The following is a 225,110-nucleotide window of genomic DNA, read 5'->3' as shown; positions in this document are numbered from 1 at the left end:
AAATAAAAGTCTTTCACTTGGTCACTTAAAACTCTGCTTTATGCACCTCACAGTATTTTCCCTTGGGGCTCCTGCTTTCTCAAGACTAAAATTGAAATAATATTGACATTGGAGCGGCTGGAAAGAAGTAGCGTAGCTAAGAGTTATAATCATCTAACATAATTATCTTCAATAAAAACAACAGATAATACTCCACTGTGTGAGGGCATGTTTGTCGTCGTGTCTTATGGGATCCTCCCTGGAAAGATGGGCAGTGCCACCTCTCCACCGGTTGAACTCGTTGAAGGCTTCACCTTCTGGGTGTGGGTCTGGTATAAGACTCACGTTTGAGGTCTCCCACAGTGTGGGTCTATTCCCTCTATGGCATCTGTTAGCTTTGCCCTATGAAAACATAGAGTGTTCACCTTGTCCAAGTGGGTAAAAGTACAAATAACTGCACAGCAACATTTTAATAACATTTAGCTGAACTTCATTAATTAACAAAATCGTTATGACAGTACTGGAGTCCAAAGAGTGATTTTCTTGTCTGGTCTGGCAGACCCAAGTCCATTTACCTAATTGAAAAAACAAACCAGCGGTCTGTGGCTCTTATGTTTACTGCTGTGTGATTGAGGGCATAAAACGCAAGCAGCAGTACAAATGCAAATATAAGGCAGAGTGACAGAGCTGAATGAGGAGGCAAAGGACAAGGAAAGGAGAAATGGAATTATGCGAGAAGAATCGGCTTCTGCTGGAGGGCTGAAAGAATAATTACATTTCCATTTTTTTTTTCTTTTGATCATTTAGCAGTAGGTTTTTTTCTTTCAGCTTAGCTTGAGGACATACTATACATTCAGTTTTCAATAAAAAAAATAATGCAAAGACATACACTGTCTGAGAGAAGATTTTGTCAAAAATCTAAAAGTTCTATCTTAAATGATAAGAAAAATAAATAAATCTAAATTAGACTGTTTTGCTAGAGTCACATGCTGATCTGCTCTGTGATGGACTGCACTACGATGTACTGCTAACGGTGGATAAAGCTTTCAATCTCATGATTAGGGGACAAGTGCTCTATCACCAGAGAAAAAACTGCCAAGATGAAAATCTAGTTAAACTAAGGTTATCTCTTCACAACGGTGATAAAATTGTGTAAAATGGCACGTAAAAAAATATTTAAATGTGTTAGCTTGACACAGAATCCTCTTATGGAGTGTCACGATTAAAAATTGTGTTCCTAAATCACAACCTAACAAAACTAAAACTGCCAGCCATAAATCTAATGTCTGTGCCAATATACTGTATAGAAAACAGGGAATGTTTGTGCCCATGATCAAATTCTCCACTTATTACGTATTACTACTGTGAGATTAAGTTACATAACAACAGTTTGACATTTGTGGTTAAATGCTGAGATTTAGTTGAGAAGACTGATGTCAGCATCGTTAAGATGAGTTAAGTAAATGATTTAATTATCCCAATATAGACACTGGAAAAAGATGGTGATAGCTAGTCTTGCTCTGTTTAAATGTAAAATACCTACAACTACCATCATCTCTGGAGCTCACTAAATTAAGTGTGTATACATTAGTACATAACATTCATTTAACATCCAAAAATGACACATTGTATATTTTGCAAGGGGTTATGTGATGCACTTCTAGCCCAACCTACTCATTTGTATTCTCCCTATTTCAAGTATTTAGGCTGAGTCAAGCTTAGCTAAATGTTCCTAAAGCTTTGAATCTAAAGTGCCATAGAGAGACGAGCAATATGTCAGTGTGTACATTTATTATCGTAGCTCTGTGACAGACTGGCGACCTTTCAAGGTTAAAGTCGCAAGCCTGAATAGGATCAAGTTGGGAAATCGATGGATGAAAATGTGTGTCAATAAATTTTGACGGTTGGGAATGTTAAAGCACATTTTGTGGAATTTTAGAAGTAGAACTCATAGGATGATTTTGAATAGATGTTTGAATTGATATTGTCAAGGGATGAAGGAGGATGACAGCGACCACTGAAGAGGCTGACAAAGAGAAGGAGGAAGGCAACAACATACACAATTATAAGACTGAAAAGAGAAGAGAGGCAATTACAGGAAAGGCATAAAAGAATGAAGTGATAGAATGAGGAGGCAGCACAAGGAGGAAGAACGAGGAGGAGATGATGCAGCAATAAGTACGGCAGTAGATAAATGCTGCAGGGGAGATAATCTGAGCGTGTCTCTGTTCCAGTAACAGGCCCACAGCATTGCTTGATGACTCACCTACTGTAACGTTACATCACCCTCAGTGTGGGATCATCAGGTTAATCCCACCCTGTCACCTGTCTACGATCAGACACTTGGTGAAAACAACAACTACACACAGTAAAAACATAATTGTGTTAGCATGTTTTGTTGTACCTCGGGCAGCGGGAACTCCATCAGCCTCAATAAACATCACCTGGAGCATCAATTTTTTTAACTGTATAGTGCTGTTATCAGTTATTGTGAACACATATCGGATGGTGAAAGCAAAAGAAAAGCACCAACAACAAACACACATATGTCTTCTTGCTTAGATTCCGCTCTGCAGACAATTCCTTTTAAAGGAATTCTGAGATGTTAATCATCAATGTGAGATGAAAAATGTGATGTGTGAAATAAAGATGAGACAAAAAACTGGTTTGAAGCGCTCCATCATGTTGGTTACAGTTGGGTCTGAACAAGTCCTGAGGTATAACAGGATTTAAAAAACTGTCTAATAGGACAGACAACATTTTTTCAGCAATTAGATTAATTATTAATTTGTCTAATCTGAGCTTCAGCTGATTAGTAAAAGAGCACAGACAGAGCACACAGAGTACTAAAGCTGCAGCCCCAAAACGACGCTTCAGTGTTGGCTTTGACGAGAAGCTCACTTAAGTCATATTAAAAGCAGAGTAGGAGGCAAACACCTGAAGGTGACAAAGGAAAAGAGATATATGAAAAACCCTGGTTCGATTAAATGAATCACATGTGTGTTAGAACCGTCCAGAGATTTGTTGTTTGCATCGTTTTTTCATGACAAATCGATGTTTGGAAAGTCTGTCTTCTTGGAGATTTTCTCTTTCATTGATGCTATGAAACAGGAGTGGGAGCCCTGAAACCACACTGGTTACGTGTGTTTCAGTAAACTTCAAACATTATTTACCTCACCTACACTTACCCAGAACCAGAGGATACTTTTTCACAACTCTCAGTCTTTTGCAGAAACGTTGTGGAGATGAGAGCAGCAACAGCCACAGAGCTTCCTTTTAAAAACACAGAAGTCCTGCCTCGTCCTGTTCCTGGGGCGACTGGCCTGAAAAACACCAACCCACAAACCCAGAGCATAACCCACCCGGAACTAAAGCAAACACCAGATTCCCACCAGGGACATAAAAACTAATGTGCCGGCATCCTCTAGAGAACTCAAACTAGCATGCACGTATGGAAAAAATTTCACATCTTTTCACACCGAGTGCATTTCTTAAACAGTGCTATAAAGCCTGAAGGCATTGCCTTCAGAGACAGGTGATAAAGTCCATCAATGAACTGTGTAGTTATGGTTGCAATGTGTTTATTTAGTCACACTCTGGGAGAGCACAAAGCTTTGAATGCTGCTCAACCAGCTGTGGTACAAACTATTTCAGCTGGTTATGAGCGAGACTCGAGGCAGAACGTGTAACTTCCCATGTAGAATGTCGAATCTGTATTACTTTAACCACTGTTAGTAATGTAATGTTTTACCAACTACAGTTCAAATTAAATGCAGGATGGGCTCAGATAAGGAAACGTCATTGAATTTCATTCATCAAAGCTGTTTTTTCAAAAAAATTTCTCCAGACGACAGTCACATCAAGACCTATGACTTTAATTTACGGCAAAAGTCGTGGGTTACAGCTACATTCTTAGAGGGTTGATCAAATTTACAATTTTCAGATTTCATTTATTTATCTAACTGACTAATTTTGGGTGTTTAAAGATAGATTTAAAAAAAAAATTGTGATATCTTTCTATCACTACTACTACTATTTGGTATCTGACCTACTTTATATCTACTTTCTGGGAATTTTCATGTTCAGAGATCGTTGATTTTGTGACTAAGAATGCCTCCAGAATGAATAAAATGTGTTTTTCAGATCGCACACACAAAAACCCAAATAAATAGAATTATAAAATACTTTTTACTAAGACAAACATAATGAGATGTATTAATAATTCAAAAGCTGATTACAGGGTTTCAAACACTAATATGTAACTGAAATATGAGAGTGCACACAAAGAAACTTGAAACTAAACCTGTTAAAAGTCTTCGATCACATAGCACTTCTAAATCAGATGAAACTGGACTGATCAAACTATTTTGATCTCACATCCACATAAAGCACTAGCTAGTTAGTCACTGGCCACAATTACTTGTGTCCACAGACCAACTTCTACAAATAATATGGTTGTAGAAAGAATTATGCTTTCCCTCAGAGCTTGTTTAACCAAACTGATCTAAAACATCTGTTTTCCAAAGAAAATGCAACTGTTCAAATCCCCCTTACTTTCTAAGATATAGGCAAACTTAACAGTAAATGACGTTGCGGACGTTTTGGTGTGCATTTGTGTGTGACTGAGTGGGCGTGACACAGCTGTGACACAGAAAGTCCATCAGCATTAGAAACAGAAAAAAGAGAATTACCCAGGTTCAGACAGTGAACAGTGACACTAACTTAATACTGCTTTAACCTCTGATGTTTGAATAGCCAGCTTTGTTTCACTAAGGTGTTATTTTCATCTTCGCAGCTATTTTTTCAGTAGAGAGAGGTATCTAAAGGACATACTGTACTTTGTTTCTGTTTAATTTCACACAATTTACAGTACTGCTACTATATACTCAAATCTGTTGTAACAACAACAACAAGGGGCAAGGTCTCACTCACAGAGATGTGAATTCTGGGAATTGGTTTCAAGCATTAGGGTGCATTTCCAGTCAGTCAGGTGACCAGCTCAGCTCAGGGATCTCCCGATGGTCACATGACATGTGCTAACTCATTTACTTACTCTCTTCCCTCCACTGCTCCTCTTCTCCACTCTTTCTCTTTCTGTTCTGGCAGCATCCTTCTTTCCAGCCCTCTAATTTAACATTACAGCCACCCTCTTCTCCCCATCCGCAAATTTCCCCATAGCTTGTCATTTCAAATGGGCTAAAATCCCCCATTCCCCACCTCCTCTGTCCTCCAGTCATATCCCTCCTCCCTTTGGGGACTTGATCCACTGTTTGTCCATGCTGCTCTCTAAATTATTCAGTGGAGAGCTGCTGCTCATTGCAAAGAGACACTGACACAGAAGTGAAACAGTTTGGAGGCAGACTGGGAGAGAGTTGGTGTGGGGGTGATAGAGTGATGGCAGCAGATGTCTGCCTGGGAGCTTCCCAGGAAACCCCACACTTTTCTTTTTCATCCTCCTCTTTGTCCACGCTGGCAGACCTAATCGCATAACCCAGGTTTATAACTAGCTGCCATGGCAGGTCAACTGGAAATAGACAGCATTCTTGACAACAAGCTTGACCTGATACAGAGACCAGTAGGGTGCTTAGGGATCAAGTGTCCCAAGCAGTCATCATGACAAAGCAAATCTGCCTTCTGCTTTGAACTGGACTGAATGTCAGCCTTAAGTGCCAGTAAAAGGAAAACACCACTCAATTCTTCTATGTTGTTTGAATTCGGTCAGGGCTTCCCAATCAAGATTCTGACCAGAAGAAAAAAGTCAGTAATCTGAGTGTATTAGAGACTTCAGTCTTTAATGAAATGACAAAATCCTCACAGTTTGACTAATTGATTCCTTATCATAAGCCTTTTTCATGTTGCTCTATTTTGTTCTAAAGTACTTTTTATATTGGTTAATACTTTCATGCAGCAAAGGGCCAAAGTCAGGACTCGATCTTGGGCCATCCGTGTCAAGGAGCTTCAGCCTCTGTACTTGTGTCCTTATGAAATATTTGACAAGAAGGGGCGCCCACTCAACCAGTTGGGCAACCTCATGCCCCTTCTTATCAACACTTAGGCTGATTTTACTCTTGTAAATTGTATGAAACTATTACCATTAGCTGTTAGCATGGCTTAGCATAAAGACGGGTAGATGGGTAAACAGCTAAGCTGTCTCTATCCAAAGTAAGCAAACCTAAACAACCATTTTTGGCCAAGAACTATTTTAGCATGTCAGCAAGTCACCAAGTGTCTCCTGAACAGACTCTCCCTTTCAACTGGTCACATTTAGATGCATGGATAAGACCCTTTGGTGTCACATTGTAAAGCGATAGGTACAGTCAGGTTTAATTTTTCAACATACAAGGCTCACAGTGTGAAAAAGGGGAATAGGGAAGAGGTTGCCTTGAATGGTAGTTGAATGATTAATTTTTTTTTAGCTTAACATAAAGACTGAAAACAAGGGCAAACAGCCAATCTGGTAATGTAGATGTCTAAACAACTATACTATGTTGTTTCTATGAAATTGGCATATATAACCCCACTGCAAAACAACAAGGTATAGGTTTTTTACATCTACAGTCAGCTTTATGTTAAACTAAGCTAATTAGTGGCTGGTTTCCGCAGCATATTTACCATACTTAAAATAACTCGTGGTATTAATTCTCTCATGATGCTCTTGGCAATACAGCATATTTTATACTATTCCTAAATCTAAGCGTGTGGCTATATTCTGAAGAACAGTTGTGACACGTCTTATCTTTTTGTTTCTGATGAGGACACTTTAGTTTGTTTCGGTTGAAGGAAATGACAAACTGAATGTAGTGGCACAAGATATTCTAGTTGGTTTAGTCTTTGCGTACATATGTAGGCTTGAGGTTTAGCAGAGTCACAGATCCTTGTACCACAGAATATTAAGAATGAATATAGCTGCAGTAGGAAACGTTTAATAAAAGAGTTGTGGACAGAATTTCACAAAGTATATGCAGAGGGACTGAGACCAACTAGACCCTTGGCAGAACAGAGATGCAAAGTACCCAGAAGTAGCATTCTTGCGTTCATTCATAATAATAGTGGTTATTTGGAAGTTTAGGCACCTACCAATAAACATTATTATCTTGAGGTTTTGATTTTCTAAGAACAGAAAATCTGCTCTTAGAAAACTGTGGCTGGTGTTTTTCTTCAGTATGCTTTATGTCTTTAATTGATCAGCGTGTGTAAAGACTCATAGTAAGGTCATTTTTTGATAGTTTAAATGTTTTACTATAATTTGTGGCTCAATGAGTGCACCCACATATACAAATGCAGGGATGCCCACATGAAACTAATATAACATATAGTGATATACATATCATATGTGTGACTATGTGGTATTCTGTTTGAGGGAAAGCCCTAACAGTGAGCGCCATGCAAATGTTGAGGGGAAAGGGTATAAGAAAGCCCCTCCTTAATGTTGTGGTGCTTCACTGAACAGGGGGAACTAAAGCACAGTGGTGGTGTTGTGGGAGGTGACACAATGTCAGGAACTAGATGCTGAGGAACTCCTGACATTTCTTTTCAATCTGCACTTTCAGACTTTCAGTCTGATATCTGTGCATCACCCTGTGTCATTGTAAAATGTGACAGAGTTAGGAGAATGAAAACGGAATTGGTTTCAGGAAGAACAGAGTGGATTACTGACTAGATTTGTGTATCAAACTGAAGGTGTTTCAGAAAGAGAAATCAAAATATAAAGTAGGAACAAAAGAAAATGAAACACAAGGAGCTAGAAAAACAAAGTGAGGGATAGAAAATGATCAAACATATATGGGTTTTATTGAGTTTTTTTATTCAAATATAAATGACTGCAGGTAACAAACTCACAGTTTCGCAGAGAGATATAAAAGGATGAGGCAGATAGCATGTATGGCATGAGCCCAGACTGGGACTATTCCTGTGCTGTCTGTAAGCCTCTGTGTGAATGTATGCATGTCTGTGTGTGTGTGTGTGTGTGTGTGTATGCAGAGTCAACCAGTCTGTCGTGGGGCAGTGGGGGATTCCTGTTTAGACCTCTGGTGAATTTCTGGGGGCTCACTGCAGGGAAAGGGCGGGGCTGATGAGGGGGTGGGGGTGAATAGCACTTACCCTCGATGATGCACCCAATTTTTGTTGTTCATTGCTCATAGTTAGTCATGTTACCAAATCAAGATGAATTCAAACAAAATAAATAAATAAATAAATGAAATAAAACTAAATAAGAAAACACACATCTGTATTTCAAAAAAGTTTTATATGCTGCAGCTGAAGGTCAGTTCGATCAAATATATTTTGGAAATGGGACCAATGGTGTAGTTCAACTCCATTTCCCCCAAAAATGCGACGTATCAATGTATCAACGTTAAAACAGAAAGCAGTGATGTGCAAATCATTTAAACCCTACATATAACTGAAAATTGAATCAAGACAACTTATCAAATGTTGAAACTAAGCAATTCTGTTGAAAAATATATGTTCTTTTTCACACCTGGTGGAAAATGATGTAGAGAATAGTTTGCAATTTGGGAATAACGATTCCAGATGTTGAACTGTTAAGAAATTGGCAGATTTAATTGTCTATGGTTCATTATGCAAAAAAAAAAAAAAAAGGAAAAATCTGGAGTATTCTCTGTATGGTCTGAACATGAGTGCTTCTCTCTTTAACTTTTACTATGCACATAGGACTTTCCTGGATTAGTGGTGAGTTTTTATGATACCGCTGTGCATTTGATAAACAACAAAAAACAACAAAATATTTAAGGTCTACAGGGTACTCCGACCTTTCTTTTGCTGTGGGAATTGTGTAGGCAACTTGCATCAAGAATGAGACTGGGGAATGAGTTGAGCTACTCTGAAAATGTTGCTCAGACTCCTATCACACCTATTGCTACTTCTGTGAACCACATTCTTCACTTTGCATTTTGTTCCTGCATGCAAACAGGTTTTTATTAGCTCACTATCTGTTCTGCAGAGGCTTTGATCCATGCTATCGCATTCAAAACTGTTAATCAAAATCTGTTGACTGATGTCTCAGTGCGGCAGTCTTTGAATCACATGTTATTCGTCTGTAGACCTCACAAGCTCGAAGGACTGTGCTGAGGTCAGGGGTGAGGCATCTACTTCTGCTCTTCACAACCTGACACTCTGGAAACATGACAGCTGAGACCAGTATGTGTGACTGTGCATGTTGGTGTGTGTGTGTGTGTGTGTGTGTGTTCACATGTGTAATTTAATACACTGAACAAATAAACTGCTGTATGCTGTATGGAGAAAATGTTTATTTAAATGGAGGTTAAATGGTATGTGAACATGTGTGTGAATTGTGTGTTCTACAGTTCATGAGGGCTTTTGTATGTTTCATAAGTGTGATATTGTGAACAAAAAGAGCAGTTGTCACAAGGAAGATTGTTTTTCTCTATGGAGATGGCAATATCTTTACATCCTCTTTCATGCAATGCATTTCTGTCAATCTGTCAGTTAGATACACACATATACAGAGGCAGAGAAGTCATATCTCACAGACACACACACACATAAAGAAGCCCTGCTGTCAATCAGTGTTCAGTGAGATCAGGAAACAGACAGGCTATTCTGTCCCTTGGCACAGGTCCCTAAACTGTGGCCTGGCTGCTGTAGAGAGAGCTCTGTGTGTCACACGCAACAGATACAGGCTTCCCTCTGTCATACACAAATAACCTCCCTCTCAGTCTTTCTTTCTGTGTAAGTAGTTCCCTATCTTTTTCTTTGTGTCACAAGCAAAGTGTTCAGCTGCATTCCTGTATCTGAATGTATGCAACTTCTATTCATACACAGAACACAGAAAAAAGCTGGAAAACATGTTCATTGTTAGGACACATGATGGATCTTCTTTGTGACAGGCAGCTAGCCAAGAAATTCCATTTATTAAACCTTTTTACCCTCATCAGATTCAGACAACACTTGCCCTCTATAAGCCTTCTGCACAATATGTGTGAGCTTCAGCAATGAATCCAGAATTACACACAAGTTGGGACTCCTGTATGATCTCTAACTTGACCAAATCCATCTATCCATGCATTTTCTATACATGCTTAATCAAATTCAGTTACTGGATGCTGTTCTAGTAGTCAATTCAATTCAATTCAATTCAATTCAATTCAATTCAATTCAATTCAATTCAATTCAATTCAATCTAATTGATTATATTTTTCCTAAATCCTGGAAAGGGAATTTATATTACTACAATGTAAACAATGGTTAAAGATATGTTATTGTTACAGATAGAAAAAATAAAACAGAATAAAGATCAGTGAACAAACATTTAGTAAGTTGAAGTGCAGCGCAGCGAGCTCTGTGGTTCAAATCTTCAGAGATCACCATGAATGAATTTTGGGGTTGCTTTTGTAGTTTGGCAGCAACTTAGTTGATGATGTCATGCCCAGCGTCAGCAGGTAACACAGCTGAGCTCTTTTTGTAGACATCATGAACAGAAACTAACACCCCACAATTCAACAACTGCGACATGTCCAGGATCACACCATCTGTTATTAGCAAGCACTCCTAACCCTCCTTCTTTACTTTTACCTCTCTGTCTGCAGACTACGTATGCCTTTGTAGTCTAAAAGCCAGGTAGAGAGGTATAAAATTAGCTCTTGCAGCCATGTCTTGGTAAAACAAGACAAGCCATATTGATATTTTCGGCAGAGCATAAAGCTCATTAATTTTATCTGCCTGTGATCTGACAATTCCCATCGCATTCTCCTAATTTTTCTCTGCATCCTAGACATCTTCTCTTATTTCAGATATTACTCGGGTCTTGAAAAGCTGAATCAGCGACATCCAAGTGGAACAACTTTCCTGGTGACAAGGTTATGCATAAAAATGATGTAAAAAAAAAAGTGCCCAACAGTAATCATTCCAACAGCACAGCCTCCAAACCAACTCTTTTTTTTAAAAGATAAGCTACTTTTACAGAAGGAAAGCACTTTAGAAAATCTCAAGAAGATACAAAATAATCACAATAGGTCCTGAGCTGCTGGAGCTGGTTGCCATTTAGAACATTCCAGCATTATAGAATGAAACACATCTGCAGACACTCTGGTTGTAATGGGGATTTTTTTCTCAAGGTTGCATTTCAAACCATCCAGGGGGTTCTTTTGCCACATACAGGCTCGATATGCTGTTAGCCCATTCCTGTGTTTCGTTCAATTTTCTAAAGACTAAGAGGATGGAGAATTGTAGTTTAAGTGAGCAACATGTTTAGACTATTGGTTCTGGTATGGTGTTTTTGTGTTTGACCCAACAATTACTTGGTCCTAGACCAATCACCACACAGGTATATCACAAATTTCTCTCCCAGTAATGCAAAAATACCATCTCCAAGGAAGGCTTAAGATAAAAGGAAAAAAAGATTAAAAAAAAAAAACTTAGCTCATTAAGTTAGAATAGCTCAGTAGCATTATTTGCATATGATCAGTTGTTCGTTGTTCTTTCTATCAAGTATTGTCGAGGTTAGCTCTTCTTCTGCAAGTTGTCCTCTTTATCTCAGATGCTGTTCTTTTTTTAGCAAGGGATTGATCCAGGTGCATGAACAGTCAGTCCACATGCTGCACATGGTTGCATATCTTTGGGCTGCACAAGCGTAACCACAGTCTATTCAGGCTATTCTCCCTCTGTCCCACTAACTCTTTTCTTTGTCATGCTCCAGTTCTTTGATTCACACTGTCCATGAAATTTACATCAGCTGATTTCATACTTGCTTTATTTCTGGAACAGTGGCACTCCAGCATTAAGCAGAATGGCTCCTTGAGACACTTCCCATCCAAAAGCACTTTAAGAAAAACATTTAAAACACAAACAGAGATCAGACAGCTGCAAAGTAGTATTAGAAAATGTGCACAGGGTGAGGAATCACTGTGTGACCAACTTCTTAATTCTGCGTGCATAGCAGTGGAAAAGTCAAAATGCACTGACCAGATAAGTAAGGGCAGTGATTACAAAATAACTGGGAAATCAAAGCACATGGAAGTAGCACAAATATCCAAAACAGATAGTTAAGTTTACCTTTTACTCACATTTAAGACAAAAGCTGTGAAAAGCAAAATGTAATAATATGCTATCTAACAATGAAATAATATTGTTCATCACACATATTGTGGTGAAAGGCACAGCACTCTGAGAGTATCGTATTTCTCCATTGTGTACCAGAGTAGCTTTTTTCTTAACTAACAGTCACATTTTCATGCCTGACTGTCTCATGAAGGGAAACTCCAGTGGAGAGACTGGCACTGACCTTCTAATCGAATCTTCCCACTCACACTGAAGGAATAATGAGGGTTTTCCTTCCAGAGGCTTCACTGCAGTCACTCCCCAAACGACCACGGGAAATGGAATCTTCTGAAAGGATCAAAACAAGTTGAGAGTTGTAAATGGTTTGAGTTTCCGACAAAGACAATGTGCCAGATTCCACCGCCTTGAGGGACACAGCAAAATCACAATGAATGCTCTGTCTGTCTAAAATGCGTGCACAGGAGCACACCCAGTTGTTCACACGCTCGCATACATATATTCTTTTACAGAACCAAACACAATTTATTAATAGCTAGGAGATCCTGGGAAAGAGTTAAGTATGCTAGCAGTTTTCCAGCAGTGGAATCTTTTTCATACCTGTTTGTCAGGGCTTAGTGTGCTGCATGCCTCTGCATATCCTGCACTATTAGTCTAAGTGGATCTGTATGTGTGTATGTGTACTCCTCTGGGCCTAGAGGCAGTCTTAGATTTAACTGTAATCTGCTTTTGTTTGGGGCAAGTTCCAGGGGGATAGTGCAGAAATTCTGTTTTTGTATAAATGAAGGTGTGTTAGCGTGTGTGGGTGTGTGTTTGTGTGGCCAAGGTCAGGCAGCTCATTAGCAAAACATTCCCTGATCTAACGGCCTCCTTCCAATGTGACAGCTCTGTAATCTACTGTTACTCACGGGACTCATCATGGTAGGTCTGTTTGTGTATGGATGTACTGTAGATGAGTGGGTTTGAGTGTGCAGATGCATTGATAGACATGGTATGTTGCAGATTAACCACAACACTTCCTCCAACAGTCTCTTCCTGGTCATAAATATGTGCAGAATGTGACACTGATCTAAATAGATAAATCTGTAACACAACCGCTGAGCACAAATTTTATTGAACTGTATGTATTGTAAAGTACACTGTATTCAAAGATGTTACCTATTTAAGTCACCAGTAATGCAAGCAGGGAATGTAAACAAAGAAAGCATGATGATGTCCAGCTGCAAAACCTACAGCTGTCATCAAGTCAGGGTGAAAAATGGTTTTACTTTATGCAATGACGTACACAAGTTTTCATCTTTGGATTAATCCATAATGACTTAGCTTCTGCTTTACTTTAGACTCTCACGTTAATGCTTATGCCACTGCTAACAATGGCATCTGAAGACGTGCATCGATACCATAAGCACAACACAACAAAAGCTGCAAACTGTGCAACCTACTCATAAGAAGATAAACCATGGGGTAGACCTCTCCATGACAGGAGAGATCTCTTGTTCAGGAATTCCTTGGAATTCATCTCTTGGAATTTCTGGGTTATCATATATGGGAAGATGCCACTCAGTCATATGTTTTTTTGGCAGCTCGGATCCAAAACAGCTGGTGAGTCACATTATTTTAATCTTTACCAGATCAGATACGATTAGTAACTATAACATTTAATGTTCATCAAGTCTTCTTTGAAACAGCAAAAACAATCTCAATCGAGTGTTTACATTTGATTTACATTCGACAAGTTTTTACTGTTTTTCACTGTTTCACCTTTTCTCATTCACACCTTCAAAATACACATAAAAAATGGAAACCTGGCAACTGTGGACCTTTGTCCGATATTAAAGGTAAAAAAACATCACAACAGCTATGTATACATAATTGTACCCTTCATAACATTAGGGTAAAGACAAACTCTAGCTTTGTGACAAGTCAGTTTGAGTTCCATTCATGGTCTTTGTTCTCCCTGTGCCTTCAATGGAGTTTTCTTCAGTTCGTCTTACTTACACAAAACATTCTTTCAATGTCTTTCAAAAGTGCAAAAAAAGTATGTGTTCTTCAATGTACATTGCTTGTATTCTACTACGGTACAGCTGGAGCGACAGCATAGGTGCCTTTTTAGGGACGTTCCACATCTGAAGTGGTTAAACCCTTTGTAAAGCACCACTCATAGTAACTGTGCTGCAACCACTTTGCTCACCACAAATAAACATGTATCCATCTTCAAAGTTACAATTGCAGGACTTAAAACTTTGTATCCACATTCTCAGAGTTTTCATTCTCACTCAATCTTGCTGTCTCACAAACAAATTTAGAGTAAAAGGGAGGGGAGGAACAGAAAGAGAAGTCAGTCTTAAAGGGAAGGCTTTCATCTTTCCCACAAGCAAGCTGAGAGGCATCTTATCTCTGAAGCTTGGCCTGGCTATCTAGAGTAAACCACAGTGTCTGCAGAAAGAGCTAAAATTGATGGCGCTGTCCAGTTTCTTTCTGTTAAACATTAGTCTCAGGAATCCCCCTTGGCTTCGTGCGAGTGTGTGTGTGTGTGTGTGTGTGTGTGTGGGGGGGGGGGGGGGGGGGGTGTTGAGAATGTGCGTCGTGTATGTGTGCAAGTATGCTTGAGTGCTTAGAACGACAGGAGATTTCCAAGAAGATAGCACCTGTTCTGAAGAATAGGAAAATTAACATTCCTGTAGAACTTCTGCTGGATGGGGTTTTAAGGCAATAGTAATATAAGAAAAGTCAAATAAATACACAAGAAGAAAGATAGATAGATAGATAGATAGATAGATAGATAGATAGATAGATAGATAGATAGATAGATAGATAGATAGATAGATAGATAGATAGATAGATAGATAGATAGATAGATAGATAGATAGATAGATAGATAGATAGATAGATAGATAGATAGATAGATAGATAGATAGATAGATAGATAGATAGATAGATAGATAGATAGATAGATAACATATGATAACTGAGTTATGATACAACTTTTAAGAAAGTGCATGGGTTCAACCTTTCCATTTTCCCAGGACTGTCTTAAAACATTGTTTTTTCATCTTGACAGTTACCAGTGTGTGTGTGAAACAAACCGCCCATTTCAGCTGGAGATTGAACTGCTCTGAGTCTGTTTTATTTTGCTGTATCCCAGCAACAGAGCTGTTTCTGCTTACTTCTTTCTCCACCCTCTGGCCCAGAAATCCTCCAGGCTTCTCGTCCACGTGTGCCTGTGTGTGAGTGTGTATGTCACACATCTGCTTCGCATTGTGGAGGATCTTGATGATTGACTGCTCTCTAAGCCCTTGATTCTCTAACAGCAAACTAGCAAGACAGGGAGGCAGAGTTTGGAGGTGGTTGTGGTGACGTGGGCGTGAGAGGTGAAGACGGTGAAAGAGAAAGAATCATGGAGAGGAAAGTAAGATAGCAATGACAGTGTAACAATAAAGTCAGAGCAGCAGAGGCACAAGCAGAAAGAATGTGACTGCTTCATAAGTGGAGCAAAAAGGAGAGCTGAGGGGTGAGGTTTGAATATAACAGAGCTACAAAAGTTTTCCAGTGCTTCATAAGAGCAGCAGAGGTTCCATGCTTTGCCTCCTGCGGGGCTGGGTGGGCTGTCAGGTGGGGCTGACTCACACTGCCCTGCTTGACTGGACCAATGTTTGGTACGCTAGTTGAGGCTCAGAAAGGATGGGTAGGGCCATGTTGGGATGGAGATGTTCTTTAACTGCCAACAGAGGAGAGCATCAGAAGGGAATAGCACTGAGGCGAGGAGTGCGGTCACAGGGTTTCTTTGGCTGCTCCAAAAGCTGCTGTGTCCATACAACTCAACTCCTAATATTTTACTCCTCTCCGTCTATCCTTTTATTCTCCACTCCTCTCCTCAATATTTCCTCATTTCTATTTCTTAATCTCGATAGCGCCATGGCACCTATGCAAGCTTATCATTACCTCCACACTTTTTGGTAATTTGTTGCATGAATAGAAGGAAGAGTAGGAGCAGAGAAGTGGAAAAGAAGTGATAAAAAGTGTTGGCTAACATGAAAAATGGCTGCAGTCAGTTCCCCATCATAATGAAACATTTGGCATGGGCTCTGAACAATTAAACCTTTAGGGCTGTGCACAGGTGTGTGAGAGTGTGTGTGTTTCTCTGTTAGACAGAGTCTGGCATTAACCCAGAATATCAACTATAGGGTGCTTGAACTTTCAAGAGCAAAAGGAACTGCCAAGAGAGCATCGTGTGCTCATAAATAAATTATTACACAACAACTGTGGCGTGTGTTTGCTTGTGTGTTTTGTGCACTTGCATGCTCCTATTTAAATGTGTCTGCACATATGTTTTTAAGATAGAGTATATATGCCTTAGACATCATATTTTGCAGATAAAATACACAAAAATGTACAATAATACTTTTGCATCGACCTGATGAATAATAACCACAAAAATTAGACTTTTCCCTTTTATACCAATAAAAGAATAGAATATAATAGAATAGAATAGAATTCAAGGTGGTTTCACCAGTTCACATGTTGACATATTTCTGTCAATGCAGCAGCTGCATCTGTTGCTGCAGTGATCCACACCAACCCATAATCATCCCAGGGAATTACATACATGTTTCCTCAGGACCATTTGGAATCCCTGAGTAATGCACAAGGTATCCCTAGGTTGTGGTGCCCTGCAGCACAGCCATCTTTTATTGCAGTCTCAAAAGTAATTTTCAGTTTTTCATTTTGGTTTATGGGCTTGCGTTTTTCAAATATGCAGCGCATGCTGGATATTCAGTTAGTTTGTCTTTTTTGCAAAGAGATGAGCTCTCCACGCCATATTTTTCAAACACCATCTCACTAATACATACACATATGTTTGTGTGTATGTTTTTCAGCTGTTATGTTGATCCTACTTAAGACTTTGAAAGTGTATAGCTGAGGACCATCAGATGTGCAATACAGAGTTTGAGGTTGTCTAAACAGATCTGGTTTGCTTGTTTTAGATAAAATGGTTTACTTCTACATTTTCACAACTACCGATTGCCTGCACGTGAAGCTGTTTTAGAACATCAGTAAGGTGCTGCTGCTCTACCTAGCAACACAAAAAATTATAAACCTGTGGGAAATTCAGCAGTGACATAAAGGTCCTCTTATAGAAAAGAATGGCTGTCACATCGTACGAGTCAGTTCTCAGCAGTACGGTCAAATTCAGCACCTATTTCAAGCCCAGTTTCAATCTGATTGTTTAACAACTGCTTCACATACCATTAGCTCCACTCTTCTGGCTCGCTTCATCACATTTTAGTGGCAACACACACACATGTGCCGTTTAGTCACTGTATCCTTGTGCTGTTTCTTTTCTCAACAGTAGCATTACGTGATAGTCTTACCCTTTCACAGCAACTGATTGGCAGCGCATGAGGTGTTTAGAGAACATTGGTAAATAGTGGTGTCTGCCTGAAAGCCGCATGTGAGAAGTTTCAGGGACATTTGTGAATGTTAGCTAGAGATAATAACTGAGTTGTACTCTCCCGTAACAAGCATGGCACCAGTTATACTAAAGAGACAAGTATCTAGAAAACCTTTTAGCAATCTCCTGAAACCTCAAACACCATATCATATAACTACAAAGTTAATCTGGTCTGCAAAAACATTAAGGGAAAACCGGTCTGCAATCCCCTGACTAATCTTATCCAGTACCCAAACTGTCTGAACACATGCAGCTCTCCAACTGTTACTGTCTGTTTATAGCTCTGACTATAACTTATTTGAATGTCAGAAATGATCTGAAGATATTTTTAAAATAGTATCAACTGATGTGGTTCTTTTGAAGTCTCATAGGCACACACACAGACACACACAGACGCATGCTCACACTCACACATGGATCCTGTTAATTTCCAGGTGGGGTGTGCGTTCAGAAGGTCTAGTTCAAGACAAAAATCTGGTCTGTGTCCCTTCTTGACCTAAACACACTAACACACATTTGTGCACACACTCACACAAAGCACGGGTAGTCTGATGGCCTATGGGCAGTAATATCAGAGACAGTTGGTGTTTTTGCAGCACTTAGCGGTCCAGTATTCCCTTACCACAACAACATCCAATCACCTGCCAGCTCCTGACCTTTGACCCCAGCTACAGAGCTGGGGATAGAGTGCATACCAGAGTGGAATAGGGTGGTCCACAAGTTTCTGAGTTGAAAGGCCCTGGCTTTCCTCCAGGCAGGGGGACCTCAACAAAGCCTGTAACCTCTAAGCAAACATGAGTTATTAGAAAAAGAGACAGAGTGGGGCTGTTAGCTGTTCATCGATACACTACATTAGGCGGGTACATGGATGACTATCTTTTCATTACATATGTGGATAGATGAACCTCCCTGAGGGATTTCCCCCTCCTTTCACTTCACCATCTCTGCATTTCACCTCGCTCCTCATCGTGCTGTCTCACCCCTCCTCCTCCCTCAATCTGAAACACACACTATCCATCTTCTCTCCATTCTTACCTCCCTCCTGCACTCTTGTCTTTCTTTCCACTTTCAACCCGACTTCAGGCAGATTTAGCATAAATTTTACCATGTAGCAATTGTTGGCCTATAGTCCCTTTTTGTGAAAACTAGAGGAAGGTTCTATCTAATTTGGACAAATCAGATTTTAAGCAATTAAACAGCTAGCTCACCTTGTAAGTCACCTATGTAAGTCACTACATTTTCAGGAACTCCCTGGTGATTTCTATTAAATAAATATGACCCAGCTTGTTTGCTCACTCAATTTGTCTTCCTCTTATCTGACTATAAGTCCCTCACCTCTCTTCCTTCTCCTACAAGACACAGGCACTTCTAATCTCCCTAAATATTATCCTTCAATCTCTCTCCACCCTAGCTATTTAAAATAACAAGCTTATTGCAAGATAGCCAATTTATGAGATGGAAGTTAGCTATCTTTTCATTTAATTTAATTCAATTAATTTAAATGGTAAGACCAAGGGCACACACAATTGTACAGGCATACAAATAGCTTTTTTATTTTAAATGAGTGGTAAGGAAGTACATCAAAATTCATCAGCTGCTAAACATTACTGGGTTATAGCGATGTGTTGTTGGGGAAATGCATTGTGTATGTGTGTATATCTAACAGGAATCAAACTCAGAGATCAGTGATAAACAATGATTGTACACTGTGCCGTACTTATGACTCAGTACTTTATGGGCAGTATAGCTCCTTCTCTGAACCACTAAATGGAGCGAATAAGTGTGTCTTAATGTGTAAGTCTGCATGTGTGAGTTCATGTTTTATCAATGCATGTAGAGTTTCATATACTAACACTGATTCTTCATCAGCTGGAAGCTAACATCTCATACTGGCAACATTTTTTCCAGAAAGCTTTCAGGTCAAACCTCTGGCTATCTTCTCTCATTTAGAGGAAGCTGTAAAAACGTTGCCAGCACCACTGCCAATATGTGAGGAGGAAAGTCATCACTTACTGTTTCCAGTCACAGTATAAAAACACTCAATCAGAGCTTAACTATAAATTTTGGAGAAACAAGTCAAGTACCAGTCCTGGCACTTTAGAAGGAAAAAAAAAACACACTTTCCTTGACTTATGAATGTGTTTTTGTTTTACTGTATTCATTTAGCTATCCTTTACTGTTGTCGATACTGAAAGTCAGTGTGGAGCAAAACTGAATAAGTGAAAGGTTCTCATCTGTTCAGAAATGCAATGTGTCTGTCTGTTTGAGAGGAGTGTTAGAGGTATCAGCAGCTGTCTGTCTGATGGCTCCACTCTCTGGCTCCAAATCCCCAGCCCGGCATGTCAGAGGGCTAATAGAGGCTAACTTGATATAAGTGAAGGATTAAGCACCTGGACATTGCACAGAGCTGCCTGTCTGCCTCGACATGAAATGAATGTCATCACCTGGATGAGTGATGTGGTGCGCTGAGGGAGGCGGAAATGAGCTTAGAGCAACAAGAGGAAAAGATAGAACAGGGAGTAAAAGAGGAAAGATTCAGTGGTTGGGTTTGTGTCCAAGCCAAGGAAAAGGTCAAAGGAGGAGGTCAGTGTTGTGCGTCTATGACAAAAAAAAACCTGTTGAAACAATCAATGTTGATCATTGTTGGCCACCAATCTGCCAACTATAAAAAAGGTTAAAAGAACTGGTTGAACGTTGTGCACAAGACACAAGTGAAACAGGAGGAAAGGAGAAAAGCGGAGATGAGGAAAGGAAGGGGGGATCCCTATAATTGTCAGCATGGTGTGATGTCGTCAAGCTGAGGGTCACACTTTCATGTCAGAGTCTGGGCCTGCGGTCAAGTTCAGCAACATAAGGCTCAGCACTGTCACTCACTGCAGTGTTATTATTGTTGCTGTGGCTCCTTCATCTTCTTCTCAATATGTCTGTCATCTTGTTCTCTTTCCTAATATATTTATTGTATTTAATGGCATCACAATAAAAACACAAACAGTGTTTTGTGAACAGTGTTTTACTAAATGACAGATACATCAATTTAATCTTGTTGAGTGAAAGGTTGAGGTTTGCTTTGAAATAAGCAGCTCGTTAAAGTTATTGTGATAAAAGAATATAAAAGAATTAAAACATTTTGCTGACTGTCAGTTAATGGCTGGAGACAAACAACTCATGATGGCATCATGAAAATTACAAAATTACAACGCTTTTGCCTGCAGGTGTGATGTTGATCACAAATACCAAACTATCGATGTTAGCATACTGATATTTACTAAGTTGCTCCAATAATACGTTCCATAATTTGATTATGAAATGAAGTAGGATTGGAACATAAGAGTTGCAACTGTCATCCATGAAATCTATGTTGCTAAGGCAGAAATCAGGCTCATGCTTGTATTCATGCAACTTCATTCCTATGAAACATTTGAGGAATGATACACATTATTCCAGTATGAACCAAATGTTAAACCATCCAGAATTTGTCTGAGGAAAGAAAAGCATTTCTTCTTTGGATTTTGACAGTTAGGATGATAAGTTGTTGGCAGATTATTTGCATAACATAAAGGTCAAGATTTCTTCATGCAAATGAGGTCCATGCTAAAGCTCAAAACAAAGAATCTAAATTATCCACACTCAGTGAAAAAGATGAAGACAGGTTCTGCAGATTCTGGTGAGATCATTCCCATTCAAAACAACTTACCATTCACCATAATTGATAAAACTCCTTCTGAGAATAATAATACTGCATCTGATGGCAGTTCAACAACCTCAGTAGTGGAGCACCAAATTATGCTTAAGTTAAGACTGCTTAAGTTTCTCATTGTAATTCCACTGTAAGATGTACTTTACATGTTACAAAAATATGTGCTGTTTAGAGTTAAAGTGTATGGAAGGGGGCTCTGTATGCACATGCATCAATAAGAGTTTGTATGCGCTTGCTGAGGTGCTCGTTTGCATGTCTTATGGTGGTATGTACTCTTATTTCTCTGCTTGTTCTATCAAACTACCATGTCAGAACAGGCGAGGTGATCTGAAGGAGGAATTATTTATGGCCTTGTTATTTGCATCTCACTGCTGAGTTGCTCAATATTAATAGTTGATGCTTCCCTTCCTAGCTGTGTGTATCAGCAGCAAAGTTACAACATCTAAATGCAAGATGGGCATCAAGAAAAGTAATTCCAATGATCAGTTTCTGTAGAGAAGTGAAGCAACAGACAAGTTAGATGGGGAAGAGTCAGCAGCGAGTGAACAGAATGATTCCTGTTGTGAGTGTGAAAGCGTATCTGAAAACTTCCTCTCTGTGTTGGTTTTGGAGCGGTCCCTTCGTCATTGTGTAATCACTGTCAGCGGTGAAGATGTTGTACTCAAACCAATACAGAAACCATGAAGTGTGTGCATAACTCATTTGCATTGTGCATGTGTGTGCATGTGAGTTTGGCTTCCAAACAGAGGAAAACATGGACAGTTGTTGTCTCAGCAACGAGCGTGTGAATGTGCAGTTGCGTGGAATTCTTTGTGTCAAACTCTTCTGCATTCTTCTTGCTCTATGTAGGGTGTCAGCATTTTTTTGTGTGTGTGTGTCTGCTCTCGTGCCAGCAGAGAGAAGGAAATGCCTCTGTAAATATCATTGTATAAAGAATAAGAGAGCGATGAGTATAGAACATCTGGACAGACCCAACAGTTGGTAGTGGACATCATGAGTAAGGGCCAAAGGAGAAGCACTGAGTGCTGGACAGGATCTCACAAAAACCAACTGTTATGATCATCTGCCAATGAGACAAACCACATATACTTCACTTCACATTGCTGTACATTTTTTCCTCTACCGCTCTTTCTAATCTCATCTTTGTCTTTGTCTCGTTCCGAGTGAAAAACAGCAGAAGAGTTTGGGAGTCCAGCATCAAGTGCAAGGGTGGGCCATGAAGAGTAGGGAAAACAAAGCCAATGAGGAGCAGATGTTCAAGAAAGCACACGCGCACAGAGACACACTGATGTAAACACACACACATGCGCGTTTTGAGTATATAGTTCCTGTCCTAGAACTCAGACCACAACCTCACCCTTTTTAAAGACACGGAAACTCATACTGAAGTAAAAAAGAGAAGTTAGGAAACACATTGGACAAAAGCATCCTTTCACCAAAGGAGGACACTGAAGTTTTGCAGAAACTAAACCATTTTTCCAGTAGTGGTGTTTGCTTCTCTGGCCTTCCTGAAATCCCACAACACATGTGTGTGAGATTCAGTCTGATCCATAATCACAAGAGGAAACAGCTGCATGGACCTGTGTGGGTTGAATGACGCTGGATTTGTAGATAACCTCTAACTTCTCAGACAAGAGGAGAACCTCAGGAAGTAGCTGTCAGGACCAGTACAAAGAGCAAATTGTGCTTGTGTAGTAGAGATGAAATTAAACACAACTTTCAAGTGAGTGTTTGCATTTGCACCTTACCTTAATTTTGTACCTCATGGCACAGTGCACATGAAAAAAGTTACATTGAAATGTTTGTGCATGACAAAAAAAATGTTTTTTTAACATGTGTTAATGTAACACCTGTATAGTTTTTACAACACTATGACAAAAAAAGTAATCAATCAGTCAGTCAGCAGCCCATCACACTGTTTGGTCTGTATGTTCCTAAACTCGGCAGCAACTCTTTATAAAAAACCCACCTCAGGCTAAGGGAGGAGAAACTGGCACTGTGCCACTGTTTCAGAGCCTCTGCACAGAAAGGAAACAGTCTGAGTAGTTTCATTGTAAGTCCTTCCTGCAGCTCTTGAGAGTCAGAACCTACTGCACTGGGGCCTGCTCCTGTGTAACCTGCAATACAAGAGCCAAGGTAACACATCCACATGTTGGCAGAATGGTGACCAAAACTGTCATGCATATGTGAAATGCCACTGTGAGGGTTTATTGTCCAAACTGGTTAGCCCCCTGGGGAGCAGCACATTCCTCACATGTTTTATGTTCTTCATGTGCAACATCTAAATATGAATGCCAAGATATAATCTGTGAACTTAATCTAACGTGGTTATAAATCATGCATCTGCTGATACAGAATAAGAGACACACTAACAGAAACAATGACCCTGTGAGATGGCTTTACGTGACAAGAAGCTCTTTTGATCAGTGAATTTCACATTCTGGCTGATAGAGAGGATGGTGCTGCCTCTGAGGCTTCACTTGTTTCACTTCTCTACTCTGCAAAACCACATACACACACACACAGATACGTCTCCTCATACAACCACCACTCCGACGCACAAATACACACAAATGCGCACACACTTGGCTGAGGGCGGACGTACGTCAAAAGCAAACAGTGGAATCCTACTCCTCTATCACATCACACACCCACTGCTGCCCGGCATGGCACACAGATGTAGAAAGACAGCGGGGTGTTTGTGATGAGATGAATGAAAGTGTGTGAGCGTCTCACTGCTCCTACATCAACTGATTGTGACGTCCATTCTCTCCTCCTCCATTTGTCTCCATCTCTTCATCCTACACACACAAGACAGACAAAACACAATTGGAAGACCATGAGCAAGACTACAGTTGAAATGTAAGTCAAATATATAAAAGGAACTGGAAAAGCAATAATAAAAAGGGAGTTATTCAGTTTCAAAATAATCACTCCCAGCCCCAGAGGAATAAGACACAGCTGTGTTATCATTGGTGTCTGAACTGGCCTGTCAAAGACTCACACTCTGACACACATACATTCACAATGGGTAATTACTGCCAGTTAGCCCACTCATTTGTTGCTATTACGAGAAAATAACTTCCTCTGCTGCCCATTTCAATGTACGTCAGTCTGGAAATACCATTTAGATATTTGGGCTTGACAGCAAACAAATGGATAAGTATCTAGATTAAATCTAACTTGTGATATAGCAGTGTGCTTTATTGCCCTGTTCTGTACAATTTAATGTATATACGAGAAGCATCAAGCTACTTGGTAAATGGTAAATGGACTTGTACTTGTATAGCGCTTTTCTAGTCTAGCTGACCACTCAAAGCGCTTCACTACATGCCGCATTCACCCCACTCACACACATTCATACAGCACGTCTTAGGACATAACTACGTGCTTTTCTAATCATTCATACACACATTCATACCCCCAATGATACACTGGGGGAGCAACGTGGGGTTCAGTGTCTTGCCCAAGGACGCTTCGACATGTATCCTGGGGAAGCCAGAGTCGAACCACCGACCTTCCGATTGGTGGGCGACTGCTCTTCGCTACAGCTACTTACTGCATCTTGTTTGCTAACACAAAAACTGGAGGGAAACAGTTCCTCTTACCCTGTCACTAAAGTAGCCTCTTTCATAAACTGTCAAACTTTTGGTCAAATGAGCTCCGATGGCATATGGAATCTCTCTATGTAGAAACCCATGTAGAAAGCTGACCATTTCTAATGGGTACTGAACAGCCAATACATCTACCATGTAGCGTTCAAAACTAAAATAACCTGTAGAACTGTGACAACACAGTAACCTTTGCATGCTGAAACAGTGACAAGAACCACTGAGGCACTTAATGCCCAAGATTTACATGTTTGTTGACCTGGATTTAAAAAAAAAAGAATATAGAGAAAGGGAGGCCCCTGGATATCTATTATTAAGACATCCTGCTAAACTACATGACAACACCTAGAGAGAGAGAAGAAACGGGAGAAACTGTACTGAAGCACAGAAAGAGGCCATGGGAGGAGAATAGATGAGATAGAGAATTAGCCTGGCTACATGTTAACCTCTGGTAACCTGTGATGTGGGGGCTGCAGGAAAGTTCCCAGCAAGGCTGCTAGCACACAAAGATCTGTTCGGCTTTAGTGGAAAACAATTTTCATTATTTTGCATCTCAATCTGAAATATCAATTTATAAGATTGTCTTTCAGAACTGGTATGAAGCCTTTTCTTGTTGGTGTTCATATTATTATTCCTATTAGTAATATAGTATAGTTTTGATAATCAAAAAATAATTCATCTTGACTTTAGAAGAGGTTCTTGTCAATGGAGTGCTTCTTAGAGACAAACACATTATCTTATCATAGTAACAGATCATAGCAGATGTTTAAACTTCAGCACAGCTATTCTCTGTAAAATATAAGAAAATATATTCAAAATATATTCAAATGAAAACCCTCCTCTGGTTTTACAGCTGAACACCAGCAAACATGACACAAAGGCAGTAATTGGTGCTGGGTTATGGACAAACACATTACTAGCTTGAGACCATAAAGAGCGTGTCCATATTTTTGTGAACACCATCCTATTCACAACCATTTTTATGTGAAACCCACTGGTATCATTTTTCAACTTTATGGGTTTATGTGGCGTTTAGGTGGATTTTAGGCTAAACTATTTATTTCTTTTATTTCTTCAATTTTCAGTTTTTCAATTTTTTGAAAAGCAAATTCTATCGAGTACTTCTCAGTTGTAAGAGGTGAAAAAGTCTGCATTTGTAGAGAGGACTTCTGATAAGCACGGTTTAGATTTTTTCAAATATTGTGACAATTCGGTTAGTTTAGTAGTTTGGAATAAATATATGTTTCTTAAAAGAAAACGTAAGCTGTGTGCACTATTGCAGTATTTTCTTTTTCTTTTTGGAAAAGCTGTTTAAGACACACCAGTGCTTTTGACAGAAAGGCAGTTTTTGACACAACCTAAAAAAGACAAGTCAGGGTGACTGAGTTTCTGCAGCTGCTTATAATCACTATGGCATAGGCAAGTGATCAAATTGTTGCTCAAGGATACTTTGACTTAAGACATACATTTTAAAAGTTGGACTTCCTGGGGGGCGATTGTTTATCACTATTTCACCATTTAGAAGCAAAAAAGTATGTGTTTTGAGAATACTGCAAAACTCACTGGGAACTAAGGAAATGTACATCAACTTCTCATATGGGTTATACATATAGGTTATTCATCAGGCTAGTGTACCTAATTCAAACATAGCATATCTGGACCTTCTTGGAGACCACCTGACCTTCGACGCCATAGTAATGGTCTGCCTGACAGAGCCAAAACACACAGCCTGAGCATTCCCATGGGCCAGTCTGTGTTTTCTCAAATATGCACACACACACACACACACAATACCAGAGTAAAACAAACACACATACAAACACACACACTTATGTGCATGACAGTCCTAGAATGCGATAAGAGCCATGGCCCCTGACATGCTGAGATAGAGGGGGGCCTTTAAGTGCAGGCAGGAATCCAACTGCTTGCTCAGTCACTTGTGTGTGTTTGAATGTGAAACATGGGCAGTATGTACAATATGTACACGTGCAATACATTCGGTTTCGGCTGAGACTTCTTTTACATTTTATCTCTGAGAAAACCAGTCTGACCGCAAACACAACTACACACAAACATGCACAAAGATGCACAAAGAAACACCCATATGCAAGAGTGCTAAAGTGGAAGGGTGATTTAGGAAAGATTTCTCAGCTCTGCACTGAGCAAATACAGTGATAAATGTTTGATAGAGTGGAAGTGCATTCCACAGAGATAGCCGCTGATCGCAGCCATGTCAGACTTAAAGTATGTAGGTGCACATGGATACTCACACATATTGTACAACATGCTGCCCAGTCAAAGCCCTCCACTCTTGCATCCATTACATTATGTACATTGTTTTCTCAGAGACACAAAAACTATTGATGTTGACAGATTTAAGTATATATTAAAGTCAGCAAAATGCTTTTAGAAGCTCAAACAAAAAACAGTAAATTAAGATATTGTATACCAGCATTGATTTTGAATAATCTGCAGCCTGGGCAGTTACAGGATGCTTACAAGCTCAGTTTACAACAACAGTCACGGCTCTTCAGACCACGCTTCTCGTGAAGTAAATGGAGCTGAAACAGGAACGAAAAAATGTGTGTGCATTCAGGCAAACTGTATCCACTACACACTTGTCACGTTATAGATGAAACTGAAGATGAATTGGAAGAGAGAAAAACAACATGAGCTGGATGTCTCCCAGAGCTTCAATTCCCCTCGCTTTCTTTGCCACGCTGCAGGGCTGTTGCTTGAAACAGTTACATAGCTCCTGCAGCCATATGACAGTTCTCAAACTGATCTGACCTTGTGCCTATGCCCACTATGTGTGTGCAAGCATGCACGTATGCTGTAGGATACCACCCGTGTATCCCTTGCCAGAAGTTTCAAATTTTATGCTGTAAAGATTGATTGCTTGTCAGCAGCCATGAGTTAACTCAGCTGAGTAATGTAATGATCAACTGAAGATGGACTGATCACTGATTCAAACAAAGAACAGACAGGAAGGAAAACTCTAAATGAAGTTGAAGCAGCATATTAGATAGGGGAAGTTCTTGTCTGTCATCTCAGATTTCTGGCACTGAAACTGCACTCTCAGATGCTTGCTCACATTTACAACAGTGAATCTAACAGCAGCATGAAGTATTGTGAACAGTTATACCTTGATGATGTTTATTTTGTCTGATTGTTTATTGGGTTATTTGTATTGATAAGTTATAATGTGAGAACCCTGAATTTGAAATTCTGTACTCAAATACCTGTAAAAGGGCAAAATAAAACGCAATAACTTAAACTGCTCATTTAATTGAATTCAGTTTAAAACTGATAGTTTACTTCAATACTTACTTTAATTTACTTTGCATATCCACTTTGTTAAAGCCCAATTCCAAAATAGTTGTGATACTTTGTTAAACGTAACTTTAAAACAGAATCCTCCAGACTAAAGAGGAGATGGAACATCTGGCTTGTCACCAGCACTCAGTTCAAAAGCCTGAAACTCTGATGGTGAGGATGAGGGGTCATTAGTGCCTACAGACCTGGCAACTTGCACATGTGGAAGGATACAATGAATCCTGAGGTATATAAGGGCTTCAGAGTAACATATGCTCCCATTCAGACTAAACTTTTTTCAGGGAAGACCTTGCATATTTCAGCAAGCCAATCAACCAAATCTATTACAGCAAGATGACTTTGTAGTAGAAGAGTTCAGGTACTGCAGTTTGGCTGAAAACACAATTATTTCCTATTTCTTACTTTCAACATTTGATATGTTTTGATAATCCCTGTATTCTTTTATTCATTCATATCTAACACAGAGTCCCACCTTTTTTGGAACTGGGTGGTATATTTTATCTGATCTCTAGTATTCTCAGACCCATCCATAAATTTAAAAATTTGCTCATGCCTCACCTCTTTGTAGCCAACAGTGAGTGGCATGTGGATATTGATGCCTCTGGTTGCCTGGGTAACCCTTCTGATTATTTCCCATCCAAAATGTCCCATAAGTAGTCACCACGAATGTTTCGCCTAGAAGTTGAGAGTAGTTTAACTCTGTTATTACTGTTGTTCCATGGCCTCTGGTCATTACATTGCAACTAGTCAGCTTCACTAGTAGTAAAGCTTCATGCTTTAAAACCGACTGCAAAAAGTTGGAAAGACAATGGCGTTCCTCTAATTTAGAATAGTCTCAATTATTATGGAAATATAGCCTAATAAAATATAAGAAATTCTTTCATAAAGCTAGAACTGCTTACTGGTCATCATTGATAGAAGAGAACAAGAACAATCCCAGGTTTACTTTCAGCACTGTAACCAGGCTGACGAAGAGTTCAAGCTCTGTTGAGTCAGGTATTCCTTTAACTCTCAGTATTGATGATTTCATTAGATTCTCCCATGATACACCTTTCCTCCCTCTGTTCTCTTTTTTTTTATCTATGCGCATATAACAATATTGTGTTCATTAACTTGTATTTCTCTTTCTCAGCAGGTAACCCTGGTCTGGTGTTATGGTGTTTGTTGTCGCCTATTTCCTGTCCTCTAAAACTCCAGCTGGTCTAGGCAGATGGCCGCAGATGGCCGCCTTTCTTGAGAGGTTTCTTCCTGTTAAAAAGGATTTTTTTCTTTCCACTGTCGCCTCGTGCACGCCCAGGACAAGGGATTGGATCGAAGAGAAGTTACGGCTTATTGACTAGGCTACTTTTTTAAAATTGGCTTTGTATGTATGAATTGGACTCATTTGGAATTTAAGCAATTGAATTTGATTGGCCAATGACTGTATTATTATTATTGAATTCTAACTGAGTTGAATTGGAATGTGTATGTGAAGTGCCCTGAGATGACATTTGTTGTAATTTGGCAGTATATAAATAAAATCGAATTGAATTGAAAAAAAATTAGATAGTCTCTTAAACATACAGAATATATGTACTGCTATACAGTATCACATAATAACTAAGCAGTCACTATTTCAGATCTGCAGGGGTGCCCAGTTATTATGTGTGTCCCTGCTGTTAGACTGAACCACTTGTTCCAACTACTGTTTTCAAGTTAATTTTACCAGGAGACAAAGAGCCTATTTATTTAGAGGGAGGCAGAGTAGTGAACAGTGAAGGATAACAGAGCGAAAGAGAGAGGGCAAGCTGAATGTTGGATGGAGACAGAGGAGAGAAAGCCGAGTGACAGGAGAACTTTCCAAAACAGCAGATTCTGGAATGTTGGTGGAAGGTGCCACATAGCTCCAAATATTTGTTGCTTGGTCGGCACGGCAACAGAACAACCAACATGTTTATTCGCAAATGGCTACCATAATTCCAGAGAGTCGAGATAGGGCGAGGAAACACCCTGGCTAAAAGAATAGGGACTGATATGGGACAACAATGTGTTATCTAAAAAAAAAAAAAGTGCATAGAACAATCAAAAAGGGTAGCTTGTGAGTTTCACTGTTGACTTTATATTGTAAAATGTAAGGAACACATGCAAAAAGACGCGCACACACACACCCACACACCCACACACACAGGTGGACACAGCAAAAACCAGAGTGATACTGGGCAGCAGATCAAACTACTGTCTGTAAGCTATGTGGTGCTGCCGCACTGCTGCTTGCCTCACCCAACAGAGTCTACCAACACAAACGCACAAAGAAATTTGATTGAAGAACTTGAGAGGGATTCATGTTTTTGTGTCTCCATAAACAGGTTGTATTGGTTTCGTTTTCCGAGTCTTTTTCTCAGCAAAAAAAAACCCCAACACACTAGCAAACTCTCCAGTGTGTCTCTGCAGAGCTCTCTGGTGTCACCAAACAATCTGGTAACGACAGCATGATAATGCAGAATAATGGGTGAGTCCAGTCCATCGGGTCCAGCACCTTCACTTATCAACGCATGCCATGGCAAAGCAAAACAGAAATTATTTCAAAGTTTCCATAACAGACAAAATGCTTACAACTGATGAAACCAAGAGTGACTATAACCTTTACTGAGTTTCTGTTTTTCTTTTCTTTTGCTGTGGTTACAGGCAATACAGACTCCCATAAACACTAAGCCTTCAAGTCTCTGTAACTTTGAAGGAAGAAATACAGACTTGCAATTTGCCAGTTTAATACACTCAGGGTTTGCTTTTACAGCTTCACTTTAATGTAATCTGGCGTGACAAGCAGAGTATTGAGGTGAATAAAAGTAAACCTGAGGTAGATGCTGGCAGTATTTGAAAGGTAACTTTTGAAATGTAGTAGGTTACAGACAACTAACTACCCTGTTAAAGAGAGACAGAAGTACTGTAACTATTCTAATTACTTCATTAGGGTAATGTAATATATTGCATTTCATTAATTCAGCTGAGCAAAAAAATACCTGCAATGTTTCACTAGGTTTGACAAATACCATTTCAATGTTGATAGAATCTTTTTGCATCTTCTTGTAAAAAGAGTATAGTGTAAGTATACATCAATACAGCCGAATACTTAATAAAACTGCTCTGACTCACATATTTCTCTGGGGTTTTTTTGTCAGATGGCTAAATGTCTAAAAAATGTCTAAAATCAGCCCATTAAAACTAAAGGTCACTTAAAGCATTCCCAAACTTTTGTTCTACTCTAATAAAAGCACAATTCTATGACCACAGTCATCAAACCCACAATGGCCGCGTTTCCCAGATTCGCTAAGAAGCTTTCAGAGTCGAAGTAACTTAAAGAAAAACGTCTGTGCAATGAATCCAGCTACACTTACATATACAATGATCCCCTACAAAGAATGTTACAAGTAGTAGGATGTCTTCAATCCTTACTCACACAGTCCACAGCCCCACAGTTCCAACATACACTATATTGCCAAAAGCATCTACTTACTCATCCAAATAATCAAATTCAGGTGTTCCAATCACTTCCGTGGCCACAGGTGTTTCAATTCAAACACCTGGGCATGCAGACTTCTTCTGCAAACATTTGTAAAAAGAATGGGTCACTCTCAGGAGCTCAGTGAATTCCAGTACGGTACCATGATAGGATGCCACTTGTGCAACAAGTCCAGTCGTGAAATTTTCTTGCTTCTTCATGTTCCAGAGTCAACTGTCAGTGGTATAATAACAAAGTGGAAGCGATTGGGAGCAACAGCAAATCAGCCACGAAGCAATAGGCCAGTCGCTAAAGACCTCCAAATTTCATGTGGCCTTCAGATTAGCTCAAGAACAATGCGTAGAGAGCTTCATGGAATGGGTTGCAGTGGCCGGGCAGCTGCATCCAAGCCACACATCGCCAAGCACGCCGCCACTGGACTCTAGAGCAGTGGAGATGCGTTCTCTGGAGTGAAAGCCCTGACCTCAACCCGACAGAACACCTTTGGGTAGAATTAGAGTGGAAAATGTGAGCCAGGCCTTCTCGTCCAACATCAGTGTCTGACCTTACAAATGCGCTTCTGGAAGAATGATCAAAAAATCCCATAAACACACTCCTAAACCTTCTGGAAAGGTTGCCCAGAAGAGTTGTAGTTGCAAAGGGTGGGCCGACATCATATTAAACCCTATAGATTAAGTGGGATGTCACTTAAGTTCATATGCTAGAAAAGGCAAATGAGCAAATACTTTTGGCAATATAGTGTACTTCATTCAATAACCCCATTCTTCTCTCCTGCATGTATACTGGGACAAGGACAGTGGTCCAGTGGTTAACTTAGGCTGTAACTGTAGCTCAATTCAACTGTACATGTAGTCAACTTATTTCCTAAATCATTTCAGTTCTGGTTTACAAAGTAATTTGATCTCAGAATCCACAGGAAATGTGTTTATTAAAAGACTGATTGACTCCAGGATTTTATTCATCAGTATTCAATCATTCAAATGAAGACTGATTTGATTTATAAATATATTTTTGGCTCCATAAACCAACTTGATGTTTTCACATGGAAATGTGTCTTTTTGTTGACCTGTGTTTTAGAGCATTATGCCAAAGAAGTCCAGCATTGTGAGAAGTTGGAAAGCAAAAGAGTGAATGTGATACTTTAAGCGTTTTATCAAGAGAAGCATATTCAGCAACTAAATGATATATTTTACACATTTACATTGATTTTGAAAAATAATCATGCAACTAATGACTTCCCAGCACTCGGTTTAAGTACCGTAAAACATGGTATAAAATCCACAGTTCAACAGCATGTCAATTGTCAAAGTCTGAACCCCTCCCCTACAATCATAACACTGCTCAATATTGATCGGTGATCAGGTTTCATAGCACTCTCAGAGGACAGTTGTGGAGATGATCTCTGTGTGCTTGAGTGTTCATGTGTTGGCCTGCACACAGGCATGGGCATGAGTGAAAGATATGGAGAAGAAGGAGATGATGAAAATAAAGGGGAAAGTGGAGGCTGTTTTTGCTGTTGCCCGTCTCCTGTTTCATAGGACTGGATTCTGCCAGATCGAGTTCAAAAATACCGATCATGTTTCCAGTAAAGCCCAAGTATGATTTAAGCATAATATTCACCACGCCCTAAGTCATGTTGTGTTTATCACAGAATTTCTGACAGGCCCGTATTTATGCTGTCCTTTTCCGTAAATGCGAGAGAACAAACCTCTATTTTTCCTTCTTTCAGCCTCCCTCTCACCCACAGACTGAAACTGCTGCTCAATTTAAAACAATCGCTCGGTCCTGTCACTCTCTTCCTCCCCTCACCTCCCCCCACCCTCCTCTTTCTTTTTACTTTTTTATTGCCTCTGAAAAGCAGGGCTAGAATAACCAGCAAGTCTAAACATATGCTGACAACCACCCAGTCACACTTTTGCACACACAAACAACACAAACACATAAATGCAGCCCGAGACGTATTAAAACAAAAACACACACCTTGTGTGGTTGGTAAGGTTCCCCAGCTTGCAGAAGTAAATGGAGTGGAACAGGTTAGCATTACTGCCTTATAGTGTCCCACCTGTACAAACACAGTGCTTGATCATGGCTGAACACACACACATATACACACACACAGGCACACACAAATACTCCTCCATCTGGACTGAGGCACTGGTGGGTTTTAATAGCTATCGATCATTTTCCCTGGTGACACACTCACACACTCACCTCCCTGTTACAGGCAGAGCAAAGCCAGCTGAGGACTCATACAGGTCCCCAACACACACATGCACACACACAGACACAGACACACACACACACACGTACACAATACATATGTGCACACTGGCCATTTACTTTGCCAGTCTGTGTATGTGAGTTCTGCTGAGGCTCACCCTGCCTTTCTTTTCAGATGAGGTTATTTAATTTACATAATGAGGTCCAGACTCACTCTCGCAGATTGAATTACTCTGACAAACAAATAAAAACGAATGCAGACAAGCAGCCCAACAAACATACAAATCCCATTCAACATGAGCCCTTAGCTGGAATTGTTCTCTGACTTTAACCATAACAAAAGAGTATCTATGGTCTTAAATAGAAAAGAACCTGCAGGGTGTGCCCACCCTCACCCACTGATGTCATTGGACATTTGCAAGTGAGTTATGGTGAGCTGAGAGGGTCAAAACGAGGAAGAGCCAATCGATATTCCATATGATTCTGACCAATAAATCTAAGATTAGTCTGGGTAGTTAGTGACAATTAATTGTCAAAGCTAATAAACTCCTTTCTGGCTGTGGGAGCCAGAGAGGCTGCTGGGAATCGTTGTTGATTTTATGGGCAAATTAATTAAAATGGCTCCTGAAACAACCCTGTCAAAGTCGGGTATCAAACACTCATTCTACACGTGATGAAGAGCGGAACAAAGAGACATCACTCAGGGTGATTCACTGTGTGCATCTGAGTGTGTGTAATAATCAAAGACAATGATTCTTTCCTTTACGACTTGGTATAAACCCAGATGGGAACGAGGGACATTTGTCATTTAGCTATGTCTTTCCCTTTTCATTATAAAAATTGCTGCAACACTATATTAAGTGGGTTTGTGTGAAGTCAGGCATGTGTGTATGTGAGGGAGTGTGTGAGTTTGTGTGTGTGTACTACACTAAATTCAGGACAGATGATATAACTGCAGCAGGAGATCGTGAAAAATGTTGTGAAGGCTAAGGACGAAGAAGATAACAAAAGAAGGAGGAAGGTCTAGAATGACAAGCTGCTTTAACAGAAAAAATACTAAAAAAATTCTAAATTTCCCACAAAATCCTCCTTTCCACTGCAGGACCTCAGGACAGGCACAAATCACCTCCAACTTTTACACAAACAGCCACGTAACTGGCCTACCGTCCTTTAGTAGGATCCATCAAACTCATGATGACATTATAAATTTGCTCCAGCTTCCTTTGTATTGTATCATAACCACACTACTTACCTGTCACTCAAAGTGGCAACACTTGTAATTGTTCACAAATTAAACCTTTACTGAAGTATAAATGGGAGAATTATTTTGAATGTAACCACCATGTCATCTCTTTAACGTAGTACTGTCACTATCCATGGATAGCTGCACTAAAATAGTAGGCATCTGCTCTTGTAGTTGCCTCAATAAGTGACTAGACTTTGTAAATCTAATTCACTCTACCTGCATTCTGTAACTACACAATGGCAAATACATACACACGTTGCCAATAAAAGCAGACCCCGGCATGTGCGTACACACACACACACACACACACACACTCACAGCACAATTGCATGCATGCTTACAGTTCAGTCCAACACACACAACTGGGCGCTTTTTTTCCTTCACATAACAGCTGAAACAACAATTGTTCTCAGAGGGTAAGACCATTGTGAGTGTGCACTGTCTGAAAATGTTCTACGGTTCATCTCCGTGTCTCTCACTCATTCCATAATCCTGACCTGACTTTTGGTTCAACATGAAAAAAGGGGGAAAAAAACTATTTCTTTTACTACAGTGTTTCAGTGGTTTTTCACTTGTGCGTTTCCTCTCCGCTGTGCAGTTTAGCTCACCAATACAAACGCCTGCACAGAGGGCATGCTGAGATTTTACTGAAAAGAATCACTGAAACAATACAATAAGGCCACAGCCGGTTTCCGTCACTGGGGAAATCCTGCTGCCTGGTTAGCCACTGATAGGAGCAAGATGAGAAGGAGAGCAAAGAAAGGAGGAGGAGGAGAGAGATAAGAAGAAGGCAAAGTGTGTAGGAGATATCACAGAGGGACATTTGGGATGCAGTCCAAGGGGAATAATAGTGCAGAGGTACCATCAGAGCGGAGGGAGTGAAAGAGGTGAAAGACAGAGCAGAGAGGAAGAAGGCGAATGGAGACAGTGGTGAATGGGGATAAAAAGTTCAGTAAGCAGCAGGGGTTTGTTGGCGAGAGGAAAAGCAACAGACAAGACAACTTAGAAAACCCGATTATACTACCTCAGGTCAGGATGCAGCTGAGCAAGAACACAATGCTCAAAGGCAAAAAAAAAAATGTTTGTGTGACAGTGCTGATTCTTTATCTTGAAAATAAACTACAGATGTAGCAACAAAAAAGTGTTTTTTTTTGTGTAGAATGAAAAAAAAAGGTTTACCCTACTAATAAGAAACATCCACAAAAAAAAACTCCCTTGGGCCAATGAATCAGCTAAATACAGTCAAATATTAGTAGTAAATCATATATATGTGATGATGTGCACAAAAGGCTGAGTAAAAATGAAACAATAAGTACTTTATGGGTCGATCCCGGAGCTGCAGCAGGCAGCAGTGGGACAGCTTCCTTTCACAGTTGATACTAACTTATACAGTAGGGTTACTCTATGATAATTGAAATACATAATTCTAATATTTCTAAAATTAATTTGGCAAACATTGCTGTGGTATATGATATTTAAACATTTTAATGTTCTGTGTAAAAACATCATTTGAAAGTTTATATAACAGAATTTATCAAGGCCTTACAAGTGATTTAATTTAATTTGTCTGTTTTGGACAGTGCATGAAGTGCTACAGAAGCTGGGCAGTACACCACTTTTATGTGTCTTTATTTAGAGGAAACTAAGTAATAAAAAGATGAATGAGGCAAGGACAATGAACATTTTAGAATGTGCCGGTGAAACATTGAGGGTAAGAACAGTTTAAACAAAAAACTTTCTGGCTTTTTTTTTGTTCCTAATGTCTTCTTGATCATAAAGCCAAGCAATTTTCTCTCATGTGTTTATATCTTGACAGAAACCACAAAAGTTCATTAACGTCAAAGTTGGATCTGGTCATATGAGTTTATTGACGACCACCGTTTGACACTTACAGCAGTACATAAAGACAGCATTAGCAGCCATAAAAAAAACTCAGACTGTAGTAGTGTTTTATGATTCAGTTCATCCTCCTAAGGTGCCTCTCTGAGCCAGCCAGCGCCAGGAGACTGATTTACTTGTCACACAAGGGGGACATATTTAGACTGGATGTGTTGGAGAGAGTGGGCAGTAAAGCTGGCGGGGCAATGGATGACCCAGACAGTGGGAGTGTGGAGGACTAGAGGGGAACACGTCAGACGCACCGGTTAACCTCCTGCCACTAAACCACCAATGATTTCTGACCAGAGGCCAGGGGACAATGGACTTCACTACACTAATTACACTCCCTGACATGGATAATAGGAAAAGTGCTTGCTCTTTATGGGGACAAGCACATGCTTAATTCTAACTAAGAAATTGTAGTAACAAAAATAAAAGGTGTTAAGATGTATAGTTTTTATGGTGAAAAAAATCTACTAAATTTAGGCTATGGCTAAAAATTCAAGTGGATTATTTTAAACCTCAGAGGCAGTGAATGTACATGACTCATTAAGCCAGGCCTGTTAATGCACTTTTGGTAACTAACAGAATCTAAATACATTACTCTCTAAATATAACTCCGTTTTGAATGATCTGTATAAGTGTCACATTTTAACTCCCTCGACACATACACAGTACAATCAAAACTAAGTGCTAAAAATGTGTTTGTGCACGTAATTGCTTCGAAATATAAGACAAATTATATGGGACCACCAACTGGGGACCACCATGACATGCCCAGACCAAGAAATAAAATGGCATGAAGACTTTCCTTCATGAGCATACACGTACATGGAAAAATATATAATTAGCTTTAATGTGAAGGTTTTATATTAACTTTACCTCCAAGTTTGCATCTAAGCTTCTATGTCGACTGTTTAAACCAAATTAGGACCATGGCCTATGGATAGAATGGAACATAAAAGAGAAGAACGATGTTTGAAATATCTTTATTCTATATTTAACAACACTTAAGAGTGCTTTCACTGCTTCAATGAAAGACTTTCATTTGGACAATTAGTTACCACAAATGAAGAAGTCCACCACACAACTGTACTGAAAGAAAGTGAAAATGTGTCGCATCTGTTTTACAACAGAATAAAAGAAGAGGCAAGCTGCGGGTTCTCCTGTCCCGCACGGGAAGCTGCCTGTCCCGCCACTGACAGTAAAAGCGGGTAACCAGATATTCAAAAACAATACGTCATCCCACAATGCACCGCGCTCACGCTCTCCTTCCAGCATTACCTCATCCCACAATCCACCGCGAGATTAAGAATCTTCTGGGTGGTCGTCTAGGCAACGCGCCTTATCGGCGGATTCAACTCCGCCCCGAGACACGCCCTCCAGCCAATAGGTGAGCCGCTTCATGACATCATGCTTATTTTTAGAGAGGCAGCGGCAGCAGATAAGGTTTGCCTCCACGCTGTTCAGTTTACAGTATACACACATTCAGGCAAAGGGAGAACCTCACGCGCTGCGAGAGCCTGACAAGAAAAGTTAGAGCTGCTCGGCGTCCTTCATTTACGGTCTCGATACTAGTCAGGATACTCTGTCAAAAGCTTTGTGAACTGTTACGAGCAACACTGAACTATCGACCGTCGCCGGGTGAAAGAAGTAAGTTCTGATTCCTGTGTCAAGAAAGTGCGCACTCAAAGTTTGGAAGTTTATACGCACAGTGAGGACTTTTGGAAACCAATAACGAGGAAGAAGAGAAGGGGGGACGAAAAGTTGTTTATTGAAGACTTTCTAGCTACGTTTATTTCTGGTTCTTCTATGTATACCAAGATGGAAACTACTTTCTATGACGACTCACTCAACACTTTCTCCCAGCACGACAACACCGGCTACGGATACAACAACTCCAAAGCGCTGAAACACAACATGACACTGAACCTCTCCGACCCGACGGGCTCTTTGAAGCCTCACCTCCGGGCCAAAGCCAGCGAGATCCTTACCTCCCCAGATGTGGGTTTGCTGAAGCTGGCATCCCCGGAGCTGGAGCGCCTCATCATTCAGTCCAGTAACGGACTGATCACCACCACCCCGACCCCGACTCAGTTCCTGTGCCCCAAGAATGTCACCGACGAGCAGGAGGGCTTCGCAGAGGGGTTTGTCCGAGCCCTGGCCGAGCTCCACCACCAGCACATGCCGGCCACAAGTAATGTGAGCGTCGCCTCAGCTCCCCAGACCAGCGTCAACGCTACCCTGCCGCCTGTGTCAACTGTTACCGGTGCCACCGTTTACAGCAACAACGCCACCATGCGCTCTGATTCACCGGTGTATGAGGACTTGAGCAGTTTCAACCCAGCTATCAGCACCGTCTCGGCACCAAATTACACAACCTCTGCTCCGGTCATGTCCTTCCCTGCTGCCCCGCCTCAGCTTCCCATCTATGGCCAGCCATCCTCCGCGCAGCTCCCCCGACTCACCGCGCTCAAAGAGGAGCCCCAAACAGTTCCTGAGATGCCTGGGGAGACCCCCCCTCTCTCCCCAATCGACATGGAGAGCCAGGAGCGCATTAAAGCGGAGAGGAAGCGAATGAGGAACCGCATCGCTGCCTCCAAATGCCGGAAGAGGAAGCTGGAGCGGATCTCAAGGTTGGAGGATAAAGTCAAGACCCTCAAGTCTCAAAACTCCGAGCTCTCATCCACCGCCAACATGTTGCGCGAACAGGTGGCCCAGCTGAAGCAGAAAGTGATGAACCACGTCAACAGCGGGTGCCAGCTCATGTTAACGCAGCAGCTCCAGACCTTCTGAGGTGGTGTCAGTGGCGGCGGAGAGAGAATAGACTGTAGTTGAATGAAACGGACGCTTTCCTGTGATAGTGTCTCCCGAAGCCATGGCGGGATTTGGGATGATGTGGCGCGACACTGGCAGGACTGGGGGCCGCACTGAATTCCTGAAGTGCCACGCGCTCCCCGGTGGAGCGTCCCAGAGATGGACTCAGGACAGTGACAGTAGCCATGATCCAGAGGGGACATGGCAACAAGCAGGCAACCTTTCTGCTTAAGTTTGTTTTTACAGAACTGGACAGGACTGAATATTTCTTGATTTATACCCAGCTCTGCATGGACCATATCATTACCATCAAAGGAGAAGTTCAGTATTAGAGGAATTAGGAGCCTGCAATAGAGACCTTTCTTGCTGTAACCATAATGGCCTCAAATTTGGGCTCATTGTCAACTCCAAACAGCTGAAAAGTTGTAACAAACGCTGCCTGACTTCTGAGTTACAGTACAAAGTACATTTTTCTTAATTGTAAGAAATTAAGTTAGAAAAGCTTCAAGATTTACTTGTTTCTTTCTAAAGCTCTTTAATGGGGTTTCACTCATTGTTATATGTACATAAGATCAACTTGGAGTACTTATGTTTACCATTTGTAACAAGAATACTGTATCATTTTTTTATGTTTGTTTTCTGAGCACTTCAGAAACTAATCAATATTTAAGAAAATAAACCAACAACAAAATGGAGTGGCAGTGTCTCTGTGTTCTTGTAAGAGTGTGTGTCTGTGGAGGGTGGGGTGGGTGGGGGGGGGGGAGTGGGTGTGCCAAGTGAGGAACTCAAACAATAAAACATGTTGCAACATGTTGCAAGAACTGCTAGTTCTTAGTACCTCAAGGTAAATTCCATTAGTGCTGATATTGATCCAAGCTAAGTGACTGTGTTACAGCTGCCAGAACAGGCTCACTTAGTGATGGAGGCCAATTGGGATTGAGATCTCAGCTTCACACACAAGCAGAAGTGTGTAACTCCAACAAATCTCTTGTTGCTTTCGGCACTGTTAATGCTAGAAAAACTGTAACACTAGAAACAGGTTGAGATGAGCAATAAGCCTCAGCTGAAGAAATCCAATGCATCACTGATTCGATACATAGTGAGAGGCCAATCACAGGCCTTCTGCTGTTGCACCATTCCGTTATCCAACATCACTTCCCGTTCCTGTTGTAAACAAAGAAAACCCAGACATGTCAAAACAAATTTCAGCATATTCTCAGATCAGAACAGAATGTACAAATGACTATAGGACACTTAATCAAAATGTAAAAGTACCCCTGTGTTTCATGGAACTGCATGTTGTGTATATTTTGTGCCTTATAAAGAAACCTGTGAGCAACTTATTTGCTGAACCTCACAGTGGCAATGGTCTCTAAATCCAAGCAGATATAACTTGACTTAAACAATAGAATACAAAATTCAAATAAATAAATGCCTTGATTTCGCTTTCTCAAAACAGCAGAAAGATCTACTACTATAAGGTAGTGTACTTCTTTATCATTCTAATAAAATTAATACGTACAATGAGTCAAATACTGTAAATCTGCTGATAAAATCTATCTTTGATTAACTCAATAATGTGAAAACAGTCTACTTGTTTGGACTGAGATTTGGAGATTAAGTTCAGTAAGAGGAAGTTAACTTCGCCTCATTACTGCTCGGGACAGCAGGTGTCTGTAGCGGGACAGGTGAGGAAGGGGACACGAGTTTATACAGGTCAAAGTATTGAAATATTATATTACAAACCACCACTGCGTACTAATTATGAAGGACCACTAGAGGGCGACATAGACCAGGTCAGAATGAACCCCTTTCAAGTTCGTCATTGTTCTTCTGCAACTTGTAATGCTTCATAAGTTGTTACGTTTTAATTCAAAATGGTCTGTTTTGCAAACATAAAAAAAAAAAACAGAATTGATGATGAACAATGCTAATAAATACTGTTCATAGCCTTTGATAGAATGATTTTCTTTTCTTTTTCTCCTCTAAAAATCTTTTTCACTCTGCACTTGTTTGATTTTTTCCATTACTCTGAAAGCCTGTACATTATGTTTTAAATTCATGTTGGATGTTATATGTTATACATATTATTTATATATTATTTACCATGGTTATTTCTTATTATCCGGTTACTAATTAAATCACATAGAGATTTGGGAAAGTGATGGTCTGGACGCAAGTTTACCCTGATTAGTCACTTACTGATTTTTAAAATAAATTTAGAAAAAACATAAATCTGCTCTAATTTCTCAAATTTACAGCAACATGACATCATTCCGGAAAGTTGCGCCCGTCTCTGCCATATAAGGAGCGGGAACACTCGGAAGATCTACGTCATGCCGCAGGAGGCGTGTATTACGGGAAGTGGATCTACTTTATAATCCGCTGACTGCATAAGAGGGTGAACCCTGAGAAGTTATCCGGAGAGGTGATTGGATTTACTTTCCAAGGACAAATCAATGAAAATGTTAAAAAGGCAATAAAACGTGTTTAAAAAAATGGAATCAAAACCTGTTATAGGCCAGATTTATAGAGTAGTTATGATTTAATTCCCAACCCTTTGTAAAAAACAAGGTTTACTGACTTTTTAATGTTACATCCTTGTAAACGTGTTTATATAACAATTACACATAACAATCTAATCACACCTGATATAATAATTACGCCTTCTAAGCAGTAACAGCAGCCTTTACGTGTAGCCAAAGTCAACTAAGATTATGTTACACTTCATGAGACAAAACTGGTCCTTGTTTAAGTTATCAGCTTATCAGCCTGTTTATCTATAAACATATTGAAGGCCTAAGAGTACAAAACTCAAAAATTTCAAGAATTATAAATCAAATCAGCCACATGCTATAGTTATTACACTGTTCACATAAAAGTTCCACAAACATACCTCACTATTTCACCCCAAACTTGACTTTTTGACATGAAATATAACTGGTAAGCATTTAAGATATTACATAAAACATATACCTTAAAGAAGGCAAAACATGATATGAAGACTTTATTGGTTATTATACTTCAACTTTCCGCTCAAAAAACGTCATGTATACATGAATGTAGAACAACAAAATTTCTAAAAGAACTCTTTTTTTACTCCACTAAAAGTATTTTGAGTATTCAAGTTACTTCAAGTGAATTAGTTTTACATATACAAACTGTGGCATTTAACAATACAATATGATAAGGTGTTTTAATGATTTTCTATTGACTTGTTTTATGACATTGTTTTATAGCATAACACAGTTATACACACTCTGCTTTACTTCCCTTTTGCTTACCATTGAATGCTTTTAGGGTGCAGTGCTGCTACAGGGATGGTGCGGTCTGACTGGTGACCACTGACTGCAAGATGATTCTGTCTCGCTCACACATGCAAACACACCAGTTTGTCTCAAAGTGAGTTAGAAAAGCTGACACAAGAAATAAATAATGTCTTTAGATCGATTAAGTGAGAATAAAAAACTGCGTATTAGTAACACAGTGTATGTTGTGCTGTTTGCTGATCACATCATCTTACAAGGGGCAGGTTGAGCCAGCTGGATCTGTTGGAGAATGATCTTTGTATTTAGTTACTTGACAAAGCTACAGATAGAGCCAACACCCCAAGTCATCACATCTTACTTTGCGTGACAGCTAAAAAATTTCAAAATATTAAATGCACTAAAGACTTTTCATGCTAAAGCAACATCTAACTATGTAAACTCACATCATGTATCAAATGTGATCCAAGCTGATAGAAGGGATATGATTCATTGGGTCTAACAAACTGAAGATTTGATGGATCTACTTGTCACAGAAAAGATCATTACATCAACAAAGTAATCTATTTTTGTCCATCTGGATGCACAAAGATCCTGGACAACATGGAGGCCACCTTTGGCTTATGCTGGCAGAGCCAGAACTTTAAAGGTACATAAAGATCTATGTGGGAATAGATGATTGAATATTTGCTCATGAGAGACCCGTACAGATCAGATCAGATTTAAACTCAAGACTCGTGCTTTACATGCCATTAAAAAAAACAAAAAAAACAACAAAGAGATCTTGAAACACCAAACACCAAAAAGAAATGAAACACCAAAAGTTACAAAATGAACCAGCACAAACTAAACCAGAAAATCTCAATGACAAGATTGGTACAAATGGGGAAAAAGCATTACAGGAGGAGCTGATAGAGGACACTGATAAACTATTTTAGCTTCTCACACAGCACTTCTAAATGTATCCTGTAGGGGTCACAACAACATCTTCAGGGCGTTTTTGGAGGTCAAGGTCTCCATCCTCTCTAATAATTTACAAGACAGGACTCCATCCTATGAAAAAGTGTTGAGTAAGAGTATCTCTGTTGATAAAAGAGACAATGACAAAAAAATAAATAGATTACTGTGTAATATGTGAAGCCCCTCCATTAACAGGCGATTCTCCAACTCCTCGGTGAGTCTTTGTGTCTGAATATATCACCTCCTCTTTCTCCTGCTGTTAGACGAATAACAAAAATACAGTCCTCTCTTATTTGTGGCTGCGCTGGGTCACACTGAAGTCCTCAGGTGACACTATACTAATATCTACGTTTGGAGTTATCAAATTAGATAGCAAAATACATGTAACTGTACTGTGTTACAGTTGTATAGGAAAATCTGCATTTATATTACAGATTCTAATCAAATTAAAAGAGATTGCAAAAGGGTTACATTTGAATATATTATTTTTGGTTAAAAGTTGGATGTGAAATATCCAATCTGAACAGGTGTCATTGCAGATCAGACAAATACTGTGGGGCAAGGTCATGAAGACATTTTAAAACAAAAAGAACTGGAGTAATGTGCTCTGGTTTTTTTGTACCAGTGAGGAGCTGAGCAGCAGCATTCTGAACCAGCTGTAGACGAGCAAGTGATGCTTGACTTAGCCCAGAATAAAGTGCATTGCAGTAGCCTATGAATTTGATGACCGAGTTGTGATAAAAATATAGCAATCATTTTGCCATGCAGCAATGTCCTCTTTTGGCACATTTCCAGACTACGTGGTTAAGCAAAGCATTTGGAATGCAATGAATTGCTTCTCTTTTCTTGATTTGCACCATATCTTGTCTATAATTTCTAATTTGTTAGAAATAGGTTTGTCTGTACTTGCCTTGTGCAAATTGTGTTGGGTGAATATGATCAAGTTCTTATAAAGACGTACATACGATTTGCCCCTTTGCATGATCCCCATCCCGTAGTATGACTTTTTTTACGTTAAAATTACAAGTACTGACAAAACCACTAGAGACTCAATGGGGGCTTTTTTTGTTTTGTTTTTGTTGGAAACATATTTAGTTACTGGCATCCCCCACGCATCCACAACTCTGATATGACTAAGAACTGGAAAAGACTACAAACATTTTGGACAGAAACGATTAATTATGTGATCTGCAGAAATGTCCTCAGACAACTATACGTTACGTTGATTTAGCAGACTTTTTTTCCAGAGTGAATCCATGCCAATTCAGCATCTTGACTAAGGATTCAGTGCTGCACAAAATCTGGTTTGAATCTCTGCTTGGGCCTTTCTGTGTTGAGTTTACATGTTTTCTCTGTGCCAGTGTGTTCTCTCCTGCACCCCAGCTTAAGTTGAGTGTTGATTCTAAATTGTCTGCATGAGTGAGGTTGTTTATCTAATTTGTTTCTGTGTTGACCCTGTGATGGACTGGCAATCTGTTCAGGGTGTACACCATGCACCTCTTGCCCAATGGCAACGTGGATAGGCTCCACGACCCTGATTTAGATTAAGCAGGTATAGATAATGGATAGATGAATCGATATTGGCCAGAAATTTTCTTAGACAGTTCAAAGTAACTGGACAAGTGCTGGTCAAAAAAAGTGGTCGGTCTTAAAAAAGTATCCACAGCAGATGAATAGTATCTGAAAGTGATGTCCCTAGAAAATATTTAAAAAGTCCAGCAGATCAAAGCTTCATCAGAAATGGTTACCATAGAATTGTGGCTGTCAAGAGGCCATTCTTAAGGAAGGGAAACGCTGAAGTGACACAAGAACTGAACTGAAATCAGTGGCAACAGGTCTTATGGAGTGATGAATTCTCACCGGAGCCTGAGCCAAAGGCCGTAACGACCATTGTCCTCGTTATTTACATTTTTTTTTGCTTAAATTGTGGTGATTTTATATTTGAAGAGCCAAGAGTAGCGCAACTGTTTATTAAAACCTTGGCTCGAGAGTTTGGGCATACGTGCTGCGCGTCATCAACAACATGCACAGTCTATGGTACCGACCGCACACAAGTCTGACGTTGATGTTGTTACCGTTAGTGAGTCAGTCAGTGACACCAGTCACTGGAAGAGGAGCACATCAAGCTTAAAATGTAGGTGGAGAGCAGTTTAAATGGTAGATGACTGTGAGAAAAAAAATGCATTTTCATGTGGAGATATTTTTATTGCAGCCCAGCAAACTACTCAGATGGCAAGGAAACATCGAATCAAAGTTTAATTTTGGTTAACTCAGTCGTAAACTAGTTAACTGACTGAGATAACTGACTGAGTTAACTCAAACAATTTCCACCGCTTGAGTCGCAGACACTGCACAGAGCAGATCCTGCGGGACAGGAAGTCACAGAAACAAAATAAAACATCCGATTAATTTTCAAAATAATAATAGTAATAAATCATTTTCTGTGGCAACTTGCCTTTACTTTATGAGTCACCATAATGGTCTGTCAAAAGTCTCAGTATGCTCCATTTTTACCTAAAATTTCAAAATCTCTGCACCGCCCTCAAGGTTTTTTAAGATTCCTGACACATCTGAAAACATGATGTTGAAATGGCGTATTGTTTTCATTTCTGTCAGTTTAGTATTTGACTGTGTTTATATTCTTCACTAAAGGGAAAACAGGATAAGGAGGAAAAGGTTGAGCCAAACCAAGCTCATCTTTGGGCCTAGCAGCTAGAAGAGGAGCAGTGAAGAGAGAGATAGAGGGAGAGTAGGTACTATAAAAGGAGGAGAGTATGCCAGAACTGTGCACGTTTTAAAAGTCAAATGTATAATGCATGATAATTGAAGTATCGTGTAAGATTATAATAGAAATGTGTTCAAAAGTTGGCTTTCCTTAACAAGAGTGAACAGATTAGGCACTATCATCAACATAATAGTATAATAGCGCTTGTGTATCTATTTCATGAAGGAAATATGAAGCATTTGTGTATATTATCCTTCTGTCCCAGGACAGTTAATTTCCTTTTAATTCCTTATCCATGACTTGATTAAATTAATTTTCCAGTTTTACAATGTAACTAATTTGCAAATCATTTAGGATGAGGGTGATGTTCTCTGATAACAAAAAAAACAAATAAGCCTAAAAGTCATTATGATGTTGTTTTTGCTCCTTAAGACTCTGAAAATGGCCAATTTCAATAATGGAATTTTTTTTTTAAATTCTGGGGGCGCATGCCCCCGAACCCGCCTACAAGTTCTGACTCATGACCTCAGTATTTTTTGGGCCCTGCGTACAGCCCTGCCTGAGCCTAAATATCATTGAAGCAGTTTGGGATGATCAGTCAAAGAATAGAACAAAAGGCAGCCAACATCCAAAGAAGATCTTTGGAATGTCCCTCAAGAAGCCTGGAGAACCATTCCTAAAGACTAACATAAAGAAATGACAAAATAACTTGAATTATAATCGCACAAACTGTGTTTTTGCCTCATTTACTGTATTTACATTTATCTATGCAGATATTCCAATCAACTGCTGCACCTATTTCCTGTTGTCCTGTAAAGATATAATGAAAGGAGAGCTGGTTTATGACTTTTTCACAGAAGTGTGCTTTGACTGGGAAAGTCAGTGGCATTGAACGAGTAACCTTATGATTGAAGCTGACTTAAACCTATAACTTTAACTCCACTATCACGTGTTTAAGGCAATTGCATTTCCCCCCACTCTGACTCAAGTCAAATAATTAACACTTCTTGCAAGCTTGAGAGGAATCACAAAAATGGCCTCAAAACAGAGGTTTGAGGTGTTTAACAGTGTCTGGTCGGCTTATTCGTGTTTCGGAAAATCAGGTCCAGGTTTGGTATTTGACGCCAAACAAATGGACTTGACATCTTTTAAATAATCGTTTTCCATTTAATAAACATCTTTTTTTGACAGTCACGCTGTAAATAACATACTGACAGAAACACTTTCCCATCCGATACAGTTTAACAGGTCGCTAATCTCGCGGTATGTCATATGACGGTCATTGTGCGTCACGTGGCTTTGTTTTGTTTTCTATTCTGCAGGCTGGTTCTGTTAAGTCGAAATGGCAAGAAACGAAGAGAAACAACAGGGGAGACTAAACAGACTGTGGCTGCAGAAAGAGCGAGAGGGTAAGCATCTAGTGATTGAAGTAGAAAATAGCTGTTTGAATCATTTTCTACTGAAAAAAACACTCCAATGGGAACTGCTAGCTAGCTGTTAGCTACTCCTGTCTTGTTGCTTTCAGCGCGTGAGTAAATATTTCCATGATGTCCACATTATTCATCTTGTGAGAGGTGGCATTCAAAATTTAAAACCTCCACGCTGTGGTGATCTTCTCCCCCTCTGAATGACACAAACATTTTCTTTTTTTCTTCTCAGAGGGGCGCCTCAAAGATGTTCATGAGCGTCGACCCAAGTTGGTAATGCAAAAGTTAAAAACTGTCATCATAATGGTAACGCGTCCCCTTTATCGCTTGATTGTCATTTCAGTCAACCCTTTTCTTTCACAGTCTACTCTTAATTCAGCCTCCTCTGTGAAAAAGTGGATCCCTAGCATCAAGAATGAAATAGAGTACTACTTGCAGGTAATAGACTGCTATATTTTTTTTAACTGAACCATATCATCTCAGTCAGGTAATATATTTCAAAATTAAATATAGATGTATAGGCTTAACAGCGAGTTTACAAGAGTAAAACAGCTCCTCAGAGAAACCCTGGAAAAAATAACCAAATATGATGTTGTATTTCACAATTCAAGCCCTTATAAACTGTCTAATCTTACCTAAATCTTCCATCATCAGAACCATATTAATAAAAAGACCAGTTTCACTGCAGATTGAAAGCAGACCTTCTCAAAGAGACCCTCAAAAAGCGTTGCCTCAATCTGATGTTATTTTTCTAAATACAAGCCACATGAAATGTCCAATACTTCCTGTATCTTCTCCATTTTCATATTCATATTCAATAGAAAGTCCCTATTTCCACAGAAAATATTTTACTTTAGATTGAAAGCAGAGCTCCTCAGAGAGACCCTCGATCCAGTGTTTTTTTTTTTTTTTTTTCAAAATGAAAGCCCCCAAATATGTCTAATGTTACCTACATTTTCCATGTTACGATCCACATTAAAAATGAAACTTCCCGATTCTACAAACCAGTTTCACTTGAGCTAACAAACAGAGAGACCTTTGAAAATATCAGCTCAATCTGGTGTTATATTTCAAAATGAAAGCCCCATGAATTGACCTATTTCTGTATTCACTACATACGGCTCTGTTATTTGATTGATATGGTATTTATTTGCTGCATTGTGGGGTGGTGGTTGCTGCCTCACCACAGGAGTTGAGGTTACTAGTTCAAAACCTGGCTTGCTGTGTGGAGTTGGATTTTGATTCCATTGCTTCAAACAGACTTCAAAATAGCAGCAAGAGCTAATTGACCCAGTTTAGTTCTTAAACTTTAGGCAGCAGATGCATCAGAATTTGTGTAATTTCACAGCTAAAATTCCTTGAACTGTGTATATGTGAGGAAGGAAAAGGATTCATGGTTCGAATACCAGCTGGGGCCTTTCTGTGTGGAGCTTGCATGTTCTCTCCGTGTATGCATGGCTTCTCTCCAGGTACTCCGGCTTCCTCCCACTGTCAAAAACATGGAATATGATAGAATAAAACAATACTTTATTCATCCCCCAGTGGGGGGAATTCAAAACATGCATGTTAGGTTAACTTGTGACTCAAACTGTCTCTCGGAGTGAATGTGAGCAGCATGGTTGTTTGTCTCTATGTGGCCCTGTGATGGACTGGCGACCCGTCCAGGGTGTACCTCAGGGTCACCTCTCGCCCAGTGGCATCTGGGATAGGCTCCTAGCTGCCGTAGAGTATAGTCAAGTCAAATTTATTTGTATTGCACATTTCATGTACAAAACAATTCAAAGTGCTTTACATAAAACGTATAGAAATATGTCTTCTCATGGGGATTTCATTTTGAAATGTAACACCAGATTGGGCTGATATTTTTTAGGGTCTCTCTCAAGAGGTCTGTTAATCTTAATTAATTAATCTTAATAGGATTAATCTTAATCTTAATCCTAACCCAAACTGGTTTGTAAAACCAGGGATTTCCTTTTTTTTATGTGGATCCGAACATGCAAAACGTAGGCAATATTAGACATATTTGGGGGCTTTTGATTTGAAAGAAATAAAACCCACCATAATAGGGGGAACCTTTTGGGGGGTTTCTCTGAGGAGGTCTGCTTTCAATCTAAAGTGAAATTTGTCCATGGAAACGAGGAGATTTCCATTATATGATTGTGAAGATGGAGAAAAGGTACGTAATGTTGGACAAAGTGCTTTCATTTTTAAGTACAACACCGGATCGGGGTAAGACTTTTTCCGGGTCTCTTTTAGGAGGTCTGCTCTTCATCTAAAGTGAAATAGCTCTGTGTAAACAGAGTTTCCTGTGGCTTTAATTTTTTATTTTATTAATATGGCTCTGAAGATGGAAGATTAAGTTAAGATTAGACTGTTTATTAGGGTTTTAGTTTTAAAATACAACATCAGATTCGGTTATTTTTTCAAGGTAAACTCTCTGGTAGGACAGCCTTACATTTACATTTTAATTTTTAAATACATCACCTGATTGAGATGATATGGTTTGGTTGACTCTGAGGATGTGTACTGGAAACAACGCATATTATTCCGATATTGGGAATTTTAACTCGTTTCTTGAAAGGTAAAAAAGGATTTAATTTTGAAATGTGGAGCCGTAATTCCCTTGGATTGTGGGAATGATACAAGCTGTTGTAGAATTTGTTATTACTGTTCTTATAACTAACAGTTTTCAATGTGAAAATTACTAGCCGAATGTGAAATACCATCCAGGGAAATCATTGTTTTACTCTAAAAGCTGCTCTAAAACGTGATTACCGTAGTCCCCAAAGTAAAGCGAGGACTGGCTTGAGCACAGTAAAACAGATCCTACTGTTTGTTAGTGTTTGCTGATGACCCTGTTTTCTTCCTGTCTTTATCCCCTTTCCAGCAATCCCAGCTTTCTCATTACCCTGAGAGGAAGATAGCTGAGTTCCAGTCGCACATTGAGGCTTTGGAAAAAGAATACAAAAGGTTCATGGCCAAATTACGAGTTCTGGACCCCTCGTGTAAATACAAGCCATGGACTCCGAGAGCTTACTGCAAACGGAGAGCAGACACACAAGAGTCTCCCAGCAATGGTTAGTGGTTAGGTTACGGCTTATCCCCTGCATACAGTGTAAGCATGGATCTATTATACAACAATCAAAGATACAATCCAATTCAAGCCAATTACTATCCAATTCATTTTAATACAATCAAAATCCAGTGAGATGCAATTCATATAAAGCCATTAAAAAAAAAAAGGTTGCCTTGCTAGGCAAACCAACAGGAACCCTGAACGTGCAAGAGGCAATGGCTTAATTAAAAAAACTCCCTTTAAACAGGAAGAAACCTCTGGCAGAAGCAGACTCAGGAAGGGTGGCCATCTGCCTCGAACAGCTGGGGGTTGGGAGGACAGGAAACAAGCTCCATAACTCCAGGCCAGGGATACCTGCTGAGAAAGAGAAACACAAGCTACTGACAACAATCATGTCATGTGTAAAAGAGAGAAGAGTGAGGAAAGATGCATCATGGGAGGTCCCCCAGCAGTCCAGACCTATAGCAGCTTAGCTATGGGATGTTTCAGGGTCACCTAAGCCATCCCTAACTATAAGCTTTACCAAAAAGGAAAATTTGAAGCCTAAAGATTTAACTATGATTTTAGAATTTAAGGCTTGAAGTTTCTACTTCATAATGGTTTATGTCTAATAAATAGTTTCCAAAGATGCTTCTTAAACAGCCCCCAGTTCTTGCCAAAAGGGTACTAGTGTATAAAAGAACTTGCATTTAAACGTTTTTTGGTGCAAATAAACGCAGAATCTCTCTTCCATGAGCTACTGTAGGACAGCGAGTGTCCAGACTGAGGGAGATTTCTGCCATTTTATATTTTAAGAAGACATCTGGCCTGTATCCAACTTGAAGTGCATTGTGTTTTCTACAGAAACTCTTTTCCACTGTTGAAATCATTTCTAGGAATGCAGAGTAGTTTTTGGTTTATACATATGTATGTATGTAACCTTTTCATTGCTTTACTGACATGTGTGAACTCTTCTTTTTGGTTAGCAGTAACTAATTGTTCATACTATCCATGCATGTGCTCTCCCTCTTGTTCCCAGTTAAAATCCCTCGGCCCTGTGAGCCACATGATGGTCTTAATCAGTGGAGCGAACGTGAGAGTGGCATGTGCAGCATTTCAAAATCCTCAGCCACAGAGGGACCCCGCACCTTTTTGGAGACAGGATTTCAAACCCTTGTTCCCTCTGGCCTGGCCTCAGAAACCTCAGAGCTGGTCCACTCACCCCAGGACCAGCCCCTGTCTTTTGACCATAAACGTCTGGCAGTGGCCGCTGCCGCATTCAGAGGACCATCAGTTCAGCTGAGCTCGTCTCAAACACAGAATCTGGCCCGGATGCTGCAGTCCAGTCTCCCCAATCTGAATAATTCTCTGTCAAGACAAAGGTATTCATTGCAAAGCAGAGTCAGAGAGAACACTGAGCAGGTAGCAAAGACTCCTGTAACTGGACACAAGTGTAGCATCCAAGAGAACAAGTCAGGCTGTGAAGCAGCAGAGAGAATACCCAAAAAACCATTCAACACTGAGACAACAGAGGAGAGGACTACTCATGTCCTGGGATTAGACTGTTACTCCTCTTCTGATGAGGACTGTCATTCTTAGTATTATTACGTTATGTGAAAGAAATACTACACATGTCCAATGCTTTTGCTTTGAAATAAATTGTTTTAATGAAATCTCTCTTGTTATGTGTTCATTCATGTGAATAACCTTGTTTTTGACTATTTAGATTTTATGAAAATTGCATAACCACATTTTTTCGTCTACAAAAACATACTATAAACCTGTTTTACAATCATTACAAGTTTTTAACATGTTCCTTTAGATATGAGACTAGATAATGTATGTTTTGAAGAAATTACCAACTGTTTATACCATGCTCACATGAAATAAGCACATTATTTCCCTAATTACCAGATGTCACTGTGATATATTTTACAAGGAACATCTACGTTTTCATTTTGAATTAAAGCGAAACTTACAAAAATCTACCATCAATGGAAACCAGTATATTTCCAAATAAAAACCACGATTAAAGCCATTCATTTCGGTCAGAGATTCTTTGTCATTTTCTGGCACAATGTCGTTTTGCACAATCAGTCATCATGACCACAACGAGCTGCATTGTGCAACAGAAGAGAGAAAAATGGTGAGAAGTTAACAGTGACTGAGAGAAGTAGTTGCTGATTCAGTAGTTAATTTTACTCCCTAAGCCTGGTTGTATGAACTAGAACAGCAGCAGTGAGGACAGCCTGGTTAGACCCCAAAACCCCACCCTCCCACTTAACTCACTCTGCATCGCTGCTGTTGCTGTTGCTGCGAGGACCGCTTTCAGCATGATGCTTCTGGGAAACAGACACATCAGCTTGTAAACTGCAGGCAGTCCGTGAAGTTTATGGTTAAGACTGACGTAATTACCCTTTCAGTTGGAGCGCTGTATTCACACTGCAAGGTGGGTTTCCCTTTGTGTCTGCATGAACCTGGAGAATTGAAACAAAAGTTTTGCAGTGGTTGATGGAACCCAGGCCTGACAGATTCCTGTGAAACCACCAAAATCCACACACACACAAAGCACTTTACACAATATACTAAGCTCGCATGACTTGATATGACTTAAAGCAGTTTGTTTCAATGCAAAGTTTAAATGTGCATTTGTGGGACCGCAGTCTGCAGCATCCTCCAATATAAGAATGGTTGTTTTCTATAGAGCTGGAGAAATGCCCTTCATCAAAACTAGCGAAACCCAGGTAAATAGGAGCTTAACGGCTCTGTATCCAAAGAAACACACCGAAAAGTGTTAGAAAGACTACAATGGTATTAACTGTTAACTGAGTGGGTGGCATAGCGCTGTGTGCATTTAGCTTTCCTGTAAGCACATCTGTGAGGTATTGGTTGGGGTTCATTCTCACCTCTGAGAAAAAATGCTCCGTGTTTTGCTACTAACCTTTCACAAGCAGCCAGCATGCAAGACAGCGCCCCGACATTTGTTCTTTTCATGTGGCAGCTCAATCCCACCAAGAACTCACTGTGCACTACTGAAACTGCCGTATCACTGTTTACTAACATGCCGGACCACATCAAGACAAACACAAGAAGATTGTAGTAAAATATTCACAGAAATAGGAATGATTAAAATGATGATATTTTTTTATAAGGTTTAATCAAATTCAGCGTGAGGTTCCTCTGTGATTCGGCTGTGAAGTGCTATTCTGACACCAGAGAAAAGCCTGTACAAGCACAAGCACTGCCAAACAGAATAAGTTACCTGAGCATACAAGACTTGATTGCAAACTTTGTAAAAAGCCAGCCAGCAGGTGATGCATGTTCATGGTTACTCAGCCTTTCCTTTCTTGGAATTTGTGATGGGTATATCTTTCTGATGACTTGAAGGTGGTAAGAGTGGTATGGGTCAGCTTAAACCTCAAACTTCCCCTCCCTTCGCATTCAGCTGCATCTGCCTTATGCACACTGCACACCACAAAGATGAACTAGTATGCACAACAAACATAAAAGTGCATTATAAGTATAAAGTGTAAAGATGTGAAATGCCACAAAGTCACCTGGAACAGATTGATGGTTTGATATGTTCTTGGTTTGCTGAAGTATAGGTAAGCAACGTGCACTCTTTGGGGCAGGCGTGGGAGGGAATTGTGGGTGGTGAATGCCTTGATAGCTGAAGGCTGAGTTCTGAGTTAAGCACACACCTCCTTCAAGCACAGCAGATTGATGCACACATAGGTTGTCTCACAGTTGGACTTGCACAATGAGCTGTGACCAGAGCTACCCGTTCCCACAGGTGTTTCTTGTGGATGGAAGTCCACATCACTCGGAGCAGCCTCCAAATCTCATACCCTGCTGGTCTTTCCCGCCTGCCCAGGAGAGGCTGAGGAGCCGTGAGAAGAGTCGAGGCTGCATGGGAATCAGCCCCAGTCTTGCCATGATTGTGCTGATGCTGTTCCTGCTTGTGTTTGCAGCCCTTGGGTTTGAAGCCTACCAGATCTTGGACATGCAAAAAAAAATGAAAGATATGGGAAAGGTAAGAACTCTTGTGGAAAATACAAAAGAAGCAAGAAATTAGGGAGCATCTGTTAAGTTGATAAGCTACTCATCACAGCAGAGGTGTGTGAAAATAATTCAGTTTGAAGCAGAAAAATGAAGGCTTGCTAGCATGACAGCTCTTTGTTGGATGTTAGTGAAGTTATGACTCTAAAACTAATAACTGTGTTAAGTTTGTTAGTCATCTCCCTTTGTGTGCACCCTTCTCATTTATTAATCGGAGCAAAGCAGCAAAAATTAAAAAGGTGTGACCTCTGTCACCTTTGCATAGAGAGGTGGGTGACAGAGAGGAGTGAGGCTGGAAAATGGAAATGTGGCTGGAAAGTTTGGGCAGACCTGCAAAGTTGAATAATTAATTGCAACAGTTTATTTTGCTCTGAGGAGTAGCTTTGCCTGAGTTCTGCTCTGACATTTAAAAGCGCAAACCAATGTCTACATCGTTCGATGTGGTCACCAGTCCATTCAGACAGGATATCCTCTATCTGTCTTCTGCTTCAAGCAATTTTAAGCACTGAGGTGCAAGCATGTTTGATGTGGTATTGAATTTTTCTCTTTCATTTCTCAAAAGGTTGAACCTAAGGCTGAGCCAGAGTTTAGTGCACCTCTAAAGCAAATCGGTTGGTGTCAATCATTAAATACCTCTCACCATACATGAAGCATTTCCAAAAAAGCAGAAATGTTCACATTAAAGGAAAAAAGGAGAAGATGTGACTAATCTGAGGGTTGTTTCAGGTCTCTATGAACCCAGGCCAAGTGGAGAAGACAGAAGCATCAGACCTGCAGCACATGTGATAGGTACAATTTTTAATAATTTCAGGGTATATGCTGTCATTTGTGTCATGTTCACTTTTACCAACATCATGTCTCTGTTTGGCAGGACGCATTGAAAAAGAAGCATTTCCAAAGACTTTACGATGGGAACCGAAGACAGGTCAGGCATTCACTTCCGGTGGAGTGGCTTACATCCCTGAAGATGGTGCTCTGCAGGTCAATGAGACCGGACTCTATCACATCTACTCACGAGTGGAATTGATCTTTAAGGAGTGCTCCCCCACTTCCTCGTTTCAGCACTCCGTGTTTGTGAGGAGAGCGGGAGACTCCACCCCCCGTAACCTGATGGAGACCCACAGGGTGGGGTTCTGCCCTCAGCAGGCCTCCCACTCCTGGACCACAGAGAGTTACCTCGGCTCTGCTCAGCAGCTGAAGAAAGACGACAAAGTTTTTGTAAATCTATCGCACCCCCGTTTGCTTAGCCACTCGCATTATGCCAACTTCTTTGGCCTCTACAAGATCTGAAGAGTTTGGGGTGTTTGGCTTTGTGCCTTAGTGAAGAAATTTTACTCCAGTGACAGAATGTAAGCTGTTGTAAGATGTCTCATATGGAATGAAACTTACTCATCACGTTACTGAAATGATGTATTGAATGTGATTTCTTTATGTAAACCAAATTGCTTCTTATGTCAGGGTGTGTGATGTAAAAACCCAGGGAAAAACAATGCGCATTTTTAGATTGGCAGCTTAAAAATTGAGAACTGGAGGAATCAGATGAAGCATTTTACACATTTGCAGAAACAAATATTGTGCCTTTTATCGACGATGTGAGGGTCAGTTAACACTAAGGTGCTGATTTAGTTTGTAGCAATTTCAAATATTTATTTTGGTGTGGAACTGACACCAGTTGTCTAAATGTGTACCTATGAAACAGAAAGTGTGTTATATTATGTTTGTTTTAAAGCAAATAAAGAGATAATTTAAGCGGATGTCTATGGTTTTCTACAACAACAAAAAAATCAGGCTGGGGGGATTGGGTTGTTACAAAATAGGGTATTACTCCATGATATCTAAATGTGCTTCTTGCTTGGGTAGTCTGTCTCACGAGGAACACCCACAAGAGTTTTGATCATCACCACAGGAAAGTATTCACAAAGAGACACCTACTGAAATTCCCTCCTGATGGTGTGCTTCATTTCCATATATTCCACTAAGTTTCAGATGCGTGTTTGTGCTTGAAGGTTGCCACTTAAATCTTAAGAGGCCAGAAATCTTTTCGGTGAATTAACATTTCATAATTGATTTAGAGACCTAAGAATGCAAGCACGCGAGCAATCTTTTTTCTTTCGCACCTTTTCAGTTCAACACCCTCATTGCAGTGTGCATTCTCAGTACACCGCAAAGCTTTGTCAGTAGAGTGAGATGTGCAGGCTGGGCACATACGCAGTGGGGGGGATAAAACAGTGGCAGTTTTGACGTGTGTTTCCTTCCTGTGTGAACATCACAAGGGTCCTGCATGTCTGCAGATAATTTTTTGTGAAAGAGTTGTGCTTCTTTTAATCCATGTGGTAAGCATCGTAACTTGTCTGTACATTCGCTTTCGTGTCCACTCAAAGCTCAGTAAGCAGTTTGGTAAGCCAGCCAATCGATGCTTTCAGACATTGAAAAAAAAACTCTTATCAAAAAAATTTTGGGTTCAATCACAAGTTTCCCCTTCTTGTCCCCTTCTTTTTTTTTAAAAAAAGTTTTTACATGCACGATAGTGCCGGTGAAATAAATCATGAACAAGATGTAGAGCTGAGTGATTCATTTCTTCTACAGTGGGCCTTCAGTACTGAAACAAAAGCAGCCTTCAACATAACAATGTAATGCATATTTATTAGTACATCTGATTTCTTGAGTCCTTCCTCCAAAATGTAGATCTAACAAGTTGTTAAGACAGCTTTTTTGAAAACCACAGATGTGAGGGTGTTCAGGCGTTTACTCAGCAACATATTTAAGATAACCTAGTCTGGGGTATGACAGCCAGGCTTCAGTCAACACACGTGTGGTTGCATCTTGTTCCAATATTAACTTTGTACTCATCATAAAACTGGCTGCTGAAAGTGATACTTGCCCCATATTACTCTTTATAAAACTCTTTATAAACTCTGCAACTTGTGTTGAATCTAAGGGCTGCTGTGAAAAATAAGTCTGTGTCTCAGTCTCGACATGTGACCTTGTCAAGTTGTTGCACAGTCCTCTTCTGTCCTAATTTCGACACATCATGTGTATTTCCGTTTATCATTTTCCTCTTTCTGCCTTCTTTCAGTTTCTCCATATTTAAAAAGCATTAAATATGCTGAATATCACACAGTAAATCCAAAGCCTATTAGATTTGTTATAATCATGTCTGCAGACCAAAAAATTACAGGCAAAATGCCTGTAAAGTTCTCAGCTAAATTTGATCAAATATTGCACTGCAGGAGGATGTCAGCTTCTTCAGTAAAAACCCAGGAGGAGCTTAATCTTAAAGGAAGTCTAAACAATGGTCTAAGTAAGCACTCCATGGTAACTCATGACCTCAAAAAACATCAATTGAGGCTTTTTACACCACCAAATAGGAAGCAAAGTGTTTTGAAAGTCAGAACATATAAACCACTTGCAAAATGTTCAAAAGCCAGCCACAGTCCATGCAGCATTTTTAAAAAGCAAAAAGTCAATGATGAAACCCCCACAAAAAAGGAACATTACTGTCAATTTGCAGTTCAATAAAGATCAGATGAACAAACCAGAAGTCTGTTGGGAAACTGTTTCATAGATGGATGCGACCAAACTATGACGTTCTGATTTAGATAAGAATCGTAATGTTTGGGGAAAGGAAAAGGCTGTATGCCAACATGTTATCATTAAACATATTATTGGGCCTTTTACAATATAACTTATAGGCGGCAACACACAATAGATCCCAAAGACAAGCTTAGAAATTTGAGGCTCATTACTGTTGAAAAAAAAAAGCAAAGTAAAATAGGAGATGATGCACAAGTGAGCATGCTGAGCTGCAGCAGCAAATGCTGATGTGATGGAGAGGCAAGTTTCTGCAAGCTTCAGCAGGCAGGTTTTAAATCTACAACTTCAGAGATGCAGACAGTGAAGACAGTTAACACAATGAAGTCTGTCTTCCACTGTTTTACTGCCAATGTAAAGCAATAGAGATGCAGAGGGGAGCAAAAGGCCTGTTTTTCTGCAAGTTGGCTTGAATTGCTTGTTGCCGTTGATATAACTATGAATTTTGAATTGCACCTGTGAATCCAAAGAAAAGAGTCTGGACACTTTCTCATTGACTGGAAAAAGCTGTTTCTATTTCTCCGCCTGTGAATATTCCTCTACAACACCAATTATCCGGTCGAACATATCTGCACTGATTAGAAAAACAAAACACCGGCTGTTACCACATTTTCCAAATGAATAACAACCACTTCTAAATAAGGCGAAAAGTAGAATGCCTTAAGATGAAAAGATTTCATTGAATATTTTCAGTTTCAACACCGCCACATGCACAGTGAAAGCGAAATCCTTGATGACATTTGCGAGAAATAAACCCTGGCTGTCCTACACAAAGCCCTCGCTGTACATCGTGTCTGCGGATGAGTGAACAGTAAACAAAAGCTCCTCAACCTGGATCAGAATTCTGTTCTTCTCTTTCGCACCATCTGTCAGATATTTGATGAACTGCATTTCATCTGACAACCACTCAAAAGCAAGGAAGAAAATCGGGCAACAGTCCTCGTTTTTTTCCCCCAAATGAAATAAACACCTGTTTCAAAGAGCAATTAAGAAATGTTCAAATATGAATGATTAATCTCTCAGGTCATTTGCACCATTACTGTAAAATATACAGCAACTTCTAGTCATGACAATCATCATATAATGTACGATACAGTCCTTAATCTGAATGCACTGGTACCTTTCACTTAATTAACTTGAACGTGAAAGAAAGAATACCAAAAAATAAATCATTAAAAAAGAAAACTTCATTGGCTGGACTTGTCATAGTCCAGGATTGGCACTTTAATATTTCTAGAGCTGGTGAAATTTTCTTATATTTCAAATCTTGTGCAAACACTCATCAGTAATGGGCCCCTTTATGACTAAGGAAGATAAAAGAGAACCTTCAGGCAAACTGCACATCTGTTGGGCTAAGAGGCAAAACAGTAGCAACATATGACTCCAAAGCACCCACAAGGTTACACATGAGACGATGCAGAGCTGATGCACACAAGGTCTGCAGAGAGCAGTCGAGGCAAGGAACTCTCATGACAAAAGATTATGAGAAAAGTCAGCAAAGTAACATCTGGAGAATATAGGGTAATTTTTTAAACACACACTGTGCGCAGATGGCGTTAACATCAGGTCACAATCAGCTAAAGGATTTTTTGGAGTCACAGTCTGCAAAAAAGAAGTAGCAGCAGCTAATGAAATGAAATCTTTCAGCTGTTTAATGTTCTGCTTTAGGGTGGTGTCGCGGTCCTAATGCAGGAAACACAACAGACATTAAGCATGGCTTGAATGTCACAAACAATTATCAAAGTAGCATAATCATCTATATGAATTAATTGGATTATGATTACAATGAATTGAATTCCAATTGGCTTGAATTGGACTATATTACTTAAGTGCCTTGAGATGACAATTGTTGTAATCTGGCGCTATATAAATAAAATTGAATTGAATTGAATTGAATATCTTAGATGTAGATGTCCTTTTGTCAAAACTGAAAAGATACTTCTAGGATTAATTTGGACCATGACCCAAATCAGGCCCCATCACCATCTGTTTAAGTACTTAAAGAAAACACATGCTGAAGATTGCAGACCTGAGGAATTCTGTGGGTTTATTTTAAACACGTTGTGTAGAGTCGACAGCCTCCAAGCATATCTGGCCTTGAAGAGATTTCCAAGAAACAGTGAGAGAAATTCATTAGATCACTGATTCCCTACTTTTACCTGTTTTGTGTTTATAAAAACTCAGATATCAGTTCAGTCATAAATGAATGTACATGGCATACTTGAATTAAATGAAAGACTAAACCTTGCCTCACAAAGCTGACTATTTCTGATAGAAGTGGGGTTTTATTGTTTAAATCCTGTTATGTGAGCGGTGTACAGTGATGCTTGATTAGTGCTGATTAATCATACTGCACCACTGTACTTAAATGCAAACTTGCAAGACAGCACTCACTACTTTGGCGCCCTCTACTGGTCGTGTAAAAAAAGACACAGTGGATGTTATTTTGTAACTTCAGCATAAGGTGGACAGAGATATACTTCATCTGGCATCTTAGACGCAAAGCCAACCACCACTTTAACTTAAAAGAAAAAAACTGTTTTATAATAATTCAGATAATATTGCCAAAATCAACATGTAATATATTTATAGTTACATTTTCTGCGTAGACTTTGGCATTTACATTTTTAAGTCAAAGTTTGGTCGCCAGAGGGCACCAAAGATTTATAATTCAACACTGTGATTATTCAGTTTTACTTCTGAGGGGCAGGAGCCAATTAGTGGAAAATTACTCCATAATAGTTGCAGACAAAGATACATAAAATATTTGTGCATTTGCATATTTGGTTTTGCTGATTGTAAATTACTGCAATTTACACACGTACATGTGAGGGCTGAAGATTAACATGCCCTAAATCATGCTGATGGTTTGTACTCAAGCTGATAAATTGAAGTTAGATTCACAATCTGAATTCCATTCAGAGCAAGTATTCAGTCAAAGAGTTGCTAATGTTAATATGTGAGCATGCTCAACCTTAAGATCGGTTTGCTGTCCTGTGCAAACTGTTGACCTGCTGTAGGTAGATTGATCTTTGTCAAAAAAAAAAAAAGAACATTACATTTTAGAGGCTAAACCTGTGGGGTTACATGACTGAGGGTATGAGTTTGTAGGTGAAGTACACACTTACAGTTAGCCAAAGAGAGAATACCTTTACCAGTTTACGAAAAGCAGGCTGTGATGTTAAGATGTTTAAACTTATATAAATGTAACCCTGTTGTTTCTGGTGTGAAATATTTCCATTTTTAAAATTTTCTTTGTCTCTATTTCTTTTTCTGTTTTCGGAATTCTTGAACAAGTTTTGCAATAAACCTAATGATGGATTTAATCTACTCCATAACTGCTGAAAGTGAACAAGGAGCATTTAATAACGGCACAGACACTTTGCCTATGAATACATTATCGTTTGTGCTTGAGATTGCAATTTCAGGATTTTTCATTGTAATATTTCATGTTTCTTTATTGTTGAAAAGAAGTGTAAAAAACATACCACTTCTGAAACATGATAGTTATGTTCAGAAAATTGCAAACAGCTAAAAATTCGTGATGACAACATGTCACTGTGAATGCTCTACATTTCTGTTGGGTGCTTGTATGAGAATAGAAAGACTCTTTGTCTATGTTATATCTAAAGCAGCAGAAACAGGTGTGGAACTGTTAAGCCCATGTTACAGTGTTAGAAAAACTACTACGAGCTTATCTCAGCATTTAGTTTTCAAGTTAACTTAACTAACATATTTGCACAGACAACAAAACAGAAATATTCAGTTAAGAGGTTTTCAAAGCATCTTCTCAAGTGGAATCCAGATAGTCACAGGGGAGGCTCAGAGAAATAAGATAAGACAATATTAGTCATCAAAGAATAATATGAATATTTGTGATGTGGTTGAAAAGCTCATACATCAATTCTTGGATATCTTCATTGTTTTACCTTATATCCACCAGCAACCGGTTATCTTGGCCCACTTGCTAAGTGTGTGGGATGAGTACGGTCATTTTTATCAAAACTTTATTTGAGGAAAGGCTTACTGTCTCAGACAAAAGGACTGTGCTGGTTATACTTAAATGCCAAAATGGACTTTAGATGTGTCTTAACAAAAAAAAAAAAGCTATTTTTCTTTATTTAAAAAGAATGAATTGAAGTTATTTTTTATGATATAATAATAATGAATAATAATTGTGGTTTTTATGGGGTTCATATGCTGGATTCATTCTTGTGTGGGACCTGTGACTTCATGGGTCACTTTGATTTTCAGGTTTAGTGAAATGGATGCTTGTTAGATGCTAGTGCTTTTTTTTCCCATGTTTTAATTTTATGCTATTTTTGTAATCATTTGTATAGAGCTTTTCTCAACAATGTTTCAGAGTGCTTTACAAGAAGCCTTCTTTGACAGTCTGTACTAATCCACAGTCACAGGGTGAAACCAGATCAGTTGAGGTATCCTCAGTGTAGGTGTACAGTGAATATGTGAAACCGAAGAGTCTGTCTTATATTGAGCTCTCATTTTGCATGTTAAAGGGGTGAAATTAATATTTGGAGCACTTTTAGGTGTGCAGCCCAGGTGAATACATTCACCCATGATATCAAGAAGAAATATCAAGTAGAATCATCAGCTCTTTTATGATGTCGACAAAATTGAGAAAATAATATTAATGGCAGTGATGTTGTATTAGATGGAAAAATGCCTTTAACTTTGCTATTAGTTGTCCCGTATCCTTAGTGAGCAAGTTTGGCAACGCCCTGAAGTTAGATTGTTGGTTATGTATTTATTGTGCCGTGTACACATGCTTTTGCAAGATGCTAAATACACAGGCTGCAATATTTTTTGATCATGAATAAGAAAAAAAAAAGTTCTTACATTACATTGGAAACAATCTACCATTCACCTAGAACTGGACAAATCTGAGAGACTGTGTTTCATTTGATCAGACAACCAATCAGATTTCTACTTGCATCACGTAGGCTGGTTCAGTCACAACCATCTGATGAAATGACTCTACACTCCTGTGAGGCCGTTATGGTCCACCCTGTCTCCAAATCAGGTACTGCCAAATTTCCTTTAGGTGCAAGTAATGGCATTTCAATCATCAACCTGAGCAGTCTCTGTCACATCTCCATCAAGCCTCCTTCAGACTTATTTCTCAATACTACTACTTTCCAAATCCCATTAACAAATATAAATGTTGTACTCAACACGCTTCTCCTTCTCGGATTACAGACTTAATTACTGTCCTGTTAAGGCTCAGTCTACCAAGCCTGTTCTTTCTGGTATCTTTTCCCATTTAATTTGTATCCATTCCTGGCCCTGGGCACCCACTTCTCTGCATGTTTTAGATGTTTCCCAGCTCCAACATGCCTGACTCAAATGAACGAATCACCTCATCAGCTTGTCATCAAGTTCTGCTAAGGCTTCTATGTGACTGTAGCAGCTCAGCTGCTCTCCAAAGGGTAACCCTGGCAACAGCAGTATACACAGACAGTGATGGAGTTTGGCACAGACTTTATTTGCAGCTCAAATGGCACAGTTTCTAATTGTCACCGCCAACCCTACAACAGTGACAGAGAGAAAAGCCCATTCAAGTCAGCCATCTTAACTTGGTTATCCATATGTGAGGAAGTGCTAACCTTCTCACTGTATGCTGGGTCAGATTGTAAATGTGAAACAATGTGATTTGTCACCTGGTCTCTCCAGTCCTGTGTGCATCTGGGCATGGGCTCAAAGAGGGAGCTCGCCTCTATAGGTCTCCCTTTATGGAGACCAGAAAGAGGTGGGGATTGCTGTGATTGGTGGACAAAATGGGTGGAAATATTTTCAGTTAATTAAGTTGGATTATTTATGTTGTACATTTTGTGGATTAGTTTTGAATGTACTATATTTTCTTTCTTTATTTTGCAGGAGTTAATTTGTATTTGTTGGCACAAACAAATTAAGATCTGTACGATTTCATTGTTAATGATGTCTGTCCTCTTATCCCCAGATCTGCTCTGATAGGCTCATTTGAACTGGAGAAGAGGCCTATCAGAGTATATATGTATGTTGGGATTTGTTCAGTCGGTTGGAAGGGGGTATGTTTTTATGTGCTATGGGAAGAGCAACACCCCATTTTCCCTTTGTTAAAAGGCTACATTTGTTTAGTTAATAAAAGTCAACTTGTTCTCTGTACACCTCCTGACCAGCGTGATGCTTTTGGGCCCCTGCATCTCTCACTTTACTGCACCATATGTTTTTAAATAAGGATCCTGTTTTCTCCTGTAGTAGCATCTGTACGACATTCTGTATAGTTAGAGTACCACTGATGCATAAAGGAGTCATTGAACCTCTATCATTCACTTTAAAGTAATGGGATTCCTTCAAACTCACTCTAATTTATTATCAAGATCAGACTCATAAAGTGAGCTTAACTGGTTATATGAAACCGAGACCACAACGTTCTCCCAAATAAAAGCTACTGAGCGGCATCCAATTTTTGCAGGGACAGTACCTTTTTTTCTTACACTGTACCAGCAACAACTCTAAGGGGGTCCACCAGTCTAAAACTATTTTAGTCAGCAGAAGGGTTCCTGGAATGTACAGTATGTATTAATTCTCTATGAATTGCTCACAAATGCATATAACATGTGTATGAAGCTTAATGCAGGATTGAAAAGTTCACAGATACAGGCAAAGAACTGCAAGGGGGATTCCCGATACCATCTCAAAGTCGGTCTAGGGAGGGCGATGTTTAACACAGCTAGCGGTAGGCAAAGAACTTTGACAAAAGCCCACTCATGATGCAAGATAAAGCCTCTAGCCCAGTATGGACGTGGGATGAATAAGCCCCACCATCATAGCTGAGTCTGGGGGACTCCCCTGTCCACATATTGGGAAATCTATCTCTCTCTTTGTCTCTGATTCAGTCTGTGTCTCTCTGTCTGTGTTTCATCTTCCCCTCTCCCTTTCTCTCTTTCTTTCTTTCTCTCTTTCTTTCTTATTTCTTTATCTCTCAATTTCGGTCTCTGCCTAAGGTAACATCCTCTCTACAGTTCTCACCCCTGCCAAATGCACACTTTTTGATTTTCAACAGAAAGGTGTGAGATGTTTTTCTAGGTCTTTCTCTCGCTCTCTTTTGGTGTCCCTCTGACACTGTCCTTTCTGATGTGTAAATGGGTTCATAATGACTCAGCCAGTAGCTGAAACCTGTTCCACACTGCTCTCCACTCCCCACAGCCATCACACATGCTGTTTTGGGAGAACAATACAAAAAAGTGTGGGTGTGTTGTCCAAGAAATGTGCCCATCTTCTCCTTGTGTGAATGAAATGGAAAGTGTGTGTTTACCAGAAATGTAGGTTGCAGATCATTAGATTAAATAAACATTCATTTCTGCAAATAACTAAGCAGTTTTTACTCTTGGTAAGGCCCAATAGAAAGCGAGTACATTGTAAAGATTATTGGAGACTTTATCTCTCAATTTAACTAAAAGAGTTGCATGCTGATTTTCAGAATTAAAAGATCATAAGCACAAGCTACCAAAGTAGTCAGTAACACACACTTGATTAAGTGAGCGTTTTGCAAAAAGTGCAAATGCTATTTATATCTTATGCTAATTATATCTTCATTTGTAAGTCGCTTTGGATAAAAGCGTCTGCTAAATACATAAACATAAACATAAATGCAAAAAAGGTCATCTCGTGTACAGAAGTTTGGTGATTTTTAAACACATCTAACAATAATGGAACATTATCATTCTTTTTCAATTAAAAATAAGGTAGCTGACTTCATTTTAGCTGCATTCATGTCATGATCTTTGAATTGCGCATGTCTGCTCTCAGCTTTTGGAACACTTAAACAAATACAGCCTTCATTGGTGACCTGCATTTTCTCGGTATAACAAGCCAAGGAAAGTCTGCTGTGAAAAAGGCTTAGGCTAAATGGCATGATTGGCAGAAAAGTCAGAATGCAGTGGCTCCCCTCACTATCTAAGAAGCTGCAGCTCTCTGAACTTTGGCTAAATTGAAAGAAATGAATAGTAAGTGATGTCAAACATCAATCTGATAGGTGCAAATAAGAAGATTATTGGGATGCTCATGCTTAAGCATATTAAATGCCTAAGTGACATTTGCTTGAACAGTGGGCAGAGCATGTTGGAACATGTTGCTGATCTGTAATATTATGTTGCATTGCTCATTTTGGGTAAATTTTATTTAGTTTCAATCATTTGTTACACCTGTGTCACCATGGGTCCTTATGTGATATATTGTATATAGCTAGAAAACTGATTTTAGGATTTTACCTTTTAGGGAATTATCAATAAGAATGTTAGATGTGTACATTTGAAGTCAAAGGTCATTGAAAAAGCATTTGCAAGAAAGAGGTGTGTAGTGTCTGACACTTAACAGAGGTTCAGAAAGCCATCAGGTTTGTGTGTTCGGTGTGTCCAGACGGGAGATGAAGAATGGTAAACATGAACTGGAGAAAACACCCCTTAACACCCCATGCTTAACTCCCTCAGTTAGATATACATATCTCTTTTATCCTGACTATTGAACCCACTCAGGGTCACCAAATAGGGGAAGGTTTTATCCTATATAACGGGAGAAGCACCCCCAGTGAGAGAGAGATGACACAGACTTTTGGGCTTCAAGGATCTCTCCAGATTTGATGCATCTATCTGTAATTCTGATATGGACCTGGTGACCAAATACCAAAATACTTCTGTGTTCGACCAAGTCTGTGTCAGCAGAGTTCTTTCTGTACCACCTACACATCGGCTGTTTGAAGGCGATCATTCCTTCTACACCACAGGTGCAAAAGCCTCTATGTGTGGAATGAGTGCTATATTGTGAAGACATAAACAGTGAATAGGCAAGGAAGAGACTGATGCTCAAAACCCATCATAAAGATGTCAGACATCGGTTTGTATCTGCTTATAGGAACAAAATCTTGTTTTTTGGAGAAATTGGTTTGATAGGCAAAAAATATAAATATATTGAAAGAACATCAGCAAACATCATTCAAGAACTTTGAGATCAAATGCAAATTGGTCTTGTAAATGCAAAATGACCAAAAGGTTACTTCCAAATATGTTAAAAACCAACATGTTTGGATTATATACACAGATTTTAACGTCTTTAAAGACCACTTTAAAGTCTGTATGAAAGTATGTTATCTGCATAAATGATGCCACCAACTGATATTATTCAGAAATGATTATGAGGACAGTTTATTTAATCCATACAATCTGTCTGACAAGATGCTCCTCTACTTTTCTAAATGTCACATGCTGCTGCTGCATCTTTGATTGTAAGAAAATATAGTTTCTTTTTTTAATGAAATGTGTGTTCAGTAAAACACTCTTCTCCTTTCAAACTTTGAACTCCAGATTAACTGTTTTATAGACTGGTGGGAGGTGATCGGAAGAACCACAGGAAGTGCACAAACATGAGGGACTTCCCCTTTGATATCTTATCTTAGCCTCTCTTCCATTAAATAATTGAAACTGTGAATGCCCCATTCTGCAAGAATGTAAATAGTTAAATTACAACCAAGATCAACTGCACAAGAATAACGTTTTTGTAAGCACCTGTAAAATGAACAGATCATAGCACAGTAAATGAATAGAAACATGCAACAAAGTGAGTGTACAAGATTTTTTTGTGGTCATGACTGAATGCAGGTTGAATGTTAGGATCTGGCAGTTTCCTATCTGTTTTCCCCTGTCAGTTTCTGATTTCTCCTTGGCGTAATTGCATTCTGCTGTTCCCAGGATTGTGGCCACTAAAGTCTGTTTTACTCACCTGAATGATTTTCAGCTAGCATCACTTCCTCTAAATCCTGCACTTGGAAACCAAGCAATTTACCAGAAATCCGTCTCTAAGGAGAACCAATCACCGCCCCAGTTACCACACCAGGGAAATCCAGGAGACCTTATTTGTGAGTCAACTGATTTTACCTCCTGTGAAATTTCAAGAATAAGTACTCCCCTGGTGAATTGGGCTCTGACAGGCTTCTAACAGGCTTCTGTCTTTTTGGTCGTCTCATGGAGATTATTATATTTTTCTAAATGCTTCAAATAGTCATCCTTGAAATAAAATTTATACTGAAGTATTATGTAAAAAGGGCATTTACATTAACATCTGGGCAACATAGTCATAAAGCGGTTAGTACTGTCAACTTACAACAAGAAGGTTCCTGGTGCAGTCTCCAGCTAAGGCCTTTTTGTGTGGAAAGATCTATCCACACAGCTGCCTTTTGAGTACATCATCAGCCCAAAGACATCCTACAGTGAATTCTAGCTTACACTCCCCAGCAGGACCTATGATACAGATTGGATCAGGGACCCCGTCTGTACCAAGACGATCACTGATGACAGTTAATGTTCAGTACATTTCTTTCAAATGTTTTTTTGGCAAATGTATGCTTTTATCTCTTTATTGGGTACAGTGTGTTCTTCTCCATTATGCCATTTGTTTTCATTTTCAATGGTGGTAATTTATGGATTGAGTTACTGTGGAATCTAATAGGAACCTTCCCATGGTACTAATCAATTATAACCAATTTTTTTTTCAGTGATATCATGGTGTTTGGATTTCGATGTATTTTGAAATATTCTGTCTTCAGCATCTCTGTTAGTTATGCCTGCTGTCCTTGTTATGGCTCCATACTAGAGGTCCAAGGGGACCAGATGCAACTTTAGCAGTAGTAGGCATTTTTAAGGTAGGATTGACACATATGCAATACATAAACAATCAACAACAGTTGAGCCTGACATTTGGAATTGTAGCAGTAATCATTAATGACAGCAGACACAAAATTAGTTAGGTGATTTGATTGGGTGGCACATTTGCTGAGCTACACAAAACTTTGCACTGCAAGCAATGTTATGTGTGACTCCTGCTTAACATTGCTAGGGTCAGGATCAGGTGATCAGAAAATAAACTGAGGGACCACAGTGAAAACAGTTCTAGTACTTAGCTACCTTTAACCACAATATTGAAAACAACAAATGGGGTTGACAGGACTTTACACCAAAGCCATGCTATGTGTGTCTGTCAGAAAGCCAAAGGGTGGAACAAAAGGGATTGTTTCCACCTATTCAGTTATGTGTTACATGCTTTGAAACTCAGTATTGCTTTAAATTTTTGCTTGCTATTATTAGCGATATAAGTTCATAACAATGCTGTACTCTATACTTTGCACAAACACCGTAGCACCGCAGGCAAAGATTGGATTGTACCATGTGTACGACTTTATTTGTATTGACCAGAAACCAGAAATGCAAAATATGAATAGATGTCCACATGTCCAATTTGTAGAAGAATTCAGGCTTCAAAATTGTGTGAATATGAGAATTTCTTTTGACAACAGATTTGTGCCAGGTAATGTCATATGATATGAAGGAAACTGCAACCAATGAGTAGAAAACTTTGTAGTCCTTCACAATGTATATTTTTCTAATGCTAATCATGTATTTTTTAACATGTAACCCTGGCCAGCTACATTTATTCTAAACCTATCCATGTACTTTTGACTCTATTGTAATTTTAACCATTAACAGGTTGGAGCATAATAATAAAGTTGGTATTCATGGAAGTAGGAAAGCAAACAGAATGAGGGAAAGGTTGTGAAGAACATCATTTTAATCAATGTTCTCTTGCTTGAAGATTGGGAATGAAGCTTGATCTGACCTATTTGCAGTAGAGAGCCATGGAAGCAAAACGTAGATATTATACCATTTTTGAGCCTTCATAATGAAAGTGCTTTGTATTTGCCTTGGGCCAATATAAATATTTCTCAGTCTGTCGTGAGATGATATTGGCTATGTTCAGATTGTCTGTGTGTTCACTCACTGACACTACTTGAATGCAACTGTGCTTCATGCAGTGGTCTTTCATAATCATTCTCCTGGTTCAGCTACGTATTGCAAAAGCAAATTCTAGACAGACAGGAACAGGCCAGATCTGAGGTGATGGATGGCACAAGTCTGCTGTTTTTGGTGAGAACATGTGATTTTACGTTGAGAACATATCTTCACAAAGCTGATATAAAACTATAACACAGATATCTGTGTGTACCTGTAACGAGTTGGTTGTTAAGACTAAACAGTAAACATGTCTAAATGATAAACTATTCCACATATTTCTAGCCTTATACTTACCTGTATATAAAGGTTTGAACACATCTACTCATTTAAAAGCATGGGTTGGTGTGTTTGAACGTTTGACTTGACTGAGTACTGAATACTCCTCGGTTTTTTTTCTATTTTTTTCTTTTTGCATGAATTTTCCCAGAGCTGCATTGATCATGTGTCAAACTGTTTTTAGTTCTTACAACACACCAAGTAAAGCTGGGAAAATATTCCACTTCATGGGGTATATGAAGGGGGACAGTATGCAGAAAAAAAAAATAAAAATAAGGAAAAAATGTTGAGGGGGACACTGTTGTTTTAATAGATTCTGTTGTTCAGGGTGCCTCTGCCCCCTGTGCATTGCCCAAGTTATGAGTTCAGTTGTGTGTACTGACATGCCTCCATAAGACCTTTTCACAAATGACTTGCAAGCCAGGACTGATGCACATCAGTATCATGTGGGGAAGTACAAGAGCAAAACAGAATGTGGAGCAGTTTATTGACTGCTGATACGTCTCTGAGCCAGCAAAGAAGCAGTAACAGAGGCAAAACGTGTTGATTAAAGGAAAAACAGCAATCACAGAACACACTGTTCTAATACCGGTTGTATCTTAATTGATTCCACACTTGATTTCCATTGCTATGCTGATGATACTCAGCTGTACTTATCTATGAAACCAGATTAAAACAGTAGGTTGGTCAGACTACAAGCATTTCTTAAAGACATAAAGATCTGGATGACTCAGAACTGTCTGCTTCTAAATTCAGACAAAACTGAAGTCATTATCCTGAGCGCGTCAGGGAGAAATTGTCTAGTTGTATAGTTACTCTAGATGGTATTTCCTTGGTTTCTAGTTCTACAGTGAGGAACCTTGGAGTTATTTTTTACCAGAATTTATCATTTGATGCACATATAAAATAGGATTCTAGTACTGCCTTCTTTCACCTTCGTAATATTGCCAAAATCAGGAACATCCTGTCTCAGGGTGATGCAGAGAAACTAGTTCATGCATTTGTTACTTCAAGATTGGACTACTGTAATTCTTTATTATTGGGCTGTCCCACATATTCTCTGAAAAGCCTCCAGCTGATCCAAAATGCTGCAGCCAGAGTTCTGATGAGAAATAACAGGAGAGATCGTGTTTCTCCAGTTTTAGCTTCTCTTCTTTGGCTCCCATTTAAATTCAGAATAGAATTTAAGATTCTTCTCCTCACATGTAAAGTTCTTAATGACCGAGCTCCATCATATCTTAAAGATTTAATTGTAAGATATTTTCCTAACAGAGCACTTCGCTCCCAAACTGCAGGTTTACTTGTTGTTCCCAGAGTTTCTAAAAGTAGAATGGGAGGTAGAGCCTTCAGTTATCAGGCCCCTCTCTTGTGGAATAAGCTGCCAGTAAATGTCTGGAAAGCAGACACCCTTTCCACTTTTAAGATTAGGCTTAAAACTTTCCTTTTTGATAAAGCTTATAGTTAGGGATGGCTCAGGTAATCCTGAAACATCCCATAGTTAAGCTGCTATAGGCTTAGACTGCTGGGGGACCTCATCTGTCACACCTTTCCTCACTTTGCTCTCTTTTTCCCCCTGTTTAATTTCTCAGTTGATTTTATGTACATGTGACATTATTGAGGTTATTAACTTGTGTTTCCCTGTTCCAACAGGTATCCTTTGAATGGTGTTATGGTGTCCCCCCCCCTCTTTTCCTTCTTTTCTGTCTTCTCAAATCCGAGTTGGTCGAGGCGGATGGCCACCCTTCCTGAGTCTGGTTCTGCCAGAGGTTTCTTCCTGTTAAAAGGGAGTCGTTCCTTTCCACAGTCGCCACAGGCACGCTCAGGACGGGAGATTGGACTGAAGACAAGTTTCGATGCAATCTGTTGGTTTCCTTAGCTAGGATATTGTTTTTGAATTGGCACTATATGAATGAATTGGATTATTTTGAAATTAATTAAATTAATTGGATTTCATTGGATTATGATTACAATGAATTGAATTCCAATTGTCTTGGACTAGTATGACATCAGACTATATTATTTAAGTGCCTTGAGAGGACATTTGTTGTAATTTGGCGTTATATAAATAAACTGAATTCATGTGTGTAAGCACACATTGTTGCAGGACTGACCCTCCTATGAGTGACATATGAATTGCCAAAGAGACAGCTTCTTGCATCAATTAGACATAACTGATATGTCAAAAGGACTACACAAACTTTTTTTCTTTTTTTTTTTTTTTTAAAGGTTAGTCATGTTTCCAGTTATATGTTGGGGGCGATACAACTAAATGTTGTTTTTTTTCCCCCCAGAATGAAGGGAAACATTGAATTATTACGCTTCCCTCTGGATGTGTCATGGCTCATGTGAGCCAATACAAGGTGGACTCCAGCTTAGTGATTAAAAAGGGTTTATGTTTAAAGAGGAATGTGCAACGACTGTGATGAGGAGGAACTGAGCCACCTGAGGGTGAGCAGCAGGTGTGAACGTAAGCCGGTACGATCCGGTACTGCGTACCCCTAGGTACCAGATGTGCTCGGGTAGCCAGATCTGCCACTCGTAAAAAACTTTTTTTTTTCAATACAAAATGTATTTGGAAACCGAGCTAATCATGTCAGCATTTCTATAAAAGTCACAAACAAACAGCTTTTTTTAAAAGTACTGGGTTTACGTTTACCCCACTATTTATATTTTATGAATGTATTTTTTGCCAATATGAGGTTATTTAATAGAAACTCAAACTTTATTACAAACTACATTGCGCTCCATTTCATAAGAATCAGATGTGCTCGGGGTCAAGTCCCTTTCAAAAGATAATGCTGGATTTCTTTGTAAAAGCCGTCTATGTTTCCTACGAAGAACCGCGAAAACGACTGCAATAGGTTTTTTTTTTTACTACTTCAGTAAGTTGTCCGGACCAATCACATTCCCTTACGTCATCGTGCCAACGTCCAGCCAATCATAAACTGTGACGTCACCAACAGGCGCAGGGCGGCGAGCTGATCTGGTAACCCGAGCACATCTGGTACCCACAGCTGTAGGGCAGCGGTACGCAGTACTTCCGAAACACCGCGGTTGCTATGGTGATCGGTACGTTTGCTTTAATTTAATAGTACTGGCAAGAATTTAGAAATACTTTTACCCCTGGTGAGCAGACAGGTAAGTTGTGAAGGTGAGTTCTCCCAGATGTATCCACAAGAAATGACACGAGGGATACAGACCAGACTGAACCGCTGATACGAAGCAGCATCGGGATTCCACAGAGGAAGACGCTGGTAAATCAGTCACTCAAAACAGTGTGCAAGAGAGCCCTGACTAGCACATGGAGGACGTTGAAAATCTGTCAATTCACAGGCTGCTCCTGCTGGTCCTTAAGAAGGACTCCTGATGAGGTTGAATGAGGCACAGGTGTGCATGCAGGAGCCTGCCAGACTCCGCCCAGAAAATCTTCTGCAGTCTGCTCAGGCCCAACCTAAGGCTCAGATATCAAAACAACACCACAGCCAGGCATAATCATGTCGGAAGGTAAATCCCTCTCCCCCAAAATTTGCGCTGATGGTTTCTCTGCTTCCCATCTTCATGTCCCCTGTCTTCTGTGCTTTCTGTATATTTGTGCCCTGCTACAGACCAAAATGTACACAAAACATATTCAGATGTAAAAAAAAAAACTATATATATATACATACATATGTATGTACACATACAAATATTTATACATAAATTTGAAATATTTGTAAAACATTTAGATGATGCTATCTTTAGATAGGAATTCTTCAGAGAGGAATCATTTCAGACATGTAATTATTAGTTGTTTTGAATTGTTATATGAACATGTCATGATTTACTCAGCCGCCGAGTGTCTTTTTGTGTGGAAGACATAATGGTGTGTGAATGGGCAATTTGTTTACCTGCCTATAACACCAGGCAGTTACATAGGAAGTCAGCTGACCTGTGTGGTGTTTCTGGTGAGACTCGGGGGATGTTTATGTGTCACAGCGGAAAAAGAGGCCATGACATTGGTAGACATACTATGTTCCAGCTTCACCTCCCCCGCCCGGTGTGATCAAAAGTAGAGAAAAGGGATGATGGTGGAGAGATTTCATGTAGGCGTACTTAACTGGTACAACACTCACAGACACAGTAGGGGGACGTGTAAAGCTTATCAAATGGGCAATGTTGGACTGTGGTATAGATGGAAAAATAAATGCTTTTCTGACGTACAGCAGCACACCACAGACTTTCCTAATTACATAGAAGGGGAAATATTATCTCCATACTCCTACTTGTACATATTTTCTTGTTGTGGATTATGTTTTTATAGAACTTCATTTCAAGATGAAGGGGTTGGTAATGTCCAAACCAATAACTTAAATGTCTTTTGGGGTATAATGTATAAAGACAACAGGGTTTTTTAGGGTTAATATAAATTTGTGTAAATAGATTTAATATAAATAGGGTTTATTTATATAAATATTTAATCTTCTCAAGGCCTTTCAAGGAAATGATCTTAGGATCCTAAGTGCCATCCAGAAGGATTCAGTCATATATCACACGAGTGGATGAACCATACCACCAATGGGCATTTCCCATTTAGAGTTCTCTAGAAGCTTTACCCAAGGCAAAATTTACTCTAACTGAAATTTCACTAGTCTACCAGATTCTAATCACATGTCTGTCTGTTAGTTTTTACCTCTATTCCTCACTCAATTTATTTTAAGATTTGATTCTCAGAAAAAGGAAGCATCAATATTTTTCAGACAAAACTGTTAGAGTTTGTTGATTTTGGACTTTGGTTTTGATTTCATGTCTTAGATTTACTATGTTTTGTTTCTGTTAGTTTTTCTTGTCTGTCATTGGCAGTTATTTGGATTTATTCTGTGTATTTGTTTAATATTGTTTTGTCTTTTTGTTCATAGGTTACTCCTCGATTGCTCCCTCTTCATTTTTTTTGGTTGGCATTTTGTTTAAGCTTAGTATGTTTGTGTTCTTGAGGTGTTGGTTTGTTGTCAGGATCTGTGAATTTATTTTTAACCCAAATAAACCATCCAGTCAAGTTTTCCACCTGCCTCCAGTCTGCTGACCTCCATTTGGTTTCTCTCCCTTCCACCACCACAATTTGTAACAAGACCATCTCCTCCCAGTTACTAAATAAGAACAAATAAGTTGTGCATCATAAAGCAACTCATATCCTGTGTGCTGGCACTCTTGAACCAAACGCTGGTAAAGTTTAAAAAGTGAAAAAGCCATCAGGGCTTGTTAAAATTGTACAACTGTCCTCATGAACTCCCCAACGCTACCACCTCCCATCCCCCAACCATCTCATGAGGATTCTTATTTGGACTCAGTTTTTCTTTTCAGGACTACTTTTTCCTTTAAATATGTCCACATTTCTTCTAATCCATGGAAGAGACCCTGAGCCGTATCATGGCTGTCTTACTGTGATAAAGTGAACCTAGAACCTGGGACAGTGAGGAGTCTCTTTAACCTTATTACATTGTTAAGGCAATGCAATTTGATATCTTACAATAAAAGCATCCCTTTCAGGTTCTTTAACATGAAAAAGTCTAATCAAATGCATCCATAAAACATAGTCTGAAAGAAACTTGCTGTAAATAGATTACATAAAGATGCTGGCTTACTTAGTTTCTGTTGTGGAAACTATAGGTTAATGTTTCAGTCATCTTATCCTTTTTCTGATGACATACTATCAGCTACTAAATATGTACTATATATACTATATATTTTTAATTTTGCCACCTATGTCAGCTCAGGGATGTGGGAGTTGATGCGGTGGGGCTGTTTGATTTTCTTCAAAATGATCTTTTAATACAACTGATGTTAAATGTGAAATAAACCACAGAGTGTCATGTAGATGGAACACCTCCAATAATGTGCTTATTACTCACTTTACTCCTAAATTAACTCATAAACGCCGATTTAAAAGTGAGCTTTAAATGATTTTTTGGAGTATTTTGAACAGTACAAAATGGTTTTTAAATGCCAAAGCTTTTTTTGACAATGGAAAAGTCCAAAGAGCCTAACAGTTGTAGAAGCTAAGATCGTCATCATTTCATATATAAGTGCAAATTACCAAGAGGAATAGTCCATGTCTGTAGGAACACCCACAATGTAATTTATTTATTTATTATTATTATTGTTATTTGGGGCTTTTTATGCCTTTAATAGATAGGACAGTTGAAGAGAGACAGGAAACAGGGGGCAGAGAGAATAACACGCATCAAAGGCCGATGCAGGACTCAAGCCGGGGTCAACTGCAGCGAAAGCTGTAGCCTCTATACATGGGGCGCCTGCACAACCCACTACGCCACCGACCACCCCCACAATGTCATTTTTATGAGAATTTGACTCTGTCTTTGAGTGACTGTGCTATTCTTTTTTTTAGGAACCTTAGTGTTGTTTTTGATGGGACCCTTTCTTTTGACCATCATATCATAAAGGTCACCAGAGTCACCTTTTTTCATCTAAGACACATCGCTAAGATCCGACCTGCCTTATCATTAAAGCATGTTGAGATTATAATCCATGCTTTTGTAACATTGAGACTGGATTATTGCAATGCCCTTTTATCTGGGCATTAAATGTGAACATCCACTGACTTCCTGTTCAAATGAGAGCAAGGTGTTGATCCTTACATACAAAATAATAAATGGCATTGCACCATCATATCTATCTGACCTGGTAAGGTCGTATATACCTGGACGTCCATTGAGCTCCCAAGGTTCTGGTCTTTTGTCTGTCCCCAAAGTCCACAAAAAGACAGTTGGCGAGAGGGCCTTTTCTTTTCATGCACCCGTACTGTGGAACAGTCAACCTCTTCACATCAGGCAGGCATGTTCTGCTAAGCTAAAGACCCATCTGAGCTGTGTTGTTTAGTTTTACTATGTTACTGTTTAACCTGTTTTATCTAGTTTTAATTGATTTCATTGTTTTTAATTGTTTTTTATGAATTTGTTTTAATGTTTGCTGTTTACTTTTTCTTTTTGTTGTACAGCACTTTGATGGAAAGCACTTTATAAATAAAATTAATCAATAAAATAAAATAATCAAGAACTAACCAGACACCACCAACGCACAGGTCACAGGAAGCTGCAGGAGTAGCAGTGACTCTGTTTATAGTCTGGTAAGTTTTATATGACCTTATGTTTTAAATGCTTATAAATTAGTTCTGTACCAGAAAACCAGCTAATTTGATTGAAAGTCTGCCTTGAGGAGTGGTCCAAAACCAGAATTCTACCTGAAGAATATGACCAGAACAGGTCAAACTTGGTATTCAAGTATCTGGTGTGTTGTATAAATGTTTACTGTATGAATAATATTATCATTCTACAGCAGAGAAAGAACAAATCAATTATAAAGTATGATTATGAAAGCTTTAAACCCAAGCTATATCTTATATATAGATATAAACTGCAGTGACAGAGGCTGAAAAATGTAGAAAAGAAGAACAATGTTAATGTAGATTAAAGAAAATGGGGGCTACACGGTGGCATGGTGGTTAACATTGTTACCTCACAGCAAGAGGTTTCCTGGTTGAAATCCGTCCTGTGTGGAGTGTGCATGTTCTCTCCGGGCACGACGGCATGCATGTCATGTCACTGGATGAGAGTGTGAGTTTGTGTCTGTGTGGCCCTGAGATGGACTGGTGACCTGTCCAAAGTATATCCAGCCTCTCACCAAATGATAGCTGGAAGCAGCTGTGGCCCTGAGTTACATTAAGTGGGTATAGAAAATGGATGGAGTGCGTTTGTATGTAGTATGTGTGATGAAGAGCACCTTTTAACTTTTATAGATACACAGGTTCTCTCATCCTGGTTTCATCACTATATGGTTTGGCGTCTGTTCCCAGCTGCAAAAATCTGCACATCGCAGTGAGAACTGAGACAGCAGGCCCAGCCTTTCAGGACACTAATAACATACAGTACATAGTCTGTCACTCGCCACTTAAATGTATTCAGTGTCTCCTTTAAGAGAGACGTGAGAGATTCTCCAAACCACCTCAAACCCTTCATAGAATCCCTTCAGTGCCCATCTGAGACTAAGAGCTGTTACTCAACATATATGGCTGTTTTACTGATGGTACTTACGCTGCTTCTAGAACAACATTTACCTTTACTCTCAAATCTCGAGATAAAAAATTATTTATGCTTGTTATTTTTCTTTACGTGAATATGTACAATAATCCTAAATCCTATTTTGTATTTCCACATATTATTATGGAATTTAATCAATATTAAATTATACATAATTATATTATGGAATTTAATCTGTATCATAGTTTATTGACAGTGTTTTTTGCACTCTGAGCAGAAATGGAATCTGACCTTTGACAAAAAGAAAGAAGCAGCTGGAATTATTTAATTTCAGGTATACAGGACACCTAAAGGCCTGTTAAAGGTTTCTGCGTGAATGGACTGATGCCGTAAAGGAGGGTGCATGTCAGTCTGCTATGCAGATAGGTTATTATTGTGCTGTTGATGGGGTCGTTGTCTCTCACACCGAATGCAGAAAAAGCATACTGTGATCTTAGAGGTTGACTGTGATTTTGAGCTTTTTTTAAGCTATAATATCTTTGCTTTAAAAGTTTATTTAAAATCAACTCAAATATCAAGAAGCAAAAATAGTCAAAATGATGTCTTGCTTGAGTGCATCTATTGGGAGTTGAGCTGCAGTATTTTAGGCAAGTTGCAGGCAACAAACAGGGACTGGTTGTTACCCAAATAAAGACTGTTATGGCATATGCATATGGCATGGATCATATTCTCAAAGTCAGTAAAGGAAAGGAAAGGCTTGACCTTTGCAAGGGCTCTCAACCAAAAGAAACTGGCTCTGACAACAGCATTTATGTGTTTATAGAATTTAAACATCGCCCCACGTTTTTTGTTTTTTTGCAATTATACAAATGGCTGAGATCTCCACTGAAGGAGGAGCGAAGGTCAGAGGGTCAGAAAAGTTGCACTCACTGTCATTCAGATTGAGAGAAATTTGTGCCATCCACAAATTAATGTCATATAGACAGTCCAACAAGGCTTTTAGAGGATGTGCAGCTTCTTTTTGAGGGGCAAGTAAATGTGTGAGTCATTTGCATATGGGAGCATATAAATGCGGGAAACAAGTATTGGACCTAGAATGGACCCTTGGGGGATGCGACATGTGAGAGAAGCTCTGTCTGTTAAATAAACCAATGAAGAGCAGATTGTCGAAAGAGCAGGATACCATGGTGCACTGTGTCTAACGCAGCACTGAACTCTAAAAGAACTATAATAGCAGAAGTCTATTATTGATGACAGATCCTTAAAAACTTTTGAGAGAGCAGGTTCTGTGCTGTGCTGTGCTTTGAAATCAGACTGAAATATTTTAGTGACACTGTTTCTGTTCAAGAATTTCTAGAACTGGCGTAAAACAATCTTGTCCAGCACCTGCAAAAGAAAAGGCAATTTAGAAATCCACCCAAAATAAGGCTCAAAACATTTAGTTTTTTGTTTTTTTTAATGGTCAGCTGCACTATGGCATATCTAATTTTAGCTGGAACAATTCCACTTAGAAGACGTGGTAATAACACATTTGGTCCAACAGTATCAAAAACCTCTTTCGGAGAATAGTAGGAATGTTCATGGGACACATAGTGGGCATAACAATGTCTGACAGCTCCAGTGCTGTAGTTTAGCCAAGGAAGGTATTTAGATTCTGACATGATGCTTATGGCAGGATATAGCTCCTATTAAAATATTAACTTTTGTTACTCTTTTGTCATCTGGTCTTTGAATTTCATGCTTCTTGGGAGCCTTCTACACATTTTTTGAGCATTGCAAACAATTCAAAATGATCCTTTATTATAACAATATAAGTTGTATAACATTACGCAAAATGCAAGACATGTTGTTAAGGATTTATTGTCAGTTTATTTGTTATTCTGAGAATCAGTATAATGTTTTCTTTTTAACTGTTATTTTGAATTGTTACTTTTTTATGATTTGTCTATTCACTGCTCTAATTTATTGTTCTGAAATTTTCTTTTTAAAAGAACAGTTACACCAAACCAAGATGTTTCTCCAGTTTTGAGTGAAAAGGTAAAGGCTTCATTATCATACACAATTATGCAAAATTTAGGTATCTGATTAATCATCTGAATCAGTTGCTGATGCAACTTCTTATTACTACTGTATTTGTAATTCGTTTTGTTCACATCCTTAAGCCTTTTTCCATTCCTAGACCTAGATGGTGATATGGATGATGAAATTAGTTTTTTAGCTGGTGAAACAGATGTGCTATGTGGGTGGTGTTACTTCAGACATTAAATGATGATGATGATGACGCATTTACAGCGACTTGAGAGCTTCGACTTCCTATTAGAACATAAGAGATCATGCAATAGCAATCTGAGGGAAGTTTACCACGTGTGGGTGTACCACAAAGGAGTTCCTTACTGAAACAGGTAGTTGTTTAGTAGGTGTGGACAACCAAATAGTAGAATAGAATAGAATAGAATAGAATAGAAAAATACTTAAAAAAATAAAAAAGTAATTGTTGAAAATCACGCATCAGTTATAAATTATCACTTTAAGTGAGCTTTGGCCCAGAGAAGATGACTGCATTTCTGGATCATATTCTGAGAAACCATCTCTCCAAGGTGCTCTTTTTATGCCCAGTCATGTCATATAAGTTAAATGTTCCTCCAGCTGTTTAAGTACCACTTACTTTTTTTTTTGAGAAGTGTTGCTGCAATCAAGTTCAAGATGAGCATGCATATTCAGTAAAATGGCTCACTTTCAACATTTACCATGTTTTCTATGTTCGTCTGTGAATAAGATATTAATGAAAGAGATTTGCCAATCGTTGCATTTTGTTTTTTATTTACATTTTATACCACACCCAGACTTTTTTTTGGAATTGGGGTTACACACATATAAACACCTCAATACAACTCTATATTCGATTATGTGGAAACATGAGAAGATATAAGTCAAATAACATGACGGCACATGTTTTACACCAAATACCTCAACTTAACATACACTTGCATCTTTGTTTTCAGTAAAGTCATTCCCTTTTCTGATGTCATGATTCCTACAAACACTTGTTAGTGATGCATACTCTGACTTAAAACAAAAGGACACAATAAAAATTGGCACCAAAAGTCAATAAAAGAAAATTGATACATAACATCAGTTATTCAATTACATGGCTACCTACCATGTGGTTTGAACTATTAAGTGGTAAACGGGTTGTGCATTATCAGATGTTAAGACAGTTGTGAAAAAAAAATTTGTGCAAATGAAAAATATCAAAGTACTCAATCAGAGAGATAAAGATGACTGGACAAGATAAGTTTTCTTGTGAAAGTGAGATGAACACAACTTTTGGTATATGCTGAAATTTTGGGATGACAAAGCAAACTATATGAGTTGCCATTTAATAGCGTGGTGAGCTTTTCCAATGAGCAGCTCCTCCTACGAGACACCTGCAAACTACAGTTTTGACGTAATCTTCCCATATCTTAATCTGCTTCATGGGAGTGTCTCATCCTGTCTTGTGAGCACTCTGTCTGAGCACTATGATATGATCACTCTGTCCAGAGCAAACACAATACTACCATCACTGTGCACGTGTAGAAATTCTACAACATCTGTGCCAACAGGTTTTGACAACACAGTAGAATGCAGATTGCCCTTTGATATTATTCTGCTATCAGCTCATAGACATGGAAGCAGCCGTCTGTGTACTTAGACATATTCTGTGTACCAAACATAACACTTATTATCATGTTCTTGACCACTTGGACCTTTTTAAAAAAGAAGATCTCTGTGCTGTTTATTTTTTTTGTTTGGAGGGTTCTCTTGTCTTCTTGCTTAATATTAGAGACTATGAGAGAAATGTCTTCACCAGTGGCACGTGAGAACGTCAGCCATCCGTAGATTAAATATTCCTTCGTTTTTTCCACCTTGAAGATGTCATGTCTTTTCGAATCTTTACTCTCTAGAGAAGAAGAAAAAAATATGTCCCATGAGCACACTGACAAAGTTGTGTCTTATTAAGAATTTCTTTTGAAGCATTGAAAAAAAAATGATGTACTAACCTTTAAACTTACAAATCAGTCTGATGTTTGCTGGGTCACTCATTTGTGTAGCCTCCTGTAAATAGACAAATTCATAATAAATACATACTCCTAGGTACACAGAGAGGAGAAATTACCGTTTAAGCTCTTTCAACTATTGCTTTGAGGGGTTTCTCACCTGGTTGCATGATGATGTGAAGAAGAAAACATGAACAATGATGCCCACCGCAGCTATAGTAATAAATCCAATCAATGTTGCCAAAGCAAGCATCAACTTAAAGCCATCCTGTGAGCTTCTGCGTGGAAGATTGACTTCTAAACTATCTGTCATCATCCTGACCTCCACCAGTGTCTCTTCCTGCTCTTCTTTGCTCATAATGCACACTGTAATACTTGAGAGGGAGTTGTTGCTTCTTCATATAGCTCCAGTCCTCCCACACAAGAGGAACCAGCGGGAATCCCAGACTCAGCTGAATCACTTCCCTAAGTAATAAAAAGAAAGAAAACAGAAAGAAGGAAGGGAATCCCTCTACACTCCCTCTACAACAAACCCAGCTGTTTCATTGGCTCTTTGTCACTTTTTTTATTTGAGCCTTATTTTAGCCAAAACTCATGAGGACATCTATATAACTAAGGGAAGGTTTCGCTTTCTTTTAAATTTGAAACACTCTCAATCATTCCTGTTGACTGCCTGATTGTTCCACCCACATTATATTTAGTTCTGCAACTCTCATTGCCAAGATGATGTAAGAAAAAGAAAACAGGTTTCAATGAAGTTTAGACAAAGAAGTAACCTTGTTGAAGGGATCATCATCCCTGGGTAATAGCTCTCTAATAAGTAAAAGTTCTGTGATAAAGAATAGGCAAAGGAAAAAAAGGATTGGGAACTTTAAACACTTTAGGAAATGTTTATTTGATGTGACTACTCCTGAAAGACTGAGAACATTTAATGGGTGTGATATTTGAGGTCTTTATTATAGGCTCAGAGCACTGTATCTATCTTCTCTATTCTCCAGGTGAAGATTACATGAGCGATGGCATGATGATTATTCACTTATTCACTATCTATATTTGTTGAACCTTTTTGCCCATTAAAGCACTGGCCCACTTTCATGGTAATGTTACAAGATGATGTCACACTGTATTGATCTATGCTATTTATTCATTTCTGATACTGTTTTTTTCCAGTTCAGGGTCTTGTTCATTGGCTTCAGCCTATCCCAGCTGTCATCTGGCGAGAGACAGGGTACTGCCTGGACAGGTCGCCAATTCTTCACAGAGCCATCACACTAACAAGCATGACAAACAATATACGCTACGGTGAAGTTAGTATAATCACTTAACCTAACATGCATCATTTTGTATAGTGAGAGGAAGCCAGAATACTCTTAGAACATGCAAACTCAATGCATAAAGGCCTGAGACAAGATTTGAAGCAGACACCTTGTTGCTGTGAGACAACCACCATACCGTCCTCTGTACGACAATTATCATATATGCGTGCATAGAGTAAAAAGGATGACACTTCCCATTATACAAATCAATTCATACAGTTCTGTGTCAGTTTCACACATTTTCGTGGTACTGTTTGCATGCACAAACCAGGTCATTATCATCCTTGACCCCAGATGCAAACAAGTTTTATGTAATGGACATATTGTTGATTCAAGCAGTAGTAAGACAGGAGGCCACTGCTCTGTCATCTCTGGTGTCTGTTACGATAAACAGCCTTTTATTCTTCCCCTGCTCAGACATTGTGAAGAAGGCTGTGTAATCTCTCTTATCAGAACACTTGGCTTTGACACTTTTGCTGTTTGTGCAACATATTTCAGTCAAAAGCAGAGATGAAAAAGCACAAAGCCTGAGTGAGGCATAGATGTTCAAAGAAGCATAAAGGTGGCACCTCAAACGAGTTTCTCTCAGTCTCTATATTTGCCCCACATGGCAGGAAATTCCTCCTTGAGAGAAACTGAGATGTTGCATCACTGTTATCAGTTATGCCCACTCAGTAAGCCAAGCAGCTCTTTCGTCAGCACTTCTGTTCTTTATCTGATTGGCTTTGGTACAAACTGCCAGAGAAGCTTGGATTATACTTATCAAACTTGACCAATGACACAGAAAAAAACACACGCCCACTCTAACACACAAAACCATTTACACAGTCTTGGATTTTGCACTTCCTCATCTTATGTTTGTCTGTGTGTGTGCCCTCAGTTTCATTGCCTGCAGCGTGAGTACAGTGTTTGGAGGCGGTTTTTCAGAGATTAAATCTCTCTACAAAAGTATCTCATCCTGAAGAGAGAGTAGGTTACAACTTTGTACTAATGATCAGGAAAACACATGGCGTTTATATGTTTTAATATCTTAAACAAGAATGCAGGTTTTTAGCAGAAGATTGCATTGTAACAACATGAGCAGTATTGTTTGCAACGTTACTTGTCTGTGATTAGGGTGTTGTGGCTGATTGCAGTGTTTATCTTCCAGAACTTTTACAAAATTTCTTAATGTCGTGTTATCAACAAGGAAACAAATCCACACTTTGAGGTTGGACCTTTGAAATTAATCTCAACTATTTTCATAAAACACTTTTCAAACATAAGTGTTACTCAATTGATTTGGAAAATCAAACTTTAAACTAAAGAAGGATGTAGAATAAAAGACATTATGAGAAAAAATTAAGAGAGTAGAAAAATGCAAGATTTAAGTGATTATTTTAAAATTTGCAAATAGCAGTAATATTAGAAAGTAAAAGTAAAAACAAAAGGGTTGAAAACAAAGGAATATTAAAACACATTGCACAAATATAGATCAACTAATTAAATACGAGCTCTTTCAAGAAGTATGTTTTTTAAGATTTGGTTTTACAAGCAGGACAGCATTTTAGAAACAAAAAGCTCGTGGGGTAATAGGAAATTATAAGATCTTACAAATAAGGTGGAACTTTTCTGTTGAAGGCTTTATACATAATCAGAATGATTTTAAATCATTCCCTCATTTTACAGGGAGCCAGTGTAGAAAGGCTAACACGAGAGATGTGATCTCTGTTGACGGTAGCAGTCAGTACTCTTGCAGCAGCACTTTGGGTTTACTGAAGGATTTTCAGGAAGCCGTTTGGACATCCAGTAAAAAGAATGGCATTACAGTTGTTCAGTCTAGATGGAAAGAATGCGTGGACCACTTTCATTAGCGTCATGCTGGAACGGGATGCTCCGTATTTTGGTTATATTACGTACTCCCAAGGTTCCTCACAGAAGAACTGGAAGCTAACGCAATGCCATTCAGAGTAGCTGAGAAAATCTCTGAAGTTTTTATGGGCGAAAACAATTATCTCTGTTTCATCTAAATTTAAAAGTAGAAAGTTAGAGGTTAACCAAACCTTTATGTCAACACAAGCCATTAACTTCAGTAGCTGATAAGTTTCCTCTAACTTTATTGATAGATAGGACTTGTCAGGGTCCATGCTTTGTCGTTCCCTGTTTGTGTGTGGTTCCATTTCCAAGTGGGCCTTGTGACTGGTGGTGCCTTGATTATCGTTACCTGTGGCTTATCCTATTTTTCCTGCTTAAAAGCTTCTGTCTTCTCTCCTCTCGTCACCAGTTCAGTTGTTATCCTAAGTGGTACAATACTGGCCAAGTTTTCATGTCAATCAAGTTTTTGTAAAGGTTTTTTGTGGACCATGTCGCAATCAATAACCGGACGTGTCAGTTCTTCACCAAGCAGCTGCCTAGAGGAAAGCCACTGTGCACCCCCACTGACACGGCCACCACCATTGCCACTACAAGTCAGTTTCACCACAGGAAAGTTATTTCAAGTTTCTAACCAACAAGTTACCAGTCAGTACAAACCTTATGGAATTCGCATTCTCTTTTGGAATCCCTGAACGCTTTGTTAGACCAGCAAGTCCTCTCCCATAGACCCAAGAAAAATTATATACTATACTATTCTCACCATCTGTTTAGCACTGAGCTCTAAGAGGGTCAGTACAGAGACAACACAATTGTCAGAGGCAATAGGGAGGTCATTTTTGTAACTTTAACTAATGCAAGATCATCATTGCTGAGTGTTGAGGGAATATGTTGTTCAGCAATGCTATGACTCTTTAACCTGGCCACAGTGCTAAAAAGAAACTTGGGGTTGTTCTTGCTTCCCACTATTACTAGTGTGTAACATGCCATTTTGGCCCAAGGTAAGACCTTTTTTTAGGGTGAATGTGAGAAAGACTCCAATTATATCAGGAGGAAGTAAATGAAGTGAATAAATTTGTTTCTTTTTCATCTTTTGGGAGACCGAAGATGCAAGAGTTATTTACTCAAAAAGCACACATAGACTTTTTGTAGTGATCTTATCATACCTGGCTACACACTGGACAGACCACCAATTCATCACCGATCTAACACAGAGACAAACAAGACAAACAGATATGCATGCTCAGATTCACACATATAATGAATTTTGCACCACCAGTTAACCTGATATAGGTGTTTTTTGGACTGTGAGCAGAATCCAAAGTACCCAGCAAGAACACACACAGGTACAGGGACAACATATGAGCTTCAATTCAAACTTATTTCAGTCATAGTTTTATCAAGGTGACCAAGTTATTTGTGCATAGCTGCTATCTATGATGATAAGAGTATCATGCTGAAGAAGAGGTGCAAAGTTCAACTTTGCACCAGAGAATGCAAAACTATGCTGCAAAATAAAGTGTGGCATAAACTTTTAGTTTATGTGCTTTGTACTTCCTGTGGTTATGAAACTCAGGAGCAGAGCAGTATCAGCATAAAATAGGTTTGTAACCTGTACGTCAGTTCAAAGACAGTTTATGTTCAGGGATAAAAATAGATATTACTATATTACGCAACAGTTGTGCATGAGGCAAGATTGTTTTCGTTGGAAACTGCATTTAAGGAACGTGTTGCTATCTGGCATGTCAAAGGAGTTTCTTAGAATATTGCTACTATGCCCTGTATACTTCTCTTGTTTGACCAGTTTGAGGTTATGTATTGTACCTGTTCTAACCTGCATAATGGTTTGTTTTTCATGTGAAACTCGTTGTGCTGTTCAGACCTGCTTAATAACTGAACAACAAATGATGAAACTAAGAGTGAAATAAAGAGAGAGGCATGGGACATCCTACATTGTGAAACAGTTTTAGGTTTTCCCAACAGTTTTTCCATTCTGTGATAAAAATAGAAGTGTGATGAATGAGATACACTGAGTGTGGCTTCACCCTAAATGTGTTTTCTTGTAATGTGGAAATGTGGTATGAACAAGTATGAACATTCAAGGCAAAGTATCAAAAGAGTGCATGAAAAGTCTGCACTTACATTATTACAAAGACAGTTCAGCACTGCAAACAGCATAGTTTTCTGTTTGCTTGGGACATGGAGCCGCAGCCTCAGTCTTTCAGAACAACATTCTGTATGCAGCAAATAAATGCACATTTAAAATCCTCTCAGAGGTGTTTGAAATTAATCAGACTTGCCAGCGGCAGCTGGAATTGCCTGCTATAAAATTTAAATTATCATTTGGAATTGGAAAGATGCTTCACTCTTAGAATCTAGAAGTGCAATGTTGGGATGAAAGTTATGTATTTGTATAAGTTATATATGTTGAACTACTGAATAATTTCATTACCTTGCGTCCCATTTGAAGCTTTCTACTCTAGCATTTGATTGTATAATTATTTAGTTAATTTATGTGTAAGATATTCTAAAATAAAAGATTACTCTTTTGCTGCATTTTCAATCCATTTTTGTATATCTTGCACACGTGTGTTCGCAAGGGTTGCAATCCACATTTGTCTGCTGACCTTTGAGCTTACTGTGATTGTAGTTTCATGATGTTGGCTCATGATGGCTAAGGTTTACGCCTTGTTGAATGATAAAGAATCATAGTACACTACAACAAAGGAGGGGACAATATAAAAAAGCACCTCATAATACAACAGGGCTGAAGTTTTTCAGTATGTCTGAAATTTTCAACAGAATGATGTTTAATTTACATACATATACACTGAACTAAAATATAAACGCAACACTTTTGTTTTTGCTCCCATTTTTCATGAGCTGAACTCAAAGATGTAAAACATTTTCTACATTCACAATAGACCTATTTCTCTCAAATATTGGTCCACTATCACAAATCTGTGATAGTGGAAGGGGGGGTCCGGGGTCAGTAAACCAGTCAGTATCTGGTGTGACCACCATTTGCCTCACGCAGTACAACACGCCTCCTTCGCATAAAGTTGAGCAGGTTGTTGATTGTGGCCTGTGGAATGCTGGTCCATTTCTCTTCAGTTGCTGTGCGACATTGCTGGATATTGGCAGGAACTGGGACACGAAGTCGTATAGGCCGATCCAGAGCATTCCGAACATGCTCAATGAGTGACATTATGCTGCAGCATGAGGCGATGGTCGGTGGATGAATAGCACAACAATGGGCCTCAGGATCTCGTCACGACATCTCTGTGCATTCAAAATGCAATCAATAAAATGCACCTGTGTTCGTTGACATACGCCAGCCCACACCGTAACCCCACCGCCACCATGGGCCCCTCGATCCCCAACGTTGACATCAGCAAACCGCTCTCCCACACAACGCCACATACGCTGTCTGCCATCTGCCCTGAACAGTGAAAACCGGGATTCATCCGTGAAAAGATCACCTCTCCAACGATCCAGATGCCATCAACTGTGAGCATTTACCCACTCAAATCGGTTACGACGACGAACTGCTGTCATGTCGAGACCCCGATGAGGACGACGAGAGTGCAGATGTGTGTCCCTGAGACGGTTTTTGACAGTTTGTGCAGATGTTCTGCAAACCGGATGTTGCAGCAGCTGCCCGGTGGCTGGTCTCAGGCGATCTTGGAGGTGAACATGCTGGATATGGAGGTCCTGGGCTGGTGTGGTTACACGTAGTCTGCGGTTGTGGGGCCGATTAGATTCAATTCAATTCAGTTTTATTTATATAGCGCCAGATTACAACAATTGTCATCTCAAGGCACTTAAGTAATATAGTCCAATTCAAGCCAATTGGAATTCAATTCATTGTAATCATAATCCAATTATTATTGGATTAGATGTACTGTCAAATTCTCTGAAACGCCTTTGGAGATGGCTTATGGTTTATGGCTTATGGTTTCTGGATTATGGTTTATGGCTTATGGTTTATGGCAAGGCAAGTTAATTTGTATAGCACAATTCAACTACAAGTTGATTTAAAGTGCTTTACTGAGACATTAAAACAGAAGAAATAAAAAGTATGATTTAAAATTTAAACAAAAGAAATAAATAAGAACAATGGATAAAATCAGAATAAAATTATATATATGAAAGATAGAATCAGGAGTTAAAATATTATTCCGTTTTGAAACTCAAGCTTATTTGGAGCTTTATTCAAATGTAGCTGAAAATAGATGTGTCTTCAACCTGGACACATATCCTGGATATGTGTCCAGATAGTCCAGCTATCCTGGACTTAAAGTGTTTCAGCTGATCTGAGGCTTTCTGGGAGTTTGTTCCAGACATGTGGAGCATAGAAGCTCAATGCAGCTTCTCCAAGTCTGGTTTTGACTCTGGGAACTGATTAAAAAAAAAAAACAGATCCAGATGACCTGAGGGGTCTGGAAGGTTCATACTGGGTCAGGAGGTCACTGATGTATTTTGGTCCTAGACCATTCAGAGCTTTATAGACCAGCATCAGAACTTTAAAGTCTATCCTCTGATGGACAGGCAGCCAGTGTAAAGACCTCAGAGCTGGACTGATGTGGTCCACTTTTTTGGTCTTAGTGAGGACTCCAGAAGCTGAGTTCTGGATGAGCTGCAGTTGTCTAACTGACTTTTTAGGTAGACCTGTAAAAATGCTATTACAATAATCAAGCCTACTAAAGATGAATGCATGGACTAGTTTTTACAGGTCCTGCTGAGACATCAGATCTTTTAACCTTGATATACTCTTAAGGTGATAGTAGGCTGACTTTGTTATTGCCTTAATGTGTTTTTCCAAATTTAGGTCAGAGTCCATCACTACAGCCAGATTTCTGGCCTGGTTGGTAGTTTTTAGGTGTATAGATTGAAGCTCTGTGGTGACCTGTCGTTTCTCTTTGGCTCCAAAGACTATTACCTCAGTTTGGTTTTTGTTTAGCTGGAGAAAGTTGTGGCATATCCAGTCATTAATCTCCTCAGTGCATTTATCAAGGGCCTGTACAGGACCTCGATTTCCTGGTGGCATTGTAATATATATCTGCGTGTCATCTGCATAGCTATGGTAGTTTATTTTGATGTTTTTTATAATCTGTGCCAGTGGGAGGATGTAGATGTTAAACAGAAGAGGTCCCAGGATGGAACCTCGGGGAACTCCACATGTGATTCTTGTCTGCTCAGATGTAAAGTTACCTATTGACACAAAGTACTTCCTGTTTTCTAAGTATGTTTTGAACCAGTTTAGTACAGTTCTCCAGTCGTTTGAGTAATATACTGTGGTCAACTGTATCAAAAGCAGCACTGAGATCCAGTAAAACTAAGACTGACATTTTTCCACCGTCTGTATTCAGACATATGTCATTAAACACTTTGGTCAGAGCAGTCTCAGTGCTGTGGTGCTGTCTAAAACCTGACTGGATAGTATCATAGCAGTTATTTTGTGTTAAAAAGTAATTAAGCTGTTTAAAGACCGCTTTTTCAATGCTCTTACTTAAAAATGGGAGATTTGAGAGGGGCCTTTAGTTGTTCATTTGCGTCTTGTCAAGACTGTCCTTTTTCAGCAGAGGTTTAATTACAACTGTTTTTAGTGGCTCTGGAAACACACCTGACATTAAGGACAAGTTCACGATCAGTAACAGTTCTGACTCCAAAATCTTTGAGACCTCTTTGAAAAAAACCTGTTGGCAGGATGTCTAAACAGCAAGAGGAGTTCAGCAAGATGTCCTCCAGGTCTTTACTGTTAATGAGTTGAAACAGTGTCATGGTGTTTAAACCAGTTTTCGGTGGATACGGTATATATGCTGAAGCTGCTGCTGATGTACCAGCTGCTTGTCTAATATTTTGGACTTTGTCTGTGAAGAATTTTGCAAAGTCATTGCAGGCCATAGTGGAATGGAGTTCAGTTGCCACTGACATAGAAGGGTTTGTTAGCCTGTCAACTGTAGCAAATAAGGCCCGAGCATTATTTTTGAGACTGTTTTTGGTGATGATATCAGAGAAATAGGATTTCCTTACATTCCTCAGTTGTAAATTATAAGAGTGAAGTTTCTCTTTATAGATGTCATATTGAATTAGTCTAATAAGATTAGTCTTTCTCCATCTGTGCTCAGCTTTCCGACACTCTCTTTTCCCATTTTTCACCAAGTGGAATTTTCGTCATGGAGACTACTTCCTTCCAGAGATAACCATCACCTTAATGGGAGCAATAATATCCATAACATTTAACATTTTAGCATTGAAGCTACTGACGAGTTCGCTGACTGAACCCCCGGACAGGGCAGGTGTTAAAGAGAAGACCTGGTTAAAGATCTCACTGCTGTTTTCAGATATACACCGTTTTGAGATCACTGCTGTTGAGACATTTGTGTGCACTGAGATCGTAGAAAGAAAACACAGGAATGGTCAGACAGGCCCACATCAGACACAGTAATCTTTGAAATGCTCAGACCCTTAGAGATCAGTAAGTCTAGAGTGTTCCCCCCATTGTGCATGGGCTCTGTTATATGCTGAGTCAGCCCAAAGTTGTCCAGAGTGTTATTCAGGTCTTTTGTCCCTTTGTCCTGAGGGATGTCCATATGGATGTAAGAATCACCAACAATCATTACACAGTCAAAATAAACACAGATCATAGACAGCAGTTCATTGAGGTCATCAAAAAATTCTGCACAGTATTTGGGGGGCCTGTAAACATTCAGAAACAGGACTCTGGGCGAGGCCTTCAGCTGTATAACCATATATTCAAAAGACGGAAAACTTCCAGGAGATAACTGCTTACAGTGAAATGATTCATTGAATAAGACTGTGATCCCTCCTCCTCTCCTGCTCACTCTGGCCTCGCTGATAAAACTGTAACCAGGAAGGGTCGACTCAATGAGAACAGCAGCACTGTTATTTTGTTCTAACCAAGTTTCAGTTAAAAACATAAAATCCAGGGTGTGCTCAGTTCACAGATTTGTGAAGAATATTTGAGAGATATAGGTTGAGTTTGTTTGTATAAAATGTTTTAGATATTTGAGTTGTAATGGTAAATTCTATGAGAAACCCCCACAAAAGGCTTTCCAATCTGCATTAACCATTTGTCTCACCGAGACACAATAATTGTGTTTAACCATTTGCCTCTTAATTAACACCCAGAGACAATAATTGTTTTTAAGTATTTGTCTCTTAATCACATTAAGACCACATCCTGCATCCTGTTCCCCCCGGGATGTGAGGCAAGTGTCACGGTCCAAAACTAGACGCCCAAAGAACAAAGCCCCCTCCTCAGGTATAAATGTTTTAGCTTCCCTTTGTCCTGGGGCTTTTCTTCACCGTAACTACTGAGTGGTGTTTGATTGACCTCTCCTGCAGAAGAAAATAAAAACTTGGCTGGCCAGCAGGCAAAAGAGAGGTCTCTATTTCATTTCAGCTCATGAAAAATGGGAACAAAAACAAAAGTGTTGCTTTTATATTTTTGTTCAGTGTATGTATGTGTGTGTGTGTGTGTGTGTGTGTGTGTGTGTGTGTGTGTGTGTGTGTGTGTGTGTGTGTGTGTGTGTGTGTGTACATATACGTGGCAACAACTCAAGGTGGCATCTTGAGAGTAAAGGATACATTTGAGAGCTAAAAGCTGCCTTAGATAGCTACTTTAAGCTGCAGCACAGCTTATTTACTCCTTGCTCTGTGACAGTCAGCTAATTTCACAGTTTTGTGCAACATGGCAGGATATTTATCAGATTTTGACAAAGTGGACGACAACTTTAAGTACGATGGACTCCTTACCGGAGTGAATGAGCTGTGCTGCAGCGGCGGGCGTCGATTACGTCATCCCAGTAGACGAGTGTGTAGAAAGCCCTCTATAAACCCCCCGATAGCTGCCACTAACAACAACATTGCAGCTATGAACTAACAGTGCAAGAGTATATATTCATACATTCATTGGTCTTAAAGTATTGGTGAAATAAAGACAGATAATGCCTTATTGACAGGTTGCATCATCTATGCCCCCCCGTTCATTCCGTTATATGGATCTCGAGGAATCTAAATATCTTCCCGAAGGATGCCGACTTTCACCAAACTGTTCTCGATGAGTAGATGAACGTATTTCATGCCAGAAATAAGGTCTAGCTTTAAAAATACCAGTATTCCCCTTTAAGCTTGCTCCAAGAGTCTGTTCCCACACACCTCCTCCCCCATCCTCCAATATTAAAAAGTGCAACAAAAATTCTCACATCTCTAGCCTAGTGCTGTGAGCACAAAAACTTAATCCATTTAACTCTCCCAAGTATCTCCTTGTTGTAGAACATTGCTCATTGTGGCCTTACAGTTGTGGTGACTTAATCTGAGAACAAAGCTGAATATTTAAGGGGTTAAGTGAGTGTGTAACTGTAACTTAAAGGCTACAAATAGCAGCTTTTCAACATCAAGTCACATGTGATGACTACTTCCTCTGTTTACTTTCGTTTTTTGGTTAAACATTGAAAGATGTATTGTGCAATGATGATGAAACTGCTAACACAGATATTTTTTGTCACACACACAGTGGGTGCATTAAACAATCAAAACAAAGACGAGGCGTTTATTGCAAAATGGAAACTTGCTTTTTTTTTTTTTATTGAACTCTGATTCCACTCATTGATCTTGGCCAAAGATTACAGGAGGTAGCAGTACTGTATAATCCCTGGGAAAAGTATACATTATCATATTGTATACAGTAGCTCTTTTATGAGAAAATTAGTGAAAACAAAACTTCTGCTTCAGCTCACTTTCATTATATTTGGAAAATCTGAATGTGATGCTTACATTCTTCATGTGATACTTAATCATAAAATCTAAATAATCAAAAGCAAACAGTGCAAGCATCATTAACACTGATCATGACACTGTTTAGAACATATTACTTATACATATATATATATATATGGTATACATATACATACATTATAAAACAGTATACTGTGAAGTTCCTCACTGTGAACCTCAAGGCTTTATCCTACAATCAGTTGACAATCAGTCAACACTTGGTCTGTGCTTCAGAACATAATTTAAGAAAGAGAATCACACACAAACGTCTAACATAATACAGCATTACAGAGGAATATACACACGGAGTACAGATACAATCAAAAGAGTAAAAGCACCTATTTTGCCCTCACCCTGAGCTGTCTCCAGCGTCACTGCAACATCAAACCTGTCTTACTGCACAAACACCTGCACAAGATTACTGGGCTCATGTCGAGCCACATGCAATTAATAACAAGAACAAGTCAGGTCTTTAGTCTAATACCTGTTATGGTTGTGGTTGTTGGTGGTCTGGCAGGACAAAGAGAGTTCACAACCTCAAATTGGAGCTTCACAGGAGCATAAATGCACCAATAAAAAATACATTCATTTGGTACTACTTAATGATTGTAATGAAATAAAGTACATAGGGTTTTAATATATATATATGTGTTAAAACTTAGGAGCATTTGAGAAAATCCCACAACAAACAGTGGCTAGAAATCAGGCCAGAGGCTTGATTCTTTGAAAATAGCACCCAGCTGAGTATTCACTCAGCCTTGACTATAACTATTTCAGATCGTAAATCCAAAAGAGTACATCATCATTCACTTCATTTTTAAGCAATAACATCAATCAATCTTTGGCTCCAACTTTCTCAATATTTTCACTCACCTTCAACAAGAACAAACTAAAGACATTTGGATTGCTGGTCGTGCAAGATAAGAACATTTGGAATAAACACCACAGCACCAGAAAATGTTGATGAACTTTTTCTGTTTTCAGTGATTTATATATGAGATAAGAGGCAGATAAATCAATCAAATCAAACACCCTTCATCAAAATGGTTCAAGAACAGGGGTAAAAAAGGCACTTTTTAAAAAAAAGAAATAAAATAGCTTGTCGTTTTTTGTATTAGTCGTGTGACTACACACACATTGAGATTTCTTGCTGACTATAAAAGGATGAGGCACTGCAACATCAGCTGAAGTAAAAAGAGAAAAAAAAAGTGTCAACAGAGGTCCTGCCGTCAGCTTGAGTCAGACTTAGTGTGTTGTCACTGTGCCAAATGAACATAGATGAGTACTGAGCTCCCTTCCTCGTTCCAGCCAGCTCCTGTCTCCATCTTCTGTGAGCGTTTATTGGTCCCCATCAATAGTCACACTTTTTTCCCAACAGATAGCTCAGACCCATGGTAATGTTCCTGATCAGGAGCCCATCTTTGGAGGACAAGTGCAGACTGGCCTTCTCGTTCGCTCTGAGATAGGCTGTACTGTGCAGCCCCCTGCAGACCAGATGTGTAGCAGTCAGGTTGATGGAGCTGACAGGAGCTTTACTCCCCTTCACCTGCAGCTGCAGTGTCCCAGGGTCAGTGTCCGCTGACTGCCGGTTCTCGTAACATACCTCCATATGCCAAATGTAGGGCCCGGTGCATTTGATGTAGATCACGTCTTTTTCCTCATTCATTTCAAAATTATAACTGCTCCTTATGCCATTGAACTTAACTGTTACATTACGTAGGAGCCCTAAAGGATGGAAAAAAAGACAAAGAAAAAAAATGTAAACCAAAGAGGAAAAAGAGAAAAAGAGTTGAAGCATGCATGTTTATCTTGATATGAGTCTTGAAAGCCTTTTATTTCCCCATATGAAAGTTGAGCAAACAGAGATGCGATCAGAAAGTAAAGGTCATGTTTTCTCACCTGTAACTGCATCAAACTGTATGTGTGTATCTTCAGGCTGTTAAAAAGACACAAAGTGACATGAGAAACAGGGCAGTTGGTTGTTGATCTTTTAGCTCTCCTGATGTTAGCTGGCCTTGACTGACATTATGACTCCAACATTAGACATGTTGCTCGGTGTCGGTGTTTTTGATGTTCAACTCATGGAAGCACAACTTGTTTGTTTGATACAGTGGTTAAGTGATGCAGTGTGAAAATATACACGCTCACAGAAACCAGGGAAAATCTCACAGTGGGTGATTAATACCAGTAGTGAGAGTAGCATATCAGAAATAAACAGCACAGACTACAAGTAGAACAAATGCCGTATAACAAATGTAAAATCATTATTACATTACAGCCAGTGTGCAGATACATTTCTGGAGATGATCAGTCATCCAGGTCACAGGATGAGCTTATCTATTTGGCGACTTACTCTTTAACAGCGCCACGAAAGTATTTGACTATACTCAAGAAAAAACGGATTTAAATGAGTCAACACTGAAAATTAGAAGCAGCTTATCTGAAGGTTGAAAAATATTCAAACAACTGTAAGTTAACTGATCTCAGAGCAGTGCACTACTCCCTCTCCAATTTATTGATGTCCTCCATACCAACCTCCCCCTGTCTGACCCAGCTGCAATCTCCAACTGTACCCCCGCAACTCTTTGTATTGCTTTGTATTGCTTTTACCAGTTCATGTGCTTCTCCAAGTCTCTACCTCAGTAAAAACAAGCTCGAAAGACAGGTGCAAGCAGAAAAAACATGCCCTGCCACCGCACTAACAGCTCGACTGAAAATTATTCTAATCAAAGAAAGGTGTTCTCTCAATTTCTCTCAATCCTTCGCTTTGAAGTCACTTTGATATCAAAGCTTTGCAGTTGGTTTTCTGTGGGCTGTCTGCGAACGCAACGACATTGTTCATCACATCCTCACACAAAGAATGAATGAAACAGTAGAATCGGAAGAGGGGACAGAGGGGGGAATTTTCACAGCATCTAAGAAAATAAATAGCTTGGAAAAATGGGAGGAGGGAACGCGTTTAAAATGGTTGTTTGCGCAAAAGTAAATGAAAACCGGTGAGTGCGACAGCTAAGTTTAACTGCGTTTTGATTAAAGCGTGTGTTAGAAGATGAATTTATCTCGATGACAAGGTCAACCTTGTGTGCATGAAGTAAACCTTCATGGTGCTGCTGATTTGAACTTGCTCTCAGTATTTTACCGACTATAAGTATGACATGCTACAACACTCGACCCATTCATTCATGAACATTTAAAATGTGCTCGAGATGACAGAGCGACCGTGTGCGCATCCCTGTCTTTCACCTCCTCCTCTCTGCATCTCCCGTCACCTTCGCTCGCAGCTTACTTACCAATGTCTGAAAGTCCTGGTAAACGTAATAGGTGGCCAGCAGGCAGGCAACCACCAGCAAGTTCTGCACGGCGACCACCACCGCCAGCTTCCCCGCGGCGCGCCTGCTCCGGTGGACCACGCGACCGCCCTCTGCATCCATCCTCCTCTGGTCCATCAGCGCTCTGAGCTCCCAGCAGGAGCTCCGCGAGACTTTATCAACGTGTGGGCAAGGTTAAAGGAGGGGAGTGACTGGAAAGAAAACGCTCATGATCGACGCTTTATTTTGTCTGTTTGTGTGGGTGGGGGGGTTGCAACAAGCTCGTGCGATATAGTCGAGACCGCGCGCACGCACTCAACGTGAGAGAGTCAAGTGAAACCAGGAGCTGACTTTATGACAATGCGATGCTGGCACTCAAAGCGAGGCAAGTTTCTGTCAGTTTGATGCACTCAAACACACAGAGGCGGAGATCATTCGCACCCACGCGCACGCACGGAGACAGAAAGACGCCCTGCTGTCAATCAGTGCACGGTAAGAATCTGGAAACAGATTTTTCTGTCCCTGCAGGTCAGGTGTGGAAAACCACATACTCATCATTACCAGAACACATGTCCCATCTTCTTTGTGACACGCAGCTAGCCGAGAAAGTCCCATTCATTGAACCCATTTCACCCTCATCAGAACCAGGCAACTGTGTCTGTGCAGGCCCACTGAACAACATGCGTAAACTCACAATTTAAGACTCCTTCACGATCCCTGAGTACTGCATGTGGACACCCAAAAAGTGTTTCTGTATATTAAAGGACCAAATACTTCTAATGGAACTTCTAATGGAAATACCTCATTTTTCTGTGAATGTATTTATTACCATTATGACACCATTATTAGGAACACCTAAGTAGATTAACTGCCAGCGGAAGGTTGGTACATTAATCAAAAAACATGTAACTCTGAATTAAAATACAGGCTCAATATACCCCGGGAGAAGTATTGTTTTATGTGTGCAACATTGTGGTGATGGGAGATTCTGGTTCTGTCTTTATGGTTTCAACTCACCTCTGTGCCTTTTTTGAGCGTGAATTCATAAGATCCGCATCAAAGCGGGACCGGTAATTACAAAGGAACTGGGAAAACAAAGCACATGACAATATCGTGAAAATCTCAAAATTATATAGGTAATACTTTACTGAAGCTCACTCACTTTTAAGGTTAAAAGAATGGTCAAAAAATTCCAGAAGCTTACAATCGAATCTGAATCTGAAAATCGAATCTCTTGCTTGACTTCAATGTGCCATATTCCAGCTTCTTGAGTCACAAAACCATGTGACAATGAATTCTCTGTCTTTGTGCACAGAGACTTACCGAGGCCCACCCACACAGCGTTTATGAATTGCTGGGAATATCTTACATATGTCAGAATGACACAGTACACTCAAATCACGATGATTTTCATCAAGGTGTTGGGAAAGACGTTAACCCACTGAGCAGCACGTTCAATTAAAGTCAAAGGTTGTCCAACTGAGGGGAAAGAAACAAAAACAAACAAAAAAATCAAGCTGGTTACACCACCTGAGAATAATAATAATAATAATAATAATAAAATCTTTTTATTAAGGTTCTTTGTGCTCTTGTCGCATTTATTTAAAAGTCTGTGGACAGGAACGGGACAGACATGCTGCACGAGGCTCTGGGCTGAAACTCGAGGCCTCGGGCCAGCTGCACATGGGAACTACAGCCTCTGCACATGGGGCACCAGCTCAACCATTTGAACTATACAGCACCCCCACCTGAGAATTGTTAAGGTATGTCCAAGTACATAACCCTGTCAACTGTAACAGCAAACTATAACTTTTCTTTTCTTTTTTTTTCTTTTTTTTTTACAAAGTTTACTCATGTAGACTCATTTTAAGGAGAGATTTGAAGTTGTGGGAGACATGAAGTTTAGCACAGATTAAAAAAACAAACAAAAAACAAAAAAAAAGGGGTACACCCTGGACAGGTCGCCAGTCCATCACAGGGCCACACAGAGACGAACGAGACACACAACCATGCACACACACACTCACTCACTCCAAAGGACAATTTTAGAGTCACCAATTAACCTAACGGGCATGTTTTCGGGACGGTGGGAGGAAGCCGGAGAGAACCCACGCATACACGGAGAGAACATGCAGATTCCTCACAGAAAGATCCCAGGTGGGGATGGAACCTGGAATCCTCCCGCTGTGAGGCAACTGTGTCCACCACCGAATTACTTCATTAAATCACTGAGCCAGAACATATATATTTCTGCACTGCCTGGCCTCATAGAAAGGTTCAGTTACTTCACCGTGTTTTTAAGTATGCCTTTTTGTAGTTTTGCATGTCATCATTACAATATCATTACAACATTAAGCCAATGCAAAACACTTGTATTTTCGAAAAGCATCAAATAACATGCCAAAAGCTTCAAATTATCATAAATGACACACACAAAAATGTTCAAATTGGCAGGTCACCTGACCACAATGCCATGAAATAAAAAAGTCATTAAGTGAAACGTTGCCTGCACAATCCCATTATAATTAATATAAAGTTTGATCAATTATGTCCCAAATCTTGGACGACATCGGTTGTGTGCTACCTCAAAGAATCTTTCAGGATATCGTACTGGACCAGTCCTGTACATTAACATCAAACAAGACGTGGCGCTTGCTTCTGCCACAAGCAATACTCAAGCAAAGATGGTTTTTGGGACTCTCCCTTTTCTCAGGCGTTAATACCTAAGCAGAGCTGCTCAGCTTTTTCCATTTTCTTTGGTTAAACACCTAAGAAAAGGGAATTTTTACTATTCATATAACCCAAACCCCACACCATAATGAGTAAAAATTCTTCCACAAGACACTGCTCCTGCATTATGGTGCCACATTTTTACTTTTCTATATCTACTACAAATCCTGGTTAAATATGGTCTCAATGCAACGTCTTGAAGTAGCTGGTGAACCGAGTCATACAAATTTCCATCCATTTCAAAGCTCTTTTTCCACTGGAAAGACTTTTTTTTTTTTTTTTTTAAATAACTTTCAGTGAAAACGTTTCATATTTGTAGAATCATGAGACATCACTGACCCATCATCACAGAACGATGAGGCGCAACAACGAAAATACAGAAGCAGCCTTTTTTCCTTTGGATGTATTTGGGTTCATTTGATCCAGGAAGTTATTAGACCCAGCTCAGAAAAACTTGGTTTCATAAACCACTTGCATCAAATTCATGTCCCCCCACTTTGATGTAAACCACAGTCTTTGACATGCTGGGGGGTCAAAGACAGTGTGCTTGTGGTACTTGCAGCAAATTAAAACGTCCTCTGACACTTACTTTAATATGCTTCTGTGGTATTTGTCAGTTTAAGCTCTTGTTTTACTCAGTAGTGACTAAAGAGGGTATTGAGGGAAAAACAAACAAAAAAAGATATTAATCTAGAGGGGCAACCATGTCAGTAACACAGGGTAATGAGTTAATTGTATTTGTTATTGATTTTCTTAAAAAAAATTAAACTAGTTTACTGCTAGTAGACCATATGGATGGTTAGATGACCTCTACTTTTGATCTCTAAAGAAAAAGGGGCACCTAAAATGGAGGAGGAGGGGAGGGGGAGGGGGGGTTGAGTAGACCTTTGAAAGATGTGCAAAAGCACCCAAAGTGTTTACTCTGACATGACCTGACATGCCCCAGCATGTCAGAGACTGTGGTTTACATCAAAGTTTCAGTGTTTTGGTACATGTCCTGAGTAAAACACCTGCTTAGTATAAACGAAACAGGTGTCCTACATCATCTGGCTCGTTGCTGACACTAACACGTAAGACGCTGGATGTGACAGCAAGGCAAGCACACAGCTGACAGTTAACATCTGCTTGTGGGAAAGGGGGGACCGGCCAAATGGTTTCACAATGAAGCTTGCCAGTCTGTAGGTGCAACAAAACCCAGCTCACAGCAGTTTAGGAGAACACATTTTATCATCATGATAAATGATGCGACCACTGTTAAACAAAATACAGTAAATGTCAAGCGATAAGGATTAAGCTGCTGTGGTGAGAGATGATCTGTAACAGAAGCACACATTCAAATGGGGAACTCCATAGATGCTCTGCAGCAACATGAGATTCCCAGGGATGAGGGATTTTTTTTTTGTATGTCTTTGGACAAGATGGGTATTTCAGACTATAAGATGAGGAAAGACCGAGTGTGTGGAAGAACGATCTGGCCAGGTTATTCGTCAACCGCTCACACACATCCTGACGAATGCTCGACCGAGATGAAAAGTTTTCTCGCTCAGAAAAAGACTAAATTTGTGCTGCACCTGCTCACATCTTCACAACTTTGGAGGATGATTAGACCTCAAGTCAGCAGGAAGAGGTGGACCACGCTCATTCAGCTATGGTTCACACAGGTGTGTCAGGAGTGAAATATCTCCCCACCGCCATCAAAGTCCGACCCCCCCCAATTAAGAAGGATCTTTTTGTGTGTGTGTGTGTGTGTGTGGTTGTTTTGATGTTCAAATGCGTCTGACACCTGATCAACACAACTCATGTCTGCTAAAGTCATCTTAACACAAACAACTTTGATTACCGTTATGGCAACAAAACAGACAGTGAGACACAATGATTCTTTTTTTTTTTTCCCCGTTTGTTTGGCTAACATATTACAACAATTTAGCCTCGATTTAGTTTCAAATCTGATTCAAATGTGGAAAAATGAAAATAAGTTTACAGAAAGTGAAAACTAAAACTAAATGGCAGCTATAAGCAAAGTGTGTCAGACACAACCTGTGACACATCTCAGGTCAAATGACTAAAAGAAAACCATCAAAACAATAAAACTAAAAGTAAAATTAAAGTCTAACATGACCACGGCTGGAGGTCAGCATTAACAGCCCCGACAGGAGCTCCGTGCTTTAAGTGCTAAAAACACAGAAGAAAAGATGACGGATCAACCAAAATTGAATAGACCATAATTTAATGTTGTAGATAATCACACCCACCAACTCTCTGTCCCCGCACAACTTCAAGTCTGTCATTATCAGTAGCTTTCTTATTTACGGCACAATATGGCACTCACTCACATTTGCGCACACATTCTTAAATTCATTTAATATTATAGTCCACAAATTTATATTCTGTCATCTCGTAATTCTACATCACTACTTAGTTAAATATGTACAAGGCTGGGCAAAGCTGAGTCCTTCCGATCTCACTTCAGGGACAGTTCAGTTTTGAAATAAAATTTAATTTCCTTATTAATTCAACAGGTAGCAATTTTTCAGTTACTTGTATTGTAAGATCCAAAGAGAAACACGGCAGCAGTGTTTTCACAGCGACTCACTTTAAATTTCCCCCTTTTCTTTAATACAAGAGTTCATCTCATCGACCTCCTTTCTTTCCTCCTCAACTGACTCTTACAGAAAAGCATGAAGCGAAGGGAGGATTTGGCACACGGAGGGAGTACCATCGAAACCAGTAGTGATAGACGATCAGTTCTAACAGTAGATACTTGTCCTTGAGTGCAAACAGTCCTGAGAGAAAGTTTATAAAGGTGATGCATATCCAACTCATTGAGTCCTGCGATTCCTGTTCAAGAACTACTCCAAACTTGCCAGAGTAACAATGAGGGGACAAAGGATGAGGAGACACATTTATTTTGGTCCACCCTTTCGATTCCTTTACTCAAACAGCATCTCTTTCTCTTGTACCAGGACTGATCTGTTTGGATGTCCCTTTATCCAGGCCATGGGAGGCTGTTTTGTCACTTTCGCGCCACCTTTGTTTTTAAGGATGTGGGAGATTCATTCGGTCCTCTATTAGCGTGTTGTCAGGGCCCTGTGCCTCCATGCACTGCTTTACAGTTGCTATGACTCCAGACAGACGTCTATCAAGAGCTGCAAGGTGTGGTTCAGCCAGGACAGGGTGAATAGGATCAAAAGCCAACGCTTGGCGCATAGCTGAACTTAGAGCTCCACCTTTCAGGAAGTTTAATCTGTTCCACGTGGACACACGGATCCTGTCAGACAAAGGGAAAAGAAATATTACAAAAAAAAAAAATACATTTAAGAAAAGGTAAAAAAAGAAAAGAAGAAAAAAGAAATCCGAGCATGAACTGAGATGTGATCCATTCTTGACTTACATGCAGCACTGATAGAGAGGTGCCAAGATGCTTCGCTCATCCAGAGCGGCGTTGCCAAAGCTGCACATAACAGAGAAAAGCAAAGAAAAGCAAATAAAACAGACATTTAAAAGGCAGAGTAATGGATTTAAAGTTCCTCATCACCGCAACACACACAAAAAAAAGCAATAATCACATTTTGTCGGCCATGGAACCAGAGTCTACAAAACTCCACAGAAAAAAACCCCAAAACCAAACTAAAGTAGGCAGTTCCTTTGACCGCCCACAACCGAGAACAGATTCTGTTCAGTGGCTCCCCAATCAGCCGCTTAAAGCGGGAATTAGTGTGAACAGTAGGACTGCAGGGGTTGGACAGTGAAACTGAAACACCTGGTGTTAGACCAAAATCATTTATTAGTATGGTGTAGGGCTTCCTTTTGCGGTCAATACAGCGTCAATTCGTCTTGGGAATGACATATACAAGTTCTTTTAAGGCATTCTTCTTGCAGGAGAATGTCCTGCAAGGTCACTACGTGATGCTGGTGGAGGAAAACGTTTCCTGACGCGCTCCTCCAAAACACCCCAAAGAGGCTCAATGATATTTCCATCTGGTGACTGTGCAGGCCAAGTGAGATGTTCAACTTCACTTTCATGTTCATCAAACCAATCTTTCACCAGTCTTGCTGTGTGTATTGGTGCAATGTCATCCTGATACACGGCACCACCTTCAGGATACAATGTTTGACCCATTGGATGCACATGGTCACCCAGAATGGTTCAGTAGTCCTTGGCAGTGACGCGCCCATCTAGCACAAGTATTGGGCCAAGGGAATGCCATGATATGGCAGCCCAAACCATCACTGATCCACCACCATGCTTGACTCTGGCATGTAACAGTCATGGTGGTACGTTTCTTTGGGGCTTCTCCACACCGTAACTCTCCCGGATGTGGGGAAAACAGTCAAGGTGAACTCACTCATCAGAACAATACGTGTTTCACATTGTCCACAGCCCAAGGTTTGTGCACCTTGCATCATTGAAGCCGACATTTGGCATTGGCACAAGTGAGCAAAGGTTTGGCGATAGCAGCCCGGCTGTGTATATTGACCCTGTGGAGCTCCTGACGGACAGTTCTGGTGGAAACAGGAGAGTTGAGGTGCACATTTAATTCCACCGTGATTTGGGCAGCTGTACTTTTATGTTTTTTGGATACAATCCAGGTTAGAACATCCCTTTCAGACAGCTTCTTGGTGGTATGCTAACATTACCCTGGATACCGTGGCTCTTGATACATCACAAAGACTTGCTGTCCTGGTCACAGATGCGCCAGCAAGATGTGCACCAACAATTTGTCCTCTTCTGAACTCTGATATGTCATCCATAATGTTGTGTGCTTTGCAATATATTTGAGCAAAAGTGTGCTCTTACTCTGCTAATTGAACCTTCTCACTCTGCTCTTACTGGTGCTATGTGCAATTAATAAAGATTGGTCACCAGGCTGGTCCAATTCAGCCATGAAACCTCCCACACTAAAATGACAGGTGTTTCAGTTTCATTGTCCAACCTCTTTATGACCTGTCCGGTGGAATAAATATTCCCCTCACTGCCCCATAGTTTAGATTCTTACATAGCAAGAATGGATGCTGATTGGCAGAATCTGCTGATTCAATGTGGCTACAGCACAATCAGCATGTGCTGTTTTGTGCTTATTTCATTCATTTGCCTTTGTGGTTTGGCCGATGGGGAACCCTGATCAACAGAAGATCTGGGTCACAGAATGGATTGTTTTCTCTCTCTTTTGAGAAAACACTCCTCATGTCAGTGTAGGATACAGCACTTTATAATGCGCTGAAAGGCATAGCTGCCATTTCCTCTCAAAGTCGTGGCTGTTTTCCCGGTAGCACTGGTTTTGGTTCCCTATACTACTTTAAACTGAAGCTTTAAGTCAGAAATGTATGCGTACATTTTCACAATTCAAATTAAATTGAAATTTAAGAGCTGCATAATAAGAAGGTCAACTCGCCAACTAAAAGGATGCAGTGGTCGCCTGAACTAGCAGGAAGGAGATTTTCCATTCTGTTTTCTCTCTGACATAAACTGTGGATGAATGGCAAAAGCAAACAAGTCTGTCTGGATTGTGTTCTTTATTTAACACTTTCACTTCAGCTGCCTTTAGCAGCATTAAAGAGGTGTGTGTGAAAGCAATAGTTGCTTTACCGGCTCGGTCATCTCACCAACAATAATCGCTACGTCGAACTATGAACATGCATATTAGTTCAAATTCTCATAATGACATAAAGCAATGCAAAAAAAAACAAAACAGGCCACACTGCTTCAGAGGTCCAAACAATGGGCAGCTTTGAGTTAGCTGCAAAAAGAACCAGGGCTGACTCAACTTCCCATGTCTGGAATCAAAAAATTTAATTATTCACTACTTTGGGCTACAATAAAATGAAAGTCATTCGAAGGAATTCCATTTTAGCACAAAAAGACGGATGTTGTCGGTTGGTTTCTCATTCAGTGAATAAAAGTCAGAGTTGATGTTTGGCGGGGGCTATGTGTGCGGTGTGGTTGTCAGTGTGATGTTGTCTGTGAAAAAACAGTATGATCGGATGTGTGTTCTTAAACTTAGATGAGAGTGTGAGTTTATGTATGTGTTCATTTTTATTATGTAAAGCACTTTGTGCTGCTTTTGTCTCAAAAGTGCTATATGAATAAGGTTTGATGTGATGATAATAAAATGTGTCTGTTGAGAGCTGCCAAGAGTCTCCCGTTTCTCTGCTAAAATAACAATCAGAGATGGAGTCCAGAATCAAGACAAAAATGTTCATGATGTCCTTGGTAAACAAATTCAGTTATTTCGATAGACAAACTCAACATTTCCAGAAATCTTTGCAATCACAGTTAAATTCATCAAGTCAAGTGTGGAAACCTTCCCACGGTTCAGTCTTGATCATAAAGAAACTAACTTAAACGAATGACGAACAACTTGTGTTTACTGTGAGTCAGTCGCAAGAGACTTAACGGCAATAAAGGGAGTTGCTGAAAAAAGATGTGCAAACCGCCAGCTGTGACAAGAGGCTGAGTGAAAATAAAAAAGTCTGCTCAAGCCAAAGCATCACTGCTGCCAATTTTTTTTCTTCTCTTCTTCCTGTAAATACAACACGTAAAACTAGCTCCATTCATCCGGAGGAGCGTTCGTTTTCAAATGCCTTCCCGTTATTGCTCACCTCTTCGCGTTGTCGAGCAGAATAAGCATGCTGGCGCCGCCATCATCCTGGAAGCTTTCGTAGTGGTGTCGATCAGCATTCCCAATGAGATAGTCGAAAACAGCCGTGTCAATCACGTCCAGCAGCCTGGGCCCTGCATCATATGGGGGCATTTTCTTCACCGCCTCACAGTAACTTTCATCATACTCCCACCTGGATCATAAACACGACAGTCCTTTGCAAATGAGCCGTGTTTTTATCTCATTTCAATGAATAAATCTGTCATGTAGGCAAGAACACGTTGGTGAAACGCTGCCTCTGAAATGAAAACACGGGAGATCAAACCATGCAGGTGGTGTCAGTTTCTCTAGTAAATGGTCACCACCTGAGCGACAACATGCATGTGCTCGATTTGGGAAACGCACGGAACCTCTGCAACCGAGATCCGATTCTTTTATGGTCGTATAACTGATCTGCATACGTATTCAAACTCAACCCAATCACAAGAAGCTGAATCAGATTTGAAAGGAAACGGACTAAATTTGCTCGGCAGGTGTTCTATAAAGTCAGCATTTCCTTAACATGTCATGACCGGTAAGAGCTAATCGTTGTGAAAAAGGCAACTCATTTCTGATGGTGAAGGCACTTCATTGTGCTGATGGTTGCGCTCCGTCGACACGAAAGCAGCTGCGGGTAGAAAAATTCACGTTTAATTTATCCCTCCCAGCTTAATTTTGATGATGCAATGTAACTGCAGCAAAAATGATGACACCACACATGAGAGCAGAACAAGGGAGAAGCCTGGACTAACACAGGAGGAACAATGGCTCTACAGTCTGTCTATTTATAAAGCTCAACACGCAGGCTTTTGCAAAGTCATGCATCTCCAGAAATGAATACAAGAAAAAATAAATACAAGCACAAAATGAATGTGTGCACTGGGTCACGGCTGTGCTAGTTCTTCTTATACTGGGTTACACATTTGGGTTTAAGTGCCTTTGCAATCTGATATCATGCAATCAGTACTTTAAGCATCAAAGACAGAAAAAAAAGCCCCAACAGTGTAAGAAAGTAAACAAATGCTTCTGTCACCAATAAACAAAAAGGGATACAAGAGATCCACCTACATCTTGCTGTCAAAGTATGATCACTTCTGGCTCCAAAAAAGCCCCATCCTAAATCAAAATATTGCTGCCCTTTCTGATCTCACTTAGGTGTCACATAATCATCAGATTTCATCATCCTGGCTCCTCAGGAGGCGTTTCTCAGAATAAAAAGGTGTAGGTTGGGTGTACCTCCATTAAAGAAACACTCTAGATTTACGGACAAATTAGCATATTCCCAGATAAACATCAAAAACTATAATTCACTCAAGTAAGAAAAATTCCCCAGACTTTGAAAACCGATGAGACAAAAGGAGAGATCTTCTTCAGATTTGCACTCAGTACCCACCTGGCCAGTTTCCCTTCTCTATACGTGCGTCCCCATGGGTGTCTGTGCTTCTGCAGTGGCCAGACATCTGGCAGCCAAAGAGTTAAAGATCCCTCCATTATTTCTCCCTCAGCACACGCTGGCTCAGTCTCCCGACAGTAGTAGCACTTTCCATAGAAGCATGTATTATTACCTGGAGAGAGACAACAACCATGATGCAATATCATCACTGAAACAAAGACATGGTGGTGGTGGTGGGGGGGTGTTAGTGTGAGAAGTTCTTAGTTCTGAGAACTAAGAAACTAAAGAAAAGGTGCATTCCCACTGTGTGCCGACACACACACAAACATCTGGTTTATACAGACTCACCATTCTCATAATGCATTCTCTAATCCTTTATCCTAACTTTCGAGGCTGAATGTCTAACCCCAACTCTTTCCCTAAAACCGAACCATGACCACATTCAAACCTGTGCCCTGAAACCACATGTTAACCCTCAAAAACCCTCGCTCTGTACCTGTGGGGGCCAAAATCTCTGCCCCCACGTTCACAGGAAGTTAGTGTGCGGTCAGATTTCTGTCCCCGTCATGCTGGCTGGCTTTCAACTTTTGTGGTATAGTACAAAGATTCTGTGGTCATATATATATATATATATATATATATATATATATTGTACGGCCATTTTTGTTTTCCTTTCTCTAACAAGCAATTCAAACAGATAATTAATGGTTAAGTGTGGTCAGAAGAACAAACAGGTAATGCTGTCGTTTGCCAACTCATCTGCGAATATATTGACAAACAGCTACCGTGGAACGAGAAGAGAAAAATCTGTAAAAGAACAAATAAACTGAGGGAAAATAAAGTAGAATAAATTCAGTTTTGTTTTTCTTTTATCGATTCCCAAATAGCAAAAGCAGTTTGAAGATTGTAAATCTTTATGCGGCATGTATAAAACAATGTTTCATATAAAGAATTTCTTTAAAAAGAAGCACGTTTTCATTCTTTTTTTATTTCATATATGTATGTTTAATTCAAGGTTATTCTTCTGATCGACTTTCTAATTATTTGGCAGAATATTCTATGGATGGAGCGAGAGAAGACGCACACAGTAAAGCCTTGTTTGAACTGCAGGAAGCTTTTACCTCATCCGTTACAGATATTCATTAAAGAGAATCATAAGAAAATAAGGGAAAATAGCAGTATTTAATGGAATTTAATGGAAATGAGTGAAGGTTGACATTTGAAACTTTAGACTTTTTAAAAGTGAATACCCAGAATTCCTCCCTACCTCTCTATAATCTGTAGTGATCTCCACCCAAATGTGGTGCTGAAACTCCTACAAACTCTACAAAAACCAGATGGATGCTGTTACTAAACCTCTGTCCTGTTAGTGGCTTTAATGCCTTTATTTGTCCACGTTTCGTTCTAATATTTGCAGTTTTACCATCGAAGCAGAAAGCAAAGGGAGTGTGTGCGAGTCCGTTTATTGCCCTGCATTCGAAAGGCTGAGAAAAAAAAAAAAGTCAGTGAATAGGTAAAGATAAAAACTATTTCGATACTTGTTACACGACAGCGATAACACTGCACAGCCCCCAGGAATCAACCACCTTTCAGTCCAAACAGAAGCCACATCTGGGTGCATCTGTCAACGTGCACCAAAAACATTATTTATTTTGCACAGATTAAAACAGCGAGAAGGTTCCTGGTTCGAACAGTTAATGGGTGACTCTAAACTGTCCCTAGGAGTGAGTGTGAGCGTGCACGGTCGTGTGTCTCGTTTGTCTCTGCCATGGACTGGCGACCCGTCCAGGGCGTGTCCCGCCTCTCGCCCAATGACAGCTGGGATAGGCTGCGGTTAAGATTATCCAGTTTTTTCTCTGTAAAAAGGAGATCTGCTAAGAGATCAAAATAAGAAACAATCAGAATTTTGTGCGCGACTACATTTTTCTGGTGTCTTGCACGAGGGTTAAACAGTGCTTTGAAGTTTCCTTTAATAGGGGCAGGCGCTTTTCTTAAATGTCACATCTTTGTCGGGGAACTGTTTATTGTGCTGGTTTTTACTTTGACCAAGTGCAGACAACCACAACCGTTTAAGGCAGTTAGAGAGATGAGTCATGTAAAGTTGACTCGCAGTACGCAGCACTTTTAAACGTAATGGCACCTTTTGAGCATACGCCATGCAGCGCTCTGAGACCCCTTCGCAGTTGACTTGATATCAAAATGACTTTGATGGAAGCTAATTTTTTTTTTAAATCTTCATGAAAGGGATATTTTTCAGAATAAAAACAGAATAGAAAACCAACCACAGACAACTGAGGGTAAATCAGTTGACGAATGGAAAAACATGAGGGTCCAGGTCATTAGTCAATGGTTTAATACACCAGCACGTTAAATGAAGAAAAAAAACAATAGTCTTGTATGTTTTGAGCTTAAAATACAATGACACCGGAAAATATCAAAGGCTTACTCCTGTGGTTGGAATCCCATTCGAGTCGAAGGTGAAAACACCAGAGCTCTGCCAAATGATGACTTCATTTCCAAGTAGTGACATCTTGTCATTACAACCATGCATCTGTTAAATTTGCATGTCCATTAAACTGCAAGCCCCCAGTCATTTCCTCCACGTTGAAAGAACACCCAAAGAACTCAGAGGCTGCCTATGATGAACAAACTGACCTTTATGTGGTAAATTACTGGAGTTCCCCTTTGATATAGGTAATATTTTTTTCCATGAACAATGTGTGCAAAACATGTCAAAGGTGCCTTGTGCTGTGTCCACAAGCTGCTATTGTTTTTTTTAAGTTGCCCCCCTCCCCCTCTCCATCTATAACTGGTGGAATCATACAATGATTCCTTTCACTACTCGCGACTCTAAGACATCAACCGTGCCACACCTTCAGTAAACCGGACATGGCGGGGTACATCCTGGTTGTTAGAGCTCACAGAGACAGGAAGAAAGATACAGGAACTGTGAGCTAAAGAGTGAAAGCCGCTGACCCGAGAGTGAAATCACGTGTATAAAAAGAAAGGGAAAATCATCAATTCAGTCACACCACACTCGCACTGAGTGAAATGATAACCCTCACCTCTAACTAGAAGTTCATTTGCAGAGTTGGAGGGGACCAAAACAGGGCAGGTACTCACCCTGCATGAGAAAAGTGCTCAGCAGCTGGTCAGTGGCCACGGGTTTGATCTCTGTTCGCAGGTTGACGTGTCGGCCCACCACTAGAGGTGCTCTCCTGTACCCGAGGATCCTGCAGAGAGGACAGAGGGCCAGGGCACGATATCAGGGGATTAGCACACAAGAGCTGCCTCGCTGTAAGATCAGAGAGGGTGCAAGAGCAAATGACAGCCTTCAAACAGTGATTCTTACACACCTGTCCAGGTGAAAAGCAGCCACCTCTGCATTGTGTCTGTCATAGCCTGCATATGGTTCTCCTTCAACCACATAGTCTCTGTTGTATCTGAGGAGCCGAAGGGAGAAATAAGACATCATGATCACTCTGAAGCGGAAAGTTCAAGAGTTTAATCCCATCTTTAAAAAAAAAATCTGACCTCTTGGGTTTGAAGACAACTTTCTGTCCTCCATCCAAAACCAGCAAAGCTTTGAGCTGTGTGCCCTTATAGCCCACATCAGCGCGTTCTATCCGAGCAGTGCTCAGGGCGGTGAGCACCGCAGCCAGCTCAGGGGTCTCCTCGGGGTACACCTCTCTGGGACCCACCCACTGGCTTGCTATCTCCCACGGAGACTGGAGAGTGTGGGTGAGGCGAGCTCCCCGAGGCAGAGGGAGACCGGCTTCCATCTGTTGGAGTAGAGTGACAACACTGTATGAACGTGAAAAATACACAGAACATAAACATGTGATAAAGGCTCTCTAACACTGTTGAGCATCCCGTCTTCGAAGGTCGGCACATTTTTCATACAGCACGGAGTGATCGCTGCGCACTGACCTTGCGAAACGCTCTGAGGTCCCGCCGGCTGGCAGCAGATCCTTCACCTCCATCCAGCAGGAAGATCTTGGCCAGGCCCAGCAGGAGGAGCACGGCACACAGCACCACCACGCGCTGTTTGAGCTTCATCTCCACACTGACCGGCCCCGATCCCCTCCTCACCCGATGTGTATGTCCCCCAAAGCTAATCCCACTCACCCCTGATGCATGGCCCCTGGAGCGCACTGTCTCCCGCTGGACAAACTCCTGTAAACTACGGCGGACTGGCTGCTTCTTCCCTGGAGCTACAGCGGGGCCAACACGCCGTCACCTGCAGGGTGAGAGGAGGGAACTAAATGAGAGAAAGGGGGGAACCAGGTCAGGGAGAGGAGAAAGGGTACACAACAGTTGTGCTGTCAATAATGTTTGTGCAGAAAAGTGATTGATCTACTGCCCCTTTGGTCCCCCCCCCCACCCAAGGGCAGAGGACGACCCAATTCTGCAGCTCGGCTTAAAGCTCCGCAGCATGCAACTGTGCTTCCAAAAAAGTTTGGATGCGATGTTAAGCATAAATCAAAACAGAAAATCAAAATACAGCATGAAATCACAACATGTCAAGTATTTAATATACTTTGATGTTGTGTTGAATGCCCCGCGACATCTCTCCAGCCGCCAGCCGCCAGCAGGCAGCTGGAGAAAATGTGCCCAGCTAAATAAATAAAGAGGTCACTTGGCAACGGGTCGGTAACATGATTGAATATAAAAAGAACATTCCAGAAAAGCTCTCAAATGCACACACGGAGAGGGGAGAGGGCACAAGAACGCGCCTGAAAAATCAATGTCACTCAACAGAGGTTTATCCCTGCATCAACAAACGGAAGCTAAAACCCTGCACAAGCAAACAAGATGTAGAAAAACACGGCCACCGTTCTCCTGAAGCAAGCTCATTTAATGTGAAAGCAGTCCTGGGCTTTGGCTTAAAAGAATATTCAATTCTTTTTTTTTTTGGAAATCATAGACGTGGAGCCATTCGGAATAATAAGGAAAGGGAGCATCTGCCTCCTTATGGGGGCACAATTCAAAACCCTGCATCTGTGATGGTATGAAAGTGAGTTAGTGCACATGGCATGGTAATCTGTGTAAGGCTGTCAATGCTGATCAGCAAGATATGATGGCATCGAGATGAAGCCTTGTAGACGAATCCTGTGCCAGTACTGGGGGGCTCTACTCTTTTCCCCAAGATGAGACCCATTTTTACACCTGGTCTCATTTTTATGGGAGCAACTAATACAGTCTGATCTGTGTAAGGTGGATATACACTAAAGATACCTTTCCCACCAAAGCTGTGTTGTGTGCCAACTGCAAAGTTTTACGGGTTGCTAACAGTGGGTGGATCTTCAGGTCGACCCAGTGAACAGATGGTGGACATTGTCCTGCTGTGATGCAGAGATGGACACAACACAGTCACCGTCTAACGCTGCAAAGGAAAAATAGCCTAAATCTGTTAACAGAAAAATAATACAAGGCTCAATTCGTAGCTAAATAAATACAAACACGGGCTGAAACACGGGATGTTAGTTCTGAGCCACAGCGGCTACGTTGATGGGATCGACGCGTTTACCTGACAGTCGCTTCGCTGTCGTTCATGTAAATCGTCGTCAACAACCCCACGGTAATGTCGTCGGATTATCGCACAGTGGCAACAAGGGAGCGATGAGTGAGCTAAACCACCCGAAATGTCGGTTATTCAGCTCAACCACCTCGGGTTAAGCCACGCAGGCAACCGCTTTACCGATACAATCGGTCTTTCATGATGTTGCTGTTCAGCACCAAAGAGAAAACGGCTGCCGAGCACTCACCGCCAGAAACCCATTGAAAACATCCGAGTACCACTTTCAACGAGGATTACTCCCACACTATTCGCCCCCGTCAGCACACTAACATCTTCCAAAACACGATAACATCTTCCTCAACAGGGCTAGCTGCTTAGCAAACTGCTGGACACCTTGCTGTATTAGCTAAAACAGCCTGTTAGCTGCATGTCGGACGTCGTATGTTGTGCTTCCTTGGCTGACTTACCTTATGGCCATGTGCAGTTCGTAATATATGAGGTAGCTTGCTGTTGTCCGTAAAGAAAGTTAAGCAAAACGATTTCACTGGGTGCTACAAGTCTGTCATTTTCTCTGTCCCTTCGGCGGTTCCCTTTCCTCCACCCTTTTCTTCCATTCCTTCTCTGCTCTGCCGCGTCCACTTCCGAAACACTTCCTCCTGCTGCACTAGCCGCAGCTGTCCACCAGGTGGCAATATTTCACCATGAGCCTGGCCCCGTCGTTGCACAGTTTTTAGTTGGAAACTCGAATACAGCGCTCTTTTCCACCACAACGGTGACCCACAGTTTTTTACTTATGACTCACGAGTCCTTATAACAGGTCGTGTCTGTTTGTAGTAAACAACTTTGTTGTTTCTTTCAGCATTGTGACAGGTGCAACATTAAGCAGTGTCCCATCACATCCTGCCCCCTGACTGGGTTGTTCAGTGAGAACAATTAGTTTTACTAGAAAAAAATAATTGGAAGTTACGTTAATAAAGGGAAAGGGAAATAAATTTCTTCACATAAACAATATTTACCAAAGACAAAAGTAGGAGGGGGAGGGGTGCAGCTAATTTAAGGAAATGTTTGATAATGTGTACCATGCTAAATAAGCTTTCTTATCCTGGCACAAAGTCATTAAAATGTTATTGATGTGGTCGTTGAAGAAGCCCTGGACTAAAGCACTCATTTTTCATCCCTATCTTATGCAGAGGGTGTGCAGTGTTGTCCTTTAAGTTTAGCCACTTGTGAAGCATTCTGCCACTTCTTTTCATAATCAGCTCCAGAGCACTCCTATGCACAGGGCTCCTTTCTTAATCCGCTTGTTCTGCCTCTTCTGGTCAGTTCCTGACGCTGCTGCAAAAGAAGATTACACTCTTATCTCTGACTTATTGATGCAACATCTCTGCTAACACTGAAGCTTCCTCAATAAATACAGTCTGGAGACAGCTCAGTGTTGCATATCCAGTTAAGCCTGTTATTCAGTAAAACACCCAGGCATCTGTGGACGTCTTCCAATTCCACTGCCTCCTCCAAGGTGGAGATATTAGGCCTATTCTCATTTCCCCTAAAATCCACATTCGGCTACTTTTGTCTTGTTCAAATTCAATGAGGTCATGCCATCATTAAAAAAAAATCCTTACATTTCTTTCAATAGTCATTTCCAACCATGATAGTTCCGCAGCATTTGAGACTATGTAGCGATTAAAACAGAAACGAAAGCCACTTCATAGAATTTGGTATTAAACCACTTCAAAAGACTTACATAGTTTTATTGGGATATTTAATACAAACATGAGAAAAGTGAGAGAAAAAAAAGTGACAAAACACTGGTGTTATTCTTTTACCGTCTTTTGGTGACAAAAATCAAATCCCCTTCACTATCTGACCTCTCATTGTTTCTCATTTTTTTCATGTCATTCTTTCTTAATGATTGAAAGCTTACATTTATAGTGTAATGGGTGCGTTTATAACATGGCATAGTAATCCATCCTGAAGAAAATGTGCTGACAACTAAATATAAGCTGCATTTTCCCCCCTTGATATTTCAACTCAAACATGTTTGGTCATAAAAAAAAAAAAAAAAAGAAAGAACATTTAATACTTTTAAGAAGAGGTTACACCAACAAAAACATTGTGCCCTACAACACTCAGTCATCATTAACTGCTCGGAAGCAATATTATAGCTTGAAATGGTCTGGGTCTGACTGTCAATTACCACAACTCACAGTACCTCATTCCATAATCACACACAACCCTCAACAGAATGACACGCAGAGAGCTGAGGTGTGGAGTAAAAAAGGGCAGAGTGTTTATTGGTTCTTAGTCTTCACACTGGGCAGCACATCGCTCAGAGGTGAGGTCACAGCGCTCGCCACAGTCATAAAACAGACAGAGACAGACACACACACAGAGCCAGGTAAAGGTCATTTCTATGCTCCCCCCCCCCTTCAACTTCTTTGACTTGAATGAAGGGTGCTGCTGTTGTTGCTGTCCCTGGTAAACAGTGAATGATGCCTGACTGGTGCCCAGGCGACCCACAGCCGCACTGGTTCAAAGAATAAAGTAACACTTGAAAATCTTCACATGAACTGTTAAATGTTCTGCATGACCATTAAAAAGACTGAATTCAGAAGGTGAGTCACCCTAAACAGTTAATACAGGGAAGTTAAGTAAAGTGTGCATATGCAGACTGCAAGGTCCGTTTAAAGGAAACGACACGATAGGAAAGCAGAGAATCTTAAAGCATGGAATCAAGTTTCTTCATAAAAACCGAAAAAAAGATTACTTTAAAGAGTGGCGGACACTTGTATTTTTCCACTCTCAGCCAAAAATAGATCCAAGGGCAATAAAGTTAGTAGTGATTTGGCTCAAAAATCCAAGAAAAAACTGAAACGCCCCCAAATCCAACACGTTTCTATTATTTTGACCATATACTGTACAGACACCAATCAAATATGAATGTAAACTCAGGTGACAGCGAGGAAAACGTCACAAAAAGCGCTTGGCATGATCTGGAACAAAACGATTGTTAAACTCAAATCTGAACCTTCAAAGATGCCACCAAAGCAACGCTTACGTACAAAACTCAAAAACAATGGAATTCCCATCAGTTACACAGGTTGCCATTTCATTTCTCTTTTTCCGTCATCGCTGTCACGTAACAGCAGATAAAGCAAACACAAAGAAAGGAAGTGGGAAAGGTGATGTTTACATGTCAAGATTTGGAACCATCCCAGCTACTCGTGTCCACAGTCCTTCTGAAAATCTTTCACCTTGATCCTTGCTTAAGTGGACAAACATAGACAATACTTTTCAACTCGGAGCTGGTTAAACATGTCGGAACTTTGAAAAGAGCGAGCAACCAGCATTTGTGTTTAAACAAGGTTTAACATTCTGTCACCACCCATCCTGAAAGGTTTCAATCACGTTGAACCCGTTTTGTTCACAACCCCTTTTTGTCCCTTTGGCTAACCAGCAGTATTCATAAACCAGTCAGTCTCCACAGTACTTCAGTCTGGGATTCTGTCGCTTCAAGCAGTCTCTTTTCCTCAGTGGATGCAGACAGATGAGTTCAGTTTCCACTTCCTATCTGCTCACAAGTCCTCCTTTCTTCATACTTCCAGTACAACACAACCCAGTGTGGAGTTGTAGTGCGAGCTGGCAGTCACTCACACAGATGATTGGGTAGCTGGTCCCCCCCCTCCCCTCCCCTCCCCTCCCCTCCCCTCCCCTCCCCTCCCTCCCCTCCCTCCCTCCCTCCACTGCTCAGCAGTGATGGCAGCCTCCAGGGATTGCCTAATCTGGCTTGAATTACATTGCCTTAAAAAAATAGAAGTATGCACAGGCATCCAAATGCACACATATTTGCAGCGACTGTCACATTACGCAGGCCTGTCTTTGGCTTCCTCATTCATTCTTCCACAGGTTCATCCACTTTCTCGTCTGTTTTAGTCCAACACAGAGACATGAGCATCTCTTGAAATTGACTGTCCGACCTAAACAATAGTAGCCAAGATGAATTGTTAGACTATACAGTATATTGTGCTGAGGACAGTTTGAATGTGTCTCTATGAACTAGACATCAGCCCCGGGAAGAGGACAGACTGTGAAACACAGAGAGAAATCAGTGCTGCAAGTGTGGCTCACTCGCTCCTCTCATCGTTCGTTCTCAACAGCCTGGAAAAAGCTGCGTTTACTGCACCCCAGTGAGAGGCGGGACATGTAATTCTACACAATGCACTTCCTACTTAGACAGCACATGTGGAGCAGTGAAGGGATTAGGCAAAAGATTGTGTAAACATACAATGTAAACATCTGGTTTGAAAAAAAAAAAGTTGATTCCAATTTGATGTTTGAATATTACGGGTCAAAAAAACAAAAACCAAACCCCAATCTATAACGGTTTTCAACAGCCTCCGGCTCGTGTTTTCAAAAAAACCAACAGCAACACTATTTGTGTGGCACGCTGGCACGTCTTCGATACACACTGGAAGTTGTAAAGCTCATTTTTCCATGCTGACATTCCACTGCAGCGTCCTAACATTTAGTCAACCTGAGGAGAAAGCGCCATGCTAACTTGGCACTGATTACTACCAAGTTGCTTCTGCCATTTCCAAATCAGATGGAACTTCGTTAGGGCCAGAAACCGAGCTGGGACCCAGTTAACAGAATGTGGGGCCGATAGATTTTCTCTTTTTAAAGAAAAAAAGAAACAAAATTTACATGTTCAAAAAATATTCCAAATAAATGTTCCAAAGAGGAGAAGAAAAAACAACAAAAACGTTACATTCAAATGTAACAGACAAACCTACATGACTGTGCAATCATCTATGACATGGTAATACTGTGAACTGCACCACCCCCACCCCCCCGAAGAAAAAACTAACAACACAAAACAACAAAAACAAACAAGACTTAAAACAGACTCTTTATGGCTCCGGGTAGCTTTGAGTGTCTGCTCCAGACCATGCTCCAACCACAACAAGCAACAAAGAGCAGAGGAGATAAAATCCTGCATCAGGAGTTCCTGTTTCTTACTATCTTGGACTCTTTTCACAGTTTCAAGTTTTTAGTGTTTTGTATGTGTGAATCCGGTGAACCCCGCATCGCCTCACGCGGGTGATGTTGGGCGACAGAGAGCAGACTACACTGGAGAACAAAAAATATAGGTTAGAAAAGGTTCAAGTGTCTGCCTGACCGTGAACACACCGTAGCTTAAATTCTGGGAATATTGTACCGAGGTGGAATACAGACAAAAAATCCTCAGATTTAAACTCCCCGACCCAAACAGTTTTACAAACGCACAAATCTGTAAGCAACATTTCGTATGTACGCCAAAAAAAGAGCTATGTTCTGTAATAAAAAGTATACACATTCAGGAAATGTGACAATTGATTCAACCAGAACTAATTGTGAATCAGAGCCCTTGTGTTTACAGCGATGCAATCAAAGAGGCTTCTGTGTGTGAGTTTGCGAGTGCACGGTTCATTAAATAATCATGTGTCTTTAAGCCAGCGCAAGAGACTGAAGAGACCGACAGCTGAACGCCTGAAACAAAAAAAAAAAAAAAGAAAAGAAGATGCTCTCCAATCCTCCGACGTCCAATGGGTTAGTCCGATGCGAGTGTGTGCGTTGTGATTGTGTGTCCAGCTGAATAAAAGATGGAAATCTTACATCTGGAGGGGGATGTGAGTAAAATAGTCTACCCCTTCAAAAAGAAGCTAAATTAAGTAGAGGATTAACACTGCCCCCACCCTCCCTCCCTCCCTCCCCAGGGACGGCTGGTCTGTAAGTGAGGAGGAGTAAAAGGGCTCCACTGAAGTGCTGAACAAAAGACACTGAGAGCAAACAGGAGACAAGAGCAGTGGTGCAGGTCCTTGTTCAGTAGTCAAAACATCCAAAACAGTCACTTCTGTCCACACAGACTTGCTCTCACACACACAAATACACAAGGAACTCTGGTTAAGGCAGTGGTGGCAGGTGAGGCTGAAGTGAGGCCGGGCTAGAATCGAAGAATTGGCTGTCAGGGCTCATGGCAGTGAAAGCTCCCACTACTGAGTTGGTACTCTTCCTCATCGTCTTCATCCGTTTCCTCACTCTTCTCTCCTTTGCTCAGTCGCACTCCTCAGCTTCAGTCACTCAAATGACATCAGATTGGCTGGCACCTGGGGGAAAAAAAATGTACATTCACAAAATCTAGGTAACTGTCAACTGTGTGTGTGTGTGTGTGTGTGTGTGCGTAAATGCGTGTGAAGCTTAATACCTGTTGTCTGTTGCTCTGACAGGCGGCACTCAGATGTTTGAACCAGAGCAAAGCATTCATTCTGTTCCCCGCCTGGTACTTGTAGGTGTTACCTAGGCAACAGAGACAACCTTGTGAGATGCTGAATCTCTCGTCGCCATTCGCGCCCTAAACAGACTGAAAAGGTGCCCAACACCCCTGTCGACTCGGACCAGCCCAATAAAATGCACTCTCTTAAGCTAAGAAAGAGAGGTGAAAACAATCTAAAGTATCTTTTAGATTGAATACAAACAACACAAATGTGTGTGGTAAGGTGCAAAAATGAACCGTGGTGACCATGGGCGTGTGCGTCTCACCATGCTCAGAGTCTGTCAGTAAGAAGACATCAGGATGCTCGGGGTCATCGGCCATCATGGCCATGAGGCCGACCACACACACGCTCTTGCTGGATGTGGATTTGAACTGGTGAGAGGACAATTGACAACATAATTAGCTTTCTCTAAAACGTCTCTACTGATCTATACGATGGCTTTTTTTTAAAAACATTTTCAGTCATTTGTATGAAAAATCAGTGAAAGCAACACTTGCACTGTGACACATAGTGAGCACTGAAATGTATGAGAATCCCTGCTCTGAACTTTTCTATATACATATATAGTGTGATATGTAAAAACTGTGTTGGTAAGATTGCTCCATCGCTTGCTTTTTCTGTTAAACGCCGTGCTTTGAGAGAACACCAACATGATGGATTTTTAAAAGGAACAAAACCACCACACAGCAAACACAGCACCTCTCTTTGGCACAAGATCTTCAGGTGTCTCTCTGCTCTATTTTGCTTAATCCTCCATCTGTTCTCTGTTTCTAGCAGAGCCTCTCTCAGCTATTAACAGCTTGTTACGTTCCTCTTCAGATAGCTTTTCCATTGAAATTTTGCAAACATACAATTAATGATGCAAATTATCTACAAGAATCTGTCATGGAACTGGTACATTGCCTCATACTCGTTCCTATAACCACAGTTTATGACCCATGTGCTTCTTCAAACGGTTCCCAGCGATAGGCACAGTTGGCTGAATGGAGCCCATCGGAGCTGAAAAGCAGATGGTACGGGCTTAAGCTGCTAAAACCTGAGCAGGCCGGGAACAGAGAAAAGAAGAAATCTACCTGGAAACTAGTATCTGTCAGTCTTAACAAATCTTGTCATAAGTTGTGAAACCCAAACACAGACAAGCTGTGTGGCAGCTAAATAGACTGTATATATTACTGGAATATAAAGTTTATAGGTACTGCAGGAAACTGTTAAACACAGTAATCTGCTTAGTGGTAGAGAGATGTGCGGGCAGTCTGATGTGTACATAATTCCTGTGTAACCCTGTCTCATGAGTGGGCTGCCTAAAAAGGAACTCAAGTCATCAGGAGCTGTGAATATTTTAGAGGATATATCAACACAAGCTTTATGTGTAACCCCTCAGTTTTGCATATGCCCTCCATATGGTTCTCATCAGCCTGCGAGTGACACACAAGACTGCAGTGATGTCATGAGTCCCATTATTGAATGAGTGCTACCATCTGTCTGTCCACCAGCAGCACCAGGCACGCACACGTACACAAAAGCCCTGCATTTCATTATTTCATCTTCCAGCTCTCATCTTTTTCCCTGCCTCCTTGCTTGTTCTTTTCTCTCAGCTGGAGAGTACAGTAACAGCAAATATTCTTCACACCCACCCTTCTTGCCATTATATCACGCTGAAAGTACATGAAAAATGTGTAGCTTGTGGTCTTCATTTCCCTCTTCCTGAGTTTTTTTTTTTTTGTCTGAGTTCATTTAGTAATTAAACTTTTTTTAGGAATGCGTAAGTAATGGCTTTCATGTGTCGTCTCCTAATAAAACAGAGGGTGCTTTGGAGTCATTTGGAACATTTGCTCTCCAACAATTGCAGTTCACATGGAGACTGAGCCTCACAACATCCATCTGCAGTCCTCACCTGCCCAGACAAACGGCACCTCCAGCATCTACTGCATGAACGCAAGTTGTGACCACGTGCGTCTGTGTGACTTACATGTTTCCTCTCAGTGGCCTTCAGAGACTTGGCAGGGTAGTAGTAAAGCTGGGCTCCACAAAGCGCGACCCAGTATTTTGTCCAAGATGCAACCTGGGTGGAAAAAGTGAAATCCAGTCATGCATTCCACTTAAACTGGAGAAGAGTAAGTGATCTTTTTGTTGATGGAATGAACAAAATGCAAAACTGTTCTACAAAAGATACTGTAAATTTAAAAAACTAATACATAAAAAAGAGAGGCAGAATTATGAGATGGAGGAAAAGCAATAGAAATAAGAGCTTAAGTGAACCCACTAATTAATATTACTGGTGTGGACAGACTGGCGAAAGGAACGACGATGAAAACTAAAGCAAACAGGCAGACAGAGGTTTTCTGAAGGCTACAGATTCTCTGAGGCCTAATATGTGCTCTGCAGACAGATTTTACTGCCCATATGCTCCTGTATGGAGTACATGTATGAAAATCACATGAAAGCACGAGTGTTCGTGGTTTTATGGGTATGTATTAAGGTGTGCGTGCTCTCACAGTGGGTTTCTTTCCCTCCTTGAGCACAGTCTTCCGTCTCAACACGCCTTGCACTGTGACTGCTCCAGGGTACAAGTGAATGGCAAGTTCTTCTGACTCAGCTGAGCTGCAACAGGACAGAAACAGAGATCACACGCTACATATGCAAACATAAACACAGCCAATCACACATGAATCAAAGATGCAAAAACGCCAGATCGAATCAGAGATAAACTCCAAGTACAGGCAAACGCACTCTGCACAAACACCTTCAACCCTGCTTCGTTAACCAGCTCATTTTTTCAAACGACACCCTTTTTCTGTCTTACTTTACACAGACTCTGATTTCACAGATATAAATCTTAGCGCTGGAAAAGAAGATGCGGGGCGGGCAAGATGGTGTGCAGATTTTGTCTGTCTGGATGAGCAGAGCGGGACGCTCTGTGCAGAAGCCTAATGAAGCCTGATAGAGCGAGAGAATAAGAGAAACCATCCATAACCATGAGGGCAGCTTAATGTGCAAGCAACACGCGAATTGGCTTTACTCTACTTTAGGAATGGGGATCTAACAGTTTGCAGCCAGCAACATGTGGAATGCAGTGTGCCTGTGGAAATTCTTCTTTTGCTCCAAACTGTGAAATATGTTGGAAAAGTCTAAGATGATCCTTATTTCAGGGACTGGAAAGATGAGAACTGAAGCACAGGTACCGTGCACCAGATCTCATCTCTCAGGTTGCAGCCTTAATCAACCTTTCTGTTAATGTTGTGAGAGTCAGACACCTTGACTTTAACTCCCAAAATGTATGTGTGAGTGTGAGACAGCCATGCAGGAAATTGAAGAATGTAATAGTTAAATTACAGAATGATAGTATGTTGCAAAAGACACGAATTCTCAACACCAAATAAATCCCTTTCCCTTCACCTGCGTTGTGATTTCACCAACACACGCACTTTATTTCTCATCCCAGCACTACACGCTAAGCATTAGCACGCACAGGCCCCTGGCAGTGACTGAAGGGCAAAAGGTGAAGGTAAGAGAGAGTTTGGTTCAGATCAAGTTGGTTCCGGTCGGGTTGGTTGTACCTGCTGGGCCTCAGGACTCCTCTGTAGGGGATGCGGGCCACACGGGTCACAGGGCCCAGAGAATGATAGAACCGAGTCCTGTTCAGAGTAGGATAAGATAGGATAGCACAGGATAGGGGGCATGGGACACTGTTAAGCTATGTGGCTGCTTCTGCTCTTTGTTGCTTTTTTTCTGTTTACTTTACATGGGTTAGGGCTGGATGAGGAGCAGTCACTTAGTTAAGAGTTTAAAGAAAGAGGTTAGGGTGATGTTTGACCCTTGAGCTGAGGAGTTTTATTTCAGATCTAGTGAGCGTGGCTCTATACATTTATTTACACAGGGGCACTATTGATTAAAGGATTTAAATGACCAGCACATAGTAAACAAGTATCTTTATGTCTTTGGTGAAGGCAGAGAGCAACGGTGGAGGGATGAGGGATGAGGCATGAGGGCCTCGTCTGCGAGTCTTAAAGCAATGCTGTGCATGGCGTGTGTCACTTTTAATGGCAGGCTGTTTAGCATAAGCTTTAAAAATGAGATGATCACATTAGAGATGGGAGTGTTTTACGATCTGCTTTTGCATGTGGATGTGATGGGAAAGCACTGCCGACATGGATGTGTTACCTTTCAAAAGCTGGCCAGGACATCTCTTCACTGAGCTCGGAGCCTTCACTGCTCCCTGTACACAAGACACAAATCATCAGGAGAATGTCAAAGAAGATACAAACTGCACATGCTTATAGGAATACAGACTTTAAACTGACCAAGTGAAATGCCACTGGACAGCGTTGAGCTCTCAGCTTGTCCCCTGGTGGGACTGTTGCTCTCCAATACGCTGTCGTCCAACAGATGGCGAGAACCAGCATTGGGAAAAGTAGCGCTTTTAAACTCCACCGTATTCATCTTATGGATAAAACTGGAAACACACAGAACACAACAGACAGAAACACAGAAGCGACAGCCTTTTTAATTCAGGACACTGGAGTCAACATGTAGAAAACACTGCCAACAAACTGATTCAACCAAACAAAAACCAAAACAAAACAACTGACTTGTAGCCCAAGCTGTGGCACTTCCTGTGTCCGTAGGGCAGCAGGTTTCTGGGAGACGGAGGTGTGGCCGGGACTTTGGTTCCCTCACCTGCTACTGAACACTTGCGGCTGCAGAGAGGGGATGCTGATGCTTCCTGGCCTGTAAGTAAGATTGGGAACAAGTCACACATTTAGGAACCAGGAAAACTGAAGATCAGCTCACTGGTGACCGACACTCAAACTCACCAACAAGATCCTCTTTGGAGGCGTTGGCTCGGGGTGTGCTGGTACCTGGCTCAATCTTCTGTGACAACCTATGAAAAAAAAGTATTGGTAACCATGACGACATCCACTTTATGCGTTATAAGCAACAAGACCATTGACACAACAACTATCTGCAAACTCATATAGACATTCTACTCTGCAGGATTTGTTTCTTACTTGTAATTTTCATCTTCAACAAACTTCTGCAGCTCCTCGATATACCTCACCGAGTTCAAATACTTCTGTATGTGAGGCAGCACGGGAATATCTGCGAGAGGGAAGCCACAGACAGATATCAGAAGAAAGGAAAACAACGTGATCCCCACACTACACCAAATGTGACAGATCACTGGAAGGACTGAGGATTTGTAGACTAACTGTGACATGAGATTAATCAGACGACTTCCTCACATAATAAAACATGGATCCACTTCTGTCTTTCTAACCTCTACAAAGCCTTGCTATCAGACAAATGTGTGGCTGTTTGAGCCTCACCGTAGGTACAAGATCTCTGCAAGTCCGATATGATTCTGAGAATGTTGTTCATCAGGTTGGATCTCTGTTCGTTCTCCAGTATGCTGCCCGTAGACGGGTAAGCTGAGTCTATATACGTCAGATCAGACAGGTACATGCCTGAAATAAAGCAGAGACAGAATAAGAATTTACTTATTAATGAGAAATGCACAGAACTTATCCCTGATGCACTTAATCTTCAGTAAACTAAGGGCCAAGGCTCAAGCCACATGAGAATAGTTTCCATCTGCCTGAGGTGCATGCAACAAACACTGAGTAATATGAGGGTTTTCCGAACACATGGAGCTCAGCTCATTAGACAGAAATCATGTCGACACAAGCGAGGCTGGACTGCACAACAGAGCCAGATCTCTACAGATGCATGATGCAAGTGTCAAGCAGCTGTGGGCTTTTTGGTCTAAGACCAGCTGGCAACTGTAGAATGCTTGTTTGATAATACATGGGCACAAAACAGCTGGGGAGAAAACCCTGCCTGACTTTCGCTTTAGGTTACGTTTTGGCTCAGTTCGAAATAGACGTTTTTCACACCCCGATCTGCCCACGCAGGACTCTTGTGGATGACAGCTCTTCTCCTCAGCCTCTCCAACTCGAGGCCATCTCTCACCGCCTCCAGTTCCCCCCTCCAGTTGCCTCTTTTTGGCAGACTCACAGCGGAGCTAAGACTCTTAGTTTCCCATTGAATAAATATTAACATTACGCAAACCAAGGAGCAGCTTTCCACCATTCTTAAGAGAGATTAACAAATTTCTGAAGTGTATAAATGATGTCCTTTTGCTTCCATTTTCCCCTTTGTCTTGCTCAATGTTTCTTTCTCACGCCAGGGTTGGGATTGAGTGCAGATGTAAGAAAAGTTATCACATAGTAGCATAGAAACCCAAAACCCTCCCTCATCTTAGAAAGTACTGGAATACACAGTGATCTGTGCATATAAATGTATTTACAACCATGTACATATAGAGATGAAAATGACAAAACTGCAGAAAAAAAGACTTGTCTTCAGGATATCGTACACACATCAACATCTGATTAGTCAAAGAAGGGAAAAAAAAGACACTGGAGGCGGTTTACAAGCATTTGAAAGCTTGGACGTGAGAGATGGGGAGAAGAGGAGGAAGAGGGGGATCCTGGAGGCTTAACCGCTATAGCTGCTCCTCTGTGAGCATGTCAGGGATAACAGCAGTTGGTCATGCACAAATCCATACGGTCTGGAACACCAACACGTGCACGATTGCATGCTCCAAAAAAAGAAAAAAAAAGAAAAAAGAAAAGTGGGTACATAGTCATATGTCCTTACATGTGACAAACATCTAAGGATAAATAAGAGTGAGAAGCAGATATGTAATCACAAAGCAGAGAGATCAAATCCTCCTGCGTTTGCTTCCCTGAGCTGATTATCTAAAAAGGATCCTTTAATATTTCATAACTGTTCTTTTCTCAGGAACTCGGATACAAGTAGATGACGCTGGTGATGAGAAAAAAAGCAAAGTGAGAACAAGCTCAGACTCAACGTTGAGTGAGCGTTTAGCTCTGATAGCAACACAAATCAGTTTTATCTGCCTGCTTCTTCATCCAGCTGTTCACGACAGGAAGGCGCCCAGAGACCCCAACGGCATTACAATCAGCTCTTCCCATGACTAAAGGACACAGCTAAAAAGGAGGAGACGGAGTTGTGATTTAGAACAAATGGGGTCAAAGCAGCTTGTGCCTTTGCTCTGAACTCCGCAAAACACTTAAATTCCAACAGTTCTAGTCTCCTTTCACTCAAACCACTTCCTCAGAACAAGAAATAAGACGGCCACTGTTGGGAACAGAAAGTTAAACGAGGCAGCTCTGTTATTCTCTTTTTATGTATTTTTTCCATCTGAGTGACATCAGAGGTAGGCTGGCCAGCACCAGAAAAAAAAAAATCAAGTAAGAAAGAGAAAGAAAGAAAGGCAATCTCCAATACACACATCCCCCTTCTCCCCTCACGCTTCCTCCTCCCCCTCCCTCTTCTAGGTTCCCTCATCCTTTGTGAAAAACTCAAGGCATCGGTGGTTGAGCTCAGTCTGCTGAAGCGACCGGCTTTTGAACCATGCTCCAGCCTGAGCCCCAGGACAGCTAACACAGAGAAGTGCATCTCTGGGAAGTGGGGCCTTGACTTAAGCCTTGAGCTTTGCAGCTACATTCTGGACAGAAGAAGTAAGTGGAGGGGAGCACCTTGGAGGATTGGGACAAAGAGAGACAGAGAGATGAGTCCTGGGTGCTGCAGCTCGGTGAAGACGCAATACAATTCACACGTGAAACTATAACTGCAGGACAACAACACAACTCTCTACTGGTAACAAAAAGGTAAACGTTGGCCAAGTTTGATCGGTTTTAAATTTATTTATTTTTTTTGGAATGTGTCAGAAAGGTTGTGCTCGCGTTAATGGGCAGCTGTGAGAGCTCTGGCTGAGAGGTTAGGATGTTTCGTGACTGGAGGTTGCGGCTGCAGATAGAAACATTTAGCAACGCTTCTCTGGCTTTCCTCTTCAGACCGACTGGGGATATTCTGTGTGCAGCATGCTAAGAAGTGCATTATGTTTACAAATGGAACAGTATGAGAGATCAATGAGGGGTGAAGGTACACAGATTGGTGATTTGGGAATTGCCAGAGTGCTGGAGTAGAACTGATTACTGTAATATGTTAATTCTGGCACAAACACTTGATGGAGAAACATTACAAGTCTTAACCGTTCCCTGAAACAAACATTACGCCCGACCAAAAGAGAAACAGAAAGCTAGAAGGAAAGAAAAATGGGGCATTCCAGCAACACACTTGAGGGAAAATTATCTGATCAGATTGAGAGATTTGAGTTCTGGAGCCAGGATTGTTTATTTTTTCTCTGCTTTTGGTTCCTTAATACAGAGCCTGGCCTCTAACATGGGTGCAGGGGAAGAGCCGGGTTCACCTAGTGAAGGGTTAGATCTTTAAGATTGCACATGACGAGGTGGTGACATGCCTCTCGACATGTCCTCCTGCTCGTGATACATAGAGAGAATACACTCAGATGCACAGAGAATGAGAGTGAGTACACGGTTTCTGTGAATGTGCAAGTCCCCTTCACTGAGAGGTGTTAGGGGCAAAAAATTACACTACATCCGTAAGCCAACACCAACCACAGCCTATATCAATTACACCCCTCAAGCATGAGAAACTTCAGTCACAACTTTGCCACGATAGCAAAAGCTTTTATCTCTAATAACATCAGTCTGGTGCGTATCCGTATCAACAGCTCACAAATGTCTTTGAATGTTTTCACTTACGTCCTGGTGTGTTGGTGGGATCTGTGGAAAACATTCTGTTCGTGACCAAGCCACATCTGTGAATGCTGTCAGTGACCATGACAGACACACAGAAGAGTACGAGTCTGAACTACAAGGCTATTGTAAACAGCATTTTCTTCTTTTTTCCTCTGTCAGAGTAATAAATCGTAAAATCAATACCTCTAATAACTCAAGTTGGAAAAGAAGAGAAAAAGCTAAAAGGATAAAGAGGAAGCAGAGGCAGCTGTCTGAGAAATGTCCAGAACATTCTGTGCTGGAGCGCCGGCGCTTGGCCTTCAGGTCCATCTCAATCTCATGTGCAAAGGAGAGGATCTTTTTACTAACAATCCATACACAAAGTTAGCCTTTTCTTAAGATCCACCCCGTGTTTAATATCTCTTCTTTTTAAAGTTTTAAAACTCTCTGGACAATCAAATAAATGGCCATCAGTTGGTGCACAGTCGGGCTGTTAGAGCTTCCCTCCCCCAAGTCATCCTCTCACAAACTACGTCTTAAACGCAGCAGGTGATTGAGAGCTTACACAGCTGGCACCGAACAAATGCAACCTTTGGGCAACAGACACATCTAGTCACACCTCACAATTCAACAGAAGGCGATCCCGCAGACAGACGTGCAACGGACAACTCCGCTGATCTTATCTGGAAAAAAAAAGTGGAAGAAGTGGACAGAGATAACACATGTTAGGTGCAGCCATGGACTTATTCAAAGCCACTGCCCCTGCAACGCTGACCACATGTGCTTAAATCCAGCCACAAAATAACAAGCTGGACACGGTACAACCTCAAAAACCTTTGAAAAAAGGTCCACAAAAGAGAAAAACTATTATACTATCGGATGCGACAGACGTTGAGGGAGAAGTGTATGTACGCTGTCATTTGGAATGCCTTTAATGAGCTCTTGGACACAGCTGAACAGGCAGGTCACAACAGGGAGCAAGAGGTCTGTCGGGAGGTCGGGGTAAACAGACAAGAGAAGTAGAAGCATGTACCTAAGTAGAGCCATTGGGCACAAGAGAGTAATGCTCTTTGAGCAAATTTATGTGTCCTTCCGTGTTAATGCAGCTAATAGAAAGCATGTGTGGCTCATCGTATGAGCTTAAGGTGAGCTGTGACTCAGAGGAGAAATAAATACCAACAAAGAGTATGCATGAGGGGGTTGCAAGCCATCTCCTAAATCACAAAGTTTTCCAACATGCAGCCAAAGAAAATGCTGTAACTTTTTAAGGCTCCCTCACCCTGGCTCTCCTCTCTCTCCTGACTCTCCTCCAGCTCTTTTCTGCAGCGTGAAACATTCGTTCAAAGCCAAGTGTCCTTTTACCAGTTCATCTGAAGAAACGAGCCACCTGTCAGCCAAGCACCAACCCTGGGTTACACGTTACTGGGGTATAAAGCCGTTAATGATGCACACTGTGGGGGATTTAAAATTATTAAATGGAAATGTGCAGACATGGAGCGTTTAAGTGGCGAGGGACAGCCTGTGGGTTTGTTTTGCAATGGGGGAGGTAAGAGTGTGTCACAGCGTGATGGAGGAGGGTGTTGGAGAGTTGAGTCCTTATCTTGACAAATTAAGACAAAGGGATGTCTTCATATGAACTCTGTCTCCCTGAGTGCCACAAACGTACCTACAAAACAGAATGTTTGTGTATTAATGTCTGCGCTGGGCACAAAGAGAGAGAAGGAGCTCACTTCCCACAAAGACCAATTGATTGCAAGGCTTGTGAAACGAATGAGTGGGTGGGTGAGGTAGAGGAAGGGTGGGGCTGCAGCCTAATCCCACATATAGACCTCTGACCCCAACATCAGCCCACATGTTTAGACTTTCTTTACAGAAGAAGCAAAACAGATGGGGGCCCGTGGGGCCTCCGGGGGGGTTAACTCCTCACTAATACGGCATCATGAACGTAGACAACTCAATACCTTGAAAGCAGGAGGTGGAAAGACTGGTTATATTCCAACCACAGGGCCACATCGCTGTAAACTGAAAGTATAATAATCCTAATACAACTTCTAGATGCTTGATGTAACAAGTGCAGCTAACATTATCCGACAGTTCTTTCTACACTGCATCCCCGAACAAAGAGATATATAACAGCCCCATTAATACTGTAGCACTCGTATTGGAATTAGTGGCAGTGTTTGATCTCTGGAAGGTTGTTTTTGGTTTTGTTGATGAAGCTTTTATGAGTTTTTCCTCGTCGTTAGTGCTCCTCAGTGTGTGTGTGTGCTGTTTTGTTTTCATTAATCGTTTCATAATGTCGGTCGCTTTGGTGCATTCCTCACTCATGCTGTGTTCTCCTCCTCAGCGATTACTTGGCTCGGATTGCCTCCCTACCCCACTCTGAAATCCTTACAGAGGGCTTTCTTAGCCGTTAGTTCCACTTTATGGATCAGTAACCGATTGTTTCAGCAAGTGCAAAAACAATCATATCAGAATCATAAAGAAGCTAACTTCGCTCCATGACAGAAATCGTGGCTGGTGACACCGTGCATGGATTTCAGGCTGGAGGGAAGTCAGTCCCGGGCTGTGCACTTACAGCAGAGCTGGCTGAGCTCCATGTTGTCATGTAAAGCAAAGCTGCTGTTTATTGTCACCGCTTCTACTCCCACTGCTGTCCTTTGCTCAATCCTATTTTAGTTTGACTTTTTCTGTCCTTGTGATGATGGCTTGCGTGTTTTGGAGCATTTTGGACTTGCTGTGGGAAAGTCTGAGGACCAGATGCGGGAGTGGAAGCAGGGGATTTTAAAGCCGGGAAATACGTTAACTATAAAAAAAGCCTAATAAATTTTATCCAAGTCTATTGTTCCCCTTTTGGTGAACTGCAATCCATCAGGCTGAGAACTGACACATCATAGTTGGCAAAAAAAAAAAAAAAACGACAGTAGGCAACTTGAGCTCTAAAACCTACACAAATACAGATTCGGTCATTTTCTTTTGGACTCTCCCGGTACATGCTTAGGATGCCCAGTCTTGCATTGCTATCTGAGTGCACTGATGTAACAGTGGATGGACTGATGGACCTGGTATTTCTGCTTGTTGATTAACCTGGAACATCCTCAAAGGGGGTTATGTAATGGGTTTGTTTGTTGGTCTTTTAGAGGGATGATGCCTAAATGTTACCCACATGTCTACTTTCTTCACTGTGTTATTCGCTTCTTCACAGAAACCCCACATAAATATGAGCTACGAGTCACAACTGTGGCTCTAACCAGACACATGCAGCAAGTCAGATTTCCATGCTCACTGTTTATACCATTTGTACATTAAGTTAAAAATGATATGTGTTTGAAGAGGCTTTTCGCCAATGCATACAGTGTAACCTGAGGCCGCAAGAGCGCCATGTGGCCGTCTCTCTGAAGTAGCAACTGACATTCATTATGCCGTTTAATCAATGAGTCAAAGCTAAATTTTCCTGTCTAGAAGTAACGTAAGCTGCCGCTTTGCTAAATGAGTTCTCTGCTTATGTCCTCTTCTTCAACATGCAGAAAATAATTATTTCAGTCTTCTGCTGAGGCACAAAGCTAATTAGGATTAACGCACACCATCATCTGCAACACACACATCCAACGGGGATGAAAACCAGTTTCCCCTCAACGGCGAGTGTGTGGCCGCCATCGATAAAGCGAGCCAAAACCAATCTAATGTAGTTATTTAGCTCGACATCACTTGCTATTTTCAAGTGGCCTGAAGTCTAGGGGACTTTGTGAGGAGGTAAAAGCTTTGAAGGAAAGCTTCGGTTTGTGTGAAGCAGCCCAGACATCTGTCGGCACGCTACTGAGTGGTGAATGATTTTTTGTTGTATCCATAAAGCATCTGCTGAGTTGTTCATCTCAAACACGAAGTCAGTCACAAAAACAGAGTGAACACAAACCGCATAACAACGTACAGGACAGCGAGAGCTGTATTTTTAATAGGCTTAAATGGTTGTCTCGCTCAACTGAAAGGTATTCTCTGCCGGAAAGGTGTGTGTGGTAAAAAGAGCAGAGAGAGTAGGCTCTGCCCTCAGCCTGTTCCTACAGCTGCCATTAACACGAAAGTGACCCAAAGCCCCGCCAGAGGCAAACAATGAGAAAGAAGGGAGTGAGGACAATTAAAGAGACTGTCTAGCACATCTCCACATTATCAAGAATTATTGGGGATTGAGGACCCGGCGGAGCAATGGGGAAGACTCAAGAGGGTCAGAAGTGTTGCCAAAACACAAGCCAGGATAAGTTGACTGTTACAAATCCCTTTTTCCAGACATTATTTCACTGGTTGCACATTATGGGAGTAAATAAGCTGTTTGTAAAGCAGAGCCAATGAGAAATCTATCAAATCATATCATCATTATTGGTCTCATTTAGTGTTCTGCTTACAGTGTATGACTTCCATATGCCTTTATTTCACTTTAGATGAAAAGAGTGACACCAGAGAAAGCACAGAGGAAGAAAAGTATTCAAAAAGGGAAGAAAGGGAAAGGAAAGGAAAGGAAAGGAAAGAGGAGGTGGTTTACACATTAAAGACACATTAGATGGAAGGCTGCAGCCAGAGAGGAGAGAGCAAATGGGAGTTGTTCTTTTTTCTTTTCAATCTTTGACAGGATCTGCCTCAAGTTATTTTCATGATGCCTGGCCAGAAAGGGGAAAAGGGCCATGACCCACTTTCTAACAGTGCTGGGCTCCTCCATCTTTGATCAACCACTGTCTGTGCCGTCCTTTTGAATCTTCTGAGTTTGTTTCTGCCTTAACATTCAGCACCTGTGCATGAGAGCTGAAAGCAAACTCATGTTCAGTAAGTGGACATAAATCCATCCATCGAAATGTGCTTTTGGTGCACTGACCTTGTCGTATAAAGGCCCACGTGCACTACATACAAAGAGGAACTGCGCAGTATTTTCAGTGCAAGATAAAAACACATTCACGGAGCGAGCTGGCATGTCAGGATTAAGTGCGGTCTGTTGAGAAACACCCATGTAGTGTTGTCTCAGGTATGCGCAGGCTTTTATATCTCGCTGCTCTTGTTGCTAAATCTAAAAAGCTCCAGATGTGCACTACTGCTCACTGTAATTCCCCCGGAGCTTCGACTAATGCAGCACAGTCTGTCAAGAATAGCTACTGAACATGTGTTTGGTGAAATTAAAACGGCCTCTTTAATTTTATATTCACACCTCGCTTGTGAGTTTCAATTCAAAGTCAAAAAGCAAAATAACTTATAGGAAAGGCCCATTGCCACACAAAGCTCCTCTCTCGACAGGTGAGTGCTTTATATGTTTTCTGCCAAATAGCTCTCAAATAGCCGTGACAAATAGTCCTCAAGCACTTTAACAGTGTTTAGTTTGGATTTTTTTTCTTTAGGTAAAAAAGAAAAAGTCGTCCCTGCAGGTTCTGAGGAAACACTGTAAACTTTGTACCTTCATGACACACACAGTGACCTCTTAGTGTTTCCTGGAATGTCTTTGATATGTTGTGCTTCAGTGGAAGAGGCTTGGCCTCTTTTCCTCAGGGCAACCACCCAGGAGGAAATCAAACTTAAGGGGACAGGAATGGAGAAAGAAAGAAGAAAAAATAACACAAGAAGGGGGAGAAAAATAATGGATGGGGGAACGAAGTGCCATTATCAGCTGATGGATGAGCTTCAACTGTGACTGACCCATTCGTGCCCCCCTAAAATGTATGAATATGGACACATCTTTGAAGGTGTTGGAGTTTAGAAACGAGGACACACTGGAGAACTGATATTGCTGAAGCTGCTGTTAAAGTCGTTAGCAGCTCTCACTGAGGTCAGCAAGGATACAGTACCTGGTTACGCTGTCAGACACACAGTCTACTGGAAAAACACCCAACCAGGAAAATGAATAACGTCTCTGGGTAGTCATGCACACACAGCATTCAATCATACAGATGGATGCACAAGCTTACACATACCATTAACAGCGCATGCACGTACGCAAACCTTCAAGCACAAAAACTGGAGTGCTTGCTGTAATCCTGTCCCCTCTCAACATTGTTCCAAGTGACATAACTGCCAAAATTCCAGAAGAACCACAATGGCGTCATACGAGAGACACACGGGGCCTGAGTTTGAGGGTGGAGGTACGACTTAATGATGTGGCACTGAGTGAAAACTGACTGCGAAGAGTGATGGAGTGGATTAGGGTGGTAACCCCCCCACACACAAAAAAACAGTAGTGCAAGCAGTTTTTTTTTTTTTTAAACCTTCATCTCGCATCCCTGCTGCGACTGCCTGCACGTGTGCGTTTGTAAAATCTTTCAAGTGAAACACAAATACTACCTCCTACCTAACACCCCTGTTGGTGCTTTAACCTGTCTCACAGGAAGCAGCGCTGGAATTCAGGGTCAGTGTGTTTTACATAGTGGGGTTACAGCATGGATGGGGTAGCGCTGTACAAGCATCGGTACTGTGACAAAAAGGCCAGACGTTTTTAATCTGATTGTAGAAAATAATCCCAAAGCAGTGAGTTATTTAGGCAATGTTTAAGCAATAACACAGTAAATAAAAAAAGACCTCGCTAGTACTGTATTTTGCATGCTGATGAGCTTTGAGTCAACAATAAAGAAAAGACAAGAAGCCGATAGCATCAGTGTCTAACTGCCTGAAAACAACCAGCAGTGCTGAAGATTCTCACCCTTTTACTGTAAAGCAGACTTGTTATTTCAAAGTTACAGTCAAGAGACAGATTCCCATTCACCTCCAATTTATAGCTATAATCAGGTGGGTTTTATCAAGGTGTTTTTGTGAAACATTCATAGAAATTTAAGCATGAAACGTTGAATTTGGCAAAAATTTGTCTTTACAAGAGAAAAAAAACATTCATGAGTATTAGAAGAGGAGAAACGACATTTTACAAACTAGTTCTGACTTGGCCAACATTTAACTTACATGGACTGGTCAGCTGTTTCCACCTTTAGAGAAAACATGGCCAAAACTAATCGACATCAGACAGCAATGTACCTAACTGAAAGAAAAAAAGAATTCTGGAAAACCTCTCCTCGTTTTTTCCACTTGTATGTGGCCAAGGCAACCATGTTTTCTTCTCTTCTTTCAAGTTTTATTTATGGACCAACTTGGAAAAATAACAGCTATCCAAGGGGCAACAGCTATGCTATAACCCAAAAACCAGAACTGTGACTAGAATTCCTGCAGTAAACATGTTTTTAAAGATTTGCTGCTGCAGGCATAAATGACTGTAAAGTTGCATAGTACCAGCAAAAAGAGGATAAAAGTTTCATTCTAAGAATCACAAACCGAGAGAGAGAAATAACGTAAGGGTACAGACTATCCTGAAGGTAAACCAGAGAGAGCATCCTTGAATAAGGGGGGAAACTCACAGAACTTCAGAAAAGTGGCGTGTCTGTCAGCAGGGAATTCATTTAAGATAGAAAGCAGACCTCGTCCATTTGGCCGGACAGAAAAGGTTCTCTGTTTGAAAATCATACAGAACACCATGTGACAACTGGGCTACTGCTGCCTTTGCTGAGCAATTGCTGATTGTGAATGTTTAAAAATAATAATAATAATTTATAAATAAATAAAAATCGCTTATTTTTAAGATCCTATGAACGTCTGTTCTGGAAAAGCATGAAATAAACTCCTTTTGTTAGTCAGTGTTTCCCTAACCGTTAAAGTCTTGTGTTTTTTCAGGGTGGCTTGGAGGGAGCCCCAGTAGCTGTCCATCAATCCAGCCAGCCAGCCAGCAGCGATGCGGGGGCTGATGTGGAGCCTGTGCACCCTTCTCTGCCTCTCCCTCTGGAAGGAAAGTTACTGCAGGAGCTCCAGAGAAGCTCGGAGTACAAAAGAACTTTCCCTCCAGAGGAATAAAAGAGCTGCTCTTGAGCCTGATGATAAAAAGTGTTCCTATACCTTCCTTGTACCTGAACAGAGAATCACAGGTACAAGTCTTTAACACCATAAGGCTTATTTGCTTTCCATTGCACCACATTAGCTGCTCCTTAATCCCCTAAATAATTCATATCTGTCATCAGGTCCAATCTGCGCCAGCACCACAGGCCCCGAGCCAGACAAGGACAGAGTGACCCGCATGGACATTGCAGATGTGCGGGAGGTTCTCAACAAACAGCGGCGTGAGATTGAGACACTGCAGCTGGTGGTAGATGTGGATGGTAACCTGGTGAATGAGATGAAGCTGTTGCGGAAAGAGAGCAGGAACATGAACTCCAGGGTGACCCAGCTCTACATGCAGCTGCTGCATGAGATCATCAGGAAAAGGGACAATTCTCTGGAGCTGGCCCAGCTGGAGAACCGTGTCCTGAACGTGACCTCAGAGATGATGCGACTGGCCTCGAGGTACAAGGAGCTGGAGGCCCGATTTGCCACAATGGCTGGCGTTGTCAACAACCAGTCCATACTCATCGCTGCACTGGAGGAGCAATGTCTAAGGACGCTGGGACGCGGCGAGCTGCCCCCAGTTCCTCCACTGGTGCAGGTGGTGCCGCAGAATATACCAGTTAACAGCCCTTTCACCAATGAGATTCCGAGATACAACAATAACCGGGCATTACCCCGAAGATCACGCGTAGATTCGCCTACTGCAAGCCCCCTAGGGATTGATCCTCCACCACCACAGGGAACAATTGCTTCTGGTATGTGCTAATTCCAATGTGGCAGGGGATCATAAAGGAACACTTTAAAACAACCAGAGACATAATGAAATTTAGGAGACAGAAGATGAGTGTGTGTGTGTGTGTGTGTGTGGTTGGGGGGGGGGGGGGTCAAAGAAAAACACTCATACTCCTGTAATTGCACCATTTAAATTGTACAAAAAAAACTGGCTTGTATACAGTTTGCTAAGGACTGCAATTAACACGCATTTCCTCACATCACTTGGCCCTGCTGAGGTACAACTGGCTCTTCCTTGGTGCACTACAGAGGCAGTGAAATCATACATTCCTATGTTCCCACTTGGCTGCTTGAATTGGCTGCTTTGTATTGAGCACATGTACTAAATTAGTGGGATGTGGATTAGGTCTCTTTGAACAGCACAGAAAAATACCACAGAGAATTGGGGGAAAAATACCTTTTGCAAGGCTTTACTCAGGTTTACACTGTCTATAGAAGATACACAGAGGAAAGGGATGGTCAATCAAAGTGTACATCTTAAGTTCATTAAGTGACAGACCCTCTGCAAAAATTAAATCAAATCAGATAAAATCCTTTAAGATACACATCACCCACCTCTAAAGCTTCTGCTACTCTCCCAGAGACCGACTCATTCTGACATCTGAAAAACATCAACTCCAATATGAAACTAATTTGCGAGGTTAGAATGCTACTTGGAAAAGGCTCCTAAAACTTAGTTCAGGCTTCTTTATTTTGACTGGCGATACGAGTATGGTGGAGAATGTTGACAGATGTTATACAACCCGATGGTGAAACGAATTAAATCATTCATAACAGCCCTCAGACAAAAGGGGAGATTAAATACGGGGGAGTAACTTAGTAGGGTGAAATTAATACAAGTATGTTCAATTTAGGAAAAATAAATAAATAAATAAACCAGTCCGATTACACTAATCAGGCCTGTCTGGATCAATGTTAGATCTCGCATTACTGGAAAAACAAACTTGACAGTCATGACATTATAAAACACACACTGACACACTCAAAATAATAAATCTACAAGCGCATATATTGCGAAATGAGAAGTGTTTAAACCAGCAGTGTTTCATAGAGTTTTGATGTTAATTCTTCAGAACACATTTCCAGTGATGCTGGGCACCACTGATGAGAAGTGAAGGGGGCATATTTTACAAGCCTCTGAGGAGGGAGGGAGGGAAAAAAAGGACAAACATGGGGAAGTGATTGTGAGATGTAAAACGGCAGGTACTCTTCCAAGAGGACCAAAAAAAAGAAGAAAAAGAAAGGAAGAGCTTATGGCGTGGGATTTAACATCCAAATTTTCATTTTTCCATTTGACTGAAGGTCAGTATAGACAGACGCGCTCCTCAGCAGACGGTGAGAAGACAAACCACCGCAGCCCCCTAAATAGGCTCCCTTCCATGTAGGTTCAGTGAAACTGGAAATACACATTGCCAGGCCACAGTTTGGTCTGAGGGAACTTTTCTTAAGCCACTATGTTATGTTTGATTTATTTCTAACTTCAACCTGAAGAACTTGACGAAGATTTCATACGGGGGGGAGACGAGAGACACACACACACACACACACACACACACACACACACAGAGGAAATAGCCGTTTCAGTGCGTAGATACGTGCATGCGTGTCTTCAGGATGAATATTTACGTGCGCCGGGGAAAAACAAATATTTTCAAAATACTAGGACAGTCTCCAGCTGCCAGCAATCCTCTGACTGAATAAAGTGAGTCATGTCGATGGACAGAGGTTGCTATGGCGACACATCTCCTCAAAGCATTTGGTTCAGCAGACACTATCTCTCACAGGTGTCTCCCTTTCATCTGTAATCTAACAGACTTTCATAAACCCAGCAACAAACAAAGCTGAAGCTAAAATGAGGCTTTCTGTAGATACACACTTTAACATCTCACACAAGAATCCAACATCTTTCTTTCACCATCTTATTCTCACCAGCCTTTTTTCTACAAACGCCTTTCCAACCCCAGGTCCCTTCAGAGACTGTTACCAGGTCGGAGAGGCGGGCCACACTGCCAGTGGAATGTACCTACTTAAGACAGACAAAAGCGATCAACTGATTCAAGCTTGGTGTGAACATGGCCTGGACAACGGGGGATGGACAGTGTTGCAAAGCAGGAGAGACGGCTCCGTTAACTTCTTTCGAAACTGGGAGAATTACAAGGTAAGTTCATTCTAAAAAGAATAATAAAGAAGGTAAAAACAAGACTAAACAAAAGTTTCAATTCTATCAATAGGTGAACTTTTCTCACGGCTCCTCTGCCTTTTTTTCTTTCAAATGACCGAGTCTCAGCGGTTCATTTTGGGCTCACTAAGCAAGAACTTGGTCCGATAGTGTAAACAGCTTAGAGATGGATTTCCTCACACGGAGACTGCAGCCAAGAACTGTATCCAGGGATCTACATACAAATAAATGCAATAAGAGAACCCCCGGGGGGCTGAGAGGGAAATGCAGCCCTGTGTCAACTTGTCTTGAGATGGGATCCAGTGTCTAAATGAGCTAGTTGTGAGGAATGACGAAAGAAGAGCTTTTTAGCACCCAGCAAAAAAAAGAAAGAAAAAAGACTTTCTCTTTATGAAGAAAGGCAAAGCCAGAAATTTCCCCTCAGCCATAAATTTGATTTTGGAATCTTTTTGGATCAGAGAAGTGTGTTGAAGCAGCTCTGTGCTAGTTGTTCTCGACTCTCCACCCAACTATAGCCATCGCTTCTGCCATTCTAATCATTTGTTGAGTGAGAAGCCTTGGATAACATGTTTGCCACATTATTGTCTCAATGGGAAACAGACTGGATCTCATGGCACTTAATTGGAAGGATAAGGCCAATATAAACTCATCACTCAGCGATAGAATTTTATTCAGATCACTCTGGTCTACTGTTTGTGTTTTTTGGACATGGTTTGCCCTCATTGCATACATCATAAAAAGATCTGCTTATTCTACAGTGAGCTGAGTCACAGAATCTGCCCCACAAGTTGAGATTAACACCACACACACAAAAAAAAGTGATATTTAAACATAAACCGCACCTAAAAAACATAAAAAGACCACACTGTGGTGCTTGTCCCCTACAGAAAGGATTTGGCAACATAGATGGTGAACACTGGCTTGGGCTGGACAATATCTTCAACCTGGCGAAACAGGGCAACTATAAGCTGATGATAGAGCTGGAAGACTGGGCAGGGAAGAAGGTGTACGCCGAGTACAGCAGCTTCCACCTGGAGCCAGAGAGCGAGGGTTATCGCCTGAGGCTGGGCACCTACCAGGGCAACGCTGGGGACTCCTTCAGCAGCAACAACGGGAAACAGTTCACCACGCTTGATCGTGACAGAGATGCCTTCTCTGGTAGGAAAACGTGATAGTTAAATACATTTCAAATGCTTCCTGCTTTTGTTATTTGGTGGCGGATTGTTCTGATCGTATCTTCTGGCACTGCGTTGTTCTTTTCATTAGGCAACTGCGCCCACTTCCATAAGGGAGGCTGGTGGTACAATGCTTGTGGTCAGACCAATCTGAATGGCGTGTGGTACAGCGGGGGAGTGTACCGCAGCAAATTCCAGGATGGCATCTTCTGGGCGGACTACGGAGGAGGCTTCTACTCTCTGAAATCTGTTCGCCTCATGATCCGACCAATCGACTGAAACCTTGAACTGTGGTTCCCTTCAACTACACCTCTATCCCCAACTTGATCTTCCTCTACCTATTATTGAATGTTGTAAAGGCAGAATCAGGAATCTCTGCCATAGTACCACAGAGCCTTGTAAAAGACAGCTGAGGAAGAGACATGGACATGTGTCTATAGCCAGACGATAATGACTTCAGCAGTCTGGATAGCGGCTGAAATGAAGTCTGATCCCACTGCTCTCTCTAAGTAATTTCTCTCCTCCATCTATCAGATTGGACAGTAATGGCCCATCAAGATCCCTAAGGCCTTTCGGTATTACTCCCATGTGTCTCGTTCCACCCTGTTTTCTTGAAGCTCAGTATGTAATAAAAGGAAGTAGTCATTTACCAAAAAACATTGGATTTCTTTTGAGCAGCTAATGCTTACTTACTGCAAGTAGTACTTCCTACTGCAGGGGTCAACGGACATACAGGCATGTGTAACTCTTAATCAATGCATCTAAAGTTATGTTGTGAGAATACCTGAAAATCAAATGAAAAAGGACAGGCCTGGACAAATCTACTGTCTATTTGTTTCCAAGGATTTTCTGGACTTCTGGGTTTTCTTACAAAACCCCCACCCCAAAGAGAGTGGATTTCAGCTGTATTTGTTATGTAAATATCGTTGGCTTTTCTTTTCTTTTTTTTTTTGTGAGAGTTAATTTAAGAGGTGCGATTTGACTCAGGCCAAATGTTGACAGTGTTGTCTCTCTGCCGTTCTTTGTTATTTATCAGTGTATTTATAGTATGTGTAGTCAATCATTGCCATCTTATAAATATTCCTGTAGCAATAAAATGTTTTTAATCCCATGTAGGAATACATTAGAAACACTTGAATGGAAGCACACACATACACATAACCGGGTGAATCCAGAGTCTCTAGTTGACGTGTTGATGAAGATCATGTGACGTGCACTGCCAGCCATACAGTAAAAAAAATAATAAATTCTTTTATGAACATTAAATTGTCTTTCAGTTTTCACCGTTAGAACACCTGAAATATTACTGTGAAAAGCTCAGCAAAGCCTTTTGTCTGTAGCTTGGATGAATCATCCTCGAAAAACGAGCGCCGTCTTTTTCGTGCGGTTTCAGAAGTTGCACTGAAACAGAGGTCAGGGCAGAATAAACATTAGCTGTGAAAGGGTACATCACAGGGTAAATCACATCATTCTAGTTTGAAAGGATGAAGGCCCAAGGTGAAGGAGATGCGTGGAAGAAATATATAAATGGGAAAGCGACAGCTTTGCACAGGCAAAACGGATGAAGTCACGGGCAGACAGATGTGGGAGGACATTAACTGATGCTACTCAGGAAGAATTTAGACTCAAGTGAAAGCAGAGAGACACATTGATAAAAAGCAATAGACAGCTGGAAGGGACTTAAGAGAACATTCCTTTCACAAAAAAAAAACAACACAGAGCATCTCTCGAAGAATAGGCATATTTTGAAATGATGATTCCCCTCCAGACAGTCCCACCTCCCACCCCCCCGCCAAGACTTGTAAGTCAGAACAGATAGATGTCTGACACTGTGAGAACACAGTTCCAGTCAACGCACACATGTTCGTACGAACAGTAAGCCAACTAAACTGACAGATAGGCTTGCTGTGGGAGATCTAAAATACTGTACACTGCTGCAGTCCCACAGTCTGGGCCCGTCTGACCAGGATGGGCTGCACTGGCTGCTCACACAAAGAAGTGTGAGTTATACGAACCAATGGGGAAATTAACCCCCGAGTTGGCAGGCATTTTTGATCTGAGACATACAACATCATTATTCTGGAGTTTTCCATTGCGGTATATTGGTTATTCCACACACCGATGTCCGTGTCCCATAGCAACCACGACTCAGCAGAAACACCAAGAGCCCTTGTGTTTCCTTCCTGGCCATCTGTAAAGTCTTTCTGCACCAACAGAGGCCAAAAGAAAGCGCATACTACAGCAATACAACAAAATAACACAAGACTACACAGGGACTATCAAATTTTAACAAGGCTTATTACCCAGAAAGGACCACATATATCCTGTGCATTTTTCACTCAATCGTGTAACAGCACATTTGCTCCATTCTAACATCTGCAGCTGTTTAGAACTGCAAACGGCTTATGCTGCACATGTGCAACTCAACGCATATTTTAGACATCAAAACATTGTTTTCTCATCATGTACCTATATGACTGCCAGTTGTGAGCACTTTCGAAACACTTGTGTACAACAGTATGTGTCCACAGCATTGGACACCGAGGCTGCTGCTGTTTTTCCCCATTCCCCACATGGCTGGTGTGAACTAAGTGAAAGAATAATGAGCTGAGGAAGCATTTAGTGTGCATTTTGTGGATTCATATATTTCTAAGGGCTCTTTGTTCTCATGTGATTTACTGGAGAACAAGAACAAGTTCATCTGAGCATTCAACAGGCTGGCAGTGTGGTGTGCACAGACAAGAGGGAGCTGTGTCTGCCAAGCCTAATAGCAGGTCAGAAATCACACCGCCGGACATGCCGAGTGAAAACTCCAAACTCGGTTTCTGGAGGGCAAACACATAACTCTTTCTCCTGACCTGCTATCACCAGAGATATTCATCAAATACTCAAAGATGCTAATAGAGCAAAGGCAGAAACATACAGGAGGGTCACAAACATGGCAGGCAAACACACACACACACAAACCCTCTGTTGTGAGCTTCAATTCAAGTTTAGGCTCAAGTTCAACAGGTACTTTGTTTCGTAGCCAGCAACATAAACATAAGCACAAACAAATCAAGAAAAACTCAAGATTTATCCATTACACACACCCAAGCCCAACACTGACATTAGGAGTGGAACAAGCAGTGCGGTTTTTGATCTCTGAGGGTTTTGGGTGAATTTATGATTAAGGGAGCATGAGACTGGAGATTTCCCTCTTTTGAGCCAACTTGGTTTACCTCAACTCTCAATACATCCAGCTGCTAACACAACACACATGCAAACACATCATTGAAAAGTCGATCTTCTCAGGAAACACTATCCCAGTCACACAGTAACACACGCAGAAACTCCCCCTTAACACAGAGTCTCCACTCACACATCATTCAACCCCTCACCAAACGGAAAGTCTTGCCCTCTGTCCGCACAGCGAGAACATACATTCAACCTGGCACAGCTTTGCTGTTTCACAGCCCGAGCTTTGCCTTTGTCTCAAAGTCTGTCATTACTTGCCTTCCATGACGGCGCACAGTGGGGAAAATGGGCAGTTAAACGTGTCTATAACGACAAACAGGCTGTTTAGCTCTCTGTCCCGGTGCTCGCGTCTGTTTGTTTGTACACAATTAAGTCTCCATGTTTGAATCACACTGCAGTAGCTATGAAACAAGCCTGATGGCAAGAGAAAAAGCAAAGTTAGGCAGTAAAGACCATCAAAGACATTGAGTCATCATCAAGTCAAAACAAGAACAAACAGTACAGCAGTAAAACCACGCAAAGGGGCATGATCATGAGCATTTTCACTGCACAACTCAAGAGGGAGTCCTGCGTGATGTCATGGTGTGGAGCCGAAGACAGAACGGTTTAAATATTTAAGGAGAGGTCTTTTTTTTTTTTTGTTCCTTTTCAAACTGATTCATGTGTTTGTTCCAGCTAAAAAGGATCTTTCGGATGACTCAACAAGGCAGCAAATTTATGTTCACCGCTCACTCTTCTCAGCCCGTAGAAGCCAAGCTAAATAACAACCGATGACTGATGGGGTGCAAGGAGGCAAACGCAAGAGTGGAAACAAGCAGTTTACCGAAAGAGGACGGAGAAATGGAAGAATGGCTCATGGTAAATATTGACGGACGAACCTATGGAATAATCCGTGAGGCAACGACACCAGACAGACATGCAGGGGCAGTTTCTTTTGTAATAGACCTTAACTATGAGCCCAGAAATTTTAATAGCAGGCACCTCAGTGCAACCTTCACAGATCGATCACTGTACTGTTCTCTGAGTGTTAAATATGTGTGTGTCTCCTACCTAGGTATGGTATACAAGAGACCATGCTCTGGCTGCTTATGAAGTCTCTCAGACGCTTATAGTTGTCCTCTTTGGACATCAGGTAGTCGAGCCGGTCAAACGTTGCCTTGTCCTTCCGACTCAGTAGCTATGAGGTCACCAGTGAGACAATATGGGGAGGAACAGAAAGAGGGCACCAAACAGTAAAAGGTTAGCAGAAATACAGGGAAAATGGATTTACCGTTCAGGCAACTTCCCCTAATTCAGCTAAAGCGGTGTCCATTTCAGTAAAGTACAACTCACTGAACGGTTCACATGCATGCATGCCTTTGTGTGTGCGTGTGTGTGTGCGTGCGTGTGTGTGTGCGTGTGTGTGTGCGTGCGTAACAAAAAAAAAGAAAAGAAAAGCATGAAATACAAAATGAGTGTAATGAGCCAAAGAGGCAGCCCTAATGCTATCAGAGGCAGAGGAGCTCATTACGTATTATACACTAGTTTTGACAAACTCGCCGGGAGAGTTGCTCTCTTTACGTGTGGCTTTGTGGACCAGACTGCAAGGAACAAAATGCAGGTGGTCTAATTCACTAAGTATATAAACCCATGACATTTTGTTGGAAATGTGCATTTGAAAAGTAATTAATGAACTTAATGCATTTCATGAGACAATCGTAAGAGCTTCACTTTGAGCCGCCGTGTCCTCTGTACGTCAGGTCGCTGGTACATGAAGGACTGACATTTACAGAGCGCAGAGGCCCACAGAGATGGAGATTTGCTCCCTCTCCTGCTCCAGCGTCCGTGGTACCGTACGTCTTATGTCACACCGTTGTGTGACGTCGCTAATGGCCCAACAGCTGATCTTTGGGCAGTATGGTCGGTCTTGTGACTTGTCTAATACTCCAGTATCAGAATGACCACTTGTGTTGTTCTACGATGGCAAACTTGCAGCAGGGAAAACAACGCTAGCAGTCGCCAGCCAGTGTCAGTGACTCACCATCGCTGCATTAAATTGTTTGAATTCATGGTTTCTGCAAATCTTCTGGGTCATTTTTGTTTACTCTGTCATTTACTTTATTTATGTCCCTCGTGCTAGTTTTGAATTTGGTAAGGGTCTTCATGACATTCTGATTTATTGGCATAAAACACATGTACACCCAAACCAATATAAAAATTTAAAAAACCACTCACCGCCCATGTTTTGGTAAGCCTGAAGATGGGAGCACTTTGTAACCCTGACACCACAGCCATGACTGCATGGAGGTTGTTCATGTCACACAGTTTCTATGAAACGTTACAGGAAAAACATACATTTAGATTTGCTCTCACTGCAAATGTTCACAGGACACATTGTTTGGTTGTGTTGTGCGTGGATGTACCTACCTTGGCAGTGCGAATGTACAGACTCAGAACCTCGGCTCTGATCTTCAGTGTTTGCGCGTGTAGGATCTCTCGTACCACCCAGAAACTCGTCTGAAAACGCACACAAACAAGGATTATGTCACCAAGCTACTGTCGCAAACTCACAAAAACAGACTGAAGATATAATCATATGCAACAATCTCCAAAGCACAGAGGATTTCAGGTATGCTAAAATGGGGATTGGGAGTCACTAGATCTGTAGTCAAGTGCCAAAAACAGCAGAGACAACTGAAACTGGTCTAAAGCAAAGCAATACGGCACAGAACAGACTGGAAACAGTAAAGCTCCATTAATTAGAAATTAGCTTTTGATGAAAAACATGAGCTTCAGTTGGGAAAATGCTTAATTTCAGAGGGTAGATACACTCTGGAACTCCAAAGATGTCAACTGAGAAAGAAGAGAAAAATAGTGTATACAAATGTGTGTGTTTTCAGAGGACTTGGCCAGACTGTGAGCGATGTCGGAAATGTGTCTCTTTAGGGAGATTGCTGGCAAGACGAAGTTCTGATTACACACACACACACACACACACACACACGCACACACACACACACACAAGTCAGTGAATCAATCAGGGTTTAAGCTCTTGGGATGATGGGAATGGAAAGAGGAAAATGGAGAAGAGTGAGGGAAGAGGGGAGGTAATGGGAAGGGAAGTTAGCTTCATTCTGCAGAGCTCCAAGGGTTTTTAAAGCCCACAGCTGTCTGCACATTGTGTTCTGATAAGACATGGAGTCGGACCATCTCCAGGTCTTCTTCGGAAACAAAAACATTACCCCTTCCTGTGTCTGATTTACACATCTTTCTCTTCTTGATTAACTTTGCCTAGAAGATGAAAAGTTATTAAAGCCAAGAGCCAAAAGGTGTCCTCTTTATAAAAGTCCCCAGATCTGAAGTATGCAAGTTTTCATCAGCTTCTTCATCCTCTTAAACATTCCTACTGTGTGCATATTCCAACCTATGTGTCTCTGCCCACTCTTTCCAGGAAACCATCCCAATAATTATTTTTGCTTCTGGGTAGAGGCGAAGACATGAAGAGGGACGAGGTAAATTCATCCAGCTACTTGTTAAGCCACTCCACGTCTTCTCTTACAAAAAAGGTACACAATGTCAAACCAGGTTCAACTGTGTGAAGTAGTGTATCTACAGAAAATGCACTTCACATATAGTAGCATCTGAAGAAGGAGCAAGACCTTAATGAAAACTGGCAATAGATGCAGAGATGGTGGACTTCAACTTTGATTGGCATCTACTTTAATCTCCAGAGTTGTAAAGAGGCAGCTCACGCTTTTCACATCCACCTTCGGCCTCCACTGAACATTAGAGAAGGCTGTCTTGTAAATGTAAAAAGTGATTCCAATCTGGGCACGAAACATGCTGCAGCTTGACTTTTAGTTTCCTCTGTGGTCCAACACGATATCTGAGGTCAACCTGACTTCAAACTGACTATACCTGCGAGGTTCATAACAGAGCATGTGTCACATGTTGTCTTGATTTCAAAAAGTGCCCACAGATGAGATCACTCATGAAGGGCTCCCCGTATAGTAGACACATTCATCGGTGTGTGTATATGTGCCTGAGTGGGAGGGCTTTGCACACAGGGAGCCGTCTTTCCACCTCTTGTACAGTATTATTTCCCGAAGTAACAATGATGTCTTTGGGGTAGTGTTTATGAGCCTTTCAATGCCTCCAGCTGGAGCTACAAAGCCCCAATGATTCAATAATCATAAATTAGCAGAACCAGACTAATTCAACCACAACCTGATAGCTGTGGATCAACCAGTTTAATGGCCTGAGGGGAGAAGGCAGGGATGAGAACTTGGATCTGACAGCTGACTGATGTCAGTATCTGATCTCCGATGTGCTGACAGCCATTCAGTAGTAGATCAAATCTAACAGACGTGCTAAAAATACAATTTTTCAGTTGGTTATAACCATGAATTCTTTAAAAAAGGCCCCGTAAAAACCGTGCAAGTTTTTTTATTTGTCCCTGTATCAAACCTACTACCAACAGATTACAGAACATTAATCAAAATGTGTTAAGCAGACCGGCCAATTATTTTCTGCTTCATTGGCTCCAAAGGCAGCGCAGCAAAAAAACATAAAAACAAAACAAAAAAAAGAAATACAAGAATATGGCTCCAGCTCGTGCAAAGGGGCTTTCTGGGTCTCTCTGCCCTACAGGCCAAATCCTTTATCCAAAAAGCTCATTTTCCTTGGCTCACAGCAGCTGAATGAGTGCAGCAAACTTCATGAATCACCACTTGGGATCTGGTATACATGGAGAAGTTTCCACAGCAACACATTCCTGTTAGATCATCTAAAACTTATACTGGATGGCAGTAAAGTGGGTCTTTGAGCCCACTGGCAAAAACACTGGAGGTGGATTAAAGGGCATGGCTGCATCTTGATTTATTACCCACTTCCTGTTGCTGATGTCACAGTGCATAAGACGTTAATACGTTTATGAACGTCAGAAACAAGGATCAGCTAAGGACAAAAAAGCTGGCCTCCCTCAGACCTGCTTCACCTAGGGGCTACTTATGATATATTTAACCATTTGACAAGCAAGGGGGAGATGCAGTGATCCTTAGGAGCTGCCACGACAAGCACAACTTTAAAAACAACCACCCCTGGGAGTGCTACTGTGATGATTTGGCACTTGGAGGATGGAAGCAGAAGGCATTATGGAAAGAAGAGCTGTCATCTCTTCATCCCTCAAAGGCCAAGACTCATAAATCTACAAGATGGCAGGAGGAACCATTTTCACTCATTCCTTTGGGGTGAGACTGTACAGAAGTGTCTCACCTGATTGAACCGGCGGGTGAAGGCCACAACATTTGGAGCGGAGCTGTGCTTCTCCTTCTTGTTCCAGCCACAGCTTGACAGCTCCTGAAAAAAAATACAAACAAAGAGGAGAAATTCAGATTCTGCTCCGAGCCACGGGGCATTTTGGGCACTTTACTAATGTATTTCGCAGTCTGGCTGGAGGTCACTCTGTTGGAAATGGAATGGAGGGAGAGATCAGGATGCGATAGGAGAGAAAAGCAGACGAAGAGGAAGAAAATGAATGACTGCAAAAACAAACTGTTTAAGTTATGAAGGGGCACCGTCGCCCGTCAGTATAGAGCTGAACGATCTTCACTGACAGAGACTTTACTTTGTTAAATCATCGAAATGCGAACGCCAGCTGCATCCAAGTGGCAATCATGGTGGCAGTGAAAAGTACAAAGCAACGTCAACAATACAAATTTTAGCACAGTTCAAAAAAAGGCTTAAAAAATGTGTAAAATATAACCCATGAAAATGTCAGAGCACTCATTAAATATCAAAGGGGCGACTTCAAAGAGATAAAGCACAACAGAGCAACAAATCACCACATTTGCAAAGCTGTGATTGGACAATGTGTCTTTGAGTCATCTCTGACATGATTGCTCTACTGAGATGATCATTTGTTGACTTTCTGTTGAAAAACAACAAATAAAATGTTTTCTGAAGTAATACTGCTTCCAAAAAAATTCCAACAACACACAAACAGTTGGTTCATTCAGAGTACCAGGCCCGACTTCAGCTGCTGTCCTCAGCGATGAGGTAAAGACCACACAGGGAGTGCACGGGGATCCCAGTTAACACCTTTGCCCCCCACCCCCGCAGGCGGTCCAGAGGCCAGGGACACTGACATCACAGAAGGAAAAATGTTGGACAAGCCCTCCTCCTGAACACTGCCAGCCTGGTTGATTTGGGCTACAATCTGAACAGCTGAATCAGGCTGCAGCTCCTCAACACAACAAGCCCTGTGAGGCAGAGTGACTGCAGACAACAGCCTCCAACTAACTGCTGCTCACAAGCTGGACTGCATCAGGATGTCTACATGCAAAGAGAGGTTGTGATCAGTCAATGGCAAGTCTCTGAGACACAGACGGGGGGGGCAAAACAGCAACATATCAAACACAGATGTTAAAAGCAGACGTTCATGCGTGGGAGAAGTGATGTTTGAGTCTATTTTTCCTAGTAAGGATGAGGATAGAGATATGGGGGAAAGAAAAAAAAACAGGAGCAGAAATGAAAGAGACTATGAAGTACAATGCTGTGAAAGACCCATCAGTATCTTCTCATAAGGTTTTCTAAGCTTTAGGGAAGGTTCCTAAAACAAAGACGTGCCTTAGTTGGTGAGAAGTTTGTGTGCTTCACAGCTCGGACCTCCACTTTGCCACCCAGGCAGGCGGTACGCCCCAGAAGAAGCACGCAGATGTACTCCCATGTCCCTCTTTCACCAAGACCACAACATTTCAACAAACTAAAGTTAACTCTGGACCACCCGGACCTGTCCTCTAATCTTACTGTCCATTCCTCCAGCGAGGCTGGAAGTCTAAGTGACTTCAGCGACGTTGTTTTTCAGTTGTTGCGCTATTACAAAATGATAGTTGCCATGGCTATTTAAGCAGCAAAAGAGCTGATCCACAGCTTCTCTACAGACTATTAGTGTTTAATTTCCTTTACTTTGTTGTGCATTTATAGCCCATTTCCAAACACCCTCCGACCACAGTTGAGTGTTTGGATAAAAGCTGACGATGCAGTTCAGGTCAGGGGAAGGTTTTAAATGCTGCAGTAAAAGTGTGTTCTATACATATATAGATTTATAAATAAAAAAGATTGTTCTGCCAAACCACAGACAGCCTGTCATTTCCACACGCTGTTCTGGCTGTGCAGTTTTCATTCAAGCATGGTTCGATGGGGCCAACAGAAGCTGGCTGCAACAACACTCTTGAGGAAGTACAATTAACAGGAGAGCTGTCAAAGAAATCTGGTGTCACCTCTGGCTGAACATGCAAGTACCCTGGCCCATATGATGGGTTAAAAAGAGATCTTAGACATCGAAGCATAGGCACCGACACAGATAAGATTCACATAAAAACTTCACACAGCCCAAAACATCTGTTATTTCAATCCAGCATTTCTCCACGGCGATTTAATCTGCTGTTGTTTAAAACAAAGTGGAGTAATATAGAGGTGCAAGTAAAATAACCAGCTGCAGATGGGCCACAAATTGCAATGAGCTCATGGTGAGATACCACAGGAATTCTTTTTGTTTTTTTTGGTCTACACTGTAAGTGGAAAACTGTGTGTTGGGATCCCAGGGAACACAATTTGGAGGCCACATGCCAAGCCAGGAAGCACTGATAAAGACGAGGAACATGATGGAAAAAAGAAGGAAGACGAGGAGGGGAAGCGGTGAGCCTGAAGAAGAAAAAAAAAGGTTGCTGCTAGAAGAGAGGGTATTGCAGCGGTAAGACTCACAAATGACAGGAAAGGTCTCGGCGGAAAGCCTGCACAGTTGTGTCCGATTGCTGATTAGTGCTGGAGGATGCAGTGAGAAAGAGGAACCACAGACTAATTACCATATCATTCCAAATGTATACATCCACTGATATACACATTTGCCTGCTTGTTTCTGGGATGGTTGAGAAGAAGGGAAAGAGAGGAAAGGAAAAAGGAAGAGGAGTTAAAAAAATATATAAATGCATTCTGTCTCAGGCGGTTGTAAACTACAGACTTGACACCATTATGGTTCTGTGCAAACAATGGAAAGAACTGTGCGTATTTATGCACTTTTTCAGTAAAGTTACCATAAATTACAGACTATAGAGCGGAGGATTTTTAAACTTTTGATTAAATGCGTATGGTTACATAAACAAATATATACTGAAAATGTTTTTTTCCCTGAACAGTGCCTGTAACACCGATGGTTTTTAACCTAAATACCTATCGGTAACGTGCAAATATACGTGGCGTAAAAAAAAAAGACAGTAGTCTACAAGGAAAAGTCATTGATCACCTTCTTCAGCTTCCTCCTGCGCACTAAAACCAAAGTCATCTTCCTCAGTGTCCGAATTAAACAGCCTCAGAACTTCGTCACTCACTTCAGTCTCTCCGTTGCCGATCTCATCTCAGATTGATCGCCTTTAATTCAAAAGCTGCATTTCTTTGTTCTTTTTTTTTTTCCATGTTGAGGGTGAGTACAAATGACCGATTTACAATAATTTAGCAGTCTAAGTGTGTTTGATTTATCGTACAATTTCACTGGACCACTGTGAACTATTTGTTAATTTTATTGGTCTAATGTTACGAGGCAAAATGTTTTTGGCGGCATGAAAAAAAAAAAAAGGAAGAAAAAAATATATATATTAGCCGCACCGTATTGTAAGCCGCGGTGCTCAAAGTCTGAGTAAAAAGTAGCCACATCAGGCATGTATAAAAGATGAAACTGGTGCATTTAAACAGGATTATAGTAATAATAGTCCAAAAGAAAATGTAGCATATAATGAGGAAATTACTATAATGGTAGTAGAATAAATTCTTTCTGACAATGGAAAACTTGTTACTGTGGTTTTTCTGTGTCTTCTGCCAAAGCATTATTTTCTCCAGTGTTCACGATGATGAATGTGTTCAGACCTTCGTGCTGACAGGCTTAGTGTGGGAGGGGTGCCTTGTTGTGTTTGCTGAAGGGCAGCTACAGTCCAATCCATGCATTAGAAACAACATGTGTAGTCTTACGGGAGATCTACAGATCTACAGATCTATGCAAATCTACAGGGAGATCTACAGATCTATGCAACTTTTCAACAACTTGGTTATGGCGATGACTGTGTGAAGTTTGGGGAAGAAAAATAAAAAAATAAATAAATAAGGCAGCAGTAGAGATGGCATTGAGAAAGCAAGATGTTACCTGGGTTCGTCTACGAGTCGTCACTGTCTCCGTGATTCTCCCAGGACCTTCAACATGGGTGCTAAGACATGTGAGGAGCAATCTGACTGCTGTTCCCTGAGAGCTGGAGGATAACCTGCCCGCCAAAGCCACTAAATCACTCAGCTGGCTGTTGTCATGACTGTGTGTTAAAAACAAAAGGCTTTCCCCCCTCAAACCCCTCTGCATCACTCATTCGCTTTTTCCCCTCAGCCATTATTTCATCAACATCCAGCTGCAGATCGTCAGCTGCGTGTCTGATCGCTAAATTGGAAAAACAGAAAAAGAGAAAAACTTCTCCAACGCTCTTTTGTGTCATTACAATTCCTCTACACTTTGCACACATCATTTCATACTCCGCCAGCTGATTCCAAGGTACCTTGAGCAGCTAAGCAAGTTCCCTCTCAAACTGAAACAGCAAACGCTACAACCCACCAGGAACCGCTGCTTCGTAAATTTAGATGAAAAGGAGAGATTTCCCTCAAGCCGCTCGCATCCATTCCTCTTCTCCTGTCTGTGATCCATCTTGACATTTTAATGGCATTTCATTTCACAAACCAACAGCCAAGGAACATAACAGCAATTCATCTGAGGGCTGTAGATAAAGCATCAGTGTGCTCTGCAGTATAGATCATTCTACCAAGAAAAAATAAATAAAAAAAAACATCTTCTGGTTCTCCCATCAGTTATACCTGCCCTCCAACCCGAGCACAAACCTCTGACAATGTTGCTCAGTCTTGAAAAAAACAGCCTTTTCCACAGAGCAGTTAGATACTCTGTCCCACTCGTGGGCGGCAGCTTCTTAAGAGCTGTCACTTCCATGAAAAGACTGAGACGTGCTTTGAATGTGTGTTTGTTTCCTGTGTCACGGTGACATGTTGTTCAGCTCAGATTTTTCCAGCCTTGATCGCTTAAAGCCTTTCTAATATCACAGAGAAATATTAGCCTCTTCAGTTATTCGCAATATTTTTTCCCCAATGTCATATGTGTCTGGGTGTCTGGATAGATAAAAGGAACCATGTTTCCTTTGTGCAATCTCTGCGGTCTTTGTTGCATCCATTCACAGTTCAGATACATTTCTTTATTGCTATCGTGACAGGAGGTTATCTTTCCCTCCTCACCCAGGCGGTTTGGCTCAACCTCTCACATTCTTCTTCTCTATACATCTGCTCCATGTCAGTATTGGAAAATATGAGTTAATAACTTTGCCTTCAGTCTCTCTCTATGTTGTTCTCTTTCTCACACTGCAACTTTCAGATAGTTATGATGCCTTCATGGAGACAACAAAGAGAGAGAAAAAACCCTGAAACGCAAGCACCATCAGCCCAAGTCACAGTTAGCTTGTGATTGTTTGATGTGATCACGGAAATGACACGCTATTCGTGAAAGAAAAGCTGTTTTTTATAGTTTTACTGTAGTATCCCTCCCCATCTCACATGGAAGAAAAATGTGGCGAGAATTTTTATCTTCCAATTGTTTGTTATGATGCAATGTGTCTAACTATCAACTTGAAAGTATCTAAAGAACATCTGGATATGTCAAGAGTTGAGAAAACCAACTGCAGATATCACATCCAACTGAAGGTTGACTCCCAAAAATCTATTAAACAAAATGAGACTTACATCATATCACATCATGGAAACCAGCGTAATCATTGCCTTCTTTCCACTCTCTCATCTCAGGAGAATGAAATAACAAAAATTTAAATATTTGTTTGACATCAACATGCCTGTTAACGCCAACTATGCCCAAAGCTGCTCAACTGTTCACAATAAGCCTCGTTCTTAACATCATCTGTGTGTACGTTTGGATTTCATTGTTGTAACCACGCATTCAAAGGACCAAAGGGCACAAATGGGCGGGCTGTCAGTAAAAACACTATTACACAACTCAAGAAAGTTATTTAATACTTTCCTATTCCGAGTGAAACAGCAGGCATGCATGAACACACATACACGTGCCTGCTTTTCCTATTATGTGTCTGCAAGCAGGACGGGGAAGACAGACAGCAGTGGAAACTCGACCCGAGTTCAGTAAAGTCATAGCCGTGCACCTTTCTTCAGTAAGTGCTTTGGGGACGGAGGCACAGCGAGAGCACAAAGAGATTCCCGAGTCCACTCTGCCACTTGCCAGGATCCTGCTGGGTCACTCTGAATAGTGTAGACTCTGCTCCTTCTTTCCCTCTAGACTGCACTCGTCATCACCTTCTCAGACCGCTTCCCCTCAATCAGGCCAGTTTTTTGGCTAAATGCCCCCCTCTTTCTAAGTTTCCCCTGCATCATTCTTCATTCCCGCCTCAAGTCATCGACAAGGAGCTCCGGAGCAAACAGAAGGAGACAAAAAAATTCAATTAAACCCAGATAAATGTCACTAGGTAACTTCGGTCTCCAGTTCTTTTGCTTTTCCACTGCTCAAACAAGACGACTCAAAACTTCAGTGTGACCACACGTAGCCAGAGGAGTGTGTCCTTTTGGTGTTGAATGAATGCAATAACAGGATTCAGCTGTACCGCACCGCACTGAACTGTGGTCTGCGTGCTGCTTTTATAAGGCCACAGTGGCTGACCTTAAACACAGGTTATACAAACCTGCTACCAGGAGGGGCCTGAATGGCCCAAAGGAAAAAAGCACGAGATTATAGCAGCTGTCACACAGACAGAATATAAACTGGTGACAACAGGTGAGATCCAGATACTCTTCTACTGCATAGCTGTGACGTGCCTCTGCATTGAGACAATTACAGGAGATGAAGCCATTTTCCATGTCTTTTCAATTGAAAACAACAGTTAGCTACGATTTACTTCAAGTATTCATCAGCTCCTTCTTGCTTTAGTGACCGCAGCACTTGAGCTAGCATCGAATCAAGTTTGTTTAAACCCGATAACCCATGTTTCCCAGCATGAGCTGAATGTCCCAAAGAGTTTCTCGAGATGTCAGGAATGTTCATCTGCCTCAGTGGCCCATAAATGTTAAGTGGGGTTAAGGTCAGAAGACTGGAGGGAAGTCTATGACAGGCAGCGCCCTCTTCATCTTCTCCGGGTTCATTATCCCATTGTGGTATAAATCCTTCTCTACAAAGGTGCAAAGCAGAGGGCGGAGCGTGTCTCTGAGGAGCAAAGTCCTACTTCTCCGTGGACGATTCAGTCCATGTGTCAATTCAGTTCAGAGAGGCAAAACACCCTGAGACCTCAGCATTACCACCTTCATGTGTGTCAGGGGAAGAATAGCTGCAAGCTGACCTGGTTCAAAGGGCCTGAAATGAGTCCAAGTGAGTGTCTCGGCTCTTTGGACAAAAGGTGCAGACGTGGCCAAAGCTACTTGTGTGATCGATGCAAGTGAAACAAAGCAGAATCTTAAATATCTACATTTCACATTACATCAGCTATAGCAACTTCTTGTGTGTTTAATGTGTCCATATCCTCAAACTGAAGTCTTTCTGATGCAGGGTCCCGACCTTTGGGTCCCACTTCACTTCTCACACTCATTATGAAGAACTACATCCATAACATGCTTTCGTCTGAACAGATCAAACGATATCTCACCTCTGGCTGGATGGCTTTGAACACAGGAGCATCCATGAGTGTGATCTGACCCTGAAGGAGACCAAACACAACGGTTGTTAGACTTTCTTTGTTCTCACTGAATAAAATTCACAAGTCAAAATCTCCCTAATACAAATGTGCAAATAACTAAGTAAAGTTGTCAGTAAGTCCATCCAATAAATAAGACTTCTTTATTAATCTATTCTACATATCATCTGATACATTATCAATGCCATTGCTGCTTCTTGTATTCCATTTGCTGTATTATTGTGCTTAATGTGTACAGCACTTCAGTCAAATCTATTAGTTTTAGATGCACTTTATAAATAAACTTGATTTAATTGGACAAATGGAAATCTTATTTTGTTAAACAGGCTGTGTGCTTGTGTCCATAACAGCCAAGGCTTTTTTTTATTTATTTTCTTTTTTAACTGAATTGATATTTAAAAGCTCTTTTTATACCATGTGGGGTAGCTTAAAAGGAAAATAAGACACAGAGTGCCATCTTGTGGTTGAACTGGGAAAAACAAGAGTCCAAATCAAATCATTTCAATAAGATTCAAGACAAAAGGGAAAACCCATGTACTGGAATCATTTGGGAAAAATGGGGCATCAAAATAAAGCAACTTAAACAGTTAATAACTACCGGTGGAAATTTTTTGCCGAGCAGCAGCGAATTTTTAACGGTGTCTGCTCGGCACTGCCAAACATCATCAATTATTAGCGATCCAAACTCTGACCCCATTTCCTCCTCTAACATCCCATCTTTTTTCTGTCTCAAGTCAGCACTTCAAAATTCCTGCTTACTGAACATTTTGCTTTTAAACACATAAATACAGGCCAGTTTTAAACTGACAGACACATCAAGGCCCAGACTTCACTTACTGCATACTCCTCTGGGGTGACCTTCAACACGTCGAACACAACAGCATCAAAACTCTTCTTCAGCTCCGAAGATCCCCTATCACTGAGAGATTCTGAGCTGCTGCTCCTCTGGGAAAACCATTCAGACGTACACACAAACACAATGTTAGGGCTGATGGTTGGAGCTTGTAGACTAAATGTGAGTGAGAGATTCTGAGCAGCAGGAGAAAGGGTGGTGTGACCAGCAGCTGTGGCCTCACCTCAGAGACAGTTGCAGCAGTGTGGCTGATGCTTGATTGGCCATTAGGGAGGTCCATCATTCCCATACCATCTAGCATTAGCATAGGAGACTGCTCATCATCCTCAGCTGCAGCAAAGCCTGCGCGGCCCTCTGAACACACACAAACACAAAATGTATGACAGTGAGTACATTTTACACCACAACCCCGTTCTCATCACCTCCATGGCTACTTATCGCTCAGCTTGGAGCAGCAGCACCACCTACTGGATTAAATCGATTAATATGCACATCCAGGATCTCGTTATTATTCCAGACCAGTGGCTTGACTACTAATCTGAATTTACCAGCAGAAAACAAGCAAGGGTTGAATTCGTGGTGTTGACAGGTTCAGCTCATGTCCCGGCAGGCTCGCTCAGGCCATATGGACATACACTTTCACAGCCCGTCTTTACTATACTTGAGAAAAGACAGGACAGAAGGAGCTTAGCTGAGCATTAAGAAAAATAAATAAATCTTCTGAGGAGGGAGTTTGTTCTTTGTTAGATCCACAGCACTAAACAGCTTACCCAGCCTACAGCCACCCAATGACTATCCTCACGGGACTGCACTTTACTACACAGGATGAATAATTACAAGGCAAATTGTTCTCCCCGGGATGGGTTTTATTGTCGAAGTCACTTAGTTACGCTACCAGTCAGAAGTGCGGACACATCCACTTCACCGGTTCTGCAAATTTCACAGCCAAAATGTTTTCAAACCTCAGACTTGAATACCTAACAGTAGAATATAAGGAAAAGCTGGAGATGAAGTGAATCAAATAACACAAAATGACAACAGTACATTTGACTAATTTTGATCCAATTAGTTTTCAGGGCCCATTACAGCCGCCATGTCCGACTGTTTCACGATGAGTTCAAGGTGAGCTTTAACTGAAGCCGAATTATTCAGTTCTGTCTGAGCCTTTTATTGGCTTGCAAAGCAGTGCATAGGTGTAGGTGATGGGGTCTGAAAGTAAGGTGAACTCATCTGACCTTAAAGTGTATCCTCTGTAAACTGACAGCAGATTCGGGAACTGATTTTAAGTCCATGATTGAACAGAAAGATTAACAACTAAGTCATGAGCCTGAACGATAACAGACTTTTAGGTTTCTTTACTTTGGCCATTTCTCTGTGCACCTGACTGAAGCTGTCCAGTGAGAGGCTGGATTAGGAGCACAAAGTGTGGGACGGAATGGTTCATTTATTACTTATTTAAGAAGAAAAATAGAAAAGAAATTGAATGATAATATCAATATATTCCACAATAACCTGAGAGAATCAACGGTTTTAACAAAAATAACTGCTGATAAACTATTTGTCTACTTCAGATATACATTTCTCCTTGTTTCCATGCCGTAAGGCACCTTGTATTTTAAATAAAAAAAACAAAACAAAAGAGATTGTAAGAGGATATTCTTAGAAGCTCAAATATTCTTCTCTGCGCACCTCCAAGACTTCTTTTCAAAGAACACGTTTAAAGACAGCAATGAAAAATAAAGGGTGCTGCTTTATTATAAATACTGAAGGCCAGCTCGGGCATCCCTCATGTACTTGGCAATACAAGCATGTGTGTGTGGGCGTGTGTGTGCCTGCAGAGTCTTTTTGGCTGGCTCATGCATTAAATGGCCTGTGCACCATTAAGGGCCTTCCGCAGATGCATTCTGCCAAACTAAGACCAAACACTAGTACATCACGTCAGCCTCCCTTGCATTGTTTGACAGCAGTGTGTAATTGTACAGGAAGCAATAGCTGCCTTGTGTTTACAAGTCAGAGTCTGTTTATGAAATCTTACATCTGTAATTACCTTACTTCCTGGTCTAATACCCATACATGTGCTGTGTTTTTGCTCAAACAGCTTCTGCAGAAATATGTTAAAGACTACTTGTGGCTTTTTGCCTACAGATATTACATGCAAACAAACAAACTTCTTTCAGTTCCAGTAACTACTGTGATTGATGTAAACATGTAAACAAATGTATGGTTTTATAGATGTAAGCTTCCATAATATTTTGTATGAGCCTTGTTCTGCAAAAAGAAAAGAAAAAACACATCTACCAACTTAAGACATTATCTATGACTAAACTACCACCTAATCCTCGACATTTCTGAAATTTGCTTGTACACAGCGAGTAAGCCTCCCTCTAAGCTATTGTAAAGAACAAAAACTCCAATTTGTTCCTGGAACTGAGACTTTTCCAATTGCAATCATATCACAAGGGGATTCAAAATTATTATCATACCAGCCTGCAGCCATACCTCCAAAAATCCAACAAGTCTGTGCACGGACATGGCCGTACTTACCAGATATGTGTCAGATGAGCATAGTGCCAGAAGTAAAGTTGCCTATTGTTCTGTATTCCTCCTTTGTTCTCTTTGTCTATGGAGTCCTGTCTTTCTCTGAGGATGAATCCTGCTCTCTGTGGTAAAACAAAACAAAAAAAAAACAAAAGAGACAGAAAGGAAGGCTGCATTATTGTTCTGACCGTGAGGAAAACCCACGCAGTCATATGTAAGAAACACAGGCAAAAAAACCAGCTGATCTGATCCGTGCTCTTCTGTCTTCACTTACTCTAAAATCATTCAAAAGCCGTTTGAGTTTAGGTTCATTTGTTTGTAGTACAACACCAACGTCACTCGATTGATATGAAGCTCCATTCATCAGTTGTAAATCCTCTCTTATCCCTTCACCTCCATCCTTCTTACATGGCGTTACATGACTCCCGTTAGTCAGTAGGTGTCTCACTACTCTACGACACAACGGCCCATGTGAAGGACTGAAGGCGCAGTGTGCCTGCTGGCAGACTGAGAATGGCCTTTAGTCGTCACGTAGCAGCCAACATCTCCTCATCTACTCCAGCTTGTCATCATGCTGGATGAAAGTACAAAGCTCGCAGGCAGAACAAACACTGGAGAAAGATTTCCACTAACCAAAGTAAACTTTAAACCCTTGTTGGCATAAGCGCATACATTCTTTAAAAAAATCCCATCTCCACCAAGAAAACAGTCTCTACGCAGACATTTTAACTACTTGTAAACAACACAGCTCTGTACTAGGAAAGCAGACAGCTTGTCTATGCAGAAATATAACAGACTACGTTCCTCTGCTCTATGCATCACTGTCACATAGACAAAGTGAAAACCTGTACCAGGTAAAACCAGGCTTCTGCTTGCCTGCTGTCAGTCACTTTGAGCTGCTGGTCAGTGTTGATCTCAATGCTCCTCTACAGTTTATATTTAATTTCACAGCTCCATACTAAGCCCACATCACCGGCGATGCCATTTCAACTACACTGAGTCACTGCCCTCCTATTTCAATCGTCAGTGGCCCACGCTAATCATCAAGGAGTTCCTCGCGTTCCCTAACGACACCAACGCAAGTCTGACAGGGAATCTGAGCAGGAGCGTGTCGGATGTGGGGAAATAATGTTGGAATAAGAGTAAAGGTTTGTATTTGGGGAAGGCTAGGAATAACAAGAAGGGCTGGCAGTGTTTTAGCATAACAAGGATAAGACTTTAAGAGGACAAAACCGGGATTAGAAGAGGAAGCAGAGAATAACAGAAGAGTGACAGAAAATAGAACAACTCAAGTTGGAGCTTGTAGGAGGGGGATGTGTCGTTAAACTAAATGTGACTCATTATGCTGTATGGCAGGTGCTGTGAATCAGACTGCTTTGGACTGACTGCCTGCCCCTCCCTCCCTCCCTCTATTCACGTCCCCGGACTGCCTTTTAACAAGCACATACTGCAGTTCACACACAAAACAGGCACTGGCTCCCTCTCAGGCCTTGTGTTTCTGCGCGTCGATATGCACATGCCAGCACATTTGTGCATGCAACACACTCCACATCCTGCACCAACCCTTTACATTCCTGTCTCCAGTGGCCCTGAAAGCAGGTCTCCGCCACCTCCATTTTGATACCCTCAGTCCTCCTTATCCGTCTTATCATCCGCCCTTTACCTCTTTCCCGTAATTTTATTTTTACCGCATGAGTTTTCAAAATGGGAGCTTGATCCAAAAGGCTTTTCACTGCATATGTGACAATCTGTAGGATTGCAGGAAACGATAATACTTTGAGCTGCAACAACCGCTCCATCTGCATGAAAATGAGTCAACTTCAAATGAGTCATTTAAGGTTCTGAAGTGTTAAGTTAATATCAAATAGAGCAACATCTGAGCCCAAGAATACTGAGCTTCTGAGGTAAAACAACTAATAAAATAACTAAACATCTCTGACAGCAGCTGTTTTTCACGCAGAACTATTTTTGATTTTTGATAGATTAACACTCCCTTTTCATTCGTCTGCTGTAGTAACTAAACTGTGGCTCTGCCTCCCAGGTGGCTCTGTACAACAGACACCCTGTAAAAACGTGGCATTCAAAGACACCGTGCACCGCACTGCTTCAACTCTTTACATATTTATTTCACATAATCTTTCCCCTAACAGTAGGTGAAAGCCATCAAACACACAAGCAGAAACAAGATGCTCAGAAAGTGTGTTTAGAGCTGCATAAACCTGTTGGGCCACAGTAACGTTTGCCTTCACAGGCCGATTTGATTATGGACCCATCTTAATATGCCAGACTGTAAATAAAGGATCATAACATGGGACTGAGACTTCTTTAGCATCCAGCATCAACAGAGCAGTGACGACTCTGCCAGACGCAGCCTGTGGCCCCACATTTGACACCTCGCTGCTCTGCAGGCCTCCATCTGAATCTGTGCCCACCTCACAGCGGACGCACAGATCACCTCCTTATGCAGAGAAAACAAAAAATTCTCTCTTTTTTCTAACGTGCCTTGTAGCAAAACACCTCATACCTTCTCTTTGCCGCGGCATAATGACCGCACTGCACAGACGCATGCTTTCGGAAATGCCTGCAGAGGGAGAGCTTGATGCATTTGAAAAGCATGCCGCAAATGCACCAAAGTCCCAGAGTCAAAGTGGGTCAGTGTGTTGAGCTGAGCAGTGAGGGATGTGAGGGCCCATTAAGCCATGTCTTCATCATCTTTTTTAGCGCACGCAGTACGCATGCACACGCACGCACACACACACACACACACAAACAAACAGCACTCAAGCTGTCACAGTCAAAGCTGTCTTACAGGCACATTATGTTGCCACTAAATAAAAATGGTAACTGGCAGAAAGCCATATGAAAAGAAGACATTATTTTTGGCAAAACCTGTAAAACGAGCCGAGACCGGTTTACTTAAAATATCAAAGAGGACCCACTGCAACTACCCGTATTTTCTTTTCTCTCTTGATAATCAAGAACGAAGACGAAGAAGTGTTAACTTTGGTTAAATCTCTCGTGAGGCTCTTTAATCACCAGAGAGCTAGTTTGTGGTGTTTCGGTAATGCGATGCCATCAAAGACTGGATGGAGGTTCTCACTTTCCCTGGGCTCTCATTAAGCCTCCCCGGGGGGAAGAGCTATTGATCTGGAACGAAGAGGGGTTGGGCCGATCACACACACTCTCTAGTAACCCGCACGTACACACAGTAACAGCTGTGTGTCACAGCAGCTCGATACATACTGCTTTCACTCAGCAGGTTAGCTGTTCAGGCAGGGGTTGGTGGCACCGTCTGTGGACTGACAGTTGCGTGTGTGACAGTTGCGTGTGTGACAGTTGCGTGTGTGACAGTTGCGTGTGTGACAGTTGCGTGTGTGTGTGCCAGCATGTGCGCATCAGTGTTGAGCGAACATGACCAGCAGCCCCTTCACACCATCACTTAACATGCCACTGATTTTCAGACCCTCCTGAAGGTCAATAAGCGGACAGCAGCGGCTCCATGGTAGTTTGGACTAGCTTGACTGCAGAAGTAAATGTTTTCACAAGGGGATGTCCATAGAGGGAAGTCTGACAGCAAAAAGTCCACGACTGAAAACAAAGTGTAAACACTCAAATTGTTTTGGGGTTGTTTTTTTTGTCTTTACTTCGCGCAGACAAAACAGCTTTACATTTTAGAGTAAAATGATGAATACAGAGTATCTAATAAATCATAGAGCCACAATACAAAAAAACATTAAAATAGTACAGTATGTTTATGTGTACTTCAACAGCTCAAAGAGTAATAACCATGATAAAGACCATCTACTTTAACAAAGCTTCATGTTTGGAACTATTTCTTATACATAGGTTCCCATGTGGATGATGGATGTCTGTTACCATCAATAATGCCACCTAACGAGCCATCAATCACATTACTGAAGAAATTAATGCATGACACCATAAAAGGTGCTAATTACTAATTAATTGAAAATGCAGTCATTTAGGATTTAATGTGTAAGCCACACGGTTGGCTAGTTTAAACGTAATGAGGCTATAAAACCATTGGGAACACTGTCATGTTTTAATATTTAGAGTACGGGAGTACGGAAGATCTTTTTGGCATGGAACATGGTTCAAATGCAAAGACCCTGACAAAACACTGTCACAAGGTCCGTCAGCTGGCCGAACATCTGGCCGATTCTTATTCTGTAATGTCTGCTCAGCATGGATGAAACTATACTGAAATATGTCACATTTGCAATACCAGCATCAAATGAAGAAGAACATCCAACCTCCAAAGAAAGACCATTAGATCACACTGTCACCAACCACATGTCTCCTTCAGCCACTGAAAAACGCTGTCCCTCTTTGCTCCTCTCCACTTCAAGCACAGAGAGGAAGACGTCGGAACATAACGATCACACGGGCGCGCTGAAGCTGGATTTAACGAACAAGACGACAACTGGCAAGAACGTGAATGTGACTGAGAGGGGGAAAGTAACGTAGAGCTAACAGGCCTACACAGACTTGGCCAACTACGATTTTTTATCGTCAGCGATCGATAAACAGAAAGAAAACACCCTTTTCGACACATCCACACCCCAGACATGTTTGCACGCGAGTGTGTGATCGTTTGTGTCGCTCTGCATATGCTGCGTTTAATAACCAGTGGAGAAAACTGGATTTCTCTGCGCCTTATCTGCTGGTTACTGGTCAAGCTTAAGAACAGACTAATTGAGGTTATTTTTGTGGTCACGGGCCAATCACGATTGGAGGAGCATGCCTGCGCTAAAAGTACATGCTTCACCTCATTGCTTGTTTACCGTTTGGTTTTTGAGCCAGAATTTGGTTCACATCACACTTTTTTGAATAAACAGTCATTAGACCTGCCGTCGCCTCATTTAAAGCACACAAACACACTCGAACTTTGTTTAAAATGGTGCTCTGTTTGTGAAATTCCACTGATTCTAAACTCAGTGTTGTCGCAGCAGCCTGCACCTCGGGGTGCAATTATGCTCTTTTTATACACACTCTCCTCCCTCGCCTTTTCCCTCCTTCTCCTTCGATACGTAGAGCTTCACAGGTTGAGAATTAGAGCTTATTCTTTATAGACACGCTGTTCAAACCTGCCCTTTGTCATTTCTCCTGGCACATCACCCAGAGACAAACACACATGGTATGTACAACTGTCACAGTCTGAGATAACACCCGCAGTCAACACTTTCCTGTTGCCCAGATTTAATCTATAGCTAGAGGCTGTCTTTGAAATTCATGTAGAGTGCTAAAAATACAGCAACCAGGAGCCAATATAAAGACCAACTGGTTTTAATAACAGTAATTCTTTATCCGTCAAATGAACCGAAAAGAGGGTACGGTGCCAAACTTGGGAGTAGTGGCATGTGGCAGGGCCTCGGAGCAGCAGGCTGTCACGTGTCGGCAGCTCCACAGTCCTACAGTTTGTGTGTACGTCTGTGCCTGTGTGTGCTGGCTGCAGCCTGATTTACAGCCCAAATGGGAGCAGGCAGACAGCCCAAGTTCAACTCAACTGCTGAGGCTTGAGCGGCCTGAGCGCGGTGACAGATGAGTGGGGGGGAAAGGGAAAGGAGCGAGAGGAGGGAGAGGAAGCAGAGGAAGTACGATGCTGGCAGCAGAACTGTTGTTTGTGGTCATTCCCTGCATGGACTATTAACAAGGAAAGGGCAGGCTAACAATGCAGGGCAACAGAGCAGTCAGTCAGAGCAGTAATGTTTAGAGGAAACCGATATGATCTCGATGTCTTCCTCTATGAGTCTCTGAGGATTGGCACAAGTCAAACCATCAGCAGTGATAGCATCTCATGGCGGATAAGCAAGACTACTTTAGGCTAAAATCAACAGTGCATGTGAGATGTACAGGAGGAACAGTTCCAGTGTGAAGAAAAAGAGGATATTCCTTCCACTAATATGTGTTCAGACATGTAAACAACAGATGAATGTGAGCAGAACAACGATGTAGGTTCAACACATTCTGGCTTTCTCTGCGTTAGCCGGCTGGACGAAACCAAAACCTTCACTCATACGAGTGATGGTGATGGTGGCTCTGATCTTTCTTTGTTAATTCAGGCTTTCCTGTTCAGGCCAATACTGACTTCTGGTCAAATGGGGCTAATTTTTAATTAAAATTCAAATCCATGGGAGGGGGAGGCGAACATCATATAGTTTCAGTCCGGTTCTGCCGTCCGGGATACCATCAGTGCAAGAATCAAAGCTAATTCGTCTCCTTTTTATAGCCCATTTAATCCAAAACTCTAAAGAAAAACTGCTCTGACCAGGTTATGAGTTCAGCCCAAATTACCATGGTGATTAAGACCGGTTAAAAGAGAGCCACCTTTGTGACACGTCAAACTGACTTTCAGCTCAACAGAGCTTGCTAAGCCTCTAATCTTGCTTAGCAGTGCACCACTGCCTAAAACCTGCATAGTGTGCTGATCAATTTTTAATGTCACTGTTGTCTAATTCAACAGATGGGTGGTGCAAAGATTATACAGTTACAGAAGAGGCTCCGTTCATTTAAATCAGCCGCAAACTAAATTGTTCCTTGTTGTTTTTCCTGTTCTATTTCTTCATGACCTGCTCTTTGTTCGTCATTGATGAGTTATTAGACGCTTTGCCGTTTCATTCGCATGTATAGTTCATTTCCATTTAGATTTTCATAACACACCATTACATAAGAAGCAACAAAATGGCTTCATTTCACCCACCCGTCTCCCTCACATCTACATTCTTGCTGGCTGCGGTGCTTCTTGTTCTCTCTGCCACTCACTGAGGAGCCTGCGATCAGGTCTGTTGTCTGCCTTAAGGTTTAGAAGGAGAAGGTGTTCTTATTAGGCTGCTGTGATAAAAAAAAAAACAAAAAAAAAAAACAAAAAAAAAAACACAGGTAGCAGCGGTGTGACCAAACCAGTGCTCCCTGGTTGCGCCCAAGTAAGCTTTTCTTTAATATATATATATATATATATATATATATCTTAAACAAAGTCTCTGAGCTGTCAATAATAATAAAACGAGGTGAAGTTGTGAGGTGAGAAAGAAGAAATACGAACAGCTTACCCTAATCCCTAACCCCACTGTTGGGCCACCCCATCTAAACTGCTGGTGAGGACTTGAGACCATAACTAACACTTTTATCATAAATCTGTGTTTATTTTTTCTGCAACAACTAAAGTCTAGTTGTTTTCATCGGTTTGTGCCGTCTCAACTAAACTCTTGCCATCGTCCCATTATCACCATGAAGTTCTCTTTGTGTTCAACCCACTGCATTTTAATGGGACCAGCAAAGTGACGGCGTCTTTACGAACGCCGTCATTTCTGCGATAGAAAGTGCATCCATTATAACAAATCAAAACATAACAAAAAAAAAACACGCACACAAACTGCACAATTATGAGACGGGAAAGATACACATTCAACCACCTGCAGTCCGGGTACAAGAACAAAATCCAGCAACAAAAATACCTTCTTAGACCAAAAAAAAACAGAAACAAAAAAAAACAGACATGCAATCCTGATCCTATCGTACAAAAGCACATTGCGTTTTTTCTGTTTTTCCATCAAAACACTTACTTCACACGATCCCGGTCGCATACATGCTAATCCCCGCTAACCAGACCCACTACTTCATTTTCTCTGGCCGAGCGCTAACCTCGAAGGCAAACAGAAAAGTCTTTTTATGGTAGTTTTATGAGATAGATGGGATTTTAAAGAAAACCAGGGAGCTGCTCTACTAAGGAAAATACAGACGTGCTGTAAGCCCTGTCTGTTTTATTAAGTACAACTGAGTCATCTATTCCATTCTATTCCACTCCATTATCTCTGTAAGCAGCATTTGCTTCCTTTGCACCAGCTAAAAAGTCAAACTGATGTCCTGTGTGTGAGGAAGCTTTCAGGAAGACAAAGAGGCAGAATGTTTCAGCTTTAAATAGAGGCCTTGAGCTGAACTTTCTGAGTGATGTCATTTCGATCCAGGTTTCAAGTCACTTTCAACTTGCTTGACTGAGTAGGACGAAGATAACAGTGAACCCATACAGCTTTACGCGAGCCAAAACACACAAAAACAGCCCCGCGCACCTGACTTCCCATAACATGGCCCTGCCCTAGCTTCAGGGCCCGATTAAATGGGTAATAACAACTCAGAGGTGGGGGGGCAATAAAACAAAGAAGAAGAGTGTGTGATCAAAGTGTGCGAGGCTGCTATACCCGCGTTGAGCACAGGAGAAAGAATGACTACATACACACTCTCACCCGAACCTCATGAAAGAAGAACACGAACACACACCCACAGCTGTTTGCTCTGAGAGGTCACCGGGTCAGAGATCAAAGGAAAACTTGAGATGTACAGGGTGAGGAATGTATATAAATAAAACTGAATCTGTCTGACTTCATGGCAGAGGAGAAAAAGAAACAGATGAAGACAGAGGGAGCAGCTCAGACTTTACCTAATGTGGCCATGGCTGCCTCGCTCTCCAATGTGGGCAGAAGCTACGATTCCCATCAGATAGCAGCAAGAAAAGATTGATTCTTTCATGTTTCTCTCACAAGACAGACCGTTACACAGTGTGCTTCTTCCAGATAGGGTGCAATGAGTGCTTCAGAGAGAGAGAGAGAGAGAGAAAGAAACCAAGCCTGCATCAAATGGAGGAAGACCAACAGCTGAGACTCAACAAACAGCTGTATCTTTTCAATCCCCTCCCCCCTCCTCCCTGCTCTCTGCTCTCCCTGAATGAGCCCCTCACACCCTTTTTTCTGATCCTCCTCTCCCACAGAGCAGCATGACCAGGGGCTGCACTGTCTGTCCTGTTATCTCAGGCACAAAATTACATAGCGCCCAAGTTATGCAGCCGCTGCAGGTCGGAGCTTCTGTTCTCTCAGAAACCAGGAGCAGCACGGATCAATGTGCTTGTAAACGGTCATGTGTTGACTAAAAATAGGAACGATTTTGTTCCCAGAGGCAAAGTCATCTTTCCTTTCCTAAATCCTTACCAGACCCACAACTTGCTGTCAGATTCTATAAAACACACTTGAGTTATCTTTCAAAATGCAAACAGAATCAAATAAACCCGTCAAGTCGTCGGGATTCGAGCGTGAGCCCACTTAGCTAATTCGGTAATAAAAAAAATCTCACCTATTACTGAGGTTTCCTTCCGCTTGTTTAAACAGTATTAAATACTGCAAATACCCCTTCAACAAAATCAGAATTTCCAGACTTAAAAAAAAAAAGAAAAAGAAAAATCAAGCGCATGAAACGACTTAATCCTCGCATTGACAGTTGGTGATGCAGGCATGTGCATGCAAGTCTCTGTCTGCAAGTCTAGACCCAACCTGTGGGAAACCTGACAAAGGCGACAGGAAACTCTGTGTCTCAGTCACACAAGTGTAAATGGATTCTTTCAGATGGCACAGAGAAACGCATCTGCCAGAGATGTGAATCATCACCATTCATTTATGAAAGAGGCGCTGGATGGTCCAAAGAAAGGCGAAGAGTGGAACAGGTGTGGAGGATAAGGCCTTACATTCAAAGTACACATGAACAGAAAAAGGGAGGGAGGGAGAGAGAGAGAGAAGGAAAATCGAGGAAAGGAGGCTGGAGTCTGATGGCGATGAAAGTGTGCAAAAGGACGACAGCTCAAAAAGAGAAAGGAGAGGGTTGGAATTATGTTTGTCTGTATGTGATGTATTGTCTTTGGCTGAGTTGAGGACAAAGTTCACAAGTTTCCATGACATAGCCTAGGATCGGCTCTCAGGTTTGCACCAAAGCCAAGGCACTCACGGCTTAGCCTGACGGATGAGGCTGTGCGGCGAGACAAAAAAGACGCGTCGCCTGCCTGCGCTGATGCAGAGCGGTGGATCGGAACAATGTGAAGGGGAAGTGGAAGGGCGAGGCGTTTGTTTAGATTCACTTCAGCCACATGTCCTTTTCTCTTTTTGCAGAGCAAAACATTACGACATCTCAGCACTCATTTCACTCAGACAACTGAGAGCAAACAGATGCTGAAACAAATCCTAAACAAGACAGTTTAACTAGCCTGTTCTACACTAGAGATTCATACTGATTAAGCTACGGTAATTATTGGGAACGTAAAACAATCTTTAAAAAAAATATATTTACATCACCCTGAAATTGGTAAATGTTCCTGTCCTGAACACAGCATGTCTGGGCTGCTGTCATCTGATCTACCACAACAAGCCAGAGTGTCTTCCACTGTCCCTCACAGGCACCATCTCCAGCCTTTTCTCTAAAACTGATAAGCTGCAATTATCTTACTCGAGTGAGAACAATAGTTGCTGTGTGGATATTACCAATTGCATATAAACCTGTTTATATGGGCTAAGGAAAAAGGCTTTGGTAATGTGCATATGTATTAATATGCTAACTGGGGATGCGCTACATTGCCGTACTTTCCACGTCCAAAAACTCCTCCTTAATCAGGACCACCATCTGATGCGTGCGATTGGTTTGGGACATCCCTACTTTAACTGTTGATAGTTTACTGTTGGTTAAAGTTGATTAAAGAACCCAGCTAATGGCCAGAGGATGACAGCGAGGTGGAAAATGGGCAGATCACCTCTTGTAAAACCTGTGACGCTTGCAGTACTTTGACCTGGAAAATTAAAATGCCTTTGTGTGTGGGCTGTGTCAGAATAAACTGACATGATCACCTGACTAAAGTATTCATGCCTAACCACAGTCAGTGCAGACATGTGGACACACAAGGAAAGTGCACTGCAATGGCAATATTCATCAGAGACACAGTGATCCCTTAACTTCATCACCTCCAACAAGCCTTGTGTTTACAAAATCAAGTTCAATTTAATAAAGGTATTCCTGAAGTCTTGTCCACCCCAATCGCAAATCTTTGGCTAAAGCTGCCGTAAGAAATGTTTGTCCACCACATCATTTCAATAAAAAAAACAATGATTTGGGATTTTGAAGATGTATCCTAATGATAATCATTAATCTTGTTGGTCTCATAAGTCTTACACTTTGTATTTGGTCCTTCATGAAGCCTTCTTTTACTGGCATTATCATATAGAAGCAAATATTACTGCTGCAGTTAAGAGGATATTTTAAGAAGATTTTGTTAGCAATGCTAATTTAGCCAACAGTAAATTTGTAAGACTGTCGTCAAACTGGTCATCTCTACATGGCTTTATAGTGAGCCTACATCATACTGATGAAAGAAGCCATATCAGCCAAAATTTCAGGCTAACATCTCAACAGTAGCAGCAACTATAGTACATATCACCTCAATCACAAGGCTCAAGGGTGTTAACATGCTGATAAATCAACTGTGTGTTAAGACGTTCACCCGTAACCACAAGAAATGGTGAAACGTTTATCCATGCAGAGAAAGAACAGGGTGGTTTATCTAACCCCGTTTCCTGCTGCACGTTAAAAATATCAACAGGCTGACATGGCCCAAACTAAAGGAACTGAAGCTAGTCTGCAGAGTGACTAGCAGTCGCACTGGAAGAGCAATTACAGCTGATAAGGTCAGGATAGATGTGTCTCCTGATTCAAAAGATGGGCCAACACAGCATCATATAACCATGAGCTACAAGGAGGGCTTAGCATCCAACCAAAACCTTATTTGTATAACCAATATATCTGCCCACTGCACTGCATCAAAAGCTGGCAAACCACAACATTTTGTTCACAACATTCATTTTATAACTAAAAGATATTCAACATAGGAGGACCAAAATAGTGCAAGAGTCTACACTAGCTAAAGAAAGCTAAAGAAATACAGAGAGAAGATGATGTTGTGCAGCCGTCCATGAGATGTGTGACCTTTCATGTTTGAGCCAGTCCTATCAGTGGTGAAAATCAGACTGAAATTCTCTCAAAGCTTCGGGCCTCCACCTCCTCCTCCTCCTGCTGCTGCTGCTGCTTCTTGGCCAGTTGTATCGTGTGTTTTATAAGTGTGCGTGTGAGAAAGATGTCCAGCTATCAGTCGAGACTGACCCTCTGTGTGCCGTTTCCGCAACAACACTGTCCGCGTCCAACTGCCCCTGGTGGCCCCGACTTCTCCTAAACAAGAGCTGTGATTACAACACAGCAGGAACCACATGGCAAACACATAACAATGAGGGGAGACAGCTTTGCTCGACTTCCTCAAATGTTGCTCTTTGTACCACAACAAAGTCGCGTTGCTCAATCTATACAGTGAAACACGGAGCCTGCCCCTGAGATTTCTCAAGTGAAATCATGCACTATGCTCGTCTCTTATCTTCTCCTCACACATTTGCACACAGTCATGCACACAGTCGGCTAATCAGGTGCAAGCCACGCTCATGTCTCCAACACTCACTTCAACCCACTGCCTGCAACATTAGAAATACCTCACGGGGTCTTTATCAAGAGCACAATTGGACACAACATTATCACTGGTGTTCCAAAACAAGTTGTCAGGTGACGAGGACCGTGATGCCACTGCTGATGCGAACAGATGCTGGGTGGCGTTGTGGAGCCGACATGAAAACTAAAGCAGAGAATGAACACAAACAATCAGCTTCGTCTTTGTACTTGAGGTGACAGAGCCAAGGATGGGGAGGCATTAGATGAATCGTGTGACGACATGTGACTTCGCAGTTCCATCTGTGCAGAATGGATGTGCCAGACACACGCATAAAGTTACCCTGGCAACTGAGCAGCGGCACTGGTTGGAGGTCACAGAGAAAAAGCTCCACGCGGACCAAAACACTTCCAGAATACGTATCGCACCCAGACGGAGCCCACAAGATGACTGCTTATTCACTCAGCCTTCACTTCCTTGTTTAAGCCAAAGCCATTAGGGCATCCATGAACGTCTTACATAAACTGTGCAGTGAACACGATCTAATGTGGAACAGAGAAACATAATCTGAGAAAGACCAGGGCTTGCACTTGATGACGCAGAGGCCCTATTGTGTTTTATCCCATATTCTTGTAAACACACAGCTTTGACTCTGAGAAGGGAGTTTCATTTCTCTCTCTCACACACACACACGCATGTAATCTCTAACTAATCACATTTGCAGGCCTTGGACAGAGCAGCTACACCACAGACCTGAGCAGATGGGCCCCACGTACAAGAGGCATCTCTGGGATTAGCCTGGCTCAGAAAGTGGAGTAGGCATGCTTATATATGAAAGGAAGGCTTCTTAATAGTGCACGCTACTCAAATTACATTAAAGGGAGTGGGTACGATTGATTTTAACTTGAATTTGGAGTCAAATCTGTATTTGGGCAACGTCTGCAAAGGTGTTCATGGCTTTCTCTGACTGCAACATGACTTAATGTTTTAATTATCGCCTTACATTCTTCCAGTGACACGAACGATTAGGTGGAGCATAGAAGCCGATGTAATCGAATGTAAAATGGAGCAAAGCCTCTAGGCGCTCGCACTGTTTCTGTTGGCAAGCAACAGATATGCAACATGACGTTTTTGTTTACAGAAGGAAGTGTGACAAAGAACAGGATTAGCTCAAAAATACACAATGATAATTAAATACAGCGTTCATAAATAAGCTTGTAGGTTGCTTAAGAGCGGTGCAAAGCTTGATGCAATATAGAACACTGAATCAACGGTATTTTATTGGATTAAAACCTAAGCTCATATACTTGGACTGTTTCAGATGCACACTGACCACTGTCATTAAGGCCAAACTTTAACTGAAGAGCTATACTATAAAATGAGAAAAAGACACCTACTTTCCTGGGTTTAGACTCAACTGGACGAAGTGGAAACCAAAAAGAATTCCACGCAGAGTCTTGCTTTGATAGCAGGAGGACTGAACACCTCCAGCATTTGGAAAGAATTTGTTTTCATGTGTTCAACTTTAACCGTAGCCTCATCTGCTCACTCAACCAAACGATGCTCGGTGTGGCTACATTCATACATTCAGCTGTAGTATTTGAACACAATGTTTCAGCCTCTCCTGACTAACACGATGTCACAGAACCGTAAGGGCATGCGAGTCATGAGTCTGAACCAGTGACACCAGGGTCATACGTTAAGTGCTGAGAACAGCGGCTCAACACAGCCCTACAAAATATCAATATGCAACATTCCTTGGAGTGCTTCGTAAAACGGGATGAGAGGAGCGGGCAACAGCAACGTCACACCAGGCGCTGACAAAGACTGTGTTGAATGAGAGTTATGTGCTGGGGATTTAATAGTGAAAAACCAGAGGATTCTGCCACCTAAGTACGCGTAGTTCCCATAAACATTTATATTTGCACTTACTCCTGACTGTACAAACACGTGATGGATGACTAAGACAAATAGAGATAATACAGGAGTAATTGTGGCACAATAAATGTTTTAAACTCAACAATTTCCCAGAGTCATTTGTTATCGTTAAACTGCTGTCATATTATGACATTGTATCCATCAGTTTGCATTCATAACATTATATTACCATTAGATATCGGCCACTTGACTCTCTGAATGATTAGCAGCGCTGATTGAGAGAACACAGACTGATAAAATCAACTTTAAGTGGGAGGCTGGCAGGTTTGCTAGGTAGTTTCCAGGAGAGCAAAGTCTGCAAATGCCCCATGACTCCTATTATACCAATGTCGTCCAACATCTGTTTGGCACAACAGAAAGGTTAACACACCTCCTGCTACGGCTAAATTACAATGTAAAAAAAGGTCGATGCCTGTTCCTGGTGGATGTCTCTTTTTTTTTTTAGATCAGGAAAAATACAGAGAAAAGAGAGATAACTGAATACTATCATTTGCATGAATTATTTCTCAGCTATCACATTACATTAATCACAGTACACAGAGAAACGTGCTTTGGTGAGGTGATGTGATTACCTTATTTGAAAATCACCTTCCAGCTGCACTGGGGAGGACTCTCCTGAGCTCAACCGAGAAACTTTCCCTCCTTTCAATGATTTTAGGCTACAAGGTCGAGAACCCGTTTATCATCCCTTCACCACTCTCAAAATAACAACCCTCTTCGTCTCAGATGCCTAATGAAGACATGCTACGACTAAGAAACGCCAACCCAAAGCTACACACGGTATTGTTCGTGGGTAACCCACGCCACACCCAAAGCACTCCCCGGAGGGCAACTGTGCAGGGGGTTCACCGCCAATGAGCTATCCGAATTAGGGAGTCTGCAGTGGGTACTGCCGCTAAGGGAGCGGGGCTGGGCTAACAGCACAAACGGCTCTACAAAAACTCTTTGTCCTCCAAGACAGACGCTTAATGTGTTCCGTAACCAATCAACAAAGTGAAATGGAGAAAATGCTAGCTCACTGATACCCCCCGCTCATCTCTAAAGGTTTCCATATTAGCATGTTACGCACCTCGCTAACTAGCTCGACTCACTAGCTCGGAGAGGGAGCGCATGATTTACGACTGGCATTACATCAAACTCGTCGCTGCTCCCTCACAGTGTGTGGTAAGGCAACCGTTTCTTCACGTGGGTTGAGGAGAAAATAAAATATTGGCTAAAAGGCATCACTGCGCCCACATAGAGAAAGTCTGCATTGCAAAATCCAGGATCAGTCTCTGCATTAGAGCTTTCTATCAGATCTCTGTGTCCCCTCCTTTTGATGCACGCTGGCTTACTTTGATAAGGGAGCATCCTGTATATAAAAACAAACACACCCATACCGTCCATGGGGCTTAACGTTGCGTTAGCTAGCTAACTCGACGGCTGGGGGGGGGGCATTACTTAATTATTTGTCACACTATAACAACGTTGACCTCAAAATGTTCTTTAACTCACCGAGATGCGCTGTTTTCCTCTTTGCGCTTCTGGTATTCCAGTGGGTACATCAGAGGACAGCAGAGAGCTAACCGTTTTAAGCTATAACGCTCCGGGAACCACGGTGTGCCTCGCAACAGCTGTGTTGTGTTTTGAATGAGGGCTGCGGAGGCGCACAGCTAACGGGCGGAGCTTCCAAGGTGCAAACGGGGCCAGTCTGCACATTATCTGCAACACACCAGCTTAGGTTCCTTATGCGCGGAAATCTTTTTTATCTGTCTATATTACAAACATGCTGGCGTTGTGATGTCAATCGAATTCCCCTTTATTGTCTTTCATAAAGGATAAAGTGTCCCATTTGATTGGCTGATTGGATTTGAAAAGGGCTCAAAGTTCATGTGTTTGATTCTGACTCCCTCTTGTGGTCTGATTTATGTCATGTCCGCATCGGCTCCTACAGTTTTTTTCAAAAAAAAAAAAAAGAACACTGCCCTTACATCCAATTCTAGCTTCAGATCTCATCACTCATCAGTGAATACTCAGGAATATTCACAATTTGATCCCTTTGATGTGTAATGTTTGATCACATTTTGTTGAAGAAGTCTATTTACATCTTATGTTGTGATAGCAATAAGTGAGATTTTCTTTTACATATACTGTTGCATTCACAGTGGATATTCATTCATAATAGCATTGAAGGCTGGTATAAAGAAGATGGCTGAGTTGAAAGTGACCGTATAACACAGTGACCCTGATGTGCAACCAGCACAAACACACATTTAAAATAGAAAATGTTTTCGTTGCGACAAATGTTCTGTGGAGCCCGTATTTCACAAAACTCAACATGTAAAAAGACTTTCTTTGAAAATATTTTTTCCATTGTGATTTGTCGGTGTGCCGTCTTAATCAAATTTTTTTTAGTAAGAATTTAGTGATGTCTTAAATGTCTTACCGTTTTGTAACATCAAGTTATCTTTTATGTTGCTGTGTATTCTGTTTGGTTGTTGTGCTTTGTAAAATGTTGTTTCTAGTTTTGTTCTTGCGTTTTTTTCGTGCTTAGCACCACCTCACTTAAATCTCATGTGCTTGCGTTCAATCTATTCGTTATAAGCCAGGAATCACAGGAGCATAATGAAAAATTAATAACAGTACATCATTTGAGATGTATTTATTGTGCTGACATTTACATTATTTGGATACAATATAAATGGACAATGTTATCACAGTCTTACCACCTACAAGCCCCATTTCACCATTTCACTTCAAAACCAACACATGATCACCAGCCTCTGAACTCGTGACAAGGTCGTTTGCTCAAGCAAACAGTAGGTGAATCAAAACACGGGTTATTTCAACAAGAAAGTCAACATCACTCCCCAAATTTAAGCTGCCGCTCCTTTTCTTCACCGTGCAGCTGCCTTGCTCGATTCTTCAGCTCCTCTGCTTTCTTGTCATCCTTCTCTGTACCGTCCCCGAGTTTGTACATCCGACTCGCATTGGCGCAGCCCCACACGTGTCCCAGCTCACAAGCTTTGTTGGAATACTTCAGAGCTAGACTCATATCTGGTGCCAGCCCTTTAGAATTACCTTCAATGAACATGGCACTGAGGTTAAAGCAGGATGGAGCGAAGCCGCCGTCGCAGGCCTTATCATAGTACTGCCGAGCTGTTGCGGGGTTGGGTCCTCCTTCAAGAGCTCGCCCATCGTGGACCAACAGACCAACATTATGGCAGGCGTCAATAGATTTCTTTCCACCAGCGTTGCAGGACCGCAGAAAGCAGGAGTAGGCTGTTTTCAGACACTGCGTGACTCCACCTGGCGAAAAGATTCGAGAGACTGACTAAAAACGTACACATATAAACATACACACACATTCTATGACGTGGAAGGCAGTTACTTCATAAGACATTGTTGAGTAGTTGAAAAAATTAAATCTATCTGTGTCATATTGAGTCCATACATACATCATATTGTTTTAATTTGTTACCACTTCTTAAATGTAACCTTTAAACGTTTGAATGCCTGATGCTATTTCCCACTTTGTGTGACGCAAAATGCAAGGACACCACTAAATACCTCTAAGGCAAGGGCAGTTCATGTTTCTTAATCTATAATTGTAGGTTGAATAGTGGAAAGTACAGTAGTTTCCTCTGAAATATAGCAGATATGGGAGAAAGCAGAAACCAGAATAGATAAGTGTCAGTTTTACTACCTTTCCCTGTGACATGGTAAGCTCCCAGTTTATAGCAGCTCTCTCCGTGTCCGTTCGTCTCACAGTTGTGTTTCAGCACTTGCGCCGCAGATTCAAAGTTTTTCTTTAACCCTTCCAAGTAGTCTGCGAGCCTCTGACATCCTAAGGAAAAGAAGAAAAAAACACGTCGGAAAGCTTGATATAACTACATAAATAACAGGGTTCGGTGTTTCAGCACCACAGATCTGTGAACAGCGCAGGGAGTTTACCTTCAGGATCCTTCTCCTTGTAGCACTGGAAACTGTACTCCACTCCCAAGTTGTCCAAAAACTGCTTGACTTCATTCTCATCTTCAAAGTTTATAAGTCCAGCCATATTTCAACCGTTGTACGTCCGCACAAGGATTACATGTGTTGAATGCTCAGCTTCTTACATCCGCTGCTTCTTGACCTTGGTAAACGAGGAATTATTTGAAAGTTACAAAAGCTGTTTCTTGACAATTTGGTTGCCGTTGTACGTAGATTTATTATGAAATTGTTCTATAGTCACTCATACGCCTGTTTCTTCTTGTTTAACACAGGAGCATGAGCACACTTCCCCGCCGGTGACTTCCTCCTGGTTTCATAAGCCTCCTTTGCGGGCTTCCGTAGTCCAGCCCCCTCGTAATGTACTTCCGGTGCTGTGACCTTTGTTTACTGTCTGTCTTTACGGCCCAGTCAAAAATAGCCTTAAGTGCTCACCGTGAATACTACGTCCGCAAGTGCTTCCTCCGTTCACAGTTTCAGTCGCGACAGAAATTGGTCGACATGAATTCCGCCACATTCGACTGTTTTCTACATTTTTGCACCGGGAGTGATTCTCCAGCACAGAGGCGACAACAAGTGAGCTAGCTGGATGGTCGAGCCGTCGCTGTCATTAGTTAGTGCTTAGCGCGCTTCGTCTTTTGCTCCGGACTACTGTCACCCTGGTTAGCTCAACCTCAGTCCAGGCAGGTAAACACTGTACGTTTAAACGTTTTGGAACAAGGGCCCCCGACAACAAGCAAGCAAAACCTCAGCCATTCGCCCTCATATAGACACCGGTCTCGGTCGTATAAGCTAAAACGACTATAAATACATTTTTTAAACCATGGCCTGTAGTTTCCTAAACACGGTAAGTTTCAGTTTTGGCCTCAAATGAACACACGTCACGAACTCATTATGTTCACACTTCAAAATAACACTTCGACAGATTGCATGGAGTCCACCTACTTCAGCAAACATCCTCCTTTCGTTTTCAGGACGATGCTTCTCCTGCGGCTCTGACAGACCTGTGTCTCACCTATGTGAGCCAAAATCTGGAGTGTTTCTGCGTGAAGCGCCCCGATGGCTCTTTGTGCTTCAGGGAGGCTGTACCTTTCCCACAGGAGCTTGCAGACCAGCTGCTGGCCAAGATGGCCACTGAGGGTAAATCTCGTCAGTCAAGATTTGGTGACTTATAAACAGTAAAGTAAAGAGCTCACAGATCATCTCCGTGCTGGCGAAAAACAAAAAATAATAAGTATGTATTAGGCAAATTATGGATCTAGTTTGTCTAAACACTCGGAATGTATTAAAATCAACTAGAATCTCAATTCAGATGCATTCATGTGAATCTTTGCACTTATGACAAGCTCATGGGCTTCCTGTGTTGCTTTCAAATATTTCAGCTCATCAGCCAGTCTTGTTTAGAGAAAGTTACATCCTCCAGTTTGCATATTGCAACTTTCATCTTCCTTCCTTCCTTTCTTAATATAAAACCCTTGGACTGTAAAATCTCATTGCGCTCAGACTCACAACATTGAGTTTACAGAGCATATACGAAACTAAAACAGGACTAACAATTATGGGTTAGATACCGAGGGAGAAGGAAGTATGCTGTGAGTGTATATCTTGTCTATGTCCCTTGCAGTTTCATAACTAAAATAAGGAAATGTTTGCATCCTCGAGTCACTGTAATTTTATAGTATGTTGTTCGACAAACCAAAGCTCTGCCCTTGCTTAACAGAAACATCCTTATGAAATGCTCAGTCCTCTTCAGTGCTGTGTTGGTCCCAAAGATGAACCTTGACACAAGTTTATTCCACCGCAGGTCTGCTGAACGACAGCACAGTGGGTGTGTTTAGGAACTGTGAATACTTGCGGCTGAGACGAGCCTGCATCCGAACAGCACGGATCTCTGCAGAGGCCTTTCAGAGAGCCTTATGCCCTCACAGACTGCTGGAGCTGGATGCTGCCAGGGTCAACGCTGACCTAACCATTCCTGACATTCTGCAGGGTCTGGCAACCAATAAATACTGTCAGGTATAGAAAGAGCATCTCAGGTTGTGTGACTGAACCACCCACCTACCCCCTCCATGTTAATATAACCTAAACCTTTTTTTTGTCCTCAAACATCCTGCAGGAATCCCTCCAGCGGCTTGTTTTGACTGGTCTCACCATGTCCTCTCTGGAGGAACCAATCCGGTATCAGTTCAGCTCACTCCAGGGCCTGCGCTCCCTTTCTTTAGCTAATGTGGACTTTTACGATTCTGGGCTTGTTGACGTGTGTTCCCTGCCTCGGCTGGAGAGCCTCGATCTCTCCAACACCTCAGTTACCAACCTGAGCCCGCTGCTGGGCCTGAGTGAGCGGTTGCGTTCGCTAACACTACACCAGCTGAAGAGGCTGGAGATGAGCACTGTTCAGCTGCTGGGAGTCTTTGGTCAGTTGGATGTACTGCAGGTCAGTGGGAAGGGTTAGTTTAGTTTAATATTGTCTGCTGATGAACATGCTTTTGTTTATTCATTGCATCTGAAAACATATTGTCTGACAACCCAGGCTTATTTGTGCTTGAAACCCTGTCAACGCAGCACCTGGACATTAGTGACGATAAGCAGTTTACCTCTGACATTGCTCGTCAAGTGCTCCGACAGCCAGCCATCCTGCTCAACCTTGTTTCCCTTGACGTCTCGGGGAGGAAACAGGTGTGTCTCAGAGACTGTCCCAGTTTCTCACTTGCATTGCAGCTGAAATGTGAAGCACAGGTTCTAGCATCAAGTTATGGGTCCGCAGGTGACGGATGCAGCTGTGAGGGCGTTTGTTGCGAGGAGACCGGGGATGACCTTTATGGGACTTCTGGCCACCGATGCTGGTTTTTCTGACTTCCTCTCTGGAGAAGGAAATTTGAAGGTAGGAATAGAGAGACTCAGATCAGAAATGCTCTGAAATTCAAGTCTTCTAAACTATCCTCTGTGTGTGGGCAGGTAACAGGCGAAGCTAACGAGACTCAGGTCTGCGAGGCATTGCGGCGGTACAGCGAGAGGGAGGGTTTTGTGAGAGAAGCTCTGTTTCATCTGTTCAGCCTCACCCATGTTATGGAGAAACCAAGGCCTGATATCCTAAAGGTAAACTTGCTTTTCCTCCTTCCATGAGGGCACATTTTTTAATGTTAATTTCTTTTCATAATATTTAAGAAAACACTAGTTGTAGCATTGTTATGATCTGCTATACCTCCACTCTGATCTCTTACAAGTTTTCCATCATGTCTAAATTACATCATTTCTAGCTGGTAGTTTTGGGTATGAAGAACCACCCGGCCACTCTAAACGTCCAGCTGGCAGCTAGTGCCTGCGTGTTCAACCTGACGAAACAGGACCTGGCAGCAGGAATGCCAGTCCGACTGTTGAGCACCGTCACTCAGCTTCTACTGGAGGCCATGAGGACTTTCCCCAATCACCAGCAGGTAGCCTAATACCTGCCTTTTTTTTTTAGTCATAATAAAAGAGTTGACTAATAGTCGTAATTGAGTTGCATACACAGTTGTTCCCATGAGTTTTCTTTGTTTTTTTTCCTTTGAGATACAAACAAAGTGACACGTTTTGTTTTTTTTGCTTTTCCGGTAAAAACATCTCTTAATTAAAAATGTTTGAATTTTTTGTAGATAAATAATTAATAAGGATTCATTATGAAAACATGATTCATGTTAATGTTGAGTAGAAAATAGAATACTGCAGTGAGATTCAAAATGCACCAAATGAAAAGTAGGATAAACTACACAAAATGCATGAAATGGTAGTGATGATGAAGTTAAACCTGTTCATAATGTTAGCTCAGGATTTATTTTCATTACACTTGTAGCCATTTTGTGCATGTTGTTCACTGGGCCTCTGTTGCTGACAGAGCTGACAGTAAAGCTGCATTGGCAGACTGTCATGTGAGGACCTTCTGACATGTTTTTCATGTTCTGCAACACTGGCTGATGAGCGTTCTCCTTCCACAGCTGCAGAAGAACTGCCTGCTGTCTCTGTGCAGTGATCGCATTTTGCAAGAGGTTCCATTCAACAGGTGAGCAACACAGTTTTTGTTATGTGAACACTCCAGCCTGATTGCTATACACTATGTCTGAAAAATGTGCTGCAGCACAACGTTAAATAAATCGCATGCTATAATCTAACATCTTCAGTCAAAGGGGAAATCTGAAATGCAAATGGTTTGCCTCGTTTTCTTGTTTTGAAGGTTTGAAGCTGCTAAACTGGTGATGCAGTGGCTCTGCAACCATGAAGACCAAAACATGCAGAGAATGGCTGTCGCCATCATTTCCATACTGGCTGCTAAGGTATATTTAGTGTTTCGTTAATGTCAGATTTTCAGTTCTTCTAAATCTATCTTCTGGATAATTCATAAGCATCGACGTTTGCTCTTGGCAGTTGTCCACAGAGCAGACCGCCCAGCTAGGAGCAGAGCTGTTCATAGTGAAGGTATGTTTCCCATCGTTGGTTAAGTCACTGATTTCTCTTTGTCTTTGCTAATTTACCAAAACGGCCAATTTTCATCACAAATTCTCTCTCTGTTGCCCGCAGCAACTGCTTCACATTGTGCGCCAGAAGGCAACTCAGGGCTCGGTGGACGCAACCCTCAAATTCACACTGAGCGCACTCTGGAACCTCACTGATGAATCGCCTACAACCTGCCGCCATTTTATTGAGAACCAGGGGCTGGATCTGTTCATTAAAGTTCTGGAGGTACGCAGAAATATCAACATGAGCTTAAAATGAACATTCAGGCCCACGTTCAGTTTCTGTAGCAGATTTCTGTCAACGTTAATCATCACAGTTAATCATGTGTTTTTCACCGTTCGTACGTACGCATATTCCTGTAGGTCTTGATGACTCGCTGCTGTTTTATATTTGTGCCTCCCCCTCTCTGCAGTGCTTCCCCAATGAATCTTCTATACAGCAGAAGGTTCTCGGCCTTCTGGTGAGTTTACTGCCCTTTCATTAGCTTAAACGTTGACTGGATTAATACATTTAAGACATCACGATTGCCTCTCTTCCTTTTGCTTTGTAGAACAACATAGCAGAGGTTGGAGAGCTGCATGGCGAGCTGATGGTTCAGGGCTTTCTGGACCACATCAGCACTCTGCTGCACAGCCCGGAGGTGGAGGTCAGCTACTTTGCTGCAGGCATCCTTGCCCATCTAACATCACGTGGAGAGGAGGCCTGGACTCTCAGCCCCAGTCTTCGGTCCTCACTGCTTGAGCAGCTGGTAGGACTGAGTAGAACCGCTTATGAGTCAGTCACAGCCATATATGTGTGAAAGGTTGTTTTGAGTGTAAATAATTTGTGTGTCTCTCTAGCATGCTGTAATTATGAAGTGGCCTCCACCAGAGTGTGAAATGGTAGCCTACAGGTGAGATGCCCTTTTTAGAAGTAAATCTACTTTGTGCAGAAAAATGTCTCATGTGACTGTCGAGCATTGATTGCTTATTTCATTTTTAAAACTATAAAACAATGAGACATGGTCTATCATAATTACCAAGAGACAAAATAGCTTCCAGTTAGTTCTCTTTCAAGCTAATCTATGCATTAACACTTGAGTAGCTTAATCAGTCACAGAACTGTATTTATTAGCTCTTAATTCTTAGTGTGTGCAGTGATCCCATTTCTGAAAGAAACATTGTCTGAAGCAGTCAAATAAATGTAGTGAAGTAATGAAGTATTTTCCCACCTGAGAGGCAGCAGAACTTAGACCTGAGATGCCCTCGCAACATGGGAATTGATACACAGGTCTGAATGGGTTAAAAGAAAAGATTCCCATCGTCTCTCCTGATTAGTGATATTTCACCAGTGAATTTCGTCACTCGCAACCTGTGGCAAGAACAAAGGAAAGACAAATTGTTTATATGAATCGTCTGTTTATTCAGGACCTAAAAGATCAATCAGAATTGGACACGATCAAAACGTTTGTAGTCGTCTGACACTGAAAAGGGTCCAATTTTTTTTCTAGAGTTTTCAGAGAATATGCGTAGCCTTAACCTTGCATTTGTGTCAGAGTGCCAAAATGAAACATGACCCTTACTCAGCTTCAAAGTATTGTTCACAGAGGTAAATATTCAGAATTTTAAAATATACTGTCTTTGTCTCCCTCTTCAGGTCTTTTAACCCCTTCTTTCCTCTACTGGAGTGTTTTCACACGCCCGGTGTCCAGCTGTGGGCTGCCTGGGCCATGCAACATGTGTGCAGCAAGAATGGTGAGACGCCCTCTCACACACAAACACAAATATACATGCAAATAAAAACCAAATGCCTCTCTAATCCAGTGGTTCCCAACCTGGGGGCCGCCAAAAATCACTGAGGGTATATCAAACACAGTATGTCAGGTGATGGACACACTTATGCACTCAAAAGAAGTTGAAATCAGTTAATTAGTTCCACCAGCGCCTTGCTCCCCGGCCCACAATGCTCTTCAATGTTGTGCTTCCACGTGTCTGCAGCCCCTCGCTACTGCAGCATGTTGTTGGAGGAGGGCGGTCTGCAGCAGCTGGAGCACGTTCATACACACCCACAGACCCACAGAGACGTCAAACTGCTGGCTGAAAGCATCCTGGAGAGCCTGCAGCGCCACAGAGCTCGCACAGGCCAACCCGCGCTCACAGGTCGCCGGCCGCCGCCACAGTAACCCAACAGAGGTAAAGGCGCACGCCAAGCCGCCTACTTTTGCCTCAGGCTCACAATAGATGAAGAGTTTTTCATCCTTTAACATGATCTTTGTTTTCAGAATGGTGCTTTCTGATCAAGAAGAGGACAAAAGACTGGGTCTTACAACAGTGATGGTGTGTGTGTGTGTGTGTGTGTGTGCATGCACATCTTGCACACAAATGCTGACAGATGCCTAAAAAGTAAACGAGAGTAAAGGACAGAGACGTTGCAATTCTTTGCACACACTAAACTTATTTATTTCCTTTGTGTTTGTTTCTAAACAAATATTTCTTTGTGTGCAAATTCTACGATTAAAACTTATGATAAGCTGTCAGTCAGTTAAGCTCGATTTGGAGATTGTGTTTGTGCTTGCTTTTGTTAGGCAAACTTCGGCATCTTTGTACCAAAAACACGCCAGCGCATAATTGTAAATCTCAGTTTGGGACTTAGCTCCCAACAACTGAGCTGAGGGTCACTTCCCTGCAGTCTTTATAACGTTGCCACGTGCTCTGGTTGTCTGAATTGGCTGGTTTAATCTTTCAATGTATGCATGACCCTGCTGTGAGCTCAAGCATGCTGGTCTGAGTGCTTTTTCTATTCATATTACAAATGCCTGCTTGTTTGTTTATAGCAGCGCTCCATTCACTGAAATCCTCACCTCTGGGTCTGCAATACTACAGTCGCTCCCCTCTTCATTTAGTCTTTATCAGCCAATGCCTTTGAAATGAACTGACGGAGGACCTGCCAGGGGTGTGCTCAGTAGGTTTAAATGTTCCAAATATTCCAGGTGAAAACTCAGATCAGAGAGACGTTTGAGAATCTCCAGTCTACTGCTATCTTCTGAACATTTGCAGCTCTCAATCAGTCGTGTCGGTGGCAAAACCAGCAGCTTCGAAAGCAGAATGTTCAGGATAGGCTGAGTCCCACAGTCCACTGAGTCTGGGTTAGTCCAGATTAACTCCTCCGGACGCCAACGGTGACAATAACATGTGAGCAGCATACTCTACTCATGATAGATGTAATGTATTGAGGCGCATCTGTTTTCTCTTTGAGAAATTTGTGTATATATTATGTTGGCGCTGGCTCTCTGTGTGTCAGTCTTAAAGACCGAGACAGCCCTTCAGTGTGAGCATGTGTGTATGTACGTCAGTACAAGTATCTGCATTTCCAAGAGTGTATGTAATTTGTACATAATAGACCGTGGGGAAGATATAGTTATTAAGAAACTGTTGAATTGGTTGCATGGAAAATATTCTATAGTACGTCTTATTTCTTTTTGTTTTAAGAAATATGTTTAAGAGAAAATTACTGGTTGTGTGATATTGGCATGTTTACATGTACCTCTGCTGTCCAGAGAAGCCACCACCCACACTTTACTCCTGCAGCTCTTTATTAACGCCCCTGTCACCATTTTCTATGCAAGCAATACCAACCTTTTTTTTTTTTTTTTACAAAATACTGTCTAACCCCTGATGGGACTGTGATAACGGAGGCAATTTAGATCAGGGTGACAGCTCAGAGGGCTTGTAATAATGGCTAGATGTATGTGAATGGAAATAAATATAATATATCGGGCTACAAAAAGGTACTCCAACTGCTGTCCGCAAAACGTACCTGCATCACCTCATCTGCTCAGTGAATCATGGCCTTCTTATTTTTCTTAAATCCGTTGTTGTATTAGCTTGCTATTTATGCACGTGCCCAAGACTGATCGTCGGTTTCAACCAGGGCGAACAGGAGCGCACGACGTTGCTCCCCATTAATTGGATTGTTATTTGGGCGACTGAACGTCGCCCTGAATAGAGGCCGGTTTTATTTTTTAAAAGAATCTAATTCAAACAGAAAAGGCACAAAAAGCCAAGATATACTGTATGTCTGCTGAGACTGTGCCATGTTGCTGCGCAGTCGTGTTCTCAAGTTTGGAAATAAAGAATGTACATTGCCATAAACTGGGGATAACAACTGGGAATGTTGCCTTTTTTTTTTTTAATTCAATCATTTCCTTTTAATTCAATCATTTCCAAAGATCATCACCTACAAAGTCAAGACTGAAAATATCAACACCTTTGTTGTTCTAACACATTGCCATCTTGTATCTAATAAAAAAAAAATCAGCTCAGTCAGCCTCAACACTCAACGTCACCCAAACTAATGCAGAGAAACTCAGTCGCTGGTAACGGTTTCTCTGCCACGGGTTTGTTGAGAGCAGAGAGCATACATGGGAGCACGTCGGAGTGACACGTCTTATTCTCCCGTGTACTGCGGAGGTCTCTTCTCCATGAAGGCTGCCATACCCTCCTGTCGGTCCCGCGTGGGGATGACCTGAAAAAAGACGGAAGGCGAGCAGTGGGCAGGTGATGATCTAATTCCAGCTGCTGTGAGCATCAGAGCTGCGCCCAACTGAAGTGAACAGACTGCTAACAACAAACTGGGTTGTCTTGGAATTTAGGGTAAAGGAAAATTCCTGACCCAGAAAGTAACAAAGAGTGTTGTGGAAACATCACAGCTCTGACAGACTTACCCGAGCATAGCACATCCTCTCTATGGCCATTGCTGAACTAATGTCAACCTGGAAGAGAAACATTTCAGTCACTCCTTTTCTTGCTGTAAAAAATTATTGAAGATTCTGCATACCTCAATGCCTCTATTCATTGCTTCTTTTGCCATCCGCACAGCAATAGGAGCCTGAGCAACAGAAGTGAAGGAGTGTTACATTTCGGTGATACACCGGCTATAAAGTTCCTACTTTTCATAGTCGAGGACAGGATCTTTTGGAGGCTCTGCAGTTTTGGTGCTTCAGGACCCCAACCCCAAGTTAGGGGGTTGATCTTGTTGATGAGTGATAAGTTGATAAGTTGTTCAATAAGATAAATGCGGTAGTTTGAGAACTTTCCGTAGAAACCTAAGAAGAACTGTAATATGCAGTTGAAGAGTGGGATGTCTGATAGATCCTGATAAGCCTGCTGCCAGCACAACCCAACACTGGATAAGTGCAACACAATGGCACAGCATCAAGGTCAACAGGCTCATAGCAGCTATCATTTCCTCTGTTCTATCCCACTTTCATTCATTGCAAGATTGCCATCAGGCACTCAATCCACACCAGTTCAAGCATGTTTTTTTTGTTATTGTGTGTGTGTGTGTGTAGTGCTATTTGTGGTCCATTTCTCCACTTGACTGCCACTCTGGCCCCGCTGACTGCAAGCATCTGAACTGGAGTGAAAGATATCTGGGATGACAGAGGCCTGGAGAGAGGGGAGAGCAAAGCCAGGGAAGGTGGGAAGAAAACGCCAGGATGGGAGGAAGGCAAGATGAAAAGAGGAAGACAAGAAGCAGAAGAGATGAGCTGTTCGGAGGAGAGGGAGGAGACCACGTGCCTGCCTGAAGGACGAGGCAGAACACACCTGTATCTGAGCTGTGGCAGAATGAGAAAACTGAGTGTTTGCATGCTAACCTGGGGCAGTATCTCTCTGGCCAGGCTGAGCGCCTCTCTGTAGGCAGCGTCTCCTGTCTGATTCTGTTCCACAGCTCTGTTTACGAGGCCCATCTCTAGAGCTGTCTGCCCTCCCACACGCCTGCCTGATGACAGACAGAGAGACTGAGTGACACACTACACCGGCTTGTATTCTGTGCCTGTTGCAGCATGCCGGTGTGTCTGTATCACCACCTGTAAATATAAGCTCCTTGGCCAGAGTGATGCCAACCATCCGCGGCAGCCGCTGACTGCCCCCTGCAGGATGAACCACTTCAAGGTGAACCTTCACAGCTGCTTCGTCTTTACACTAAGAGAATCAGTGCGATGGTGGGGTCATATTTGTGACCTCCGTTTGTCTTACCCGCCCCTGGGAGCAGCCCTCGCGTCGTCTCAATCAGACCCATCTGTGCGGTGTATGCTGAAACACAAACACACGGAGGACAGTTGAAGGTCTGTGCTGCCGACTGCCATTAAGCTGGGGAAGGTGCAAAGTCTGACTGATGCCTCTGTCACTGCAACAGACGCAAACACCTGCTCGCCTAGCTCATCCATGCTCGACCAATCACCGAGCTGCCACACCTAATATAACCAATCCCACGCTGAAAAATCTAAATGAACAGCTGGGTAGATGGCTTTCATTAGCCCCCAGCCCCTCTTAACAGATCATTAATGCCACAGATGCGTAATACACGTCGTCAAAGTAATAGCATCTCAGAAGGAGGAGAAGACTGGTTTACATTGTGCTACTCTTCAGAGGACTTGCTTTTTTTTTGTGTGCGTGTCATGAAAAAGGTGAGCAGGCAATGGTTTGCTCTCGTTGAACTGAGAGGTCAGGATTCCAGGATTAATAGTTCCAAGTGGGAGAGTTCAAATGGAACATCAGAAAAGGAACCTCTGCCAGAGGAACCTCAACAACGCCATCCTCAAATAAAAAAATGGAAGCGTTGTGTATGAAAAGTGCATCGAGCCACAGGAAAAAGCTCGATATTAGAACTTTGGTTAATTTGTGACACAGTGCTGTCCAACCATATTGTTACATTATTTATTTGGGCAAAAATACAGCATCGTGTGTTGCTGTCATCTGGTCAAACAAAGGGTCATTCAGAGTTACGTGAACACAGCATAACTTTAAGATTGTTTTCAGTTATCTCATTCCTCACAGACAATAATCTGTGCATACTTCACAGATTATAACATACACAGTGCAATCTGTATCACTGTGAGCTTGGTTCACTTACTAATGAGGGAAAAATAATGTGACGATGATGGAAAATAGTTCATTCACTAAATGCAGTGAAATAGAAAAGATTTCCTCGTCTATTGTGGACTTTGAGTGACAAGTGAACTGTATTAGGGTCTGAGAGCTTGACAATAGTTACCAGGGAGTAAAAATCTCTGGAGGTGCACAAACTTTAACGCGGTACTTTCATTTTTATTTTTTTTTCACTCTAAACAAAAGTTGAAATAAAGGCAGTAATGTTGCACCGAGAAATAATTTTCATCTTTAACTTTTTGCGCCATCTGGAGATCAGTTTCTAGTCAGAGCAACAGAAATGTTGCTCAAACTTTTACACAAATAAAAAAAATGAATGAATGGCTTCAATAACATTTCAAATTGTTTAAGGTAGGCGCCCCCGGCCTGAGCCAACATCACTGATCACGTGTGCCTACATGTCAGCGAAGGCCGATCAGACTCTCAGATTCTTTCATCTGAAAAGTTTTAAAGGTCCTCCAAATTTCACAGTACAAAAGTAGACAGGTTTTCTTCTTCTTCTTTCTGACTTATTAATGATCCAGTGAGCACTTTGAATATTTCTTGTGACTCCTTGAAGTTCTCTAACACCCAGGAAGAGGACCCCAGCTCCAATCAACAGTGACTTGGGAGTTGTCTGTCCAGATAAATGACCCTAAGTGGACCCTAAGCGCTGCTTTCACCACCGTCCTATGTAGACCCGGCCACTGATCTGATATGACTGGATTGGTGACAGCTGCAAAGAGAGCATGACACCGCCTTTCCGACTGAATGAATTTCACCTGAGGGAAGATAGGCGAGGCTATTGAAGGGTGATGCCACTCACCGGCAGTGCGGAGGTCACAGGCCAAGGCCAGCTCCAGTCCACCTCCCAGGGCGACACCGTCCATCGCTGCAATGGTCGGCGTGGGCAAGGACGCTGCCAAAGTGTAAATACAAAGTGAGGAAAGTTCAAAGCTGCATGTGCACATTTCAGCAGCTGGAAATGCATCTATGATTCCCTGTCTACCTATTTGAGTCATGAGGGAGCGCAGGCTGTGAACAAACAGATCAGACTCGGTGTTGTTCATCAGCGCTCTCTCTTTCAGGTCAGCACCTACGCAGGCATCAGAACACACATGCACACACACACTATTACCACGTGCAGGTTGGTGCCAGGTTCCCTGATGTGTTTCTGACATGTGCGAGATCACTCACCTGCACAGAAGGCCCCTGGTACTAAACTCCTGAAGACAACCACCCTCACTGCTGAGTCACTGGACAGAGTGGACACCACCTCCCTCATCTGCTCACACACACACACACACACACACACACACACATACACGGGGACTCTAGGGCTCAGTCAGTGTGCGCATGTTGTGTGTAAGTGCATGAAAGCTGTAGGGGTCTGCTCACCTGTGAGACAAACGCGTGGCCGAGAGCGTTTCTTGCTCTGTGTCGGCACATTAACACTTCGACTATCCCTGATAAAGAGGAAGCAAGAAGAAAGGTTTTGGGTTTTTTCCATAATTATTTTCTCCTGACATGATGAAACAGTTAAGACAGATGATTTTGATAATCATTTAAACACATTCGTATGATTTTTTTTAAAAACGGAAGAACCCCGGCTTTTCAACTGGCAGCACTGAAGGTGAAACTTGTGTTGGAATTGCTTGGTATGGCTTCTATATTTTGTTTCCTATATGCAATAGTTTTTAAGTTAAAACTGTTGTTTTATGTGGCCGGCCTCACCAGAGCTCCCTGGAAGAGGAGATCTTATATTTTAATGGGACAGCATAACTTTCAAAACACAGTTTCTGTGTAGAAAAAAGCCTGGAGAAAGTGTATATTTGAGTTGTTGTGAATCATTGTGTTGGTAGTAATAAAAAGAACAAACTTTGAAACCACTCTAACTTCGATCCAGGTACGGATGCCCCCCCCCCCCTAATGCCACATGCTGCTTTTTCTAATAATTATCCAGAAATAGGTCTGCCATCGTCGGTGGGAATACTGCCTGTACTCCATGAGCAAGTAAGATAATACAAAGTTAAATAGACAGGCTTTAATTGTACAGTTAGTACAACAATAATGAGTTACAATTAATATGTCCCTACCCTCATCCTTCCCCTCTAACCGCGTAAAGTGCACCTCTGCGGGACCTGCCGCCTGTGTGTGCTGCCTGCGGCTGTCAGCGCGGCTGCAGCCCGTCAGAGGGCGGTCGCTCCGGGCCAGCACTGGAACTCCGGGTCGGTTGGAGGAGTGGGCGGTTCGGCGGTGTGTTTCGCGCAGACTCACAGCCTGATACCGCCACCACGAGCACCTCGGCACTACCAGTCTGCAAAGTAGAGTTGTCATCCTTGCCTTTCCTTTCGTGTTTGGCCTCCGGAGGCAAGAAGGTGGCCAAAAAAAGTCCAAGTCCGACAGCAGGAAGTTTGGTACAGGTTTTTTCCTGGAAGAGGAGGGACTTGGCGTCTCCTGGACCTGTCTGTCAAACAGCGACTAAGTAAAACGGAACAAATTGCCAAAGTCCCTCAAACAAGTTAGAACTCACCTGGGTTAAAACGTGATAATGATATTTATATATATTTTATTGTTATTTCTTAGGACAAAAACGTGGAAGTCAATGGTTTGCTTTTTGGTATTTTTTTAATGAAGTGAAACAATTGTTCTGAGATACAGTCATCACTTCCCTCAAGACTCAAATTGAACATTTTGCGATGGTGAAAGTATTTTTTACTTCCTCAGTTTACCCCTTTACTCTCATACTCACACAGACGCTCACGACTTGACCTTAAACTGAAACCTTACCCTAACCTGAAACCGTTTTAATGTTTAATGTGATGCAGACCACGTTGTGATCCTCAGAGAGGGAGCTGAATTCCCACATTGTGCTTGTGTGAACAGATTTTGGTCCCCTTAGTATGAATAAGTATGTACACTCTGTCCTCGAGCCTGCTCCCATGCCTCTGGTGTGTCCAGTCTAGACAGAGCAACTCACTGAAGTAAGGTTTTTCCATCAGGCTGTTTATGTCTCGTCTGCCCATCCATTATTGAGCAGGTCTTTACAAGTTATGCAATCACGCATTTAGACAGTGGCTCTCATGGCACAACAGATACATATGAGAGAGCCAAGCCTGTGCGTTTATCCGTGTGCATGTGACCCACATACTGTAACAGAAATCGACTACTTATCAGTGGGATTCCTTTTGATCTGTCACAGCAAACTTTCAACATTAGCTTCATTGCTGTCTGACTTTGTTTACGCTTTGTAATTATAACGCTGATGCCGCTGGCTCTGGGTAATGAGTCATATTAATTTGTAATTGAGATGTAAATTAATGATAGATGCAGAGGCTGCAGAGTGTAGGTGGGGGTGTGTGTGCGTAATTGTGTCGGATCAGGATGAAGTGGGTGAAATTAAATTGAAATTACTGAACAGATGCATACTAAACACATTTTTACTCACCTACATTTGACCACTGAGAAGAGACGGATAGGTTAGACTGAAAGAATAAAGCAAGAAAGGCTGCAAGATCGGCAAAAAGAAATAAATGATATCTCTGACAAGGCATCATTTGAGAAGTAAAGGTAGAGAGAGATTGACATGAGCTTGTAGGTTCTGTTGCAGTCGGGTGAAACGTTACCTGAGGGATCTAGAGCAGAACAGGTCACCCAGATTTGATGTCTGGCAGGTTTTCATTCCTCCTCTTGTGTGAGCCCTGAGACGGACAGGGGATGGAAGATGACGCTGGCAGTTTGAGTGTGAGGGTGTATGAGTGACAGAAATGGAACCTTATGGACTCTGACTGACGCAGACAGTTTAATCCTGAACAAGATGCCTGGACACGCATCACACCATGATCAGACTCGGAGACAAACACGACAAAATCAGAAGTGAGAAGTAGTTTTGTACTTAAGTGAGTGAAATGGAGGTATATACTCGCCACCCACCTTTGGCCGAGACCTGGACCTATATGTTTTAACATTTTGAGGCCTCAACTGAACAGAATTGCTGTCTTTACTGTTGCCAAGCATCGAATACTCCTTACTCCTCATCTGATGACAGCCACACAGCTTTCTCCTCCAGTCCTGCAGGGGTCAGCCTTGTATCAGATGGTTCAATATAGGATCACAAACTCTGTCCTGTTGCTCTTCTTCATCCTTAATATCATTTCACCATGGACCTTTGCCTGGTCTCTCCTTCCTCACCTGCCAGAGTCACCGACAGACTGCTGTCCAGAACACATGAGCCCACCCTTGTCCAAAAAAAAAAAGGTTATCTCTTCTATTTCTCTATCTTGTCCTCTATTCTGTCGGAATCAGGAGTGCGTAGTTTAGGGCCCAGTTTGAGCAGAGAAGCCTGGTGATAAGGTATGAGGTCGTGCATGAGTCACAGGAAGTGAGTGATGCTCATCTTCAGAGATGTCTGTCAAGAGCAAATTGGCACAGTAATCTGCTCAGGGCAAGTGCAAATGTGTTTGACCTTTGTGTCTGATACTAACACATTATTCTCGTTGGTAGGCTGGAACTGCATGCATGAGCTTTTGCATGATAGACACTTATTTAAAAAAAACCTGACGTCAGGCTCTTTTTGTTCTTTTGATGTTGCAACATTCAATGTCACACATTTGTTGTTTGTAGTGTGCAGAAGGAAAAGCAGTGGCGTAAATGAAGAAAATCAGGGACATCTTTGTTTGAGGTGATACTGATTTGTGTACATGTGTGTGCTGGATTGAGGGGAGGGGGGTCTGTTATTTGAGTCTGTTAAAGCCTTTAAAATGCATTAAAGCAGGGTTGAGTGGATAAATATGCTCTCTTGATAGAGCAAAGAGCCTGAAAAGTCCCAGCAGTATGTCCCCACTCTTTCGAACTATACCTGTGTGAACAAAATATTGCGAAAATCCATCCAAGAGCTGCTAAGATTTTCCCTCTGGATCACCATTGCACCGGATAACCTGTATGTTTACCAAACCCCCAATTTGATGTCTTACACAATTACCTCAGCAATACTTCAAGTGCACAAATCTGCATTATTCCACACCAGAAAATACTACCTTTAAGTGGACACTGTCTTTTTTTAATGTTAAAAACCTTGTGATACATTTTTAAAGATTAACATCTCTTGCAGGAAACTTTTTATCTGTAAAGCTGAGCACCACATTAAAAAGAAAAGTTGAGACTTTGAGCATTGATGGCGAAGAGAAGGCACAGAATATGACCAGCTTTATCCTGTTTGCGTAGCAAGAAATTTGTGAAAAGTAAATGGTCCATGCACAGTATTACAAAAAAAGAAACCAGGTTTTGGACCAATTTCTAATGAGTCCTCTTCAGAGCTACATTCTGATCCATCAAGGGCCATAAATAAAATATAATATCCACATGTTCTGTCTCTTCATGTTTAATCATCACTCTACCCAGATCACACATCCACAAATCCAGCACCTGGCACTGAGGCAGTCAAGACTGACTGATAGATGACTGTGCTTCGGGTTCAATTACATTAGAATGATGGAGCTGGTTATGTGCGGAAAAAAGAACATCAGGCTCGCAGCCTGAAAGATGGGGCACGATGGAAGAAGAGTTACGACCATACTGAGCCACAAGAGGAAAAGGGGAGGGAAGAGTTATGTCTTTACACTGAAGAAAAGTATTGAGACAGAGCTCAGTCGATGCTGAGTATTATCTGCTGATAGGAGAGAGTTCCACTTGCCATTATTTAGTCCAGACGTCCCACCAAAGAAAAACTAAACATGTGAGGTGATAGATGTGAAGCAAAGGTGACACCTCCAACGGCAGAGGTGGACCTCCTCTTAGGTTGGGGATCAGACAGAGGTTGACAGATGACACTGAACACACCCTTATTAAAAAATAATGGCGTTTCCCTGCTCAGCCTGGCCCACACATTCTCCACAAACACTCACACACATACACAAAGGCAGGTAACATCCATGAAGACAAGCACGGCACAGCTCACATGATCATACAACACAAAAATTCAAGAATTATGTACCCCCGACACGTGACATTCTGCGAGCTTACACACACACATTCCTGCACATGGACATACACACAAGCCCCTCTGGAAGCTGACACCATTTGGAGCTGTCAGGGAGGAAAGTTACATTAATGACTCTGATGGCCAGGCTTTACCAAGGCTGTTATCTGCAAACACGATCCAGCAAAGCCATTTAGGCAGCAAAACTCATGACTGAGGGAGCAGACAGGCCGAAGGAAACCGACACTGATCAAATAGGTTCGTTTTTCTCCAGGCAGCTATATGCACTCACTGGAGCTTTGCTTCAATAACAATACATCAGACAAAAGATAGATAATCGTGCCTGACCACAGCAGCTCTGAAATGAAAGGGCGTCTGTGTCAGAAGTGTAGCACTGTTGTCTATCTGAACCCTTTCAGTTCTTTCAGTTCCCTGGCCACAGGTTGCATGTCAGTGAGCAGTGAGAACATTAGAGGCTGCTTCTGCCGTCTAACATTGTTTCATGCGTACAGTTTATGGAAGAGGCAGAACTGCACAATATTTCAGAGCAAAATGTAAAGAACAGATAAAAGCCCAACAGATGAAGTCATTTTTTTAAAGCTAATCTTTTAAATTTCCTGTCTATGTGATCATCTAACAACTCTTTGATCATTTTTTCATCCTTAATTACTTAAAGCAGTTTATGACCCCAGATGTCTCCTTCAGATGGGTGATCATTACACCCATTTCTGTCTTTGTAGCACTTTTGTTAGAGCTCATGAACCTGCTTCATCTTGTTTTCCTAAAACTCATGGCTTAAAGACGGAATAGTTAGACATATAGAAGAAATATATAGCAGAGCTGTTGGTCTTCATATTTCGCTAATAGGCCCACATAACCTCAAGAGGGTTTTGTTGTGAATTGCGTCATCCCTGGCTCGACTTCTAAATGTAATTTACCCCCATAGGACTCTGGCAGAGTTCTTTTTCTTGAAGCAGAGCCTCTGACTCTCCTTTTCAGGTTTTTGATTCCTTGTTGGTAGGCCTTCTCAACTCCCAAATCCTCTCCAGTTACATTTGCTGCAAGCTCCCTGCACTCCCTCTACTTTTTGCACTCATAGGCCTCCTCTACCTCGCCCCCCAAAGCCACTGCAAGCTCAAAGATGTAAATGAAATGGAGTGAGGCACGAGGTAACACAAGTTCTAGTCTAAGGTGGATTGATGCAATTTCAGCTGGAACGCGAAACCTCTGGCTTAAGTGTCCAACCAATATCCAGCCACAAGCCCTCAGGTGTCTGCATAGTCTCCATATGGTTAGTCAGCCTTGACAATTACTTTCCTGGACTGAGGTTGTTGCTGGCCAGTGGAATGCATCATGGTATTGATCTTTTTATCTAACACTCAACAAGAAAGCCAAGAAATGTGATTTCCCCATATTTTTAATGATGCCTTGAGGAAAAGAAGATCACGGTGGCTCACTGGTTGCAATTAAAGTGCTTCTCAAAGGCTAATGTCATCTGTGTGGCCCCTGAAGGAAAGAGGCTTGAGATGCATCTTTAGCTCAGAAATTATGTCTGGTAATGAACTCTGTATAAATGTTGTCACAATAATTGTTCAACCTCTTCATTGGCTTAATTACGTTAATTAGGACCGCTTAGTCATCCTTTCTTTTCAACAAATTTATTCACATTTCTGATACTTGCTGGCCTGTGCCACCAACTGGCATTGCATTGCAACGTTTACCCTTTTTATACCCCTTCTCAAAACTCCTCCACTTCCGTTTTGAATGACTGTTATGAGATCCTGCCGGCAAAGAAACATGAGGTAACAACCAAGAGTCTGTCAGCCGCCCTCCGAATCTAAAAAAAAAAATGGAATAAAAAAAAAACCCGACAATATCTGAAGATGTATCCATTTAGATAGCTGAGTGTGGAACTTCACCGTCTCCCTCAATTAAACTTGGACAATGCCAAACAATTAATAACAGTGCACACACAATCCAATCTGACTGCATGATGTTGTTATGAAGCCGCTGGGGAGCGGAAAGAGTGGAGAAATTACCCAGTGGACCACATGAGATAAGGCCTGTTAAATCTGTGCATCGCTAAGAGGCTGCTGCTTTCAGCAAAGCTTTGGATTTTGGTTTTTCATGCACACACACATACACACTCTCCCCTCATTTGTTCGAGTTTCACTGACGGCTTGCTCTCTGGACGTCTGGTTTTCTCAAGAGGACACCACCTGGTGACGTCACTAGCGCAAATGACCTATGGCCAACTTGCACATAACATGACAAGCACTCGCGTGTGCAGATCTGCGGTGAGAGCGCGTACAGAGGAGGGAGGGCGCGCAGAGGGAGAGAGCATCAGTACTGCGCGGCGGAGCACCGCGGTCACACAGAGCTGTCTGAGCCCGGTTTGAGGACGCACTCCCCACTGCGCTCCTGTGAGGGACAAATCCACCCGTCTCCTGGACACTGGCACATATCGCACCCACGGACGCTCGCACAAACACAGTCAAGGACGTGTGAGCGAAGTGCGATTCTCTTGGGAAGATTTCGGGGAGTCTACTTCATGTAAGAATTCAGGGAATTTGCGTCAGTCGTGACATTTGTTTGGAAACTAAACAAGCAAGGCACTCTGTTGGAGAAAGACTAATTCACAAAGATGAGACACCGAGGGGTTGTTCGACAACGTTCAGTTCTTTTGTGGTCTTCAGGTGGGACAAAGTCCGGTAAGCTGCAGCAGTCTCACCCACAGGGCGATAGTGTCTCTCGGTCACCTTCTGAAATAATGTCTTTTGGCGACGTGCGCGGCGCGCCAGTGTTAGTGTGAGTGACTGCCCGACGGGAAAAGAGAGACTGGATATAAACAGAAGCCAGGATTTTAGGCAGCGGCAGCCAGACACCCAGCGCAGGCATCTTCACTCTCTCCTTGCTCCTCAGATCCATGCAGGATGCCCGGGGAGCGCCGGGGAGTGCTGGTCCAGCTCAGCCCGAGTTCATGACGCTCTGGGCGGCTTCGTCATGCGTTTCTTGCTCGAGCCCAGTGCTCAGTCCCTCCGGCTCCTCTTTCTCTTTATCTTCGTGATGGGGGTGGCCCCCTCTCCGGCACTCACTGCCGGCTGCCCTGACAGATGCGTGTGCGACGACCAGCTGGTGGTCCAGTGCGCTGGGCAGGATCTCACCCTGTTCCCCAATGACCTGCCCCTGGCGACCCGGCAGCTTATCATCTCGAACAACCGCATCGGGGACCTGCCGGCGCTGCAGCTCAACTACCTGTCCGATCTGGTCTATCTGGATTGTAGCAACAACTCTCTGGCAGAAATCTCCGAGTCCACTTTCGGGAACTTGCGGAAACTCGCCTATCTGGACTTGTCTTTCAACACCTTGCTGCAGATCGAGGACCGGACTTTCGGGCCTCTGGCGTCTCTGGTAATGCTCCGGTTGACGGATAATCCGAGTTTGGGTGAGATCCACCCGGACGCCTTCGCGGAGAACATTGCTCTGCAGGTGCTGGATGTGAGCCGGAACAACCTGACGGTCCTTAACATCAGCAGCCTGATCGCCCTGCCTGCTCTGCGGTCTCTGGGCCTCAGCGGTAACCCCTGGAGATGTGACTGTGACACTGAGGACCTCTGCCTTTGGGTGCAGATAGAGGGATTCAAGTTCCAAGGTGAGGATGGTTCAGCACAGTTTCCAGTCTCCATATGAACAAACAGGATTAGGTTATTTTTTAGCTGTCAAATAAGAAGAGTTAACTTTTCTGATGACTTCTGGAGCTCAGAATAATACAGAAAACACATTACTTGGAGAGTTTGGCTAATAGAAGTCTGGGCCTGTTATGGTGGTCTCTTGTATGTTTGGTTCTGGACTCAGAGCTCCAATAACTGTACTGGCAAACCCCTCAAGGTTTTGTCGTTTGTTTCTGTAACTTGAGCTCATTTAGATACTTTGAATGTTTGCTGATCGTCCGTTTAGCTCCTGTTGGTGGGCAGCATAGTGCACAGTTACGCTCTTTGTTTTTGAAGTGTATGTACACACACATGTCCACACGCACTCTCCCATGTGTCTTATATGCAGAGTCAGGTGCTGGCTCCTTTGCAAGCGCTCAAACACGCACACTTTGATGCTAATGGCTTGACCTCAGAGTCAGAGCAATGTGAAGATTTTGTTGCCCTGCTCCTCTTTGCAACACAGTCCCGTCAAACTGCACTTCACTCCATCACTATCACAGGTTTCCACCAAATAAATCAGCAGATTCGCAGCCACCTCAGCCGTCTATTAAACAAACACACCAACCCAAGAAATCGCCATGTCTTTGCCTGTTAATTGAGCTTAGCTGTAAGCAGCTAAACTAGGGTCAGGTGTTGTAACAAAGAGTGTTGTCGCTCATAATGGCTGCCTTACATTGAGTCTTCATCCATCAGTGTTAATGCGTTCTCCGTCTGAAGCCTGAAGGCAGAGATAGTGGTGAAAGGATGATTGTGTCCTTTTGTTACTTTTTTTTTCTCGAGTACAGCCCCACCTGCCTGCACACACACAATCTCTTTAATGAACACACACAGCATGCACCTGAGTGTGCTGGCACTCCCATTACCGTATGCTTTGGCCCTTTGGTCCAGATGGTTAATGATGGTGCTCAAAAAAGCTGGAAGTCAATTCTCTCATTAAGGACAGCGTGTGTGTGTGTGTGAGAGAGAGAGACATAGAGAGAGAGGGAGTGAGATTCCACTTAAGTGTGAATCTGTCTGTGTTCTGTGGTAAGCATGGAGGAGACGAGGAGCTTTAGCGGAAAGCCTCTGCAAGACAGTGAGTCCCCAACGTTGTTATCCACCTTCAACTCCCATATCACACTAAGGTACACTCAGAAATTATTACAAATAAACACAGCTCATACAAACAAATACGCTCAGACACACTTATTTCCAATATTCTGCTCTGCTATATATCCCACCAAGCACCTTAACACAATATTGCAACAAAATCAGAGTTTATATTCTGGCCGGATTGAATTGTAAGCAACACAATCTCACACCCACAGTCGAGTCAATGTGCAATAAAAAAGGCTCACGCTTGTGCTGGTTTATTCCCTTTAACTAACCAAGAAATTCCAGCTGTCGGTCTTCAACCTGCTCTCTAAATGATGAAAATATAACAGAGTTTTGTCTGTTCAATACATCTTCTGTATTTCATACAAAAAATTAAATGGATATAGCAATTGTGAACAACTGCCAGTGTAACAAAATGAATGGGGTCAAGCGAGCATGTGTGTGTGTGTGTGTGTGTGTGTGTGTGTTAGATAATGCAGCGTTTCTGTGGTCATGAATGCCTTCCAATCTAACTGCAGGGCTGTGAGTCTAACGTACACAGATTCCAGCTGTCGCTACCTCTCAGTGAGAATGAGAATCAGGTGCATGCAAGTGTGCATGTTTATGAGTGTTTACTCTCCTCACACAGAAAAAAAAACTCATTTTGTGTTTCTGTTTCAGGTTTTTCTGTTTGTTTTCGGGGGGTGGGGGTGGGGGGTGGTGTCACTCAGACGCGTCTTGACTCTGGCGGGCATCGAAGTTAAAGCCTGACTCAAAGAAGGCTCTGTGGTTGGCAGCTTCTTTCAACTTTCAACAGAGGAAAGTTCAAAAGCTCAAATGTCACTGTGTGGCAGTTGTTAAATCCTTAAAAGAATAGAGAGAGAGGCAATTTGAAAATTAAGAGAAACAAAGAAGGAAAAATATAGGTTGTCTAAATTTGAATTTGCAATGTGAAAGACTACACTAAAACTAAAACCTAAGGTGTGATTCATAAACTGTTTCTCTGTATGAACTTCTGACTTTGCTCAGAAAATCAGACATTTTTGAAAATTGTCTGTAGTTGCCCTCAAGGCACCTTCTCACGACTGGAGATAAAGGTGGTGCTGCAGCAGAGCATACAGGAGGCACTGACGAGCAGAAGTGTGTGCAAGAGTGTGTGCTCTCTTCTGGGTTAAAAAGTGAGAGCAGAGTAGATTGATTAAGTTATTACTACCTCACTTTTAATTAGTAGTAGACCTTCAACCTCATCTCCTCACTCTTATCAATCTCACGCAGTCGGTGTTTAATGAGTTTATTTGTTAAACAAATGATAACAGACTTTGTTTTGGGGGTCCGGTGAGTGCATACTCACCAGCAAAGTGAAGGTGGAGGTCAGTTGTTTAAGAGGGTTAAAACAACTACCGTCAACAAAGACAGTGTGGTTTGTGTTAATAAGTACATGCAAAGTGTCCATTTTCATAGCAGCAGCACTGTTATAATGAGCATAACTCTGTACATTACACTGCAAACAGACATTTAGCATTCATTTGAATTGTTTTATGTTAAACCCTTCCTTCAACACTTCCATTTTGCACTTTACCTGGACGAAATGTGACCTTTACCCCTTAACATTCAGGCAATTTTTGCCTGAAACAAGCATACCCAAAGTAAGTTGAGTTGTTTTTGAACCACTTGGAGTAGAGGGCTGGTTGAGGTCTCTTTTGAAAGAGAACACTCTGAATTTTCACCCACAGCAGTCATAATCTTGGTAAGTGCTACTGTCACAGCGTAATATGAGCTTGAATACAGAGAAAGAAATGGATTTTTATGTTCGCCTAATTTTTCTTCCCAAATGTGTGTCTTAAAAGTGACTTTAGCATAGGGCTGCAGACTGGAAAACACTATAGGACTACAGCCTGAAGTATTACCTAGTTCCACGTCAGATTAGACTGTAATACAACAAAAAATGTGTATTTTGTACAGGTTTTTCTAAGGATAGAACCAGGCATGTCAAAACTGCGCCAAAAGCGTGCCATTTGGAGAGCCTTGAAAAAAGGCTGCCATTCCTGAATGCTTCAACATACAGTCATGATCTTGGGCTCTAATGAAAGGTTACACTTGGGACTGTCTTATCCCACATCCAGATCCTCTGTCAGTATTACTGGCAAAGAGTAACAGAAGCACAAACACATTTAGTCTATAACCAAAGCTTTGTGCATACAATAACAATCCAAACAAACAGTATGGTCTAAATGCAATTAGTTTATATACATAAATAATGACATAGCAAACAACACTGAACAGTATTCACAATTTGTATTGACATTATTTGCTGTTGGCAACATGCCAATCTTTGTAGCAGTCTCTGCCTGGCACAAAGCTTAGGGGCACATCACATGTGGCACACTTCACAGGAGTCTTGGTCTGGCTGTGTCTGCACCTCAAGCGCCCAGCTGTGCTGTGTCCTGATATGTGCACAGGTTTGTGATGACTGGCAAGAAATGGCCCAGGTTCAGCTGTGGTGTTAGACCCCGCCTCTGCCAACTCCAAGGATAAGGTCTCCCTGAATGCCTTCAGGTGCAAAGGAACCTCAACCTCTGTTTCTGCCATGTTCTTTGTGCAAGATGAAAGCATTCACAATAGCAATGTCCATGAAGTGGTAGAAGAAAGTCTATTTCTGTGTTTTGTGCAAGACCTGGTTGTATCTTATCAGGCCATCTGAATGGTCGACTCCCCCCATGTACCTAAAAGGACAGTTGGAAAAACAAAAAGAAAAATTGTATCAAGATATGTCCAGCACACAAATTATTACATTTCAAAAAGAAGATTTTTTTTTAATATACTAGTTGCAGTGTCCTGAACGATTTTACAATCAGCAGATTATTTGGTGACATGGTAAGGTGTCAGGATTGGGTATAACAGAAGCATCCACCCAGGGTCTAGTCTTTCTAAGCACAGAATTGGTCATGGCTCACCTGGTTTAGCAGGAATCAGTTAAGGAATCATCAATCAGAAACGAAAATGTCTCTCAATGCAAAACTGCAATGAAGCGTGTGCTTTTAGCACCTACTGTGCATGACATTGTGAAAAGATTCAGGGAGTCTGAGGAAATCTAAGAAAGTAAAATGAAACCGCTGTTTGTTGCGGGTGACCTTGGAGCCCTCAGGCAGCACCGCACGAAAGACTGTCATGTCACTATGATCGATAAAGCTACATGGGTTTAGCAGTACTTTGGAAAACCATTTTCACCCAGCACTGTCTGCTGCGGCATCCAGAAACGTAAGATAAAACTGTATTATGCGGGGAGGAAGCTGTACATCAACTCTGCCCAGAAACCCAGCTGAGCTCTCTGGGCACAAGCTCATCTCAGATGGACCGAAAGACAATGGACAGATGAGTCCGTGTTTCTGCTGCTTTTGGGAAAACCAGGCATCAGGTCCAACAAGCCAAAGATGAGAAAAAACATCCATGCTGTTATTAGCGAAAGGTGCAAAAGCTTTGATAGTATAGTGTGCATCAGTGCCTGTAGTAAGGGGGCCTGAAGTATAATTGATGTACCACTGAAAATTTGGAGAGACAAATAATACTATCAAGGCAATGCCTTTTTCCCAGAGGTCAACAGTTGTCTCAGCAGGACAATGTAAGACTCTGCTCTGTGTGGCTTAAAATAGTGTGACTTCATGGAAGCAGGGTGTGGTTCCCTGCAATCCAGATCTGTCACAAATCGAAAATCCTCTTCATGAGAATCAGACTGCTGAGCAACTTAAAATCTTGTATTCAGCAGGAATCAATGCAGATTCCTCTTGCAAAACAACAAAAATCGGTATGATTAAAAAGTGTAATTTAAGGGAAGGATGGTGTAACACATCAGTAAAAATCCTTCTGAACTAGAAGGTACTAGAGTCTGTATTCTGCATCACATTCTAGATCTGTTATATTTGCCAAATACAATGAAGTTGGTCCATGAAGACATTGGAAATCATTTCCTTTGGTTTTGTGTCTGTTAAATCAACAATCAAGTCGATTTAGAAATGACAGATTCTTTTTATAAAATGCTTCCTATTTTTTAGTGTATAACAAATATCAGTACTCCTGCAGTACTCATTCCCAGCTTACTCTCCATTATCAGTTCCTGACATTGATACAGTGTACCTTATCTTGTCATAATAGCCGTTGTACCCACCAAAGGGTTATATTGACCGTTCCCTCCTCGGAACACACAGCATGTAAGTAGCTTGTCTGGGTCCGGGCTGGCAGAGTTTCTGGTGTTGTGGCTCCAGTGTTGGGGAAAGTATTCCTGGCTGCCCCTCTGTGTCCTGAACAGCTCATAGGCGAGCGGCAAAGAGCCAAAGCAAGGGGGCCACTCATGGGGCAAGAGTTAAATATTCATAAAAGAGAAAGATAAACAGAGGTCAACGGGATTGAAAGGAAGGCAAAATTAATGAATAGAGTAAAGCTTGAGAGATGAGATTCTGACTAGATTAGCATAGCAAAAGAGAGGAAAACAAAAATGATGAGATGAGACAGAAGGAATGGGCAAACAGATTCAAGTGGATTTTGAATACAACCAATGAGAAGAAAAAGAGGCAGACTATCAAGAAGTAACCAACATCTCTGCCCTAGATCTGTCACTCAAACCCATTAAAACATTTATTATGACAAGCAGGCATCGATTCACTTTAACACAGGTAGATGATGCATTATTTATAAACTGGAACCATTCCTCAGACCCATCTGGCACACAGAAGCATATCCAATTCAACTTATGTTGTGTGGCTTGTATGTATTTTTATGTCCCTGTGCATTTCACAGCGTGAACTTGAGACCGAGACCGATGTGATTCTTGTGTGGGTGTGTTTGCGAAGTGATCACCTGAGGCACAGAGGGGAGTTAGCTCAGGAGTGTGAGTTCACATGCACGACAGGACTGTTTGCATGTATGTACTTGTACTTGTGTGTGACCAAAGTGAATAAATTTGGGAAACAGAGTGGAGAAAGCGAAGATGGAAAAACTCAGAGAAAAAGAAGCACATAGTGAAGGAAGAGGGGAATGGGGTGATTGTCGATGAAGAGATAGAAAGAAGGGAAAATACCAGGTAAATGCAAATGTGCCAGAGTGGGAATGAAAAGTGGGCGGTGATAAAGAGAAGAAAACTGTTAAGCATGATTGATTGAGGGAACAAGAGAGCGCAAGTTGCCACTATCTGACCTTCACTTCTCTCCCTCTCCACCCGGCCGCTGCCTGAGAAAGAAGGGATCATATGGAGAAATGGTGGAAAGGAGGATGGTGGTAATCTGATTAATGCCATATTTGAGAGGAGTGTGAAGGTGCGTGATTTTCAGCCCATGTAGACAAGATGAAGAAAAAGGTCAGCTATTCTTAGCACTTACTGACCCCAGAATGATGCATTTAGAAATGACAGTAACAGTATTTTAGCTTTGTTGGGAAAGGAAAGACCCCATAATGTTGTGGCGTGTATCGTGTAAGCATCTGCTAAGCACTGCTTGGAACATGATCTGTATGCATATGCTACTATCCCTTCAGTTTTCTTTAGATAAAATCAACTGGGAGACATAAAGCCAATGCATTCTGAACCTGTCCAGAGCCCCCCTCCTAACTGAATACATCATGTCAAACAAATCAACAACTCTCTTATTTTGGTGCCCTGATATCAGTCATGTCAGTAGATGCAGTTGATTGGTGCAGGTGCTCCAGCATCTGTCCAATCAGTCAATGTGCTGCAGTGCTGCCTAAATTGAGAAAACAAGACAGGGAGCAGATGCAAACATTCAGCTATTTGTCACTGAGTAAATGATTGCAAATTAAGATATTGATATAGACATTTTTCAGCAGGTGGTGTTTGCTAGTTCTGTTCGAAGGCAGGTATGCTGCTGCTGTTAGAAAGCACGCCTGAAAGGAATATTAGCTACAGTTCTTTGAGGTGGGGTTGTTCCGGGTACTTATGAATAGTAATTGTCTTACCTGCAGCTAATTGCACTCTATTTGGAGAATTAGGGAGGAATTCCAACAGGGAGCTCAGCTAACAGCTCATTAGAGCAGGGCCACAGAAGAGCAAATTTTTGTCACTCAAAACAAATCAAATCTCCAAAATGTTGCTGTGGCCTCACAAAATGTCATATTGGGGATTGTTTTAGCGCCAGTAGTTGCAAACACTACTGGATAGTTTAGTGGTAAGATTGCCACCTTTCATGTGGGTGACCTGGGTTCAAATTCTCTGCATGAAAGGTACTATGTCCAGTAGGGGTCCTCAAGCAAGACCCCCTTATTCTACATGCCTAGTGTAAGTCACTTTGGATAAAAGCGTCTGCCGTAAACAAGTTTTTTTTCCCTCTCAATGTCACCAGGTTGGCGGGGGAAAAAAGCAACTCGTAAATAAATGAATGACTTGATCTTAAATAGGAGTGAAAGAATACACGTTGTGCGGTAAAACTCTGCATCCTGAAGTCAAACCTCCTATTTGTAGGCATAAGCTAACTTAAGATGTCCTAAGTTGTAGAAGTGAAAGAAAATGTCCAGCGATCTGACAAATTAATACTTTTTTTCTTTTTTGGAAACAATGGATGTTCCTCAATGTTTACTGAGGGATTGTTGAAAGAAGTCATGCAGCTCAGTCATAAACATGTGCTAAATAAGTAGAGGTAAGATAATACCTCAGAGCTTCATATTTTCAGGGATCTGTATCCACCTGTTGGTGAACACATTGTTAACATTTTCTTTGGTTAACTTTAAACGACTTAGGGTATTAGAAGATACTTTTGTTTGCTGCCTCCAGCCTTCCCCTCTATATGGGACCACCACCATACTGATTACCATATGCATCGGCATAATTAATCTGCTTATAAATAGCTCTGCCCTCAGTTCACAGGAAAGGCCCTGCAGCTCACAGCTCTCACCATAATGCACACATACTGTAAATATAAACGCTCAGATGCAGAGATCAAAACTGTATTTTATTTTTTTCAAATGGCAGAGTTTGTCTCATGGTTTACAATCACCAAGTCACCCAAAAAAAGCTTAAGAAACTATTACAGTTACTCCACTGCCCTTTGCTGTTTTTATAAGTGGCATCAAAGAGGAAATGAGCCGGAGGATAACAGAGTGAAGTTCATAAAAAAGTCAACAGCGTTTTTCGGTAGAATCATCTCCCCTCCTGCAGGGTAGCAAGGAGCCCTCTTCTCTGTCAGTGTGTCAGCACGGAGCTTGGAAACCGTCCAGCCAATGACACGCCAACTGTATCACCCAGTCGCAGCGACAACTGCTCACACATGCACACTTACGATTACAGATGTCTGCTCACATATACACATTGCATTTAATGCAAACTGGATTTGCTTAATTGTGCATTATCTTTCGAATGACGTAGAAAACACACTATGGTCCCCCTTTGCAGTTCCTGAGAAGCTCAGCATAATCTGAGAGCTCAGAGGAGTGCTTGCTTTTGTTGTTAGTAGCTGCCCGTTTTTGTAAGTAAGCAAGATGATTTCAGTGTGTTATTGCTGCTGTTTAATTCCTTTTGTACTATTTTTATCCTCATAGCCCCTGGCTTGGAGTGTGTCACTGAGCTGCAGGGCTTTCTGTGCTTTCAGTGGCAAACTTCTCGACCTCGTGCCACTGGTTGCAAGCCTCGTGATATATTACGATAGCATGGTGACATTAGGTTGTACGAGCTCCACAAAAACAACACTTTTCTTAGCACAAAGAGGACAGACACACAACTATTTGGCTTCCTGTCTTGGGACATTTTGCCTTACTTATCTGACGACTATAACTAAATATCACACAGTTTGAATATAGACCGAGATAAAAAAAAAATTGTTCCAGACTATCTCACCGCAAGATGGCGTAATGCTTTCTGTCCTGGTTCTCCCATCTTACGCTGCAGGGTTTTCCGGCGAGTGCTTGTTGGAGGTGGAGAAATGTGGAAACTGCAGTGCAGTAAGCATGCAGAAACTGTGAATTCTATGAGGCTGCAGCAACTGTCCTGAGAGCGCTAGAATTAGACTGCACAATCAAGCTACTCTGCAGGAGTAAAGCGGACACACATATGTCTCACTATCTCTGTCTGTTTCTCCATTTTACACAGTCCCTAAACTGAAAATATACTGTAGTTACTTTCTGGAGAGAATCTGTCTTATTATCTGCAAGTGCTGCACATAAACATTGTTAAAGACAGTTTATGGGTTTTAATGAGGGTTTAGAAGCAAACTAAGTGCAGTGGCAAGTGAAAAGAAGGATATATATTTTACTGAAGGTGGCAGGCACAGGCACACACCTTCCAAAATCTGACCTCTTATCATCAGCCATAACATTGAAACTACTTCCCATTAGAAGTGAAACACTTTTATTACAATGCAAAGAGCCCCTGCACCCTCCAAAACATTTGTTCACGACCAAATAGACTTCCCTCCATGGCAGCAGCACACCCACCTCCAGCAGATCAGCTGACAACATCCTGAAGTCAGACACCACAGGAAAACCTCTACAGGTCCCATTGGTAACATGAGGAGAGCCTACACGATATTTGGCAGGTGGTTTTAATGTTTTGGCTCACTGAGCAACATCCAGAGGGCTTTGCCTTTAAATCAAACAGCATCCGTAAATAACAGAAGATGGTTTTACTGTCTTGTAAACTGAAACACAGAGTAATACATTTGAACCTGAACCTAAAAGAGCAGCATTGAAAATTTGAATTTGAATTCCCAAAACTCTGTTAAGCTGTTAAAAAGAAAAATTGGAAAAAAAGGGTGCTGTGATTTTAACTGCATTCAATAAAAATACCAGTGGGCATATATTATTAAAGATAAGGCCTGGTGGAAGAAATAGGGACCATGAAAAGCTGTGACAAACTGAAAATGTCAAGGGCATTCTGCCAGAATGATATCTGAGTGGTTTCCCAGGTTGAGTGATGGGATGAGTGAGAAAACACTGAGCGACAAAGAAACAGACGGTGAAGAGTGCCTGAGCGCAGTGTGAATCATCCTGGCTGCCACCTTTTCCTGTGTTCTCCAGTAATACTCACATTATGTTCTCTTATCTCTGATTATGGCAATCAGTCATGAATTTTCTCTCAAATGTAACCATGAATGTTCGAGAGAAACGCAGAATGTGAGCAGGCAGAAACTCCAACTAATACAGCTTTATAATAAACCCTGATTTTGCAGGTTCTGTTCGACAGCTGAATAGTTTGTGTAATTAGACAAGACCTTAGAGACCTGTGGTCGTATTCACAAAGCTTTTTATCTTACCGCTAGGAGTGCTCCTAACTCGCGCTAAAACATTTTACGTAGGAGTTTTTTCCTTAAAAGTAATTCACAAAGCCGCTGAGACCTATTCATACTAAGGATAAATCACTAAGAGTTAACTAAGAGTGACGCACCGTTGCTATGGATTACGAAGCGCTCAGTACGGTGATTGGTTGTTTGAGTGCAGGCGGTCTCGGCGAAACTCTTCCGCAACATCCCACAAACGAGCCCACTAAATCAACGAAAAACGAGGAAATAGCCTAGGCTACAAATGAACTCCTATCAAATAGTTACGGACAGTGCAGTTAGAAGAATACACGCATGATGACAAGTTTGTGCAGACTACGATAATGACGTTATGCACGTTAAAGAGAGAGAGAAAGCAAACAATACAACTACGTTCATTGCATTAAATCAACGAGGTAATTTATTTGCACCCTCCAAATCAATTATCCATTATCCAATTAGCATATTTCCAGCATTTAAACCCTAATATATATCAGCCGTGCAAATCCTCCTTCGTGATAAGCGAAACAAGTGAAGACACCGTCGAACGCATGTGAAAGCCCAATGGTCCCAGGACCAATTTACTGCCGGCCCAGTTTGTGCTTGAGAGGAGAGGAATTAGTAAGGGGAAATTTGGCTCTTGGGTTACCAGTAAAAAGAAGCTTGGGGCATGGGAAGAAGAAACATGCCTCAGCATTTCCCGCGAATCATGGGTAGATCCAGGCCACTTTGCAACAACGTCAACAATGTTAAAATTTGCATAAAAAAACAACCTGTGTATTGATGGAGTGGACTTTTTTCGATTGACACACACGTCCGCGTCTATTGATGGCGCAATTATTTTGATATGCGTACCGTCAATAGCACGAACCTCACCGGACATGCCTGCATTTGCCATAAAGTTGGCTGTGATCCTGTGTAGTTGCTGATTGTCCAAAGGAAACCGGATAAACTGTTGGTTTATGGCACGGCTGACTGATGGGTGGGATATTCCTAAATTGTCGCCATTGCAAAGTTGCATTTTTCCTGTTGATAAATAGTCGGGGACATTAATGCACTAATTCTACCACAAGTTTAATACCCTCACGATTGAGCCTATATCTCTTCATCAATTCGCAGTCCTTCATTGCTTCCAAAACATTTTGTCTCGCTGCAGCCATTTTCTGATTCTTTGTGAATAGGTCTTACTGAGTTAGGAGTCCTCCTTTTAAGCTCTCCTAGAGTTTGGTGTTACTTTTAGGCCTAAAGCCCTTTGTGAATTGCTCTTAGTGAAAAAAAAAATAGGAGTTTTTCCTAAATTCGCCAGTTAGGAGCTACTTTTAGCCCTAAGATCCTTTGTGAATATGACCACTGATCATTATGTTGTGTAGAGGGTGTGCAGTGTTGTCCATTACTCTGAGCAGCCGAAACAACAGCCTTCTTTACACAATCACTTCCAAGGCCTCTAGAGTAGTCCCCACAGAGCCCTCTTTATCAGTATATTTTATAGCATGTTGCACATTTCTGAGTCATTCTACTGACTGACTACTTTCCACTAGCTTTGATGTGCTCCTCTCATCATTCTTACATCATTGCTAGCTGAGGCTGCAGTGGCTGCTGATAAGAAAATTTGTCTAAACTTGAGGAAATCCAGCCTACAATCTCAGATACACCACAGGCTTCCTCAAGTTACACTTGAATTCTATACATTTTTATTTATTTCTCTGAGTAGTTTTAAACTAACAGCAGCACTTTGTTCATTTGGCACATCACGGAGAAAGAGGCAGTTGACAACTAAACGTTCGGTCACACTTATCATAACTAATAAGAAGCCTGCATACTAATCCACAGCATCAGTTGTGGACACATAAAGCTGTGACTGGAGGTTGTTAAAAACAACCTGTGGGTTGAGACAAACAGACAAACCTCCATCTAAACTTGTGAATTATGTAGCAGTGTTTTAGAGCTATGTCTTAGCTTTTGGCACTACATTCTCTGAAAAGAGACCAGGTGGCAGGGTTATGCAGCTGAGAAAAGTGAACACAGACGGAATTGTTGCAAGATGTGTGAAAGAATGACCGAGAAGGGAGGACAAATGAGACCCAAATACCCTGAGGGACCTGTCTGCTATTGTGTGCCTGTATGCACTGAGAGAGCCTCACTTCTCCAGTGTCTGTTTCAAAATGTTACATTGTAAGGGATGATACACAGCAACCTAAGTGCAGGCAAAAAAATCTTCAAACCTGACTGGAGGCAAGCTTGGCAGCATAATGAGACTGAACGGATCAGCCGGCCAACTCAGACACCACCGAGGATTAGGAAGAGCGACAGCCTCATGAACTGTTTCACAAAGAAAAGATGAGAAATAACAAGATAAAGATCATTGGATGCCAGCTCATGTCAATAATTGTCTTGTGAAAGAACTCTTAAAATTTTAATTGGATGAGGTCAAAATGCAGTTGAGTAATAGATTGCATCAGATTTCACAAGTGCACCTGGTGAAGGTACTAATCAGTGTTGGTGTTTCACAAAAATAGAAAGTCTTGAAGTTAACATCTAGAAATACCTTCCTGTGGCATGAAAAAAAGGGCATGGAATGTAAACATTTTAAAAAAAGAGTATATGCTTTGGATACAGTGTAAAATAGGATGCCTGTATCTATCCTGCAGAATCAACAATTATTCGAATAAATTACAAAAATTGTGGTTGTAATAACTTTTATAAATTGAACATCCTTTGTTGGGGAAAAAGGGTTTTATGAATTTGAACATGTAAAGCATTCAGAAGCAAAGTCATCTTAAAAGGTTTCATTGATGTTTAGTGCAAATTTGAGGCCAACATACATTTTTTCAAGCAAATCCATCTCATGAGCTTTGGCAGTTGGGTGAATTCACGTTGAATGACCCATGAGAAAGCTGCTTTTTTGTTGGTTGTCCATCATAAAATGACATGATATATAACCTAATGTAATAAATCATTGATGGGTGTTTAAAATATTTCAAATCTAAATTTAAAATACATTTAGATTCCAAACAATAATTTGCAATAAAGAACAATGACTAAGAAAAAGAACATTTTATTCACAACAGACAAAGAAAACATATTGCACGCTTTACTATTTGATAGAGAGATTAGCTAATCTTGATTTTGAATGTAAGTAGGCAAAAAAGTTGGGCAACAGGATAGAAAAGAATGTGATACTAAAAGCAACATCTGGCTAAACATGTTGCAGTCAATTAGATTAATTGGCAACAGGTCAGTAACATGATTGTGTCTACAAAAAGAGCACTTTAGAGAGGCAGAGTCTCTCAAAAAGTGGAGATGGGCAGAGGTTAATTAGTCTGCAAGAGAAAGAAAAGTGGAGCATTGCAAAGTCTAATTGCAAAGTCTTCTGAGCATCCGGAGATGTCTCTGTGCACAAGGGACATGGCTGAAAATCAGTATTGGATGTTTGGGATCTTCAGGCTCTCGGGCATTAACAACGACTATGAGTCTGTCATGGAAATGACTGCATGGGCTCACGAAGACTTCAGAAATCATTGTCTGTGAACACGATTCACCGTGCCATCCACGAATGCAGGTTAACTCTCTGTGATCCAGAAACACTGCCTTCCTCTCCGGTCCACCGCTCATTCAAAAGAGACTGAGGCAAAGTGAAAACTGCGCTCTGGTCAGATTAATCGAATTTTGAAATTTCTTTTGGAAATCATTGACATCGTGCCCTCCAGACTAAAGAGGGGAGACCACCCAGATTGTTATCAGTGCTCAGTTCAAAAGCCTGCATCTCTAATGGTAAGGTGCTGAATTAGTGCCTATGGAACTGGCAACTTGCACATCTACAACACTGAAAGGTGTATACAGGTTTTAGAGCAACATTAGCTCCCATTCAGATGACATCCTTTACAGATGACCTTGCATATATTTCAGCAAGACAATGCTAAACCACACACTGCATCTATTACAACAGCATGGCTTCATAGTAGAATCTGGATTGGCCTGTCTGAAGTTCAGACCTATCACCAGTTGAAAACGTTTGGTGCATCACGCAGTTCAAACTACGACAAAGAAGACCCAGGACTGTTGAGCACCTAGAATCCTTTGTCAGACAAGAATGGGACAGCATTCCTCTCTCAAAGTCCAGCAACTGGTCTCCTCAGTTCCTCAGATGTTTATAGACTAGAATCTACAATAAAAGTGGCAGGACTTTTTGTTACTTCTATACATGACAGCAAAAATTTAACGGCAATAAACAGCTTTTATAATTAACTTCAGCCCTGCGGCAAAGCCAGTTATCTTACTGCCGGAAGTGAAAATAAAAACTGCAAGTCCAAGTCATATAGTGGGAAGAGACGTGTCTCTTTCTGGAACAGTTTTTGATAACTGCTTCCCTCAAAGTCGAACCCAGAGCTTGTTTAATTTTTACAACGGTAACAATCTGACTTTAACCAAGTCTCATTTTGAGAACAGGGGCAGAGGCAAGGTACAAACTGTGTAATATTTTGTTTAAACCTGCAGAAGTGTGGCGAAAGACAGACGGTAGAAAAGCTGAGTCAAGAAGAGGCAGTCAATCAAATCTCATTTTGCAGGTTCGTCTTGGAGACATGAGACAACGTGTCAGCTCAGTGTGTTACAGAGGCTACTGTGTATCTCCCAGTTTGTCCTCAGTTGCTACACAAGATCCTTACAGTAATCTTAGCAGATCCCTAATTAGTTAAGTTAAATGCTGTCTCAGTAACGTAATGCCCTCTGGACTTCCTTGCTATTTCTGCCTGGACTAGGAGATTTGTCAAAGAAACCCAAACACGTTTTAATCTGCTTCTGCAAAAAGATTAACAGACATGACACAACTTTTCCCCTCTAATACTGATTAAAAAAAGCCCTCTAGTGTTGTGGTTGTTGCATCTGTATTGATCAAAAACCTTATCAAAGCACTGCAGATGTGATGTGGAAATTCTGCTCAGCAGGCTTAGAAATACCTCATCAGACCATCAAGTTAGCTCAATTGTTATATTTAACCCTTGCATACATCCAAATTGACTCATCTAATCACCAGACTAATCACTCTTGTGGTTATTTCAGGGTTTAAATCTGGTATGAGCAGAGAAAGACACAGAGATTTATATAGAAGGATTTAGGTTTATTTATGTGCATAAACCAATCTTTTTCCAGCAGATCTCTTTGTGCTACTGCTGCTAAGCCCTTTCAAGTATAGTATAGATCATAACCAGCCATTCTCAACATCCTGCATTAATTACCTTGTTCACACCTTTGGCTTTGTATTGGTAGATGACTGCAATTTAATTAACATTTTTAATAGCACCATTGGTAATCCATCAGAGGAGAGGACCACAGCCAGACACTTTGGTCATCATGAGAGTTCAGACTCACTTTATCTGGTGCTTTCAATTACAAGTATATGGACATATAATTTAAGATTGATTCCCCTTTCTGTGCATTAGCTTGCCTTTTTCTCCGCTTGGCTGTGTTTTCTGCCATTATCCTGATCCCTGCTCTCTCTGGACCCTACTTTTTAAAAGTGCCTTCTCGGTTTGTCTTTCCATCATCTCTCTCATTGTTCTCAGCTTGAAGGAGGTGGAAAAAGCCCTTTCTGTAGAGTGCAAAGACAATTAAGCATTCAGGGAGGAGCATGGGAATTAGTCGCACTGGTGAAGTCAGATTAACTGATTGAAAAAGGCGTTTGCTGTTTTCTGCTCTCTTCTTCGTTCTGATCACTTTGCCAGATGCATACAGAGCAAGCCTCTCTGTTCTCCACCCATTCTCTTTTCATTCTCTGCATTCACACTGATACTTTGACAGTAAAAGGCATAGTGTTAATCATAAAACACAGTATTTCTTCCACTACTTATTTTCTAAGCAAGGATACTGTTATTTCTCTCTTTTATAGTTTTGAAATAACAAAAATAGGAAACAGGTCTGAGGCAAAATGTTCCTTAGTGATACCCACTGTGGCATGAATCATAGCCTTTTGCAGTTTTGCAGCTGTTGTTGGGGTGCAGGTTTGCTCATTCTTACTGCAAAAGGCTTTTATTCCTGTGGGATTCTTGGACAAGCTTGCATGCACTGATCATGTAGGCTCTATCCACAGATATTAAATAGAGTATAGGTCAGGAGACCATGAGGGCCATGGAAAAATGTCCAGCTCCAGTGTTCTTGTTTTAGAAGATAACCTCTATTTCTTGAGATTTTTTTGCAAAAACTGTGATATTTGCTTGCTGAATTTGGTAATATTTAACTGTACATGTAAAATGTTTCCCCTTGTCAAAAAACAATTGATCTAAGCATTAAGCGTTAATTTCACTCAATTCTGCACTTTTTTCTCTCCAAACATACGTTTGCTCACTGAAGCCTGAAACTTTATCAATACACAGGACTTGTTTTCAAGTTTCCATGTTTAGATATTCTGTCTTAAACCTCTGACGCTGAAGTTTGCTGTGAGAATGCAGGAAAGATTTTCTTGATGATTCATTCATAAAGAGCTTGCTTCTGCTAGCGTCACTGCACTGTAAAACAACAACACCGCTCTGGAGTCTGGTAAAGCTTCCTGAAGGTCTTTTGCAGTCAAACACGAACAACCCCTGTTATTGTGCTCTTTAAAAATGTTCTCACTCTTCCAGACCTGACCTTGACTTTCAACCTTCCTGTTAACTGCCATTTCTTAATTACATTACAAACTGATTAAAAGCCTAACTGAAACCTCTTTGATATCGTCTTACCACCTGCTTTGTGGTGATCAATTGTTTTCATTTCCAGAGTGCTGGGCAGCTGCTTAAAGGAGCTTGTGGCTGCTGATTGTTGCATCACCTGGCCTTTCAGCTTAGCGCGCCCAAGCTAATTAAGATGTGAGACCTTGGTAAAGGTTTCAAACTTTTAGCAAAGTGTCCCTTTCCTTTCCTCCACTGATCTTAGTCTAAATGTTTACTGGAATATTTCATCTTTGATTTTACACTTTTTGGGGACCAGCATATCTTTTACTCATAGACAGATTGATACGAAAACTAATTCTAATGCTAATGCTCTAAAGTCAGTGTAGCGGGAGGAAATCATGCTGATAAACACGTCTAATGAGCTCTTTAGCAATTTGGATCTCATGTGCCTTCTGTATCCGTGACTGTAGCAACCTTTAACCCCTCAGTTTTCAGCTCTTTGCTGTAATTAAAGTGCTTGTTATGCCACTAATTTCACATCTCTGTGTGGTCATCAATGATTCAGGCTGATTATCTTATTCCTAATTATGTGTGGCAGATGTTTTGTCAGAGAAAGCATTCGTCTCCTAATCTCTCAGCTGCTGCAGAGTCATTTGTTAGTGTGTAATGATGTGCACGAGGGGGTGGGAGGGCTGGTGTGTCACAGGCTTGAAGTCACCTTTCGTTGCATGTATATGTGAGTGTGTGCAGCATAACAATGTTTCCATGTCCTAGACAGCAAAGACCTGTATTACTCAGAGAAAATCTATTGTGTCTGTTGGGATCCGTTATCGCAGAGGTTATCACTGCATTGTTAAAGGTTGTTTATGTGTGTCTTGACTGTTGATGGTTTCCCACCATTTTACTTCACTTTAATTGCATTTTTTGTCCACTTTCCTATCCTAATACTCTGTCCTCCATCATCAACCATATATACTTATTACTCTCTGTCATACTACATCTTTCCTGATTAATTTCCACTCTCATTACTCTTCTTTTTTCTGTTTCTTCTTCCTTCTCTCCCTCACCTCCAGACGAAGGCCAGACAATTTGCCACAATCCCCCTGAGCTGGCGGGCCAGCGGTTGGCGGAGGTCGGCATGCAACTGCGGGCAGATTGCCACCAAGGTCTGGGCTACTGGGACTACCTCTTCTTCATCGCCATTGGCTTCATCATCTTCTCAGCCGGCACGGTGTCGGCATGGGTGATGGGCGTGCTCATGGTGCTGTACGAGCGCTACACCAAGCGAAAGAGCGAGGAGCTGGACAGCGATGATGAGGACGAGAGGAGAGCGATGGGGGGAGGTGGGGGAGGTGGAGGAGGAGGAGGAGGAGGGAACCAAGGGAACGGGGATCTGAGCAAGACTGGCATGCAGGTGTGACAGACTGATGTGAGGCAACATGAGGAGAAAAAACATGCAAGCAAGAGGAGAGAAAAGACAGAGGGGAAGGAACCCGATGGGATGAGAGTAGTCTGACAGCAAATGACCTGCTGTGAACTAAGATCTGTCTGTCTCTCTTTGTTACAAACTTAGATATCGCAATATGCTCTTTTAACATATTGGAAAGTGAGTGTTTATGTGTGTGTGTGTGTGACTGAGTGTGTGTTTGTGTGAGAGAGAGAGAGACACACACAGAGACAGCAATAAGGATGACTATGCCTTCACTTCAGCAGAACAATGACCTCCGTGATTATTGAGAGCAATAACTCCGTACACACAGCTCGGAGTGTGTCTGTGGTCCCGCATACTATGTAAAGTGCTCTTGAGTAACACCTCGTAAATGATGATTACAACAGGTGATATGTGAGTGACACATTGAAACACACACACGCAGTATATCCATGAAACATACACAAGAAGGTATTGGGGGTGGGGTCACAAAAAGAGTGATGCCTTATCTCTGCTACAGTTGAAACTGGTACATTTCGGTATTTAAATGTAACTTTTCTGAATGCCTTAAGGCAGCTCACTTGAAATAGTCAACAGTCACTGTTTTCTCCTATAGACAGAATTGGTTCACACATTTTGGGTTAACTGATTGGACAAAGACAAAATAGTATGAATGTACATAATAAGAATGAGGAAATGTCAAGCAGTTCAGGGACTTGGTGGTCCAAGTGCTTCTTTACTCTGTGTTCTTCATGTTAAAAGTTTCCCTCTGGAGATTTCTAGCTATTTGTACCGCTAAAGAGTGCTATTAGAAAAAAGAGACTTGTTTGGTTTAGACTACTTCACTGACAGTTTGAGGAGTAAACTCAACAATTTTCTTCTGTCTGCACACAACGAATATTTCTAGTTCACAAATGGATGCTGTTTTCAAGTATGTTGGCCTCAAGGATGTTAGCAGAGGAATTTATGTGACAAATTCTGAATGTACACACGTCCGAGTTAACAAAAGAATTGCATGAGGTACCTTAAAAAAACTTAACACCACCTGAAAATCTTTTTTGTGCTGATCTCGAAAGGAATTGATCTTACGGTGAAAAGAGGTGCGCTCTGTGGTGTGTTATCAAGTTTCAAACAGTGGCATATGTCTGGGGCACATTTGGACTGCAAAAATGACTACTTATGGCCAGTTAATTTCACACTATACATTTATGTCAGGCACCAGAAAGAGCATCAGGCCAGGCTTATGCATAGACAACCAATGCTGTCTTCTTGGATACAACCAGGGCAAGTGGACATAATGGAAGTAGTTGTAGAAGTGCTTCAGAACATCTATTTGTAAGGTTTGAGTTTGTCGTTTGCCAGCTTGTATTTTTCTGCTGCCTGACGTAACCTGCAATGGATGAATCATAAATCCTAATGATGCTATGCATATTTATGGGTTAGCAGACATGACAGTCACTCATCAGTCAAAGCCGATCTTCCCATATCGGTGTCTGTCTGTTTACATGTTCATTTCTGCTGTAAAGCTGTCCATTTTAACATAAGGATGAATGGGGATTACCTTACTTTTGGCCAGCCACAAATGGCCATTTAAGGAGTTTTTAGTGGCATAATTTTTCAGAAGTTTCAGCCCATGGATGGGCACACTATTAAATATCTGAAATTATCGTTACTGGTAATTGTACCCTGGTTTCTCCCCTTCACATAACATCACACAAGTTGTGAGAGGCTGCAAGCTATGATTTGTCACATGCTGCCTTTCCTGTCTGTCATCTGATCCCTATAAATGAAAGACTTTACATAAAACAGTTCCCACCAGATAGAAATATTGTGCAATCTGAACCTAGCATTCAGCTAAGATTAGCATTTGTGGTGGTGCTTTTTCTCACAACCAATGTACAAGTCAGGCAGGTGTTAAGTTACTTTTAAAGGTCATTCCCTTTTAAAAACAGGAAGAAGTCTTCCTACAATGACACTAAGGGACTAACTTGTGTGTCCTGTGCATATACTTATCTTCCAGTTTCTGTGTGTGTATTGTTTAAAACACTGTGAGCCTAACATGCTGGCGTATTAGAAGTGGGCCAAGTTCATGGTGGCTGCGCATGAAGACAGTGATCAGGGTGATGGAGTCAGTCGTGAAATCAATGATGACTCTTCGTGATGTGACACTCTGTTGCAGTAAACATACAAGGCTGGAGTTTATAAACCAACTGTCAGTGTAGAGGTGGGCCTCTGGAGTATAAGTAGTACAGTGGGTGTTCATGTGTGACTGGGAGCTTTTAATTGGGACAGAGCAATCACAGAGCATCTCTGTGAGCAGCGTGGATGAGTGATATACGAGTGGAGACTGATCCAAAGCCCTCCTCCTCCATCCTGCTCCATTTCTGCCCTGTCCATCACAGGATAGCCTGGAGGGTGGAGATGATGAATGGCAAACTGGCTAGAGGTGGGGTTTAGAAAGAGTGGGGTCGCCATCAGAAGCAGGAATTCATCTTGACTGATGTGCCAAGCAGCTTGATTGATCGATAGCCAGAGTTATATTTGCATTCTGTTCAGAGTGGATCAGAATGGCCTGTATTAATGGGCAAGATTAAAGGATAACTCTCAAGAGAGCTTGGCTGAGTGTGTCTGCGAACACATATGCATATTTGTATTGCTTTTTGTGATTTGGTTTATGATCGCAGTGGTAAATCTTTAATGTGGATGCAGATGAGTGAAAATTAATTTAATTAACAATGGAGGGTTAATTTGTCATCAGCATCTGTCACAGCTGAGGCTGCAGACAGCTAAAGTTACATCAGATCACTTTCTCCCTTTTAATCACAGACAAATATACACATTTTTCTATTGTTTTAAGGGTTAAGAACCAAAATAAAAAATTCTTACATACCCGTGAGGACCTACGGACACAGGAAGCCCCCATAAATTGGGTGTCCTGTCAAGCTTTGGTCCCCATTGTGACATAAAAACACACGCACGCACACATCCACTAGAACTCTCAAGGGCAGAGCTAAAGTCAAAGCCAGAGGCATGAAAACATTAACACTCCTGTTTTGATCTCCCTTAACATGCATCATTACATCCTCTTATCCTCCCCTTCATCTTCAATCTGACACCGTCATCAGCTTTCACACAACGCCAGCACACAGTCAGACACACACCTACACACCTGGACCTATAATTTATCTGTTAAGTCTTTATGCTGTCATTATGGGATCAATTATTCAAAGGCAAACTTAAAGGGCCTGCAGATTGATGGTGTCCATCCTTCTTACATTACATCACATTCATAAAAAGACATTTGGACTCAAGAGCTTGACCTTTCAGCTGCATGCCCGAACTTATCTGTACACACAATACTTCCTGTTTGCCTAGATGACAGTTTTATACCAATGGCAAATATAGAGCAGAGCAAAGACGCTGGTCGTATATTGGCAGTAGGTCAAAGGACAGGGAGTCAGTCAGTGTGCCAAAAGGATGAAGAGGAATGTAAGTAAGATTGTCAGGCATTGTGCTGGTGTTAATACATCAACCGACAGAGCAGAGGACAGCGGAGTAAAAATATCAGTGATGTAAGAAGAGGGGGCCTCGTGTTTGCGCACACATGTAGGCAGAGGACGTAATCAGCTGCAAGGGGCATGTTTGTTGGTAGGGAGGGCAAACTGCAGAAGATCTGATGAGAATTTGAGAAAATCTTGGTTTATAGGCCATTCTGCAGCTGCTGCATTTGCAGCAGAAGAAAGTGTAATGTTCTGTTGATCTGAATTAGCTTTGTAACTTCTACTATCCTCTTGTCATCTCTTGACACATATCATTTGTGTGTGAGTTTTCATGTGTGTATGTGTTTGGAACATTTGCACATTGCTGCACAGAGGGGAAAATGTAATTAGTCTGCTGTTTGAAAATCAGAGGTTCTATAATCGCTCTTTGATAAAGTTGCGTATGTCCTTGAGGACGGTAGAACTGTCTGAGAGTCCTTACTGTGTATGTGTTCATATGTGTGTGTATGTGTCAAATATGGGATTTCTGACACAGATTCTAACATACTGTACCTCCCGGTCGACATTACATTGTGTTTTTTTTCTGTCGTTTCTTAATATTTTTCTTTAGTTTTGTACATCTTGAATCATAAGCAATAAAGAGTTTACGTGAGAATTCTGGTCTTAATAAAGCTGAGCTCTATTTTTCCATCTTTTATGGTCTAAAGGATTTATAAGGACAAAAGTGTTTTGGATCAGTCTAATATGCTATAACTGTTGACTGTGAAATGGCTGCCTTGTAAACCACCAGAATTAGATATCGGCGTTTTACATTTCTTCAATCCCACGGATTTGTGTGGTCTGAAAGTTTCTAAACTAAGATCTCTGTCTCCCTACCTTCTTTTTACACACCACTGCTTCGTTAGGAGTGTTTCGGGTTAGGAAGAGGCTGTAACTTTATGCCAAACCATAGTGTTTAGAATTAACACTGGACTTGAATGTGAATCTGCAGGTCAAAGGTCCTACAACTTTGTGCGACAAACCCTCCACCTGATCTCCTGGTCTTGACTTTTTTTTTGGCTGTACTTCAGTCTATTTTATTTGTCTCAGTCACCAATGGCAGCCTGTGAAAGCTTTGCACAGTGTTGGTGTCACATTTAAAAAATGAGGACACACACCCATCTTTTTTGTTTTTGTAAAAAAAAAAAAAAAGAACAGGGAAAAAAAGCTTGTGTACTGTGCTCTCAGTAGTGTAACTGCAATTTTACTCCCTTCTACGCCAGAGTGCAAAGGCTCAATGGTGCTTGCACCATCTTCCTGCAACCACCGGCCTCCCACAGGATTTCAGACTTCTGTAAGGGCCTGACAGGTCCCATGAAATCACATAAAAACAACACACATGGCTGTAATGTGTGTTACTATTTCATTTCTCTCCACGGATTTTTGCTCAAACCTTAAACGTACACAGTCATTGAACATGTGTAATGTCCCTGAACATGTCTTGATATCCTGATAGAAGCAGATCTATCACTGTAAGAAGCCTATTAATGATATAGTGAGTTTTTTATGATTATGATCAGTTCTTGTCTATGCAAAAAATAAGTACTTTGACTTTGACAAATAAGATACAACTTGCTCACATGCTGGGATCAGTGCAGTGAATCAAATAAATTGCAAAGAATAACATTAATGAAATAAAGGGAAAATGAAAATAAAAATTAATATACACATAAAAAAAAAACAATTTTAAACAATATATTTGAAACAGACTTAAGACAAGTTACAAAAGGACACTATTTACATAGGTACAGAGGTTACATTTACATAGGATTTGAGCTGCTATGGCGTTACACATGTGGCGTGTGGATAGTATTGAGAGAAATGTACTGAAAGGGTAAACACACAAAGCGGCCCCAAAAAGAAGTACTATGTGGATGGTACACAGGCCAGAAGAGGAATAAATACTGAAAATGACAAGAGTGATTAATGCAAATAGCTGGCCCTTGGATTACATTACAGCTTATTTTATAGATGCTGGTGAGAATTAATTTATTTAATAGGAAACTGACTCCAAACAATTTTGTCCCTATTAATCATTTCAATTCTAAAAGATGTCAAAACAGTGCTCAGGTTTTAAAAAACTGCTATTTTCCTTGAAGAATAAAAGAAGAATAAAAAGTATTAAATTGTTGATACTGAAAACGTTCATTGAAACCAGCCTCAATGTACAGAGCTCTCTGCTGTTTCAGGTTACACCTGAAGCAGGTCTAACACTTCCTTCTGCTGCTGTTCCAACATTAAAAGCCTCCACCTGGCAAAACACCAGGGAGCTTTTCTTATGAAGGCTCTAAATCTTAAGTTTTTCTTTTTTTTTTTTTAATTCCTATCAAAACAAAGTACTGCCTTCACTGTACAGTCACTTTTTCTGAGTGCTCTTTGTAGGTTTTAATGTGATCGCAGGGGTCATTAAATCATGCAGGACTGAAATCCAAGAGACCATAACTTTAGCTGGTTAGAGGGTGATATCTAATGTTTAACCCTATCGTGTGAGCTCAGTTTCATGGCTAACCTCCACTGTTTGGAAATTGTGACAGAAATATCTAACAAACACACACACACACACACACAGATACATACTGAGGGAAAAAGAGAAATCTAGCACTCTCATAAACCAGTAGTATTTGAGCCAGACTCCATTTCCTATAAATTGGACATGGTCTGCCTGTCATGTGTGGCTCCAGATTACTCAGAGATTGGACTCCACTCATACACACATTACAGGCACTAGGACTTTGTCAGGAGCTTAGAAGAGGAAGCTGATAGATGACTACGGAAAGTATGGATGGTTTTCTCCCCTCTGTCTTTCTCCTCTTTATCAGTCCCCACACCCTGTGTCCACCTGCTCACAGCACCCCACCCTTCACTTTTCTCTTTCTTTTCACTCCCTCCT

General features: G+C 41.4%; 10 protein-coding genes across 17 annotated transcripts; 6 read left to right on the top strand and 4 right to left on the bottom strand.

Moving 5' to 3' along the window:
* Positions 1–38,401: 38,401 nt before the first annotated feature.
* On the top strand, positions 38,402–40,482 carry jun (Jun proto-oncogene, AP-1 transcription factor subunit). Its single transcript, XM_072389851.1, has one exon. The coding sequence runs from the start codon at positions 38,767–38,769 to the stop codon at positions 39,748–39,750; it is 984 nt and encodes a 327-aa protein (XP_072245952.1). The 5' UTR covers positions 38,402–38,766; the 3' UTR covers positions 39,751–40,482.
* A 7,529-nt stretch (positions 40,483–48,011) lies between these two features.
* LOC140312158 (uncharacterized) lies at positions 48,012–52,877 on the top strand. 2 transcript variants are annotated; one of them, XM_072389849.1, is made up of 5 exons: positions 48,012–48,131; positions 48,382–48,422; positions 48,513–48,587; positions 51,037–51,226; positions 52,244–52,877. In XM_072389849.1, the coding sequence occupies exons 1-5, from the start codon at positions 48,065–48,067 to the stop codon at positions 52,801–52,803; spliced, it is 933 nt and encodes a 310-aa protein (XP_072245950.1). In that variant the 5' UTR covers positions 48,012–48,064; the 3' UTR covers positions 52,804–52,877. The 2 variants fall into 2 exon arrangements, with proteins under 2 accessions (XP_072245950.1, XP_072245951.1); XM_072389850.1 differs by lacking the exon at positions 48,012–48,131 and having other exon boundaries at positions 48,390–48,418; positions 48,493–48,587.
* A 2,039-nt stretch (positions 52,878–54,916) lies between these two features.
* faslg (Fas ligand (TNF superfamily, member 6)) lies at positions 54,917–56,639 on the top strand. Its single transcript, XM_072388721.1, has 4 exons — positions 54,917–55,237; positions 55,826–55,874; positions 55,990–56,052; positions 56,135–56,639. Exons 1-4 carry the CDS (start codon positions 54,965–54,967, stop codon positions 56,551–56,553), a joined length of 804 nt encoding a protein of 267 aa, XP_072244822.1. The 5' UTR covers positions 54,917–54,964; the 3' UTR covers positions 56,554–56,639.
* Positions 56,640–103,257: 46,618 nt separating this feature from the next.
* Positions 103,258–115,258, bottom strand: fam20b (FAM20B glycosaminoglycan xylosylkinase). Of its 2 annotated transcripts, none has more exons than XM_072389848.1 (9): positions 115,067–115,258; positions 113,009–113,339; positions 112,613–112,860; positions 112,435–112,521; positions 112,202–112,311; positions 109,079–109,250; positions 107,648–107,839; positions 104,439–104,498; positions 103,258–104,315 (listed from the first exon to the last, which is right to left on the bottom strand). In XM_072389848.1, the coding sequence occupies exons 2-9, from the start codon at positions 113,135–113,137 to the stop codon at positions 104,084–104,086; spliced, it is 1,230 nt and encodes a 409-aa protein (XP_072245949.1). In that variant the 5' UTR covers positions 113,138–113,339; positions 115,067–115,258; the 3' UTR covers positions 103,258–104,083. The 2 variants fall into 2 exon arrangements, with proteins under 2 accessions (XP_072245949.1, XP_072245948.1); XM_072389847.1 differs by having other exon boundaries at positions 113,009–113,318.
* Positions 115,259–118,983: 3,725 nt separating this feature from the next.
* On the bottom strand, positions 118,984–176,969 carry ralgps2 (Ral GEF with PH domain and SH3 binding motif 2). Of its 5 annotated transcripts, none has more exons than XM_072389883.1 (21): positions 176,726–176,968; positions 160,990–161,105; positions 158,669–158,799; positions 158,430–158,537; positions 157,545–157,595; positions 150,067–150,150; positions 147,220–147,309; positions 147,028–147,120; positions 145,864–145,990; positions 126,241–126,378; positions 125,923–126,013; positions 125,728–125,795; positions 125,503–125,641; positions 125,215–125,366; positions 125,075–125,129; positions 124,471–124,548; positions 123,409–123,514; positions 122,883–122,975; positions 121,179–121,284; positions 120,844–120,935; positions 118,984–120,745 (listed from the first exon to the last, which is right to left on the bottom strand). In XM_072389883.1, the coding sequence occupies exons 3-21, from the start codon at positions 158,750–158,752 to the stop codon at positions 120,716–120,718; spliced, it is 1,785 nt and encodes a 594-aa protein (XP_072245984.1). In that variant the 5' UTR covers positions 158,753–158,799; positions 160,990–161,105; positions 176,726–176,968; the 3' UTR covers positions 118,984–120,715. The 5 variants fall into 5 exon arrangements, with proteins under 5 accessions (XP_072245984.1, XP_072245985.1, XP_072245986.1 ...); XM_072389884.1 differs by lacking the exon at positions 176,726–176,968 and adding an exon at positions 175,804–176,495; XM_072389885.1 differs by lacking the exon at positions 176,726–176,968 and adding an exon at positions 170,122–170,172.
* Positions 128,301–142,842, top strand: angptl1a (angiopoietin-like 1a). Its single transcript, XM_072389888.1, has 6 exons — positions 128,301–128,610; positions 137,227–137,474; positions 137,568–138,185; positions 140,187–140,380; positions 141,289–141,559; positions 141,668–142,842. The coding sequence occupies exons 2-6, from the start codon at positions 137,285–137,287 to the stop codon at positions 141,853–141,855; spliced, it is 1,461 nt and encodes a 486-aa protein (XP_072245989.1). The 5' UTR covers positions 128,301–128,610; positions 137,227–137,284; the 3' UTR covers positions 141,856–142,842.
* An 888-nt stretch (positions 176,970–177,857) lies between the features above and the next one.
* coa7 (cytochrome c oxidase assembly factor 7) lies at positions 177,858–179,558 on the bottom strand. The gene is made up of 3 exons (XM_072389889.1): positions 179,165–179,558; positions 178,917–179,057; positions 177,858–178,519 (listed from the first exon to the last, which is right to left on the bottom strand). Exons 1-3 carry the CDS (start codon positions 179,268–179,270, stop codon positions 178,074–178,076), a joined length of 693 nt encoding a protein of 230 aa, XP_072245990.1. The 5' UTR covers positions 179,271–179,558; the 3' UTR covers positions 177,858–178,073.
* Positions 179,559–179,578: 20 nt separating this feature from the next.
* Positions 179,579–187,818, top strand: zyg11 (zyg-11 family member, cell cycle regulator). Its single transcript, XM_072389882.1, has 18 exons — positions 179,579–180,047; positions 180,175–180,340; positions 181,005–181,216; positions 181,317–181,634; positions 181,763–181,876; positions 181,965–182,081; positions 182,156–182,296; positions 182,458–182,634; positions 183,172–183,236; positions 183,408–183,507; positions 183,599–183,649; positions 183,752–183,913; positions 184,101–184,148; positions 184,239–184,436; positions 184,528–184,580; positions 185,324–185,421; positions 185,665–185,859; positions 185,949–187,818. Exons 1-17 carry the CDS (start codon positions 180,024–180,026, stop codon positions 185,847–185,849), a joined length of 2,229 nt encoding a protein of 742 aa, XP_072245983.1. The 5' UTR covers positions 179,579–180,023; the 3' UTR covers positions 185,850–185,859; positions 185,949–187,818.
* A 49-nt stretch (positions 187,819–187,867) lies between these two features.
* On the bottom strand, positions 187,868–193,038 carry echdc2 (enoyl CoA hydratase domain containing 2). Of its 2 annotated transcripts, XM_072389880.1 has the most exons (11): positions 192,693–193,038; positions 191,995–192,062; positions 191,794–191,881; positions 191,606–191,692; positions 191,423–191,515; positions 189,706–189,762; positions 189,537–189,599; positions 189,324–189,448; positions 188,504–188,554; positions 188,391–188,438; positions 187,868–188,191 (listed from the first exon to the last, which is right to left on the bottom strand). In XM_072389880.1, the coding sequence occupies exons 1-11, from the start codon at positions 192,931–192,933 to the stop codon at positions 188,114–188,116; spliced, it is 999 nt and encodes a 332-aa protein (XP_072245981.1). In that variant the 5' UTR covers positions 192,934–193,038; the 3' UTR covers positions 187,868–188,113. The 2 variants fall into 2 exon arrangements, with proteins under 2 accessions (XP_072245981.1, XP_072245982.1); XM_072389881.1 differs by lacking the exons at positions 187,868–188,191; positions 188,391–188,438; positions 188,504–188,554 and adding an exon at positions 188,590–189,114.
* A 5,915-nt stretch (positions 193,039–198,953) lies between these two features.
* Positions 198,954–223,268, top strand: lrrc52 (leucine rich repeat containing 52). Its single transcript, XM_072389845.1, has 2 exons — positions 198,954–200,225; positions 218,326–223,268. Exons 1-2 carry the CDS (start codon positions 199,577–199,579, stop codon positions 218,670–218,672), a joined length of 996 nt encoding a protein of 331 aa, XP_072245946.1. The 5' UTR covers positions 198,954–199,576; the 3' UTR covers positions 218,673–223,268.
* Positions 223,269–225,110: the final 1,842 nt, after the last annotated feature.

Source organism: Leuresthes tenuis, unplaced genomic scaffold (genome assembly GCF_036924035.1).
Source record: "Leuresthes tenuis unplaced genomic scaffold, fLeuTen1.0.hap1 SCAF_7, whole genome shotgun sequence".
Classification (NCBI taxonomy): domain Eukaryota; kingdom Metazoa; phylum Chordata; class Actinopteri; order Atheriniformes; family Atherinopsidae; genus Leuresthes; species Leuresthes tenuis.
This window is presented reverse-complemented; position numbering and strand designations above follow the sequence as displayed.

Excerpts from the sequence above, each read along its gene's own strand:
- zyg11 (XM_072389882.1), top strand. The coding sequence starts at position 180,024 with ATGGCCTGTAGTTTCCTAAACACG. Across the intron at positions 182,297-182,457 it reads CAAGGCCTGATATCCTAAAG|CTGGTAGTTTTGGGTATGAA; the intron begins GTAAACTTGCTT and ends CATCATTTCTAG. Across the intron at positions 183,508-183,598 it reads TTTCCATACTGGCTGCTAAG|TTGTCCACAGAGCAGACCGC; the intron begins GTATATTTAGTG and ends TGCTCTTGGCAG.
- faslg (XM_072388721.1), top strand. The coding sequence starts at position 54,965 with ATGAGCTGTGACCAGAGCTACCCGTTCCCACAGGTGTTTCTTGTGGAT. Across the intron at positions 55,238-55,825 it reads AAATGAAAGATATGGGAAAG|GTTGAACCTAAGGCTGAGCC; the intron begins GTAAGAACTCTT and ends ATTTCTCAAAAG. Across the intron at positions 55,875-55,989 it reads TGCACCTCTAAAGCAAATCG|GTCTCTATGAACCCAGGCCA; the intron begins GTTGGTGTCAAT and ends GGGTTGTTTCAG.
- lrrc52 (XM_072389845.1), top strand. The coding sequence starts at position 199,577 with ATGCGTTTCTTGCTCGAGCCCAGTGCTCAGTCCCTCCGGCTCCTCTTT. Across the intron at positions 200,226-218,325 it reads AGAGGGATTCAAGTTCCAAG|ACGAAGGCCAGACAATTTGC; the intron begins GTGAGGATGGTT and ends CCTCACCTCCAG.
- LOC140312158 (XM_072389849.1), top strand. The coding sequence starts at position 48,065 with ATGGCAAGAAACGAAGAGAAACAACAGGGGAGACTAAACAGACTGTGG. Across the intron at positions 48,423-48,512 it reads ATGAGCGTCGACCCAAGTTG|TCTACTCTTAATTCAGCCTC; the intron begins GTAATGCAAAAG and ends TTTCTTTCACAG. Across the intron at positions 51,227-52,243 it reads ACAAGAGTCTCCCAGCAATG|TTAAAATCCCTCGGCCCTGT; the intron begins GTTAGTGGTTAG and ends TCTTGTTCCCAG.
- fam20b (XM_072389848.1), bottom strand. The coding sequence starts at position 113,137 with ATGAAGCTCAAACAGCGCGTGGTGGTGCTGTGTGCCGTGCTCCTCCTG. Across the intron at positions 112,312-112,434 it reads GCTGCTTTTCACCTGGACAG|GATCCTCGGGTACAGGAGAG; the intron begins GTGTGTAAGAAT and ends TCCTCTCTGCAG. Across the intron at positions 109,251-112,201 it reads GAGCACTTTTCTCATGCAGG|GTAATAATACATGCTTCTAT; the intron begins GTGAGTACCTGC and ends GTCTCTCTCCAG.
- ralgps2 (XM_072389883.1), bottom strand. The coding sequence starts at position 158,752 with ATGCTAATGCTAGATGGTATGGGAATGATGGACCTCCCTAATGGCCAA. Across the intron at positions 126,379-145,863 it reads CTCTTGTATACCATACCTAG|GCATGTACCTGTCTGATCTG; the intron begins GTAGGAGACACA and ends GCTTTATTTCAG. Across the intron at positions 125,796-125,922 it reads GTTGAAGATGAAAATTACAA|GTTGTCACAGAAGATTGAGC; the intron begins GTAAGAAACAAA and ends TTTTTTTCATAG.
- echdc2 (XM_072389880.1), bottom strand. The coding sequence starts at position 192,933 with ATGACAACTCTACTTTGCAGACTGGTAGTGCCGAGGTGCTCGTGGTGG. Across the intron at positions 191,693-191,793 it reads ACCAGGGGCCTTCTGTGCAG|GTGCTGACCTGAAAGAGAGA; the intron begins GTGAGTGATCTC and ends ATGCCTGCGTAG. Across the intron at positions 188,439-188,503 it reads CAATGAATAGAGGCATTGAG|GTTGACATTAGTTCAGCAAT; the intron begins GTATGCAGAATC and ends TTTCTCTTCCAG.
- jun (XM_072389851.1), top strand. The coding sequence starts at position 38,767 with ATGTATACCAAGATGGAAACTACTTTCTATGACGACTCACTCAACACT.
- angptl1a (XM_072389888.1), top strand. The coding sequence starts at position 137,285 with ATGCGGGGGCTGATGTGGAGCCTGTGCACCCTTCTCTGCCTCTCCCTC. Across the intron at positions 137,475-137,567 it reads ACCTGAACAGAGAATCACAG|GTCCAATCTGCGCCAGCACC; the intron begins GTACAAGTCTTT and ends ATCTGTCATCAG. Across the intron at positions 138,186-140,186 it reads ACAGGGAACAATTGCTTCTG|GTCCCTTCAGAGACTGTTAC; the intron begins GTATGTGCTAAT and ends TTCCAACCCCAG.
- coa7 (XM_072389889.1), bottom strand. The coding sequence starts at position 179,270 with ATGGCTGGACTTATAAACTTTGAAGATGAGAATGAAGTCAAGCAGTTT. Across the intron at positions 179,058-179,164 it reads CAAGGAGAAGGATCCTGAAG|GATGTCAGAGGCTCGCAGAC; the intron begins GTAAACTCCCTG and ends TCTTTTCCTTAG. Across the intron at positions 178,520-178,916 it reads TTACCATGTCACAGGGAAAG|GTGGAGTCACGCAGTGTCTG; the intron begins GTAGTAAAACTG and ends TCTTTTCGCCAG.